The sequence below is a fragment of the Engystomops pustulosus genome, chromosome 3 (genome assembly GCF_040894005.1).
Source record: "Engystomops pustulosus chromosome 3, aEngPut4.maternal, whole genome shotgun sequence".
NCBI classification, from domain to species: Eukaryota; Metazoa; Chordata; class Amphibia; order Anura; family Leptodactylidae; genus Engystomops; species Engystomops pustulosus.
The window spans coordinates 108,585,382-108,873,739 of record NC_092413.1 but is presented as its reverse complement, the minus strand read 5'-3'; the positions used below and the strand labels follow the sequence as shown (position 1 = coordinate 108,873,739).

At 40.7% G+C, this 288,358-nt stretch overlaps 3 protein-coding genes and 1 long non-coding RNA gene across 8 annotated transcripts; 2 read left to right on the top strand and 2 right to left on the bottom strand.

The window, feature by feature from the left end:
- The first annotated feature begins 54,143 nt into the window (after positions 1–54,143).
- Positions 54,144–70,222, top strand: CCN6 (cellular communication network factor 6). The gene is made up of 5 exons (XM_072139545.1): positions 54,144–54,273; positions 55,963–56,251; positions 60,027–60,269; positions 64,559–64,752; positions 67,608–70,222. The coding sequence occupies exons 1-5, from the start codon at positions 54,229–54,231 to the stop codon at positions 67,887–67,889; spliced, it is 1,053 nt and encodes a 350-aa protein (XP_071995646.1). The 5' UTR covers positions 54,144–54,228; the 3' UTR covers positions 67,890–70,222.
- A 3,943-nt stretch (positions 70,223–74,165) lies between these two features.
- TUBE1 (tubulin epsilon 1) lies at positions 74,166–106,383 on the bottom strand. Of its 3 annotated transcripts, XM_072141762.1 has the most exons (13): positions 106,227–106,362; positions 102,507–102,622; positions 101,850–101,923; positions 99,400–99,452; positions 96,796–96,853; positions 90,538–90,653; positions 89,073–89,194; positions 88,433–88,620; positions 80,814–80,983; positions 78,543–78,683; positions 77,889–78,029; positions 77,280–77,454; positions 74,166–75,155 (listed from the first exon to the last, which is right to left on the bottom strand). In XM_072141762.1, the coding sequence occupies exons 1-13, from the start codon at positions 106,256–106,258 to the stop codon at positions 74,997–74,999; spliced, it is 1,545 nt and encodes a 514-aa protein (XP_071997863.1). In that variant the 5' UTR covers positions 106,259–106,362; the 3' UTR covers positions 74,166–74,996. The 3 variants fall into 3 exon arrangements, with proteins under 3 accessions (XP_071997863.1, XP_071997864.1, XP_071997865.1); XM_072141763.1 differs by lacking the exon at positions 102,507–102,622 and having other exon boundaries at positions 106,227–106,383; XM_072141764.1 differs by lacking the exons at positions 102,507–102,622; positions 106,227–106,362 and adding an exon at positions 105,192–105,764.
- LOC140121759 (uncharacterized) lies at positions 106,256–122,552 on the top strand. 3 transcript variants are annotated; one of them, XR_011854180.1, is made up of 4 exons: positions 106,256–106,364; positions 114,937–115,065; positions 118,309–118,431; positions 122,350–122,552. It is a non-coding gene; the product is annotated as an uncharacterized lncRNA (long non-coding RNA). The 3 variants fall into 3 exon arrangements; XR_011854179.1 differs by having other exon boundaries at positions 106,258–106,354; XR_011854181.1 differs by lacking the exon at positions 106,256–106,364 and adding an exon at positions 109,061–109,299.
- A 22,781-nt stretch (positions 122,553–145,333) lies between these two features.
- On the bottom strand, positions 145,334–233,843 carry LAMA4 (laminin subunit alpha 4). The gene is made up of 40 exons (XM_072141761.1): positions 233,156–233,843; positions 224,791–224,892; positions 219,019–219,146; positions 217,791–217,871; positions 203,608–203,822; positions 201,386–201,486; positions 199,200–199,380; positions 199,015–199,107; positions 198,197–198,348; positions 197,950–198,060; positions 195,594–195,705; positions 193,635–193,802; positions 193,246–193,442; positions 191,436–191,552; positions 184,833–184,981; positions 184,604–184,745; positions 184,215–184,311; positions 182,581–182,685; positions 174,763–174,948; positions 173,777–173,916; positions 170,290–170,445; positions 168,879–169,024; positions 166,312–166,474; positions 164,989–165,122; positions 164,200–164,371; positions 163,989–164,120; positions 163,136–163,275; positions 162,444–162,579; positions 160,349–160,486; positions 158,593–158,726; positions 157,976–158,134; positions 152,500–152,653; positions 151,572–151,765; positions 151,188–151,377; positions 150,375–150,530; positions 149,340–149,499; positions 148,875–149,005; positions 147,437–147,530; positions 145,699–145,818; positions 145,334–145,600 (listed from the first exon to the last, which is right to left on the bottom strand). Exons 1-40 carry the CDS (start codon positions 233,357–233,359, stop codon positions 145,455–145,457), a joined length of 5,736 nt encoding a protein of 1,911 aa, XP_071997862.1. The 5' UTR covers positions 233,360–233,843; the 3' UTR covers positions 145,334–145,454.
- Between the last annotated feature and the right edge of the window lie 54,515 nt (positions 233,844–288,358).

Sequence of the window (288,358 nt, the reverse complement as noted above, 5' to 3'; positions counted from 1 at the left end):
GCTGAGAAGTTGCTATTGCTGGAACTGCACTGGGAATTGCAGCTAAATCATAGTTTGTATGCCTGTTTTCAGGTGTGGAAGCATGATAAATGTGGCCCATTGGGTTTGACCAAGGTGTACAATTTGTATCCAAATTCTGGAAAGAATTCTGTGGATGTCTGGGTATCTCTCTTACCTTCTCCTTCACTTTCCATCTGCAGATGAATGTAATGGATTTAACCATAAATACTCATATTGTAGAGTTGGTTAACCTGAAACACCATTCCAAGGCTGAACCCAGTCTGGGCCCAGGCTCTTTCGTCAGACTAATAAGAAACGGCTGACGGGTCCTGAGTATATCTTGGGAGAGCAAGTGTGATTGGCAACCAAAAACCTGTGTCTCTCAATGTTCCATGTGGAAAATCTGCTTCTCACTAAATGGGTCCTTATACTATAATTGAAATTATCAACCCATTGTCATTCAGACTCAAGTAAGCCCATACCCCTCAGGTCAATTGTGTCTTTGACATGTCTCTATTGAAGAAGTACGTTTGTTTTGCCCAGGTCCAAGCCGCCAGCTCCTGTTATTATTAAAGGGGTTATCCGGGTTTAAATTTTTTTTTATGTCTGGGCTGGGGAGGGCTAGTTAAACATAATAAACATGTACTTACCTCCTCCGGTGCTGCCGATGTCCCGCGCCGCGGCCCGTCTTCTCTGTGCGCCGGTTTCATTACACCGGCGCACAGGGAGCTTCCGGCCGGCCGGAAGCTCCCATGCGCACCATCTCTCAGCGCTTACAACGCTGAGAGATAGGGACGCATGGGAGGAGCCGTCCACATCGTGGACCGGAAGCTCCCTGTGCGCGGCTTCCGTGCCCCTGTAAACAAACAGGGGCACGGATCGAAGGGACCGCGGCGCGGGACAACGGCGGCGCCGGAGGGGGTAAGTACATGTTTATTATGTTTAACTAGCCTTCCCCAGCCCGGACATAAAAAAAAATTTAAGCCCGGATAACCCCTTTAAGAGAGAACTGGAATTTGAGGTTGAGAGAATTCCAAATTCAGGACAGTATTTGGTACATTGGAAGTGGTTCAGCTCTGAGAAGTGAACTTGGGTCTCTGGCAGAGATCTTCGCACCTCCTCAGGCTGTATTATCATCAGAACCCCTCCAAACCTGGTGGTCTTAGTGAGGGTATGGTGGCCTTTCAGAAGAGAAGTGGTACTATTACTTGTATGTCCATTTCTGCAAGAGTTTACACCAGGTGACTTTAAGTGACTGCATGAGAGTTCCTGGGCAGCAGAGTTCCTCCTCATTATAAATATCCTGTATGTAACTCATTCCTTGCTGGTCAAATTCTTAATAAGAAAGAATGAATGAACAAAACCTAAATAATAAAAAAATAAAGAAACATTTATTTATTAATATTTATTTATATGCAACTATTGTACTACAATATCAAACATACATGTAATGTGACATTTTTACACTAAATTCTCAATGTATTACTGTGTAAAAGAGTACAAAGGGAGACTTCTTGCCACATAGAGAGAAGATGGTTACAATGTTATTGGGATTACCAGAGATTATATTTGCTCCATATCCCCTTCTCTATATTTACATTTGATGATAAAATGGCCTTTGTATGTTTATACTTATCAGGAACCATTATAAGTTATCTTATTCTGTGATTAATAAAACTTGTAAAGCTAAATTTTGAGTAAGATTTGCTCAATCTGGAAGAGACAATGAAGTCACATGATAAATTTAGACACACGGAAAAGACCTCTGATTTATCTGGAGCATACATAGCGTAGCTATCTGGAGCTTACATGGCTGAAATGGAATTGATTTCAGTGGAGTGGCACTCAATCATGGATGATCTGAGTGAACAGTTTCCCTGTACCACAGTTGGGAGAACAGATGTGTTGTTACGTCAACCTTGGGTCTGCCATCTTCACATCACAATGACATCTTGCCAAATGCTGTTTGCCAGTATTTATAATGAACAAAAGAAAGATGGTAGGCCAATTGTTGGGGCAGGGTTATTTAAATTGTATAAGAATAGATTTTGGGTATTGAATTAGCAGTATTTATAATGTACTCTATCAGGGATCAGAAATCTATAGTCTATTACCCAAATGGGTCTAACAAATAAGTAATAATGCTTGTGAAACAAATATTCATACCCTCCTGTCAGTAGCCCGTGCTTCACCAATTACAACTTTTTACATTCTTTAATAAGTGTTACTTTACTGATTATGAAGTAGATGACATTTTTCTGTAGGCCCTTTAATCACTGAGAAATTACTGTTGGAAGATTCAGGACCCAACATGCTAACTAGACTCTCTGTTGTCTGGTGGGCATTCCTGAGTTGGAATATACAGCCTAAGGCCTCATTCACATGGCGGCTGGGGGCAGCATATACGGCCGACGTATCCATAGGCCGGAAATGTGCGCATGGTGCGGTACGGTGCATCGCACGTGCGGCACTGTTCCGTACCCCGGGAAAAGATAGGACATGTCCTGTTTTTTCCCGGAATACGGCGCAGTGCGCCATGTTCCTCTATGGAGATGGGCAGGGGTTGAGCAGCGCTCATCCCCTCCTCCTCTCCCGGGTGCCGCCATGTGCAGTGAGCACACATTCGTGTGAATTTAGCTTAATAAGCATATTTGCTGCTGAAACTTATAGCAGTGATTCATGTAAATGTAAATGAGAGTTATGGCACTTGCCCACTACACAGAGCCTTTTGCTTCCAGCTACAGTGATTTGCAGTGCTGGAAAAGCTCACCATCATGGTCCCATATGATGACTAGAGTGGCTTGAAAAAGCACTCTGTAGCATGAATGGCCCATTGCCTGGATTGCGGCTGGCATGCTCCTGCACTGCTGTGCTTTGGATAATAAAGTCTACAGGAAGCTATTAGCGGGTGACGCTTCTTTTTACTTTTTATCGTGTTGTGCTGGAAAAGCTGTCTGGCAAAGCATTGCACTTTATCCTGTGCACATTCAGACCTGAACGGGTGCAGGATTTAGCTAGTGTGCAGAATGTCTTGCACTGGCCCACTACACTGCCAAATGCATCTCCCTTCGTGCTCATGCATGCCCCACTTCAGGGGGAAAAATGCTGTGTGCCAGCAACAGCGATTATTTCAGGGCTTGTACGCTAGGAAACTAGCATACAAGCATTTATAAATACCCCCCATTATGTTAAATTACTACTGTCTAACCTATGACAATTTACTGTTATAGCAATGTGAATTACATTTTTACTACTCTCATTCACATGCTGTGGAAAAAAAAAAAATTACGGGTGACTACAGGTCTCGTCTGTAGATTTTACACTTTGCAAAAAAGCCTAAATGGGCTACAGTAAAACCCGAAGGTAAACCACAACAAAACTCACCAAATTGGGGTATTTTTGCCACAGAAGTTTGCAGATAATGCTCAATAATTCACCTGCATAATTTAGTTGTGATTTGTCATTTAGGCCTTTGTGCATCAGACAGCTAGGAGTTCTGTATGTACATTGGTATAATAGTAAAATGCTCATGCGTTTGTGGAACCACTTATCAAAGCCAGATGCTTTCTTTACATGTTTGTCTGTCTGCCAATTTATGTTCAATTTATGTTTTAATGATAATTGGATAGCAAATGAGTGGAACATGTAACTAATAATCTGCTAATAGGAATCTTTTCATTGAATATTGTAAACGGGACATGATTATGCATCAAAATAAAATGAATTATTAATGTCCAGAAATGAATGCGTAATGATTCAATTCAGCTCTGACTGTACAGAGAATGTTTAGTACTTGATAAAGTTTCCTTTGAATGAGTGCATTGACTTCTCTTTATTAATAAGTGGAATTCTTTCATGCCAAACACATAACCCCACATGGTGAAATTGAGCAAAGGAGAACAATTTAGAGTTGCCCCCAATGACATCACTTATCATCTGCTGCACATACTCCTGTCAAACTCTTTATAATAAAGCACATATCGCTCTTTATTTACATTGTATAATTTTCTTGAACCATTGCCCGGCACATAGTGAATTCAGTATTCTCCATGGTTGCACAACTTTACTGACTGAAAAACTGATGTCACTACTAAAACTTGTTTCCTCATCAGTTTCCAGAGCCCACAGAATAAACAGAATTTCTGCAGACTAGAGTCTTTGTCATAGTGTCTTATAAATTCCTCCCACAGGTTATCTTAAATCTTGCAAATAGAACTATGACTATAAAATATGCAGCACACGTAATACATTTATCATCCACTTTTACCCCGAACAGAAAATGTTTACAAAAGATGTCATTGTTCCAGCAGTTTTCATTTATCGAACAAAATCATAAGAAAAATGCACATTGTAAATGTACAATAAGAACTACATAACTAAAGTGGATTGTAGATGTGGATTGAATAAAAACAGAAATCTACTGTTTGCTTTTGCCAGAAACCATCTACCATGTGGTTGAGCCTTATCCTTATGATGAATTTCCCGGTATATTGTAAAAATGCCACCAACGCCCTGGCTGCAGGGCTGCAGGGCTGCCCCAATGCACTGGCTGCATACGTTGTTTCAATGTGCGATGTGGTCTGCTCCCTGGTTTCGTACAGCGTTAAAAAATCCCCCGATCTCCGTGATGTAGTGACACCGTGCCTTGTTGTCTAGGTAACGAGTCACATGATCAGGAAAAAAGGGGATGAAACGAATTGTCCGCTCACGTGACCCACCCCACGTGGGGAATCCTGGAAGGGGCGGGGCCTTGGTACGGTTCCGGACAAATAGGCGCTGCGCCCACCTGGACCCACAATGGAGGACACGTCACTACGTGACAGGTGAAGCGACCTAACACATAAAGGTAAGCCCAGCCATCATTTACCAATATGGGCTAAATGCCTCTCTATTGGTCTAGAGTTTAGGGTGCCATTGGCCTGTTCTGAACTGCATGGTAATGGAATATGCCCCATACAGGTGTGCTCATATTGTCTGCTAGCATTTAAAAACCCTACGGCTTTTGATCACTTCACACTTAGGGCTGGAAGAAGCGCAGTACAGCGCGAAACAGCCGTTGCCCTCCTATGGGCGTTCAGCTCCCACTCCCTCCCTTGCACTTGTTATGTACCTTATTCAATAAAAGAAGAAGATATCTACATCTACAGCTTGGTGAATGCTATCCTTGCTTTCTATACTGCATCCTGTGTGTATTGGACTTTCTGTCTCTGTTCAGAGGATTGGAGAACCACTGAAGATATATGTGTCCACACATATGGAACCCATGCACTCCACAGCTTGACATTATATCCCTCTCTTTGTGAATAGGAGTAGTGCCGTCACCTCTCTTGTACACATCACATATGTCTGATGACAAATGTTTTTAAAGGACATCTACCACCAGATTACTGGTGGTAGACTGCCCTCTTATGCATGCTTGTTACCTCTAGTTGATGATGGCACAGTTTCCAACTAACACCAGGGCTCCCGTATTGCTGAGAAAACGACTTATGGAAATTAGCCTGAGGTGCACCTCATGGTTCCCTTGTTCCATAATTATGCACACCCCCTGGGCTGCTTATTATTTACCCCTTATTTATCCTGTGGGCAAGGTGCAAGTTCTCGCGCATGTGCGAGATTTCCAGCCAGCCGGCCGATGTCACCAGCTGCTTGAGCATAGCGGGCGGGACAAAGGAGTGAATAATAAGCAGCCAGAGAGAGTGCATAATAAAGGAACGGCGGAGCCATGAGGTGCTTAGGTGGCATATTTTTATAAAGTGGCTTTCTCAGCATTACTTGAGTTAGCTGAAAACTGTGCTATCTTCCCCTAGAGCAGTGATGGTGAACCTTTTAGCCCAAACTAAAACCTATAACCACTTATTAATAGCAAAGTGCCAACATGGCAATTTAAGAAATAACATATTTCTCCATGCTCTGTCACTGCTTTGAATCATATTAGAGCCCTGAGGACACTAATACAGTGGAAAGAAGGAGGAGAAATTTGAATATTATTGTAGCTTCTCACCAGGGTCGCCTGAACAACAAGAATCGAACGGTCCAGAGCAGGAGCTCCAACGAATATCCAGCCCTGTCCACACCTTCTCACTTCTCCTTGTCACGGGTGCCCCAACGATCCAAGTTATGAATCACGGGCACACATGTGCCCCTCTCTGTGTGCTGCTCACCTCGCACTTACCTCTCCACGATCCTGCTCCCGTACAGGCTAGGCCACGCACGCGTCCCAGCTCCCTAGGGCGCATGCGTGCCGGCACTCAAAGATTTAAATGGCCAGCGCCAATGGATCTTTGAGCTAATTTGCCTCCCGTGTGCCTTGAATTCCTGTTGTGACCTGGGACCTGAACTCTGACCTCTGCATCTCTGCCGCCTGCCCTGACTATCTGCCTGTACCTGACCCTGAACGCTTATTCTGTACCGCGACCTTGGTTGTCACCGCGGGCTAGTCGCACCTGTAGAATGACCTGGTGGCACCCTGTCGCAGCAAGTTCATCCTGCTTTGCGGCGGGCTCTGGTGAAGACCAGGTGTCTTTAGACTCAGGTCCCAGGTATCGGCTTGTACCATCTCCCGCAAACCCTGACACTCCTGTAGTCCCAGGCAGCCAAGGATGTGTCACTTTAAAACAACACTGACCATGGCACATCCTCGGCCTTGTGTCCTGTCTGATGAACTCTGTGTTGGGTGATGGCCTGGGTGCCAACAGAAAGGGCATTGAGTGCATATGTTTGGCACCACTGTCCTAGAGGTAACGAGTATGCATAAGAGGACAATCTACCACCAGTAATCTGGTGGTAGATGTCCTTAAATACTGTATACAAGGTGGTATACAATATACACAATAATACTCTCGGCTCCACCGTGTAATAACTTAAGGACTCCTCTTACTACCTGGTCACAGCTGATCCAGCCCATTCAGATTGATGAGAGATGACAACGTCATAGGCTCTCTACAATCTGAATGGGCAGAACCAATGGGCGGTTTACAATTTTGGTTGTCCATGAATTCAATCTTAAATCTTCTGACTATGGTCAGCAGATTCCCCCTAACTTATCTTGCATTGCAGCAGAAGGGGGGGGGGGGTAGTAGGCAGACAGTGCACTACAGACACAGGCACTTTCTGGTTCAGCAGCACATGCTTCTACACTGTTCTCAGCAACAACGTGCAGAGAGAGAGACATCAGAAACTCTACAAACAAGATAAGCTCTGTATCCGAGGGGGGTGACAAAGCAGAGCTGACTCTTTCTTATTGATTAGTTGAGACAGCAAAGCTCAGTGTTTTATTGTGTTTTATATCCATCTCATGGATCTCATCATCTCTCATTTCTAATCTGTCTCATCTCTCTTTTACTATGTGTCAGGTACTATTAGACTGATTTGACTGAAGCCAAATGAAAGTGTAGCAAAACCCTGTTAGACTGATCAGAAGCCAAATGAAAGTGGAGAAAAACCCTGTACCCTGTCTTCTTATCTGTTTAGAAAGGTCCTATCCACACTCTGGAATTTTACACTGAATTATAGGAGCTAAAACAGCAATAAAACTGAGTAAAATAGCAAAAATGTTGGGTATCTAAAGGTCTCAAACTGTCCATATAAAAAATGGTTATTCTGGACGGTGAACCCTGTAATGGAAAGTTGATTCCAAATGCCCCAAACTCTACTTTTTCGCCATTTTGTAGCACATAAAAATTGAATTATAAAGTAAATTGTATTAAAAGGTGATCAAAAGGTTGTTCAGTCCCCAAGATGGCAGCAATGTAAACGTCATCTCGTCCCATAAAAAAAATATATCTTATAAATGTCTGTATTTATTTTTATTAGGTTTTATTCTATTAAAACATAATAAAACCTATATAAATTTGGTATCCCCATGATCATATCGACCCAAGGAATGAAGTAGAGCTGTCATTTGGACCCTACAGTGAATGCCTTAAAACTGTGTCCACAAGGAATTGGTGCAAATATATTTTCTTTCTACAATTTCCAATCACATTTGGAATTTTTTTTTCCAGTTTCCCAGTAACCAGCATGAAATATAAAATACTGTCACTAAGATGTACAATTTGTTACACACCGTGAAGTGGTTGGTGGGCTTATACAATTTGATCAAAATATAACTAAGAACCTCGAGTTCATTATATAATGTAGCCTAGCGGCAGTAGATCATTGTGTGATGTGTGGATGTGCGGTCCAGTTCTTTTTCTCTCCCCATGTTGGTTTAGTGCATTCTATCCCTTCATTTATTTTGTTTTTCCTGGTACCAGCACTCAGCCCCATTCGACCCAGGTGTTTTTAAATTAGCAGGAGACTGCATATAGGGGCCGCCTACTTCCTCTCAGCTAGTGTCTGAGACCACAGGGAACATTGAGTATTCAACACCTGTTCACACATGGTGAGCCTTTTTTCCTGTTCACTTGGTGCGGTATTGCATGGTGTCCGCCGCTTCTGTGGTGCGGTGCTGGTGAGAGCCCAGGGCCCGGAGCCATGGGGGCTATGCCTGCCAGTATGGGTCCTGGGGGGCAACCGGGTCTTGGCCCCTGCCGGCGCTGTGCTGCAGCGGTGGTGGATGCCATGTGATGCCGCACATAATAGCGTAGGGACCCACCATAAAGAGGTCACTGTTGGTGGGCTTATACAATGTGATCAAAATGTAACTAAGAACCTCGAGTTCGTTATATAATGTAGCCTAGCGGGAGTAGATCATTGTGTGATGTGTGGATGTGCGGCCCAGTTCTTTTTCTCTCCCCATGTTGATCTACCACTGAAATCCCCGTGTAACAACCGCGATCAGAGTGAGGTATGTTTATGGTGTTAACCCTTTTCTGCGGTCAATGCAACCATGAGATTTAAACGCCTGCAGGGCGATGCACTTTATGACTGGTGCACTACAAAGCATTTTCGGGGGGCTCACATCGGAGCTATCACAACCTTGGGGTCTGAGCTGAGACCCCATGGCTGTCTATAGAAAATGCACAGGTTGCTACATTGGTATTGCAGGGTATTACAATAAACAAGCAATCAAACGATTGCATGTTCATGTCCCATAGTGGGACAAGTAAAAAAGTAAAAAATAAACGAATAAACTAATAAATTAATTTAATAAAAGTCCCCAAAGCCCTGTTACATATAACAATTACATAGTTGAAATCACCATATAAACTCCAAATATAGGGTATATAATGTCTTTACAATAAAACAAAAAATCACTATTAAATCTGCACAATGAACAGTGTAAACATTTAAAAAAAAAATCTTGGCCCAAGATATGCAATAAAAAGTGATCAAAAAGTATCAAGACAAAAATGGCACTGTTGTAAAGTACAACAGTTCTCTATAATCTATATAGACCATTAATAAAAAGAGTTCTACAAAAAGATTTATTCTATGGGTCAGTATGATTAGAGCGATACCAAAGTTCTATATTTTTGCTTATGTTTTACTAATTTTGTAGAATAAAATCTAACATGTTACTTTGGTTATTTGGAGAACAGCAAAAAATGTGTCAAAATTCAATTACAGAGTTGAGTGACAAGTGACCTCTACATACTCGAGAGAAATTGCATCACAAATGTTGAGATGCATTTTCTTTTTATCTTTTGTTAATGTGTAAGTTTTAGAGCTAAATGAACATATTACTGACAAAATTGGACATTTCTAAATTTCACTTCCATTTTGTTTTAATTACTATGAAGATCTCAAAGGGTTAACAATCTTCCTAAAAGCTGTTTCTGACAGTTTAGGGGGGAATTTCTGATATTACATAAAACAAATCTCATTAAAAACAATAATTATCCATAGAAAAGTGAATTCTAAAATGTAGAAAACTGATGTTCTAGTTGTAAGTTGTGTTAAATCAAAATAAAATATCCAGGCATTTTAAAAATAACATAAAGGAGATGTATGGGAAATATTATTATTTATCTGATAATTTGAATTTTGAAAATGGCAAATTTTAAAAAGGTCACCATTTTTACATTTTTTTAGAATAAAAAAAACACAAAATCTGCTAATATTTGCCACTAACATGAAGTACAACATGAGATGAGGTGGAGGCGTGAGCTCACGCTTCAAAGTTGGCCTGGACGCTCATGATACGTGCCCGCTGTTGGAAGTTTGCCCCGTTATAAAGAGTTCAAGGAAGAGGCTTGTTTCTAACCTCCCCTTATGATGTTCTTACACGGATTTCCCTGGTGATCCGTTCCGCCCACTACCATGCATCTCTACCGTGCTGTGGCTACCTATGTACTGGGAGTATGTGCTGTGGCTACCTATATACTGGGGGACATGTGCTATGGCTACCTATCTGGTAGCTGCAGGTCTTTATAGGAACCCAGGAAGTGGGCAGCGCCAATCAGTGGCGCTTTTAATCTGTGAGTGTCGGCTCGTGTGTGCTGGCCACCCGGGGCGGGAGCCGGAAAGTGGTGGGTTGATCCGAGACCTAGATCGCAGGGGCACTTGTGACACTGGGTCTACCTATCTACTGGGAGGCATGTGCATATTGTACGGCTCTTACCGCATAACATTTTTTAAAATATGTGGCGTTTATGTCTCTCTCTCTCCTGACCCCTGCTCTATGGGAAGAGTCCGGTGGACCACTGGACCACCGCGGGGGATGGTATAAGGCCCATGGTGGCAGCCAAGGTACAGGGTATGCAGGAAATTGTCCAAGTCTGGGATAACAGCAGGAACACGGAGGAACACTGGTGACACTGGCACGGACTGGAACCCTGGAAGGCACAGCAGGAAGCGTATGGGAACGCTGGAGACAGGAGACACGGAGGCGTCTGAAAACACTGGAAGACAGGACACACCAGGAGCGTATGGGAACACTGGAGACAGGTGACACGGAGGCATCTGGAAACGCTGAAGGAACACTGAGGCGTCTGGAAACGCTGGAAGACAGGAGCGTCTGGGAACGCTGGTGAGCAATCACTTCAACAGGAACCGCCGTGGGAAGCGAGTTGTGGAAACCTTGGAAGTTCCATAGAATGGTTTAACAATGCTGAAACAAAGCTGCAACAATGCTGAACATCCGACCAAGAAGGAAGAGAGGTGCCGGATTAGCCAGGGCCAATCAGGAGGACGCTGAACCTTTAAATCTTGAGAAGCCCATGCACACTCTGCAGGGAAGGAGGCATGCAGCCTACACGCCGGGACCCAGAGCACAGACAGGAGCCAGGAGAGGTAAGTGCGGCCTGGGGGGCAGGGACTGGCAGACAGCGGAGCACAGGTGTACCCGTGACTCTAATATATATATATATATATGCGCCGACCTGGAGTGTTAGGGATACACGTAGTTACACATCTTAATTTAATCACATGCAGCTGTCCCGGCAGTTACTAACCTTGGATGAAATACTTCTTCCCAGCTTTTACTAAGTACTTAGAAGTACCGGTGTGCGGAGCCTGCAAGCCCCCTGGTCTTTGTCAGAGCAGGATAGGTTTTACTCACAGGAACTTGAAGGACGCTTAGCCAGTAGGGAAGCAGCAGATGGTGCAACTGGTATGAGGTCAGGGCCGAGGCCAGGCAAATAGTGGAGCAGGGTTGGAGTTGGAGGCAGGAACAGGTTGCAGAGTAGTGGCCACAAATACATGGTCTGGGAAAAACAATTTCACGGAGCAGGCAAAGGCCTTCAGCACACGCTAGGGACTGTATACACAAGCACCCCCTGGAGGAAGCGACAGCGAAACGTGCGTCGGGGTGCTGTGGCGGTGGTCATAACTTATTGGCTGGCAATTTTGGTATTATGCAACACCCGGGTGGGTAATATGCTGGATTACAACCAAAATTGAGTATACTGTTATCTTACTGATTGATATGCATTTGATAATGCTTGTTATGTATTTAGAGATTGTTGATCATTGCCACACTCTTGTTCCTATGGATTTTATTCTATGCTTTTAACCCCTTAAGGACGGAGGGTTTTTCGGCTAATTTCTCGCTCTCCAACTTCAAAAATCCATAACTTTTTCATTTTTACGTGTACAGACCTGTGTGAGGGCTTATTTTGTGCGTAACAAATTTTACTTTCCCGTAATGTTATTTATTTTAACATGCCGTGTACTGCGAAGCTGAAAAAAAATTCCAAATGTGGAAAAATTGAAAAAAAACCGCACGTTCTTGTGGGCTCAGTTTTTACGACTTTCACTCTTCGCTCCAAATAACACGCCTACTTTATTCTTTGGTTCGGTGCGATCGCGGTGATACCAAATTTATATAGGTTTTATTGTGTTTTAATACATTTTCAAAAATTAAACGAATGTGTACAAAAAAGAAAAAAAAATTTTTGCCATCTTCTGACGCTAATAACTTTTTCATACTTTGGTGCACGGAAATGTGTGAGGGGTCATTTTTTGAGAAATGAGGCGACGTTTTCATTGCTACCATTTTGAGGTCTGTGCGACATTTTGATCATTTTTTATTTCATTTTTTATGTTATGTAAAAAGGTGTAAAAGTCGCATTTTGGACATTTGGGTGCCATTTCCCGCCTCGGAGGTCACCGCCGGCCGTAACCGTTTTTATATTTTGATAGATCGGGCATTTTGGGACGCGGCGATACCTAATATGTCTGTGATTTTTACTGTTTGTTATGTTTTATATCCGTTCTAGGGAAAGGGGGGTGATTTGAACTTTTAATATTTTATTAATTTTTTTTATTTTTTAAACTTTTTTTTTTCTTTTTTTTTTCACTATTTTTTAGACCATCTAGGGTACATTAACCCTAGATGATCAGATCGCTCCTACCATATACTGCAATACTACAGTATTGCAATATATGGCGTTTTTGCAGGTCTTACATTACAATGAGCCACTGGCTCATTATAACGAACCTGCATAAACCATGTAGCCTCGTGTCAAGAGAAGACCCGAGGCTACCATGGTAACCGATCGCCGCCCCCCGATGAAAAAAAGATCGAAAAAAAGATGGCGGCGCCCGCGCGCCGCCGTCTTTTAAACGCCGCCCGCGACTTTGCGGGCGGCGTTTAGAGGGTTAATAGCCGCGATCGGTGCAAGCACCGACCGCGGTTATTAGCGGTGGGGGTTTTGTGCAAAATGCAAAAACCCCCACCTCTGTATGAAGAGGACTCAGCCCGTGAGCCCTCTTCATACATCCCTTATACCTCTGCGCCGTAGAGCTACGGCGCAGAGCGTTAAGGGGTTAATGTTTTTTGATGGCCGTATTGAACAATAAAGTCTGCTTAATATTTTCTATAATTAAGTGGTTATGAGTATTACTTGATTGAGAACACTTTGATCATATATATCTTTGTTGGTATTGTATGCTTTTATATTGGTAATAGGAGTAGTATACCTAGTATTGGGTTTTCTCTTTTGGTATTCATTATATACACAAGCAAAGACTAATCATTCAGGAAGCTGATTTATAGCTCATTCCACAGAGCAGATCTCGTGACCACAAGAGGAAGTTCCAGGACATGCCACCAGTGGGAGCTAAGTAAGTAGAGGGAGTTAGAATGCAGAATCATGACAGCAAGCAATCTGTGTACTTGTCACTAGAGGGAGGCAGAATGCAGGAAGATTTAGAGCAGAATCGTGTCAACAGCATCCACATCATTCTAATACCTTCACAAAAGTGACTCAGTTCTTGATAGGACTCCCCTATAAATAAAATAGCCCTATCTTAATCATATATTCAAAGGTTATATCCAGTTACTGTGATCAGTGGATTACTGTGTCCAGACCTGGGATAAATGAGACAAACTCTATATATGTGACTACTGTTCGATGGAATGTCTATTTACTATACCGAAATAGCTTACAATTGAGGGGTCTCTGATCTAGACTACACTTTAGTCTTTTTTTATAAAAAGGGAGCATAGTGTAGTAGTTCATTTAAGCCCTTTAGGGATTGTGTTGCCGTGTTAAAAATCCACCTTGCTTCCCGTTGTAATATTGTTTTATCCCTTATTTCCCCTCTTTCTGGGTAGTGGACGCAGAGTCGGATCATAGGGGGGGCTCGCGGGGCGAGTGCCCCGGGGCCCCCACCACTTCACCTTTAAAGGGGCCCCCACCAAATTGGGGCGATTCGGGCGGTCGCATGGCCACCCGAATCGCCAACAGTATATTGTTGCCGGGCTTCCCGGGCTGCGGGCCATATGCCGCTGATATGTCTGTCTTGAATCTATGGCAGAGCGAGGGAACAATAAGTTCCCTGCTCTGCCATAGATGATCGAAGTAAATAAAGATGGCGGCGCCCTGCCGCTCGGTGACGACGCAGAGTGTGACGTCACCGCGTGTGACGTCACCGCGCCGCGACTCATGGCGCACCTGTAACAGGACGGCGCGCATCGTGGGAACTATGGAGGGTGAGTACAATTTTAGTATTTTATGTAGGACTGTATATAGTTGTTATTGGGGGATTGTATATAAATATTATGGGGGGGGTATATAGCAATAATAGGAATGTGTATATAGTTATTATGGGGGGGGGGGTGTATATAGCAATAATAGGAATGTGTATATAGTTAGTATGGGGGGTATATAGCAATAATAGGAATGCGTATATAGTTATTATGAGGGGGTATATAGCAATAATAGGAATGTGTATATAATTAGTATGGGGATATATAGCAATAATAGGAATGTGTATATAGTTAGTATGGGGGTATATAGCAATAATAGGAATGTGTATATAGTTATTATGGGGAGTGTATATAGCAATAATAGGAATGTGTATATAGTTAGTTTGGGGGGGGGGTATATAGCAATAATAGGAATGTGTATTTAGTTAGTATGGGGGGTATATAGCAATAATAGGAATGTGTATATAATTATTATGGGGGGGTATATAGCAATAATAGGAATGTGTATATAGTTAGTATGGGGGTATATAGCAATAATAGGAATGTGTATTTAGTTAGTATGGGGGTATATAGCAATAATAGGAATGTGTATATAGTTATTATGGGGGGTGTATATAGCAATAATAGGAATGTGTATATAGTTAGTATGGGGGGGGGGTATATAGCAATTATAGGAATGTGTATATAGTTAGTATGGGGGGGGGGTATATAGCAATAATAGGAATGTGTATATAGTTATTATGGGGGGGGGTATATAGCAATAATAGTAATGTGCATATAGTTAGTATGGGGGTGTATATAGCAATTATAAGAATGTGTATATAGTTATTATGGGGGGGGGTATATAGGAATTATAGGAATGTGTATATAGTTATTATAGGGGGTGTGTATATAGTTATAGGGGGACTGTATATAGTAATAGGGGGTGTGTATATAGTCATTATAGGGTGTGTATATAGTTATAGGGGAGCTGTATATAGTGATTGCTGGGGGAGCTGTATATAGTGATTACTGGGGGAGCTGTATATAGTGATTGCTGGGGGAGCTGTATATAGTGATTGCTGGGGGAGCTGTATACAGTGATTGCTGGGGGAGCTGTATACAGTGATTGCTGGGGGAGCTGTATATAGTGATTGCTGGGGGGAGCTGTATATAGTGATTGCTGCGGGAGCTGTATATAGTGATTGCTGGGGGAGCTGTATATAGTGTTTGCTGGAGGAGCTGTATACAGTGATTGCTGGGGGAGCTGTATATAGTGATTGCTGGGTTAGCTGTATATAGTGATTGCTGGGGGAGCTGTATATAGTGATTGCTGGGGGAGCTGTATACAGTGATTGCTGGGGGAGCTGTATACAGTGATTGCTGGGGGGCTGTATATAGTGATTGCTGGGGGAGCTGTATATAGTGATTGCTGGGGGAGCTGTATACAGTGATTGCTGGGGGAGCTGTATACAGTGATTGCTGGGGTGTGTATACAGTGGTTGCTGGGGGAGCTGTATATAGTGATTGCTGGGGGGCTGTATATAGTGATTGCTGGGGGAGCTGTATATAGTGATTGCTGGGGGAGCTGTATACAGTGATTGCTGGGGGAGCTGTATATAGTGATTACTGTGGTAGCTGTATATAGCGGTTGCTGGGGGAGCTGTATACAGTGATTGCTGGGGGCTGTATATAGTGATTGCTGGGAGCTGTATACAGTGATTGCTGGGGGAGCTGTATATAGCGATTGCTGGGGGAGCTGTATTTAGTGATTGCTGGGGGAGCTGTATACAGTGATTGCTGGGGAGCTGTATACAGTGATTGCTGGGGGAGCTGTATACAGTGGTTGCTGGGGGAGCTGTATATAGCGATTGCTGGGGGAGCTGTATTTAGTGATTGCTGGGGGAGCTATATATAGTGATTGCTGGGGGAGCTGTATACAGTGATTACTGGGGGAGCTGTTCCCTGTCTGGACTACATTCAATGGGGGCCTCCACCATATTTTGAGCCCAGGGGCCCCCACCAACCTTAATCCGGCCCTGAGTGGACGACCTATTAATCTTATTGCTGACATCCTCCCCATGGTAGCTTTTCACATGTTTGGCCACTGGTTTGTCTTTTTTGTTGGTGAAATCACTTACATGATCCCTATTATTCTCTGCATTTCTCAAGCCATGACCCTGGGGGTTTCGGAGCTACAAAATGCCTTTTCACCAGCCTATCTCGTAGCGAGCGTCCTTTACAAAATGCGATAAGTGGTCTTTCCCCTATCACATCATTTAAATATCATCCATCTGGCCAATATTTCTCAATTACTTGTCTCGCTTTTTCTGCTCTCTTATCAAAAGTCACTATTAGTCTTGGTTTATTATTTTCTTATTATCTTCAAGGAAATCTTCTCTTTTATTTTAGAGGCAGTCTTGAAATGTCCTTCTAAGTACCCCATATGGACATCTCCGTTCCCTGAACCAAGCCCTTAAGCTTCTCCGAGCTGAGTCAGAACGTTGGAACATATGTTGACACAATAATGCGTCCGTTTGTAGAAACTTTACCCTCCTACTTTCGAGATACTACAGATGTCTTGCAACACTAGGAAGGAATTGCTATAGAGGAAGATACCTGGCTTGCGAGCATAGATGTAGATGCCCTATACTCCTCCATCCCCAATGAAAATTGGATTGAGGCAGTAGAATAATATCTGTCGATGAGAGGGGTTCTATGTATGATGCATAATCGATATGTGCTGGATCTATTAGAATTCTCCCTAACCAGGATTTTTTTCCTGTTTGATGGACGCATCTACCCTGTTTCCCCTAAAATAAGACATCCCCTGAAAGTAAGACCTAGTACAATTTTGTCCAGGCTTAGAAATATAAGGCCTCCCCTGAAAATAAGACCTAGCGGCCGCCATAGCAGCAGCTCCCCCCGCGCCATACATTAGTACTAGTAAATCTTTTAGATGCTGCAGAAGGATGTGACATGGAGAAGAATTCATGCAAGTAAATCACTGGTTGTTGTGCTGCAAATGTGATACCAGCAGCTACCAGGATAAGAAGGGTCATTTATGAAAAGTTCTTTTACTAAACATTAGAGTTTGGGGTCAATGATTCTAATAAAAATCGAGTCACAAGACATACAGCATGAAATTCAGAGTTTGGAGAGTCATAAAGAAGTTAGAGAAGTTGATTTTTTGTTCAACGATAAATGTAAATTCTTGTTCATGGTAAAATAAGACCTCCCCTGAAAATAAGACCTAGTGCCTCTTTAGAAGCAAAAATTAATATAAGACACTGTCTTATTTTCAGGGAAACAGGGTACCAGCAGCTCAGGGCTAAAGCAATGGGGAACCCGTGTGCTGCCATATATGCTAACTTGCTGGTGGGAGGCCACTTGCATCTTAGGAGATACTCCCCCCCCCATCCAGGCACCGTACAGATTGATCCATTTTTACGATTTATAAATGATATCTTTGTACTTTGAAATGGTGAGAAGGAGGGATTTGTAGAGAAGCTCAACCTTAATCCAATTGGACAATGGTTCACATATGAGATTCAAAAGGTATTTCTACTGTTCCTGGACATTTGTATTACAAGAGGGTGGTAGGTTAGAAACGTCTATTTACCACAAATCCATGTCCACTAATGTGCTGCTTTGATGGGAGAGTCAACACCTATATCTCCTTTGCTGAGGTATGCCAAAAGGTCAATATCTCTGTATTAGGAGAAATTGCAACTCGGAGAAGGAATTTTTAGCCCAAGCAGATGAATTAAGGTGAACAATATCAGATCTGTGGTGTTCTTACAACTTTTTTAATCCCTTAAGGACTAAAGCATTTTAGGGTTTGAGGACTAAGCCCCATTTTTTAAATCTACCCTGTGCCACTATAACTGACTATAAGTTTGGCCACTTTACCTCATGTTTTGTGTAATGTGTGTGTGTAAGTGTGGGGGGCAGTATATTAGGTAACTTAAGAATACACATATTTTAAAAGTTCTGTTCTGTTTCTTAATATGTGAAGTGAAGCCTCCTGTCTGTTACCTAATCAGTCAGACAATGCATTCATTTTGGCCCAAATATACCTTCCTAGACCTCCAGACTCCTCCTTTAGCCTCGTGTCCTTCAGTCTCCTCCTGTGACCTCGTGTCCTCCAGCCTCCTCCTATGGCCCCCTTTCCTCTATCTTACTCTTCCTGTGGCCCACTGTGGGTATTAAACAAAAAAGACCTCTGTTTCTTACCATCTCTCATTCCCGCGCAGAAGTCACTGAGTGACTCAGAGGAGTGGCGGTGCTACCTCTCTGCATGAGTCATTCACACATCATGAGAGGAGGTAACAGGGGTTGATCCGCCTCCTCCTGGTCCCGATATTTTGGCTGCTCTGCAGCTCTAATGTACGGGACCAGGAGGAGGAGGAGGGACAAAGTGAGAGAGACAGGGGCAGCCCGGGACAATCTCCCAATCACCTGTGACGGCGGGACAGTGTCCAAAAAAAGGCACTATCCCTCCAAATCCTGGACGGTTGGGAGGTATGCTACTCCTATGCTTTATATATGGGCACATAAATGTACTACTACTATCCTTTATACACAGCACTACTGCTCCTATCATGTATATATGGGCACAACACTATTATTCCTATCTTGTATATATGGGTACAGCACAATACTACTACTTCTATCCTTTATGCATGGGCACATGACAGTACTACTGCTCCTATCCTGTATATATGGGCACAGCACAGTGCTACTACTCCTTTCCTGTATATATGGGCATAGCAAAGTACTATTACTCCTATTCTGTATATATGGGCACAGCACAGTGCTACTACTCCTTTTCTGCATATATAGGCACAGCACTACTACTCCTATCCTGTATGTATGGGCACAGCACAGTACTACTAATCATATCCTGTATGTATGGGCATAACACAGTACTACTTTCCTATCCTGTAAATATGGGTGCAGCACAGTACTACTACTCCTATCCTGTATATATATAGGAACAATACTACTACTCCTATGCTGTATATATGGGCACAGTACTACTAATCCTATTCCTATCCTGTAGGTACTTTATGTATCTAGAAATACACCTTGTTTAGTAAAAATTCTCTCTCCTAATCTTTTTATTTCCCAAATGAGTCACAGTACATGGTTTTGGAATACTGGAAGCTGCATATGTGCAGGTCATTGGTGTAATTTATGATCATATTTATGCAAGAATACCATCTTCATGTCAGCAGATAACTCCAAAGTTGACAACATTAAAACACACATGAATTGTCAAAGTGACCATGTTGTTTACATGGCTACATCACTTCAATATAGAAGATATCTGGTTTTCCGAAACACTTTAGAAATTGTCCCTGGATACAACCATACATCTTATGACTATGGTCGGATTCTTATCTTGTCTACACACTGCAGTGCTCTCTGCCTCCTGCCACTCTCCATGCATTACAAGACCAACTCAGACACAGGTACTTCCTGTCGGCAAGCAGCAGTGTGCAGACTTACTCTACTAGCTACAGATAGATAAGGTCTTTATAGCAGAGCTGACTGTATGTTTTATTGATGATTGAGGCAGCAGAGCTCAGTGTGTTATTGTGTTTTATACCCATCTCATGGATCTCATCATCTCACATCTCTTTTCGTTCTCATTTCACTTTTTCTATTTGTCAGATTATAGAAGAAGCTAAATAAATTTGCAGATAAACCCGGAACCATGATAATCTAAGCACATATTTTTATAGCACAGAGTGATCATGAAATGTCTGCTTATAGAGTCCCCTTCCACACTCTGGAATTTTAAAATGACCATCACTGAGTGATAGGAGCTAAAAGAGCAATAAAACTAATTTTGTAAAGTAAGGGATTAAAATGATCTTTATTGTGTAACCATCACTAGGGTAATAACATTTCATGGACTTAGATGGGTTGTGTGTTCAATTTTTGGACACCAACTTATAGAAACAATTCATGGGCTACGACTTAAGAACCTAGTGGGCCAAAACACGACAGAATGATCCTTTAGTAACGTCCCAGTATGTTTTTAACTACCGTATATACTCGAGTATAAGCCGACCCAAGTATAAGCCGAGACCCCTAATTTTACCATCAAAAACTGAGAAAACATATTGACTCGAGTATAAGCCGAGGGTGGGAAATGCATTAGTCACAGACCCCCCCAGTATGTATACAGCCTGCCCCCAGTAGTATACAGCTTGCCCCCAGTAGTATACAGCTTGCCCCCAGTAGTATACAGCCTGCCCCCAGTAGTATACAGCCTGCCCCCAGTAGTATACAGCTTGCCCCCAGTAGTATACAGCACTGCCCCCAGTAGTATACAGCACTGCCCCCAGTAGTATATAGCCTGCCCCCAGTAGTATACAGCCTGCCCAGCATTAAAAGAAAATAATAAACTTATATACTCACCCTCCGGTGGCCCCGACGTGCAGCGCTGCTCCCCCGATGTCTTCGCAGGTCCTCTTCTGGCTTCGGCGCCCGTCTTCTGTCTTCACTAACTTCGTGCCGGGCGTCGCCATTGTTCTCCCCTGGATGGCGCCTAGTATGACGCGCCGCTGCTGACGTCATACTAGGCGCCGCCTGGAGGAAAAACATGGCAGCGCCCGGCACGAAGTTAGTGAAGACAGAAGACGGGCGCCGAAGCCAGAAGAGGACCCGCGCGTATATCGGGGGAGCAGCGTTGCAGGTCGGGGCCACCGGAGGGTGAGTATATAAGTTTATTATTTTTTAAAGATTTTTTATGACTGTATGACTCGTGTATAAGCCAAGGGGACGTTTTTCAGCACATTTTTTGTGCTGAAAAACTCGGCTTATACACGAGTATATACGGTATTTTTTCAATGAAGTCGATTTTATGAATATTTTTTAAGTCTGTATGCTGTATATTTTCTTTTGTCCTTGGGTCATATCTTCAGTAGTGTCCCATGAATAGATTAATAATTAATTTAAAAAAAAAACCAACAATGTGAAGGTTGTAATCACTTCTGTGAGATATATTACTTACATACTTTTAATTACTAATAAGATACAGTACTGAAGTTGTTGAAGAATGCTGATGAATTCAAAGTGTAGATGATGTGACTGTTCCCTCTGGTGGAAAGTGATATATTTGCATAAGAAATGCAATAGAAAAGCTCTTGCCCCATGTCATGGTGTTATTAATTGTGCTTTATTTATTGTGCGTTATTTATTGTGCTTTATTGTGCACACAGTTGCACCTTTTTTTCTTGGTACATTTTTAACCCCTTCCCGTCGCGAGCAGTGATAGGGGTAATCTCCATAGCCGGTAAGCATATTGCTGCAAAGACTTACCGGTAACACCCGCAATTAGTGCTAGCAGCTACAAAGAGATGGCAGCTAATGGGCGCTACATCATCAGGGAGCGGCGATTGGTCGCCATGATAGCCTTGGGTCTTCTGAAGACCCGAGCCTGTCTCTTTTTAACCCATTTATTACAATTTGTGATTTACACATTTTACACATTTTAATGAATGAGGTGGAAAATCCCCACATACTGCCATACTGTAGTATGGCAGTATATGGTAGGATCAATCAGACAACCTAGGGTTAAAATACCTTAGGGGTCTGAAAAATAGTAAAAATAAAAAAAGTTTGAAAAAAATTATAAAAAACCCTAAAAATTCAAATCACCCCCTATCCCTAGAACTGATATAAATATAAATAAACTGTAAAAATCATAAACACATTAGGTATCGCCGCGTCTGAAAATGCCCGATATATCAAAATATAATACTTTTTTTCACTGCGTTCACTGGGAAGATGGTGCCCAAAGTAAAAAATGGCACTTCTTGCCATTTTGAAAAATATAAAAATTCAATAAAAAGTAATCAAAAGTCGTACAGTCGTACAGTCATGGTAGCATTGAAAACGTCATCAAAGGTTTCACAAAATGACACCATCGAAGTATGAAAAAAAAGTTATTAGCACCAGACTGTGCATTTGGAATTTTTTCCTGCTTCCCAGTACATGCTTGGAATATTCAATACCGTCACTATGAAGTGCAATTTGCCATGCAGAAAACAAGCCATCACAGAGCTCTTTACATGTAAAAATAAAAAGGTTATAGATTTTTGAAGGTGGGGAATGAAAAATGGAAATGAAAAAACAAAAAAGGGCCAGGTCGTTAAGGGGTCAATCTACACCATGGAACGCAAGCAGTCACGAGTAATGACTCCCACGCCACTTTAGGTGCACCGTTTACTAAGGTGGCGGACGAAAAGCAACTGTAATAAAGTTTTGGTGCAAACCCATAATACCTCGTAAATACATGTGCAAGCTCCAAAGACACTTTTTTCATGCAAACTTAGAAAAATTGGCGCAGACACAGATTTATCAATAGTGAGGCAAACTGCAGTTTGCCTCAAGAGTGTGCCAGATTATTAAATACGGGTATATAGTCTTCATATGTCTGGTGCACCATGCACTGTTCTGGAAGTGTGCAACATCCTTTTTTGGTGCACATTTAACCCCTTCCTGACATTGGACAAAGTAGAATGTCAGGGGAGGCAGGGACTTGCCGCATCCTGACATACTACTACATCCCACTTCTGGCACCTGCTGCTGAACGGAGCCGGTGCCAAAAGCTGCGGGTGTCAGCTGTATGTTACAGCCGACACCCGCCTCTAACACCCATGATCGGAGAATCCTCCGATCCATTGCAGGTGTTAACCCCTTACATGTCACAATCACACAAGACCGTGGCATGTAAAGGGTCTTCTACACTAGATTGGACCCCTCCTGGCCCCCTTTTGGTGCTTGTTCAAGCCAACCTGTAAAAATATAATAAATAAAACGCTTAATAAAGTCTTTATAATAAAAATAATTAATTAAATAAAGTGAAAGCCCTCCAAACACCAACATTCCCTATGCACAGTCACTAAAGTACAAAAAACACAAAATCTGTAACGCGTCTGTAACATTCGGTACAATAAATCAAAATGGTTATTGGACCGTCTTGGGAAATGCCGTAAAAACAAAACCCGAAAAACTTGGCAAAAATATACATTTTTCATAAAACCCATCCACAAAAATATTCCAAAACGTGATCAAAAAAAGTAATGTGCTCCAAAATGGTACCACTGAAAAGGACATCTTAACACGTAAAAAATAAGCCCTAAACCAGCACTGTCAACAAAAACTATTAAATGGTCATACAAAAATAAATAAGATTTTCTCCATATTAGTTTTTCTTTAGTAAAATTGTAAAAATATATTAAAAAACTATATAAATGAGATATCACTGTAACCATAGTAATCTATAGAATAAAGATAATATAGTATTTTTATGGCATCGTGTACGGCCCAAAAAAATACAAAAAGAAAGGAAACCAAATTAATTTAACAAAATCTAATCAATAAGTATTTGTAAAGTGCATCTAATGTCGCAGAAAATAAGCCCTTATACATCCCAATTGCAAAAAAAATAAAGATAGTATAGCCGTTAAAAAGTGACAATGCAAATCTGCTCTGAATGGCAAACCTTCCCTTTAATGCCATGGCGTGTATCCATACAGCAGGTTACCACCACATATGGGGATTTGGTACACTCAGAGAGAAATTGGGTATCAAACTTTGTGGAGCGTTTTGGTATTTTATCCACAGAGAATGTGTAAATTTTTTGAAAAACACATTCATTTAGCCAAAATAATTAAAATTTCTAAATTAAACACTGTAAAATTAAACTCTGTAAACTTAAAGGGTTAACAAACTTCACGAAGGCTGTTTTACATACGTTGAGAGGTGTAGTTTCTATAATGGGGTAATTTATGGGGTTTTACTATTATTTAGGCCTCTCAAAGTGACTTTTATGAAAATGTGAATAATTGCATCTAAAGTTCAAAGCCCCATAACCTCCTCCAAAAATGAGAGTATGCATAAAAACCATGTCAACATAAAGCAGACATTCGCTGAATTTTAATTATCAAGTTTTTTTTCTGTTATGACTCTGTGTATTGAAAAAGTAGAACACTTTGAATCTCGAAAATCGAGAATATTTCCAAATTTCTGTTTTTTCATAAATAAACACAAAACATACCACCAACATTTTTCAACTAACATGAAGTACAAAGTGTCACGAGAAAACAATTTCAAAATCACTTGGATATGTTAAAGTGTTCTAAAGTTATAACCACTTATAGTAGATTTTAAAAAATGGGCCGTGTCAGGGAGGTGAAAAGTGGGTTTGACGGCTAGGGGTTAACATACAGCATGCAACACAATTCTGTTAAGTCTCTGTAGTAAATGTGGCCCAATCTCCAACTAAGCACTAACTTGCCCCTTTTGGTGCACATGTTTTCTGTCCTGTCGGGCACAGTGCCGCAGCGACAGAAAACTGGTGCAGACACTTGATACATACATGTGCAATTTGTAAAGACGTTCTTTCTAGTGCAAAGTCAGACAAGTGCTTTAAAGGAAACCTACCACTTGTAGTGGCAGGTTTCCGATGGCAATACCGAGCACCAGCTCAGGGTGAGCTGGTGCCGGAGCTTATTTTAGTTAGTGTTTTAAACCGCGGTATCGCGGTTTAAAACACTTTTTAAACTTTATAGCCGGCGCATGGAGGTACGCGCTCGGTGCTTACCATGTGCGCGGCTCTCATTCACTTCCTATGTAGCCGCGCGCACGGTAAGCGCCGAGCGCGTACCTGCCTACGCCGGCTATAAAGTTTAAAAAGTGTTTTAAACCGCGATACCGCGGTTTAAAACACTAACTAAAATAAGCTCCGGCACCAGCTCACCCTGAGCTGGTGCTCGGTATTGCCATTGGAAACCTGCCACTACAAGTGGTAGGTTTCCTTTAATAATGTTAAAAAATTGTGTTTAAAAATTCTTTAGTTCCTCATATTTTTATTCAATCTTTTTGTTCAACACACTGAATTAAAGATGCAAGTCTGAACTTCAACTGCATCTGAATTGCTTGTTCAAAATTCATTGTGCTAATGTACAGAACCTAAATAAAAAAAAGGTTATCTCTGTCCAAATATTTATGGACCTAACTGTATTTGTCAGAGTTCAGACAAATCAGACTGCATTTGCTTGAGAAAGACACTTGTGGGCAAGGGATCTTAGTGTGGACTAGTGGAAGGAGCAATGTGGCTATAGTAATTGAATTGAAAGCATTTGTCTGAATTAAACCATCCTACTGAAAGTATTAAAGGAAACCTACCACTTGTAGTGGCAGGTTTCTGATGGAAATACTGGGCACCAGCTCAGGGTGAGCTGCTGCCGGAGCTTATTTTAGTTTGTGTTTTAAACCGCGGTATCGCGGTTTAAAACACTTTTTAAACTTTATAGCCGGCGCAGGCAGGTACGCGCTCGGCGCTTACCGTGCACGCGGCTACATAGGAAGTGAATGAAAGCCGTGTGCACGGTAAGCGTCGAGCGCGTACCTGCCTGCGCCGGCTATAACGTTTAAAAAGTGTTTTAAACCGCGATACCGCGGTTTAAAACACTAACTAAAATAAGCTCCGGCACCAGCTCACCCTGAGCTGGTGCCCGGTATTTCCATCGGAAACCTGCCACTACAAGTGGTAGGTTTCCTTTAAAAGTGCTATCCAGTGGTTGGAAAAACCAAAACTCAAAAATGTTTATATTTATGAAAGGTACAACTGAATTTTGTTGTAAAAGAAAACAGCCTAGCGACACAGAGGGTGGAAGGCCAATTGTAAAGAAGCAGATTTTTTATTGCTGTACATAATACATAGCAACTCCAAAGGGAATACTAAATGTAAATTCTTCAAAATAGTGGTGGTATGTTTATGAATAAGAGACTTTGGGATCATTCTACTATTCTACAAAAGAAGAAAAAAAGAAGAATTTTTCTGGTACTTTTGTTTCTTTAATATCTACAGCATATAAGAAAGTTTAGAAGAATTTGGTTGTGTTGAATGACACAGGCATAAATAATCCAATTTCTATTTTTCTTGTATGTAAAAATATTCCCAGCAAAAGAAAATGTATTTCTGGATGAGAGAGAGCATTGCTTCATCAGTATATTTACAGAACATTAATAGATATGAATACGACCAGCATCCATCAGTGGAATTAAAGTTTCGTCAAAGGCTGTCGTGAACCAAATCCTTTTGTGATGTCTTAAGTGTCTTCTATTATGGTGTAATTGCTGCTCTAATTATCTTTGCACAGAATTAGATTGTTCTTGGTTTTACTACCTCTACAGTAATAGAGTGAAGGATTTAGCACAGCTTTCGAGGCTTTCTGACTCGTGTTTTTAAGCGAAGGTTTAACTCTTTCGTTTGGAACGTATTAAGGACATTCATGGCTCTCTTGCCTGTGAAAAAAACAGGAATATTTTTGGATCTGCAATAGAGTCTTTGAAAAGGGATTCAATGAGTAACTCCAAAGAGGACAAATGTTTGAGTGATTGTCCATGGTAACTAACCAGGTTGGTGCAGGTTGGAACCAATGAAGGATTTAATTTTATCACTTGGATTCATGCAACATTTTTATTTTATTTAGCTCTACTAAGGTTCCCAGTGGTTTCGCAGCAATTATATTTTCTAAGTTAGCTCACCCATGGTGTGTGATCGTTTGGTGAGTGTAGATGAAAATACCCCGAGGAAGCGGTGACATGCAAAACGAAATGCGAAAATCACCAAACGATCACACACCATGGGTAAGCTAACTTAGAAAATATAATTGCTGGGAAGCCACTGGGAACCTTAGTAACTACCCTGTTGTATTTCTTGTAACTACACTTATGGGCAATCTTTATGAATTGGCACTTTATGAGATTATATGTCAAACTGATATATACTCGCACTGGTACTAGTGAAATTATAATAGTTTGTACATACTAAGATGCCTTGTGAAAATATGTGATTATTAAGTGTTTTGTGATGTGGAGATGAATTAGATGGACCTTCGGGATCCATTTACTTTGTATTGTACTCTAATGTTGTAATGGTTATTTAGATTATATTTTTAATTATGTTGTGATGAATTGTGTATGGACTGGGTTTCACTCATATGTCTTTAGTCTAGTATTGAATTTCTTATGGAGTGGGTTCAAATAATGAGGATTTGTTTAAGACAAATGTTATTTTTTCATTTTGTGCTGACTGTTTGGTTTGGTCCCTGCTGTTATGGCAACTAATCGGTGTACTCTGACAATGTCATGGGTAGTGTTGATCATTGGCCAAGATGGCAGCGCCTTTAAGCATCTTTAGAGGTTCAGTATTATTTTATGACATGCTTGACATTGGCTAGAGTCCCAGTTCTATATTATATTAAACCCTTGCCCTCAGCTCTTGAGCCCTCTACATCAACCTTTCCTGATGTTATGATGCATCTGGAAGTGGTTAAAAAATGTGCAGTCTACTAAAGGGTATATATAGGAACACATATGCATTGCCTTGGTTAGGTGGTGCAATGATGGGTCCCCAGGCATCTTCGAGGTGTCACCTTGTGAAGCTGGTGAAACCTTGATGATGGCGAGGTGTGGTGTACCCCAACAGGAAATAGATCCAGAGAGTCAGGGTTTGCAGTAAACCGTTACCTTCTTTAGTGAAGAAATTCAGGTACAAAGCAATTGAGGTGATTCATAGGGCTGACTTCTCCAATCTTCTCCCTGACAGAAGCAGTGTTCTACGCTGAGGAAAGGGCGGGGCTAGCTGCGCCTCACTTTATCAGAAAGCTGGTACCCTGGCCAGAGGCTAGGAGCCAAAGGTCAATGGCAGAGTATCCATGTCTGAGCTGCTTCTCCTGGTTGTTCAGGTAGACTGGCATTATTCTCCTCCAAGCTTCGTTCCCTAACTGGACGGTTCTCTTTATATACCTTCTATTTGAGCACAAACAACGATAAAAGCATTTCCCCATAGACTTACATTGAGTCCCCATAATATTCTATGGCAGAAAGGTGGTAAACAACTTTCCAGACATCACCTTTTGTCTGCATTTCTGGTAAACAAGTCTGTTTTTCTCCTGCAAACACTTTCTTCTATAGTTGTGAAAAATCACTAGCTTCTCTTTAGTTAGAGAAGCACAGTCAGAAATGTCTCTCACTAGTCTTTCTACCAGTCTATACAGTACTAATAAACAGAATGTATATAACAAAACTCTTTAGATTAATGCAAGTTAACCCTTCACATACAGTAAAGTAAGAAGTGCAGACTTTGTAAAGGGGAAATATTTAAATGTTCAATGTTAAATGCACATCTGATCCAGGGCACTGCACATATTATCATAGTTGATAAATTGAAAAATGACGGATGTCCATCCTATATTCATACAGTTCCATGATTTTGATACTCATAGCTATGCTAAAAATATTTAGACCCATCTGCTCAGATACTATTACAACATTTGAGCAGTAGACTAAAACCACTACAAACTATTTTTTGTTTGTGCCCAACCCAGCATCACTTTAGCTTTTGAAGTCATCTACTGCATAAAACTTTACTTTACAGTGTTAAATTTCTCCAGCACCCAGACAATATATTGTTAAAGGGTTTGTTCCAGGGTTTTACAGAGGATAGAGGGTTACTTGCTGATTTGGGTCTCAATGGTGGGACACCACGGATCACGAGGACGAGGTATGGTGTACTCCAAATGAAAACCACACTTGTGCCCTGCTTCTTTTTTCATCTCTACGGCACTGAAAGAGATAGCCGAGCCCTATGCTCAGTTATATCTGTCAGTTTCATAGACATTGAATGGTGCGGCTGCACATGTCAGGCTTGCCTCTCCATTCTTTTGGGGTACAAAAGGGGTAAAATGGACCCCAGTTCTGGTGAGCCGTGGCAGCCCCATTAATGAGACCCCCACTGATAAGCAAGTTAGTCCCAATCCTGTGGATAGGAACTAACTTATTGTGACAGGACAACCACTTACATTACCTTTTTTTGTTAAAGGGGTATTCCCATGAAGACAAGATTCTTAAATATACTCAGCTTAAGAAAATAGCACATTCTCTAATTTGCTGTTATTAACAAATATACAGCATTTCACAGATATAATTCCAACCTGTCTCTATCAGTCCTGGTGTACAAAAAATTTTATTGCCCCTGGTTCCAACCATGAATCTTTTGACTTAGGTTGGGGAAGCCATATTGTCCTATTTGATGCTGCACTGAGATGAAGTGCTCTCTGCATCACAGCCCCCACCCTTGCATTCCAGGACGAGTTCACACAGGGACTTCCTATAGGTGTCAGGAGAGTAAAGCTACAAGATACAGAAAGATAAGGTATTTATCCAGGGGAGGGGTGGGAGGCACAGCAGATCTAACAGTGTGTGTTTGTAGCTGAGATGTAGTAGTGTTGAGAATGTTATATACATTTCTTGGATCTCATCATCTCTGATCTGTCTCATCTCTCTTTCTATGTGTCATATAGCTAAAGCCAAATGTACCCTCCTTGATAATCTAACCACATTTTCAGCATTTTGTATATCACAGCACTAGAGGGATTATAATGTGTCTGCTTAGAGAGACTCCGCCCACACTCTGGAATATTGCCCTGCTTAGGAAAGTTAAATGAGCTAAAACAGCAATTAAAAAATGATAAAGTAAGGGTTTAAAAAATATCTTTATTGTGTAAACATCACTATAGAGAAGTGAAATTTAAGAATTTTCTTTCATGGATAAACCCTTTTAATGCTCCAGCAAATTTAGGTAGGTAGTTTTTATTTGTATACCCCCCTCCCAACAAAAACAAAAAACATGAGAAGTGTATTTGTCATTCTTTATATCTGGATGTATCTCCTAATATTTGTTTGTGAAATTTAAGAGATTCAATTGTGACTGTTTTTGTCATTGAATTATTTCTGTGTAAAACTGTATGTGCTATAAATTGTCTTGCTGAATAATCCCTGGAGTATGTTTTATGTGCCATATTTCAATGCCTTAGAGGTATGTCAGTCAATGAATTATAACAGGTTGCGACAGATTTGATTATGAATGTGCCATGGAGACTAAAGAGAAAACTACACTTTTCTTTCTCGGGACTCTTGGTTCATGTAGCAAGACTAGACTCAAGGCCTCTAATTCTTTTCATTGTCCTTTCAGACAGAGGTGGCTTTTAGAGGAACATTATACAGATTTTTTATTATGGAAGAGGGCCTTAAGCAAGATGATATACAGAATGAAATGGCTAAAATGAAATGGTTTTCCTGCAGGGAATAAACACTTTAAAATGATCAGTCCACAAATTTTTCCCATAGTTTATTTTTTTCTCTTCTGCACATATTTTTTTTAATTCACTTTACCCTGCAAAACAATGAAGTCATATTGAAGTTTGATCAAGGCAAAGCTAATGGGTAGTGAGTAAAAGTAGGGTATAGTAGGAATGATTCAAATTACTTTATTGTCATAGGAATTATAAATTAAAAATGTTTATAAAAATAATATTTTACTGGCACTTCTGGTGCTGATGGAGGAAGTGTGTTAGGGTGCTCATCCCTGGTGGCTAAAGATCATCGGGAGCCGCAACACCTTGCACCCTCAGATCATGATCCGAATCATAGGTGAGACCTATAGGAGAGGTTGATTACCAGCAGCTGGAGAAATGCCTGGCCCTTGACTTGATCAACAAGCTCACAGCGAAAACACAGACCAACCGCATGAATGGTAAGAAACATGAGAAGCACCTTCTGAAACCCAAGGAGACTTGAACAGCTTTATTCAGTGGTGATTGACCATATAGAAGACCTTGAAAACAAGTGACAGTGCTGCAATCTGTGCCAAGGATTTCCTGCCTAGAAATCTTGGTTTCAGAGCGAGGAGACCAGTAGAAAGAGCCCACCGCATTGGAGCCCCGCTCACACGACCACAGATCCACAGATCCATCAGATGGCCCCCTCCCAACACGACCTCAGGTGATAGCTAAATATTTTTTGGGCGTTTATGGACTTTATGCTGGTTTTTAACGGTTACAAGTTGTTACTTTTCGCAGACTTCTTTGATGCAGTGACTAAAATGTAAATTGTATACATATACATACAATCAAGGTAGAAGTTCTTGTTTTTACCATCCAAGCATAATCTGAAATTCCCCAGTGTCTAAATAAATAACATACATTTTAGCTTTTTGAGAATAAAAAAAAAAAACTATGGCTTTACATTTTGGAATTTTCAATATCCAAAATATTACCACTAAATAGTTTCAATAATCTATTTTGCAATACAAATGACTGTGAATAGTTGTCAGACTAGGTAAGTAGTGGCGAACTAACCCTGCAATGTCCTGCCTGCAGCAAATAAAACCGCCCTCACAATGGAGAACCCGCTACCTAAATAACGGACCCTGAGACAGGGTGACAGGAAAGACTTACTTTGACTGACAGCTGCTAAATGGTGGAGCGGACAAGTAACAGGAATACAAAGATAAACCAGAGTTCACACTAGTCTACAGAAATGTGTCAAGACAGAATCAAACAAACCAGGGAAAGGGAAAGCGGGCTAACACCGGGAGATACACAACACTGATGGACAAACAACAGATATAGACAGACAAGCAGAGTCAGACAGAACAGGGTCAAAACCAAGATGGCGGCAAATACACAGAATAGCAAACGACAAAATAGCAAAAGCACTAAAGGAGAGAAAAGACTGAATAACCAGCACCATCTGAAGGAATTGCGCAGAATATAACAGTGTAACAGTCTGTAAATGCCAGATCACAGTAGCCATTCAGACACATTAGCATAATTATTAATAAGAAAATATTACGGTACTTAATTAGAAAATGCTTAATAGCCAACTCTTGAAATTCCAGGAAAGTTCCCCTCTGGCTTGCACATCGATCTAGCACATAAGAATGATATCATGCTATCTGAGTGATGTTCACGGCCAGTTTCTTGTACCACAACCTTGACTTCCGCATGGCGTTATACGGCTGATGCACCTAGACTGACATGTTAACCCCTCCCATGTAATTGTTATATTCCAGTATGCAGACAGGTTTGGGGGGTTTTGTACTTGTACCTCATACTTGGACAGGGATGATGGTGTGCCCATGTATTGTGGTTAATACAAGGACCTCTCTCTTGTCCTTGTACTTAAAGGGGTGTTCCCATTTTGGCAAATTAATGTTGTTGTTTGTATTATGAAAAATTATACAGTTTTCCAATATACTTTCTGTAACAATTCCTCACAGTTTTCTAGATAGAAAGCTTCTATATTTACTTCTAGTGGACAGAAATCTGACCATGGTCACACAGGTGCGGGGCTCATTAATATCATAGAGAGTAATCAGAGGTGTGGGTAATTATAAGCCGTGCACCTGTGTGACCATGGTCAGAATTCTATCCACTGGAAATAAACAATGAACCTTTCTATATCATGACATCAAGCAGAGATTTAGAAAACCATGAGGAATTGATACATAAAGTACTGTATATACTTGTGTATAAGCCGAGTTTTTCAGCACAAAAAATGTGCTGAAAAACGTCCCCTCGGCTTATACACGAGTCAATACACGATTAAAAAATACTTAAAAAATAATAAACATATACTCACCCTCCGGTGTCCCCGATGTACAGCGCTGCTCCCCGATGTCCGCACGGCTCGTCTTCTGGCTTCCGCGCCCGTCTTCTTTCTTCTGCTGGTAGTATGACGTCAGCAGGGGCGCATCATACTATGCGCCTGGGGGAGAACAATGGTGGAGCCCAGCAGAAGAAAGAAGACGGGCGCGGAAGCCAGAAGACGAGCCACACGGACATGGGGGGAGTAGCACTGCACATCGGGGCCACTGGAGGGTGTGTATATAAGTTTATTTATTTTTTTTAATGCTGGGCAGGCTGTATACTACTAGGGGTTGGCTGTATACTACTGGGGGCAGGCTGTATACTACTGGGGGCAGACTGGGGTGGCTGTATGCTACTGGGGGCAAGCTGTATACTACTGAGGGCAGGCTGGGGTGGCTGTATACTACTGGGGGCAAGCTGTATACTACTGGTACAAGCTGTATACTACTGGAGGCAGGCTGTATACTACTGGTACAAGCTGTATACTACTGGGGGCAGGCTGTATACTACTGAGGGCAAGCTGTATACTACTGGGGACAAGCTGTATACTACTGGGGGTAGGTTGTATACTACTGGGACAAGCTGTATACTACTGGGGGCACGCTGTATACTACTGTGGGCAGGCTGTATACTACTGGGGTCAAGCTGTATACTACTTAGGGCAAGCTGGGCTGGCTGTATACTACTGGGGGCAAGCTGGGCTGGCTGTATACTACTGGGGCAAGCTGGGCAGGCTGTATACTACAGGGGGCAGGCTGTTTAATACAGGGGGCTGGCTATAAACTAGGGGGGGGGTCTGTGACCAATGTATTTCCCACCCTTGGCTTATACTCAAGTCAATAGGTTTTCCCAGTTTTTGGTGGTAAAATTAGGGGTCTCGGCTTATAATCGGGTCGGCTAATACTCGAGTATATATGATATATTGGAAAATTGTATACATTTTCATTATTAAAAGACTAACATTTATTTGCTGAAATGAAAATAACCCTATAACACACAATACAGAGTCGCTGCATAGTGCCCTGCTCTCTTGCTTTCTAATTTTTTGCCCAAGCAGCGACATAGGGAGACCTCTCTGATTTTTGGAAGTGAGGCACTTGAATAGTGTAGTGCTGTTTATAGACAACATGGGGCCCTGGGAAAAACAAAAAGTGGGGCCCCAAAATAAAATTATGTTATGACCAGTCACAGTCAGTAAGAGGCTCCCTTTAGTATGGTAAAACAATCTGTAATATTGGAGAATTTTATAGGAGATAGATAGATTATAGGGAGATTGATAGGAGATAGATGGCAGCATGGTGGTTCAGTGGTTAGCACTATAGCTTTGCAGTGCTGGGGACCTGGGTTCAAGTCTCAGGTCAACATCTGCAAAGAGTTTGTATGTTCTCTCCGTGTTTGCGTGGGTTTCCTCCGGGTCCTCCGGTTTCCTGCCACACTCCAAAACATACTGGTAGGTTGATTAGATTGTGAGTCCCATGGGGGCAGGGGCCAATTTGGCAAATTCTGTACAGCACTGTGTAATCTGTGTCTGCTATATAAATAAAGGAATTATTAATTATTATTATTATAGAAGATAAATATAAAAGATGATAGAGATTTCTAGATGCAAAACTATAAAGTAGATTATATACAGTATATAGAAATGAGAGATAAATACAGTAAAAGATTGATCAGACTTGACTGGCCAATCGCGGTGATCAATGGTCGGGACCGATCCAATTAGCTGGTTGATGTAAGAGGTTCTCCTGCCTCCAGTTAGGGTTGGGTAACACAGAAGACAGGGGATAGTGTGCCCTGAGCTTGTCCCAACCTCTGTCCCTTCCTATAGCCCCCCTACGCTAAACCGTGGGGCGACTACTTGAAGACTCGAAATACACTGGATAAGTGTGGGAAGGGAAACACAAACAGACTGACAGACATAAAACACAAAAGAATGGTAAACTAGCCAGAGTCGCAACGAGAGGGTACGTCAAGAGCAAAATCAGTAAGCAAAGAGTCAATGTCAAAAACTAGCCGAGGTCACAACGATACAGATACAGATACAGAGCAAGTCAACCTAGTGATGAAGGGATTTCAAACACTGGCACAGGTGACTAGTGATGCAGCAATTTATGCAGCCAGAACTCCACCTCCAGAACCTGATAGGAGCTGGACAACTTCTGGGAATTAACCCCTCATGGTGCAGAACAACCAGGCAGCATGCAGAGGTACCACAAGTCCCAGCAGTTCCGAACATATCTTAGCAGCCGTTGTCCGGGACAAGAGGTGGAGTTTGCGCGGATACGCGCCGGGGGTCGGAGAACGCTGCTGGCACCAGCAGAAGAACCAGAAGTCCCAGCATTCTCCCTAGCAAACCTGACACCTCCGTTTCCCGAATCCTGTCACAATATCACCATTTCATGTGACATGGTTACATGCAATGGGTTTGAGTGCGAATTGTGGGAGTCTGCGCCGTAATAGTATGTCGCAGAGTGCCAAGGGGTTGATAAACTTTACAGTAGCTTTGCCTCATTAAATAAAATGTCCAGTAGCATCCCATAACTAATAAAATGTGCAGAAGCCTCCACTTATGAATTAAATGTTCAGTAGTAGACTCCCCTCATCAGGGCCGCATCTGCCATGAGGCGAGATGAAAATCTCGCCTCAGGCGACAGAATGCGGACCCCATTAAAGAGCGGCATTTTGCCGCTCTAATGTGGATGATTCGGGCGCCCGTTGACGCCCCATTCATCCACTTGATAAGACACAGGCGCAATTTATATGCGGAGCGACGCAGCACCTATCCGGCTGCTGGCGTCGCTCCATTCTCCGCAGGGACACAGGCGGTGGATGATTACGCCACACCGCCTGTGTCACTCAGCGGAGCCGCAGGAAGACGATGATGGAAGAGCTGCAGGAAGACTGGAGCCGCGCGCCGTGGGAGCACCTGCCTCGAGGTAAGTATACGTTTTATTATTTTTCATGGACAATTATTATTTAAAATTTGGCTAATAACGCTAATACTTCTATAACGGAGTAGATGTGGGGGCTTCTATATACATGTATATGCGGCCAGAATAGTTCTTTTATACAGGGAGGAGCTGTTTACATTTATATTGGGCAGATTCGTTTTATACTGGGTGGTCTGTATACTTTTATATGGGTGCAGATTGTGATTATATAGGGGGGGCTCTATACTTTTATATGGGGCAGATTGTGATTATATAGGGGGAGCTGTATATATTTATATGGGGCAGATTGTGATTATATAGGGGAGCTGTATATATTTATATGGGGGCAGATTCTGATTATATAGGGGAGAGCTCTATATATTTATATGGAGGTAGATTGTGTTTATAGGGGGGGCTGTATATATTTATATGGGGCACATTGTGATTATACAGGGGGGAGTTGTATACATTTATATGGGGGCAGATTGTGATTATACAGGGGGGAGCTATATATATTTATATGGGGGCAGATTGTGATTATACAGGGGGGATCTGTATATATTCATATGGGAAGTGATTGTGATTATACAGGGGGGAGCTGTATATATTCATATGGAGGCAGATTGTGATTATACAGGGGGGAGTTGTATATATTTATATGGGGGCAGATTCTGACTACACAGGGGGGAGCTTTATATATTTATATGGAGGCAGATTGTGATTATACAGGGGGGATCTGTATATATTCATATGGGAAGAGATTGTGATTATACAGGGGGGAGCTGTATATATTCATATGGAGGCAGATTGTGATTATACAGGGGGGAGTTGTATATATTTATATGGGGGCAGATTCTGACTACACAGGGGGGAGCTGTATATATTTATATGGGGGCAGATTGTGATTATACAGGGGGAAGCTGTATATATTTATATGGGGCAGATTGTGATTATATAGGGGAGCTGTATATATTTATATGGGGGCAGATTCTGATTATATAGGGGAGAGCTCTATATATTTATATGGAGGTAGATTGTGTTTATAGGGGGGGCTGTATATATTTATATGGGGCACATTGTGATTATACAGGGGGGAGTTGTATACATTTATATGGGGGCAGATTGTGATTATACAGGGGGGAGCTATATATATTTATATGGAGGCAGATTGTGATTATACAGGGGGGAGCTGTATATATTCATATGGGAAGAGATTGTGATTATACAGGGGGGAGCTGTATATATTCATATGGAGGCAGATTGTGATTATACAGGGGGGAATTGTATATATTTATATGGGGGCAGATTCTGACTACACAGGGGGGAGCTGTATATATTTATATGGGGGCAGATTCTGATTATACAGGGGAGCTGTATATATTTATATGCGGGCAGATTGTGGTTATACAGGGGGAAGCTGTATATATTTATATATGTGTGGCTGTATAAAACTGGGGGACTTTTAAATATAATAAAACTAGGGTGGGGAAATCTACCGTATATATCGGGCATGTAAATAATTAAACCAGGGGTTGTGCTATATGGGAGGCTGTATATAGTCAAACTGAGGGGGATCTAAATATGGGGGCAAGATATTAATTAAATTGGGAGGAAATATATGGGAACTGTATATTTAATTGGGCGGGGGGGGGGGGGGGGAATAACGAGGCCTTTAAATATATGAGAGCAGGGCTTTATAAAAATAAATTATTATATATACAGTATATATTCATTAATTAGGGGGTGCTATATATTTACATTGGTCAGGGGGCACTGTATATAAAATCATATGTAACATAACAGGGTGGGATATATTAGTTATAGGATACAATAGATTACTTTGCATCATGTAGACCAAATGTTGGGGGGGTCTGTATTAATAAATTGGGGTTGTTGTATATTGATTGTGCTGTACACGCTATAATTCCACTAGAAATATATATATATATATATATATATATATATATATATATATAGGAACGAAAAAAGTTTCACAGCAGCACAATGTAGAAAAAAACCCCTAAAAGGAGGGGGGGTGCAAAGGCTCTATAGTCCTGGTAAAAGACTTACTTATATAGAAATCCAAAAAAGAGGCAGCACTCCAGATATAAAGTGAAAAAATTGGAAGGGTTTATTCCAAAACCGGCTTTTTTTTTTTTTTTTTTTTTTAAAGTGAAAAAATTGGAAGGGTTTATTCCAAAACCGGCGACGTTTCGGTGTTTATCACCTTTTTCAAGCAATGTGCAAATACAAATAGGCAACCTTATATACCCCCTGGTAGGAGGGTTTACAAACGTGACATCATGATCAAATGTGAAAATACAGAATTAATTAGAGTAGCAGCAGTGACGTAACATAAAGTGCTAGTGCATTATAAATAGACATCAAATATACATTAGAATTCCTGTGTATACAGTACTAGCAAGAATTAAGACTGATTACCCGTGTTCGGCGTCTCTCTATCTCTGTAATGGCGATAGTATACCTGTTCGCGTCTATGAAACTCTACTGCGCATGACCGGAAGTCAACTGAGTATGCGCATGCGTAGAGAGTAAAGTGGAGTGAGACGTGGCCATATTGGAAAAGGGAATCGCAACAATCATATATGCATAAACGACTGGCAAAATCGGGTCAATAAATATACAGTACATGTGCTGAAATGTCTTATAGACGACAGTGTGCAGTGGTATGTATAGCTTAAGGGACCTAGTCACTCATTACGGGCCGGACTGGAAAAAGCTTGGCAGAGATGCCTGCTTAATGCCAGAACCCACATATTGGTGTATGGGGTGCATACGAGTCCCCCAAGAAAAGGGGGATCGGGCACCCACACCATGCAGAAACAGGTCCGCAATGTTAGTGGCATTTCAGTCCCAAAATATCGTGAATCCCACCACATACATATGACCCATACGCCAAGTCGACCATACAAAACGCAGAATCCATGAAATGGCCCAGGAGAGACGTCAGTATATGAATCAGTTCTTCAAGTGCAAGTGAAAGTGCATGAAATGTGAACAGTGATCTAAAAGATAAAAGATAATCATGTTAAAATCACATAGAAAATCATACTAATATTGCATATAACAAAGTCAATTCAGAGGAAAAGAATGGGGGCACCACAGAACGGAAGATATGTTCACATAATGGATCCCAGGTTAAAATCAACATTTAAACCAAAGGGTTTAAGAGTATTTAATCTATATATCCATTGTAGCTCTTTTTTGCGTAGAATTTTCTCCCTATTGCCCCCACGTCGTAAGATCGGTACGTGGTCAATGAGTGTAAATTTAAGTTGTGTCTCCGTATGTCCACAATCAAAAAAATGTTTGGAGACAGGAAGATCCTGCCTGGCTTTCCTGATGGTATACCTATGTTGGGTAAAACGGATTTTAAATTCAAGTGTAGTCTCTCCAACATATGCTAGCCCACATGGGCACTTGAGTAAGTTATAACATGATTACTGTTACAATTGAGATAGTGTTTAATTCGGAAGGTATCACCATTATGTTCAAAAGTCTCTCCCTTCTGCATATGTGGACAATTCACACAAGACCGACAGGGGAAACTGCCCTTGCGTGTCACCCCCCATAGGCCAGTTTGAGCCGACTTACCGGAGGGGCCCACATCAGCTCTCACTAATCTGTCCCTTAAGTTCTTTGATCTCCTATAGGAGAAAAGAGGTGGTCTAGAAAATTCAGGAATGTCCACAGAACATTTACCAAGAATTGGCCAGTGTTTCCTGACTATATTCGCCACTTGTGGACTTAGATCATTGTAGGTTTTGGAATAAACCCTTCCAATTTTTTCACTTTATATCTGGAGTGCTGCCTCTTTTTTGGATTTCTATATATATATATATATATATATATATAAAATGAAGGGATGTTTTATATGTGGGGAGAGTGCGGTCAGTTGTGTTGTGAGGGGTATATACTTCATACTGTAAGTGACTGTGGTATTTTTAGGGATGCCGGGAGTAGATGCTGCATGCAGCTGAAGATATCTGGCCGTGAATTCACCTGTGATACGTCATGGATTGGAGATAAAGTCCTCCTGATGGAAGAGATTGTCATCTATAAGGTACTAGATGCCACTAATGACTCCCAGAACTTGTAGCCAGTCACACAGTGTCAGGGAGCTGCCTGTGGGGATGTTAATTGTTAGTAAAGTTTTTAGCATTTACTGAACAGGGAGAGGGGGGGGGGCAGCAATTTAATATTCGCCTCAGGCAGCAAATATGCTAGAATCGGCCTTGCCCTTCATTAATAAAATGTCCATAGCAGATCCCTCATTAATAAAATGTCTAGATATAAAATTGCCACAGGATTTGATTTTCTTTCCAAAATGCACCCTATGTTATGCATCAGTTACTTCAACAGCTTTGATAAAAGAGCCATTGGGGAACATCCTAAAACCTCGGTTTTCTTCATTCCCTGCTTTTAAAATGCTCTACAGCCTTTCTATCCTGGAGTGGTGTATGCAACAGTTCAGTGAAGAGATCTCAAAGTCCAGCCACAATCCTGAAGTATAAATGCATTTTTCAGTATTCATCTAGCCTCATTTCAAGCACTTCATTTGGGTATCATTTGCAAACAACGAATACAAGCACATTGGAATGCTGTAAATTATAAAGATGGACAAAGTTTGCCTTTCTAGCAACTAAGTATTGATTACATCAAACCATGAGACCTCTTTAACCTTTTAGAGATTAGACTTTTTTCAGGAATATTTACATCCTATGGAGAGAGTTACTTGTCCCTTATGTCCAGCAGGTGGCAGACTGTACCTAGTCAAGGGAATATTTATTAAGGTACTTGAAATACTCAAAATAATATTTAAAGGAAACCTACCACTTGTAGTGGCAGGTTTCCGATGGAAATACCGGGCACCAGCTCAGGGTGAGCTGGTGCCGGAGCTTATTTTAATTAGTGTTTTAAACCGCGGTATCGCGGTTTAAAACACTTTTTAAACGTTATAGCCGGCGCAGGCAGGTACGCGCTCGACGCTTACCGTGCACGCGGCTCTCATTCACTTCCTATGTAGCCGCGTGCACGGTAAGCGCCGAGCGCGTACCTGCCTGCGCCGGCTATAAAGTTTAAAAAGTGTTTTAAACCGCGATACCGCGGTTTAAAACACTAACTAAAATAAGCTCCGGCACCAGCTCACCCTGAGCTGGTGCCCGGTATTGCCACCGGAAACCTGCCACTACAAGTGGTAGGTTTCCTTTAAGAACTCAAATAACTTAGATAGTGCTAGACTACATTTTAGACTGCATTTTTGTTTGTGTTTCCAGTTATTGTAAACTAGAAAAAAACCAAGATCCATCACATTATCTACACCAGTGCTGCCTAGTGGACCTAGCTTATTATTGAGTCCATTAGGTTCCAAAATGCTATCCATTGCCTTTTATTAAAAATGGGATGTAGTGAAACATCCTGATACAAACTATTAAACTGTAAATACATGTATAGACATATTTGAACACCCCTTAATATTATATAATACAGGGCTGGGACAAAGGGTAGGCAGAGTAGACAGAGTATGCGATTGCCTAGGTCGGCATCTGCTTCTTACGCTGGGGGGCGCCATCCATACCCTCAATCAGGCTCAGACTGGTGAACAGGTGGATCCACCGGTTGGCGCCTGAGTGGGCCTAGGGGGGTCCCAGGCCCTAAATAAAAATCAGTAGAGCAGCACTCGGCACAATCTCGGAAAGTGGCGACAAACACAGCCGGAACGGGGCAGTGGTGGTATCCGTAGTGGGCTCCACGACACACAATCCTTATGTAATGACACAGATAGTGGTGCTCTGCTGGAGTTGTATAAAGTCCAAACACATTTAAAATGAAGAAAAAAGATGAGCGACACTCACCAACTTCTGTGAAACTTCTTTATTTCAGGTGCATAGTACAGGGAGGTGCGGGGCCTGGTGACGGGCCTTTTCGTGCCTGCTAGCGCATCATCAAGCCAATGACGTCACTCGTCCGCGTCGTGCACAATATATGCGCTGAAGCCGGCGAGTGTCGGCAAGGAGACAGTTCAAACAACACAGTGCATTAAGTAAAGTGCATGGTGAGTATTAAAAAACTACAACAATATAAAAACAATGCAAGACAACATGCCCAAATGTAGACATATGCAGATGGATAATCCAAAATAAACATTAAATTGTTAACAGCAGCATACAAGAAGTCCAACAATCTAGTTATTTGTATTGACATATACTTTTTTATATATAAGTGAGGAGTAAGAGACCAGAATTCAGTTTGCTGTTCTAAGGCAATTACAAGAATACACTACAGTTAATTTCTTATTACCACTGACCTTTCTAATGGTCCCTTTATGGTCTCTCCGTCCCCTGCTCCCCGCCAACCATTCTTCCTGGGATAACGCAATAACCTTTTGGTATGCTTCTTGGAGTATATTTTTGGGGTAACCCCTCGCTAGCAAGCGATTAGTGAGATCCTCAGCCTGACAGATAAATTGAGTGTCTGTACTATTGATTCTTCTAAGATGAAGGAATTGACTGTATGGAAGACTAGTTTTTGTGTTGACAGGATGGAAACTGTCGAAGTGCAGAAAGTAAAATGGCTGTGAACCGCATGTTCATCTGGTTAGTAGTGTTGAGGTATTCAACGAAACTGAAAAATTGGGTGTGAGTCCCTTCCCAGACTATGAAGATATCGTCCACATAGCGGAGGCCCTGCATAAGTAGTGTTGGACAAGTTATCCTCTCTGTAATTTACATATATATAGCATAGAGCATCTTTACTATCCTATGTATTTATATGATTATATTAATATATTATGTAACAAACTTAAAGCTGTGGTGTGCTCCAAGAACAGATTATACTGGTAGGCCCAAGTTATCCCAGTCTGACACAGCCCTCAATAGTAATCAATGGTGTGTACATCTCTAACAACTTGCCGCTCAGTGATGGATATATCCATCTCTGAGCTTGATTGGTAAATGCTCAGTGATGGATACATCCGTTGCTGAGCTGATGCTGGCATCATAAAACATGGGGTGTCAGGTGTAGCTGTACCAGCTGACACTCGAGTGTAACACCCACGGTAGAATTTAAATACCTCCTCGGGATTTTCCTCTCACTATTACTCCCCTGTGCCGCTATAGGGAGCCACGGTCAGCTAATAGTCCGATCACATGATAAATAACTGTTTCAATCGTAAAGACCTTACTAGATACCACGTGACATACTGAGGTAATTTAAGGTGCGTTTCAAAGCCTCCAACTCCGCTCTCCGGCACCCACCTCCACCTAAACAACAGCCTGGAATGATAACATAGATAATGGATAAATAGATGAAATCTGAACGTAAAAGGTAAACAAAAGTGCAATGAATAAAATATAGTGCAACAGTTAAAAACATAGTAGCTAAATGGACTAGGAAAATGGACTAGGAAAAATCTTGTTATATTATATGTAAACATGTTTATCAACTTTGGAAATAGAATATACTTCTATATAATGCCATATAAATATGATAGAGAAAAGTTGGAAGAGAAAGGAATTCACCACAACAATGGATATGGTTCTAATAATGACACATTGGGGCAGATTTATCAAGCTGTCTGAAAGTCAGCATATTTATAGTTGCCCTTGGCAACCAATCACAGCTCAGCTTTCATCTTACCAGTGCTCATGAATATTTTAAAGGGGAGCTGTGATTGGTTGCCATGGGCAACTGGAAATATTCTGACTTTCAGACAGCTTGATAAATCTGCCCCATTATTTCTCGTTTGAGATCCAATCGAAGGGGAGCACTAGTTTTTAGCGTGAAAATCCAGAAAGCTGCTCTTGACTATAAGAAGTTTTCCATACTGCCCCCTCTCACAGGCTTTCTGGCCATTTCAATAGCAAATGCACCAAAAACATCAACATCTCCTCTATGGAAGTGTAAGAAGTGTCTTGAAGCATTTGCAACATCCCCCACCAGGGCCTAGCCTTTTCTTGTGGGCCTGGAGGCAGCCGGAGCCCAGAATACCAGAGTGGCAGGCTATTGCGGCCTAGGGTACGCTGTGGTCACGGTGCTTGGTATGGGGACTGGAGGTCTGACCTACATCCTGGCAGGTCTCCAGCAGGTGGTGTGTGCAAGAAATAAGGAGGGAGAGGCTGATGCAGTGGTTTCTCCCTGGGGCAACTCCTGTGTGTCTGTAGGATGAGTCCCTGGGAAATTGGATAAAGAGCCCGTGGTGGTAAACAGCCATATCCGGGGGTGAGACTGAGGCAACGTTGTGCAAATCAACAGTTCTTCATTGAACAGCAGGCAACAGCCCCAAAAGGGTTAACAGCAGGTTCCGGTTGCTGGGTGGTCATGGAGAGTGGTCTGCAGGAATGGTCCACATAGCCTGATAATAGATACAGGCTGGGATATTTGAAGTGGAGCTGTGTCCAAGTTGTGGAAGCTGCAGCTCTGGGCTACAGTTTCCAGACTCGCCCTAGGTGTCAGGCAGTAGGACTGAGGCACTAGAAGTTCCTGGGATTAGTATCTGTGGCAGCGCTGAAGGTGCGCTGCCCACTCTGTCTCTCTCTTCACTCTGACTCCTGAGATCAACCTGAGACCATGAGGGCTCTGACTCTCTGCTCTGACCCTGTGCTCCCACCCGGCAGGGGTTTCCCTGGTCAGGTGGTAGCATCTCTCCAATCACTCTGTAGCTAACATAGCAGATAGATTATTGGCTAGTTACATAGACCAGTTAACTGTTGCCTTTCCAGGCAGTATCTACAGCTGCAATTACACAATACTCAGATTCTACAGTCATGGCCACAAGTTTAGAGAATGACACAAATATTATATTTTCACATGATCTGTTGCCCTCTGGTGTTTATGTATGTTTGTCAGATGTTTTTATCACATACAGAAATACAAGTGCAATCATATTATGAGTAACAAAAGCTATTATTAACTGTTAGAATGAGTTAATGCAGCAAGTCAATATTTGCAGTGTTGACCGTTCTTCTTCAGGACATCTGCAATTCTCCCTGGCAGCTCTCAATCAACTTCTGGACCAAATCCTGACTGATAGCAGTCCAGTCTTGCACAATCAATGCTTGCATTTTGTCACAATTTGTTGGTTTTTGTTTGTCCACCCGTCTCCTGATGATTGATCACAAGTTCTCAACGGGATTAAGATCTGGGGAGTTTCCAGGCCATGGACCCAAAATCTCTATGTTTTGTTCCCTGATTTGGTCTGATTCTGTCATATTTCGTGACAGAAGTGACAGGATCAGAGCCGTGTACCAAAGCACTGTCCCCTCAGTGTATCCAAAGTGCCCCCTCACATCCAAATACACCCCCAAAACCCACTCCGACCCCTCCACACCCCTGTTCCTTATCTTTATTCAGTTTGATAGCCGGTATTGTCATTTTTTTGTGTGATTTTTTTTTCTTTTTTGTGAGGGCTAGTGGTTAGGGCTACTTAATATAAATGATCAGGGCTAGTAATTAGGGCTGCTGCATATATATAGTAATTAGGGCTAGTGATTAGGGCTGTTGAATATATATATATATATATATATATCACTCACCGGCCACTTTATTAGGTACACCTGTCCAACTGCTCGTTAACACTTAACCATCTCTAGGGTTTACAGAGAATGGTCCGAAAAATAAAAAACATCCAGTGAGCAGCAGTTCTGTGGGTGGAAATGCCTTGTTGATGCCAGAGGTCAGAGGAGAATGGGCAGACTGGTTCGAGCTGATAGAAAGGCAACAGTGACTCAAATCACCACCCGTTACAACCAAGGTAGGCAGAAGAGCATCTCTGAACGCACAGTACTTCGAACTTTGAGGCAGATGGGCTACAGCAGCAGAAGACCACACCGGGTGCCACTCCTTTCAGCTAAGAACAGGAAACTGAGGCTACAATTTGCACAAGCTCATCGAAATTGGACAGTAGAAGATTGGAAAAACGTTGCCTGGTCTGATGAGTCTTGATTTCTGCTGCGACATTCGGATGGTAGGGTCAGAATTTGGCGTCAACAACATGAAAGCATGGATCCATCCTGCCTTGTATCAACGGTTCAGGCTGCTGGTGGTGGTGTCATGGTGTGGGGAATATTTTCTTGGCACTCTTTGGGCCCCTTGGTACCAATCAAGCATCGTTGCAAAGCCACAGCCTACCTGAGTATTGTTGCTCACCATGTCCATCCCTTTATGACCACAATGTACCCAACATCTGATGGCTACTTTCAGCAGGATAATGCGCCATGTCATAAAGCTGGAATCATCTCAGACTGGTTTCTTGAACATGACAATGAGTTCACTGTACTCAAATGGCCTCCACAGTCACCAGATCTCAATCCAATATCCAAGCATCTTTGGGATGTGGTGGAACGGGAGATTCGCATCATGGATGTGCAGCCGACAAATCTGCGGCAACTGTGTGATGCCATCATGTCAATATGGACCAAAATCTCTGAGGAATGCTTCCAGCACCTTGTTGGATCTATGCCACGAAGAATTGAGGCAGTTCTGAAGGCAAAAGGGGGTCCAACCCGTTACTAGCATGGTGTACCTAATAAAGTGGCCGTGAGTGTATAGTAATTAGGGGTAGTGATTAGGGTTAGCGATTAGGGCTAGTGATAAGGGCTAGTAATTAGGCCTGCTTAATATATATAGTAGGGCGGCACGGTGGCTGAGTGGGTAGCACTTCTACCTTGCAGCGATGGGTCCTGTGTTCAAATCCTACCCAGGTCAACATTTGCAAGGAGTTTGTATGTTCTCTTCGTATTTGCGTGAATTTCCTCCGGGTACTCCGGTTTCCTACCACACTCCAAAAGATATACTGTTAGGTTGTTTAGATTCTGAGCCCCATAGGGACAGGGACCAATTTGGCAAGCTCTGTGCAGCGCTGCGTGATCTGTAGGCACTATATAAATAAAGAAGTATTATTATTAGGGATATATATATATATATACTGTGTATACAAAAGCAGATCTTGTACATTATTATATATACTTACACCTACACCTTCAGCGTTTGTATCCCTTTCTGCGCTGCCGTCTCAGTTACTTTTTTTGTTTTGTCATAAAAAAAAACCTATAAAAAATACTAAAAAACTAAAAATATACAAAAAAATATAGTTTCCAGTTGTTTAGTTATAGTATCAGTTTAGTACTGTATGGGTACATTATTACATATACTTACACCTACACAGATCTTCAGCGTTTGTATCTGGTGGACCTTAAATTGAGATGAGGTGAAAGCAAGTCTTTGGGGCAGATTTATCAAGTTGTCTGAAAGTCAGAATATTCCTAGTTGCTCATGGCAACCAATCACAGCTCAGCTTTCATTTTACCAGTGCTCATGAATATTTTAAAGGGGATCTGTGATTGGTTGCCATGAGCAACTAGGAATTTTCTGACTTTCAGACAGCTTGATAAATCTGCCCCTTTGTGTCAGAGTAACATCATGCTGACAAAATATAAGGACAAGAGAGATGTATTTGTCCTCACATCTATCCATGCAGATTACAGCACCCCTGTCTCTATTAGAGGAGCCAATGCCACAGTCCTCAAGCCAGTTTGCATACAGGAGTATAACCAACACATGGGAGGGGTTGATCTAGCTGATCAAATGCTACAGCCATATAATGTGATCCGCAAGTCTCGCACTTAGTACAAAAAGGTTGCAGTGCATTTAGTGAAAACTACATTGTATAATTCTTTTATCATTTACCGCAAGACCCGCCAACAAGTAACCTTGGCATACCAAGAACAAGTAATTAAGCAATTACTGTTCCCAGAGGATGAAGAGGGTGCGAGCACATCCCATACTAGTCACGCCAGCAGAATTGTGCCGGGACAACATTTTCCATCTGAGATCCCCCCCACAGAAAAGAAAAGACGGCCATACAAAAAATGCTGTGTGTGTTACAAGAAGGGAACACGCAAAGATACCGGTTATCAATGCGACACTTGCCCAGATAAGCCAGGGTTGTGCATAAAAGACAGTTTCCGCGCTTACCATACTTCCCTGGAATATTAATTTTATTGTTATTTTGTAATTTCATTGCAATTTTGGCCATTTACAAATTGATATTATACCTAAAAGTTAAAACCACATTTCATTTAATTTCATTATACCCCTAGATGAATACAGAAGGAACAAGTGTTCTTCACAACATGTGCAAATAGATTTTGCCTGGATTTCATTTTATTAGCCCCAAAAACTTTCATTATACCCCTAGATGAATAATTCCTGCTTTCTGGGTGTTGTTTTCAATAAGGTTCACTTATGGTGGGTGTTACATTATTCTTTTGGCTCAAATCAACTATAAGTGTGGAATTGGACCTATAAGTCACTATTGCTTTATCCTGGAAGTCTTGAAGGGTTTAGTTTCAAAAATGGGGTCACTTGTTGGGGTTTTTAACTGTTTCCATTCCCCAGAGTCTTTGTAAATGAAAGTTGGTGGCATAAAACTGTTTCTGGAAAGATTACCCCCTCATAGCCAAATGGTGCTCACTGGTGCTCTGTTCTGTGCCCTGTTATATGCCCTTAAAGCAGTTTACACCCACATGTGGGGCATTTCCGTGCTCAGAAGTAATTTTGCAACAAATTGGGGTGTGTGTTTTTTCCTACAACCCATTGTAAATTTGTACATTTTAGGCCTAAATTAATATATTAGTGAAATTTTGTTTCATAGTTTTATTTCCATATCATCTTAATTTTGGTGAAACAAAGAGGGGGTAGAAAAAGTCATCATACCCCTTAATAAATTCCTTTAGGGGTGTAGTTTCTAAAATGGGGTCACTTGTTGGGGTTTTTAACTGTTCCCATTCCCCAGAGTCTTTGTAAATGAATGATGGTGGCCTAAAACTGTTTCAGGAAAATCTATCCACTCATAACCAAATGGTGCTCGTTCTGTTCTGTGCCCTGCTATATGCCCAAAAAGCAGTTTACACCCACATGTGGGGTATTTCCGTGCCCGGGAGGAAATGTGTAACAAATTGCGATGTGTGTTTTCTCCAACAACCCATTGTAAATTTGTAAATTTTAGGCCTAAATTAATATATTAATGAAAAAAAATATTTTTCTAAATTTACTTCTATTTTGCTTTGATACCTGTGAAACACCAAAAGGGTTAACAAACTTTGTAAAAGTGGTTTTAAAAAGCTGGAGGGGGCATTTCTGAAAATGCCATCAAAATCAAGCATGATAAACTAGGGGCACTTACTCATAGATATTTAAAGTTATGCTAATGAGCCTGTGGGGCTCTGAGGGGGAGACTTGCTCTGCTCATCACTGAGGGTCTCTGGAATCACCCCTCAGAGCCCCTCAGGCTCAGTAGCATAATTGTTGAGCTTAAAAGATGATTTTAGAAGGAAGTAGGCCATGGATAACAAATGTAAAAGATTACCACAGTCACAGTGCCTGGATCTATGTGTAAGTGTCCCTGGCTTATCATGATGGATTTTGATGGTAGATTTCCTTTAAATATTTTCACCAAATTTTTTTCAAATAGATGCAACCAACATTTACCACAGACATAAATTACAATAAAAAATCACAAAAAAAACTCTAAATCACTTTGCTAGCTTAAAGTTTTCAAAAGTGATAACCATATACAGCAACACATGTCAGACTACAAAAAATGTGGCTGAGCTTTCAGCTATAAAATGGCTGCATCCTTAAAGGGGTATTCCAGGAATATGAACGTATGGTACAAAAACCCATAATTCTATAAATAAATGAATGTAACAAAACTTAATGTCATTAGTCACAAAATGGAGCTTAAATAGTTTGATTTTATGAATCACAAAATTTTATGGCCTCTCTAAAGTTATCACCAAGATGGCTGCCACTGGAAACTACAAGTCCCATGATCCTTTAGTTCTCAGTAATTCCTCCTCCCTCTTACTTTCTTGCTTTGTTACCATAGTAATGATGTGTAACTGCACATCAACACTTGCCATACTGGATGCACTGCAACCAACCGACTACAGCCAAACGTAGTGGTGATCACATGACCTGCCCAGGCAGGTGCAGGACATGTGATGTGGACATGTGACCAGCGGCCATCTTCTGTCCTGTGTCTGCTCCGCAACGGACCGCGCGGAGGCCAGTAGCATTTTAATTATCCATTACAGTCTAGGTCATCAACATTTTTCTGCTAACGGGAGCAAAATTTTAAATAATAACTAATTACATATTAGCTTATATTTTAATGACTCATTTGTATATTAATTATGCAGATTCCTGGAATACCCCTTTAAGGGGTTAAGGCACACATACCACTGATAACTGGATGCAGGCAGTGTGACGTTACGGCTGCCTGCTCCCTCTGTGTGGCCTGAGCTTTTTCATAGAGAGTATGTGGGGAAAATATCATCACGCAGAGATCATCCTGAAGGAGAAGAAGCACGGGAGGAGGCTGCAGGTAGGTAGGTATACAGTTTATTTTTTTTTAGTTTTTTTTCTGCAGTGCTAAATATATACGGGAGGCATGTGTTGAACTACATTTATACTGGGGGACAAGTCCTGGCTTACCTATAAACCAGAGGCATTTTGATCATCATGTTAGATGGCGTATTTCACAGTTTAATTGCAGCCAGACTAAGTATAACAAGAAATTGGAAATCAAGAATAATTCCTAATATAACAGAAGTCTGTAATAAAGTTAATGAACAAATGCAGTATCAAATTTCCCTAGCAAAAATATGAAACATTGGAAATATAGAAAGAAAAAAATGGTTGAGGTGGCAATCTGGTCCCTATGCAATACTGATGGTAAAATAATAAGGAAGGTAATTAATTGTTTTCTTAAACTTTAGCCACAAATAAACCAATGAGACACCATAAGTGAAGCTTGTAAAGGTTGAGTTTGTATTGTTAGTATAAATGATTATTTGGTACTAATATAATTATCAAAAATGTATAGATGTTTTGCATGTTTGACCGTATAATTTGAACATATGTTTGTGTGCAAAGATTTTTTGTATTCATGAAAATCTAAAATAATTAAAAAAAACCTACCTATATACTGGGGGTGTTGTGCTGAGCTACATATATATACTGGAGGCATATGCTGGGCTACTTATTTACTGGGGACATGTGCTGGCTTACCTATATACTGGGGGCATGCACTAGTTTACTTTTATACTGGAGGTGCTGTGCTGGGATGCCTATATACTGGGGGCATGTGCTGAGATATATCTATATACATGGATACTGGGGGCATGTGCTGGCTTACCTATATACTCTGGACATGTGCTGGGCTACATATATACTGGTGGCATGTGATTTGCTGGGCTGCATATATACTGGATGCATGTGCTGTGCTATTTATATACTGGGAGTGCTATGCTGGGCTACCTGTATACTGGGGGCATGTGTTGGCATATCTATATACAAAATGCATGTGCTGGGCTACTTATATATTGGTCTACATTTATATTGAGTTCATATGCTAGTTTAACTTCTACTGGAGGTGCTGAGCTGGCTACCTATATACTGGGGGGCACGTGTGTGCTGACTTGCCTATATACTGAAGGCATGTGCTGGCTTACCTATAAGCTGGAGGTGCTGGGCTGGCTTCCTATATACTGAGGGGCACATGCTGGCTTACCTATATAATGGATGCATGTGCTAGGCTTCATATATACTGGTGGTGTGTGCTGTGCTTGCTACATAATGGTGGCACGTGCTATACTACTTATATACAGGGGGTATGTGCTATGCTACATATACACTAGGGGCAAGTGCTGGTATACATATATGCTGTTGGCATGTGGTGAGCTACCTATATACTGGGGGCATGTGCTAGGATATATGTATATATATATATATACATACACAGGGCAGGTGTGCTGGGCTTCATACATACACAGGGGAAGTGTGCTTGGCTACATATATATATACATATATACTATAGACATGTACTGTGCTACATACATACTGAGGGGACTTTGCTATTTAAATTAATGAGGAAGTGCTGGTGTTAAATTGAAATTAAAGAGGAAAAGTACTATACAGTAGCATATATTATAATGGATTGAGAGGTCGCAGTGTATTAACTGCAAGGGGCACAATGTGGTTTGAGCATCACATAGCTGTTATCTAGGGAACATTATATTGACTGTGATTTTTTTAAGGACAGAGTGTGGAAATGTTCTCCAAAAGCCAAAGTCACTAGGGTGGCAAATTGTGCAGTTATAAGTCATGGCCAGGAGAAGTTGCCATGACAATCTCCACCTGATTGAAAAGATACCAACCATGAGGAGTCTGTCATGAAGAAGACTGGGATGGACTAAGCCAACACAGACATAGAAGTAAACAGCTTTAACCTAACATGAACAGTACCGTAAGTGAGGTCTGTGCCTGACTGAAGGCAAAGTTGTACAGTACATGTAATACTAGTATATATGTATGTGTAGTTATTTACTGCTGCTATATATTTATGCATGTAGTATATTCATTTGAGATATCTATACCTATATTTTTTGCAGGTATATATTTATTTTTGAGGTCATACATATCAGGAAAATATTTATATGTGTACTATTTTCGCTGAAGGTATAGTGTGGGTGTATAGAGGGGGCTCACGGGCTGAGCCATCTCTATTCAAGGTGTGTGTTTGCTGCATATTGCAGCAAACACACACTGGTAACACCAGTGGGTGGTGGGTGTTAACCCTATTAATGCCTCTGAGCCGCCAGAGCCAAAAGGTGCCAGAGCCATTAAGATCCCGTCGTCGTGTAGGTGTCACCATCTTGGATTCGATCGCCTCGGGTCATACAAAGATCTAATTTTAGCTCATTCAACAATCAAAGTCTGATTTGCACATTGTAATAGAGGATATGTAAAATCCCCATACACTGCAATACTGGAGTATGGCAGTATACAATAGGATCAATCAGACAACCTAGGATTAAAGTACCCTAGGGGAAAAAAAAAGTTAATAAAATATTAACTTCAAATCATCCCCCTTTCCTTAGAACTGATGTAAATAAACTGTAAAGATCATAAACATTTTAGGTATCGGCACATCCCAAAATCTCTGATCTATTAAAATATAACAATGTTTTTTCCTGGGGTTTAACCATGTATCACAAAATAGCACCCAAAGTTGAAAATACCACTTTTTTGCCATTTTAAAAAGTATAAAAAATTTATTAAAAAGTGATCAAAAGGTTGTACAGTCCTTAAAATGGTAGCATTGAAAACATCATCAAAAGTTGCAAAAATTACACTGCACAGCTCCATACAGTGAAGAATAAAAAAGTTATTGGTGCCAGAAGATGGCAAAATGACAATTTTTTTTGTATAGGTTTTAATTTTTGTAAATGTATGACATCATTATAAAACCTATATAAATTTGGTATCCTGATGATCGTACCAACCCAAAGAATAAAATAGACATGTCATTTGGGGAGCACAGCGAAAGCCGTAAAATCCAAGCCCACAAGAAAAAGGGGCAAATAGATTTTTTTAACCAATTGCACTGCATTTGGAATTTTTTTCCTGCTTCCCAGTATATGGCATGGAATATGAAATACTGTCACTATGAAGTGCAATTTGTTACGCAGAAAACAAGCCCTCACACAGCTCTCTACTTGGAAAAATAAAAAAGTTATGGATTTTTGAAGGTGGGAGTGAAAAATGAAAATGCAAAAACTAAAAAGGGCCAGGTCCTTAAGGGGCTAATGGGGGGAGGGGGCAATTTAAAATCCCCCCTCAGGTCGGCCCTGAGTTTTCTACAATTTTACATAGGTAGGATTGCAATATTGCTTGTCTGTCTAGGGCACCAAAAACTCTGGGCTGTACTAATCTTCTCTTATTCCTCCTTGCAGTTGATGAATATATTGTTAAAGCCAAGTTGGACCAGAGCCTTACAACCACTGACTGATGTATTGATGTATATAATGAGGTAATAAAAATGTAATATCTACATGGTTAAAGCAAAATATTTATAAAGTAACATATTCCAAGTGTCATGATTTTAGTATTGCTCTTATAGCACATTGGATTTTAGCCTTTATATCCCTTTTTCTTACACCAGCAATGTAAATTCTTAAGGCCTTAATCAGTTATCCTGTAAATAGTTCACACTAATAATCTAATTGAATCTAACTATATAAGAGTGCAAACAAATCTGTGATAAAAACAACACAAAACAGGCATCTGAATCCCCTGATCACTGTGGATTGTAGTGCGATGGAATAATTATCGTTCTGCTTTCTTATTTATTGGTTTCATTACAGACATTTATGTAAACACGTTGCGGCAAAATACAAAAATAAAGGATAAGTAAAGAGCTGAGTGTGAAGGCCTCTGAGGCTGTGGGTAGATGACGCAGATGACTGTACTCCTGAATGTATGTGTGTGAGAGTCTATGTATGCTTAGGGAAAGGTAAGGCTAGCAGAGCAGACAGAGGGGAGCTTTGTGTGTTCTCTCATATCCCCTCCTGCACATTTTCTATCTCCCAGTTCTATTTCAAGCTTTGGGAACATGCAGTGGCTTCTCTTTACTCTCCTAACCACATACTATCAGCAGGTAAGTCATCCAACATTCATTATTTTTCTAAATGACAGAAAGTTTAGATTGATCTTTGTTCTTACCAAAATATTATAAAGCTATGAAAAGGCCTGGAGTAATAGCTGATATTTGCCCACAAGTCTCATCCAAGTCTTCTAGATGTAATATATCTCTTAGCTTCTCCTTCTTTTCTGTGTGGTTTGTACCATTCAAGCTGCTTTATATACATTACTTTCATCAATATTTTAACACAGGAGTACTGCTTGTTTCTCAAGTTTTTCTGTCCAGTCACATCAAAACTTGCACACGTTGGTGTTGTTGTGGCATGGAGAGCAGACATTGGGACAGATTTACTTACCAGTCCCTGCGCGATCCCCGAGGTGCGTTACCCGACAAGATCGGGTGCGTTCCCCCGATCAGGTCCGTCGGAGTTCACCTTCTTCTTCCCGGTGTATGTAAGTGCTTGGCTTCCGACACAATTTAAATGTTAAATCCCGTGGTTTGTCCGAATCCGTCGGATCATCCGACGGCCCGTCCCAATCCCCTTTTAAATCCCTGTCCTGGCCGCGATCCCCGTCGGAAAGGTGGCCACGGGACCCTTGGTAAATAAGCCCCACTATTTTACATCAGATCAGATTTGATATTTCACTCAGTCTTGTCTGTGGTGAGGGGCAAAGTCTTTGAAAGCTAAGGAAGTGTAACCACACCCTGATACAGATTATTGTAAATGCATTTTTTGCCCATTTGCTAAATATTGGAAATTGACTTAGGTCAGAGGGAGTGATAAATATCAGTGTTGTGTATAAAATATCATATTAAGCTTTCCCTCTTATTTTATTAAAAATCACCAACAAGTTATATACACATAAGTTGAAAAGAGTCAGATTTTGCCTTAGATGAGTGACACTGAGAGGGGGAGCGTCACAACGCACCACAATAGGACCATTGCAATCTGCTGTGTACTGTACATTACGTGGAAATATTAGCAATGGCTTCTATATCATGAGAACTGCGGCTTTGCTGATTTGCTAAGAAGACTCACACTGGGTAGATAATTTGTAAGGCATTAGATCTAGAGTTAGCATTTTGTAACACTGTGATTTTATTAGGCAGAAACAAATGCAAATTTAACAAAGTTTGTACTGACATACAAGCCTTGATAAAGTCCCAATTCCTGGTGCACAGGCAGGAATTGCAACTATATTCTGTGCCATGCAGGAGTCTAGTGAAGGATTGTGCAGCCAGAGGGTTGTGTGCTGGAAGAAGCCAAAGCTTCATAGTATATCCAGAGGAACCTGTGGGGCAAAGTTAACATCATTTGCTGGTGCACAATGCGCCTGCACTAGATAAATTCCAATTATACTGTATATCAACCCAATATATATAATGGATCCTGTACCAGCGGAGAGTCATCATAAAAAACTGTATTAATATAAAAACATTAAGACATACATAGTGATGTGAGCGCTCATTCTAAATTATAATAATAATAAATAATAATTAATGGGTTATTGGTATTTAAAATATAATAGAACAGTGGTTCCATTCTTGTGAGAATATGTCAATTCCACATGTATAGTTATGTAGAGTCAAAGAGACTAATATGAAATGAAACATGATTAAATTTGGATTTTGAGAAAACAAATGTCTTAGCCAGAAAAATAATGGTGTTTTGTAATATTTTATTCTGTGTCAAATATTCTTTAGCTTGTTTGCAGTGTTGAAGAAACTGCAAACTCAGTCATGACCACGGACAAAGCAGCAGAGTCGGAGGTCTACCTGCGAAGGGAATTTTGTCGCTGGCCATGCAAATGCACCCATAAACGCTCATGCCCATTGGGTGTAAGCCTCGTCAAGGATGGCTGTGGGTGCTGTAAAATTTGTGCTAAGCAACTGGGGGAAAGTTGTAATGAAGCAGAAGTATGTGATCACCACAGAGGTCTGTACTGCGACTTCTCAGCTGATGCGCCAAAATATGAAGTTGGCATTTGTAAATGTAAGTGACTATTTTCTAAAACTTTCAATGACTTATTGCAAAAAATCTGGTGCCAGGTTTTACTACCAGCCTCCACATGTTGTGTATGAAATATGCTTTCAAGTATTCCCTCTTTTATATTAAAGGGGTTGTCTACTTTCAGCAAATATTTGATATTGTTTGTGTAATGAAAAGTTATACAATTTTCCAATATAGTTTCTGTATCAATTCCTCACGGTTTTCTACATGTCTGCTTGCTGTCATTCCATGGCTTACAGCGACAAATCCAGTCTTAGCTACTTTCATCTCTAGCAATTACTTATCTGAGGAAAAAAGGTCATTTACATAAAATGTTAGAGGGATATTCTTATAGGTATATGGGTGAGTTTAAACATAATAGAGGGAATATGAGGGTGCTGTTAGTTTAATTTTGTAAAGGTGTGCTCTTAAAATAGAGGAACCGTCTTTTTGGTACATTTAATACACACTGGGGGACATTTATCAGGGCTTGTATGCTAGTTTTCTGGAGTACAAGCCCCGAAATAATGGCAATTCCTAGTGAACTGCCAGAACTTTTGACTTTTTCCCCCTTTATGCCACCTCCATGCCAAGTGTGTGTGGAGGAGTGTAAAGGGGGCATGCCTCTGCCGAAGCCCCCTTATGTTTCCAATGTTTTGGAGGGGTGGGGCTTACATTACATTGTTCCCATTAATTCCATTCTAAACACTGGGGCACATTTAATTAGAAAGAGGGAAACTTCAGTAAATGTGCTCTGTCCGTGTATAATGCTAAGTGTGAACAATTCATTAAGAACGTTCACCAGAAATCATGAATGTGTCGCTTCCCCGCACTGGCCTGACACCAACTTTTTGTAGTGTACCTTTAACATGGTTGCATGGAACTGCACCACAAAAGGGTTGCGTGCGACACAATAGTAGTGCAGATATTTCTTAAATACCTGTGCAATCAATTTTCCCCAACACGAACGTGCAAAGTCCAACATAAGTGCGGCTCAAAACCCTTAGTAAATGTGCCCCACTGTGTCTGTTATAATGCATTTCTGATCCATCAATAGAACAGGTTTGAAGTAGGGAAACCCATATCAAACCAAATTCACAGCTATTCTTTGCTGCATTATAAGAAGATTATTAATTAAGTGATCCAGGTGTATCATGCTTTTAAGGGAAACTACCACCATAATATAATGTTTCACTATAGAATGCCATAATATCCATCAGATTCTGTTTTCAAAACCTTTTAATGTGTTTTTTTCAGCCCTTGGCACTAAGTCTGAATACACCCCACTAAAGGTTCATTTACAATGACAATTGTCCACATGAATGGCTAGTTTTGGAGTTATCATAACGCATAATGCTTGTGTGGCTGTGGATAAATCTATTCTAAGGGGAAGATAATATTGTAGCTAAATCACAATAAAACACTGTAGGAATTCTGAACTTTCCACCATAGAGATAAGAATATCCCCACAATAGTCTAAGGGTATGACCATCTCCAGTCAGTATAGAAGCAATTATACTGATCTGCAGAATAAAGTTAATTAATCTATGTTATTGCACAGTAAAAAGCTGATCCTAGAACTGTTTCTTAAAAAACAGAGACTGAACATATCCTTAAAGTGAGTGTTCTTCCTTCATCAGTTTTTTTAATAGGTCAAACATGTGAGGAGTTTCATAATATAACTCCATAGGAGTTGAGGCTCCATTTAGAGCTCCTAATCGTCTTCAGTACTATAGAAGATAACGTTCTACCCCCACCACTTGGAGGAGCTCATGAGCTAATTTGATACTTAGAAGTCAGCAGTAAGCTGCTAAGCCCCTATCAGTGATGGTAGAGTTGTATCATTTAACTTTATGTCTATGAGGCTAAATTGAAACTCTGCTTTAGAATTTTTTATTTTTTGAAAACATTAATATGACTATGGTGCTGGACGATTCCATTGAGATCAATGCCTGAGATTGAGTGGCATTTATCCCCAGTGGTTAATAGCAACACGTCACTTACCATTAACCTATAATTTCTTTTGTATAGTAACCCATAGTGGAAAAATACACAAGAAAAAGCGGCCAATTTTTGCAGTTTTAAAGAAGAGCACTGCCAAACAGCTTGCCAAATTTAGCTCATTTCTGAATTCATTTCACAATGACATGTGAATGAAGACTTTGTTATACCAGCAAATTTATAAATAGGATAGTGTCATAGCTGTGGTTTATTCATATAAAGAAGGGGCACATTTAACAGACTCTATTTCATATGAATATTTTTCTGGTTTCTCGAGTGTCACTAGTCAGCACACAATAGTGATGGGTGAAGATTGCACATCACTACTGTATGCAGCACTTCTCCTCTGTCCTCCTCTTCGGGCATAAACATCTGTCAGGGTACACTAGGAGACAGCATTCTTCAGAACAAACTTTATACTTTGTACCTCATCCCTTGTTTCCTTTGGTGCCTGTGGGTTGCAGCAAGTGAAGCTTGACAGCACATGCGCAATGAAGCTGGGGCATTAACCTGGCTTCACTTGCTGGATCCTGAAAGGAGTCTCTGGCGTGGGATCTTGTGATGTAAGTCCTATGTGCCTCATCTGACTCACTTCAAAAGTTTATTTTTTTTATTTTTCATGACGTACAGACTTCAAGAGGGTCATTTGGGGATCCTAAACCACAGTTCCATAAGAACCTGTAGTTAGTTTAGGGTCCAAACTTTAAGAAATATGAGACTTCAGATAGCAAAGTCAATGAAAGAAACAGGAAGGAACACAGAGAATAACAGAATCTTTTCACTATTATTTTACATAAAGTTTGCTGAAAAGCAGGTGACTATCACACCGGTAATGTTGTACCCAATAATGAGAAAGTACACTAAGTTGGGTTAAATAACTGCCCAGCTTTATTTACCACAGTGAAGAAAAACTAAAGTACAAAAAGTTGAAGCTACTATTAAAACATAGCTTTTAATATCTAATATATAAAGCTGAGTGTATATGTGTGTGTGTGTATATATGTATGTATGTCTGCTAAAGGAATCTGCGCCGTCGCAGCTGCTCTCTGTGACTGAGGGAACATATACCAGGTTTTAATGGGATCCCATGTAAGGACCTAGTGATCATATTTTATGCTGTCCTATACCTGAACCTGAGATCCCACACCCAAAGGGGAAAAATAGGGTGTTTTATCCAAGGAGCGGGTTCCTGTCAGGGTAGCAACTGGTTAGGGCTGACTAGGATATAGGGTGACCTAGGATTCATCTACATTTATGGTTTATTAGGGTCCATACATGGGATTGCATTAAAACCAACCTTCACAAAGGGATCCCCTGTCACCTCTTTTTTACTTTTGCTTAGCCTTTCTTTTCCTTAGGTGCTCATTCCTGCTGGATCAAAAATCCATTAGGCTATTATCCATTCTCAAGCATTTTTAAAATTCCTGGTATAGGAAAGGTATGATTTCTGGCCAGTGAAAGTGATGATGGTTATCTACCTTTTTTGTTGACTTATTTTGAGTTGGTTTACAATGAATGGTTTATAATAACATATGATATAATATATATATATATATATAGTTATGTTTTAATAGTAGCATCACCTTTTTGTACTTTAGTGTACCTAATCATGAGTTAATCATTAGGTAATAAAATATTTCATAAAGCTACTGTGTTTATTGTAAGGTGAGATTAAGTTGCCATTTAACAAGCTACATTTGTATTTGTTATTGTATAGGAGTTGCTAATGCTAGCATATAGGCATAGCATTATTTATGACTTTTTATTCAAATTGCAGATATATTTGCTGTTGGATGTGAACTTAATGGGGTACTTTATCAAAATGGACAGTCTTTCCAACCCAGTCCCTTTTACACATGTCTATGTATAAGTGACACCATTGGATGTACCCCTATGCTAAATTCCAAACAATCTGATAGCCGCTGTCCAGATACCACGGGACTCATGAAAAAAAACTCTGATCTAACAAACTGTGCAATGGAAAAGAACCCAACACTGACAGACAACAAATTCATTCCAGGTAGGAGCAGTCTATTTAACTTACCCAAAATCTTTCCATTATGTGTCTGGATTTTTTTTTATTATCAGACATATATTGCGGTTGTACTGTATATGTAATGGACTGTTTAGCAGAGATCAATTGAATCACATTTGTTTTCAACATTAAGCTTAATAGAGATCTGGTCTGCACTTCCACATTTTATATAATGCACTATTGCAGCTAGACTATATTAATAAACACAGAAATAAAAACGCAAGATTCCTTGAGTAACCACTAACATACTGTATGTAAAACAACATGCTTAACATAACAAACTCAGATAGAACAATGGAAAGGTGAAGGATTTTAGAACTATGAACCTCTGTACCTATATGTAATATTTTTATATTATGCGCTTTGGCATGTGTCAGCTCTTGCTTTACATCCCTGTTGGCATGGGCAAATACCCTTCTACATATGCAATAATATAACCTGCCTTTGTGTATTGCAGATATATATGGCTTCTAACCAGCTTCCTGCACTGACAGCTTTACACCCATGTCTACTTTCAGGTACACAATAGATTACCACAAAATACATGAAGTCACTTCTGTGCGGATAGGCCTCAGTTTGAAAATTTTATTTAGCAGCTTCTTTATTGTAATTTTTATATAAAAAGATTTTAACCAGCGCCGTGTTTTTGTGTTACTGCTTATAAAACCTAGTATAAGTAAATTACTTTACTTATTGTTTAAGGGTTTGTTAAAAAATGTAATTTATCCAGAGCAAACCTCTACGTTTAGACAGTGGGGCAGATTTATCAAGTGTCTGAAAGTCAGAATATTTCCAGTTGCCCATGGCAACCAATCACAGCTCCCCTTTAAAATATTCATGAGCACTGGTAAAGTGAAAGCTGAACTGTGATTGGTTGCCATGGGCAACTGGAAATATTCTGACTTTCAGACTCTTGATAAATCTGCCCCAGTGTCTTTTACAACACTGTCTTTGTACACATTTTTTCTGCGAATGATGTTGCCTTAGAATGTTATCATACAAAAGTCTTTGCCTTAGACCTTATTACTCTGCTGATCCTAGGAGGTACAGCCTAGCTCTTTGATACACATTTTTGGAATAAACAGGTTGTAAAGGGTACACAGACAACAGAACTAGAGTCTCTGTGGGAAGAGTCCGGAAGGAGGAGTCTATGGACCCTCTGGACCATCGCGGGAGATGATGATGGTACTAGCCAGCACCTAGGAAAGGAGTCTAAGTGGCTCCTAGTCTTCACCAGAGCCCACTGCAAAGCAGGATGGTCTTGCTGCGGTGGGGTGCCACCAGGTCGTTTCACGGGTGCGACTAGGCCCGCGGTGGGAGCCAGGGAAACAGGGGGTGTAGGACACAATCCGTGCCTGGGATGACAGCTGGAGTACGGGTTGGAAGGATGAGCTGGAACTCACGGCAGGCAAGCAAGCATCTGGCACATGACCCAGGCAGACAGGAATGGAGAGGTCCTTGGAGGACAGCTGGTGGCTTGGAGGCGTCTTGGAACACTGGAGACAGGAAACACGGAGGCATCTGGAAATGCTGGAGGACAGGAGCGTCTGGAAACGCTGGAGAAGAGGAAACACGGAGGCGCCTGGAAACACTGGAAGAACAGGAGCATATGGAAACACTGGGAGGGCTTTCTCTTCAATAGGAACCGCTGTGGAAAGTGAGTTGTGGAAACCTTGGAAGTTCCTTGTAGAATGCTGACGATCCAGCGAGGCAGGAAGGGAGGTGCCGGATTATAACGGCAAGCTGGATAACGAGCTCTAATCAGGAGGATGCTGGCCCTTTAAGTCCAGGAGCTCCTTAGTGAGTGGGAACGCAGCCTAGTCGGGAAGCAGGAACATAGGAGAGGTGAATGGCGTCCACATGGAAGGGCGTGGGTGTACCAGCAATCCATACCGAGGATCGCAGGTGCGGCCGTGACACAAGTAGAAGCCAAAGAACGAGAATAGTCAAAAAGTGGTTACTGGTGGTAATGGGAAAAGCTTTTAGAGGTAGTAGTAATAAAGTTGCTTATATTTCATATTAGTTGGACAGCCAAGCTCAAAACGACATGGACAATTTAGGGCATCAGTTATTATATCATACAGTACTAGAGGGAAAAGCAGTATATTAGAAAAAATTATGGGAAAACTTCACAATGGCACAGAAAAAAATTCAACATAACTATTAAACTGGTGATGACTGAAATCTTTCTCACTTTGTGCCAAAAACATTCATATTACATTCAGCCACATCTGAATTAAGATTATTTAAGAATAAGATTAAGAATATTTAAAATACTTTTATGAAGAATAACATGTGATAAACGGAGCCAACACAATGAAGGCGCATGGCTACTATTCACAGGCTTTAACATAGCCAGATTTATTATCCACAAAGACCCTTTGATAAATATGGTACACCTAAAATCTCTAATTTCAAGACACTTTTAATAAATCTGCCCCACAATTTCTCATGTGAGTCTAAAGATGTTGACAAGCTTCATTGCTTTCCCATCTGGACAGGCATGCACAGATGTCTCCAGATTTGGTTAAGGATTCCAATTTCCCATGAAGCCAATTCAATATAGCAGAAAGTCTTGCTAGCAAAACCCTTGACATTCTGAAATTCACAGGGCAGCCACACATATGCAGCAAATGCGAAAGCCCTAGGGGAGTGCCATATTCCCATGTTAAAATGTGGGTGATTCAGATGCCCACAGCCACCCAAATCACCTAACAAAAAATAAATTGTGCCTGTGCCTTTAAGGTTAAAGATTAATGGACTGAGCAACAGAACTTCTATGTGTTGCTCAGTATATAGTGAAAGACACAGGCGGCGTGTGATGACGTCACACCACCTGCATTCCTGCACAGAAGACCTGGGAGAAGAAGAGGCCGGCTAGTGGCAGGTAAGTATTCCTTCAGTGATAATGGAGTGGCTATATAGAATATACCTAGGAAATGTAAACCATGTTCCAGGTGGGGGGCATCTGTGTGCAGGGGCTGGTTTGTAATATGAGAGAGGACTGTATATAATATACCCAAGGAGGGGGCATCTGTATATGGGGGCTGAATGATAATATGAGTGGGGTCAGTATATAATATACCTAAGTGGGACATCTGTATATGGGGGTGTATTTTTTTGGAGGGGTGTCATTATGTATACTGGGGAGAGGCTGTGTATACAGGGGGGTGAGAGGCTGTGTATACAGTGGGGAGAGGCTGTGTATACATGGGAGTGAGGCTGTGTATATGGGGGGAACAGGGGGAGGTTGTTATACTGGACGGTGGCTGTGTATACAGGGGAGTGAGGCTGTGTACTACTGGGGAGAGGCTAAATTAGGGCACCTAATAAATTGTGGGTGCTGTATATACTATAATTTATTCAGTTGACTATATAAAGGATGTTTTATGTGAGGAATAGTATGTTCAGTAATGTTGTTAGGATAATATATATTAGGAACATGCTCCATTATACTGTAAGTGACTGTGGTATTTTTAGAGGTGTTGTGTGGTGTTGTGCTGCATAGAGCTAAAGACGTTTGATTATGAATTCAGCTGAGAAAACCATAGCCCAGAGAAATCGTAAAGCAGTCCTCTTCCTGATGAAGCAGATAATTACCTGTACGGTACTAGATTCTAGATGTCTCTAATGTCTGTGGTAGCATCATCGAGCGTGGGGGGCAGCATTTTCAAGTTTCGCTTCAGGCAGCAAAAAGGCTAGAATCGGCCCTGCACAAAGGGTATCACCTTGTTACACAATAACCTAGATTATTATAAACTACTCACATCTGAAAAGACACATCTGTATTTCCACCAGATGCGCCACACTTCAAGTATTCCAGCCAGAAGCAATTCTCACCTATTGGCTGTATAGCCAATAACAGATAGATTGGTTGTAGTGCAACTGTGGGAAGGTAACCATTCTTGACAGAACAGGGCGGCAAACTGAATTCTTGACTTGACTCATCAAGCTACTAGTTAAATGAAAAAATATAGGCAAGAAAAAACGGAACAATGTTCCACTCCTTGTCTATATGTCTTCAAAAGCACTCATTTGGGAGCATGCTTTTCTGTGTCCAATAGCTCCTCCAAAAGATTATCACTACCCTGGGGACACTTTCTTTTGAAAAACTGTGGATTTTACCTTTCACAAAAAAGTCAATCTGTTCAATCAGAATACTGTATGATTGCTGGTAATCATATATTGCACATACAATTCTGTACATTCATCATCATCCTTTCATTGCTACCATATAATGAGTTTCCATCTAATCATGTCATCCTCTATTTCAGTGTACAAGATATTACCACTTGTTTGGAAAAGAAAATGTCTAGTGCAGGCAACTGCATGGAGCCCATGTTCTAAAACATGTGGAATGGGCATATCTATACGGATCACCAATGAGAACAGCAAATGTGAAATGAGAAAGGACAGACGACTCTGCTTCCTCAGGCCATGTAATACAACTCTGCTAAGTAATGTAAAGGTAATCCAGCGTGGTGCACACAGCACTCAAGCTCTAGATTGAAACTACAACTGTTAAAGGGGTATTCTAGGAATATGAACATGAGATACAAAACCCCATAATGCTATAATTTAATGAATGTAACAAAACTCATTGTCATTACTCACATAATGGAGCTTAAATAGTTTGATTTTATGATTTACAAAATTTATGGCCTCTCTAAGTAGGTGGAATTATTAATAAGATGGCCCCCACTGGAAGCTACAAGTCCCATGATCCTTTATTTCTCAATAACCCCTTCTCCCTCTTATGCTCTGCTCCCAGTGATGGTGAAACAGACTGTCCTGATCTTTTACCATAGTAATGATGTGTAACTGTCATCACTGCACATTACATCACTGAGATGATGTCTCACCACAACACTGACCATACTGGATGCACTGAAATCAAACGACTACAGCCAAACGTAGTGGTGATCACATAACCTGCCCAGGCAAGTGCAGGACATGTGATGGGGACATGTGGTCAGTGGCCATCTTCTGTCCTGATGGCTCCTCCACAGGGACTAAGTCAAAGGACTGTTTAAAGGGCCAGTAGCATTGTAATTCTTAATTACAGTGTATGACTACAACATTTTTCTGCTAAGGGGAGCAACATTTTAAATAACAACTGATTACATATTAACTTATATTTTAAGGACCCATTTGTATATGAATTATACTTATTCCTGGAATACCCCTTTAAATATCATGCTGTGGATTATAAATCTGCATTTTTTTTTCCTGTGTGGGAATAGAATTCAGATAAATCCCATACATCATATAGCTACTGAGTAAAGCTGCAGATTTTGTGCCCTTAAAATCCACACATATCATCCGTCCCCAGTAACGTAACAGTTATTGTTAGCAAACCAAACTCTACATGTCACACTCTGCTGTCTGCTGTGTTCAAAAGTCCATTAAAACTACAGAAATCTCTGGGTAAAAACGGGAGTGCAAAATGACCAGCTCTTTGGTTTTTTAAACTGCACCATGTGAATTTATGTTTTCATCTATTGCAATGCAATGTATCAGCACATCCAAAGCCATTGCCAGAGGAACTGCTCTCCAGTTTTGTCTATCACAGAATACAGCCAACCTTCATGCTGATCTTCTGAAATAAGATGACCTTTCACCAAACCCATATTTTTGCATCTTTTATTAGGTGACACTGGTGCAGGTATATTTCTCTCTAGAACTCCCCATTCTAGAGTCAGTATCATTATGTTCATCTCTTTACAGGCTGTCTGCTCCTGTCCAGGACAATCCATCTGTTAATAAACTAATTTGCATAATCTCAGTACATAGTATGCTAATAAGAATCCCTACTAGCAGTTCGGTGATCCTGTGATTGACACTGCCCATCTGACAGTAGAGATAAGAAATTACTGTTTGCTCAGGAATGGTGGGGTTTAGAGAAAAGATAAGTACCGTAGGCCAACACCTATTAAGAGAAACATATAAAAACAGGTTATGTACAATTATTTTAACCTTTGGTGGTGCTCTTTAATGTTAAGTTAAATTCTCAAAACTTAAACTCTCGAAACAGTCACAAAGAAGTTTGTTTTGGAGCAAGACACCATATACTTACAGTTGTAGAAACTCTAACTTCCAGTAGAAGAATCAGCTCCGTATTAAAGAAATATGGCAAACCCACTATAATACCCCCAGGTCTTCCCCATGGATGTCTGTAGTGAATCCCCCGTTTTCTTAAGAGTGTATCCTAGCATCCATCTACTTTTAAAGGTCAGTATTGGTTGCCATATGAGTGCTGTCAGTAATATTCTTGGACCTATTGACTTCTATTGTACTCACAGATTAGTAAGAATAATTCAGACTAGGATTGCATATATCTTACTGTAACATATGTGTGGATCAATCCATTAAAAAGTATTGCACTCAGCTGTGAAAAAACATTTTTCACTGTCTTATGCTAATAAGGCCTTAAATTCTGTTCCCTGTCAGGGCAAAACTAACAGTGAACTGGCACCAATGGCATGTGAGCAAACCTAGTGGTTGTGCCACTTTGCACATTTAACTAAATTGCATATAATGGTCCTGTGACACAGCCAAAACCGAAAGCAGCGTATATGATTGAAGGGACATCAAGTGTGTATTGTGCTTTAAATCAGTTTTACACTTTTACGGGAAAGTATTTGTTTGTTAGTCAGACAACCCCTTTAAATTCATTCATTTCATAGTTAAAGGGGTATTCTCGTCTGGGCATTCACATTCAGTTTCATTAATCTGCCATATATAAGCATTTCTTCAATTAGATGTTATTAAAAAAAATGTTCCTGTATGAAGATAATTTCTCATAAATGTAGTCGTGTTGTCGCTTAGAAACGAGATGGCTTCCCCGGATAAGACCACCTCTGCTGGAGTGATTGCACAAAAAAACAAATTGTTTTTGTATATGAAATGTCTGGGAGTTACTGCAGGTCCCACAGCCGTCCTGTAGTAATGATTGCTGAAACCAGGAGGTCATGCAAGGCTCAATAGCGCATGTCTGTCCACTGCTGCCAGAGTGTGAGGTGGTCGTATCCGAGGAAGCTATCTCGTTTCTAAGGGACAACATGACTACATTTATGAGAAATTATCTTCACACAGGAACATTTTTTTTATTAACATCCAATTGAAGAAATGTTTACACGTGGCAAATGAATTTAATTAAATGTAAAAGCCCAGATGGGAATACCCCTTTAATGAAAATTGGGAATTTGACAGCTGTACAGAGAAATAAGTTCTATAGTTGATAAATGACGACTTTCCTGAAACAAATATGTTTGTCATGCTGTCAACAGTAACTAAGTTATACAAACTTTGTTCCTCTCATAGGTTCCTCAAGGAAGAACTTGCAAACCTACATTCCAAGATCCGAAACCTGTTAAACTATCACTATCCGAGTGCTCTACAGTGCGAAGATATCGCCCCATATACTGTGGGGCGTGCACAGATCGGAGATGCTGCATCCCCAACAAGTCTACAATGATAACTGTCCATTTCCAGTGTTCCAATGAGGCTTCTTTCTCTTGGAAAATGATGTGGATCACATCCTGTGTTTGTCAAAAGACTTGTAATGACCCGGGAGATATATTTACTCACCTTAAAATTTTGTGAGTAGCAGTCAGTAAGTTTCAAAACAAAGCTGCAGAGAGACCTCACCCTACTTGTAGGATACAATTAATTAGGGAACAAATGGATTATGAAGTATTAATCTGGTCAGGCTTCCTAATTGTAAAGTATCCGCCTGCCAGTATATCTGAGGAGATAATGGAAAGAGTCACTATACAAAGACAAGTGCCTCGTACCACTAATGCTGAGATTATATATGGAAGTCCATCAATATCAAGAATTGTAAAGTAAGTGCATATAAGTGGTTAAATTAGGGGTGTACAGTTATTTATAGCTTCATGACAGGCATACTGTAATCTTTCCCCATTTCTGTTGAAAATACGCAGATATGCCATAAACATCTGATGGATGTGGGTCCCACCTATGGGCCCTGTAAGTATCTGCGCTAGATCCTAATCCAAGTTTCATCTGATGAAAGAGGTGCAAATACAAATGATTAACAGACAAGAAATTAAGATTGTACAGAAAAATTGTGGGTGCAATGATGATAACCTAAACAAATGTGTATTGGTACATTATACACATAAACAGTGGTGTTGCTATGATTGTAAAAGATCCAGGGAGCCGGGCCCAACCCACATGTTCTGAATTTTTAATAGTGTCCACTCCTGCATATGACCCCCTTTACATGTGCTTGAGCCAAAAACAACTGTACCTATAAAAAAAAAAATACCGGAGAACTTGTTACGTCTAGTGACTGAAGGTGACGTGTCCTCAGATAACAGCTGTTCTCTTTCAGGTCTGGCGCAAGGGGTCCCCTGCATGTGGACTTTTGTGTGCAGAGGAAGTATTGTTCCTTTAATACCCCTTGGGTGAATGACCGAATGAAGATGTCTCTGTATATTTCCTGTCTCTGTATCTATCTGTATAGATGTAATAATGCAATACACACTAAATACCTGCAGCCTCTACTATTAGGTAGAATCAGGGTCAGACTTGGGGGCCTAGGGCCCACCTACTGCTACATGGAAATATTACCTGTATATTCTAAGGCCAAGTTTATAGAATGCGTTTGCATTGCATTTTGCACAGCAGGTCGTATGCCCGCCCAGCAATAGCCAGGGGCTGCTCGCCCCTCCTCTCTTCATAGAAACTAATGCCGCACGGCCATTCTTATGTCCGAAGATAGAGCATGCTCTATCTTTTTTGCACACGGCATGGTTGTGCTCAACCTACCGAGCCCGGGCCACCTATGGGGACTTGTATCCAATCGCAAATTTGTGAATACACCCTTAAAGGAGTATTCCCATTTCAACAAGAATTGGATATTGTTTGAATAATGAAAAGTTATACAAATTTTCAATACACTTTCTGTAACAAACCCTCATAGTTTTTTTTAGATTCTGTCATTCTATGGGAACTAGCTTTATTGTTTATTTTCAGTGGACAGAAATCTGACCATGGTCACACAGGTGCACGGCTCTGATTACTCTAGGATAATATTTAGCCATGTACCTGTGTGACCATGGGTTTTTGTCCACTAGAGATAAACAATGAATATTTCTATAGAAGGACAGCAAGCAGAGAACTAGAAAACTGAGGAATTTGTGCAGAAAGCATATTATTGTGGCCCTTCACCTCCCTCTCATATTGTGACCTCTCACCTCTGCCTTATATTGTGGACCCTCTTCCCCCCCAGATATTATGACCTCTCCCTCCATATTGTGACCTTTCATCTTTCCCTCATATTGAGGCCCCTCATCTTGTGGACTCTCTCATCTCTTTCTTATATTGTAGCCCCCTCTCATTCCTCCCATAATGTGGGCCCCCTCTCATACCCTCCCATATTGTTGTTCCACTGTAATTTTCCACCATCTTGTGTGCCCCCTCTTACACCCCCCATATTGTGGCCCACCCACTTGTCCTCTTTTCCTAATTACAATGAATTTAAAAAAAATAAACACCACATACTAGCATGTCGCCATTCCCTAGCAGCTCTTCTGTTCATATTTTCCTCAGTGCTGTTATGCCGGCAGATGATGACATTATCACTCAATGCCTGCTGGCATCACAGCTAAACGGGAGCAGTGATGATGCAGAGGTAATAGTTCCCTGCACCATCCGGTTATTCAACTTTATCTGTGTTCACTCTGGACACATATAGAGTCCTGAAATGGTCTTTGGGGCAGAGTCAGCTGTGGTGGGGCGGAGTCAGCATATGGCAGACGCCAATGTTATTTTGAGTGCACACCAAATTTACACTATTATACAAGCTGTACACTGACTACTTTCTATCAAAGAGCTTTATTTTCAGCGTTGTCCCATGAAAAGATAGAATAAAATGCTTCAAAAAATATGAGGGTTTTGCTCTCCTTTGTGACATAATGCTGCAAGCAATTGTACTCACATCTGTCCTAATATCCGGTCCATTATGGTTCCTCTTTCCATCACCAGCCCCTATTGGTATACATAATATAGGTGTTTTGGGTGATAAACCGGGGTCCAAGCCTCCTAGGGGGTCTGACTGCTACCCACCAAATGTTATACTGAGAAGCCTCTTCACACATGAGATCCCCATACATTCGTTCCTGCTCTGAATACATAGGTACACAAGAGTGAAGGTCCTCCAAAGGAAAGCAGACAGATGGGACGTGTCCTCCATTCCCTAAGAAGTTTGATTCTAGGGGCTATAATATTAAGGCAGCTCAGGGCCCATGGAAGTTTTAATTTTTAAAGAAGTTTCTACAACTTTTGTATAAAGTTGAAATCTGAATATTTTGGTTTTACTTTAGTAACCACTTTGCAAAACCCATGTTTTTAGGGTATAACTTTTTTGTAACATAAGTGTATAGCTTTTTAAGGTCACAGCCATGCTCCACATCATATGATCAGGATTTTACGATTTGTATCCACTGGACGCTTCCTATTGAATTGCAGCATGCAACGACCTAGAAAACCGTGAGGAACCAATAAGGAAATTGGAATACTGAATATAGGGTATATAGGAAAAAAAAAGTCTAACTTTTCATTATAGAAACAATATACCGTAATTTATTTGCTGAACTGAACAATTCGTTCATAAAGAAGCTGAAGTCATATCCACACATAAGATGCAGTATCAGGTTGGTATACCAGCTACGGTATACAATTGCTGAGGGAGCAGGGTAAGACAGTGTAACAGTCTGTAAAGCCAGATCTCAGAGGGTCTAGGGTAGACCTTCAAGCTCATTAGCATAATTCTAAAAGTTCATTTTAGAAAGAAGGCGGCTATTGACAACAAATATTTGCCTAGTGTAAGCCAAGAGCTGTGCTATGTGCGGTCATGCATCACATGTCCCTCCCCAGCTGCTACAGCTCCCTCTCTTAAAGGAAACCTACCACTTAAAATCGGTAGTCCTTACACACATATACATGGCACCAGCTCAGCGTGAGCTGGTGCCGGAGCATATTTTCATTAGTAGAATAAACCGCTGTATCACCGATTTAGAAGTTATATTAACATTTATCATGGCGCACCGCACTAGGGCACAGCGCACCGTGCGTGCGCCGGATTCTGAATTGCTGGAGAGCTGGTGACGTCACCGAGATCCCCGGCACACGTGCGCCTGCGCAACTTAGCACGGCCTGTTTCCCGGTGTGAAGTTGCACAGGCGCGCGTGTGCCGGAGAGCTCGGTGACGTCACCGGCTCTCCAGCACTTCAGAATCCGGCGCACGCACGGGCGTGTGCCTGGTGCGCCGTGTCCTAGTGGGGTGCGCCGAGATAAATGTTAATATAACTTATAAAATCGGTGATACAACGGTTTATTCTACTAATGAAAATATGCTCAGGCACCAGATCACCCTGAGCTGGTGCCATGTCTATGTGTCTTAGAACTACCACTTTTAAGTATTAGGTTTCCTTTAAAGTGAGATTTTGTGGGTGTCTTGTACATTTCCAATACAGAGGAAGAGAAAGACAATCGGCAGAAAGAATCATCAAAGATTTTTGGGATGTGGGGATCACTCCACCATCCCTAACCAAATATATTCCAAAATTTCATAAATTCTAATACACTAATGATCTATGGAGAAATTATAAAAGAATCTTGTAATTTCTCATAAAGATGAGTGACATCATATTTCAGCTTTCTGGCTAACCTGACTCATTTATTTATCGTTGCCGTTTGATTTTTTTTCTTTGTATTGTGCAATATATTTAAATAAAATGCAGGTTTTTAAAAATGGGTTGTCAGTGTAGGTGCTACATTTCCTTCTCTGCAGTACTACAGCAGAATGAAAGAGACCGCCTAATGGGCTTTGTTTTTTTTCTTAGTGAAGAATCATTTTTCACACATTTGTAATTTGTACATACCATTTTTATATTACGTTATGGGGGAAAAGTCAAGAGGCTCCTCGGAATTGCAAATTCCTGTCTAGCCGGCTGCACATTCTTTCACACCTTGGTGAGACTGGATTCCTAAGGACAGAGACTGTACAGCTTTCTGCTATTAGATGGCGGTGAAGTCTAAAACACCTAGAACTGCACACGATAGGGGGAACAAAACTACCAACACTGAGCTAAATAGACTCAAATGCCCCACAGAACTGATTTTTGCTCAAAGTCATTTTGTAAAATCTACCTTAATAGTTATTGGGTTATATGTGAAATTAAGTGATGAGTGTTCAGAGCTAGTACTTTCTAAACTGGAAAATGTACACATTTCCACGGTAGTTAATAATTCTGCAACATTAACCTTTGCTTATGGATCACACAAGTGGTTTGTTCAATGAAAATAACACTGCAAGTGCCTGTAAATGGTTGTAGTTCCATACAGTAAGGCCTGATGCACACCATTGTTTTGGGGGGCTGTCCGCACCAGCGGTGGCTTATTCATGGTCCCTATTGCCTTCTATTGTGCATGGCCTCAAGGTGGTGAGCAGGGCTGCATCTGTCATGAGGCGAGATGAAAATCTCGCCTCAAGCGGCAGAATGTGGAGCCCTTTGGAAAGTACCAAAACTTGTCTCTCTTATGTGGACTATTCGGGTGCCCGTTGATGCCCAAATCACCCACCAGATAAATAATTTGCACCTGTTGCTTTAAGACACAGATGCGATTTATATGCAGAGCAACACAACGCCTTTCCAGCTGCTGGCGTCACTCCATTCTATGCAGTGACACAGGTGGTGGGTGAGGACGTCATGCCGCCTGTGTCTCTGAGCAGAGCCACGGCTCAGGGAAGAGCAGCAAGAAGAGGGGAACCGGTTGGTGTGGGAGCACCCTGCCTGCAGGTAAGTATTAGGTTTTTAACATTTTTCATGGACAAGGGGCCGAATACTGCTATTAGGGGGGTAAGGGGCTGCTATATTTATCTATAGGGCCTTTTTACACTGTATATACAGTATACAGGCAGTCCCTGGGTTATGTACAAGATTCTGTAGGTTTGTTCTTAAGTTGAATTTGTATGCAAGTTGGAACTGTATATTTTACAATTGTAGTCCCAGGCAAATTTTTTTTCGTCTCTGTGACAATTGGATTTAAAAATGTTGGATTGTCAGAAGAACCAAAATTAACCATAAAGCTTCATTACAGACACATTTGATAACTGTTAAAGCGGTTTATTGTAGCCCAAGGCAAATTGACATTATATTACCAACATCCAGAGGTCTGTTTGTAACTAGGGGTCATATGTAAGTAGGTGACCGCCTCTATATAATGAAGGGATGTTTTATATGTGGGGGAGCGTCTGGTCAGTTGTGTTGTGAGGGGTATATATTATTTAGGAGCACTGTGTTGTTATCCAGGTGACTTTGTACTGTAAGTGACTGTGGTAATTTTAGGGACGCCGGGTGGAGATGTGCTGATTGAGCTGAAGATATCTGGTCACAAATTCAGCATATTGATACGTCATGGATGGAAGGACCCGGAATAAAGTCCTACTGATGGAAGAGATTGTCATCTATAAGGTTCTAGATGCCACTAACAGCATTTACTGGGTGTGGGCACTGTAATAGGATTAGGCTACAGAGGTGGGGGGGGGGGGCAGCATTTTAATATTCGCTTCAGGCAACAAATATGCTAGAATCGGCCCTGGTGGTGAGGCATGGTACACTGCGAATGTGCCGGGTGGACACCACAAGATGTAGAGCAGGCCCTTTTCTTGCCTGGATTTGTGGCGCCACTAGGAATTTGGAACATGGTCCCTCGTTTGCTGCGCACAAACAGTACATGGTCGTGTTCATGAAGCCCAATTACAAGGGCGGTTTGGGATTCAGCTATGATTACATCCATTGCCACAAACAGCTTTAGCCAAGTTCCGGCACCACAAAAGTAAACCAAGAGTTTAACTACCAAAAGATTTATTTTTAAATACAGTACAAAAACAAACTGTTAAATATTCTACATAATAAATAGGATTTAAAAATATTAAATTGGCCATATATAAACCCTGTCAGAGTCATAAATAAAATGCCTGTTCTTTGAATAAAAAATTACCAAAGGAAAAAGAAAAGAACATTATTTATGGTATATTTCCACAAAAATGAAAAACAGCATGAAACCAGAGCTTCCCCCCACCCAAACAAAAAATTGTGAGTTTTATGTTCTGGTTTATACAGACTTGCTAAATATTTCTCTATCTGTAATCCAGGACGGAGATACATGCTGGAAATCTGAAGCACATGGTGGGAAAACTGATCTTTTAAAAGCATAGGTCAATTTTAACAAAGATTACTACAAGTTTTTTTTCTGCAGCCTGTTCTCAAAAACTCTGCTGCTATTCTACAAAGATGCATTCAAGATCTGTAGGAACACACTGATGCATCCGGCTCCCAGCATCTTCACTGATCAACTGCTTGAAGGGGCTGTGGCACGTTGTCAGTGCACAACGTTAATAGAAATGAGCGGCAACGTCATGCCATGCATAACTGAGTTGCATTGTACAACAAAATAAAGAGGGTGCATTTATTGAACAACAGCTGACCACCGGGTGCTGGCATTCAGGATGGAGTAATCTCTACATTAATGATCTATACTAAGGATAGATCATTGCTATTAAAGTCCCAGAAAACCCCTTTAATGCAGAATGTATATTTGTGTCTTAAATCCAATCACCTGCCGTAAGTCGTATTTATATTACAATACTTAGAAAGGAAATGCAGTATATAAATAACTTTAAACAGCTATGTTAATTCTAGGAGGGTCAGGCAGAGCTATCCCTTTAGCTGCATCAAGTTGGTTGTATTCGTCAATTAGTGAAGACAAAGACGAATAGGCATCTGTAAAAGAGCTTTGTTCCATGCCATCCACTTGGAGGTAGTGGTGTAGATGAGCCTGCAATGATAGAAATAAAAATACATGAATCACATGGGTCAAGAAATAGCATTACTATAAAACTGCATATAAAATATACAGCTATACCAAATTATAGAGAAAATACATACGAAAAGGAGGGTGGTGTATACCCCCTCCTAAACCCCACTTGGTAGTTATAACAAAGAGTACAAGTAAAGTGGAGGACCAATATAAAACTTAGCTTTTAATGCAAAATATCCTTAAAAATGTTAAATACAAAAATAGATGTGTCAGTTACCAGTGTTCGTGAGGATGATGCCGTATAATGGGTGTAGGCACCGATGATGCACTCACAATTTTCTGGGTGTATGTGTTTGTGCAGAGGTTATCCCATTGCGGGATGCCGAATGTCATGCAGAAAAGATACCGTCTGTGATAATGTATCGATGCTTAAAGAAGATGTGTGGTGCGGAAACTCCGAGAGAATGAGACAATGGTAAGAAGGGGTGGGGCATATTTATGCCTCATGTGTTCCACTGACATCTTGGGCACCACGCCGGACGCTAAGCGCAGCATCTGGCGTTTCTAAGTCCAGGCACCTATGGTCCTTGCCAACCATTCTTTGGAACGGACCCTCTTGATCCGGCCACTGCCCTAATTTATCTCAAGATTATTTAACACCATTTTGCTGTCTTCAGCCGAGACATCTATATAGGCTTTTGAAGCAGGTTATTCTGGTCTCCTTTTGCCCCTGATGAGCCCAATTGAAGAGGCGAAACATGACATGTAGGGTTCTCAAGACCAGATGTGACCCTGCAGCTACACATTGTTTACCTGCCTATTGCCATTAATACCCACCATTTTCACAATAGAGGACACGTCTATCTTTCCCCTCTAGATAGGTCGGGTACTTGTTGCATCACAAGAGACTCTTATCTGGACACCTCCTTCCCCCCCTCCTCCCCTGTATTAGGGTCAGAGGGCCGTTGGTAGGGATAGGCTCCAGACGGGGCGGCAGCCATCTAGGGCTGCGGCTCCGTGGCGAGGTTCGAAGGGTCGGACAGGGACCACTCATCTTTAATACTAGGGTCTTATAGGGTACCCCGCACTCTACACCCTGGAGTGCCCCACCCCTTCTTACCATTGTCTCATTCTCTCAGAGTTTCCGCACCACACATCTTCTTTAAGCATCGATACATTATCACAGACGGTATCTTTTCTGCATGACATTCGGCATCCCGCAATGGGATAACCTCTGCAGAAACACATACACCCAGAAAATTGTGAGTGCCACTCTGCATCATCGGTGCCTACACCCATTATACGGCATCATCCTCACGAACACTGGTAACTGACACATCTATTTTTGTATTTAACATTTTTAAGGATATTTTGCATTAAAAGCTAAGTTTTATATTGGTCCTCCACTTTCCTTGTACTCTTTGTTATACCAAATTATAAGCTAAAAGTCTCTCGATGCCTAATTTTAGATGCTGGATAATTCATTTTTACAACATAACTTAACATATCATCTATTCTGAAGGCTTAAAGATAACTTTTTTAAATAAATGTACTATTATTGCCACACTATAGTCAAGACTACAGTTTTCTGAAAATATGTAAATTGCCTTCCCTGGTTTTCTTAAAGAGGACCTTTCACCACCCCAAATATTTTAAAGTGAACATACAATCATGTAGGCACTTGCATCCCAATTCAGGGACACTATGAATTTTCCTCCTACCCCCCCCTCCGTTCCTGAGATATGAGCCCCGGCATCTGACCATTTACTCTGCAGCATGGATGTGATTATGCTAATATCTTCTGACACCATGCAATCAACGGCAGAAGGTGTCAGAGAAGAGATTCCTTTCTTGCTGTGTACGAGCATAGCTGCGCCTGCTGCGCACTCCTGGCATCATGTCTCTGCACTGCCGAGATCTTGCGAGATCCTTGTGTTGCACGCACCTGGCAGCATGAAGCGGGCGCAGCTATGCCCGCACACAGCAAGAAAGGAATCTATTCTCTGACACCTTCCGCCACCGATTAGATGGTGTCAGAGGATATTAGCATAATCACCCCCCATCTCCCCGTGCTAAAGACAGCATGTTCCAGAATAGCCCAAAATATGTAACTGGAATGACTGCCTGCATTGATATACATACCTTCTTACGATAAAGTCTTGTAAACCTGTCCCTGAGATCTATGAAAGTGGGCTTTACACACGTGTTGTTTGCTAGTGCCAGGAGGGAGTGGGTATGACCAACAGGTGGAACAGAACACAAACTTGTTTTCCACCCTTCCTGGTTCCAGGAGACAAACTGCAGTGAAGGTTTCAACCTAAAAGAAAAAACATTTACCTTTCATATTTATGGATTTTAAGTTCTGATATACACCTCGAAAATCCGAGTAAAAATTCAAGGTGCAAGATCTCAAAGCAAAAGGAATGGCATTTAATGAGATATTCCCTTTCATGGGTTTAATGTATGCATTAACATGAAACTTGAGAGTTTACATGGAAAAAAAATAGCAAAACATGAAAAATGGTTAGGTTTTCATTTACAACAGTTCTCAGATCAGCTGCAGTCATGTTTGCATCTGGCCTTTTGGTTGCAGATTATGCAGAATCCAAAGCAAGAATCTACAATGTAATGTCCTTCATGGATAGTGAAACTAAATTTTTCTGAAACTGCATAGGAGTGTTGGAAAAAAAGGCAAAAAAAGAATAATGCTTCCAAAATCAAATAAGAGTCAAAAGAAAATTCCATACTGACCGCTCAATGTTTCTTCGGAGGTCTGATATGTGGACGTTTCCTCTCACCATTAAAGCACACGCCAGGTACAGACTGTGCTTAGGGTCAGCACGAATGAGCTGATGGTCTTTGTTAAAAGCATCTGAAAACATCTGATCCAATCTATATATTGGAGATAAAAGTAAAACTGAATTTTAGATTCCCTTGCTACATGGTCGGGATCACTACAACAAGATAGTGACATGATCATGTTGGCAGAAAAAAGCAGTGTGAGGATTTTACAGACCTGTCTCCTAAGGCTTTATTGCTTTGATTTAACAATTACACTGGGACACAAACTTCAATCAGTCTGTGATGGAGGCAATTCTATTGTGCAATGTATATAGCATTTTTATTGGATAGCTCAATATATTGTACTACATCATGTTTACAGGCTAAATGCACATGACAAATGTAATGTGAACATAGCCTAATCCCCTTAATAACATTTGGTGCCCATTTATACAGTACACATGCAGCAAATAAATGCTGTCTTTCTCTCATCTCTATACAGAGAAAGACTCTCTCCAGAGGACCAGGCACTTCCCAAATAGAGAATTCCTAATGCTATGAGAGCAGTCCATTAAGAAAGTACATACAGTATCAAAAGTATCATGAGCTGGCAATAGATCTTACCTCCTTGTTGGTACATTAACATCAGCCAGTGTATAGAGAGGTGTCAAGCTTGACGTTAGGTAATGGAGATGTGGAAATGGGACCAAGTTCATGCTGATTTCATTCAGATCCATATTAAGTGCTCCTTCAAACCTTGCAGAGCTAAGTGACAAAAAAAACAACAAAACCAAACAGTTTGCTTTCATCATGCAGGAATACACAGTATGGTAAAACTACTTGAGAAAGAGTTCCAGCACCAATAAACTTCAATATTTGCATTAATAGTATAATACCTACCCAAAAAAGCTGAGAGATTGTTGCTATAACTCCATGTAACACTATAAATCCGACAGAGCGAGGCAAAACATGTGTCGGGTGGTGTCCACCTATGTTCTGTATATGTATTTTGTATGTATCCCTTTGTCTTTTGTTATTCCTCTGGGTAAACAAATACTGTGACTTGTTCTGAGGACTATACCTTTCATACCTCTATGAGTGATATATTTATCATCTATATTTAGTAATTTGACCACTGGTAGACTTTTTCTGTGTATGTTGTCTTTTTAATGGATTTGTTTAAATTGATGAAATAAAAGTTTTCATTATTGTTGACTTTCAGTCACAGTAGTTTAATGATTTTTCTGAGGAGCATAATACATATAATACAGAACACATATTCCACACTGTAGGAGTATGTAATGGAAGACGCTGCTGCCCTCCATTGTGGAAAAAAAAATATAAATTTGGTATTGCTGTATGGGTGTTGGGGTTTTTTATGTTCTTTAGGGTCCATAATAAACATACCAAACTTTTATTAGAAAAATTACATCAGACTTGTTTTTTTTTTGCAAGTATACTGTACAGAGAAGGTTAATAAAAATTAATCTTTAGGACTTACAAAACCCTAAATTGTGCTGTGGAAAATTACTTTTTGTCCCAAAATAAAAAAAGACCCTACACAACTATAGTGACAGGAAAATAATAAATTATAGCTTGAAGAATGCATTAATGGAAAAAAATGAGTAATAGCCTAGTCCTCAAATGGATATTACCACGAAGACAAGATTCATAAATATATTCAGAATGACAAAACAACACATTCTCTAATTCACAGTTATAAACAAAAATCCATCATTTCACAGATATAACTCCAACCTGTGTCTTACAGTCGTGGTATAAACATTTTTGGTTGTCCCTGGACCTGACCCTTCTGACTTTAGGGTTAGGAGGACATATTGTTCTCCTGTCTGATGTTGCACTGAGCTGCTCTCTGCCTCCACCCTTGCATTCCAGGACGAGCTCACACAGGGACTTCCTGCCGGAAGCGAGGTAAGTAAAGCTACAAGCAGATAAGGTCTTTATCCAGGGGAGAGAGAGGAAGGCATAAAGCAGAGCTATTAGTATGTTATGGTGTTATGGCTGTTATAGCACAGCTGAGAATTTCATGTGTAATATGCATTTCATCATCTCTTTTGTCTGATCTCTCTTTTTATGTGTCAGATACTAGTGAAAACAGAAAACAGTTGTGAAGATAAGGGGTTAACAGAAGGGCTGGAATAAGAAGTCACGTTAAAGGACACCTGTCATCAGGTCTGTGTCACTATTTCTGTCACCACTACCCGTTGGAGCAGCTGACAAGGATCCCATCACAGCCTTAATCTAGTCAATTCATACATTAATCATTATAAAATCATCTTTTCTTTATTATGTAAATGAGGCTGGTCACATGGTCAGAGGCAGTGATGTCACCTCTGTTACCCCTCCCCTCTCCTCCCCCTGCTCATGTTTGTGTGTAATGTATAGTAAAGCATTGCTAGGGTGTGTGCTGCATCTGCTGACATGCTGCATCCTCCTAATACACAGACATCAGCTACACAAGTACCTGACATGTTCTGCTATATCATGGCTGCATCCTGGAGCTATTATATCTCTCCTATACACACAGGCTGCAGGGAGCGTGGCCAGCAGCAAGCACATGGAGCAGCCATCACACCATTATACAGGCTGTCAGTCAAGCACTGGGGTGTGTGGCTGTGCCTCCCACTCATGTATAAGCTGGACAGCTTGAATATGCTAATGAATCATTGGACATTTCACAGGTCATTTGCATACAGCTTTAGGACCTCATTGCTTAGATTTACAGGCATGAAGAGGGACGATGAAGGGGTAGGGGCAATGCTCTCTAATGGCAGTTTATGAAAATATATTTAGTTTAGGGGGTTATTTTGCCTGATGGGTTCTCTTTAAGGATGAAGATGAAAATATAGGGTTTTTCTTGAATTTGTGTGTTACCTGGTAAGATTGAGAAGCAAGTTGGCCACTATGTTGTTCATGGCATCAAACGGCTTTTCACCTTCTTTCATTCCACCTTTATTAGACGTAACAAGACTATTTGGCTTCACTGCTCCAAGCTTACCAGAATTTGCCATATGATGAATTTTATTCACAATGTCGACTAATGACTAAAGAAAAAAAGATTGTTCAACCATTCATTTGAAATTACAAAAAATTGAAAAAAGAACAACCAACATATTACAATAAGTTTTTCAGAATATGTGGTCTCTATTTGCATCTCAATTGAAAAGAAAGCAAAGCTTATATTGTATTCATAGATAAGATTGTTTACTTATTCTGCACATTATTTACAAAGCTCATCTCAGCCCAATCTGTGCTCTGTGATCTTCCAGTGATCAAAGATTATTCTTTTCTTTAAAGAGGACTTTCACCACTTCACACATGTGGAGATGCATACGTCATTCTGTAGGGAGGAGCTGGGGTTGGAGGCGTGTGTTATGCTAATCTTCTCTCACGTTGTCCAATCAGTGGCAGGCAATGTGTTATCTCTCTATGTTCATCTAGATGCTGTGTTTATAATGTACATTGTGTTAACATTGCGTTTACAAAAAAAAATAGTGATGCAACCGGGATGCAAACATGATTGAAACATTAGCACAGTGTAAACACAAACACATTATAAATACACATGCAATGTAAATGCCATGTAAATACAATGCAAATTTGATACAAGTTCAATATAAACAAATGTAAATGCCATGTGAATGTAAATCCAAAAACAGTGTAAACACAATGTAAATGTAAAGACAAACATGTAAATGCAAATGCGATGCAAGTGCTACATGAACGAAAATGCAATGTAAATACCCCGTAAACGCGAATGCAATGTGAACATGAAGCAAACGCCACATAAATGCAAATACAACATAAACGCAACACCAATTGCCATAGAAAAAGCACATGATACAAATGCTACGTAAATTTAACCCCTAGGCGCACCAGGACGTTATAGTACGTCCCCGGGGCTAGATGCTTAGCGCACGGGGACGTTCTATAACATCCTGCTTCTGGCACCGGCTCACGAACGGAGCCGGTACCAGAAGCAGCGGCTGTCAGCTGTCTAGTACAGCTGACAGCCTGCGCTAACACCCGCGATCGGAGCCGGCTCCGATCGCGGGTGTTAACCCCTTACACGCCGCGGTCAAACATGACCGCAGCGTGTAAGGGTGTTTGCGCTGTGGATCGGATCCCCCGTGCCGCTTACCGGGGGATCCGATCCACTTCTGGGCAGCTCCGAGGACTGGCATGTGCCCCGGAGCTGCCCGGTCTCCATGGCAGCCAGACCCCTTCCGGGTCTGGCTGTAAACTGTCTGAGCATGCGCAAGCTTGCTCAGACAGTTTACACTGCTCTACAATAAAATAGTATTGTAGAGCAGTGTATTGAACTTAAACCAGTGATCAGAGCATCACTGGTTTAAGTTCAAGTATGTATAAGTAAAAATATGCAAAAACACTTAACACTACACATTATAATAAATAAAAAATAAATACATAAAATATAAGCCCTTAAAATGTCACTTTCCCATAAAAAAACTTAATAAAGTATAAAAAACATAAAAACACAAAAAAAACCCGCATATTTGGTATTGCCGCGTCCGTAACAATCTGCATAATAAAACAGAATTGTTACTGGACCCGCACGGTAAACGCCGGAGGAAAAAAACGCAAAAAACATTCCGAAAAAAGATAATTTTTAATTAATACCCTATAAAAAATGCTCTAAAAAGTGATTTAAAAAATGTTATGCACTCCAAAATAAGCCCACTAAAAAGAACAACTGTTCTCGCAAAAAATAAGCCCCTAACAAGATTTGTCAGCCAAAAAATAAAAAGTTATGCATATAAAAAGATGGTGATGCTAAAATGAATAAGATTTTCTCCAAATTAGTTTTTATTCAGTACAATTGAATAAAATACACAAAACCCCCACATATTTGGTATCCCTGCGTTCGTAACAATCTGTATAATAAAACAGAATCGTTATTAGATCCGCAAAGTGAACCCCGTAAAAAACAACCTAAAAAAACTCTCTCTGATAAAGATGATTTTTTATTAATGCCCTTTAAAAATGCTCTAAAAAAGTAATTTTAAAAAGTTACGCAATCTAAAATAAGACCACTAAAAAGAGCTATCATTCTTGCAAAAAATAAGCCCTTAAACAGATTTGTGAGGTGAAAAATAAAAAAGTTATGCATATGAAAGACGGTGATGCTAAAATTAACAACAATTTTGCCAAATTACTTTTTATTCAGTAAAAATGGGAAAAAATAAAAAAATATATATAAATGAAGTATTTTCATAAACGTGGCGACCCATAGAATAAAAATAATATACTATTTTCATGGTATGGTTAACGGCCAAAAAAAAAAAAACACATAAAAATTTTCCTAAAAATTGATGATTTTCATTTCCTCCACCAACAAAGAGTTAATTAAATCTCACCAATTAGCTATAGATGCCCCAAAATTATGTATTAGAAAAGTGCATCTCATGTGGCAAAAGAAATAAGCCCCTATAGGTCCTCAATAAAAAAAAGAAAAAAAATATAGCCTGTACAATGTGACATAGCAAATCTGATCTGGATGGCGCCTCCTTCCCTTCTATGCCCGGCCGTGCGCCCATACAGCAGGTTACCACCACATATGGGGTATCGGTGTACTCGGGAGAGATTGCGTATCAAACTTTGTGGAGCCTTTTTTCATTTTATCCATTACAAATGTTTAATTTTCCACCCAAAATGAGTGTATTGTGAAAAAATATTACAATTTGCAGACTGCACCTCCATTTTGTTTTAACCCCTATAAAACACGTAAAGGGTTAACAAACTTCTTAAAAGTGGTTTTTCATACGTTGAGGGGTGTAGTTTCCACAATGGGGTAATTTACGAGTCTCGCTATTATTTAGGCCTCTCAGTGTCAATTAGAAACTGAGCAGGTCCATCTAAATACAGGTTTTGGCGATTTTACAAAAAATGTGAAAAATGGCACCCAAATTCTGAGCCTCATAACATTCTAGTAAAATATGTGGAATCTGAAAAAACCATGCCAACATAAAGCAGACATTTGGGAAATGTAAGTTATGAATTTATTTGGGTGCTATGACTTTCTGAATCAAAAGTAGAGAATTTAGAACGTTGAAAATAAAGAATTTTTCTAAATTTTTGCCAAATTTTGTTTTTTTTCATAACTAAACGCAAAAGATTTCATCCAAATTTTTTAAACTAATTTGAAGTACAATGTGTCACGAGAAAACAATCTCAAAATCCCCTGGATACCTCACAGCGTTCCCACGCTATAACCACTTATAGTGACACAGGCCAGATTTGAAAAACGGGGCCACGTCCTTTAGGCCAAAAGATGCTGTGTCCCGTAGGGGTTAAGTGTTAATATGATGCAAAAGAGCCAAACAAAAATGCAGCATACACGTAAGTGTTAACAAAACATAACCAGCAATGCCATTTAAACTTTACATTAATGAGGCGTAAGGATAAATGCGTCATAAACGCAAACGCTATATAAGTGTAAACAAGCTGCAAATGCTACATAAGCGCAACGTGACAAAAACGCTGCAAAACGCCAAGTAAGCGCCATGTCATTGCAAATATTACATACCCGCAAATGTAAACGTGTTAGTGCAAACACCATGTAAAACATCATGTTTGTGTTAATGTAATATAGATACTTTTACATTAATTTTGATGTTTACATCGCTTTTGTGGCAATATTGCGTTTTAGTTTACATCGCGGTCACAACACTTTTACATCACATTCTCAAATTTTCATTTACATTGTGTTTGTGGTACTATCGCATTTGCTATCACAAATCATTTGCTATGTACACACACAACGTGAACACAATTTGTAACATTGTGAGTATGTAAACGCAATGTCAACAGAATATTAGAGGAATGTGTGTGAACACAACCTCCAGATGAGCATAGGGAAAGCACAGCTCACTACTGTTCATAATAGCTTCTCTGAAATTGCCTGCCACTGACTGGACAGTATGAGAGAAGATTACCATAACACACGCCTCCAGCTCCTCCTCTCTGGCCAAACGTAGATTATAATGGTCAAATACCAGAACTGATTTCTCTGCAACCGTGGGGGGCCAGAAATAAAATACAAAGTGTCCCCGAATCTGTGCAGCAGCCTCTACAGAATTGTATGTGCATCTCCACATGTGTGAGGTGGTGAAAGATCCTCTTTAATTCAAACCTCCCACTGATGGCTGGTTCAAGCTGCAGCATTATGTATTAATTAAATTATTTTATTATGATTGCTCCTAAAGAATGGCCAGACTATTTGAAAAGTCTTATACCTCCTTTGGTACCCCTTCCTCCTCATAGATTGTAAGCTCTCGCGAGCAGAGCCCTCACTCCTAATGTTCCATATGACTCTGTTTTTATTCTTATGTAATGTGTTATTTTGTTAGTATATATACCCCATGTTCTGTAAGGGGCTGTAAAATACAGTATAGTGGTGCTATACGAATAAAGATTTATTATTATTTACCGTATATACTTGAGTATAAGCCGATCCAAGTATAAAGCCAAGACCCTTATTTTACCAACAAAACTAGGAGAACCTTTTGAATTGAGTGTAGGCCAAAAATGGGAAATGCAATGGTCACAGCCTCCCAGTATATAGTCAGACAGCCCCCCTTAGTATATAGCCAGCCAGCCCCCAGTAGTATAATGATAATAATCTTTATTTATAAAGCACCATCAAATTCTGTAGCGCTTTACAAATCATAGGGGACATATACAAATATAATATTACATTACAAAGTACAAACAGTTATATGGGATAATAGGAGTGAGGGCCCTTCTCGCAAGAGCTTATAGTCTATGAGGATGAAGGGGGGGGGGGAGATGGGAGATAGGATGTACTAGTAAAGAGAGAGTTGACATTTCATGCTGTTAGCTAGTGTGATAGGCTAGCCAGCCCCCATTAGTATATAGCCCGCCAGCCCCCAGTAGTATATAGCCAGCCCCCAGTAGTATACAGCAAGCCAGCCCCCAGTAGTATATAGCTAGCCCCATGTAGTATAAAGCCAGCCCGCAGTTTGCCAAGCACATAAGAAAAGCAAACTTACATACTCACCTTCAGCTCTTCGATGCTCCGGTCCACGCGGCTCCTCTTCTTTCTTCTCTTTGCTTTGATCGTCCACGCGACGAGAAGCCGCAGGGGATCGGGAGCCAATCCGAGCATCAGGGCGCAGGAGGGTGAGTATGCACATTTTTTTTTTAAATTGTATTGTATTTTATTGTTTAAGCAAAGGTGAGGTTTTTCAGCAAATTGTTTGTGCTGAAAAACTCAGCTTATACAGGTATATACGGTACCAAATGGCTTTTAGTAAAACTTCTGTACGATTCCTCTTTGCTGAACATTGCCCGAGCAGATATTAACCCCTTAAGGACGTAGCCATTTTGTAGCTTAAGGCTAAACCACATTTTTTGTTTTCTGAATCGCGTCGGTTTATATGTTTATGACTTTTGAACACTGTTAGGCCCCTTCTACACTTTCGTTTTTCACGCGTGTGTTCTGCTCGTGCTTTTGACGCGCAGAACTTGCATTGCACTCTGACCCATTGTAATCAATGGCCTTTTTCAGACTTGCATTTTGTTTCACGTACACACAAAATGCACCATACAAGTCTATGAAGACGCATCAAAAACGCATTGCCAATTGTCCATTTCACGTGCGTTATCTGTCCGTGAAAAACACATTGAAATTGCATTGAAAACGTGCATGAAAAACTGAGACAGAGAACAAATTCTGACTGAAAACGGATTGAACTCTGATGCAAAATGTCAGTTTTTTACTGATCCCACCCTGATCAGACTCTGACGTGATCGGCAAGTGTGGAAGGGGCCTTACTTATCATAATGATTCTGAGATTGTTTTTTCCTCACAACTTTTACTTTACTTTAGTGGTAAAGGTTGGCTGATATTTTTTGTAAATAAACGCATAATTTAAGAAAAAAATTATGAATTTTTTGAAAAATTCACCATTTTCGAGATTCAAAATCATTGCGTTTTCAGGCAGATAGATCTACCACCTAAATAAGTTGTTGAATAACGTTTCCCATATGTCTACTTTACATTTACATAATTTTGGAAATGTCTGGATAATTTATTTTGATGTCATGCGGCTTACAAATCGAATATCGTTTTTCTGGATTTTCAGAATGGACTATTTTGGGGATAAATACAGTTTTGAATGAATCTGCATCCCTCAAACTATCATAAACAGCTTTTAGGAAGATTATCTTCATAGTATTTACATCAAAATAGAGGTGAATTTTAGAATGGTAAAATTTTGTCGGTTATACGTTCATTTAGCCCTAAAATTTACACATTTCCAAAAGATAAAGATAGAAAACTCATCTTACAATTTGTTATGCAATTTCTCCTGAGTACAGAGACCCCCCACATGTTACATGTTTTATGGGAGCTCAGCGAGACGCAGAAGGGAAGGAGCACCCTGCAGCTGCCAGGATTTTAGTTTCCTCATTGGCACCCTTTGTAGGCTATAAAATTTTAGCCGTTTCGTTATTGGGGCAGGAGTAGAAAAGCATCAATTCTGTACTAGATTTTTTAATACAATACAATTACGGGAATACCATACATGATTATTTTTCCTTATGTTTTACTAAATTTGCCAAACAAAACCCTAATGTGAGGAAAAATCTATCATTTGTTCATCCCCCTCTTCCAAGTGGCAGGCATAACATTTTGAATTTTTTGGCTACAGAGCTGGTTGATGATCTGATTGCTTGTTCATGATAATACTTTGCAATACTGATGTAGGTCGCTGCTCACCCCCTCCTCCTCTCCCCGGCACCGATGTGTGCCGCCATGCTACGGTATGGCGGGCACAAGTCAGTGTGAATGTAGCCTTAGTACCATGTAGAGGGACAATGTACATATAGCGACAATGCTTTCTCATGGCAGTTTATGAAAATATATTTAGTTTTGGGCGGTTGATTTTCCTGACAAGTTCTTGTTAAGTCCAGGAGGTGGGGGAGCGGAATCATACAGTCAATCTCCCCCACCTCCTCACTGCCGCAAATCTTCAGATCCCCACCCCTCAGGTTGATATCACTCCCTCCTCAGCACGTCTATGGCCACATAGCTAGTAAGTATGGGGTATGCAGTAGGCGATGCTCCGATGAGCTACTGACGTCAAGCTGAGGGGTGGGGAGGGAATGTAGGATTCAGTTCCCCCACCTCTTTGTCTGCAATGGCAACTTAGGAATAAAAGTAGTTATTTAGTTGTTATAACTCAAACCCATTACTTATGGACAAGTATGAACAAGGTAATGTTTGCTATATATGGGGCCTGTCAATGGAGACAGGTTCCCTTCTAGGAATAAAGTAAAGTCTTTGCACAATTTTCAACCTTTAAATTTGCCAAGGAAAAAAACTGGAACTAACATTTGTTGTTATGGGAAAACCCAACATTCCAAATATTATATTTAATCAAATAAATAATGTTAATACAATCCACAGAACATACCAGACCAGTCTGATAGATCAGAAATCATCTTACTTGATTTTCTATGGGTAACACACAGTCAGCATGTTCTGTAAGTTCCCTCATTGCCAAGACACTGTTGTATGGAGAGGTTATAACGTCGTCCTCGGCAGATGGATAGACCGATGTGACAAATCTATATACCTCAGGAAATTCATCTTCCAGTACATTCAATACAAATGTACCTAGGCCTGAGCCTGTACCTGAGTGAATTTAACAAAAAATGATTTACAATGAAACTTATGATCTATTATTCAAAGAGGGCCTGTCGCCACTCCGGAAATGTCTACTTTAGCAAACACTTGTATTCTCTATGAAAGACAAGATTCTTAAATATACTGAGGATATCATTCTGTGTTAGATACTAGTAGAATGTTCAAAAGCTGAACGGAAATGTAGAGCTATTCAAAAAAGTCCTTTTTTATCCAGCAAGTCTGGCAGATTGTGTTAAAATAATAAAGAGCTTATACTCACCTCCTCCGCCACTCCCTGCAGCCATTGGATTGTAGTGTGCCCAATAAAATAAGTGACAGTTTAATTATAACTTCTAACTAAACAGTGACAAAGACACTCCACTATGATGATGTCTCTACTTTTGCAACAATGGAGATCTATAGCGCAAATGACTATCCAAAATGTGAAACAAAGTCCTTACCTCCTCCCATAGAATGAATCACAAAGAAACACTGCAGACAATCACACTGTTCCGCTGCCCTCCTTAGTTTCTCCACAATTTGCTCTCGATATTGGCAACCATAAAGTTTGTGGCCAACTGCCCTGGAAAATGCACAAACATTTATACACAAAATTAATTTAGTACAATGGAGTAATAGTGAAATAACTGTAATCTTACTGAAATCTGTGTGGTTCATGTGGGAGCAATATCAATACATATGTGATGTGAAAAATATTGTCAAGGTTACCGAAATTGGGACTGTTAACCCATTAACTTCCATGTTAATGCAGGGGAAGTGCTTCTTGCAGATTGTAACAGCCTGTGAATCTGCAGCACAGAGGGGCTCTGGGAACCACCCCAGTAGCCTTTAAGGTTTATTAGCATAATTCATTGTTTGTTTTAGAAGGAAGGAGACCATAGATTACCACAGTAGTGCCTGGATCTATGAGCAAGTGCCCCTGGTTTATCATGGTAGATTTCCTTCAACACATGCAGCACTGTGGTCCTTCAATGGACCCTACACTGCCGTGTTACATCATTGGCTTTACTGATCCCAGGTGCCGGTGCTAGGCTGTAATAACACAGCCCCCAATGTCCTGTAAACATTTTTCTGTCCCGGCGCCATAGAAAAGCAGTGCGTTGGAAGAATTACTCTTAATAACGGTGGTCATTAGAAAGTTCTAAAGAGTGTTCTCTTTAGGTATTTAGAACATATCTACAGGATGCTGGTGCCCAAGGTGAAATTCATTCTTAGGTCATGATGCAAATAAAAAGTTGTTTCTACATTGTTTTTGTACCTATTTATTTTATGTTGTTTTCATATACACATCTTATGCTTTTATAATGCTGCTGGTTTGACATACTCGAGTATAAGCCAAGGTACCTCATTTTACCACAAAAACTGGAAAAACCTATTGACTCAAGTATAAGCTGAGGGTGGGAAATGCATTGGCCATAGCTATCCCAATATATAGCTAGCCAGCCCTTGCTCACCAGTATATAGCTAGCAGCCCTAAAGCTGCACTAAATAGCCATCTGCTTGCCTGCCCCTAGTATATAGTCTGCCAGCTCCCTGCATGCAGATCCTCTTCTTGATTCCTGTGCACCCGGCAGCAATGTTTCCATGCGCGCTGGTGGCCATGTGGGTTTTTTTCAGTAGAAAAATTGTGCTGAAAAACTCGGCTTATACTTGAGAATATATGGTAGTTTACTTCTATTCTGCTGTAAGGCAAAGCGTTAGGCTTTGTTCACATCATGTTTTGTTCTTTTCAGATGGATATATTTTATCAGGTATATATTTAGTGAATGCATCTAATGTGTACACTTGCAGCTTACCTGAAGTTTACAAATCATTTGAGCTCCAACAAAAGCATTAACTTGTAGTAAATCATGTGAATTTGCTCTCTGAAGAGCCATAAAACAGCAATGTATACTCATACAGTACCAGTTATTTCCTGATCCGGATACATCAGTGATGAACTGTGTACTATCAAACAAGTCTCGTAGTGGTCCTTGCAATATTTCATTAACCACACCTTCTTCCATGTCTATTAAAACAGCCTAAAGAAAAACAAAAGTTGGTTTGAAAATTAAAGTAAACGGTCATAAGGATTTAGGACCAGATCCTATCTGTTATGCAGGACAGTGACAGGATCACAATGATGTTCTTTATCATAGTTTATATGGTTTAAAAAAGACACATGTCCATCATGTTCAACCAAGGAAGGGAAGGGATTGGATGAGGAAGGGATTTAGGGGAAACATTTCTATATAACATAACTATCAATGTTATTTAGGTGTAAAAAGGCATCTAGACCCTTCTTGAAGCTCTCTGCTGTCCCTGCTGTGACCAGCGCCTGAGGCAGGCTATTTCACAGATTGACAGTTCTCACAGTAAAAAAGCCCTGTTGCCTCTGGTGATTAAACCAGATGGAGACAATGCCCCTGTTAGGGTTGGGTAACACTGAAGACAGGGGATAGTGTGCCCTGAGCTCATCCCAACCTCTGTCCCTTCTTATAGCCCCCCCCCCCATGTTAAACCGTGGGGTGACTACTTGAAGACTCGGAATACACAAGTTTGGCGCGGGAAGGTAGCAACACGAACAGACTAACAAACATAAAACATAAAAGAGTAGTAAACTAGCCGGAGTCGCAACGAGAGGGTACGTCAAGAGCAAAATCAGTAAGCACAAGGGTCAACGTCAAAAACTAGCCGAGATCACAACAATACAGAACAAGAGCAGGTCAAACCTATAGCAGAGAGCAAGCGATGAAGGGATTTCAAACACTGGCACGGGTTAAGACTAGCGAAGGTGCAATTAGGCAGCCAGAACCCCACCTCCAGAACCTGATTGGAGCTGGACAACTTCTGGGAATTAACCCCTCATGATGCAGAACAACAAAGCACAATCGCAGACACCATGCGGAGGTACAACTCCCAGCAGTCCAGAACACAACCCCTAAACAGCGTGAAGTCTTAGCAGCCGCTGCCCGAAGAGTGCACCAGGGACCACTGGTAGCGGATGAGTGGTGGAGTCTGCGCTGAGACGGGCAGGAGTTTGGAGAACGCTTCTAGCACCAACAGAAGCATCGGAGGAAGGACCAGAAGTCCCAGTGTTTTCACCTGCGAACCTGACAGCCCCCTCGTCTTTTGATTTAATCGGAAACAATTTAACACCATATTTTTTGTATGGACCATTCATATATTTATATAAATTAATCATGTCCCCCGTAGTCGTCTCTTTTCCAGACTAAATAAATCTAGTTGTTTTAATCTTTCCTCATAACTAAGACCCTCCATACCCATTATCATTTTTGTGGCTCTACGTTGAACCCTCTCCAACTCCAGGGCATCTTTTTTATGGACCAGTTCCCACAACTGGACAGCATAATACAGGTGAGGCCAAACCAATGCCTTGTACAGTGGTAATATTACATCCCTACCACGAGAGTCCATACCACTTTTGATACATGACATACTACTGGCTTTAGAGGCAGCTTTAATTTATGATCTACTAGTACAGACAGGTCCCTCTCAACAAGGGACATTCCGATATTTACTCCCCCAAGGACATATTTTGCTTTTGGATCATTAGCCCCCAGGTGCATAACCTTACATTTATCCACATTGAACCTCATTTGCCAAGTGGATGACCAAACACTCAGTTTGTCCAGTCACCCTGCAGCCTATCAACATCCTCAATAGATTGTATTACACTACTAAGCTTAATAGACACAGTGCTATTAATGTATACCTCTATATCATTAATAAAAATATGAAATAGTTGTGGGCCAAATGCAGAACCCTGGGGTACACCACTCATAACTGGTGACCATTCCAAGTAGGAATCATTGACCACAACTCTCTGGATACGATCCTTCAGCCAGTTTTCAATCAAATTGCAAATGATTTCTGCCAAACCACTAGACCTTATTTTACCCATCAGGCGTCTATGAGGGACAGTGTCAAATGCCTTTGCAAAGTCCAAGAACACAATATCCACAGCAGATCCTCCAACCAGGCATCTGCTCACCTCTTCATAGAAGCAGATAAGTTTAGTTTGACAACTTCTATTCTTAGTAAACCCATGCTGGCTATCACCTCTTATACTATTCAATGTCACATACGCCAGTATATAGTCTTTTACTAACCATTCTAGTATTTTCCCCACAATGGAAATTAGCTCTCTTAAAATTCAAAGTTTTCAATTTTCCCACCTGTTTTTGCTTTTTACAGTTAAGAGGAAAATAATTATATTATGATCGCTGTTCCCAAGGGGTTCCCGGATACTGACATTTTGGACAATCTCCGCATTGTTAGAAATCACAAGGTCCAACAGTGCATCACCTCTTGTGGGATCTTCTACAAGATGCCCCAAAAAATTATACTGCAGAAAGTTGATAAAATGTCTCCCCTTCACAGATGAAGAAGAGCCCTGACCCCAATTTATATTTGGAAAGTTAAAGTCTCCTATTATAACTACTGTCCTCTCCTGTGCAGCCCGCTCAATTTGTTTATATTGGTGGCCCTCTATTTCCTCAGACATGTTAGGGGAGGGGGGTCTATAAATTACACCAAAAATAATTTTCTCAAAGGTCTTCTGGCTTTGAATTTCAACCCACAAAGTTTCAGCCTCTCACACCTCTCACATTTTTAGCACTCCCACAGAGCATAGTACATACACTGCCAAAGTGTTTTTGTATTAAAAATATCTTTCTTACTGTAAAACCTATGTTATATTGTACCTTTCATTAGCATCTGCTGTGTGACTAGGCAGTTGCCTTTTGGGAGGGGCTGGAAAGGAGCAGTTTCCCCCCCCACCCTTGGGGGAATTGATTCTCCATGTGACCTTTTCAAATATATGAAAACACCCATCACTTGGCTTAGCGACGCCCCCTGCTCCTCTACAGCCAATCCTGAGTGTGGGGAGTTATTCATATATTTGAAAAGGTCACATGTTTCCCAAGGGTGTGTGTGGGGGGGGGGGACTGCTCCTTTCCAGCTCCTCCCAATTGGCAACTGCCTAGTCACACAGCAGATGCTAATGAAAGGTACAATAGAACATATCTTTTTTCTGTAAAACCTATTTTTTATACAAAAACACTTTGGCAATGTATGTACTATGCTCTGTGGGGACTGGGGGAGTGCTAAAAATGTGTCTCCTGGTGACAGGTTCCCTTTAAGTTTCTTCTGACATACAGACACACACCACCTCGCCTCCTATTATATACAGACACACACCACCTCGCCTCCTATTATATACAGACACACACCACCTCGCCTCCTATTATATACAGACACACACCACCTCGCCTCCTATTATATACAGACACACACCACCTCGCCTCCTATTATATACAGACACACACCACCTCGCCTCCTATTATATACAGACACACACCACCTCGCCTCCTATTATATACAGACACACACCACCTCGCCTCCTATTATATACAGACACACACCACCTCGCCTCCTATTATATACAGACACACACCACCTCGCCTCCTATTATATACAGACACACACCACCTCGCCTCCTATTATATACAGACACACACCACCTCGCCTCCTATTATATACAGACACACACCACCTCGCCTCCTATTATATACAGACACACACCACCTCGCCTCCTATTATATACAGACACACACCACCTCGCCTCCTATTATATACAGACACACACCACCTCGCCTCCTATTATATACAGACATACACCACCTCGCCTCCTATTATATACAGACATACACCACCTAGCCTCCTATTATATACAGACATACACCACCTCGCCTCCCAATATATACAGACATACACCACCTCGCCTTCTATTATATACAGACATACACCACCTCGCCTCCTATTATATACAGACATACACCACCTCGCCTCCTATTATATACAGACATACACCACCTCGCCTCCTATTATATACAGACATACACCACCTCGCCTCCTATTATATACAGACATACACCACCTCGCCTCCTATTATATACAGACATACACCACCTCGCCTTCTATTATATACAGACATACACCACCTCGCCTCCTATTATATACAGACATACACCACCTCGCCTCCTATTATATACAGACATACACCACCTCGCCTCCTATTATATACAGACATACACCACCTCGCCTCCTATTATATACAGACATACACCACCTCGCCTCCTATTATATACAGACATACACCACCTCGCCTCCTATTATATACAGACATACACCACCTCGCCTCCTATTATATACAGACATACACCACCTCGCCTCCCAATATATACAGACATACACCACCTCGCCTCCCAATATATACAGACATACACCACCTCGCCTTCTATTATATACAGACATACACCACCTCGCCTCCTATTATATACAGACATACACCACCTCGCCTCCTATTATATACAGACATACACCACCTCGCCTCCTATTATATACAGACATACACCACCTCGCCTCCTATTATATACAGACATACACCACCTCGCCTCCTATTATATACAGACATACACCACCTCGCCTTCTATTATATACAGACATACACCACCTCGCCTCCTATTATATACAGACATACACCACCTCGCCTCCTATTATATACAGACATACACCACCTCGCCTTCTATTATATACAGACATACACCACCTCGCCTTCTATTATATACAGACATACACCACCTCGTCTCCTATTATATACAGACATACACCACCTCGCCTCCTATTATTTACAGACATACACCACCTCCTCTCCTATTATATACGGTCTTTCCAAAAGAGTGTAAAACCTTGTTGCTACACCAACAACATCTAACTGTTCCTGTAATACCAGAGCCTCAAGCTCACCCGTTTTGCCTGTGATACTTCTGGCATTCGTGAACATACACTTTAATTTTCCACAGTTATTTATTTGATTTATAGTAATTTTACTGGCACATATATCCTCACCATTGTTTTGTAACTTGTGGATCTCCTTATCCACTACCTTAGTACCCCATACACCGCCCACCTCACCACCCACCAACATAACCTGTCCCCTCTCTGTCCTGTCTACCCCTTTAGTGTCTTCCTTTTCCTCCTCCCCCAATCCTAGTTTAACTGGTTAAGGATCAGGCCCTTTCTTGTTTTTTCATTTTAATTTTTTACTCCCCACCTTCAAAAATCAATAATTTTATTTTTACATGTAACGGCTGTGTGGTGGCTTGTTTTCTGCGTAATAAATTGCACTTCATAGTGATGGTATTGAATGCCATGTACTGGGAAGCAGGAAAAAATTCCAAATGCATTGAAAATGGTGAAAAAACGCATTTGCGCCGTGTTCTTGTGGTCTTGGATTTTACGGCTTTCACTGTGCGCCCCAAATGACACGTCTACTTTATTCTTTGGGTCGATATGATTACGGGGATACCAAATCTGTATAGGTTTTATAATGTTTTTATACATTTACAAAAATTAAAACTTCCTGTATAATTTTTTATTTTGCCATCTTCTGCCGGTAATAACTTTTTCATACCTCGGTGTATGGAGTCATGGGTGGTGTAATTTTTTATGACTTTTGATGATGTTTTCAATGATATCTTGTTTAAAACTGTACAACCTTTTGATCACTTTTTATAGATTTAAATGTTTTTTAAAATGGCAAAAAAAAGTACCATTTGGGACTTGGGGTTAAAAGTAGTGAAAAAACGTTATTATATTTTGATAGAACTGGCATTTGTTTATTATTTTTACTGTTTATTTATATTTATATCAGTTCTAGGGAAAGGGAGGTGATTTGAATTTTTATTTTTTTTTATTATAATTTTTTTATTTTATTTTTCTTTTTACTATTTTTCAGAATCCCTAGGGTACTCTAACCCTAGGTTGTCTAATCGATCCTTTCATATACTGCCATACTACATTTACCTCCTCATTCATTACAATGTGCTCATAGCACATTGTAATGAAAGGGTTAAGACTAGACAGCCTCAGGTCTTCGGAAAACCCGAGGCTGTCATGGCCAAGGAATGCCGCTCCCCGTCACAGGGAGCGGCGATCCTCGGCAAGAGTGGCCAACCGCTCTAGCGAAGTAGTCAATTTTGTCATGCCTGAATCTGAATGTATTTAAAGAGCTATAAAGCATCTACATTAATCACATACAGTGCGCTTGCAAAATATGTAGGAATAAGGGACAGGATATAATCAGTAGTATTGTCTTACACGTGCTTTAAGAGAGCAAATCTTTCTTCTCTGAACATCTGTTCCTCCAGTGTCAGCTCTGAAAGACAAAAGCAACTCTTCCACTTCACAAATAATTTTCCATACATAATTTAAGTCTTTGTATTGACATTTATAGTTACGGCATCTTGTAACACATTGCACATTGCCAGGATCTCAATGACACAATTTGAAATGTAAGGAAGATTAAAATGTGTTTATTAGATCAGAGTAGTTTAAAGGAAATCTACCATTTGCTTTTATGCATTGTGAACCAAACATACCTTGAGAATGCTGAAGCTACGTATCTTGTTTAATCCCTGAAATGAGTGGTTTTGCTGAAAAAACAGTTATAAAATTATAACAAAGTGGCTCTTGAGCTCTCCATATCCTAATCATGCACTGCGTCAGCCTTCTCCTGCCCAGGATAAGCATAAGTAGAGAATACTCATCACTGTGTTGTCACTGACAGGGAGAAGTAATCAATCTCTGCACTCCAGCTCCTGTGTATGAGCCATCCAGCTCCTGCCTGGACAGTGCAGTCAGCTCTGTGTATGTGGAAGTATTGAGTTTATGAACAGCATCCAGCTTTCCCAAGTTGATTGACATTGCAGCATAATGATCTGCAAAATATTGGGAAAGCTGGATGATGTACCTACTCTTGGGAAGGCTTATGGGGGGGGCAGCATGAGGCAGCCTTATACATGCTGGAGGAGTGCATAATTAGGGTAAGAGCCTCATTATCATAATTTTATAATCGTTTTTTCAGCAAAACCACTTCAGGGGTTAAACAATATATGTTTCTGCATCAGTGTCGCTACAGCATTCTCAAGGTATGTTAGGTTCACAATGCATAAAACCAAAAGCTATTTCTTTTAAAGAAGACCTGTAACCAGAATTTTACCCCCCAAACCAACAATGCCTGCTGATACAGGGTAACAAGTACTCCACATATCACCTAAAATTAGCTGCCAGTGAGGAACTGTACCTTAATTACAGCTGTTTTACTGATATGCAAATTAGCCACTTGTTTTCTCCCGGGCTGTCAGTGAACCACGCCTCCTTATTTTGACCGACAGCTCTGTGTCTCTAAGTCTCGGGTACTGCCATGCCTCCTTGTTCCTGATTGATAGGTATCACTGATGGGACATGCTGCTGTATGGAACTAGTACTTATTCAACTACAGCCATATAAGGCTCTGTTTCCTTATAAGTTACATAAGAATGCCTTGTGTTACATTCATGTCATGACCAGTGTGATGTCATCTAAGGTCCTTTTCTCCCTAAAATTTGTCATATCTACCCAATGTATATATCTGTTTACATGAAATCCCATGAGTAGAAGTCCATGGAGGCATTCTGTGATTTCATGTGTTACATGTATGGGATATATGGCAAATTTTAAGGGGGAAAGGACCTTAGATGACATAAAGTGCTGAATAATGAGGGGGTATAAGGAAAGGGGAAGAGTAGATAGGAGGGGATGGACGTGCACGACACGCCTCCTCTGATGCCATATAACATAACTACATAAAGTTGATTTTATGGGAATGTGAGGGAAACAAACTTTAGCTAAAAGAAGGGTGCCATTTAGTTAATATGGCTCAATGGGAACCCGCCCCAGCTGTATTTGTGAAAATGTGGTGACAGGTTTCCTTTAACTAGGGTAGGCAATATATTACAATATTAGTTGAAGGTGTATACTACAATACTTTGGTAGCACTCCCTCATTCAGGTCAGAAGTACTCTAGCCCCAGCACACTGTACAGCAAGAAACATGCCTACAAAAATATGTGGAAAATTGGGAGACAGTGACTGCCCACCTCCATGTAACTAATAACGGAGTTATTTCTGTGAATACCTCTTAAAGGAAACCTACCACTTACAAGTGGTAGGTTTAGACACATATACATGGCACCAGCTCAGGGTGAGCTGGTGCCAGAGCATATTTTTGTTAGGGGAACAAAGCCCCTATCGCCGTTTTATAAGTTATATTAACTTATAACTCGGCGCACCGCACTTGGGCACGGCGCACCATGCGCGTGCCCGTGCGTGCGCCGGATTCTAAAGTGCTGGAGAGCCGGTGACGTCACCGAGCTCTCCGGCACATGCGCGCCTGCGCAACTTAGCACGGCGTGTTTCCCCGTGCTAAGTTGTGCAGGCGCGCGTGTGCTGGGGAGATCGGTGACGTCACCGCCTCTCCAGCACGTTAGAATCCGGCGCACGCACGGGCACGCGCATGGTGCGCCGTGCCCAAGTGCAGTGTGCCGAGTTATAAGTTAATATAACTTATAAAACGGCGATAGGGGCTTTGTTCCCCTAACAAAAATAAGCTCAGGGTGAGCTGGTGCCATGTATATGTGTCTAAACCTACCACTTGTAAGTGGTAGGTTTCCTTTAAGGCTGAATTTGAGGCTGAAACTTTTGAGGCTGAATTTGATCGTGCACAATCGTAATTATAGGGTCACAATGGTTCATGTACAGAAACTATAGCTATGTAAGCTATAGTGTGCCATCTAGGATGGGGGAGAGCCCTTTTAAATCCATCCATATAATGGGGTGACAGCTCACACTCAGGACACAATATTTAAATATTCAGTATAAATACCTTGTATCGACATTTCTAAAAAAGCTGCATAGGGCTTCATCATAAATTCCTTTCTAGAAGAAAATAAAAAGTTTTGAGTTTATATGTAAACACATAAAATAACTGTATTTTCCTTACAATTCTATATAAACGGAATTTCTGAAATTATTATGAAAATTAGTCTATAATTCCTGCTCTATGTCTATATCTCGGTGTGCATCCTTATTGACATTTCAACATGACTTATTAACTTCTAACAGTGCAATATTTACCCAATTTTAATACATGTAAAACAGACACCTAAATAAGAAGCCATTTGCCTTCTAGCCATACTTTCTTCCACCACTGGGCTAATATTTGTCTCCACTGTTTGGGATAAATTTCTTGATATTCTGCTATGCGCTTCTTTAAACTCTTAAGGACACAGGGTTTGTTCGCTCATTTCTCGCTCTCCACCTTCAAAAATCCATATTTTTTCAGTTTTCCGTGTACAGAGCTGTGTGAGGGTATATTTTCTGTGTAACCAATTTTATTTCTAAGTGACGCTGTTTATTATTCCATGCCATGTACCGTATTTTCCGGACTATAAGGCGCACTTAAAAGCATTGGATTTCCGTGGAAATCCAAAGTGCGCCTTATAGTCCGGTGCGCCCTATGTATGGCGCTGGGCACAGGGCAGCGGACCATACTTACATAGGTCCCCGCTACCGGAGATCTCCAGCGGGAGATCTGCTGTCTCCGGTAGCGGGGACCTATGTAAGTATGGTCCGCTGCCCTCCTCCACCTCCCCCTCACCTTCTCCGCTCACCTTTCCCGCGTTCCCCGTCGCGTCTCGGCGTCGCGTCTCGTCGCCGCGTCACGTCGGGTCTCCGCCACGCCCCCGGCCGCCGGACCCCGCGCCTTATAGTCCGATGCGCCTTATATATGTAATTATTACATATATAAGGCGCATCGGACTAATGCGCCTTATAGTCCGATGCGCCCTATAGGGCAGAAAATACGGTACTAGTGAAATTGGCAAAAAAATGCACCACCTCTTCTTTATTCTTTGGTTTGGTACAATCATGGTGATACCAAATTTATATAGGTTTAATTGTGTTTCAATAATGAAATGAATATGTACAATACTACACTAATAGCTTTTTCATACTATGTTGTACAGCGCTGTGTGAGGTGTCATTTTTGCTAAATAAGCTGATGTGTTCATTGCTATCATTTTGAGGACTGTGTGGCATTTTTATGTGATGTAAAGTGTTGTAAAAGTAGCGTTTCAGACATTTGAGCGCTATTATCCGTTATGGGGTTCACTATTGTCAATAACCGTTTTAGGGTAAAAACCTTTTAGGTCTTTTACATGTTTTAAACTTTTTTTGTCCTATTTCTTAGGCCCTCTAGGGTACTAGGGTAACCTTAAATGGTCTGAACGTTCTTACAATATACTGCAATACTAATGTATTTCAGTATATGGATTTTTTTCAAAGTATTCATTACAGCGAGTCACTGGCTCATTGTAACGAATCTGCAGAAACCAGACAACCCCTGGTCTGCCAAAGACCCGAGGATGTCATGGCAACCAATCGTCACCGCCCCCCCCCCCCAATAACGTTTTGGGGAGCAACAATCGTGACGATAATTCAAGGTATTAGAAGTTAAAGGGGTTTTCCCACGAAAGAAAATTCTCACATTTCAATCCCCTAGTGATGTCAACACAATAAAGATCATTTTAACCCTTTACAGTAATACTCAGTTGTATTGCTGTTTTAGCTTCTATCATTCCCTCGGCTGCTCAGTGCAAAATCCGAGTGTGTGGGGGCGGGGCCTCTCTGATAAGAAGAAACATTATGATCCATCTAGTTCTGTGGGGTGACAATGAGGTCACATTATTAGGGTACAGGTGTAAATACACTTTCATCTGACTTCTGGCATTTACTAACACATAGAAAGAGAGATGAGACAGATCAGAGATGCATTAGATTACACATAGGCTGACAGAGAAGCTGACAGACCATTACACTGTTACACTGTGAGCTTTGCTACATCTCACAGATATGTGCCCGCCTCCCCCTTCCCCCGGATTACTTATCTCTTAGTAGTTTGCAGCCCCTCTCTCAGTTCACAATCTCCTGGTAGGATGTGATCAGTGAGTGTCTCTGAGCTCCGTGCAGGGGGTGTGGCTACAGCCAAACAGCAGACACTGACAGAAACTAATTCAAGATGGCCTCCGACCCTAAGTGAGAAGTTACTGGGTTGTGTCTAGGGGAAACTGAAATTGTGTACACCAGGACTGATAGAGAAAGGTTGGACTTATATCTGTGAAATGCTGTATTTTTGTTAATAACAGTTAATTAGAGAATCTGTTATTTTGTTTTCCTGAGTACATATAAGAAACTTGTTTTCGTGGGAATACCCCTTTAAAGGAATTAGTCATAGAGAATGATATATCATAATTATAGTACATTATAGATTATTACCTTGTTAACAGAAGCATGTTCTCTCAATGCAAGGTCCCAGAACCTGCAGCCAATTTGGTTTCCACATTGTCCAACTAGAAACATATTGATCACATTAAGTCATGGTAATATTTGAAACAAACTCTGCCTCCTTCTCCCTCCAAAGTTTTTAAGGGTGAATTCAAACGTTCAGGTTTTCAGATGCAGTTTTTGATTGTCAAACCAGAAGTGGAGTGCAAAAGAGGAGGAGCAGCTTCTCTCAATGATATGTAATTACCCATTTGGATCCAAACCTACATTTGGCTTCAAAAACTGCATCTGAAAACCTGAACGTTTGAACACACCCACACCCATAGTGCAAGGCGTGGGGGACTGCTTGTATGGGCGCTTAAACCATAAAATGAGTTATAAAATTGATGATGAGATATAAGGTGACTATGTTAAATGCACCAAACAATGGATTCATGTGGACCCAAAGACATTATATTAACGGCAATTTTTAAATATATTTTATTTCTAAATTTTATTAAATTTTGTGGTTTAAGAATCAAAATTAGAGAACAGTGTATTATCACTTGATTATTTCATAAATAATGTAATAACCATTGATCAATATTTGATGGATATTTTTTAATAAGGGGAACACCATGTTACTAGAACAGTGTTTTACAAAATTACCAAAGTAATGCATGTGTTTTTGCATGTTTTCCATGCGTTTGGCCGGTTTCAATCCATTTTCTTCATTTCTGCAAGTACAAGCTGCTGTGTTAACGTTTTCACTGCTGCTCAAACTTCTAGGAATGAAGAAAAACAGAGGGTGCAGTCACACATTGCATTTAAAAATGCATTGCAATAGCTTAAGGGTGAAGACACACATGGCGTTTTTAGGCCGTTTTTGGGCCGTTTTTAGTTAGTGCGTTTTCAGATCGTTAAAAACGCATGCGTTAAAAAACGCATTCGTTTTTTAAAAACGCATCCATTTTTTGAAAACGCATGCGTTTTTGTCCGTTTTTAATTGCGCAATTTCGGAAAAACCGGACAAAAACGGATGCGTTTTTTAACGCATGCGTTTTTAAAAAACGCATGCGTTTTTAAAAAACGGAGGCGTTTTTTAACGCATGCGTTTTTAACGATCTGAAAACGCACTTAGTAAAAACGGCCCAAAAACGCCATGTGTGTCTTCACCCTTAGAGAGATTTTCCTACTTAAACAAATTTTAACACTTACATTTACAAAACACAAATGTTTACACTTAATTTGTTAACAACGACCTGCAGTCTACTATCGGTCATATATCCCCCCTGATGAAGGTTCCATGACAGTGTGGACTAGGAAACGTGTCGAAATGTTGTTTCTGTGGTAGGGTCTTCTAGGGACCTCAAGTCACCCTGAGGGATTCTCTGGGACCATCCTTGTTAGGAAGGGAGTTTATGGGCTATAGGTCAAGTATAGTGGCAGGGGTTTCTAGGTGCAGTGTGCCCCAGACTCCTTTTATTACCCGCACTGAGGTCTGTATATGCACTTTTCTCATGATTTCTCTACTAGGGCTTATATGTTTTGTTAGACGGATTGGCTTTTTACTAGTTTGGTTCTGCTGTTGGACCTTTTTAATATATGAATAAAAGTTATTTTTTAGAGTGCCTTCACCCCCTTCTTTAACATTGTTTACATGTTATTATGCATTTTGCTGCTTCAAAGCAGTCAAATGCATAGCAACATGAAAACGAATGCATCAGAATGTCATGTGTGAACGCACCCCAGGCCGCAAGTTAAATAGGGTTTGTCAGATAATTAAGGAAACTAGCCCCTGGTGCCAGATTAATGCCAATAACTTGCAGGTATATGAAAGTGTCCTCTAATTTTGATCAGTGATCTTTTTCATGTAACTCATTTACATTTTTATTCTGTTCTTTAGAATATAAACAATTTCTAAAATAAGCTTAACCCCTTAAGGATGCAGCCAATTTATAGCTTAAGGCTCATTTTGTGTCGCTTTATATGGTTATAACTTTTGAACACTGTTACTTATCAAAGCAATTCTGAGACAGTTTTTTCCTCACATGTTGTACTTCATTTTAGTGGCAAATGTTGGATGAAAAATTTTGCGTTTATTTACAAAAAAAAAAAAAAATGAATTTTTGGAAATTTCCCTTTTTCGAAATTTCTAAATCATTGCGTTTTCAGGCAGATAGATTTACCAGCTAAAGTAGCTGAATAACATTTCCCATATGTCTACTTTACATTTTCGGCATTTGTGAAATGTTTGGATAATTTATTTTCATGTCACGCGGCTTACAAATCGAATATCGATTTTTCCGTATTTTCATCTTACAAATTGTTCTGCAATTTCTCCCGAGTACAGAAACCCACCACATGTGGCAGTTACTTTTATGGGCACACAGCGAGGCGCAGGAGGGAAGGAGGGACTTGCAGCTGCCACGATTTTAGTTTCTTCATTGGCCCCTTTTGTAGGCTATAAAATTTTAGTTTTTTTCCTTATTGGGGCCATGTGACGGCATTTATTTTGCAGGATGAGATGCTTTTTCCAGTGTTACCATTTTGGGGTTGGTATCCCTTATTGTTGAAAATTTTGGAACTTTTTTTTTGAGGGCAGGATTGTTCACCATATAGCCTAATAATCATACCATACTTGAATATTTTTTCTTTTCCGTGTTACTAAATTTGTCAAATAAAACCCTAATGTGGGAAAAATCTATCATTTTTGCTTTGTCGTCTTCCAAGTGGCATAACATTTTAAAATTTTTGGCTATGGAGCTGGGTGATGGCTTCTTTTTTGCGGGACATATTGTACTTTGCAACAGTATCATTCTGGAGTACATATGTTTCTTTGATAACTTTTTATTACATTTTTTTGTGGGATTGAATAGGTAAAAATCATAATTTCTGGAGGGTTTTCTAAAAATTCTTTAACAGCATTTATCGTGCGGGTTCAATAATGATTTACTTTTATTTTATGGGTTGTTACGGAAGCGGTGATATTATATATGTGTATTTGTGTTATGATTTAGACTTTTTTTACTTTTTCCACCTTGGGGCATGAACAAGCAATCATCTGATCGCGTTGACCACGGCATTTAAAGGGTTAAATACCCGCGATCGGAGCCCACTCCAATCGCGGGTGTTACACTGGGGTGCTGGCTATTATTCACAGCTGGCACCCCGTGTTTCCCCGATGTCGGTACGGCACCAATCCAGAGCTGAGCCGGCATCACCTCAGAGGCGGATAGAGCGGCCGCTGAGCGGTAAGTCACTGCGTTATATATCCGCCGCGGAGCGCTAAGGGGTTAAAATAGTGCAATTTTACTCATGTTAGGATAAATTCACATAGGACTACACAGTCACCTTGACATTTAGGAAGTTGTGTGTTCTTTAATTATGTTCCTCAGTGTAGATCATAATTTCTTGTAAGCAGGGCCCTCACTCCTATCGTTTCATATGACCATGTTATTACTCTGTAATGTCTTGTTCTGTTTGTATATACACCCCATGATCTGTAAAGTGCTACAGAATATGCTGCTGCTATATAATGATTAATGGATGCCATATGTATGCAGCAGGGCTGAGTACGTACTGTGCATATGGAAGAGATACTGTGTATATGTAATGTGTATGCAGCAGGGCTGAGTAGGTAGTGTGTTTATTGGGGATATACTGTATATGTAATGTGTATGCAGCAGAGCTGAGTAGGTAGTGTGTATATTGGGGATATACTGTATATATGTAATGTGTATGCAACAGAACGTGGAATATATTGTGTATAACAAGGATATACTTTATATAAGTAATGTGTATGCAGTAGAGCTGTATAGGTAGTGTGTATATTGGGGATATACTGTATGTATGTAATGTGGATGAAGCAGAGCTGTGTAGGTAGTGTGTATAACAAGGATATACTGTATATATGTAATGTGTATGCAGCAGAGCTATGCAGGTACAGTGTATAACAAGGATATACTGTATATATGTAATGTGAATGCAGCAGAGCTATGCAGGTACAGTGTATAACAAGGATATACTGTATATATGTAATGTGAATGCAGCAGAGCTGAGTAGGTAGTGTGTATATTGGGGATATACTGTATATATGTAATGTGTATGCAGCAGAGCTGAGTAGGTAGTGTGTATATTGGGGATATACTGTATATACGTACTGTGTATGCAGCAGAGCTGTGTAGGTAGTGTGTATAGTGGGGATATACTGTATATATAGTGTGTATAACAAGGCTATAATGTGGATGCAGCAGGGCTGTGTAGGTAGTGTGTATATACTGTATATATGTTTGTAGTGTGCATAACAAGGCTATACTGTGGATGCATGTAATGTGGACGCAGCAGGGCTACACCTGTGTGATAGGTGGCCGTTATAACCGCACTCACCTTGCACCACTATAGACTGGGTCATGATGCATCCGTTACTACGGCCGTTACTGACAACTTCATACTGCCTGTTGAGCTAGCTCACAGCACGTGACCAGTCATGTGATCAGTTGGGGAGGAGTCGCATGGTATGACTGGGTAATGAACGTCTAGAATGGAGTTGCTCCTGGTAGAAGTGATGTCACTGGAAGGGGCGGGGCCTCCTGGAATGGGATGGGTTGTGACTAAATCCCATGACTCAGAGGTACCCGTCCTCCCCAGTCATGGGATTTAGCTGGCTCTGTATGAGCTGTCTATTTCCCATGACTGGGAAGGACCTATTCGCCCCCTAGTGGTGAGGTGCTGGATAGTTATAGGATTTAGCCTTCTCACATAGAAGAGGCTATTTCCTATAACTCAGAGGGACCTGGTCCTCCCCAGTCATGGGATTTAGTCTGCTCTGTATGAACTGTCTATTTCCCATGACCTGGAGGGACTCTTTATTCTCTTATTGGTTTGGACTTGATCTATGAGAGTTTTTGGCTTCTTCATGCTAAATACACACTTATTTTATATTTTGTATAATTTTTAACATTGACTAAAGTACAAAACTACCATTTCCCCTTGTCCAGAAGGACCTTTTCTATCTACTATATGGGGAGATTGGGTTATGTAGGAGAAGGTCCTTCTGAGTAATGAGGTTTAGCCGCCTCATATAGAAATGACTATTTCCCATGACCCAGAAGGACCTTTTCTATCTACTATATGGGGAGATTGGGTTATGCAGGAGAAGGTCCTTCTGAGTAATGGGGTTTAGCCGCCTCATATAGAAATGACTATTTCCCATGACCCAGAAGGACCTTTTCTATCTACTATATGGGGAGATTGGGTTATGCAGGAGAAGGTCCTTCTGAGTAATGGGATTTAGCCGCCTCATATAGAAATGACTATTTCCCATGACCCAGAAGGACCTTTTCTATCTACTATATGGGAGATTGGGTTATGCAGGAGAAGGTCCTTCTGAGTAATGGGATTTAGCCGCCTCATATAGAAATGACTATTTCCCATGACCCAGAAGGACCTTTTCTATCTACTATATGGGAGATTGGGTTATGCAGGAGAAGGTCCTTCTGAGTAATGGGGTTTAGTCGCCTCATATAGAAATGACTATTTCCCATGACCCAGAAGGACCTTTTCTATCTACTATATGGGAGATTGGGTTATGTAGGAGAAGGTCCTTCTGAGTAATGGGATTTAGCCGCCTCATATAGAAATGACTATTTCCCATGACCCAGAAGGACCTTTTCTATCTACTATATGGGGAGATTGGGTTATGCAGGAGAAGGTCCTTCTGAGTAATGGGATTTAGCCGCCTCATATAGAAATGACTATTTCCCATGACCCAGAAGGACCTTTTCTATCTACTATATGGGAGATTGGGTTATGTAGGAGAAGGTCCTTCTGAGTAATGGGGTTTAGTCGCCTCATATAGAAATGACTATTTCCCATGACCCAGAAGGACCTTTTCTATCTACTATATGGGAGATTGGGTTATGTAGGAGAAGGTCCTTCTGAGTAATGGGGTTTAGTCGCCTCATATAGAAATGACTATTTCCCATGACCCAGAAGGACCTTTTCTATCTACTATATGGGGAGATTGGGTTATGTAGGAGAAGGTCCTTCTGAGTAATGGGATTTAGCCGCCTCATATAGAAATGACTATTTCCCATGACCCAGAAGGACCTTTTCTATCTACTATATGGGGAGATTGGGTTATGTAGGAGAAGGTCCTTCTGAGTAATGAGGTTTAGCCGCCTCATATAGAAATGACTATTTCCCATGACCCAGAAGGACCTTTTCTATCTACTATATGGGAGATTGGGTTATGCAGGAGAAGGTCCTTCTGAGTAATGGGATTTAGCCGCCTCATATAGAAATGACTATTTCCCATGACCCAGAAGGACCTTTTCTATCTACTATAGGGGGAGATTGGGTTATGTAGGAGAAGGTCCTTCTGAGTAATGGGATTTAGCCGCCTCATATAGAAATGACTATTTCCCATGACCCAGAAGGACCTTTTCTATCTACTATATGGGGAGATTGGGTTATGCAGGAGAAGGTCCTTCTGAGTAATGGGGTTTAGTCGCCTCATATAGAAATGACTATTTCCCATGACCCAGAAGGACCTTTTCTATCTACTATATGGGGAGATTGGGTTATGCAGGAGAAGGTCCTTCTGAGTAATGGGATTTAGCCGCCTCATATAGAAATGACTATTTCCCATGACCCAGAAGGACCTTTTCTATCTACTATATGGGAGATTGGGTTATGCAGGAGAAGGTCCTTCTGAGTAATGGGATTTAGCCGCCTCATATAGAAATGACTATTTCCCATGACCCAGAAGGACCTTTTCTATCTACTATATGGGGAGATTGGGTTATGCAGGAGAAGGTCCTTCTGAGTAATGGGATTTAGCCGCCTCATATAGAAATGACTATTTCCCATGACCCAGAAGGACCTTTTCTATCTACTATAGGGGGAGATTGGGTTATGTAGGAGAAGGTCCTTCTGAGTAATGGGATTTAGCCGCCTCATATAGAAATGACTATTTCCCATGACCCAGAAGGACCTTTTCTATCTACTATATGGGAGATTGGGTTATGCAGGAGAAGGTCCTTCTGAGTAATGGGGTTTAGTCGCCTCATATAGAAATGACTATTTCCCATGACCCAGAAGGACCTTTTCTATCTACTATATGGGAGATTGGGTTATGCAGGAGAAGGTCCTTCTGAGTAATGGGATTTAGCCGCCTCATATAGAAATTACTATTTCCCATGACCCAGAAGGACCTTTTCTATCTACTATATGGGAGATTGGGTTATGTAGGAGAAGGTCCTTCTGAGTAATGGGGTTTAAAGAAATAACTATTTTCCATATGTCAGAAGGGCATACTCCATCTATTATATAGTGATTCCTCCTCAGTTTTAGGGTTGAGGTGGCTAATGTAAAACTTACTATTTAACAGACTCCTGAAGGGATTTATGGAAGGGTCATCTCAAATCCAGATTTAACAGTTTTGGAAATCAGTCATAGTGTAAGTCTTAGAACTTCTTGTAATTTATGGCAAAAAAAAAAAATCTGAATTTTCCTCTGCACTGTGCATGTAGACCAAGCAGGTTCATGCAATCAGCCTTATGATGACACAAGGTCAGGTTTAGGGTGATGACACACATGGCGTTTTTGGGCCGTTAGTTAGTGCATTTTCAGATTGTAAAAAACGCATCCGTTTATGTCCGTTTTTAATTGCGCAAATGTTACCTCACAAATTTGACTGACACATAGGGGGCATTTTTTTCTTTATTTTATGTTTTACTTTTTCTGGCACATGTAATGGATTAGCATTTGCATTGTCTGAGATGTGGCTTGTGTGGTGTCTACTGGCATCCAGATGTTGATGTCTTTTTAAAACTTAACTAATTTTGCATCAAAAGGTGACACTTCCCGGCTGGAGTAGGAAAAAATGTTAACGGGTAATTTGAGACCCATAAAGACACAAAAGCCAGATTTAACATTTCAATTGTATACTGTAGATTTTAACATACTATTAGACTAGCAATTATGTCCAACAAAATTTGAAGGCTTTCTGTAAAGCTAGCTTATAGGAGCCTTAGGGTGAAGACACACATGGCGTTTTTGGGCCGTTTTTGGGCCGTTTTTACTAAGTGCGTTTTCAGATTGTAAAAAACGCATGCGCTAAAAAACGTTTTTTGCGCATGCCTTTTTTACGATCTGAAAACGCACTTAGTAAAAACGGCCCAAAAACGCCATGTGTGTCTTCTTAGGCCGGCGGCACACATGGCGTTTTGAACCCGCTTTTGGTCCGTTTTTAAGCAGTCCATTGAAAGCACATCCATTTGTAACTTGTTTTAATAAAGATAATTGGTAAAACCTGTAAAAACACACATGCGTTTTTTAACGGACTGCTTAAAAAGGCCCAAAAACGGGTTCAAAATGCCATGTGTGCCGCCGGACTAACGCGTGCGCTGGCTGAATTCTGCTCTGACCCCCAAACACATTGTACAGGAAAGTAGTCCATACATCATAAAAAAGTATGATGCAAGGACTCCCTGTTTGCTGTCCATACCGTAGCGCCAGCTACTATGGTATTATGGTACCGCGGCTTCACAAATCAGGACAATAAGGTATTGCCTAGTCCGACAGCACAATGTTGCAAGTGCACTATCATAGAGGGTGATGTTTTTGATGTCAACCAAAATAGATTTAAAACAACACATGTGCACCAGAGTATGATGTAGACCTGTGCCTTCCAGCAACCTGATGAATCCCGTAGGCCAGACACTGCCTTTAGGGTGATGGCAGACGTGCCGTCTTGGCTGCGTTTGTAAACCCAGACCATGCTGCACCCACTGGGGCGGTCCGATCACATCTGCGTTTCTATGGAAACGCCTGCGATCGGGAACGAGCCGCCGGTGTTTTGCGTTAATTTAATGCAAAACACTGGCGGCTCGTTCCCAATCCAAGGCGTTTCCATAGAAACGCCGATGCAATCAGGTTGCGGCCCGCCCCGGTGGGTGCGGCTTGGTCTGCGTTTGCAGATGGCAAGTCTGCTATCACCCTTTGGGTGAAGACACACATGGCGTTTTTAGGCCGTTTTTGGGCCGTTTTTACTTAGTGCGTTTTCAGATCGTTAAAAACGCATGCGCTAAAAAACGCATGCGTTTTTGACAGGTTTGACCAATTATCTTGATTCAAACTGGTCAAAAACGCATGCGTTTTTCAAAAACGCATGCGTTTTTTAGCGCATGCGTTTTTAACTATCTGAAAACGCACTAAGTAAAAACGGCCCAAAAACGGCCTAAAAACGCCATGTGTGTCTTCACCCAAAGGTTGTGCCTTCTAAGCCTTGAACGGGCAAAGGTTACAATGAGAGCGCAGGTTCACTTCTCAAAGTGTCTCCCTTCACACCGCTCCATGTGTCGTTGGCTTATAGGTGGTGTGAGGGCGCGTTCACACGTTCCGCTATCGTCGCGTTCATAACGCGACGCTAGCGCACAGTGGGCGGGGCTCGGGCCGATCGCATATGCGTTTCCCGGGAAACACATGCGATTGATAACCCGATCGCATGCGTTTCTCTGGAAACGCATATGCGATCGCCCCAAACTCCGCCCCCTGTGCGCCGCGACGCTAGCGGAACGTGTGAACGCGCCCTAAACGTTAAAATAATTTCCTGCTGTGTGCCAGTAATTGTGGTTATTTCAAGATGCGGTCACACATAGCAAATAAAAATGCATTGCAACAGCTGAAGAGAGATTTGCCAAATTAAACAGCTGTTAACACTTGCATTTACAAAACTCGAATGTTAACAAATGCGTTACCAGCTGTTTAATTTGGCAAATCTCTCTTCAGCTGTTTCAATGAGTGACCACACTCTCAGGGCTTCTACTGCAGAAAACTTGTGTACAAGCCCTGTTAACCCCTTAACATCCAGGCCTTTATTCGTTTTTATTTTTACTCCCCACCTTCAAAAATCCATAAGTTTTTTTAAAATTTTCCATGTAAAGAGCTGTGTGAGGGCTTTTTTTCTGTGTAAGAAATTGCACTTCGTAGTCCAGGTATTTAATATTCCATGCAGTGTCTTGGGAAGCGGGAAAAATATTCCAAATAGGTATTTTCTCGTGTGCTTGGATTTTACGGCTTTGCGCCCCAAATGACATGTCTCCTTCATTATTTGGGTCGGTTCAATATCGGGGAGACTTTATAATGATTTCATACATTTACAAAAAATTAAATCCTCCTGTCCAAAAAAAATTAAATTCTTCATTTCACCATCTTGTGGAGATCAAAACTTTTTCATACTTCGGTGTACATATCTGTTGGTGCTATTTTTTGTTACTTTTGACAATGTTTTCAATGCTCCAATTATAAGGAGTGTATGGCCTTTTGATCATTTTTTATAGAATTTTTTATAGTTTGCTAAATGGCAAGAGTGTAATTTTTCTACTTTTGGTGCTATTTTCCATTAAAGTGGTTGTCCGAGTTCTTGAAAAAAATTAAAAGTGGCCGGGAGAGGGCTGCTTAAAAAAAATAAAGTCCTACTTACCTTCCGGTGCTTCCGGCCAGACCCGACAACCTTCTGGCCCCCATACACAATGCTGTGTATAGGGACGGATAGGCGTGCCCGGCCACGGCCAGCCGGAAACTGAGTCCTGCGCTGCTCTGGCGGCCATGTTTGTTTACATGGCGTCCGGACCGGAGTGACAGCAGCGCTGGATACCGGAGGGCACCGGAAGGTAAGTAGGACTTTATTTTTTTTAAGCAGCCCCCTCCCGGCCACTTTTAGTTTTTTCAAGAACTCGGACAACCCCTTTAAGGGGTTTAAGACCAGGAATAACCGTTATTATATTTTGATTGGAAATTTTTGTTTATGATTTTGACTGTTTATTTAGATTTATATCAGTTCTAGGGAAAGGTGGGTGATATGAACCTTTTTTTTTCCCCGTAGAATTTTTCAACTTTTTAATATTTTTTTTTATTACTATTTTTCAGATGCCCTAGGGTACTTTAACCCTAGGTTATCTGATTGATCCTACCATATACTGGATCCGCCTTTCTTTTAGCTTCTTATGTCCTGGATTCTACAAAAAAGGTTTTTAAATTTATGCAAATGAGCCAGAGGGGCTCCATAGACATTAATGGAGTCTGAAGACCCTGAGGCTTATTTACATAATTATTAAAGCACTTTTTCTTAAAAACAAGGGCGTAGACCACAAAAAAGTTCACAGGGTGAAACTGGTCAGAAAGGGACCATAACCAGTCACCACCAAGGAGACTAAACAACTAATGACTTCATACGCAAAGCCAATAAATCAGAATAAAAATATAAAATAAAACATGGTAAACTTTATTACTGATAATCATTAAGTAATTATATTAATTATCAGTAATAAAGTTTACCATGTTTTATTGTATATTTTTTATTCTGATTTATTGGTTTTGCGTATGAAGTCATTAGGTGTTTAAACAAGGGCATAGGAAGCACACCAGTATGTTAGTGCTTGGTTTACAGTCCTTCATCCTGGTAGTAGATGTCCTTTAAATTTACAAAAATTATTTACGGTATATAAATTTAAACAAAAACAAACATTTATTTTTTAAATAAACATTTAGTGTCAAACATAAACTATATTAAAATAATCAAAGAATACAGCAAATTGTCATAAAACAAAATGGAAGAAGAAATTACAAGGCAGTCAGTACCAACACTCTACCATACATACTTAGTGAGAACTACATTTGTTGCAAATGTATGGTATTTCTTTTGTTGTTACGCAAGGAGACTCTTGGCTTAATCTAACACATTTCAAATGGTACCACATTTTGCATGTAAAACATTCGACCATTTTGATTTTGGGGTGGTAAAGAAGGCATAAGCAAAAAGTGCTTAGTCTAATTTTTTTTGAATAAACTGGGGCACGAGATTTTGACAACATACAATGGGGGAACATAAATATTTCTTCTTCTTGAAGACATTTAACAAGGTGAGCTCTCATTTCAGTTTGTTTCAGAGCGACATCGCTCAAACTTATTCCATATGCTAAGCATACGGCATTTGCAATTGCAAATGGCCCACAATCGTTTGTGCCTTTTTGTTTCTGAAATGTGACACAATGTAGATCAAGAATTGAAAAATCTCCCTTAAAAAACATTGAATACAAATTTGTAATTTGTTTTTTTAACATATCATTAACTGATGTTTTCAATGAATCATATATTATTACATCATCTGCAGATAGATGGGAAACCAGCCAATGGGCACCTACATGGTGTATCTGAATGATACTTTGCTTTTGAGTAATTTGGCTAACTTGATTGTGTGCCAGCAGCAATGTGTCACAAAGCCCAGCCACATGAGGGAACTGCACTGAAATGAGGTATTGGCAAGCATTAATAACATTGTCATCTAGCCACTCATTTCCCTCAATATTTAACTTATCCTTGTAAGTTAACTTAATGCCATTAATGATTTTCCAGGTGGCATTCAATGTGTCCTGTACAATTTCACTGTGCGCAGGGCTGGCCTTATTTATGGGTATTACTTCCTCTACAATTTCCCACACCTCTTCTCTGAGCATATCAGCTTTGATACCTACTCTTTGAGAGGCCGGGTGTTTGGGGCGGCCGTAGGTACGTATTGGAAGAGGTTTAAAATGTTCTGGTGGTGCCTTTTGTCTCTTTGGAGACTCAATTAATGGTAATCCTCCATCTTTAGGTACAAAACCTTTAACATTGGTTACCAATTTTAGCAGTTCATCCTCTACATTATTTAAAACATTCACATCTTTGATTAGATATAATGAGTCCGCTAGTTCTTTGACAAGGCGGTGGCATTTTTTGATTTTTGTGGTTCGATTTGTTCTCCTTCGGGGTGCCAATTCCAATATGTGTTCTCTGGGTGGTATCTTCACATCCTCAAAATGATGTGGTCCCTCAACTGTCTCCTCTTTTACTTCTTGTTTAAAACAATGTACATCGATTGTAAATAGTGGGTTCTCAGTGTAAGACTTTCTCAGTCTATCCCATCCCCAGTCACTGATGTATTGTATAATGCAGCACATATGCTTACATGGAAGTAAAAAATTTCCCCAGTCTACACAAGTGCAGAAGGGAGTTTCTTCTCCTAAATTTACACTATATTTTTTTCCTTTTTCAGTTTCACCGTCGACTGAAAAAATGCCTAAGGCACTATTCACGCACACGACGTTGGTGAGATCCAGCGTGCTACTCATTCGGCGCATGATGTGGTTAATTATCTCTCTTGGCCGATTTTGCAAAAACTTTGGTATGTCCTGTTTGTATTTTCGGTATAATTTAGAACTCTGAACATTTAGCTCCACGTACCTGGGTAATGAACAAACCATCAGAAATGTTAATTATAAATTGCTCTACTTTGAATAACAAAATGTTATATTCTAAAATATATTTTATTATTAAATATCTAAACATATCCCAACAAAAACATATGTGGTGGAATTTATCATGACTGCATGCATACCAGAGTGCCAGAGCACAAAGTCCAATATACTTTTGTATTGGGTGCATCAATTAATGGGTTCTCCATGGATGAAAAAAAAAAATTTCACAGCTAAGGGGGCATAAAAAATAATAAACAGCTTATACTAACTTCCTCCAGTGCTAATGTCCCAAAAGAATACCAACTGTTTGTTAATTTTACTGGCCCCTCAGCTGTGAATTTTTTCATCCATTGACAATACCTTTAATTCAAACCTGTAGCTCAACTCCAAATATTTATGGTTCGAATGCAGGTGTTTTAGGCAGAATGTGCATGATATTTGTTCAATAGATCCACTATACTTGTGGACAGTGTGAACACTAAGGGCTCATTCACACGGCTGTCTGCGGGGACGTACATGCAGCCGCAAATTTGCGGCCACATGTATGTCCCCATAGACGGCAATAGCGGCACGGCGGGGATCCGGTGCCACACGTGTGCCACCGATCCGGGCCGCACACCGCAAAAAGATAGAGCATGCTCTATCTTTCGGCGTGTGTGCGGCCGTGCGCCGCTATTCTCTATGGAGGGAGGAGGGGTCACCTCCTCCTCCTCTCCAGCACACGGCGGTATGTCCGCACGGCGGGCATACCGCTGTGTGAATGTACCCTAAGGTTTAGTCATCAAGTAATGATCTTTGCTTCCTTAATCAACTCCTCACCTAGACAGCAAGTAGAGTACTTAAAGGAATCCTGCTGTAATTAACATTCATACAGAAAACAAAAAAAACTTCTTTGCCTTCCCACTATGTACTCTCATATATGGCAGCAAAGATCACCTGACAAGTCTCTGTAAACGGGTTATAAACTTCGAATATATACGGTCACATTGTATTATGAAATTAACCCCTTATTGGCTGCTATATGGCAATATACATTATATTAGCACATGCCCTGTGCTATAATATCATGTCTTATTAAAAAATATTTAATGGCAACTTTTTTTTTGCTAATTCTAAAAAAATATATAGTTAATAAAATGATTTTATCAATTTCAAGTCCCACATCTGATGTAAAGCGGTTAAAAGATATAGTCATTTAAAGGGAATCTGTCAGTAGAAATTCATCTAATAAGCCACTACCAGTATGTTATCAGGCAGCTGTACGCCTTCCAGATTGTGTTTCTTTCATGGCCTACTGCGGTGGCATCATCCAGAAAATCAACCTTGAAGTGAGATGTAAATTGGTTGTATAAAAGGTGGCAGCGATTTTAACACTGAAGACAAGCTCCTTCTTCTTCAGAAAGTCCCCTTCACTGTAATTCATGGTTCTGCATCCAGAGACACCACTAACCAGACTTCCTTGACTATATACAACTAATTTACATCTCACTTCAAAGTTTGTTTTCTGGATGATGCCACCACCCTGAACCATGAAAGAAACAAAAACTAGAAGGTGTTACGATGTTTGAAAATATACTGGTAGTGGTTTATTAGGTCAATTGCTGATGGCAGGTTCCTTTTAAAGAAGTGCAAAACAGATCTGAAAAAATTAACCTGGACATTCACGCACTAATGACGCTCAGTCATGAAGGTTAAACTACCAAATATCTTACTTTTTGTATGTGTTGGGGAAAAAACTTGAATGAAGTACTGAAATCATTTCACTAAGAGAACAGTTTTTGTAACCCTCTAGGTGAGTATATTTCAGAATTTCGTGCTGTCGCTCAAGACCATTGTTCGTATGTATGCCAACTTGAAACATACCACTTCGGTAAACACGGGCCCATTTCTGTTGTAAAACGAAACAAAACCATAGTGATATTAATTACAATTTTAAACCTCATCATATCATTTGTATTGTATAGTCAATCTAACTCAAACATAATCAAAAGATACAGTAAGAAAAGATCCAAGCAGCACTACGAAAACACACAATGAGTAAACAAAATAAAAAGCGTGTGCACACCTAAGAGGGCCGGACATCAGGTCCTTCAATTATAGAGACAAATGAAAAAAGGGCAGCACACCAGATTGTAGTAAAAAAAATACCTCAAATCTTGAGAAAGGCTCACTGTTTGGAGCCGAAACGTTGCTCTTTCACATGGAATAAATCCACTAAGGTATTTTTCACTACAATCTGATGTGTTGCCTTTTTTAAATTTGTCTGTGAAACATAACCAGTTTTTTTTTTATGCACTTAGTGATGCGGTCTGAGAAAGGCACTAATGACTGGATTATTTTAGCAAATTTTTGCATGCAATGGTTTAAGGGCCATACCTAATTTCTTTTTCCGTGCTACCTTAAAATTGTTTGCAGTGTTTTTTTTGGGGACACATACAGCCAGTTAAAATGTTATACAAATCTTTAAACAGTTTTTTTTTCTTTTACACGTTTTTTCCTGTAACTGGATCATCTATAAGAGCCCCAGTTACAGATGGAAATGACCCCCTGTGACTGGGGAATCTGATCAGAGCTGGACTAGGTCTAATTAGACCCAGCAGCTCTGAATAACCCCTTTAGACCCAGTGGTCACGTGACTGGCGAGTCTATAGCGCCGGAGGCAGCTCCTCCATGCCTGCTCCCGCGCCTAATGCAGGACCAATAGAAAACTGCAGCGACACAGACCTAAACCGCTGACATTAAATGTGTTTGATGTAGAAATGAGAAGACCTGTCGTTCCAGTCCATAGTTGACATTCAGGTTTGGCCGGCTGACCTGGATTTATGGCTGGACTGGTGGTTGAAGAGCCAATCGGGCAAATGGACACCACTGGCAATTAGCCATGGTTATGATTGGTCAGGACACTGAGCGACCATGCTCCAAATCTGACCAAATAAATTTTGTGCATATATTTTGTGGTATGGTTGCTCCTTGGGGTCATAATGAGACATTTTGTGCTCACTGCTTGGGTACCATCAACCTCTTTTGTGGCTGTGATCCGTCCACAATTTGCCAAATGCTAGCTCACTAAACCTCCAGCCACAGACCACTTATGGCAGGAATTGTAGCTATTTCATGGCTTGTACAACAGAAAACTAATATACAAGCTCTAACAAATTCACTTTATTTAGTTTGCTTAGAGCTGGGAGGGTTTCACAATCGTTGTCGGGGAGTTTCCGATTGGTGTGTGATGGGAGAGAAGAGAAGAGACAGCGCTACCTCGTGAAGATGGTTTTTACAAGGGGAAGAAAAGGGTAGGTGGATGGAATACTCACCTATTCACATATGCATATGCGCATGTAAGATGTGTAGCCAGCAGCCAGTGGTCTCCTGTGATACAACAGTACCCGGACCAGATCCCGGGGCTGAAGGAAGTCGATGTGCAGAACCCAAGGGAAGACAGGATAGTCGGCGCTCAGAGAATCCTCAGGGATCCAACGGAAGTTAGCTCGATGAGGGTAATATTTTTATTTTACAAAGATTAAAAAACAATAAAAATGCTACGCGTTTCTGCTCCGTACCGGAGCCTTCGTCAGGCATAACCTGTATTGGTGTAAGACAGCTTTAAATACGGTAACGACTTAACAGATACGCCCGGTATGACCCGGAACGTGAACGGATGTCATTCATTACAAAATAAAACACTTGAGTTAAAAATTAATTATAAAGGAAACATTTCATATTATATATACATAATTACTTATAAAAAAAAGACTGATTAGAAATATATATGAGTAAATGGAGAATGGTATGTAAACTAGACAACGGAGGACCCGGAAGTGTATATGTGTGTCTTGACGGGGAACTTTCTGAATGACTAGCGGTGAACCGGATCACGGTGTGTGGAGTAGCGTGGCTAAGTAAACAAAGTATGGTTGCTAGGGAACAGGTTGACGCTAGTCGCTAAAGGAGGAGGGTTACGGAAGCCTTGGAGGGACAAAGTGAGGATTACTTGCAGAGGCGCTGCGGGATGTTAGCAAAGGGTTGCTAAGAGATGGAAAATGCTGGCTGTTCCGGATATGGGCTGCGGAGGTCTAGATGGAAACGAACTTCTGTGTGGTAGGCGGTTATGTGCTGCATAGCGAAAGATGGAGAATGTCAAAAATGCCACAATAACCATTATGGGTACACACAGTGAGCAGTACATTAGGTGAGTATAAAAATCTACAATTAAATGGATTCTAGAACGGCATTAAGACCGTTTGGGTGTAGTGTTCCCAATTTGAAAATCCAATAGGATTCGCGTCTTTTAAGGGTTTTTACCCTATTGTTGCAATTGTTCTATTGGCGTCAGCGTGAGATTTTCAAAGGTACAATTTTTCTCGATGGTAAGATGTTTTGAAAGGCTTTGCTTCAGAAACCCGGGCTTTGTCTTGTGTCTGTGGCCATTCATTCTTACTCTTAGTGTTTGGATTGTGCGCCCCACGTATTGTAGACCACACGAGCAATTGATTAAATATACCACGAAATCGGAGGCGCATGATAGTTCTTGCTTTATTTGAAATGTCTCTCCTGTATTAGAGGATGTAAAGGATGAGCATCCCGGGTTCAGCATTTTATAGCAGAGGCATTTCTTGTGAGCACATCTCCTGATACCTTTTTTCTGAGTGGTGTTCTTATTAGGAGGGTTAGCAGATTTAAGCTTGCTCGGAGCAAGGATGTTTTTAAGAGTTGTCGCTCTCCGGAAGGTTATTTTCAGTTCGTTTCCATCTAGACCTCCGCAGCCCATATCCGGAACAGCCAGCATTTTCCATCTCATAGCAACCCTTTGCTAACATCCCGCAGCGCCTCTGCAAGTAATCCTCACTTTGTCCCTCCAAGGCTTCCGTAACCCTCCTCCTTTAGCGACTAGCGTCAACCTGTTCCCTAGCAACCATACTTTGTTTACTTAGCCACGCTACTCCACACACCGTGATCCGGTTCACCGCTAGTCATTCAGAAAGTTCCCCGTCAAGACACACATATACACTTCCGGGTCCTCCGTTGTCTAGTTTACATACCATTCTCCATTTACTCATATATATTTCTAATCAGTCTTTTTTTTATAAGTAATTATGTATATATAATATGAAATGTTTCCTTTATAATTAATTTTTAACTCAAGTGTTTTATTTTGTAATGAATGACATCCGTTCACGTTCCGGGTCATACCGGGCGTATCTGTTAAGTCGTTACCGTATTTAAAGCTGTCTTACACCAATACAGGTTATGCCTGACGAAGGCTCCGGTACGGAGCAGAAACGCGTAGCATTTTTATTGTTTTTTAATCTTTGTAAAATAAAAATATTACCCTCATCGAGCTAACTTCCGTTGGATCCCTGAGGATTCTCTGAGCGCCGACTATCCTGTCTTCCCTTGGGTTCTGCACTTTATTTAGTTTAAAAAGGACTATATCCTGCTGCTGTTACTTTGGGCAGTGGCTTTTTGTAAGTCGTATATCTTGTGAGCTTTTCTGGCGAATAAACTCAGCATATACATAAAATGTTATGTTAACCTAGCCTAACCCCTTCAGAATTTTTTTTTTGTTTTTCATTCCCATGTTCCAAAATACAAAACTTTTTATTTCACAAAGATAAATGAAGGCTTGTTATCTGTGAGACAAATTTTAATTTCTACTAGTGGATTTTAATATTCCAAGCAATTTTATTTAGTATCATTTACAGTTTTAAAAAATTCCAACTATTGTCAAACTGTCACAAAAAGTCCTTAATTGTGTTTGCCTCTCCACTGGAATCTGAAATCATTGCACATGTGCCATCGTAGACAAACATCTACTACAAATATAATCATAATAAATCCAATAAAAAAATATATGTAGATTTTTACCGCTATTTCAGGCAGCCATTTATTGGAGAACCACTGCCTCAGTTCTGAAGTTTTCTTCCAAACATCTGAATTGGTCAAAGTTTGCAGAGCAACATTATGTTCTTCCATACTTCTGGAATTTGCTATGTCACGAAGCATTTTCAACACAGCTTTACGAAAATCTCTGACTTTGTGATCTTTTTTGTTCACCCACTCCATCCAAGCTTTTTCCCGATGAAATTCACAAAGTAATATTTTTGAATCTACATAAAAAAATGTTAATTTAACAACTTAGTGTGGGACATATCACCTGAAGAAACTCTTTTCCAGAAAAAGTTATATAAATACTCAGAACACTGCTGACGTGTTCATAAATTCAATAATTGTGTTTCTCACTGCTTGCATATTGTTGAAAAAAAAAATGCTTATGTGAACAGACCCATAGGAATCAATGGGTCAGTATACAATCCCAAAAAAAAGATAGCATATGGACCTCAAAAACACCTGTCTGAATGAGCCCTTCAGTTGGATTTACATGCATGTGAAGGGTAAGAGACCTTAAGCTTGAGTGCATGTTTTGCCAGATTTTCAATTTACTTGTATACATATGATTACATGTTGCAAATATGTTGAGGTTTCATACAACATATTAAATGTTATCTCTGGCTATTAACAGCTCAGTTGTTGGAATTGGTTGCCATGGGCAACTAAAACAGTTCTGCTCTCAAATACTTCTGATAAATCTCCCCCTGTGTGTAGAATCCTGGGTAATGACAATTATTATCAATCAATAATATTGCATATGTGTTTGGTCTGTCGGTGACAAAAAAACATTTTTATTGTATTCTTAGGTATTAACAATGTAAAATGCCATATTTCTATATACTTACCAGGAAATACTTTTGAGACAGCATTTATCTCTTCCAAACAAAAATCAACCAAAAAGCAAGTTGGCTTCCAATTCACGTTCCATGACTTAAACATTGCTAATGCTTCCAGTATGCTTTGCGAATTTTCATACTGGGTGACAAAGGCCCCTACTACAACATAACACACATTTGTCCTAACACAGAGAAAAAACAGTGGCAGAGCATACCGCGTGGTTCGGTATGTAGCATCAAATAGGGTCATATGATTTCCATATAACTGTAGTAACCTTTTTTGCCACTCTGTTTGATAGCAGAACAAAAATGTCTGCTCATTGCACTCTTCCTCAGTGGCTGTGTTTGGTCGATAATAAATGTTAAGAGTAGTATTTTCTTTCTGCCATTCATGCACAAGATGAAGTAGGTTAGATTGATCTACTGAAGAGGTGTGGGTTGATGACTTTGCTTTAGCCATAATATTGCAAATGTCCTTTCTTGTAGGATAGAACCGTCTCCGATATTCTATCGATACATCTGAATCTGGAAACATTTCTGTACTGACGTATGTATTAATGTGACGCCTCATCTCACTAATTTTACGAACACCACCTCTGTGTAAATTGATAATTTTTTCTTTGACTCTAATGTCAACCTTTTCACGCAAGTTGGCTACCTGAAAATAAAAATTTTCATAAAATTGGTAATCTGACATTCTCATACATTTCAACAAATTGCTTCATGGGCGATACCATTCAATTATTGGAAGTACTTTGTGAGCCTTATGGTTTGGCATTAGGAGCCAGGGCAGTACCATGGCCGACTGAGTGTAGACCATAGTGATAAACATGTGAGATGTTCTGTAATCACAGCTTGCATACATTCTCTACGTCTCCATAAGCCAAAATGGCTTCAGTAAAAAATCACTGATGTGAAAAAAAATGCCAATGTGAAACCACCCTTAGGCTGCATTAACACAAACTTAGCCTAATGTATGCCTGACCTGCCATAACCATGGTCTGTAGGTTGTAATTTCTGAGATTGTTTAGAGCATGACCCAAGAGTACTAGAATTTTTCATTATCAGTAATTCAGATAAGTTGGAACTTATAGAAACTTGAACAAAGAAAAATGTCAGCTTGCATAATGCAAAGAATCCATCATGTAACCACCAGTGGCGAAGAGGAGGTAGATGAGACCACTCATCGGTCCTCCAAAGCCACGTCGCTGTCAGTCAGAATCGATATGTAGAAAAACATAGAAAAAGGTTCTACAGCACTCCAATAAAAGTAAAAATCCTCAAGTTTATTGGTTTACATTAAAAGCAGTAAAATGCTAAATTGCACGTGTGGTACACAGACCAACACATTTTGAACGTATAAAAAAATTCTATCTGTTCTTAGTCATGGTCAAGTCATGAGACCATGACTAAGAACAGATAGAAATTTTTTATACGTTCAAAATGTGTTGGTCTGTGTACCACACGTGCAATTTAGCATTTTACTGCTTTTAATGTAAACCAATAAACTTGAGGATTTTTACTTTTATTGGAGTGCTGTAGAACCTTTTTCTGTTTTTCTACAATTCAGATAAGTAGCTCATAAGCCCATATAATATTTATACAGAATATGATACATAAGGCCTTGGGGAGGGAGGCCTTATACTACTCCAATCCTTCACTTCCCCCCAGCCTCAGCATATTTAGCCTAATGGAGATAGCTAGTGTTACCCAAAACGGTCGGTGTCCGGGCTTTAACCCCTTAAGGACCAGGCCCTTTTTCATTTATGCGTCTTTATTTTTCACTCCCCACCTTCAAAAATCTATAACTTTTTTATTTTTCCATGTGAAGAGCTGTGTATGGGCTTATTTTCTGTGTAACAAATTGCACTTCATAGTGATGGTATTTAGTATTCTATGCCATATACTGGGAAGTGGGAAAAAATTCTGAATGCAGAGAAAATTATGAAAAAACACATTTGCGCCATTTCTTATGGGCTTGGATTTTATGGCTTTCATTGAGCGCCCCAAATGACATGTCTACTTCATTCATTAGGTAAATACAATCACGTGGATACTAAATTTGTATAGGTTTTATAATGTTTTCATACACTTACAAAAATTAAAACTTCCTGTAAAAATAAAAAAAAAAATTTTACTTTTGTGCCCTCTTCTTGCACTAATAACTTTTTCATACGTTGGTGTACAGAGCTGTGGGTGGTGTAATATTCTAAAAATTAACGTATATACTCTAGTTTAAGCCGACCAGAGTATAAGACAAGACCCCTAATTTTACCACAAAAAACTTGGAAAAACCTACTGACTTGAGTATAAGCCGAGGGTGGGAAATGCATTGGTCACAGCCACCCCCCAGTATATACCCTGCCCCAGTACATAGCGTGCCAGCTCCTACCCCTAGTATATACCCTGCCAGCCCCTGCCCATAGCCAGCCAGCCCCTGCATATACCCTCCCCCAGTACATAGCCAGCCCCTGCCACCCGGTATACAGCCTGCCAGCCCCTGTGCCCCATTATGGAGCTGGACCCCAGCCCCGTTGATTTAAAAAAAAAAAAAAAAAAATTAAAACTCAACTTTCTGGCGGCCCCCTTGGGTCTTCTTTGTTGTCCGTCCATCACCGATGGATCGCACAGAAGACCTGCGGGGGCCGCTGAAAAGGTGTTTTTTTTTTTTTTTGCCTCGAGTAAAAGCTGCATTTGTATTTTTCAGCACATTTTTTTTGTGCTGGAAAAACTTGGTTTATGCTTGAGTATATACGGTACTTGACAACCCAGCCTAATAGGTTAATAATAAAAAAAAAAGCCACACATACCCTGAAACACATAATTATTCAGTTTACGAAATCCATACATGCAATACATACCTCTCCTGTAGTTGCATGAAATTTATGGTCAGACTGCACTGGAAATCTGGCTACATATCCATGACTAGTTTTTACAGTGTCTACATTCTTTAAAAGCGCTAATTTTAATTTCTTGGAACAAGTTTTTCTTCTTCTTACTGTATCAATTTCAATCTAGTTTAAAACATACAAAAAATATGTGATGCTTTATGAAAAATAGGCAACAATTTTAACACTGGCCCAGATTTACTAAAGCAGATGAACCTCAATTTGTGCCTACTCCGCAGACCATCACAGCCCCCTGTGGTGGGATACAGGGGGGGGGGGGAGGGGTTGTTGCCGTTCCTTGCATTTAGGGATTGCAACTCTTTTCAAAAATTATACAGCAGTACAAGCCTTTTTATATATCCCCTACTGCAGTGATGGCTAACCTATGGCACTGGTGCCAGAGGTGGCACTCGGAGCCCTTTCTGTGGGCACCCAGACCATCACCAGAGATGACTCCAGGTATTTTCCTGCAGTCCCAGACAGCCCAGGACTTGCTGTGCACAGAGCTATATTAAAGTGACAGCTCTACCTGGGACTATTTTCTGCTTTATTGGTGTCCTCAGGTGCTGGTATCAATGAAAACTGTGACAGAGAAGGGAGTATAAATCACAAATTAAATTTCTGTGTTGGCACTTTGCGATAAATAAGTGGGTCTTTGTTGTAGTTTGGGCACTCGGTCTCTAAAAGGTTCGCCATCACTGCCCTACTGTGTAAAAGTACGGGGTACATTTATCATTAGCAATATATATTTTTTTTTTTCAAAAGCTTTTCTGCTCCCAAAAACTGATATTAGCAGGTTTGCCATTTTGGGAGCTTATCTGAAGTCACATTTTTGAGAAACATCTATTTGTCTAAAAGGTTTTTTTTTAGACACAAAACAATAGTTCTAAACTATTAAGATTTGGAAGCAGGCTAAATACAAAGACACAAACCATCTTTATTGATTTGCGTCAAACTCATAAGTACAAAAAAAAAAAGTGCATAAAAAGTTGCCAAAAATTCAATTTATCCAATTGACAGATTTCCTCCCCATTGTCCAAGAAGTAGGCACAATTATTAAATCTGGACCAAAGTGATTAAGATGTAAGAAATCCTTTAGGGTGTGCACAGGAATAGGTTCTGGGCTGAGAAAACAGCCATCCTTGCAGTTAGGATCTTTAACCCCTTAAGGACCAGGCCCTTTTTCGTTTTTGCGTTTTTATTTTTCACTCCCCACCTTCAAAAATCTATAACTTTTTTATTTTTCCATGTACAGAGCTCTGTGATGGCTTATTTTCTGCGTAACAAATTGCACTTCGTAGTGATGGTATTAAATATTCCATGCCGTGTACTGGGAAGCGGGAAAAAAATTCTAAATGCAGTGAAAATGATGAAAAAACACATTTGCTGCATTTCTTGTGGGCTTGGTTTTTACAGCTTTCACTGTGCACCCCAAATGACACGTCTATTTCATTCATTGGGTCAATACGATCACGGGGATACCAAATTTGTATAGGTTTTATAATGTTTTCATACATTTACAAAAATTAAAACCTCCTGTACAGAAAAAATATTCTTAAGTTTGCCGTGTTCTTGCGCTAATAACTTTTTCATACTTTAGTGTATGGAGCTGTGAGTGGTGTCATTTTTTGCGACTTCTGATGACGTTTTCAATGCTTCTATTTTTAGGACTGTTCGACATTTTGATCACTTTTTATAGAATTTTTTCTATTTTTCAAAATGGCAAAAAAATGCCATTTGCGACTTCTGGCGCTATTTTCCGCTACGGGGTTTAACGCAGTGAAAAACGGTTATTATATTTTGATAGATCGGGCATTTTCGGACACGGCGATACCTATTGTGTTTATGATTTTTACTGTTTATTTATATTTATATCAGTTCTAGGGAAAGGGGGGTGATTAGAATTTTTATGTTTTTTTAATATAATTTTTTTTTTTTTTACTTTTTTTTACTTATTTTTTTTACTATTTTACAGACTCCCTAGGGTACTTTAACCCTAGGTTGTCTGATTGATCCTACCATATACTGCCATACTACAGTATGGCAGTATATGGGGATTTTGCATACCATCTATTACAATGTGCAGATCGCACATTGTAATAGATAGCCTCGATCATGACAGCCTGGGATCTTTGTGTGATCCCAGGCTGTCATGGCAACGGATCGCCACTCCCCGGTGACGTCACGGGGAGTGACGATCGGAGCCAAGATGGCGGCGCCCACGCGCCGCCGGCTCTTTAATGCCGCCGGCAGCTTTGCCGGCGGCAATCAAAGGGTTAACACCCGCGATCGGTGCAAGCACCGATCGCGGGTGTTAGCGACGGGCGTTTGCTTCATTATGAAGCAAATGCCCGGTGAGTATGAAGAGGGCTCAGCCTGTGAGCCCTCTTCATACTCCCCCATGCGCAGTAAGACGTAAGGGTACGTCTTATTGCGCTATGGGGTTAAACCCACATGGTCAACAATGTCTGCACTGAAAAAAAAACAGCAAGCCACAATCATTGACATGCCAAGAAATAAAACCAAAATACTGACAATATTGTCAGTACTTTTTATGGAGTATTCTGCCACAATAGATGCTGCAGGGTTGTTACAAAACAAACCAGCAACAGCCTGGCTGTGTGTGCACACCCTAAAGGCTAATTCACACGAATGTGTGCACGCCGTACCGTAGCATGGTGGGCACACGATAGAGGAGGGGTTGAGCGCTGCTCACCCATGCCCCTCTCCATAGAGATATTGCACACGGCGCCGTATTATGGGGAAAGATAGGACATGTCCTATCTTTTCCCTGAGTACGGAACAGTGCAGCTCCATACGGCCTCATGCGCCCATTGGCGTGTGCCGGCCAAGCTAACAAAACACAACCATGATCTTGTCCTGGTGTTGTTAGTTTGGGAAGGGAGGGGGGGGGGGGTGTTTGTAGTAGTTTTATTCCATCAGTTCCTGCACAACAGTTGTATTAGGCAGGGGGAAAAAAAAATAAAATAAAAAAAAGGTCAAGAGGGTAATAAAGTACCAATTAATTTTCTATAAAACATAGTTCACATAATTTTCTTCAATCCTGAGGTCCTGCATATATAGATGAATCTATTTTATTAAACACTTGTAACCACTGGAAGGAATATTCCAAAAAATTGCTTCTTTAACCCCTTAACGCAAAGCCACTTTTCACCTTCCTGACACGGCCCATTTTTTCAAATCTGCCCTGTGTCACTATAAATGGTTATAACTTCGGAAGCTTTAACATATCCAAGTGATTTTAAAATTGTTTTCTCGTGACACTTTGTACTTCATGGTAGTAGAAAAATTTTGGTGGTATGTTTTGCATTTATTTATGAGAAAATCAGATATTTGGTGAAAATTTTGAAAAATTCTTGATTTTCGAAATTCAAAATGTTCTACTTTTTCCATAAATAGTCATAACCGCAAAAATACTTAACTAACATTCACTAAATGTCTTATTTATGTGGACACAGGTTTTTGTTTTTTTTAATGCATCCTCTTATTTTTGTAGGATGTTACGAGGCTTTGAACGTTAGGTGCGATTTTTCACACTTTCATAAAAACCGCAAAATCCTGCTAGAGGGACCTGCTCAGGTTTCAAGTCACTTTGAGAGGCCTAAATAAAATTAAAACCCCATAAAATTACCCCATTATAGAAACTACACCCCTCAACGTACGTAAAACAACTTTTATGAAGTTTGTTAACCCCTGTAAAACAATTAAAGGGTTAACTTTAAATGCCCTTTAACTTTAATTGTTTTACAGGGGTTACACTTTAAATGCCCCTAACACGCCGCGATCGCGGGTGTTAGCCGACACCCGCAGCTTCTGGCCCCGGCTCCGTTCAGGAGCCGGGGCCAGAAGTTTGACATAATAGTACTGCATTTTGCAGGAACGCACCTCCCGCGATGCAGTACTATTACGTCAAATGTCGGGAAGGGGTTAAACTTACCCACAACCTTAAATAGGCAATTTAATATTCAGCAATAATAATCTGTTGTATAACATCTTAAAGGGGTATTCCAGGAATCAGCATAATTCATATAAAAGTGGGCACTCAAAATAGAAGCTAATATGTAATTAGTTGTTATTTAAAATTTTGCTCCCCTTAGCAGAAAATGCTGGTGACATACACAGTGATGAAGAATTAAAATGCTACTGGCCCTTTAATCAGTCCGTTAATTTCCTCCGCGCGGTCCGTCGCAGAAAAGAAGATGGCCGCTGGTCACATGTCCACATCACATGTCCTGTACCTGCCTGGGCAGGGTCATGTGATCACCACTTCGTTTGGCTGTACTCAGTTGGTTGCAGTGCATCCAGTATGGTCAGTGTTGTGGTGATGGCAGTTACACATCATTACTATGGTAACAGAGCAAGAATACCTGTTACATCATCACTGGGAGCAGAGCCTAAAAGGTAGGAGGAGTTACTGAGAACTAAAGGATCATGGAACTTGTAGTTTCCAGTGGCGGCCATCTTAGTGTTGACTCCACCTACTTTAGAGAGGCCATAAATTTTGTAAATCATAAAATCAAACTATTTAAGCTTCGTTTTGTGACTAATGACATTTAGTATTGTTGTATCCATTTATTTATATCATCAAGGGTTTTTGTGTCAGATGTTCATATTCCCGGAATACCCCTTTAACACTGTTTGAGTCAGCATTGTGTGTGGTCTAATATCAATAGTTGGGTGCTAGAAACATTAACCCCTGACAACATGGGTTACATTTTAATACACTTACATAGGATATATATATATATATATATTTTTTTTTTTAAAAAAAACACAACACAATTTATTTTTTATTGCACTTTAACATTTTTTTAATAAAATTTCACTTAAATACTCTAATTTTAAAAAAGTTTTCTGCCCCCATGACTCATTTGCATTGTGCAGAAGAGAGGGCTGTGGAGTCATTAAGCCATGCACTGTTAGTTTTAATGAATAGTTCAACTCTTCTTCTTTCAAAATGCTTGCGATAACAGGATAAAGAACATACTGCATTTTACCAACTCTACAAATGTACAGTAGATTTTAGGAATAATTTATAAAAACTCAAATTCTACCAAAATGGCCACTGACTCCACAGCCCCAATACACACATACATACATATATATATATACATACATACATACATACACACACACACACACACAGATTAACCTTAAAGTCAGGAAATCTGATAAAATGTATGATGTAGATTTCAGCAGAACAACCCATTTTCTTGGTATTTTGGACAATTTGCCTGTGTCTTTTGAAGGAATGGTCTTCATGCTAGAAAAGAAGATGCAGAAAAAAAACAAAAAAAAATTCGAGTAAGATATTGGCACATGATAAATCTTCCGTACAATGGAAGCACAACCTCATACAACAAGAGGCTTAGGCCTCCTAATGTTTACCGTGGGGTGGGTGCCTGCCCCAGGAACACAAACAATGTAAAGTTCAGCATGGTTAAAAAAAAAAAATAGTTTGCCTCACATCCACAATAAACCAAACTTTGTTATCTTACCTGGCATCAAAGGGTATGTATCCTGCTCGACCAGCCCCTCCCAACATTGAAAACTTCATGTTGTATAAGCAAGGTGATGTTGTGTAAGGTCATTTACCCAGTAACATTTGCTTTACTGAGTCACATTAATAAAATATTAATAATTCCTTTGTATAGCGCCAACAGATTCCGCAGCGCTGCACAGAGCTTACCAAATCAGTCCCTGTCCCCATGGCGCTCACAATCTTATCAACCTACCAGTATGTTTTGGAGTGTGTGTGGGTTTCCTCCGGGTCCTCCGGTTTCCTCCCAAACACGGAGAGCATAAAAAATTCTCTGCAAAGGTTGACCTGGATTCAGGGGCGTAACAACAGCCAGGGCCCAGGATGGTTGGTGGAACAAATCATTAGTGCTGTTCTCCTGGGCCCTGGAGTACAGCAGTAACAGGAACCCTAGCCTGATGTGCCTAACATATGTTGTCTACACTGTATGTATATGTACTATATAGTACGTGTTCAAATTTGGTGTATATACACTATATTTGTGCATAAATGTAATACCTAGTAAAAACTAGGTATTAGTGTATAAATGTATGCATATAAGTGTATACAAGTATAAGTGAATGTATGAGTTTATAATATAAAATGTGTCAATATATGAGTGCCTTGATGTATACGATTGTACAAATATGTATATATTTTTTTTAAGGGTATGGGGGGACCCCATGCAGAAATCTGCTATGGGGGCCCAAGCTCTCCTAGTTACGCCACTGCCTGGACTTGAACCTAGGACCCCAGTGCTGAAAGGTTGGAGTGCTAACCACCATGTATCAACATTAAACATCAACCCTATGCTTAAAACAATTATTCTACATATCATACAAATTTAAAATGTTGCACAATGGGATGACTTTCCAGCCTAATGGCCATTGACCATCGTTCGCAAATTAAAAAGGCTAGGGTCAAAGTAGAGACAAATGCTAACAGCCTTTGGCAAAGTTATAGAGCACCTGTAGTGCTCATTCCATACATCCAAAGAACACCGTTATGTATATTTATGTGTGATTATTTATAATGAATTTATTTCCTTTAGGCATTTTGATTGCGTCCGTATATAATATATACACGCACATACATACATATACACAAATAGGTCTCATCATAGACGCCATGTCACCATCATCCAGTCTGTCTGGGATTACATAAATACAGAATCTTTATTCTCAAAGAATTTGTAATAATACTTTTGGTATGTTCTGTATGCAAGTGTACATCTGAACAAAAGACTTATATCTTATGAATGTAGTTGTGATAATAGAATTTACATTTTATACATGGATTACACTAAATGATTTAATGCAAATATTTACATTTATAATTGACATTATGATTTTACATTAATTGATTTTAGATCTACACAGTATAACAATTTTAAAAGAATAATTCTAAAATAGATTGTTTAGGAAAAAGCAGAGCCCTTTATCACCCAGATTAAGGATAAAGTATATTGTACATGATTTTTAAATATACCTGATTTTCATCAACCGTGTTAATGTGACGCTTCAATTCTTTACCCAAATGACACTGAAGAATTTTTCTTCCCACAACAACATAAGGAACACCGGTAAAAGAAATCAATGTCCCCCTCTTCTCATTTTGACTTCTCCACAAGATTCGCTCTTTGCCAGTGGCCTTGAGATCTAAAATTAAAAAAAAAAAAAAAAGTTAGAATAAAAACAAAATTAAAAAAAGATGGGTCACAATTAAATTATATATGCATTCACTAAAGATGTCCACTGTAAAATACTACCTTCATCGCCAAAATATTTGGACTTGTATAGAACTACGAAGTTGGATTTTGTAGTTTCCTCCAAAGTAGAAATGGATGTATTCAATGAAATAACAGAATCAAAAAATTGTGTTTGCAGCTCTTCACAGGATGCACTATGCTAGAATTTAGATAATAAATAAAATGAGAATTCAACAATCCATTTTTGGTATTTTTTTTGATTATACATTGAGAGAAGTGCTTAAAAATAAAATATATCATATAGCCTCTTATACAATAATTACTTTGCCATACATGGCTTTGTTAATAGGAACCAAGAACCAAAAAAAAAAAAAAATGCTTAAAGGGGTGTTCTCATCTGGGCATTCACATTTCATGTAATTCAACTCATGTACAAAATGTCTTAAATTGGATGTTATTACCGCATATATACTCGAGTATAAGCCGAGACCCCCTTTACCATCAAAAACTGGGTAAAGCTATTGATTGGAGTATAAGCCGAGGGTAGGAAATGCATTGGTCACAGACCCCCCCCCCCCCACTCCAGTATGTAGCCAGCCTGCCCCCAGTAGTATACAGCCCAGCATTTAAAAAAAAAAAAATAATAATAAACTTATATACTCGCCCTCCGGTGGCCCCGACGTGCAGCGCTGGTCCTCTTCTGGCTTCCGCGCCAGTCTTCTTTCTTCTCCAACTTCGTGCTGGGCGCCGGCATTGTTCTCCCCCGGGCGGCGCATAGTATGATGCGCCGCTGCTGACGTCATACTAGGCGCCGCCTGGGAGAAAAACATGGAGGCACCCAGCACGAAGTTAGAAAAGAAAAAAGACGGGAGCGGAAGCCAGAAGAGGACCAGCGCGGACATCGGTGGCCCCGACGTGCAGCGATGCTCCCCCGGAGGGGGAGTATATAAGTTTAAATGTTTTTTAAATATTTTTTAAGTATATATAACTGTATATTGACTCGTGTATAAGCAGGCTAAGCAGTATAAGCAGCAAGAATAAAACTCTGCTTATACACAAGTATATACGGTAAACAAGTGTACTTTGATAAAGATAATTTCCCATATAAAAAATATGGATGCTGCAATACCAGGTCACATTCAACAAGGAAGCTGGATTAGACCTGCTGGCCTTAAATGCCACCTGTGCTCCAAATGGAAAGGAAAAAGACAAAACACACCACTAAATACCTCTTGCATTTGCACTTTGTCATCATGAACAGATGAAGTTGCTTCTTCAATATGTGATTCTGTGGCATTCACAGATATTTCAGCTGTGTCTTGGTTCTAAAAATACATTAAATTTCAACTTTAAAATTAAATTACACATCAAGTCTATTATGTACCAAATAATTAAATATATGTTAGCAGCACATTTACCGCTTAAAGGGCACCTACCACCACGAATCTACCTATAAAGGTAGATCGGGTGGTAGGTGGATCAATAGGACGTGAGGATAGCCCTTTTAAGGGCTAATCCTCACATCCACACACGGTATCGATAACTTTTATTATCTTTATATTCAAATTTCCTTATGCGGCTACTGGGGCGTGGAGTAGCCGCTTCTGAGGTTACACGAGGCGGCTACTCCACGCCCCGGTAGCCTCTTTTCTCCTCCTACGAGGAGCTGTGCGCCCTCATCCAACAAATCTGCTGTCTGCGCAGAACAGCAGGCCCGCGCCTGCGCGGTCACTCCTCCGAAGCCGGAGCTGCACAGGTACGGGCCTGCTGTTCTACGCATGCGCAGACAGCAGATTCGTCGGACGAGGGCGTGCAGCTCCTCGTAGCTGCGCGCCGAAGATTTTCGGTAGGAGGAGAAAAGAGGCTACCGGGGCGTGGAGTAGCCGCATAAGGGAATTTGAATATAAAGATAATAAAAGTTATCGTAACCGTGTGTGGACGTGAGGATTAGCCCTTAAAAGGGCTATCCTCACGTCCTATTGATCCACCTACCACCCAATCTACCTTTATAGGTAGATTTGTGGCGGTAGTTGCCCTTTAAGTATGTTTATATCCTACATACAAGCAGCAAAGTGTTCCCACAGCTCATATCATGGCCTTTAACATGAACAGAGGAGGGGAGACACAAAAACCCATGTCACCCACGACACGAACTTTAAAAAAAAAATTTTTAAAAATAAAACAAAATAGAAAGTTCAAACAGTTTTTTAAAAATCTGTATTGGTCTATTACTCATAGACCATTACAGATGCTGCCTAAAGACAGGCCTGGGAGTTTGACATAAATTCCCAGCCATCTCAGCAACCGATCAGTGCGCCCCGATGACTATATAGGGAGGGCCAATCAGAATCAAGAAGGCGGCACCCACAAACAACATATTTAAAAGCCCCTTGGGAACGATCACGGGTATTTGCTGCGATATGCAGCCATTTTCACCTTCCACATTCAGGAAGTCTAAATGTAGGAAGGGGTTAATAGCCTGCCATCAGAATCTGAATTGAGCATCTATGGCAATCCTTCAAGTCTGAGACTGTAGGCTGTCATTGCAACTACTAGCAACGATGTTAGGCGTCGCAATCAGTTGAAACCACAGCACTTAACAGGTTAAGTGCCGCAATTGGTGCCAACACCAACTGATGCAGTTAGAGGCAGCCCAATTACATAATGGGCGAAAGGATTAAAGCTCTGGTAGTGGTTATTGCGGATATACTACCAACATACACCAAAAAAAAATTGAAGATACTAAACCACTAAAATAATATGTATATCTCCAGAACACCCTCACACAACTCCTCTATCCCTTGAGCACCCATGACAAGAACTACAGGCATACCTCCAATGCACAGAGAGGATGTTCAGCTTTCTCATCCGACATGACGAAATCTTCTTTAGAGCACGTCTGTTTAAAAACAAAACAAAAATGATTTAGAGATAGACTTATAAAAAAAAAAACCATCAGTGCATATAGCATGCACCCCCATAGTATATAGCCAGCCTCTGCAAACAAATTAAATAAAATTAGACTCCCATACTTGCACTCCCTGGAACCATATGGTCCGCCCCGCAGTGCCGGCTTTCCCTCTTTATGACGCTGGGTCATAGAGGGCGCCAGCAACCAGCGATATCTTTATCTAAGATACACATATCTCTGATCGCTACTGAGGCATGGGACAGCACCCGAGGATGGGAGGCATCGCCCTATGCGATCACCTACCCTTCGTCCCTGCCCTGGCTCTTTATGTTAAGTGGAAAACATTGTTGTGGATTAGAAAATAAACAAACCCATGCGGCCACCTCTACCCCCCCCTCCCCATGCCCCCCCGCAGCCACCTCTGCCCCCCCTCCCCATGCCCCCCCGCAGCCACCTCTGCCCCCCCTCCCCATGCCCCCCCGCAGCCACCTCTGCCCCCCCTCCCCATGCCCCCCCGCAGCCACCTCTGCCCCCCCTCCCCATGCCCCCGCAGCCACCTCTGCCCGCCTCACCATGCCCCCGCAGCCACCTCTGCCCGCCTCACCATGCCCCCGCAGCCACCTCTGCCCCCCCTCACCATGCCGCCGCAGCCACCTCTGCCCCCCCTCACCATGCCCCCGCAGCCACCTCTGCCCGCCTCACCATGCCCCCGCAGCCACCTCTGCCCGCCTCACCATGCCCCCGCAGCCACCTCTGCCCGCCTCACCATGCCGCCGCAGCCACCTCTGCCCCCCCTCACCATGCCCCCGCAGCCACCTCTGCCCGCCTCACCATGCCCCCGCAGCCACCTCTGCCCGCCTCACCATGCCGCCGCAGCCACCTCTGCCTGCCTCACCATGCCGCCGCAGCCACCTCTGCCCCCCCTCACCATGCCCCCGCAGCCACCTCTGCCCGCCTCACCATGCCCCCGCAGCCACCTCTGCCCGCCTCACCATGCCCCCGCAGCCACCTCTGCCCGCCTCACCATGCCCCCGCAGCCACCTCTGCCCGCCTCACCATGCCGCCGCAGCCACCTCTGCCCCCCCTCACCATGCCGCCGCAGCCACCTCTGCCCCCCCTCACCATGCCCCCGCAGCCACCTCTGCCCGCCTCACCATGCCCCCGCAGCCACCTCTGCCCCCCCTCACCATGCCGCCGCAGCCACCTCTGCCCCCCCTCACCATGCCCCCGCAGCCACCTCTGCCCGCCTCACCATGCCCCCGCAGCCATCTTCACTCATCCAACTGTAACCACGATCCACACGCTGCTATCGTTGTGCCACTACACAATCTGCTTCCAACACAATAACTAACTGAACCGTCCCCAACTTTCTATGTGTATCCAACATCACCCCACCTCAGCAGTCAGACTATACCTGTTGTACAGCACACACTCGCTCAACTACTTCTCAGCAAAAACAGAGGCTGAGAGAGGGAGAGACAGCTCCTCAGATACATTTGGCGCCACCATGTGGTCACGTGGTTGTAGCACGTCACGTGACTCAGTGACGTCACAGGGTACCTCTGAGTTATAGGATTTAGCCGCTACCGAATGGGATGTGGATTTCTACCCAGTCTCTTTCTCAGTGAGTGCACGAAGTAGAGGCGCTGTAATGTCTGGGTACATGTAGAGGAGAGAGAAATCACAGGGGTATGGAGGTTACATGAGACTGCATGTCGGGTGAGGTGGCATAAGGAATTTGTTACATGGGACTGCATGTCTGGTAGGGGTTAAAGTGGCGTGAGGCGTATATTACATGGGACTGCTCATACTGAGCACTGTGCCTGCAGAGGGATCCTGTGATGTCACTAATATGACGTCACTTGGATTCATTAAGACCAGGGGCTTGATGCATGCAGAGAGGAAGCAATGTGCATCTTTTCTGCATGTCTGTATACAGATCAATGATAACAGTGCTCCTATGGGAAGTCACCATAAGATCACCATTATATGTGCTCTGCATGGACAGTATCTACAAATACATAAAAAATTACAAACACATAAATGAAATAAAAAAAAAGTCAAAGAAGGAATGCATTAACACACACACATAAAATTAAATAAAAACATTTTTTAGGAAAACATCTTTAAATGATTATTCCAGGAATCAGTATAATTCATATACAAATGGTTCCTTAAAATATAAGTTAATATGTAATTAGTTGTTTTAAAAAAATCAGTATATTTAATATACAAATGATTCCTTAATATATAAGTTAATATGTAATTAGTTGTTTTTAAAAATTTTGCTCCCTTAGCAGAAAAATGCAGTTGACATACATTATAATGTAGAATTTAACACCTTCCCGCTCTGCACCGGTATATCGGATGCTGAGTGCAGTGACTTCGCGCTCAGCGTCCGATATATTGGACGCAGAGCCGATGCCGGATCAGCTCAAGACTGATAGCCGGCACCCCAGTGTAACACCTGCGGTCGGAGTGGCAGGATCGCAGGTGTTTTACCCACGGCAATTAACTTGGCTTTAGGTGGTCATTTCCCCACGAAATCACCCCCCCCCCCGAGCCGGGGGGGGGGGGGGCAAGCGTGACGTCATCTTACAGGGAGAGTGTCAGCCCTGCGATGCATCAGTATTGCAGAGTATTAACTTGAACAAGCAATCAGATGACTGCTTGTTCATGTCCCACGGTTGAAAAAGTAAGAAAGTGTAAAAAAAAAAAAGGTTATTCAATTAAAAAAAAAGGCTAAATCATAACACAAACCCCACATATATAGTATCACTGCGTCCGTAACAACCCGTAGTATAAAAGTAAATCATTATTGAACCTGTACGATGAACGCCGTTAAAAAAAACTGTTATAAACCCTCCAAAAATTATGATTTATACCTATTCAATCCCACAAAAAATGCAATAAAAAGTGATCAAAAAAACATATGTACTCCAGAATGATACTGGTGCAAAGAACAAGCTATCAACCAGCTCCGTAGCCAAAAAAGTAACAAAGTTATGCCACTTGTAAGACGGCAATGCAAAAATGATAGATGTTCCCCCACATTAGGGTTTTAGTTGGCAAATTAAGTAAAACGTAAGAAAAAATATTCATGTCTGGTATCCCCGTAATCGTATCGACCCATAGAATAAAGATAACATGATTATTAGGCTATACGGTGAACACCAAAAAAAAGGAAAAAAATTCCAGTACAGAATTGATGCTTTTCTACTCCTGACCTCAAAAATATTCCAACAATAGGGGATACTAACCCCAAAATGGTAACACTGGAAAAAGCATCTCATCCCGTACAAAAAAATGCCGTCACATGGCCCCAATAAGGAAAAAGCAAAAATTTTATAGCCGACAAAAGGGGCCAATGAGGAAACTAAAATCCTGGCAGCTGCAGCACGCTCCTTCCCTTCTGCACCTCGCCGTGCGCCCATAAAACGGCCACATGTGGGGGGCCTCGGTACTCGGGAGAAATTGTAGAACATATTGTGTGGTGGGTTTTCTATTTTTATCTTTTGGAAATGTGTAAATTTTAGGGCTAAATGAACGTATAACCGATAAAATTTGACCATTCTAAATTTCACCTCCATTTTGATTCAATTACTATGAAGATCTCAAGGTGTTAAAAATCTTCCTAAAAGCTGTTTCTGATAGTATGAGGGGTGCAGATTTCAATATGGGTTGGTTGTATAGGAGGTTTTGATGCTAAATATGTAAAATTTCATTCAAAACTGTAATTATCCCCAAAATAGTCAATTCTGAAAATCCGGAAAAGCAATAATCTAGTTGTAAGCCGCGTGACAGCAAAATAAATTATCCAGACATTTCAAAAATTATGAAAATGTAAAGTAGACATATGGGAGATGTTATCCAGCAATATTTAGGTGGCAAATCTATCTGCCTGAAAACGCGATGATTTCGAAAATGGCAAATTTTTCAAAAAAACTATCATTTTTTCTTTAAATAAACACAAAAATTATCAGACAAAATTTACCACTAAAATGAAGTACAACGTGGGGAAAAAACAATCTCAGAATCGTTTAGATAAGTAACAATGTTCAAAAGTTATAACCATATAAAGAGACACAGGTCAGAATCCAAAAAATGGGACTGAGCCTTAAGCTACAAAATGGCTGCATCCTTAAGGGGTTAAAATGCTACTGGCCCTTTAATCAGTCCGTTAATTTCCTCTGCTCAGAGAAGATAACTCTGCCTACTTTAGAAAGGCCATAACATTTTTTGAATCATAAAAACAAACTATTTAAGCTAAATTTTTTTAACTAATGACATTGAGTTTTGTTATATTCATTTATTTATAGCATTATGGGTTTTTTTTATCAGATGGGCATATTCCCGGAATAGCCCTTTAACAAAGCATGGAGTTGCAGCAGCAGCCGCAGTCTGGCCATTGGGAGTCGGCAGTATCAGCTGCAGTCTAGTCACGGGGGTTGGTGGTGCCACGTGGAGGACTTGGGTGGTGGGAAATACGATGTTCCCTTTAGCCACAGTCTGGACGTTTGGCGTCATCGGCGTTAGCCCGAGTCTGGTAGTGGGGCGGTTTGCTGCTGAAGCCGCAGTGTGGTCGGAGAGTTGGCAGAATCAGCTACAGTCTTGTCTGTTTAATGCGTGATGTAACTTGCTCCATCTGCTATTTAAACAGATGATACTGACTGAGATACTTTTCTTGTATAAATATCTGTCTATCCACAATATGTGCAGCTAGAAGTTATATATTTGTGCAACACCCGTGCCAATGCATAGGCAGGTGGGTAGTTGCGAATAGTGCCCTCTCCAGGTCAGGAGCTGTGAGGGTGGTGTCACACGTTAGCGTTTTGATTCCATTTCGTAACGGAATCAAAGCACACTGGCATTCAGCGCCCTGTATCTGTGATTGGCCACGGGCCGCCCCAGTGTGCTTTGATTCCGCTACAAAACGGAATCAAAACGCTATTGTGTGGCCTCACCTTCAGGCTGCGGTCACACGTTGTGTTTTGAATGCATTTTTGGCCCGTTTTTAAGCAGTCCATTAAAAAATGCATGCATCCGTTTTTGACAGGTTTTACCAATTATCTTAAATAAAACTGATTAAAAACAGATCCGTTTTCAAAATATGCATGCACTTTTTAAAACGCATGCGTTTTTTTGACAGACTGTTTAAAAACGGGCCAAAAATGCGTTCAAAACGCCACGTGTGACCGCAGCCTTAGGGAGACTGATCATCTGTCTAGGAAGGCTCTAGAACCTGGGCATCGTGTAATTGCAGCTGTAGATGCTGCCTGGCAAGGCAACAGTTAACAATGTGAATGTTGTTAGCCAATTATATGCTTAGTAATTGCTGTAAGGAAGGAGTAAGTTGGTTGGATGATCCACCTGAGCTGGACACACCCCAAGATTATATAAGCCTTGGGTGTGGAAGGTTCTGGTCTCCTTCTCCTAAGGTCTCTCATGGGAGAGGTGACTCCCCAGCACATGGCCTGCAGACCTCCATCACCAGATATCTGCCTCAACCTTACTGCTATAGCAGCCACCATCCTCCAGCCTGAAGCCACCGTGCCAGGCTGTGAGCCCATCATCATGAGCAATCAGATCTGGCCAGCTATCTTCTTCCAGCTGATGTTTGCTGATGTTTGGGCTTTGCCTGCTGTTTAAAGTTCAATAAAGAACTGTAAGTTGATTTGCATCCGTCTGATCCCTGGATACGGCTGTCTACCACCACGGGCTTCCCCATCCATTACCCAGGGACCTATCTTACAGACCATTACATCAGCCTCTCCCTCCTTATTTCTTGCACACACCACCTGCTGGAGACCTTCCAGGCTGTAGGACAGCCCTCTGGTCCCCATACCAAGCACCATGACATCAGTGTGCCCTAGGCTGCTAAAGAGCCACTCTGGTATTCTGGGCCCCGGCTGCCTCAAGGCCCACAAGAAAAGGATAGGCAATATTGCAAGTGGTGTCACAAATAGGACATTAACTTCTGTGCCTTATACTGGCACATTGAACTTTATTTTTACAAAGCCACCCACGAGGTTAACCCCTGCCAAAGAACTCTATCAGCACTGCTACATCTGGCGCTGCAGTGTGGAAAGAGTTAACCTCTGACCCGGATTTAATAAATTCCAGCCTGCCAAAAGTCACTGGCCGGAATCCACAGTCTGCACGGACCAAGCTCCGCCCCCTACACAAATCCTGCCTCAGAGCTCTGTGAGAAAATTCAGCTCCTGGCGGGAAGGACTTGATCTCCGCCATCTGTGGCGAAACTCTCCTGCGCTGCACCGCCTGCTCAGCAGCGCCCCCCAACTGCAGTAGGTCAGTCTGGGAATTACACCCTTCCAACTGTCAGCCATGAGGAGGAATCTAAAGCACCTGCGGTTATCATCATGTGCTCTACAGCGCCCCCCAGCTATTGAAGGTCAGTGAAGTGCCCGCCTCCTTTTTTTGCTGAGATGCCTACTGCTTTCAAGTGACTTTCCTACTGCTGATTTCTCCCAGGCTGATGATCTTCCTGCTCCAGCCCCAGCTGATACAACGGATGCCCCAACTGTGCCTGCAGCCCCTCCTTCTGCCACCGGGTGTCTTTAGCTGGCTACTGCTACCAATGCACCCCTTCTGCTGAATGCAAAACTGCTGCTTCAAAGGACTGTGTCTCTCACATCCAGAGGAGATCCTTTGCTTTATTTTTCTTTTTTCTTCACCAAGAACTGTACCCAGAGGATGGACTCTTTAGCTTAGAGCTATCTGAGAGACTTATAGTCAGATACGCTGAGGAAAAAGTTAATTTTTATGCACAATATGCCTTCGCTTTTAGGAAACAGATATTTTGCTTATGTGCCAATACATTGCCTTCTCTTTCAGTTTAGTTTCAGTATGCGTCCAATAAGACAAGACAGGAACTCCTGACCACGAAAGTAGATGAAAAGGGTGATACGATACTAAGCAACCAATAAGAATGATCGCCACCTTTGACAATGGGGCAGATCGGGCCAAGGAAGTTTTGACAAAACACTGGCCCATCTTATGTATGGACCCGGATTTAAAGAGGACCTGTCACCCCATTTATCGGCACTAGGAGCTGCTTACTAAAGTAAGCAGCTCCTAGTGCTTGAACAAACGCTGCAGTGTTAGAGGTTTCCGGTAACGCTATCTAACAATGCAGCAGGGCATAGTGTAATTGTCGGACAGCTCGCAAAGCTGTCCGACGTATTCATGAGGGGGCGTGGTTGGGGCGTGACTAGGGGCGGTGACTGCCGCCTAGCGCGTGGCAGTCAATGCCGGCCTATGGAGCGAGCGGGGCGGTCCAAGGTAGAGGCAGCGCCTCGGACCGCCCCCTCATGATTACACTATACCCCGCAGTGTTTGATAGCGTTACCGGAGGTTTCCGGTAATGCTATCACTCTAACACTGCGGCGTTTGATCAAGCACTAGTGCCGATAAATGGGGTGACAGGTCCTCTTTAAAAGATGTCATTGGGGACAGACCTGCTATCACTTTTAGAAGGGGCAGATCAATTAGGGACAGAGTGGTGCACAGCCACTACAAGGCCCCCACTCAGAGTGGAACATGGCTTGATCGTAAAACATGTGGATGCTTTAAATGCAGTGGCTGCATAGCATGCCCATATCTGAAGATGGGCAAAACCTTCTTTGGAAATAACAACAATAAGACATACACTATTAGGGACTTTATTAACTGTAGGTCGAAGGGGGTCATCTATAAAGCGACATGTGTATGTGGACTTATACATAGGGAAAACCATCCAAGAGTTCCGAAGGAGGATCGGGGATCACTTGGGCGACATTGAAAATAACCGAGATACCCCAATCGCACGCCATATACACCTGGCACACAACGGACAAGCCTCAGCAATAAAATTTACAGGGATTGAGCTAGTACCCCCCTCCAGAGAGGAGGAGATTGGGATTGGAGGGTCCTACAAAGTGAGGCAAGGTGGATTTACCTGTTAAATACGGTGGCACCTGGTGGTCTTAATATGCAGATGGAATATGCATGCTTTATTTAAATACCTCCTCTAATAATATACAATAATAAAGAATCCGTAGATTTAGGCAGTGGTGCTCTTTACAGTTCATATACCAACCAAGTAAGATGATGGGCCAACTGCTGATGCCTTCTGGCCTCTCACTCTGATGAGATACGTCTCAATGACTGGTGTACTGTTAACCATAGTGTCCCCAATGAGTCACTGATTATTGATTATCAATAATAAATAATTGTAACATGCCCTTGTTATCTCTTCTTGATATATTTTGGATATAATTTTAAATAGCATTTACCTACTTGTCTTAAACATTTCAGACGCATAATCTGCCAACACTCTTATCTAGACAGCTTTATGCCCGCTGCTGTATATGCCCGTATTACATGGTGAGTCCTATCATATACTTTAAGAGTCGCGCAGCGCACCCGCGATGCAGATACGCAGGCGCAGCTTCTGGAGTTGCCAGGCAACCCTGTCAATCTATTCGGCCGCTACCCCGGAAGTGATGTGTGACACTTCCGGTTCGGGAACCAGCGCGTCACGGACGGTAACTTTGAGGAAGCATGTGTTGAAGCTACTGGTGACCTATCGGTAAGTTCACCGGGAGGGAGGGGCCGGTTACTTTTTAAACTTGGCTCACACTCTGGAAAGGCGTCACACGCCAAGCCACCCTGTGTGAACACGAGGCACTGCTGGTGGGAGAGGGCACTCCCTCCCTACCTAATACCTCAATTTCGTTGAACCACGGACCATTGTGGTAAGCATTACGATATCTCTGGGGTAATATTTTGGAGGCATTATATCTGAAGACTAAATTAAGTGTGTCCATTATTTTTAGAGCCATTTTTTTGAATTCTCCCTCTGATGAAACTTGATTGTGGAAACGCGTCAGGGAGGTGTGTTGATCTATTTAGGACAAGGGACAGAGATTTGGGACTGCCCTTGTTAGGGCGGGAGTCTTTTGGGGCATAGGGTGAGTTTAGACAGTGTCTCACACGTCCCAATCGGTCCACAACAAATAAAGAAAGGATGGACCCCCTCCCGTCCTAGGCCCTCTCGGACTGGCTATATGAGGTTTGATAAGTTGGATCCCAGCGGGGTCCCACGTTGAATATGCCTCTTCAGGGTATGTAATTATTCTAACTTACCATATGCCAGTATTCGAGGTATGTTATTTCTTGGTTACTGACACGTCTATATATTTACCCTAACTGTCATTTATGAAAGGGTTTATTTGCACTAGGGTGCTGAGGCTTGGTGCGTTTATGTTTATTATGTGTGAGCTTTTAGTATGCTAGGTACTTTTTAGAGGATTATAATAAAATGTATACCTTTTAATTGTCAAATATTTTGCTGATTTTCATATTTGTACTTGATGACAGAATAACCTATGTAAGAGTTCTATGCTATTTGTGTAGTACTATCACTGGACATTCTCACATTTCAATCCCCTAGTGATGTTTACACAATAATGATCATATTAGCCCCTTACTTAACAATTTTGCTCAGTGTTATTGCTGTTTTAGCTCCTATCACTCCCTAGGCTGCTCAGTGCAAAATCCCAGGGTGTGGACAGGGCCTCTCTAAGCAGACATTGCATGACCCAACTAGTTCTGTGGGGTGACAATGTGGTTACATTATCAGGGTACAAGGTGTATATACACTTTTATCTGGTGCATGACATTGTACTAATATTCTGACACATAGATAGAAATGAGACAGATCAGAGATGAGAGATGCATGATGCCTATTACACAGAGGCTAACAGACTTTTACACAGTTACACTTTTAGCTCTGCTACATCTCACAGATATGTGCCTGCATCCCCCCTTCACTAAACTCCTTGTAGTTTGTAGCTTGGAGCTCCTGTCTGTTCACGATGTCTTGGCAGGAAGTGATCAGTGTGAGCTCCATGCAGAGGGTGTGGCTACAGGGTCAGAGCAGAGAGAGACACAGAAACTCCACAGCATGTCAGTCACACACAAATCCAAGATGGCAGCCACCGACCCTAAATTAGAAGTGACAGGGTCATGTCTACGGGAAACTGAAATTATGTCCCTGTGTTATCAGAGCTGACAAATTTGTTTGCAGGGGGTCAGCTTCTGTCTGCACAAGGGAAGGGGTAAGGGGAGCTAGTAGAGCTTTGATGGCACAGGGACTCGCAGCCTTGCACAGACTTCAGACATGACGTGACATGATCTTCTTTGCTACCAGGTAAACTTTTATATACTTTTAAAATTTATTTAACTAAAAATGTTTATTGTAAAATAGATTGGGAATTAGTATTACACAGTCTGTGGAAACCTGTCATTAAATCAAATTGTGAAATCCTGATGATAAGTTCCCTTTCATAGAATTTGCCCAATCTATGTAGACGAATGCCAGAGAAAGTCAGAGCCCTGTCGCAAAACTGTGTTTGGGCCCCTTTCCACATAATGCAAGTTTTTTCTTTTATTGCTACTACTTGGTATGACATTTTGGTCAAGTCATTGTAGTAAATCAAGTGATGTTAAGCAAACGTACAAAGTTTTATTGTGCATAGTGACTTAGAATAAAGGACAAGTATTGATGCTGACTGCCCCATTGACAAAAGACGCTTTGCTGAAGCTCACTGGACGTTTGTCTATCACAAAGTTGCGAATGCAGCCCATGAAAGAATTCCTTGTGGTCAAACTTGGTGAAAGGAAAGGATCTAAGAATGGGGGAAAAAAAGAAAAATATCATCAAAGGTTCATGGTAAAAATACAGTGAGACATATTTAAGTGAAGTTTACACTTTATTCATGCATACCTGGCACTCCTCCAACAAATATGGGCTCTTTAAGGTGGACCAGCTTTCTATTTAGAGGTCCAACAACATGGTTTATCTCAGAATCAACATCCAGTTGCACCACGTTGGCATCCCTTATAACTAAAAAAATATATACAGAGGTTAGTAACCACTCTAAAGTAGTATAATAGCATTCAATTAATCACTGAGTATCCATAATATATGACACTGAGGTAGAACCACATGAGCCCACACCTACCCTGTTACACCTGTTTCTTCCATTCATGACCCCTATTTAGAATTATCTATTGCCCTCTATCTTCAAGCATCACAGTGTTATCAGACAGAAAGTAGCCTGATCATCCTATTGCTATAGGTTACTGTACAGGGTTGGCAAATACTAGATGAGGCATTATCATTTCCTGATCTTGGAAGACTCATAAAATAAAATTCAGAATAGTTTTTTTTAAATAATATGTATGGGTTATATGTGATCTTTATAAAGCTCAGTTCACACTACAGTTGTGATTTCTGTCTCTAGTATCCATCTAGAAAAGTAAAAAAATGAAATAGAATGGATCAAGTTCTAAAAATCAATGTCAAGTTTTATGTCATCCGTTGTCATCAGTTGTACAGTGATCCGTTATGCTTCAGTTATTTTTTACGGAACAAAAGACGGAGCAAAAACCGATTCAAAACTGTTGGTGCCAAACTGACCACAACAGATGACATTAAATTTTTTTACCTTGAAGTCAATGGGACATGTAATAAGTGTCAGTTTTAAATTTTTTTTAGATGAAGAAATAGACAGAAATAGTTAATATATAGATTTATAAATAGAAAAAGAGATGATGGATAGATTATAGATAAATGTGAGTGATAGAAAGAAAGATAGGTAGGCAAATAGAAATAAGAGATCAATAGGTAGATTAGAAATTATAGATAGAAAAGGGAGATTGATAGGTAGGTAAAAATTAGAAATCTATAGATGGCAACTACAGGTGGTCCCCTACTTAAGAACACCTGACTTACATACGAGCCCTAGTTACAAACGGACCTCTGGATTTTGGTAATTTACTGTACTTTTGTCCTAGGCTACAATAAACAGCTGTAACAGTTATCAATGGTGTCTGTAATTAATCTTTATTGTTACTCCTGGTTCTAATGACAATCCAACATTTTTAAAATCCAATTGTCACAGAGACCAAAAAAAAATTTGCCTGTGGTTACAATGATAAAGTATACAGTTCCGACTTACATACAAATTCAACTTAAGAACAAACCTACAGACCCTATCTTGTATGTAACCCGGAGACTGCCTGTATTATGAGGGATGGATAGATAGATTTGTGGATAAATAGACAGATATAGAAGCTATATAGATTGATGTATTGAAAAGTGTAATTAAAAAAATTGATCCTACAAAAAAACAGATACTAACTGAAAAACAAGGGTCAGATTTTTAACAAGGAAACCTTAGGGTATCAGTTAAATAAACGGACACTATGTCATCAGTTACTGTCAGTTTATCTACCTTTGCTGTTCATCCTTTTTTTTTTTTAAACTGAGATAAAAAAATGGATATGCCAACGGTAGTAAGAAATTAGCCTAACATTGTGAAATTGTAGTGCCATTTAACCCTTCAACTTTTTTTTCTGAAATTCTTTTTTGCCTAGTTTGTTTAATAGAATAACTGCAAACATTAATTATAGGGATTTTGAGAACTTGCTGTAGCGCAAATAACCTATTTTTTACAAACCTGCAATTCTGTGCCATTGTCCATCACAAAGACTCTGTTTTGGGACAACACTTGTAGAGAACTCTTTGTTGCCAAAGTTCACTTTCACTACAACCTAAATTAAAACAAAAAATAACTTTACTGTCAATATTTTTTACTGTAATAAATATCATTGCATGTATGGTAGTTCTTTGATGGTGAAACATGTTAAAATTTTTTTTATAATACTTTGTGTGTCAAATAGCACAGCTAAATACAAATTTCAGTAGCTATGTGGCATTTGCTCAGCCTATAACATACCAGAGAAACCCCTAAAAAGAGAGCTTATTTGAAAACTAAACCCCTCAAGAAGTATAGTAATACAATTTTGGGGTGGCTATACCACATCAATTATATTTTATTAACTTTTTCAGGGGGGAATGCAAAAAAAAGATTTTTTACTTTTATTTTTTCTTATGCACCGTATAGCATAGATATTATTTTATTTATGTTCTTTGGGTCAGTACAATTACAGCACTATCCCTTTTATATATCTCTTTATGTGTGAATAATTTTGCTGAATAAAAACACATTTGAGGGCTTATTTTTTGCAGGACAAGTTGTACTTTTTATTGGAATCATTGTTGTGTAAATGTGACATTTTGATCACTTTTCCTAGCTTTTTTTGTTTGGTGGATGCACAAAAATCCCAATTTTTGTACCAGGAGCTACGCGCTGAAGATCTCAGGGTAGGAGGATTGAACTGAGGCATGGAGGCAACTGAGGCATGGAGTGGCTGCGCCTTGTAGCTTCAGCTCCGACTACTCCATGCCCTAGTAGCCCCTTTCACCTATTTGCATATTAGGGCAATAACAAATTTACAAACTTATCGGGCGCTGAAGGATTAGCCCTAAAAAGGGCTCCAATGGCATTTATTAGAGGAACCTGCCATCGGATCTACCTTAATAGGTAAATTTGAGATGGTAGGTTTCCTTTAATTCTCCTGATCTTTATCGACACAGTCCTACAATCACATTATTTAAAAATGATCAAATTAAAGGGACTCTTTACATTGGTTGTTAAAGGGGTTTCCCAAGCTAAAAAGTCTTCTAGTCATCTAGAATGTATTTTAGTATTCAAGTTAGCACCTCTTTCTTAGCACATGTGAAGTTTCAGCGATACTCTACTCTAAAGCTGCATTTTACAGAATACCCCAAATCCTCTTGCATTCACTTTTAGCCCAGCAGATCCTCGCCTCTCAAACTAACTCTGATCCAAGTAAGGTCCAGTCACTCCTGGCAATTTTCGCAATGTGTAGCACATGATTACATCATACTGTCCATTTTAATGGGTGTCCTTTTAATCAGCAACATCACAAGGCACATGCATGTTCTTTCACAATCACAAAAAAACTTAACATCACAATCATGAGCACAGTAAATGAAAGAATTGTCAACCTTTTTATCAGAAATCTCAATACCTGTCCGTCCTTCATGTGCAGATTTAGATATTCTTCCTGTATATTTTGAATGTGGAATATAATACCAGAGTTGCTTCTTGGACGAACTTCTATTACAAATTCAAATTTTATCCCGGTGTCAAAGGATTCAGCTGCAAAGAAAAAAGAATACATTTTTTTGTAAGCCAATATGTACATTTATAAATCTAGTTGATTGAATCTGAAGAAATTGACTTATTCCTTCCAAATGGGAGATGTAATAACTGCCTATTTTCAATACATAATATCTTACAAGATAATCACCTATTCGTTACTGTTCATTTTATGTAGTTCCTGCTGCACTGGCCTTGATCAGACATCATTACGCTTGGTACATGCTGCACCATATTGATTTACATGTTCATGTTAAATAAAAGCTTTTGTCAAGACTGACCAGACAGTCCTGACTCCTGTAGAACACAGAGATTCAATTCATTAGATCATTACCTAGGATGACATATCCTCCTTCAGAAGAAATATAAGTTCCAGATTCCACTGGGCCTTCAAAACAAGGCGTCACACTGAATGTCTGGGATGGAGTTGTCACAGAGCGTCCATTGAGCTGCAGATCCCCGAGGCAGCCACTGAAACTGTAAACTGAATTGATCTAAAGGAAAACCAGAACTTATGTAATTATATGCAACGTTACATAAGTTTAAATGTATATACGTATATATTGCTTTAACCCCTTATTCCGCACCTGTTTTCCACATTAATGCTTTTGCAATTTTTCTGGGTTTTTTTTCCCGTTGATTCCTTTGTCAAGCCGTAACTTTTATATTTTTTGGTCACTATAGCTGTATGGAGTCTTGTTTTTTTTTTTTTGGGGGGGGGGGGTAAATTTAGTTTTAAAAGCACAGTTTTGTGTTTCATATGCCATATGCTGTGCATATACATAAAATAAATGTGATGTTTTTTTCCAATAAAAGTTTTCTGCCAATATTGTCAAACCTAAATAACAAAATATTTTTTTTCTCTTGATCCATTCGCATACAGCAATACAACATTCATTTGTTTTTTTTTTTAAATGCCTTATCTTTTTAAAATGAAATACTTTCTCTATTCATTCATTCACTGGATAGCACATGGACAAATTCAATTCAAAGGGCTCATGCACACAGTCATGGTTTCTACGGCCCGGTGTTTGAGTCAACAGTCCAAAGCACAGAATTGAGAGCTGGTGTTTGTGGCTCAAGTTGTCTTATTTGCTGTCATTGTCTTCACGAGCAGACTTCAAACACTGATAACACATGGGCTGCAAAGAGTGGACTGTTTTTTTCAGCCAGTACACATTCAACTGAAGAGAGCTTTTACTGTGTACAGTAGATTATTTCTTAGGCTATTTTGGTCCACATTAAGCCAGAATACTGAAAAATGTCCCGATTATGTATAACTTTAACTGGGCAAATAACTAAAGTGGGATTAGCAATCCAGAAGAAGGGACTCCCTGGAAGTTCTATAGAGGTGAATATATATTTTTACCTGTACATTCTTCATAGCTTTCCCAGGAGCTACACCTCCTATGTAAAGTGGTGCAGTTATGTTCCAAGCAGCGTGACCCAGAGGAAGGCTATCTTCAAGCATCCGTAGACCATCAATTATTAGTTTACCCTTATTCATGTCACGGACACATATTATCTAGTTAGGAACATAATACAAGGAATATTATTAGTAAAATGATCATCAGCCATTATTATGGGAATCAGACATTAAAACATTGTTTTTTGGTAGGACTTATACGGTAGTAATTCTAATTCATAGGAGACATGGATTTAGAAAGAAGAGAATGTTTTAAAACTGATGTTCCTCAAAGGTTCCCTTTAGTTTATAATCCAATAATACTATTGTCTAATGTGCATTCTGTGTTGTTTCTTTTTACATTGTGCTAAAATATTTTTAGATTACAGGCGGTCCCCTACTTAAGAACACTCGACTTACATACGACCCCCTAGTTACAAACAGACCTCTGGATATTGGTAATTTATGGTACTTTAGTCCTAGGCTACAATAAACAGCTGTAACAGTTATCAAAGGTGTCTGTAATGAAGCTTTAATGTTAATCTTGATTCTTATGACAACCCAACATTTTTAAAATCCAATTGTCACAGAGACCAAAAAAGTTCTGGCCGGGATTACAATGATAAAATATACAGTTCAGACTTAAATACAAATTCAACTTAAGAACAAACCTACATACCCTATCTTGTATGTAACCCGGGGACTGCCTGTATTCTAACAAAATACAACCAAAGTACTGTCTGAAGGCACATATCTTTTCAGGTGGTTATGACTTACAGTGTGCCACATGCCATCATTGTACTTCTCTTGGCTCTTGATTGTCAGCTTTTGTTTGCCAATATTGAACTTAAAATGTAGTTGACCATCAGCAAGGAAAAGAGTTACAAAGTTGTTTTCATCTTCATCCGACACGTAGAAGATCATTCCATGGGAAGAATGTGTCCGAAAGCGGAAAGATAATTCAGACCTGTGAAGTATAGAAATAACAATACATTGCTCAGCATCTTATCTTATATACCTACATGTGTATAAGCTACTGCTGTATATAACACTAAACAATAAAAATAGTACAAACCTTATTGGCAGGCACTGATAATTTGATGTTATGGATAAGTCAGTCTGATACAATTGCAGTCTACAACACAGTGAAGGTCAACTTACTTTTTATGAAATTGTTTAGGGATGTGTTGGAATTCATGGCGGCTGTTAGCAGTTCCTCCATACAGATAAGAATTCCTGACTGCTTTTGGGCTGCTGTGTGACGCACATTGAGAGATAACATCTGGTTGCTCATCAATTTTTATGTTCTTTGGAGCAATAATACTGTGGTGAGGATCTGCTTTATGCTTTCCAATCTGTGTTTATATAAAGAAAAATGGCAGAAAGTTAATATGATTGCATTGTGATATTCTAATATTACTGGCAAGTCATAAATCATACCAAACTAAACCTACCAACTAGATAGCTTACACAGTTTGATAGAACTGCTGCATTTTAAGAGGTTATGATCTCTCAAACAAAATTTTCTTTTATAAATTTGCCTTAACACTTTATGGGAGTTCTTCATGGCTTGTATTGGCATAAAAGCGCATGGAATTGCATTGTTTTCCCCCCATGTGCCATTTCCGCATAAGTGGAGTGGCATGGTGTGGTCCACTAACCATGGCCTATGCCCATTCCTACACTCAACTGTGCTGGAGCTTCTTAGTATATCCACCGGGACCTGCTGGTAAACATCAACCCCATAACCCCCCCCCTCTATAGCTATTACTGATGATGAATAAATAGAAATTTGACAGTAATTAACTAATAAATCATTTCTTTCAGACATAGGTAAGAATTTTTACTAACTTGGTGAGGAGCCTCACACTGTTGTTTTGCATTGGAATGAATTTATGAAATCTGATTTTTATGGTTATACATCTCAGAGAAAAGCAAATCTTAGTGAAAAATGTGAAGTGTAAATTGACCTTGGCTATATTCAGTATGGGTTAAAATAATAAAGAGTGAATAACTTTCCTATTAGTTCCTTCCTGCACAGCAATAGTTATTTTGCCGCAAATAATATATTTTTTTTTATTTTACTTACTCTATGCTTTTGTTTTCCTTTTGCCTTGGAAGAGTTTTTTCCACGTTTATGGGTAAGAGCAATTGGCGGTGCCTCAACTGGACATCCATACAAAGATACCTGAACCTTTTCTGTATATTTTTGAAAGTCTTCAACTTCTACATCTCTGTCAATTCTGTGCAACAGCAAAGGCAAACATATATGATGACCACAGGACAATACTTAAATTAGATTGTTGTCTTACTTTAAAAGAAGATGGTAGCACCATTACAGATAAAAAAAAAAACTAATATTAACATGCATGTGTATATAGAAAATGCTGCAATATGATGCAGCTATTCATAAACAGGTACTCAAAGCCAAAAGATAGGACAGAGGGGAAGGGGCATGAAGGATGATAAGCTACTTCATACAACATGGTCAGACAGAGTAGCCATCTAGAAGATCTAGTCATACATCAGCTATAGCTGGACAGTCAGACCAAAACATTACTGCTCCTGAGTAGTTAACATGGTGCATCATTTTGATTACTGAGGAGATTCAGCCAGCTAGTGCAAGTTTACAATAACTACAAATGAAATGTCCCGTAAAACGGGTCATTACTAAATTCAGCTCTGATTAATTTCCTGGTTGACTGGAGACCTTTAAACTACTGTCACTTTTAAGGCTGGAGTTCCCTTAGTTTAACAACTTATTCCCGCTATAGCTATCCAATAGTGTTCATTTGCTGTTATCTACACTCCAAAAGGAATGTTTACACCTGTATTACATTATACCTGCCACTGAGGAGTTGATGTGATATTTATATTATTTTGAAATAATTGTATTCTTTATTGCAGAATCCTAGGATTTGATTGGTTAGTTGCTCAGTATTCTTTGGAATGAGCTCTGCATCAATCTTTAAATAGGAGTTCATTTCAAGGTTCTGGGCTTTTTCTCATGGTCTCGGTCATTGTTTTATGAGATATGGAATACAGACATTGCTTTTGCTTTTGTACTGCTGATGTGGCAGAGCCGACTCAGCTTCTCTGGATATGACTGCCAGCCTCCCAAATTCCTGCTATTCCGGGGTATATATATTAATCAATGGAGCCTAGGGGGGTATATATTAATGAATGGAGCCCCGGGGGAGGGGGGTTATATTAATTAATGGAGTCTGGAAGGGTGTATATTAATTAATGGAGCCCGGGGGGGTTTATATTTAAGAATGGAGCATGGGGGGGGGGGGGATTTATTAATTAATGGCGCCTGGGGGTATATATTAATGAATGGAGCCTGGGGGGGGGGGTATATTAATGAATGGAGCCCGGGGGGGTGTATATTAATGAATGGAGCCTAGGGGATGTATGTTAATGAATGGAGCCTAGGGGGTGTATATTAATGAATGGAGCCTAGGGGGTGTATATTAATTAACGGAGCCTGGGGGGGTTTATATTAATTAATGGAGCCTGGGGTGCTGTATACTAATGGACACTTGGGGGCTGTATATACATAATTGAGCCTGGGTGCTGTATATACTTAATTATACTGGAGCTGTGGGGGGGTAGTTGTATATTAATATTTGTATCTTAAGATTCTGCGTTTTTAATGCCACCACATTTCACTGCTAAGGGGCCCACTGAGGCTCTGTCGCCCAGGGGCCCACTGAAACCTGGAGCCGGCCCTGCTGACTAATGTAATATGGTCATACCTGTCACCCACGAACTGACACTAGACAAACTCCACAGACAGCCAGAAGGTGTATGGAAACATTTTTGTTAGTTTAGTTTTCACAATATTTGAATAAAGATAATTATTTTTTCCTGAATAAATTTACTGCAGGGTCCTGGACCTAGTTAATTAATTCTGTTAATTAGTTCTGTTTATAGTTGTGACAGTGCCTTATAAATATCTACCCATATACAATTGTTCCAGTGCAGTGTTTGAAGGCCATGGCTCAACACTTTTTATGTGAGTTAGCGAAACTTGTTAGTACCATCACTTGCGTTGTTCCATTAATGATTCTCTAGAGGAAAAAAGTACCTTGTGACCATAATTAAATAGTCATAAATAGTCAAATAGGAAAGTTACAATTCACATACCTCTAATACAGTAATACAATTCCTCTAGATTTCAAGCCAAAGAAGTGAAATGAAATATACATGGTGACCCTAATGCATGCAGCTTGTAATCAGAAGATCCCTATGTGTTTACTTTCCGTCGATGCCGAAAAGGCATTCGATAGAGTGAGCCGAGACTTCATGGAGATGACCCTGCATCAGCTGGGCTTAGGTCCACACATGCCAGCTCACATTATGGCCCTATATCACGGCCTGACTATAAGTAATAGTACTCGCCAGGGCTGCCCTCTCTATTGCTTCATTGCTCTATATTTTGGTGATGGAATCTCTAGCTGTACTATGGTGGATTCCATCAAAAAAAGGCCATCATCGCAGATGACCTACTATTATACGTTACCCAACCACACATCTCACTCCGGCAATAATGGCTGAGTTCAAAATCTTTTCAGAGCTGTCCAACTTTAAGGTTAATTTTACAAAATACAAATTACTCCACGTCAATCTTCCTGACACCACGGTGGAGGACATCCGTTAATTTCCCCTTTCAGTGGGCTGAGGCCACCATTACCTACCTGGTAGTACAGATTTCAACGGATCTGTCCACTCTTTTCCAAGCTAACTACCAGCCTCTCCTAACCTCAGTAGAGAAGGAGTTCCTTGCCTGGAAGCGCCTCGCTTTCATGGTTTGGAAGAATAAATGTGATCAAAATGGACATATTGCCGAAGATACTTTATTTCTTCCAAACAATCCATCTACGCCTGTTGCCCTCCTTCTATGTTAGGCTTAAGCGTATGACTTTATATGGGCTGAAAGTAGACCCCGCATGTCATAAAATCTTCTTACCAGACCTAAGGAACTAGGAGGGCAGGACTACCTGATATAGGTTTGTATGAGAAAAGCTCATTTTTAGCATGTCTGGTAGATGTGGTTCTGGGCTCGTCCTCTAGACTCTGGGTGGCGCTGGAAGCGTCACTTAACCCTGCACCACTCTTGGCATCCCCATGGCTACCTGCAATTGCTCGTGATGCGACATCCTCTCACTCGCCTTTATATAAAACACTCCTCACTGGATGGGACAGATTAAGGAAAAAACCTAACCTCTATCCCTTGTCACGGTGTCACCATTAATTTCACATCCTAAATGTCCTCTGAGAGACCTGAACCCTGAGCTTTTTGGAATGTCGCATGCCACTGTGATACAGGTCTGAGGGGCACTGGAGGGATGGGATCTATACTCACTAGAAGGTTGGTTTCCCACCGATATGAGAAGTAGCAAATGGTTTATGGCCAACCAATTGAGAAGTTTCATACAATCACTAGGCCCCATCCAGATTCTCACACGTGAACTCACATACACTGAACAGCTATTTATAGGCACTTCTGCTCCTAGGCACATGATTTCTGCTATCTATGGGTGGCTGCTGAGAGAGAGGGCTAAGAAGTCAGTTGGCTCGTACCGACAGGCATGGGCAAATGCATTGAATAAAACATTCTCTGAGGAGGAGTGGGATAAGGCTGCCGTCTTAACTCATAAGCTCTCCGTTTCAACACAAATTCAAGAGACAAATTTCAAAATACTGTCCAGATGATATTGAACCCCCGCAAAGGTAGATAGGATGTTCCCATTGATATTGGATATCTTCTGGAGCTGCAATCAGGATCATGGTTCCATGCTACACATCTAGAGGTCATGCCCTGGAGTTAGAGATCTGTGGGGAGCAGTCTTTATGCATTATAATAGGTTATGGTCAGACAGCATTGCACCAAAACTGGAAATTGGGCTGCTGTCTATGCTCCCTGGCTTGATCTCAGCAATAAAAAGGTTCTTCCTGAGGAGCTGCCTCTCTGTTATATGACAGATCATCCCCAGACTCTGGAAATCAACATTATGTCCTAGTAGAGCTTAGTGGGTAGAAGCACTGAACCCTATAATGAGAATGGAAGAGATGAGAGCTATGGAGGTTTTGGCAGACTTACAGACCTCCAGATTTACCATGATTTGGTCCCCCTGGATAGACTTCCATAGCTCTACGGACTTTACATTGTGGGTGATTGGCTGATGACCTCTCCTTCTACCCTGCCTACCAGAGAAGGAATAATGAAGTGGATATCTCTATCTTTTTCTCCCCCTACAATCTTTATCTTATGTGTCTTAACCCCCCCCCCCATCTCTGACCTCCCTACCTGTATTACCCCTCTATATACTTGTCTATCGTGGTAAATGTGGTTTATTGTATGGCCTCATAGATTTTCTCGACCCTTGGACCCTTGACTTTCACAATGGCTTGACTCGACCCTTGACTTTCACAATGTGGAGGTCCCCCTACACGGCCGGATTTAAGCTATTGATTGCAATATTTTTTTTTTCTGCTATGACCACATGTGCTATGTCTTCACCTGGAGTCACCTTTACACTTGCAAATTGTTGTGATTACTCAATTCTTTGTCATCATCAAATTTCAATAAAGTTTATTGAACAGAAATATACATGGTGGTCAAAAAAATGGTCTATCTCAGTAACATGACAGAATTCACTCTGTTTTATAGCAACCATTAGAAACTATTGTCTAAAGGTATTAAATACTGGCATCAAAGTCAACAGGAGCTTTTTCTTGTGCTATAAGAGCATGCTTTTTTCTCAAGAAGAGGAATATAACAACAAATGAAGGAGAGAAAGGCCTTGGAAGAAAATGGCAATCAAACCTGATAAACTAGGGACACTTACTCATAGATATAGGCACTTTGACGGTGGTAACATTCTTATATTTATTGTTCAAGTCCACTTTCCTTTTAAAACAAACTTTTAAAATTATGTGAAAGAAGCAATGGGCTTTGGGGGTATGTGGCTACACATCTAAAGCTTCACAGGAGGTTACACTGTGCCCTCATTCTTCCCCCTCCAACTGTGTGAGGGAGGTGCTGAGGGAATAGAGAGAGGGGGAAGCTACAGCATGGATGGAGCTCTGGTGACATCCTCCATAGCCCTTCTGGTTTATTAGCATAATTTAAAAGGTTGATTTTAGAAGAGAGGAGGTCATGGATAATTAATATAAACAAATATAAGAAGATTATAACAGTAAATGTGCCTGGATCTATGAGTAAGTGTCCCTGGTGTATCAGGCTTGACTTTGATGGTAGATTTCTTTTAAGCCCTGATAACAATTGAAAGTGTAGACCTGATGAAAATGAAACTAGGTAAGGTAAGATAAACTGTGGTAAGAGTTTGGGAGTGAATGGGAGAATAAGAATGGGAAATAAAGAAAAAGGGAGGAGTACATCTTGCATGGGTGATGTAGCAGTTTCTAGAGGGAGTGGAGGGAGGCTGCATTCTGGGAGGAATGGGCATTGTCCCACCATGGTGACCAAATTGTCTAAAATTCGGCGGTGGCTAAGGTTGTCCATTGTAAAATACATCCATTTTAAGTAAATGACATACCTGGAGAAATACGCATTGCTAATGCAACCTGAAAAATTCGCTTGAGACAAGCCATTTGGAGAGCCACCAAAATAAAATTTTCCTGCAGCTGGAACATTTGTATCTTTTTTATCTCGGTTCTGGAAACTGATGTCTGTCTCATCTACCAGCAGATGAAACCTACGGGAACAAGAACGTGAGAACATTAGCAACATTGAAAATGAAATATAACCCAGTAAGTTGTATGTAATGTACTTTTTTCCACTGTAGTAGCTGCAAAAATAGTGTTCAATTATTTAGTGTTGTAGTGTGGTGTGCATTAAAACAGCAACACTACAAATATTTCTACATTTTTAGAGGGAGTGGAAAACTATACTGGACTAATGACTGTTATTCTAGTAAATGAAAATATTTCCCACCAAACAAGTTAGGGCCTAACTTGCTGATCAGTTGCGGTCTCAGTGATGTCGGACCAACCCTTTCTCATCATCTGTGGGGTCTCATCACAAAGACCCCCAGCGATCAGCAAGATTGGCTGTGAAAGTGCCTAACTTGCTTGGTAGAAAAATCCCTTTAACACATTAATTATTGTATATAAGTAAACAATAAACAAAATCACTGATGAACCTATACTGTACCTTGTTGATGACACTGAAGCAACAATGAAGTGATTGTGTCCATCATTATATAGCTTGTTTTTTGACTGTACCTTTATGTCTTGCACAGTTAACACTACAGCACCTTTATCCATTGAAACCGAAAAAATATCAGCCTTAAAGTAAAAAAAAAAAGATAAAACAGAAATGTTTATGTCAAGGCAGCATATGTCCTACAGTTACATTGTAAATATAAATGGAAGGATGATAAACGGTAACATTCTTTATATGTGCAGTATAGGGATATTATTTATATGTAAAGTACACCAGTAGTATTTGTGCAATATATAGTGCAATTGGTGCAGTTTAGTAATATAATTTATATGTAAAGTACAGCAGTAGTATTTGTGCAGCATACACTTCTATTGGTGCAGTATAGTGATATTATTTATATGTAAAGTACAGCAGTAGTATCTGTGCAGTATATACTTCTATTGGTGCCATATAGTAATATTATTTATATGTAAACTATAGCAGTAGTATTTGTGCAGTATATAGTTCTATTGGTGTAGTATAGTAATATAATTTATATGTAAACTACAGCAGTAGTATTTGTGCAGTATACACTTCTATTGGTGCAGTATAGTGATATTATTTATATGTAAAGTACAGCAGTAGTATCTGTGCAGTATATACTTCTATTGGTGCCATATAGTAATATTATTTATATGTAAACTACAGCAGTAGTATTTGTGCAGTATATAGTTCTATTGGTGTAGTATAGTAATATAATTTATATGTAAAGTACAGCAGTAGTACTTGTGCAGTATATAGTAAAATATACAGTAAAATATGTAGTATTACTATTTATGTGTACAAAATATATTGATATAGTTTATTTGTACCGCATGTATGACAAATGGCAGTGCCAATCCAACACATGTCAGATGAATTTTTTCCCTGACCCCTTCAGTTCAATGTGTAGATTGGATTACTAAAAATGGGCTCCAGTGCTCAGCAATGAAAAAAAGCAGTGTAAGCATCTTTTTGTCACAGATCATAGAGAGCAGATACTGAGTTATATATGTTACATATTATATGAATAATAGGGCACTTTTGTCGGACTGTGCACCTTCTAGGCTAAAGGGGCTTGCACAGGTATTTAAGAAGTGCCTGTGCTGCGATTGTGTGACACAAGTTAGGGATCCGAATGATTCAAATTGAGTGCCGTATTTAACTTTCAAATTGTGTTACACGCCCTATGTTAAAGGTGCACCACAAAAAAGGTGGTGAACTCGGACCAGTGCGGGGAAGCGACACATTTATGATTTCTGGCGCACGATCTTAGTGAATTGCCGCACTCAGTATTATAGAAGGACAATGCACTTTTAGTGAACACTAGTGACTTTGTAAGTAAGTGTGCCCCAATTTGACCAATTTATGGCTGCATTAAATGTGTATGGATGGAATGTTAGCCCTTCTCTAGTGAACAGAACATTTTAATTTCTGAATAGGGAAATCAAAATGAGTATATGGGAGTCATGCACCATTGTCTTCTATATTCTCTGTTTGTGCCATGTATCTTCAGAGGGAATACCCGTGATCAGAACTCCACTGTATAATAACCTATCACCATTGGATATTTAATGCTGTTTACATACAATTAATATTATTTAATACTCAAGTGTTCAACTTCTTTGTTCTGATCTGGTAGATAAATACTTTCCATATTGAAAAACAATGTTACTAAGACATCATTAAATCTCAAAATTCTCATATTCTCACAACTTTTACTCACCCCATCAGAATGATAAAGCAACAGTCCACTTGGTTGTAGTGTTTTAAAGCTAAATCCTCCCTCAAATGCATCAAATGGTGCAAGTTTTTGACTGGATGCAAGAAAACTTTGTCCATTAAAATAAGCACTGCGGGACACCTAGGATTAAACACAGATAACCTCAAATGTATTGCACATTCAGAAATATTGATCTTTAAACATTTATTTAAAAGCATATACCGTATATATACGGCTATAAGCCAACCCGAATATAAGCCAAGGTACTTAATTTTACCACAAAAAAAATGGGTAAAACCTATCGTTTTGAGTATAACCCTAGGGTAGGAAAAGCATTGGTTACAGTCTCCACCCTGGATATTGCTAAACAAGCCGCCCATGCCCCCAGTATATAGCCATCCCCATAGTATATAGCCTGCCAGTCCCCTAGCATATAGCCAGCCAGCCCTATAGAATATAGCCAGGCTGCCCAAAGTACATAGCCAGACAGCCCCAGAGAATATAGCCAACCAGCCCACAGTACATAGCCAACATGTCCAAAGTACATAGCCAGCCCCCTAGTATATAGCCAGCCCTCTAGTATATAGTCAGCCCTCTAGTATATAGCCAGCCAGTCACATAGTAAATAGCCAGCCCTATATTGTATAGCCAGCCCATAATGTATAGCGAACCCGCCCCCACCGCGCCCCCAGGCTCTCATAAAAAATAAACTCACTACTCACCTTTCTGAAGCTCCCCGCAGCTCTTTCTTCTGCTAGCAGCAGGTCCGCACATGCTGGCGATGCACAGACTACGACATCAGCCATCTGCTGATGTTATTGCCTGTGCACTGCCAGCGCAAACTGACCTGGCGCTGGAAGGAAGAAGACCTGCAGGGAGCGTCAGAAAAGTGATTAGTGAGATTGTTTATTTTATAGACTCGAGTATAAGCCGATATACTTATTTTTTTGTGCTGGACAACTCGGCTTATACTTGAGTATTTATGGCAGATCCCCTTTTACCTATCCTGCATGTTTTGTTGTTTTTGTTATCCATTTACAGAGCCATTTAAGCAACACATTGTTCTTCCTAGTGTCAGTTTCCAATATTCCATGCAATACACTTAGAACATGGAAAAATAAGAAACCATTGTGGTAATGGGGGAAGGGGTCATTGGGGGGGGCTTTGCTGATCTGATCCAATATGGACAATATATATACATGTATTATATTTCTGATCCAGATATGTGTATTACAACAGTCACCTGTCTTGCTCAGACAATGGGCCCTCAACTTAATGTTGCTGTTGAGTGCTGTGTGGTGTAAAGGGATTGAACCTCACTAATGTGAGTATAGCAGCAGGTTGAGCTCGAATCCTGCAGCCTCATTCAGTACTAAGACAGCATTAGAAATTCCGGAGCACAGAGCTTGGCTACCTCCGGCACTCTCAGGCACTAAATGAGCTGTACAAAGCTGCAAACTGCAAACAAGCTCTTCAAGATCTCCATGTATAGAGAGGATTCACGTCTTGAGTCCTCTCCATATATATTGGTGATGTACCATAATAGCATGCCTGGCATTTGTAAGGGGTAAATGTGCCCTTAAGGAGGATAAATAAATAAAACCATTTTGTTTTTAAACAATTATAATTATATGACTCTGTTAACATTTGCAATTAGTTGCAAAAAGTGTTGCAAAGAGTTATAGCAGAACTAAGCAGAACTCTTCCAGTGGGAAATGTACTAGAACACCACTGCCTGATATAACCCATTCTTATTCCTCCATTGTCTCTGGTCTGTGTTAAGGATTTTAACATGTTAATCTTTTTATTTTCAAAAAAGAAAACTGCTGCCAAAAGTGTCTAGTAGCGGTTTATGTTTTCCCTATTAATAACTCAGGTGGGCTCAGCTTAGTTGAATGTACATGTGCATTGGGGGTTGTAAGGAACAGCTTGAATGCAGCTATCTAAGGTGAAACTTTTAAGTCCTTTTGCATGTTTCTTTCTGTGTATTGTTCAAGTGGATGAGAACTCATTCATGAATATGTCGTTTAGCTGATGATTTCGCACAGTGATCAACTGTTGCTTGCTTTTGCCTTGTATGTGGGCCAATAAAACTTACAAGTGACTCTTCAGGACATCCATAACTGATACCAATGGTGTCTTGTTCTTCTAACAGATTGAAATCTTTCTTCTGGAACTGGAAACCTTTCATACATCCTCGGAAAGCTAGGTCTGCACCAAGGTGTGTCCGCATGCTGTAGAATATAGAGACATCAATATTAGCTGATACCAACTATGACTTCCTCTAGAATCCAATATGTTAGATGCCATTCATATTTATATGCACATTGGGACAATTGTGTTGTATACTTAGACACCGTGTAGGCGTAAGTATATAAAACAGAAGTAAAAAAAATATTTTATTTAGGGTTTTATGCATCAGTAACTCATTTCTTTAAATCTAACAAAATCAAGCATGGATAAACCAGGAACATTGACTCATAGATTTAGGCACCGTGACTGTGGTAATCAGGAAGTGCTCACTGCACAAGTGCTGAGGGAGGAGGGTGAGACAGTGTAACAGTCTGTAAAGACAGATTACAGGGGGAGGGGGGGCAAAGGTAGGCTCATTAGCATAATTTTTTACGTTGACTTTAGAAGGAAGGAGGCTATGGATAACAAATTTAAGAAGATCACCACAGTCACGATACCTGTATCTATGAGTAAGTATCCATGGCTTATCATGCTTGATTTTGATGGTAGATTTCCTTTAATGATAGTTGTGGTATTCTAACTAAAATTAACCCATACCTCTGAAGAATGTGTGATGGTGCTCCTCCTATAAATATGTCAGTGAATGGAATTGAGGTTTTATCGTTGTCAACGCTCTTTACGTGTTTTCTGTCGACCACCAAGATCATCTTTTTTGAATTGTGATAAATTACAGAGATCTGTAAAATGAAATTTGTAGTATGGATCATGTAAATGACTAAGCTACAATCATCACACTCAAAAATATTTAAATACTATTGCAAAGCCTCCTTAAACAAAAAAAATCTAAGTCACTGTTTATATAGACTTGCTGATTGACTTTCACTTCACCAATTTAATAACTGTAATGTAGCTAAAACATAAAATGATAGAAAGCCAAGAATGGAGCTCATTTCACTGTGAAAACTAGCCTTATTAGATTATTCTACCAGTTGCACACTGACATTATTATGCTTTGGTTCTTAAGCTCTAAGGGCCTTTTTAAATTAGGAACAAATGATCCTATATACACTAAAAAGATGCAAGTTCATTTTATCTATTTTTAACTTTAAGCAACCATACATAATTTCAAAATGCTATAACATATCTTGCAAAAAGCAAACCCTCATACAGTTACAATGACATAGAAATAAACCAGCCAGGGTTTTTGATGTGCAAATATGGAATCAGGGCTGAACCCAATAAAAGAATGTTTATAACTTATGAAAAACACCTTTTATTTTTAATACTGTTGTTGTCACTTTTTTTTAAATTTATAATCATTCTTTGTTACTGTCATACTCTTCAGCCACCAGTAGAATGCTGTGCTTAGGTTCTTCTCCTGGCACCTCCAGCTGATTTTGCCATTAAAAGCTTAGCACTATGAAATATGAAAGTGGTCCTGAAAAAATACCTCATGGTATCTTGCATCATTTATCGGTGCTTTTTTCATTGAGTCATCTAGAAGAACTGGACCTTTACTAAATCCAAAGTCGTACAATAACCTTAGGTAGCCATCTTGAATTTCCAGACTAAAGAACTTAGTCTAAGAGATAGAAAGCAAATATTTAGTGTGCAGATACATTCTCAGATACAGAACTGTAGTGAACAAAAAGTACACTTACTCCATTAACCATTAGGAAAATAAGAGCATTATCGACAGGTGTTCTAACTTCAATATCAAAACGAGTGACTTGGGTGAAACGTCCTCTCTTTTCAATGTTACGTATGACTGCATAACCAGAACCATCAAAGAAGTAACTGGCCGCACGACTTTGGGTGAAAGCCAACCTATTTCTAAGAAAGAGATGACAAGATGGTGGTTATTATAACACAAAGATTTACCTTTCTACTGGACGACTGGACGTGCTGTAACCCTATTAAGTTTACCATATGTGGTTAACTTACCTGGGTCTAAATAAAGGGAGATTGTCTTCACAAATTAACCTAATGATTCAATATAAGAAAATCAACACCATTCAGATTATGGCCCTTTTGTGACCATCCAGAAAATCGACTTTGAAGCAAAATGTAAATCAGTTACAAAAAAATGGAGGCAGAAAGATCTCTCTGACTTTCTGTGAGATACAGCTAGTAACTTCCATGGAAAAGGGAATGTCAATCACAGTGGAAGGGCTGCTGTGAACAGAGAGAGCTTGACTTCAGCACTGAGCTCTTTGTCACTATTACTTTATACAGTTTATTTGACTTTAAAGTTGATTCTCTGGATTATACCGCAACAATTAGCCATTTAATGTTCTGGTTCATTAGGTCACTTTGTGCTGACTGATTCCCTTTGAAACCTTACTATAGGTGAGGCACGTTCATTTTTAGGAATGTGAAGGTCCCAGCAGTTGGTCCAAATTATACAGTGTTGAAATACCTTATATTGAAGTCAGACAGTGCCAACTTACCTTCTACAAGGTGGTGTTGTAATTGTATTAATGTTATACTTGTTGTGGAAATTGTACAAACTGACAACATCATCATTCACAGATGCAAGCTCTAGACAACCAACAAAGCTGGGGAGATTCAAACTGTCTGGGAGCTGAAAAAACAGACAACGACTATGAAACAGATGTAAATTACATGAAAATATGCATCAGTAACTAATAGGCCCGTCATGTAATAGTTAATTGTAGAAGTGAGCATTACTCCATATTAGCCGAAAGCAGATAGATAATAAGTTAGATTTCTTAGCTTCATCCTTGCCCTCCTACAATCTGATTTCCATACCATGCACTCCACTGAAACTGCCATTTCTAAAGTCTCCAACCATCACCTCACTACAAAATCCCAAAAAAGTGACTATTATCCCCTCATTTTTCTGGATCTCTCTGCAGCATTTGATACTGTGGACCACTAGCTCCTCTTCAGCATGCTTCGCTTAATTGGCCCGAAGGACCCACCCTGCACTATCTTGGTTTTCTTCCTATCTTTCTGTTTGCACTTTTAGTATCTCCTTCCCTGGATCTCTCTAGTCTTCTCTTCCTCTTATTGTCCTTCAGTCTTCAGTCCTAGCTCCTCTTCTCTTTTCACTCTATATTGGCCCATTGGACAAACCATTAGCAGATTTGGTTTTCAGTAGCATCTATATGCTGATGATACTCAAATATATAAGTTTACAGGTAACATCACCCCTACTTTACTGCATAACACCATAGATTATCTCTCTGCTGTCTCAAACATCATGTCCTTTCTCTACCTGAAGCTACTAACCAACCTAACCCTGACATCTCAATTTATTTTTTTGGAGTATCACCATAACTCCAAAGCAGGCCTGTTTTCTTGGGGTTATGGTGACCTCCGACCTCTCGTTTGTGCCTTTCATACAATCACTGCCACATTTATAGTTTTTGGGGCAACATATGACAGATTTTTTATGTTCGCTAAATCTGTCACATTGTGTTTTTTGTGCTAGTAATATATGTTTAAGGAAAGCTTTCAAGAATATGACAGGCCACAATATTTCTCTAAAGATACAAAAAGAATATATATCCAATAGCACTACAAAATATGTGTGAAACCATTATATGGATAATAAAATGAAAATGAATCGTTGATGAACTGAAGTACCCAGGGCCTGCCTCTACATAGAGAATGGAGCTATACTTCTGTCCTATGTAGTTTTTGAACAAAAGGATTCAACTGATTGTGCGGTGGACTAAAAAAAACCCTGGTAACGCATGGCATGCTAACATTTGTGGATTTACATAGCTTATATGTACAGTTGATACCTTAAATCCTTCAGGGACTCCCCCAACATAGAAGACTGTGTCCTGAGGTTCAAGATCAAGCAAAGAATCACTTCCAGAAGCCTCGCCCTTCTTTATGAACTTCTCCTCTGCAGTACTGCTCTCACTAGGTATAGTTAAAAGTACTTTGCCATGTCTGCCCAATCTGTGAAAGAGGTATATTATATCAAAAGATAGGTAAGATAGTTATTGTACTGAGTATTACAATAGTTTATTATCCCCTCAGTGTATCATATTAGAAATAAAACCTGTTTAGAATATATATGCCTTAATATTTACCTCTATTTTGAAGGACTATATTACATTTTTATTGCTATTATTGCAAACATTGAATAGAAAGGCATGTTGTCATCACATTTCGAATGAACACAGCATTTTGTGTTCTAAAGACCACATAGGCAGATTGTACCACTCTCAAAGGCCACAAGAAATGTACCATCTATTAACAGGACAGCTCACTAATTTCTGTGGTTTAGAACGTTAAAACTCCTAAGGATCAGAAATATGGGAGATCAGTGCTCCATACACTACCCCATAGCAATAGGTCACTGCCGCACCGTTCTTCCAATAATAGTTCAAGAAACACTATCCACCATTAGTATCTATACAGGCAGTCCCCAGATTACGTACAAGATAGGGTCCGGAGGTTTGTTCTTAAGTTGAATTTGTATGTAAGTCGAAACTGTATATTTTATAATTGTAGATCCAGACCAAAAAAATTTGGGCCCCAGTGACAATTGGAGTTTAAACATTTTTTGCTGTAATGGGACCAAGGATTATCAATAAAGCTTCATTACAGACACTTTACAGCTGATTATTGCAATCTGGGACTATAGTAAAGCATCCAGAGAGCTTCACCAGAGGGGTCTGTCTGTAACTATGGGTTGTCTGTAAGTCGGTTGTCCTTAAGTAGGGGACCGCCTGTATTTTCATGCTTCTTCCTCTTTCCTCTGACACTGAACATAACATGAGAAATCTCGCAACGGCACTTGCATAATTGTTGCACTGTATAAGCAAGAAAATCCTATGTTATGTAATATATGTGTATATCATAAAAGACAAAATTATGATAAGAGTAATACCTAAAGAACTAAACAGAAAATGTACACACAGTGTAGAGGATCCTTTTTAACCTGATGAAGAGACTTCTGCATTCTGTCACATTTTTTCTGGTTACCAAATTAGGATATTACTTCTATAAAATTTTTGTCCTTTTTAACATTTTATTACGTTATAGGAAATGTGCAACAGCAAAATAAAGTGGTGCGTGCAAGGATATAGGGATATTAACAGAATTTGAATGGGCTAAAATGGGTTTACGGATATACAGGCGGTCCCCTACTTAAGAACACCTGACTTACATACGACCCCTAGTTACAAACGGACCTCTGGATTTTGGTAATTTACTGTACTTTAGTCCTAGGCTACAATAATCAGCTGTAACAGTTATCGATGGTGTCTGTAATTAAGATTTATTGTTAATACTGGTTCTTATGACAACCCAACATTTTTAAAATCCAATTGTCACAGAGACCAAAAAATTTTGACTGGGGTTACAATAATAAAGTATACGGTTCCGACTTACATACAAACTCACAGAACCTATCTTGTATGTAACGCGGGGACTGCCTGTATATTGGTTGATGTACAATGTCATCCTATTTAATATTTACAATGTGAAATGTATAAAAAATTAATAAAGAAATTGAAAAAACATTTTATTACATTACACAAAACTTTTAATTGAATAATTACTTTTTTTAATTTGTTTTATATGACAATATTAACATATTTAACAGTGTAACCCCATATGCTAACTAGAAGTTAAATCTGATATGTTTATGAGTAATGATTCTTGTCTCTGTATTGTGATAATTCATTATAGCCACTGTTCATGATACATAAAGGAGTAGTTAGTTATGATATAAATTGTAGTTTATTTTGTGCTATCGGCTTAAGGTTATTTTGCAGTATTAATTCATGAACAGTAGGGGGCAAGCTATGCAGTGATTTGAAAATTCATAGTTTTCTCATGCATTGGTGGATTTGCAGTGGCACTTTTGCCCCCAGAAGGTAGATCATGAATGTTCATTTTATATCCGGCCCTTGGGGATTCTCGCAATTTCCAGTGCATTTGTAGCTTGGGGAATAATGATAATAAGTGAGATCTATACTTTTCCTTTTCAAATTCTGGAATTTGATTAGAATAGAGTGGAGGAATATTAATATGTTTCACTATATAAGATGATATACTATATACATTTATTAATTTGTACAGTCTATTACGTTTGCTTTGTATTGGTACTTCCTGTCTACTTTGCACACTGAATATTTTCACAGCTCTTTTGAAATCAAATGTGCAATGGCCTTATGATTTGTCACATCTTTTTCCTTTGCAGTCATGTAGTTGGATGATTTAAGAGTATGCTGGATACATGTTTGATTAGCTGTTTAACCCACACATTATGTTTGTTTTTTTTTTTCTGGAAGTTCATCTACAATGAAGTTTTAAAGAATTTTCTGACTGATGCTACATAAATGAACTTTACCTTTCTATTTTCACAAGACTAAAGTATGATGGCCATGTACTGACAGGTTTGGAGTCCAATGGAATCTCGACATCTCCTTTTCCCAGGTTGTACACATATACAAGATTATTACGCTTAATTGCGAGACCCATGTAGTCAGACTTGCCCTGGAAATATGCAAATAGATAAATAAAAGTATTATTAAAGCAACAACAAACAGATCATCAGCAAAATGATTTGGTTTCATTTTGAAAAAACTGGATTAAATACTGCCATACTGACATACTGTCATTTGCCAGTGAGTTATGATACACATTCCAATGTTTATTAAGGGGCTTTTTCTAGTGCCATATGTTCCAGCTGATCCCTCATAAGACCGAGTTGCTGTCCTGTAAAAACTGCACTAAAAATTGACAGCCTATACATTTTATAGCCAGTATCCATGGGGAAGAATTCATTGTTATAGTCTTAACATTTTTAATACATGTCCGCGTATATTTTGAAATACTTTCAATCCATCATCATAATCATCTTTATTATCATCCTCTGCCAGTACTTTCACCTGATCTCACCATCACTCATTTCCTCATCCTCAGGTATAGGTGCTTAACTCAGTATCAGAATGATAGTATCAGAAGTTCCAGTCATCTCTAGCAATAGTATCTGTATCTTTCTTATGTACTGGTATGTGTGAATGTATAACTCATTCCCTGCTGTTTTTTGGAGACTTCCTCACTTGTAAACACCTGCTAGTTATAAATAATTTGTCCGGGGTGTATAAATTGCAGATCTAAGGTCTCTCATACCTTGGTTGACAGTGCATTCTTTTAAGTGCATTTATAAGTGCAAAAAGAATTAGACCAGAATAGAACCGGAAGTGAACAAAAAGATTCTTTCTTGTAAATACTTGTCAAACTCAAATTACTTTATCACTCATCTTATATTTGCAAGTCACACCATTCAACTCTGACTAACCTAATCTAAATCTGGTGGACTTGCAGATGCACTTAATAAAATGTATTGTCAATAATGGCGCTGCTGTAGGTGACTACCTGTACATCTGCTCCTGCTTAAGCCTGTCTCTGTGTGTAACAACTTCCAGAACACAATGTACAATACAATTTTCCCCCAGGGGATCAATAAAGTACTATCGTATGGTATTTTTAGACTCTAACATACATATAATCCCTCAAAATTAGATTGTAAAACAGTCTTATAGAGCATTGATCCTTTCACAGAGGATATATGATAAAAACGGGAAATCAGAGAGTTAAAATCCAGCACAAATGAATTTGGCCATTTCACTCATCTCGCTGTATACAAATATCAGTTCTCATTTGTTTTTTCAGACATATAGACACTGCACTTGCATCTATTTTTCCTAAACTTAATGCAGTCAAATTAAAAATAAGTTTTTACAATGATGACTTACATTTTTGTGCCCCAGGTACATAATAAATCTGTCTTGTTGCTGAGTTTCTGGATTGATGTACATACTGATAGCAGAATAAGCCTTTAGGTCAGCTACATTTGTTTTCATGTTCACATTAACTGCTGATTTGCCTTCAAACTTCATTGATACTTGAACCTTGAAGGAGAAGGAAAGAACAAACAGGGAAATAAGTGGGTCTAACTAGAACATATAAGCAAACATTTTGCTTCCCTGCAAATATAACAAAGTGGTTTCCTGCAGGATTGGTGATGAAAGTATTCATTATTGGAAATGCTGGAATCCCCACTGATCATGAGAACAGAGGACCCCTATTGCAATGGTGCTATAATTGTACATGGAATAAGCTGCTGTAATCATTCTCTATGGGAATTTAATTATATCATAAACATATAAATGATGTTAACTTCCAATCAAATCTCACATTCTCAAAAATCAGGCTAAAGATACTGTCCTAGTCACTCCAAAGTCATTATTTCCATATAAGTGTTCACGCTATGTGGGCATTTATCAAGAAAGTACACCAGCTCTTGATGTTCACTCCACCCTGCAGGTTGGGCTAGAGGCTCTGGCCTCTTTGTATATTCATCTTAATTGTACGCCAGACATTGTGCGTCCCTGTCAATGCCCAATCCACTGTGCAGGCCTGCATGCAGGGCCGGCGCTATGGGTAGGCAAAGGTGGCAATTGCCCAGGGCCCCCAGAGAAAGGGGAGAATCTCTTCTTTCAAATGAATCTTGAATTTTGTTTCTAGGTGCTATGGATCCAGAGATATTCAGGTTTAAAGTGAGAATATCAGGTGCCATTTTTATATATAAATATCACTTCCGACGGCAGTTTAACAGTTAATATCTCCGTTTTTCTGCATTTTAGAAACACAAATTTAGATTCATATAAAAGAGGAGACTCTCTTCTTTCATAGGAAAAAGGAAGTGAGGTTCTATGAGTCACAGAACCAGAGATACAGCCCCCTGAAGTGTCTCCCCCATCTCCAGATTCTTAGCCATCAGGCTGCAGGAAGTATTAGCTGCACACAGGAGCTGCTGCACCTCACAGATACTGGAAATATTCACTTTATATGTTACTAGTACTACATTTTGAGAAGGGATAATATCAACTAATACTCATGTTTTTAACCCTTCTCTATGCAAATCTAAGAACACACTTTGGGCCACATGTATCAATCGTTTTTTTCTGTTGTTTTTGCGCCTTTTCATTCAGGCGCACCATTTTTTGTGCCATTTTTGCGACTAAATGTGACTAAATGCTAGCTGTGCAGCAAAAAATAACCAGCTTTCCCTCATTTATCCTAGCAATCCAGATGTTTTGATGCGCCTAATGATATTCATCACTTGCGACCTTTCATTTAGGCGCAAAAACGGGCGCAAAAACACTCCAGCCCGGAGCTGGTGTTAACTGAGAAGAAAGCACTGAGCCCCTTTGCAGAACAGCTCATTTCTAGCAGAAAAGCTCATCCAGACACTGCAGACACTAGAACAGATCATACAGACATGAGATACTCTGCAGACACTAGTACAGATAATACAGTCATTAGATACTCTGCAGACAGGAGCTGCAGACTCTATTTACAGTTCATCACCTTCTATTTACAAAACATTCTGCAGGATCCTGAGCTCAAAGCAAGAGAGAAGAGAACGTTACAGAATGTTGCACATAGTACTGACAGGTGTCCCCCATGTCATTCTGCACAGTATCACCAGTGTTTCTGAGGGGGATACTGTGCAGAATTACAGGGGTGCAGCAGGAGATCAGCACTGGGGGATCCCCTCCAGGTCACTGGGTGCAGGGTGTCACACACCTGGGTGCTGCTGTGAGTGTTATCTTCATTCTGGGCTGTGGGAGAAGCAGAGAGGAGCTTGTAGCAGGATCACATGTAACTGCCTGAATCTAACATTACGCCGAAACTGCGCCAAAATTGCGCCTAAACTGTGTTAAAGTGATTAATAAGAGGCAGGAAATTAACTTATCACAGATGGTTGTGCTAATTCTGTAAAAGCTTGTGATAATTCTAAAAAACAGTGCACCAGAATTTAGGCCCAACTACTACACCTATGCGCACAAAAGTGATAAATGTGGCCCATTCTCTCTTATTCCCTTTTATTTTGTGATAGTTATTTTTTGTTGGGAAAATTGACTGATACGATGAACATTCAATCCTCTTCGCCTAATGTGACTACACCGCGACCGGAACATGTCCATAAAGTTATATGTAACACCAAAAACACACACATGTCCTGGTATAAAGTTTTTATTTCCCATCATCCTCCATTATTTACACCTATGTTATGACATTCTCACTTTCATTCTTATGAAGCGGGGAGGGTTCTGTTATTGTGATAATACAATGGCGCACATCTAAACGTGACTTTTATCTCATTAGAGAGGTTTATGGATATATAGTTATTTATTTGGGTTACCATTGTCTAAGGAACAGACAATGATACATCTGTGTGAATTTTCTGCAGTTCCCTTTGCTGCATGTTTTGGTGAATATACACATGTGGGGTCTGTATGATCTCCTCACATCTTACTTTTTTAGGAAAGTAGATTTTCTTTATATAAGTATTCTGGATTTGTACATATTTTAGAGGAAATTTTGAATGTTAATTGCCAAATGCATCGCCTAGTTGTCTGCTTTCAAAATTCTATAGGTTTTATGGCGCCTTTACTTTTTATTCTGTTTTATTGATATATTTTGCAGGTTGTGACTGTCTAAAAATGTCTAGCTGAAAAGCAGATATCTAGTTATTACAGTTTTAGTGATATTATGTGGATCTATTCATGTGAACATCAATAGGGCACATTTGTGAACTCTACAAATGTCCATGTATTACATTTAGGAGATGTGAAGGTAAATATTTTCTGTTTGGATCAAATTTTTTGCCATCAAAGTCAAATTTTAAGTATTTTTAATAAAATGTTTCAATTTGAATCAAAATTGCATGAAGGCGCCTATGTCTATAAAATCTTTGATGCAATTTTGAAAATGGGGCAAGTGTCTGCTTTCAGAAAATATCGGTCCCCCTCCCCAAATTTTTTGGAGTGTGGGAGGAAACCGGAGGACCCGGAGGAAACCCACGCAGACACAGAGAGAACATACAAAATCTTTGCAGATGTTGACCAGCGCTGCAAGGCTGTAGTGCTAATCACGGAGCCACCATGCTGCCCATAAATCTCCCTATCATCTATCTATCTCCTATAAAATTCTCCCATATTACAGTTTGTTTTACCATACTAAAGGAGCCTCTTGCTGACTGTGACTGGTCATAAAATAGTTTTATTTTGGGGCCCCACTTTTAGTTTTGCCCAGGGCCCCACTTTGTCTAGAACCGGCCCTGCCTGCATGGCCCCCTTGGAAAGGAGGAGAAGGGAAGGGAAGCAAGTTCAAAGCAAGACAAATCTCTCCATATGTGTCACATGAGCAATAAGCACAAAGATGACTTCCTACCTTACTGGCTATGCTTCTTGTCTGTGCGATCAGCTCACGTATACGGTTAATACTAGATGAGATGTTGTTTGAAGGGAATTTATGTTCTACAGTACGTAGCTTGTTCAAGAGTAGAGGCATTACTTCTGTCAAATTCTTAACTGGAATGAAATACAAGGTTGTTTACAAATTCGGTCTGTAACAATGTGCCATGTGTATCAATTAGTTCCCACAATAATCTGTCAGAATTTATCCCAAAAAATACCTAAATAATCTTGCATTACATATATGTGTTTTAGACAGAGGACAACTTGGACAACAAAAGGGGAAATAACTACATATGTTGTGTTAAGCTGATTAATAAATATGTCCCACTACTACATCTTGTAGTATTGAAAATAGCATAGAAATTACACAAAGGACAAACAAAGAGTTATAAACATGATGTTTCAAAGATATCTAAGGCTATGTCATAGTTGTACTAGGCTTTGAGTGCTAGTAAATTATGTAACATAGGTAAACACATAATTTAAAATGCCGTTTCTCCCTTGCTGCTGCAGTACTATAGCTCTACTTATTCTAGTTTGTGTTTGCCGAGGTATTGTCATTGCCTCAACCTTGTCTCCACAGATATCACTGGAAGCCAATGATTGACTGCAGTGGTCATGTATTGTTTATATAATGTCACCAATGCAGTAATACATGTGGGTACTTTCCAGGAGATCCAAAACCAGGGTAGTAAACAGATATTTTATTTTTCACTATTTGTTTGACATGAGACAACTTCTCAAAAAGGGTGGGAGTGTCTTATTTTCAGGGAAACAGGGTACATTATAGAAAACCATCTGAAAGTTTTCCATAGCTTCCATTGAAGAACGTGCACCACAATCCATGAATCAGATGTACCCTGCACTCACTGTTTTTGATAAATGTGGGTCATTGCCCCTATTTATTAGAAGGGCCATATAGTAAATGTACAGAATAGAGAAAATTGTCTAGTTTCTTACCTGTTTCTCCCGCTGAATGTACAACAGAATTGTAATCAGAAGCATCAAAATTAGAATGACTTAGATTTTCTGCCCACATGGTTGCATTTTTTTCCATTGGTTCAGTCACTTCAGATACTTCAGCAGTGACATTTAGAGCTTTGTGTACTGATAGTTTTGACTTTTCTAGTCGCCTTCTAGTCTCATCTATAAGAAGTTAAATGAAAATTTTTTACTAATTTGCTAATGTCTATAATAATAATCTCAATAATAATAATCTAAATAATCTCAATAATAATAAAAATCTCAATAATAATAATCATTGGGACAACCCCAGGACAATCTCCCTGCTGCCCGTGACAGAGGGGCAGAGGTGAAAAAAACGGGACTGTCTCGACAAATCCAGGACGACCATGTCGTATATTTGCTACAGTGTCCTTGCAACCTTTGGTATTTAGGTGAAACGACATTGGATTTCAAGACCCGTCTAAACCAACACCACTATACGATCAGAGCTGGTAGAAAGGACCTCCCTGTGCCCAAACATTTTAATGAATGTGGACACAGGGAAAACCAACTACGATTCCGACTGATAGACAGGATCCCACCACTTAGGAGAGGTGGTGACCGTATGAGGTTACTCAAAAGGAGAGAATTGGAGTGGATCCATAGACTCAATACCTTGAAACCCAATGGCCTCAATGTGGATTTCAAAACTAGTGGTTTGTTCTAGGGATCCTTGCTTGCCTTCATATTCTGACCCACTACCTGTGACTTCCCTCTTCTGTTTAGGTTTTGGTGTTATGACAATACCATAAGATTTTAATACCTTGTCTCTTTTTTTTTCAGATTATACATCACTTTGAAACTTCTGCACCTATCTGCACTATGAACCACTTGCACTTGAATTTACTTGTCTACAACACATGGACCCCTCCTGACAAAAGTCCTTTCCGTATTAACGATATTTCTTTTGTTATCGTTTGAGCATACTAGACTTTTTCCTCTGAGTTCTCTTAGGCGCAGTGTCACTGGTTGGCAATTTACATTTAGATTCTAGGTAGCCACTAGGGCTTTTTAGATAGGCTAATCGCTCTTGCGACTCTTGGTTGGTCAGGAGGGTATCCTACATCCCTCATCACACAGGTGATGGCATACATTAATTAATATCTAGACAAGTCTTTGCAGTCTTTGCACTTTTTCACTATTTATGCCTTTTCATGTATATACAACTGTTATTATGTAACTTTGATGTACTTTGATATCTGTATGTATATATTTTTCTAAGTGATTCTTGATATCTTTGCACAAATATGTTAATGACTCACTGATGATGTCACTGGCCTGTGCCTTTATATGCTTGTTTGTAACACCTCACATGATGCTTGACAAAGGCTGGGATACAGCTGAAACGTTGCATAGGATGGAATAAACACCCTTTTTTTCACACAATTGGAGTGCTGCCATTTTCTGTTGTCTACTCAGGACGGTTGGGAGCTATGTTTTCAGTGCAAAGTCAGACAGATAATAAATGTGGGCCATAGTTCTTTATTCAATCCATTAAAACAATGCACAACAATTCTTGACGGAATACAAGCAGTAATTGACACGTGTTGATATTAATCTAAGCCCTGGTCCAAAATGAATGTTAAAAAGCATTAGTACTTTGGCTGTATTCCTCCAAGACACATTCTGTAGAGTTTTAATGGATTGAATAATGGAATGTATGCTTTATTACTGTATCAAGTGAGACCCAGGAATGTTTTTCCTTTGAATTGGGTGAGCCAAGGCTTATCTGTGCAACCTTTGGAGGTGGAGAATGGTTGGTTGTCTTAAGGTGAGCAGCTGGAATCTTGTCATTTATAAGCTGCAGTCGGCAACTATATAAAAATGTCTGGGGTAATTAACACACCTCTGTATAACTCATAATTCATATGTAAGTTTATAGAAGATTTATTGATGCCAGCATAGTATGTGGTCTACTTAAGTATTTATACTCAAGAATTGAGTCAACCCAGACATAACAACTACCATAATGGTTTCCATCCAGTTTTTAAAAGTTATATGCTACAGATGTTAAAGATCTGTAAAGATGTTACAGATGTTAAATTTACCATAATCCCCACATTTTCCCTTCCTGTTTGAGACTCATAGGGTCGTGTGAACACGTGGAATCAATACTATGGTATCATCACTGGAGTGCCCAGGATGTAACAAGGCACTGTCCACCATTTATTAGTGGTTAGACTGGAAAGAAATGCTTTACCTGCATTTTGGAGTTCTCATTAACCGAAAGACAGATTTTTTTTTTTCAGCACAGAAAATGCTTTATAATGTTGTACGTTTGTAGACTATGCATATGATGAAGTAAAGATAAGACTGTCCTGGAGCCAGGGCTGCCAGGGAGAATAGTGGGACATCATTAGGCCCCCAGAGTAACTGTTTCATTACTACCCGCTCCCCAATCACTTCTATAGAAGTCGGATCCAACCTGGAAGAACTTGTATCCCGGACTGGATCCCAGCTTTCCATTTAGGAGTGGAGGATGGGAGATTTCTATTGTTCTACATGCATTTCGCAGACAGTCAGCATGTGGCCTGTGAGATGAAGAAGCTGCAGCGAATGACTGTCACAGTTGCAGCTGGCTACTATGGTGAGGGGTTTGGGGCTGTCATTTGGCTACTCTGGGAGGTGGGGGCTGTGACTTTGCTACTATGGTGGTTGTGCCTTGGCTGCTTAGTGGGACACTGTGACTCGACTATTATGGGGGTGGGGGGGCTTGTGCCTTGGCTACTATATGGGGAGCACAGTGACTTGACTATGTGGAATAGAACTGTGATTTAGCTACTATGGGGGGTGGTCCTGTGACTTGGCTACTATTAGATTAGATTAACTTTATGCATCCCAAAAGGAGAGAACAATGTAGTTTGATGGCTGTGGGGGCAACTGACTATTGACTACTGTCGGGGGCACTGTCACTATTGACTGCTGTGCAGGGCGCTATAACTATATTAGCTGCTATATGATCTGTGTGGTGAATGTAACTATATTGGCTACTTTTGGGGCACTGTGACTATATTGGGGGCACTGTTATTATATCCACTACTATGTAGCCAGTGATTATGACTGTATTTGCTATTTTGGAGGCACTGTTGATCTAGTGCAGTGGTGGCGAACCTATGGCACGGGTGCCAGAGGTGGCACTCAGGGCCATTTCTGTGGGCACTCCGGTTGTTCCCCTTCCCGAACAGAGCTCACCAGACAGGAGCAAATCCAAATCTCAGGCAGCTTAAGAGATGCTGCTCTTAGCTCTTTAAAGCCACCCTTCATTGGCTCTTTGCAGGAGAAGTGAGAAGGTGCTGACAGAACTGCATTATTTTTGGAGGTCCTTCTACTGCACCCAACATTTTTCCTCTTCAGAGAGACCCTGGAGAGAAGCTACAATGATGTCTGAATTTGCCCTCCTTATTTCAACTGTAATGGTGGCCTCAGGGGGCCGATACGATTGAAAGATGTGGAACAACAGGTAGCAATAAGTTGCTGCTTGAAATGCCATGTTGGCACTTCCCAGTAAATAAGTGGGTTTTGGTTGTCGCTTTGGCACTTGGTCTCTAAAAGGTTCGCCATCACTGATCTAGTGTCTACAATGGGGATTCCTTTACTACTATATGATCTATGGAGGCACTTTTACTATGTTGTATACAATGGGGGCCATTTCACTACATTGCTTACTGTGGTGGCACTGTTACTACATTGAATAGGTTGGTGGCACCATTACTAGATTGGATACAGTATTGGCATCAATTAATTTTTGCATACTGTGTGGGAATTGTGGGGGCAAGTTACTATATTTGCTACTGTGAGGGCAATGGCACACTCTGGTGATATTGTCTACAGTGTGGATATTATTATTACATTGGTTATTGTGGGGGCTCTGTTACTATATTGGATATAGGGACAGTAGTATTACTATATTGGCTTTTGTGGGTGTATTATATTCCGTATTTTGGGGGCATAATAATAATCTCTATGGGAGCAGCAGAACAATTTTAAGCTTCTGTAAGGAAGGTGCTAAAAGTTTTGTGTTGCTAAATCTTCAGAGATGAATCATAGCTGGGAGAAGATGAAAATGTTGGCCAGATAGAAGAAAAAAAAAAGTCCTCTAATCAAAGACATCATCTGTCACCAGATTTACAATAATTTACAATTTCCTCTTTTCTGTGACTCTCTGTTATCTTCTACTATGAGGGGGTACAACATGTTTATCAAACAGCATCAGAAACTGTGATAAATCTTCCGCAATATAAGACTGTATGTCTTGCTCTGCTTGGTACTAGTGCTGTATTTATGTGGTATATTTGGTTCTAATAATGTATGTTTTAGCAATATTGGTTCTATGAACATATCTATGTAGTGATATTTGTTTTGGTACCATTTTATGTAGTAAGCTGAAAGTTTTGTTTAGTGCTTTTTCTGTGCAGTTATGCACTAGACATAATCTAAACAGTCTGGGCAAAATTTTGGGAAGGCCTAAATCTCTTTACACCGAAACTACTACTATACCACATCACAAACATAAGATGTAAGTCTGCTGTTAATGTATCATGTAAGATGTACTTGTAGCAGACCACACACTATAGTAACAATTAATTATCTTTGGTATCTGATCTCATACTAATAAGAGCTTCCCAAGGTTTTCTACCCTTTTTATGACAAAGCAAAATTTAACTCATGGCCGGGACAAGGGGTAGGCAGAAGTAGGCAATGGCCTAGGGCAGTGGTGGCGAACCTATGGCACTGGTGCCAGAGGTGGCACTCAGAGCCCTTTCTGTGGGCACTCAAGCCAATCGCTCCAATTTCACCAAACAGGACCAAATCCACCAAATCTTCATGCAGTCCCAAACAACTTGGATGCTGCTGTCAGCGTTATTTTAAAGCTACAATTCATTGGCTGTTTTAAACAGTGGGAAAAGTGAGAAGCTACGATGATCGTCTGATTTTATTTGCCCACCCTTTTTCAACTGTATTAGTGGCCTTAGGAGAGCCATTGCAATTGAATGATGTAGAAGAACTGGTAGCAATGTTACTGGTTAGCAGTTACTGCTTGATATGCCATGTTGGCACTTCCTGGTAAATAAGTGGATTTTGGTTGTAGTTTGGGCACTCGGTCTCTAAAAGGTTCGCCATCACTGGCCTAGGGTGTGACCTCCACTCTGGCTGGAGGAGTGGGGGGGTACAGATTTGAAGTGTCTGGCCTATAGCCAGGCTAACGCTTCTCTTCTGCTGGGTCCTATGAAGCTAGTCCCTTCCCTATTATCATTCTACAGTATTATGCTGTAGAGCTGGAGAGGTAGCTACAATCCCTACATGAGAACCGCCACCAGAGTGTGGCTTGCTTGCCGGGAGAGACAGCGTGGAGGGGGAGGGAAAGTGTGTGTTTTGTCAGTGGAGTATAATGAGCTTAGGTGTTGTCAGTGGGGTCAGGGGCAGATTAAAACTGCCATGAGACCTGGGCTGTATGAATATTATAGCTTCTACATGTCTTAATATGGACTAGAATCAAGCTTCTTGGAGAATGGAGGATGTGTCCCTTCTGCCTGCTTTCAATCTGTGGTTTAAGGAACTTTAGAGGACCTTCAGGTCCTGAGATGGCTCTTGTGCACATGTATATTTAGAGCAGGAGCAGATGGATGAGGATTTCATGGGCAAAGGTCATAAAATTTTGTGGTTGGTTTGGGTAGCCATGGTCCCCGTAGGAGGATTAGCCCCTAGGCTGCCGACCAAACCGTCTTTATTATAGTCCACTACTGAATGGGGGGAGGGGGAAGGGTGTGTTGTCTGTGAGTGCAGGTTTGTGTGTCAGTTGGATTTTGAGTGGGGGAGGGGAGAGCTGGCATGTTGTCAATGTAGGAGGGTGGGGTGTGTTTTCAGTGTGTGTTACTGGGGGAGGAGCCTTGGATGTTGTCAGTGGAGGGAATGTGTTTCGTCACTGGGGGAGAAGGTAGAGTGTGCTGTTAATGGGGAAAGTGATGTGGTCAGAGGAGAAGGGAGAGTTTGTGTGCAGTCAATGGTGGAACTGATGTGGTAAGAGGAGAAGGGGGAGTTTATGCGTTATCATTGGGGGAGGGGAGGTGTGTGAGGAATAAAGGGAGCTAGTGGGTTGTCAGTGGGGAGCACCCTGGGGTGTTTTCTTGTATTTTCTACAGATATACATCCTCTATAGCTATTAAATAGGTCTAGTGATATACACTCACCGGCCACTTTATTAGGTACACCATGCTAGTAACGGGTTGGACCCCCTTTTGCCTTCAGAACTGCCTCAATTCTTCGTGGCATAGATTCAACAAGGTGCTGGAAGCATTCCTCAGAGATTTTGGTCCATATTGACATGATGGTATCACACAGTTGCCGCAGATTTGTCGGCTGCACATCCATGATGCGAATCTCCCGTTCCACCACATCCCAAAGATGCTCTATTGGATTGAGATATGGTGACTGTGGAGGCCATTTGAGTACAGTGAACTCATTGTCATGTTCAAGAAACCAGTCTGAGATGATTCCAGCTTTATGACATGGCGCATTATCCTGCTGAAAGTAGCCATCAGATGTTGGGTACATTGTGGTCATAAAGGGATGGACATGGTCAGCAACAATACTCAGGTAGGCTGTGGCGTTGCAACGATGCTCAATTGGTACCAAGGGGCCCAAAGAGTGCCAAGAAAATATTCCCCACACCATGACACCACCACCAGCCTGAACCGTTGATACAAGGCAGGATGGATCCATGCTTTCATGTTGTTGACGCCAAATTCTGACCCTACCATCCGAATGTTGCAGCAGAAATCAAGACTCATCAGACCAGGCAACGTTTTTCCAATCTTCTACTGTCCAATTTCGATGAGCTTGTGCAAATTGTAGCCTCAGTTTCCTGTTTTTAGCTGAAAGGAGTGGCACCCGGTGTGGTCTTCTGCTGCTGTAGCCCATCTGCCTCAAAGTTCGAAGTACTGTGTACTTCAGAGATGCTCTTCTGCCTACCTTGGTTGTAACGGATGGCGATTTGAGTCACTGTTGCCTTTCTATCAGCTCGAACCAATCTGCCCATTCTCCTCTGACCTCTGGCATCAACAAGGCATTTCCGCCCACAGAACTGCCGCTCACTGGATGTTTTTTCTTTTTCGGACCATTCTCTTTAAACCCTAGAGATGGTTGTGCATGAAAATCCCAGGAGATCAGCAGTTTCTAAAATACTCAGACCAGCACCAACAACCATGCCACGTTCAAAGGCACTAAAATCACCTTTCGTCCTCTTACTGATGCTCGGTTTGAACTGCAGGAGATTGTCTTGACCATGTCTACATGCCTAAATGCACTGAGTTGCCGCCATGTGATTGGCTGATTAGAAATTAAGTGTTAACGAGCAGTTGGACAGGTGTACCTATTAAAGTGGCCGGTGAGTGTATGTATTGTATAATACTAGACATTTTATATATTTAATATCTATTTAGGATGTATTTTTTTTTGGCTAAACTTTTAGAAATAAGCACACGTTTTAACCAACAACATTTGGCACTACAAAATGCATCTTTTCCAAAGTTCATACCACATTTGATTGTTTTTTGTTTTTGCACTTGGTTTTCCCTTAAAGGCTCCTGCACATAGATGTTTGCAGATCACAGATCACAAACAACAGCTGTAGTCTGTTGTTCTCAGCTCTAATGTCATCTGCTTGTGAGGTCTCCTTGCATAGAGAAGAGACTGCTCATATTGGTTTTATATTACTTTCCCAGTTTTTTAATGGAATGTTTCATTATTTCCTAGAAGAGAAGACCGCCTGCATACCATCTTTATGGGCTTCAAGTTGAGCAATCACATTTGCCAATCTATTACTCAAGGTGGCCTTTCTTGATGCGGCAGCACTGACACGTTGTTGAGTCTCCATCAAACCTAAAACATTAGGAAAATATAAAATAATAGATAGTTAATAACTATAGAAAACAACAGTGTACAAAGTTTAGCCTGCTATCTTTAACCCCTTAACAACCAGGCCCTTTTTTGTTTTTGCATTTCCATTTTTCACTCTCCACATTCAAAAATCTATGACTTTTTTATTTTTCTATGCAAAGAGCTGTGTGAGGGCTTGTTTTCTGTGTAGCACATGGCACTTCATAGCTACGGTTTTTAATATTCCATGCCATGTACTGTAAAGTGGGAAAATTATTCCAAATGTAGTGAAATTGGTGGAAAAACTCACTTGTGCCATTTACTTGTGAGCTTGGTTTTTACATTTTTCACTCTGCAACCCAAATGACATGTCTCTGATTTGGCAATAATAACTTTTTCATAACGTACAGAGCTGTGTCTGGTATCATTTTTGGCGAGATGAGATGACATTTTCAATGCTACCATTTTGAGGACTGTAAGGTATTTTGATCAGGTTTTCTTAAATGTTTTCATATGTTGCAAAATGGCGAAAAAATGGCATTTTTGACTTTGGGGTCAATTATTATGGGGTTAAACACCTGGAATAACCATTATTATATTTTGGTATATCGGACATTGTGGGACACAGTGATACCTAACATGTTTATGATTTATTTTTATATGATTTGAATTTTTATTTGAGTTTTTATTATTCTATTTATTTTTTGATTTATTTTTATTTTTTGATTTATTTTTATTTTTTGATTTATTTTTATTTTTTGATTTATTTTTATTATTCACTATTTTTCAGACTCCCTAGGGTATCTAAACCCTAGGTTGTCTGATTGATCCTTCCATATAATGCCATACTACAGTATGGAAGTATATGGGAATTTTTCAAATCATCTATTACAATGTGCAAATCGCACGTTGTAATAGAACGTTTAAAACAAGACAGCCTCAGGTCTTTGTATGACCCGAGGCTGTCATGGTAAGAGATTGCGATCCCTGATGATGTGACAATATAAGCCAACATGGCCGCGCCCGTGCAATCCTGCTTTTTATCGCTGCCGGCAAAGCTCCTTCTGCTCATAATGATTGCAGGTGTTGCTGGTGGGTGTTTTCTGCAATATCCAGCAAACACCCACCATACAGTGGTAGCCGACGTGTGACTCACCAATACGTCACACCTCAGTAAGGGGTTAATAAATGGTTAAATATAGTATGAAGCAACTTTCAGTAATACTTTACTGAAGGAACTTGTCAGGTTGATTTGGGACACACAGGTCCTTATGGTTGACTGGTTTCTGCTTTCCTCTGTGTGGAGCTCTTGGCTCTTGTGCATGTCCGCATGTGAAGCTGATGTAGTACACCCTGGCTTCACTGCACAAGCACTGTAGGTATGACACATGCACAATAGAGTCAGGGAGCTTCAGATGTGATTCCGATGTGCCTTATCAGACATACATCTAGTTATGCATAAGCATTTGTTTTGTGACAGATACAGTTTATTATGAACATGATGACCACTGATAATAGTTATCCACATGTACCTAAATTTGAGGGGTCCCGCAAGTCTTTAGCGTCAATCAAGAGTTCATCGCTTTCCTCTTTTTGGTAATCAATTTGGTTGTTAATAACATCTACAGCCTGGAAAATATAAAGCCCATTTATAATGCATGAAATGTATTCCAGAGAAGAAGACTATTCTTTTGCTATAATCACATACAGCATTATTACTGTGTTTTTACTATGATGTTTTTTAACCACAGGAAATCTAAGCAAAAACAGTGATAATAATTGCAAATATTACCTTTTAGATAAAGTAAAGGTAGGTAACAAATTAATTAAAGTATGACAGGATCCACACTCTCACAGTCAATTAATGTTTGTGAACAGTTGTTCATAGCTACAGGGAATAGGTAATACTACTGCTACTCACATCAATAACTCTTTCAGCAGTGCTCAGTGCCAAAACAGATGTCTCGTTGGCATCCTCAACCAAAGTTAAAATTTTCTCGTAGACATTAGAGGCATCAATTGCTTTCTGCACCAGTCCATTTGTATCAACGCTTTTTAAATCACTGCGGTTGTAGACATAAAATACACGTAATACACATAATGTATATTTTATGCACATTTTATCTATTATTTTGCAGATATTTACTTACACTGCCAGGTCATCTGCCTGCTTTTGAAGTTGTAAGGTATGGTTTACAGTTTTCTGTACTAGATCTTCAGCATTTCCAGTTAAGTTTTCAATTCGTTCTTGAAGGCCATTCTGAGCTCCATCTATTTCAGCATGATGACCAGACATATTCTATGTAAAAATAAAATGAGGTGAGAACAAACATGCAAAAATAAAAACAATTATACAAACTAACCAGGTCATGAAAAGTAAATATCAATTCCCGGAAAAGAATGGTAAGGTCTATCGCTAGTCCTACTCTTCCTCTAACTTGCTAATCGGTGGGTGTCTCAGTGATAATAATAATAATAATAATCTTTATTTATATAGCGCCATCATATTACGTAGCGCTTTACAAATCATAGGAAACAAATACAAATATAATATAACATGACAGAGCACAACATTTGTATGGAACAACAGGAGTGAGGTCCCTGCTCGCCAGAGCTTACGGTTTATGAAGATGATGGGGTAACACGAGGTAAAAGAATATTTAATGGTCAAGCCATTCTTCTTAGGGAATAGAGCAAAATATAATAAATGGAATTGCTGTCGCTTGAACCACTCAGCCGTCATCTTATATACCAGGTCCAGGGTGAATGGGACTGCAGAGAAGTCTGGTGCCTGTTGGTTGCTGGATAACAGATGGGAGGACGACACAGGACGGGTTAGTAGAAGAGTTAAAACTTCATGCAGTTAATGAGTGTTATAGGCTTGCCTAAAGAAATGGGTTTTAAGAGCATGTTTGAAACTTTGGAGGTTAGGTATTAGTCTGATAGTCCGGGGCAGAGCATTCCATAGAATTGGTGCAGCTCTAGAGAAGTCTTGGAGATGCGAGTGGGAGGTCCGCACTAGGGTAGAGGTTACTCTAAGATCACTGGCAGATCTAAGAGCACGAGTTGGGCGATAGACTGAGATAAGAGAGGAGAGGTAGGGGGGTGCAGCATTATACAGAGCTTTGTGGATGAGGGTTATTATTTTAAACTGTATTCAAAAGGAGACTGGCAGCCAGTGCAGTGACTGGCATGAACTGTAGGCATCCGTGTAGCGTTTAGTCTGAAAGACTGAAAGTGATGGTCCGTTGTACCCCCTTTGTAGCTCGAGATGAAGAGAGCACTGGTTGCACATGCGCACTGACTGAGATTGCCGAGTATGGTGCAAGGCTATCTCTTTCATCACCATAGAGATGAATTGTGCATGTGCGACTGGCTGCTCCAGTCACCGCGGGCGCAACAGGGTTACAAGGGACCCCCGTTGTCGTGATCTGGGTAGGGCCTAACTTGCTATGAATGAAGAGTTTTACACATTGGGGAAACTGCCTCATTCCTTGTCCAGCAGTTTTTTGGCATTTAAGGCATGAAATATCACAATTTCTGTTACATGCTCTTTGGCTCTTTTGTGCACCACATGCACCACTTTTAAAAAAAAAAATTGGCCAGCCAAATTTACTATAATCTGTGCGGGTAAACTGAAGATTTAAATTCCAATCAATCATTGAGACTGATGCACAAAATATTATTCTTAAAAAAACACTGGCCATATTACATTTTTTACATCTGTACTTTTGCATATGGTTGCACAAGATGTGCTTAGCACTTAGATGTGCTATTTTTATGGTCTTGTTTATTTGATATGAATTTTATGATGTATTTTTAGAATTAATTAATAAAGGTATATCTCTGATTGCTGAATCATTTTTCACCCATCTACTGTGTCTTTAAATCCAGTCTCACTCTCTGCAATGGTATATATCTCTGATTGCTGAATCATTTTTCACCCATCTACTGTGTCTTTAAATCCAGTCTCACTCTCTGCAATGGTATATATCTCTGATTGCCCTAGTATTGCATGTGTCTGTTTCTTTCTGTAACATTTGACCCTTTTCTGTCCTACCTGATTTAATGTTCATCTATGCCCCTCAATGAGTTTGTTTTTCTCTGTTCAGAACTTGATCCACATGTGTTAAGTGTCCTAGATTAATTGTTTTACGAGCTAAATGAGGGCCTGGTCTCTTGTCTTCTCTGGGTATAAATTTAGTGATAGTATAGGATGCTTGCATTCCAGGTTGCTTGCATTCTTTGTTTGCTTAGCATAATATTCTGCTAAGTATAATAATATTCTGAGAAGTATGAAACTGCAGTTTGACATTGCAGTTAGACAGGGCAGGAGACAGGTAAGATGGCAGAGAAAAATGAACAATTATGTTTGTCTCAAAATGTTTTCCATTTTCTCCCTGTTTGCCATGGTTGGTTTACTTGCCTTCCGTCCATCTATTCCACCAGTACCAACTATCCATATCAATGCCTCCCTTCTTCACTCACCTTTCTTTTCCACTCACACACTCTATACGTTATGTAACCAGACTAACTTATCACAGTCTTCTGCTGTGAAGCAAGAAATAACTTCTTATAAATCTCTGCAGCATCTTTTGTCTCTTTTCTTTCTCCTTCTGCTTGCTGCAGGGGACATCTCTCCTAACCCAGGTCCACCTTCTGCTTATTTTAACCCTTCACACAGAAACCCTGCTAACCTTATAAAGATTCAGTGTATCCCCTCTTCTCCTCCTCCACCCGTAACCCCTTTTAAATGTGCCCTATGGAACGCCCGCTCTGTGTGTAATAAACTAGAATCAGTTCATGACCTCTTTCTTTCTAAGTCTTTTGACATGCTTGCCATTACGGAAACATGGATCCAGCAGGATGACTCCGCCTCCGTTGCAGCATTGTCTTATGGCGGTTTACACTTTTCGCACTGTTCCAGACCAGAGAATAGGCAGGGAGGTGGGGTAGGCATACTCCTCTCTCCACAATGCACTTTCCAGGTCATTCCTCCTGTACCTTCCCTTACTTTCCCATCTTTTGAGGTCCACACCCTCAGACTTTTCCGCCCATTCTCTCTTCGTGTGGCTGTAGTATACCGTCCTCCTGGCTCACCCTATCAGTTTCTTGACCACTTTGCCTCTTGGCTCTCTCACTTTTTATCCTGTGACATTCCAACCATCATCATGGGAGACTTCAACATCCCTGTTAACACTCCCATTTCCCCTCCTGCCTCTCAGCTCTTAGCACTAACTACTTCTCTAGGTCTTTCACAACTCTGCGATTCCCCCACTCATAGTGAGGGAAACATCCTCGATTTGGTCTTCTCTCGACCATCTTCAATATCTGATTTTACCAATTCCTCCTTTCCACTTTCAGACCATAATCTCCTTTCTTTTACTCTCAATAATCCTTCTCATTCTCAGAATCCTTCCACCCATCACTCATACCGGAACCCACGTGCAATAGATACTCATAAACTCACAGAAAACTTACAGTCTGCACTGTCCCCCATCTCCTCTTTCACCTGTCCAAACCTGGCTACTAACCACTATAATCACACTGTCAGAAGCGCCCTAGATGAGATGGCACCACTCACTATCCGAAATTTTCAACACGCACGCAGGCAACCTTGGCACACTGAACAAACTCGTTTCCTTCGGCAGTGCTCCAGGATTGCTGAACGTCTGTGGAGAAAATCGCGCACATCTGCAGACTTTCTACACTTCAAATTTATGCTAAAAACTTATAACTCTGCCCTTCACCTCGCTAAACAGGTCTATTTTACTAATCTCATATCCTCTCTCTCTAACAACCCCAAAAGGCTCTTTGATACCCTTCACTCCTTACTAACACCAAAGGTGCAGCCACCTGTCACAGACCTTGGGGCTGAAGATCTGGCCGCCTATTTTAAGGATAAAATTGATTGTATCCGCCAGGAAATAATTGCTCAATCCACTCACCCCTCCAATCCCCTTCCCTCCCATACCTTATCTTGTTCACTCTCTTCCTTTGAGCCAGTCACAGAGGAAGAAGTGTCCCGGCTCCTTTCCTCTGCTCACCCTACTACCTGCATCAGTGACCCCATCCCCTCACATCTGGTACAGTCTCTCTCCCCAGCAGTCACTTCTCACCTAACTAAAATTTTCAATCTCTCTCTCTCTTCTGGTGTCGTCCCCTCTTCTTTCAAGCATGCTATTGTTACCCCTTTACTAAAGAAACCTTCACTGGACCCATCCAATGCTACTAACTACCGACCAGTTTCTAACCTCCCTTTCATCTCCAAACTCCTGGAACGCTTGGTCTATTCTCGACTAACCCGCTATCTCTCAGCTAACTCCCTCCTTGACCCCCTACAATCTGGTTTCCGCTCTATGTATTCCACTGAAACTGCTCTTTCTAAAGTCTCCAATGATCTCCTCACTGCAAAATCCAAAGATGACTATTCTCTCCTCATTCTCCTGGATCTATCGGCAGCGTTCGATACTGTGGACCACCAGCTCCTCCTTAGGATGCTTCACTCTATTGGCCTAAAGGACACTGCACTCTCTTGGTTTTCTTCCTATCTCTCTGACCGCACTTTCAGTGTCTCCTTTTCTGGATCTTTCTCTTCTCATCTTCCTCTCAGTGTCGGGGTTCCTCAGGGATCAGTCCTAGGTCCTCTTCTCTTCTCCCTCTATACAGCCCCCATTGGACAAACCATCAGCAGATTTGGTTTCCAGTATCATCTTTATGCTGATGACACCCAGCTGTATACTTCTGCACGTAACATCACCCCTGCCTTAATCCAGAACACTAGTGACTGTCTCTCTGCTGTCTCTAACATCATGTCCTCTCTCTTCTTGAAACTTAATCTTTCTAAGACTGAACTTCTTGTCTTTCCACCATCTACTAACCAAACCACCCCTGATCTCTCCATCTCAGTCTGTGGGATCACTATAGCACCGAGGCAGCAGGCCCGCTGTCTTGGGGTTGTGCTGGACTCTGACCTCTCTTTTTCACCATATATTCAATCTATTGCTCGCTCTTGCCGGATGCATCTCAGAAACATCTCCAGAATCCGTCCGTTTCTGACATTTGAAACTTCTAAAATGCTGATTGTTGCACTTATTCACTCTCGACTAGACTACTGTAACTCCCTACTAATTGGTCTTCCACTCTCTAAACTCTCTCCTCTTCAATCTATTCTTAATGCAGCAGCCAGGCTCGTCTTTCAGGCCAAACGCTACACAGATGCCTCCAGTTTGTGCCAATCACTGCACTGGCTACCTGTCTCCTTCCGTATTCACTTTAAAATAATAACCCTCATCCACAAATCTCTGAATAATGCTGCACCTCCCTATCTCTCTTCTCTCATCTCAGTCTATCGCCCTTCCCGTGCTCTTCGATCTGCCAGTGACATTAGATTAATCTCTACCTTAATTCGAACCTCCCATGCACGTCTCCAGGACTTCTCCCGAGTTGCACCAATTCTCTGGAATGCCCTTCCCCAGACTCTGAGACTAATACCCACCCTCCAAAGCTTCAAACGTGCTCTTAAAACCCATCTCTTTAGGCAAGCCTATCACACTCGCTAACTGCATGAAATGTCAACTCTCCCTTTACTAATCCATCCTATGTACTATCCTATCTGTTATCGGGCAAACAGCAGATATATACCAAGCTCCAGGCTTCTCTGCAGTCTTTTTCACCTAGGACCCTGTAAATAAGATGGCGGCTGATGGCTGGTTCAAGCAGCAACATCGTTGTTTAGTAAATTATTTATTAAATTATTTTATATTGTTCCCTTATAAAGAATGGCTGGACCATTATACAACCTCTTGTGTCACCCCCTCATCCTCATAGTCTGTAAGCTCTTGTGAGCAGGGCCCTCACTCCTATTGTTCCATATGACTGTTTGTTCTTTGTAGTGTAATATAGTTGTATATGTCCCCTATGATTTGTAAAGCGCTACGTAATTTGATGGCGCTATATAAATAAAGATTATTATTATTATTATTATTATTATTATTTTCATCCATCTATTTTCCTCTATATTAGTGCAATCCCCTATCTTCTTCTTTTTTGGCTTATAGTTTAGTTGGGAGTACTTGATTCTTCCATTCATGTTTGTTTAGATTGTGAGCCCCATGGGGACAGGGACCTCATGCTTGGTGCAGCGCTGCGTAATCTGTGTGCGCTATATAAATAAAGAATTATTAGTATATTATTATTATTACTTGATGTATTTATGCATGTTGATGTTTTTGCTTTTTTGTTCCATTGACTACGAGGGGGTCTAACATCCTGATCTACACACTCATGCTTTAAAATGCTACTCAGTCTATTCAGATTGTGAATGCTTACCATACTTTTAAGGCATAGAGAGATGATTTCCATTATAGCATGGATAGAATGAATATATAATAATGCTAACCCTTCATTTGGAACAGGGAGGTTAGAAAACATATATGAACCCCAGTAAAGCCACACATTTAGGATTTGTATAATATATATTTTAACCATAAGATGAGATCATAAAATGGTCTTGCCTCCTATAAAAAAAAAGAACAAAAATAGAGACCCTCATGGGGAAAATATTATATGAAAAGTAAAATGTGGAACTCATTATAGACCTGCCTTTCCACATGACATTAAATAACATTATCTTAATTTGCATTACTCATGTTAAGCACTCCACTCTTAGTATAATTGCTGACATTAGCAAAGGAAAGAATTCTTCCTGCCTAAATATAGCATTTTCATTTTAGGTTGTGAAATTACTATACCGTGAGCAAATCGGTTATATCTGCAACGATCTCACGAGTGTCATTCAATGTCTTCTTGGCCTCAGTTATTGTGTTACCAGCAGCTGTTGCAACTTCATTCACATAAGCTATCTGGGTCTAATAAAATGCAATATTTCAGTAAAAGTATGAAACATATTATAAAATACTCTGCTGATGACAATTTCATTTTAATACAAGTCAAAATTGCAAGGTTGTAAAATAAGTAACTTCCAGCGACCAGGTAATGAATGGAATGAGGCTGTTATAATCATGTAAATGTGGATATTGAAATATTGCCTTCTGTTTTAGTCAAGTTACTCTATTATGAATGTGTTATTCTCTTGCATTCTCTTTTAGGCAAGATTCTCTAATCCATTATTTGAAATCCATATGTATTTTGTTGCCATATACACTACAAAAAGCCTTTAAAGGGGTATTCCCATCTGGGCATCCACATTTAATTTAATTAATTTTCCATATGTAATCATTTCTTCAATTGGATGTTATTAAAAAAAATGTTCCTGTGTGAAGATAATTTCTCTTAAATGTAGCCATGTTGTCCCTTAGAAACGAGATAGCTTCCTCGGATACGACCACTCAGCACACTTGGATTCAGCAATCATTACCACAGGGCAGCTGTAGTATATACTCCAGGACATTTTATATACAAACACCTTTTGTTTCTTTGTGCAATCACTCCAGCAGAGGGGGTCGTATCCAGGGACACAGTCTTGTTTCTAAGGGACCATATGACTGCATTTATGAGAAATTATCTTCACCTAGGTAAAATTTAAATTTAAGTTTTTAATAACATCTAATTGAAGAAATGTTTATGTATGGCAGATTAATGACATTGAGTATGAATGCCCAGACGTGAATACCCCTTTAAGGTTTTATTTACATTTTGTTACCTTAAGGCCTTGAGCTAAACTCATAAAACATAACATTTTTCCTCATCACTCTGCTCTCAATACCCCATAATAAGAATACCAAAACAGAATTTTAAACATTTTTATCACCTTTTTGTAAAAAGGGTATAACATTTTGCATGGGCATACTGTCATGGATGTTACACCTTCATATTCAGACTGTTTGCTATGTCACTTTAATTTAGCTCTGTTGGCCTCTGATTTCTCTTGAATTTCATCTTTGATAATCATATTTCTACCCCTTGGTCTACTTGAGCCAGAATTCAATAAATTTGACATGATTTGGAAAGACACAGCCTTGTATAAATAAGCTTTCACAGCTAGCGTATCTGGATGTATCACCCAGAGACAGTATTGTGTAGACAAACAGATGTTGAGAAAGCTTCGAAAAAATATTCTGTTGCACTGAAAGTTCCCAAGAGCACAGTAGTCTCCATAGTTCCTAAAGGGAAGAGGCTTGGAACAACCAGATTCTTCCTTGAGCTGGTCACCACTTCAAAACTAAGTATTTGAAGGAGAAGTGCATTGATAGGAAAGGTAACTAAGAAACTATTATTCTACAGCACTTTGCTCTTTTACCCTTTTTGATGGCTCTTTATGAGCAGTCTTAAAACTCTCTAGTTTGTCTAACACTAAAGGTTTCAGAATGTCAGACAGTTTTAGTCTGTCATAGTATCCTAGGAGTTGTAGTTTCAGCAAAGCTGGATAGAAATAAACTAGGCACCACTGCAGTTAACAATGGATAGGTTTCCTAACATTCTCCCTTGAACTCAATATAGTTCATACGATTTCATTGACTATACTTTTTATATTGTTTTTTTACCATATTTTCCACATGGTAATCAGTTCATATTCTCTAAAGGAAATGGAAGAGTTCTTACATTATGTGTATGCAGCTTTCCTCCATTTTCCTCATTTTTATCTGTTGTGTTCCTTATTTGCTTGTGAGCTTCCTTTAAGGCATCTTGAAGGTCACTGAGCATTTTATTGTGTTCAGCAATAGGCTCCAGCACAATAGGAAACAGAGATAGAGTATTGTTTTGTGTCTGCAGCCAGTCCTCTTGGACCTCAGTTAACACTGTAATAGCAAGAATATGTCATTCAATCTATGAAATACACACATTAGTGCATACAATAAGAATTGTGCTAACATGTCATAAAATGACATTTGAACAAATAATTGGCATAAAGAGAAATAACAAAATGGCTGTTTAAATATATTGCTTTATATGTGCTTAGAGTTGAATCTACTACACATGAAATAACTTACAGTAATAGGCATTTTGTGTCTCGTCTAAAGCTTGCTTCCTTTGCAAATCAAAATTTAGTAGCGCAAGGTCCTTAAGCATTTGTTCTGCTTCCTTCGTGGTCTTAACACGATCAGATGGGCTGACCTCTCCTTGTAAGGTTTCATAATGCTGTAGTTTTACAAGTGTTTCTGCAAAAATAACATATTAAATACCAATATTTTAAGACAGCTGACTCTTCTGGCCATACCTTCATTGTTTTGGCCTTAGCTTTATGGTTTAAGGTTTTGAGCTTTTGGGCCCCAATGCAAAATTTATAACAGGGACCTTGCCCACAATTTGCCACTTACAATACTGATCTTTATATTGGACACTCTCAGACCCCAGACTCTGGGTACGGGTGCACCCTTTAACTATGATATTGTAAGGACTGGAGCATAATGCGAAGAATGGGGTCAGTCATATACAAAGATACTGGAATATTACGTCTATATAGCCATTTAAGAGTAATTCACAGTTTTAAAGTTGTATCTGCAGTATGAGCATAGAGATTTGCATCATTTAGATTAGTATGCAAGACATAAATTAAGTTCCTCAGGCGGCAGGCTGAAGCACTTCTGACAGCAGTCAGGATATAGAAGGAGCTTTCAGACTTAATCACCAAATCAACAGCTGCTCTCTGTAAATCTGCAGCTCTGAATAATAATAACGGAGCAGAAAGTGTCACCTATTGTGCTGTTAGCTGAATCATTTCTCAACTAAATGGGAAAAATGCATGTCTGTTATCATGGCAAGGCACCATACTATTTCTTTTTTACTAGAGAATTAGCTTATCACATTGATCACATTCAGTATAACACATTTATTTCAGTAGATATAACTGAGATGGTCACTTATGGGACATACTGTATTATGACTGGGAATAAACCTGGATGGACAGGAGCTGAATAAAGATTTTTGATTAATGCCCTTTCATGTTAATGGTTCTGGGGAGTGTTTTTTGTTTTTTAATTGTTCAAACCTTCAAAGATGCAAAGCCAGAATCACAGTGTTAACCAGTGGCATGGGACAATTAAGATGTACAAACCTTCAAACCAAGCATATTCTTTATCAAAATCATAAAGACAATGATTATAACATAACAAATAAATATATTTTCTTAGCTCATCCATCAGGGCAATACACAACTATAGACCTACAATCAGGGGTGTAACTACAGTGGTAGCAGCCATAGCAGCCACTATGGGGCCTGCAGTGTTAGAGGGCCCTATCATCAGTAAAAAAGAAAGGAAGAAAAACATTGCCCTCATTTACTATGCGTTAAATAGTATAACATTGCTTAGGGTGGATCAGAAAGCTAAACAAAATTTTCGTGCAATTTGCTGTGTTTTAGCCACACCTTTTCCTTCTAAAACCACTATCTGAAAATCACACCCCTTTACAACAGAAAGAAGAGAAAAAGGACAGCAATCCTGGATATTCCTAGAGGGTTTGGTTGGTGCTCGCAGCTGGGGATCCGGTGCTCAGAGTCCCATAAACAGCATAAGAGTGGAGAGAGCCACAGCACTCGGTATGGTTCAATTCCAAGTCATCTTTATTATAACATCATCAGGCATAAAATAGCAACGTTTCGATTCCAAATGAATCTTTCTCAAGCTTGAGAAAGATTCATTTGGAATCGAAATGTTGCTATTTTATGCCTGATGATGTTATAATAAAGACGACTTGGAATTGAACCGTACCGAGTGCTGTGGCTCTCTCCACTCTTACCCCTTTACAACAGTCACACCCCTTTATTAATGCTTTGGTCTAAAGTATTTTTTTTTTAAACTTGAAGTGTGTGAGATCTTCAAAATCTTCCATATTATCCAAGAGTTCTCTAAAGTTCTCCAAGTAACATTTTCAAAAAACCAACATCTCTCCCATTGGAGATGTAATAAAATATATATAAATTAAATCTATAACTGAACATTGCTGCTTACCTTGGATGCCATCTTCTACATCACTAATCAGTTCTGCAGTCATCTTGGCACGAGACAACGTTTCCATAGTTTCCTTGTGTATCCGTTGGCCTTTTATCTCTACTAGATTTCCCTACAAATAGCCAATGTCAATATGAGTTCACAGTGTTAAACTCTGGATGTACACTGCAACACGTTCTGGTTCTGTGCAGAACATTCCATGCACAGCTGGGTGCATACTGCACATACATGAAACCACGTAAAGCATTTTCAGTATGTTTACGTGGATTCCATCCAAAAACAACAGAGATATATCAGTTAGCAAATTCATTGCACAAATAATAATGATTGTAGGATAACTATACACATGTGGTAAGATGTGTGCGAACAACCAGTAAAGTAAATCCTTTCCATCATCAGTGTTCAGAAAGCTGTAACTTCAGTTTGGATTTGTTATGGATTGGTGCAATGCTTCCAATGCTGGAATCTGTTGCTATACAGAGACTATGATGTTGCTTTGAAATTGTGGCCAGCCGAAGCCTTATGTTGGTCTAAGCTGATGGCCTGCAACGGCCTTTTGACATAAGAATTACAGAATGCATGTTGTTGATGTGTTATCTCAGTCTCAGTATACCATCATAGACTGTAGTTGACAGGAGCTTTTGCACTGGAGAGGAGGTGAAAACTTTTTTTGGAGCAAATTTTTGCTGCTGATTGAAAGTAAATGATTCCAAATGATCACTTTAAGGCTACATTCAGACGAACGTATGGGGGACGTACATACGGCCGACGTATATGTGACCGATATACGTCCCCCATAGACGGCAATGAGTGCACGGTGCCCATCGGGAGCGGCACCATACCGCTTCGTACCAGGGAAAAAGATAGGACATGTCCTATCTTTTGACGGAGTATGGTGCCGTGCGCCATTTATTCCTATGTAGAGGGCGGGGGTGAGGGGTGCTCTCCCCTTTCTCCTCTCCACAGCACTGCAGTGTGCGGCGGGCAACTGCAGTGTGAATGTAGCCTGACAGTAGGTTTTATGTGCTAATGTATTAACTCCACGTTTAATGTACTTAAAGGGGTATTCCAGAAATATGAATGTCTGATAAAAAAACCCATAAAGCTTTCTAAAGTAGGTGGAGTTATATCCACGATGGCCACCACCTACAACTACAAGTCCCATGATCCTTCAGTTCTCAGTAACAGTTCTTCCCTTATATGCTCTGCTCCCAGTGATGTTGCAGCAGACTGTCCCGCTCAGTTATCATAGTAATGATATGTGTGTAAACCACCACTGCACATTATATCACCAAGATGACTTCTCACACAACACTGGCCATACTGGGTGCAATGCATGCAACTGAATAATACCAAACATAGTGATGATCACATGCATGGGCGCCATCATGGGGGTTGCAGTGTGAATGTGTTCTCGGGGCCCCCCAGTTTTGCAATAAAAGAAGGGGCGGCAGCAGGAGCACAGAGCCTACAACCCCCTCCTATGCCGTCCCCACCCTCCATAGAGATCAGTGCTGTGTATGTCTATCCAGGGGGCATGTGCTAAGGCTATGTACATACAGAGGGGGCATGCTGGGGGATATGTATATACTAAAGGCGCATGTGGTGGGACTATGTATATACTGAAGGGGCATATGTATATACAGGGTACAGGAACGTTGCGTCTGCTCATCACTATATATAATGGGAAATGGTTAGGGGCCTCAAAATTCCTAGTTGCGGTCCTGATCTCACGACCTGCTCAGGCAAGTGCAGGACATGTGATGTGGACATGTGACCATTGGCCATCTTCTGTCCTCTGTCTCCTACACAGGGACATAGGACTGATTAAAGGGCCAGTAGCATTTTAAATCTTTATTATAGTGTATTACCACAACATTTTTTGTGCTAAGGAGCAAGGGCGTAACTTAAATGGGGTTGCAGAGGGTGCGATCGCAACCGGGCCCAGGAGGCTCAGGGGCCCATAAGGTGTCACTTTCCCATATGAGAAGACTAGTACTATATACCATACATTATAGTCAGAGAGCCTGGCACAGACTTTGCACTGGGGCCCTGCAGATTCAAGTTACGCCACTACTAAGGAGAGCAAACTATTTACATATTACCTTATATTTTACTGACCCATTTGAATATGAATTATTCTTATTCCTTGAATAAGCCTTTAATTCATATTATATGTAAATAGTATAATGACCCCTGCTTTATGCTGAGGTGAAAGAAACAGATAAAGAAAGGACATAAAATGGACCATCTGAATCTGTTGTGCCAGCATGAAATTCTAAGAAAAGTTCTTATAATACTAATGTTTATGTACAACCTACAAAGAGAAGACATCGTTCCACTGATTAATACTAACCTTCTCTGCAAGCTTATTGACCTCTCCCTGAAGAATACCTCCTTCCATTTCAATATGACCAATCTTAAGATCTTCATACAATGATTGATTTTTCTTCTCTACTAGTTTCCCCTTCAAATAATAAAAAATAAGAATAGCTGTGAATAATAATGGTATACGAACACATTGTATTTGAAGTTGCAAGGACATTTTATTATAACACTTTCATTTGTTATATTACTTTGATTCTGTAAAAAAAAATCTATACCTTGAGAAGAATGACAGAGGAATTAATGTTTCCAAGGAGTCTATTAACTGCAGCTCCAGTGGATATGCTCGATATTGTTGACCTAGTTTCATTAATAAGTAAAGCTCCAAGTCGGAGATCATCAATCAGGTCCCAGATACATTTATCACAACCTAAAAAAACAGAACAGTTTACACTGCAGACAACATTTCTGTAGTACTGTTTCATTGTTTCTACCTTCAAATCAGGTTAATTTTGTCTACAATGGCTGAACAAATGGAGATAAGATAATGCTTATGCTTTAGACTGTATCTAATTGATACTTATGTATATTTATGTTAGGGTATTTGGATTATACTGCCTTTATATTGTGCATTATCCTACATTAAACTAAATATAGGTCAAACTTCAACTATCTTTTATTCCATATTTTAAATGTTAATAATAGATGAAAGTTCTCTGTTACAATTTCCATTGGAAGGTGTACAGCGGCATAATGAAATCTAAGGAACAACACCTATGAGTTTAGAAAGTTCTTCAGTTTTCTAATAGTCATAATGAACATTTTGCAGAGATTTATTATGCCTTCTCCACCTTTTACAGCAGTTTGGCTAGAATTGTGCCCCACATACTGAGACGAATAACCAGGGGAATAACCAGCTGAGATGATTGCTGAAATCCCTGCCAGATCAGACCTGGTCTGATCTGTCGGTGATCACTTCCAGCCGGACACAGTGGTCTCTTAGCAGATCGGGGCTGCAGTGCGCCGGTGTGGGGGAGGGGGGGGCAGTGTTAGGACTTAGAGGGGTGAATTAGGATTGGTATTTAGTTCAACTTACTGAATGAACAATCAGATCCACTTGGGGACTCAGGGTCTTCTAACAGACACTCTCCGGTTTTGTTGTTACATGGGCCATTGGCACAGTTGCACTCTATGACAAGGAAAGAGTTTTAGTTGTACGGACAATAAGCAAGTGATTGCATGTCTGGAGCTTTATTCACACATTTCCTTGAAAACACTCACTCTGACAACCAAACGGTCCATAATTCCAATATCCAGACTTGCATCTATCACATTTCAGACCCCCTGTGCCGGGTCTGCATCTACATTGTTGAGTTACGGGGTCACAGTTGTTATCCAACGAGGCAGCACTACATTGACACTTCTGACAGCCCAAACAACTGTCATAACCATAGTACCCAATCTAAGGAATAACAGAACAGAGACACATGAGTAGACATTACACGGTTTCAAAAGGTGGAAAGTTAAGAGATTTTTTAAGAAGAATCTTAAGAAGAATCTTTGAGAATAAATATCAGGTTGTGGTAATCAATATTTGGTTGCAATCATATACTCCTGGAAATCAGCTGATTGAAAGGCCTGCAATTCTATGCTGTGGCTTTTTCACTATATACAAGGCACAGAGGGTGCCTAGTGTTGATGCTTATTCCCAATTGGTTAAAGGGGTCTGTACTACAGAAGAACCACATGATTATGATCTGACAACACCGTCACTTCATTCAGGAAAGGGAGTAGTGGGATTCAAACACCATTGATCTCATATAAATATTAAGAGAATCTCAGAACACCCCTAATAATATGCAAATCACAAATATACTGCTGCTGATGTTTATGATATTAGTTATTTTTGAGTCATGTAATGATCATTAGTTAAGCAAGTACAAAATAAAAAATCTACCTAGAAAAAGTGTAACTTTATGTTAAAGGTGAACTATAGATATTATACTTTGTATTAAAAAATGTGTACAATCACTATGAAAATGCATATAGGTGACATGTACTATAGAGCAGCAAAAGCTGAGCAGATTAATATTAAGGATGGTGGGAAAAGATTTCACATAACTTATTATTTATTTATACCTCTGCTATTTTAGGAGTTATATCATAAGTAAATGATAGCTCTTTATTTATGTGTGTAGACTTATCTGCATATGAAAACAGAGATATAAATGGATAAATGACAAGTTCTACTGCATAAACCTATATATCAATATTCAGCTCGATCTGCTGTACAACACGCTACCTGCAGATTACACTGTATTCATGTTCTCTTTAACCCCTTAAAGAGCTGTGTGAGGACTTGTTTTCTGCATAACCAAATTGCGATTCATAGTAACGGTATTTAATATACCATGCTGTGTACTGGGAAGTGGGAAAGGATTTCAAATGCTGTGAAATTGGTGCAAAAATGCATTTGCACCATATTCTTGGGGGCTTGGTTTTTACAGCTTTAACTGTGCACCCCAAATGACGTGTCTCTTTGGGTTTGTACGATCATGAGGATACCAAATTTGTATAGGTTTTATAATGTTTTCAAACATTTATGAAAATTAAAACCTTCTGTACAATTAAATTTCTGTCATCTTCTGGCGGTAATAACTTTTTCATACTTCGGTGTACGTTGTGGGTGGTCTAATTTTTTGCCACTTTTGATGATGTTCTAAATGCTACCATTTTGAGGACTGAACAGCTTTTTGATCACTTTTTGATCAAAATTGTTTTTTTTTTATTTTGCAAAAAAGTGGCATATTTGACTTTGGGCACTATTCCATTGCGGGGCTAAACGCTGGCAATAACCGTTATTATAGTTTGATAGATTAGACATTTTGGGATACCTAACATGTTTATGATCGTTACTGTTTATCTATATCAGTTCTAAGGAAAGGGGGGTGATTTGAATTTTTAGGTCTTTTTATTTCCGTTTTTTTACTTTTAAAAAACATTTTTTTCACTATTTTTCAGACCCCCTAGGGTACTTTAATCCTAGGTTGTCTGATTGATCCTACCATATACTGTCATACTGTCCACATCATCTATTACAAAGTGTAAATCACACATTGAAATAAATGAGAGACACAGGACTTTCATAGTAACAGATCGCCGCTCCCCAATGACGTCACGGGGAGCGATTATCTAAGCCAACATGACAACAAGCCAACGTGCCGGCTTTTAAATGCCACCGGCAGCTTTGCCAGCAGCATACTAGCACAGATCGTGGGTGTTACCGGTGGGTGTTTGCTGCAATATGCAGCGAATGCTTACTGACTATAAACAGGGCTGAAGTTTCAATCTTTGTAAAATGAAAGCTTGTCTTGCAAAATGCTTCGAGACCAAGTTCCTTGTAATCCAAGGTTCTACTGAATATTTAATACTTGTTTTTAACTGGAAAAATGTATCTCAGTACTCACTTGACAATGATCACAGGCAACTCCAGTGACCCCTGGTTTGCAGTGACATTTCCCTGTTATGTCACTGCAGGATTCTGAACCACACTTGGAACACTTGCATTCTGAAATGGGAACATGGTATTATGAATATAACATTAGTCAAAGCAGACACTCCACTACATAATTATGTTATAACCTTAATATTATTATGATTACTATTACTGTCATTGAGACATGGTCCCTTCATTCATGTACAGAGTTTGCTTAAAGGGGCGGTCCAAGTGTTTAAAAAATATATTTGGCAAACTCTGTGCAGGGCTGCGTAATCTGTGTACACTATATAAATAAAGAATTATTATTATTAAAGAGTTATTATACATATGTGGTCTGGGGGCTGTAAAAAAATAAACCTATACTTAACTTTTCTAGCGCTCCCTGTGTCCTACTCAGCCTCCCATTGGTGCCCCTTTTTGTCTACAAAAGGCAGATATGCTTGGCTCAGCCCGCCTGGCACGTTCCCACAAGTCCCTGTTCCTGATACAGCACAAGTTTCAATTTGTATCAGGCATGGAGGTAAGGGACGGGTGGGGGGCATGCCAGGCAGTCAGAAGTTGTTGTCCTATGTAATCAAAAAGGGGCATGACAACAATGGGCGGTGGTGCGGGACAACCGAAGCGCCAGAGGAGGTAATTTTTTTTCACAGCCCCCCAGGCCATCTATAATTTTTTTTTTAACTCTTAGACAACCCCTTTAACCACAACTACTTTGTCTTATTTAATCTTTTTAATCTTTTACTGCAAGCTGAAAAAACTATTAGTTTCCTAGGTAAACGCAGTATGCAGTATTGTCAAATGTATGCGTAGGATCACTAAAAAGGGCAATGGTATCTGGTATTTCTCAAACGACTAACCATATGATTATTGAACATGTATTGGCAACTGCAGGTAGCATGTTATAGAGCAGAAGGATCTGTAGAAGATGGATATATAGATGAGTGGGAAAATATTCACCATTAGTTGACATTCAATCATTTGCATCTTATTTAGGAGTCCAGGGGTGCGGTCCTAATCTTTGATTGACCTTCTACAAGTGTGTAGTAACTATACAAATGACAGCTCTGTTCCTTCTGTTCATCTCCTCATGCTCTATAACATACTGTGTGCCAATATCTTGTTTAGGCTAACAGTTTACATTTAAACTGCATGTTCTTGCACTATGGCCCACATTTACTAAGAACAGTGCAAACTGCAATATGTGTAGATTGAAGAGGGCGCCAGATTCCTGATTTGTGGTGCCCGTTCTTCTTGAATCTGACGCTCTCTGCAGTACCCCGACATAGCACACCACTTTTCATTTTTTTCTAGAGCACCTTTAACATATGGCTTGCAACACATTTCTGTTGCACTTTCCATGATAAATCTGGTGCACAGTCTGACTGAGCACCGGAGTGCACATTTCAGTTCATTAATATAGGTTGGATGAAGAATAGTGCACTGCAACACAAAAGGGTCATATGTGACACAAATGTGGTCTAGGCACTTTTTAAATACCTTTGCAAGCATAACAAGCATATTTGTTATCCATTGTCTCCTTCTTTCTAAAATCAACTTTTAAAATTATTCTAATGAGACTGAATGTAGCTTCACAGGCTGTTACACTGTCTCTCCCTCCTGTCTAATTCCTCAGCAATTCACCCCTCACTACAGCAGAGGAGGTTTTAGCACACAGTGTGTGGGGGGGGGGGGAGGGGGGCGGTGGTGCTAAACTACAGCACATAGTGGTTCTAATAACACCCCCAGTGCCCTTTTGGTTCATTAGCATACTTTTAGAAGGAACAAGGCATGTATACGAAATATAGGAAGATTAGCACAATCATGCTACCTAGATCTATGAGTAAGTGTCCCTGGTTTATCATGATAGATTTTGTTGGTAGATTTCCTTAAAGGGGTTATTTGTTAAGGTGTATAGACAGGGAACAGCATTGCTGTTAGTTTGCATAATAGTTTTCATCTTTACAAGAGCAAAAAACAGACTTTCTAATTTTGGAGGATTAATTTCTATGAAGCTACATAATCTTATGAGAAGCTGGAGTTCCTTTATATGTGGCCTTCCTTTATATGTCTTTTCATATCGTCTTAGTCAATTTTATACTTAGCTTTATTTTTTTTTTTTTTGTGGAAATGTTTCCCCAGAACTGTAAAAGTTCTAAACAACAAATGTTACCAAGTTCCTTTATGTAATACCTGCACAGTTCTTGGCTACTTTGGCATCTCCAAAGTAACCTGGTGCACAGCGCTCACAGTGAGGTCCGGTAGTGTTGTGCAAGCAACTGTTACATTCTCCTGTTACTTCATTGCAGTCTTCAAAAATCAAGTTAGGATCCGAGTTTCCACTGCAGTCACATTTTCTACATGTGCTGCCTCTCAGTAGAGGGTTGCCATAATAGCCTGGGGCACACCTTAAATAAAAATCAGTAACTATAACAAACTGTACTCTTCACATACAGCCACCTTGTAAATCACATTGTAAAATGTAACACAAAGATTGATTTAACATTTCAGTGAGGCATTTGAAAAGGAATTGTTTACAGTGTTTATATAATATGCTCAGTTACTTGCTATTTTCAGCTCCACTGAAAAAAAAAAATCTTAGACATTGTAGCCATTGAAAATCACGTTAAAGAGTTATTCCCATCTGGGCAATCACATTTTATTCAATCATTTCTTCATGTTATTAAAAATAACTTACTTGTGTGAAGATTATTCCCCATAAATGTAGCCATTTAGAAGCAAGATAGGTGTCTTTGGATGCAACCACCTTTGCATTCCGTCAGTGGTGGCCACACATGTGCTATTGTGGTGCGCAACCACCTGGATTCCGCGGTCATTACAAAAGGACGGCTGTAGGCAGGCATGTAACTACAGGACATTTCATATGTAAAAGCTATTTGTTTCTTCGGACAGCAGTGGTCCTATCTAAGGGCAACAATCTGATTTCTAAGGAGTAATATGGCTACATTTATGGGAAATTATTACCCCTTGCTTGAACCCCTTAAAGACCAAATTTTTTCACATTTCCATTTTTCAATGTGCAGTCGAGATAACACCTCTCCGTTATTCTTTGGATCAGTACAATAACAAATTTATATAGTTTAGTTAAAGTATATCTCAATACCTTGCATTAATAAAAATGGTTTTCATTGCGATTTACAGTAACTTTTTCATACTTCAGTGTATGAAGTTGTGTACGGTGTCATAGCCAATGTATAGCCAGGCAGACCCCTGGCCCCCGATATATAGCCAGCCAGCCCATGCCCCCTAGTATATAGCCATGGCATGCCCCCTAGTATATAGCCATGGCATGCCCCCCTGTATAGAGCTAACCTGCCCATATATAGCCAGCTTGCCCATGCCTACCAATATATAGCCATCCCATGCCCCCTAGTATATAGCCAGGAGCCCATGCCCCCTAGTATTTAGCCAGCAGCCCCCAGTATATAGCCAGCCCCCTGCCCGAGGTATGCCCAGCCAATAAAAAAACTATGAACTCACCTTTCCGAAGCATCAAAAGAAAGAAGAGGAACTGCAGTGGGTGGCGGAAAGGCAAGTACGTTTTTTTTTAATAGACTCGAGAATAAGCTGAGTTAGTTGAGTATATACTTTTCTTTGATTAAATGAATACCAACAATTTTGTCCATGTGTGTATAAGGGGTTTCAGTAGGTGTTTTTGGTGAACCAAAGTAAATGTTACAAAGATCTTTACACTTCTTGCTAAATGTAGCGTATGACTGTGAGAATGTATGCAGAGCTGTGGCCAACAAAATACACTAGCATTTCTGTTCTCAAATAAGAATGAGCTCTACAAAGGCTGCTACTAAAAACTATATGTACTACAATTTCAGAACCGCAAATCTTAGATAAACTTTTACTATCAGTCATCAGTAGCCATATATACTATAGTCAACACTGCTGAAGTGACCACCTTCTCGAAATAACAATCTTTCATCTGTGATGATTTATATGCCTAGCAATAATTGTATTTTGCCTTATTGGTCTTAAAATGAATGGGTTACTTTAACAATTAGTTTTGGTCACTAGTCATTATTGTTAAAAGTATTGTTTAACTAATTAATTCACTTTTACATGCACAGTTGATCTTTTTTCAGAGTGAGTTTTTTTTTAAACAAAAGTAATATCTAGTAGTCAAAGGGAAATCTGATACACAACATCTAACAAACTAACTAACAAACAGTTTACCAACTTTTCCCATGAACAAAATGACTTCTATAAAAATAAACCCCTTCTGCCTGTAAATTAAATAGAATTAGTTTTATTGCAATCCATCCACTTTTTTTTTTTTTTTTTTTGTAACATGCTCTGGACATGTCACTGTTAGCGATCACAGTTGTCAACTGCGACACTTAAATAATGTTGGCACATGGGTGCATTCTAGAGATGAGTGTAGGTTCGGATTTAGTGTTCAGGCACGTTACCTCCAATTTGGACAGATTGTCAATCTAGCAATATGTCAGGAGGAAAACCGAACCTACACTTTGGGTCTGCTTATCTCTAGTGCCTACATTTTGCTTCCTTTTACTTAGTAAAAACTCTAGGAAAATGGTGAAATTCCATTTTCTTCCAGCTTCTCAGTACATTGCACTCCATATTAAATGGTGCTTTCACAAAGAAGGAAACAGGCCTGGTCCTAAAATGGTTAAAGGACATCTACCATCAGTTATACTTATGGTAGACATGTTCTACTAAGAAGTTCCTGAAGACAATGTACCCCAGGACTAATTTTATTATAACTCTATACACCGCTATTGCAGCAATATAGAGTTGTAACAATTATGTTAATTAGGTCCAAGGTGCTCCCGTGACGTATCGGTCCCTTGTATTCAAATTGAGGGAGTGAATAAATGAAAAGACAAGACACTGTGAGGCACTCGGGTGACATAGCCAGAGCTGCCTAGACCAATAAGCCTGATTTTATTACTCCATATTGCTGCAATCTCCAAGAACTTCTTCTACATGTTTACCATTAGTAAAACTTATAAACTTAATAATGGGAAGTATATAGGTTTTCTGGCAGTTGCTTTCATTTTTATTCTGAACAGTGGGATATATTACAAATGATGACAAGTAATGATCTCTATTCGGACAAGTGATGTCAATGTGATGTGGCTTGTATTAATTTATAGTGTTCATGTACATGACCTATCAGCAATGCAGGGAATATTCAATGAAATACCAGTTGGCTGAGGGAAATGAAATATTTAAGTATTTCCTTACACTGCCCATCACATCAGCCAGCCGAGCAATTCAGTCTGTACTGCATTATAATTTAACCCTTAATCTACATTTTATAGTACTTGTGTGTGAAAAGTACCATGTAAACTGAATGTTATTTAACAAAGTTGTTTGTTCTTTTCTAAACAGTTATTAAACCTCTAAACTTCATATCTAAAATGAAGTTACATGAAGTGATATACACAGCTATTTTTAGCCTTCTTGACTATGAAGTCAGTCATGGAAAGTACTAGCTTCTAAAGATCATGCCAATGTTTGAGATACTATATAAATATTTCTACGCTAGCTTTAGAGAAGTGGCAAGGACCATTTGCTGGGTCCCGATAAAGTTGGATCAGTGTATAAATGAGTAGATCAAGGCCTTGGATTCACATGACACCATACAGCTGTCCGTCCTACAGACAGAAATACCAATGCACTTGTGATACATCTATCTAGTGCAGCATTCTCCTAATAGAAGGTGCTTGGTCCTTGTCATCACTTTCGGCACAAATCCCCACCATGTATGATAGTAGGCATATATGCATTTTCCATTTGTTTTATCAGTAAAAGTTAATGTCAAAAACTCAAAAATCAGCAGCCACATTATATGGTCACCTGTCAGCCCTATAGCTAGGACTAAATATTAAAGGGAGTCTACCGCCTACCAAATCACATGTTAAACAAGCCTTGTGTAAGGCACTTTATAAACTTCACAATTATACCTTCTATGTCTTTTAATAGGAAGTGTAGGCAAATGTTTCGGCCCATGCATTCCCACAGAAGTCTATAGGGGACGTGAAAAATACTGCTGCCATATGGATGACACATATTTACAGGTCAGTTGCTGTTTAACACAATCATGTGACACTTAAAGGGTTGGGGCAACCTATTGACATCATTTGCAAGCTTTCTGTTTTTTAATGGATCCACAAATTGGATGACACATGGACCATGTTTGCAGACACAGGGCTCAGAAACTGTGCACATTGATGATACATGGACTGCAAAATTGGACCATGGATCCGTTGTTTGCAGCCAAAGAAACAGCACATGTACGTGTACAGGTAAGGGAAGGGAAGTCCACTGTGGATCTACAGCAGAAAATTGATATGCTGTGACTTTATAATCCAGAGATCATATTAAATTTCATCTGTATCTTTGTAACCTCATTGATGGACTGAGAAATCTTCTTCTGTTCATGTTACAAAGTTTAACTAAAAGAAATCGTAAGTCTATGGCTGTGCTGACTATTTAAATTGTAAAGGCATCTAACCATCTACTACTTGTCTTTACTAAGTCCACCACCTCCAAATTCAGCTCACACGAATCCAGAATCATCCAGAATCACCAAATACCAATAGTTTCTATGGAGGTAAAATTGTCAGGCACTGCTGAGGTCAGTCAATGACCTGTCATTCATGTGGTGGTCTTGTCACTGCTGGGGGCAGTGATTGGTCCAACAATGACCTGCATGCAGTTAGTGAAATAGAACTGTGAAAACTCCTGCAGACATTATGGACAGACCTGTGGGGAAATGATTAGGTAAGTAAAGTTATTTTCTATCTTTTGTTAAAAAGGTTGGCTATTAATTCAAAAATTTACCTGGGAAATTATAAGACCTAAAGGGTCCACCATATCTTACCTGGTAAAGGGTAGCCTGTAGTTTCAGGAGCCATGGGTCACATGATCGGCAGTGGGACTCTGGACTGCCTGTGATGTCCTGTGTCCTGCATGCTGACAGCGGATCAAAGGGTTGTAAACCTATAACTGTATGCATTACTCCTCCATGATACCCACTCTCACATCAGTGGTTGGAGGGTAGCTCCCGGTGACTACATAGAAATTTAGATTACATAAGATATGGGTGATTCCATTAGGGTCTTATACTTACCCTGGTAAACTTTTGTATTAGTGGCTAACCCCTTTAAATGCATTACTGCTTTTTAGCAATAATATAGTTGAGTCAGAGAACTATACAGTTATTTCCACTCAAAAAGATAGTTTTGCAATACAATTATTTGAACTACTCCTAACATGAAATTTTAAACAGCTTGAAAATGGTCTCTAAGGAATTTCCGCTGACCCTTTATTTATGTGATCACAGACATCTGGATTCTACTATATTCATTGAATTACAAAAAGTAAAGAACTTTCCATTAATTTGATCCAAGTCAAACAGAAGATTCTTGTTCAGTAGATTTAATTGTTCAGTATGATGAACATATTTTCATTAACACATTTTCTGAATACAGCTGGTGTACAATTTTCGGTGGCATATAGCTCACTTAACTCACACATGGAAATAAGTTGAACTCAAGTTGTTTGCAATAGAAATATGGAAAAATATGTAAATCATCTTTATTCATTTAGTAAAGGTATGTTGCAATTCATTACAATGTTTTCTCATTACAAACTTTTAAATTTTTTTTTATTGATTTCTCAGTATAACATATGAATGGTTGGAGTGTTGTTTTACACGTCACCAGGTCCCCCACTTAGAAACTCCCCATGCACATTACTGTAGTTTCCCCATCATATTTTACTACACTAATCACTAACATATGTTTATGACTATTGCGGGAATTAGGCTTTAACCCCTTGAACGCCGAAGCTTCTTTTCACCTTCCTGACAGGGCCCATTTTTACAAATCTGCCCTGTGTCACTATAAATGGTTATAACTTCGGAACGCTTTAACATATCCAAGCAATTTTGAAATTGTTTTCTCGTGACACTTTTTACTTCATGTTAGTTTAAAAATTTTGGTGGTATGTTTTACATTTATTTATGAGAAAATTAGATATTTGTTGAAAATTTTGAAAAATTCTCAATTTTCAAAATTCTAAATATTCTGCTTTTTCCATACATAGTCATAACAGCAAAAAAACGTAATAACTAACATTTACTGAATGTCTACTTTATGTGGACATGGTTTTTTATGCATACTCTTATTTTTGTAGGATGTTGTGGGGCTTTGAATGTTAGGTGCAATTTTTCCCATTTTTATAAAAAAACGCAAAATCCTGCTATTGAGGGACCTGCTCAGGTTTCAAATCACTTTGAGAGGCCTAAATCCCATTATAGAAACTACACCCCACAACTTTTAGGAAGTTTGTTAACCCTTAATTGTTTTACAGGGGTTAAAACAAAATAAAATGCAATTTTGAAATTAACATTTTTTGACTAAATAAATGTGTGCCAGCGCATCGAAGGGAAGCTGCGCCATTCAGAGCAGATTATGCATTGTCCCTTTATAATGGCTATACAATCTTTATTTTTTTGGCAATTTGGACATATAAGGGCTTATTTTTTGCGACATGAGATGCATTTTACAAATACTTCACTTTAGTGGTTCATTAGCTTTTTGATGAGATTTTATTAATTTGAATGTATGGAGGAAAGTAAATTCTCAATTTTTTGGGGGGTCGTACACCATACACTAAAAATACTATATTATCTTTATTCTATAGATCACTATGATTACAGTGATACCTCATTTATATAGTTTTTTTCTATATTTTTACAATTTTAACGGAAAAAACTAACATAAAGAAAATCTCATTTGTTTTTGTATCGCCATCTTATCGGAGATATAACTTTAATATTTTTTGGTTGACAAAGCTGGTTTAGGGCTTATTTTTTACGTGTTCAGTTGTCCTTTTCAGTGGCACGATTTTGGCGCACATAACTTTTTTGATCACTTTTTGAAACATTTTTGTAAAGGGATTTTATGAAAAATGTACATTTTTGGCAAGTTTTTCAGGTTTTGTTTTACAGCGTTCACCGAGCAAGTCCAAAAATGTTTCTAAATTACTGTACAGATTTTTACGGATGCGGCAATACCAAATATGTGGATTTTTTTTTGCTTTATTACATGTGTATAGGGAATGTTTGTTTAGGGCACTTTAACTTTATTAAATTAATTCTTTTCATTAAAAAAAGTGTTTATTTTAAGTGGTTTTAACATTTTTTTCTTTATGTCACTTGTTCAAGCTCTTCTTCACCTAACACAGTGTAATACAGATTTATTACACTGTGTTATGTAAAACACTGAGCTGCAGCGCAGGATTGCACAGGGTTGCGATTGGAGCGATCGGAGCAGCGGACACCCACGGTAAGCGCCACGTGTGGGGGCCAATTAATGTGAAATGCCCCTTACACGCGCGGTCCAGCGTTACTGCGGCTATAAAATATAAATCCGTTAAGGAGCCATCACCAGAAGCATCACGTAATAGTACTGCAAAATGCGGAAACGCACCGCCCGCCATGCAGTTCTATTACGTCAAATGCCAGGAAGGGGTTAAAGAGATGTGATGTTTTGTGCATAAAAACAGTGCCTGTTCCACAGAAACTATAAGAACACAAAATTCTGCACATAAAGGGGTGCTGTTTCAGACTGTGCGCCACATTTATAATAGCGACTCAAAAGAATTGTGGCACATACTCTATGCTAAAGGTGCACCAAAAAATAAGTTGGTGAACACTACCCGAGCAGTGCAGAGTGCATGAGACTCATGACGAGAGTACGCCAGTATTCAATAATCTGGTGCACCCTTGTGAATGCAAATAAAATAATAATGTAATAAGTTTATGTGAACACAATTATTGCCTTGTGCTGGCTGTCTTAGGTCGTTGACCTCTGACAAGAATAGACATTGTACAAGTTTGTGAATGACAGCTGTAGCTGGACTCTGCAAGACTTCCCCCATCACTAAAGACTATTTTTATATTTAGTTGCACATTCTAGCTTTATCATCAGCTTTATGTAAAGGACATATATGGAATCATGGGTTCTTTTATGTCATAAGTCACATATTTATGTAGATTGTGAGGGGCAGTCCCAGGATTTCACTATATATAATAAAGTTTATTTGAATGCTCTGGGGGGGGAAGGTGGATGGAGCACTAAGCAACAACGTGTCACCTGTGTCTCTGTCCCTACTCCCTACCCCCACCATCTCCCATGGGGGGGATGACTATGTTCTCTCTGTATGTCTGTCAGTCTGTCTGTCTCACTCTCACACCCATAGATAACTTGCTGTTAGCCGCTGCAGCGACATTACTTGGGGGCTATCGTCCGCGATTATGGAAGGAACCAAAAGAAATAATTCATGGAGGGCAGTGGCTAACAGGACAACAGGGAATCACACTATTGGACTGGTGAGTAAGACAATTAACACAATTGTATTGGCTGCTGTCCAGGTATTGTTTTCTTGATATTTAGTAGGTAATATAGTTTTCTATGGGTTGTGCATATGTATAGTTGTGTATGTTTAATTGTTGTTAGAATAAGAAATCTGACTACATGAGTGAGTGAGTGACGTGTGATTGAGATAAGGGAGCGCTTGAATTGTGATCTCAAGAAACACACCCCTGAAAAGATTCTTTACTCACTTCCATGCAGTACGTTCGGGCGCAGTGAGTCTAGTGCCTTTTCATGTGTGTTGAGATCAGAAGGCAAGTTGATCCTTGTAGAAGTGACAGAAACCTGTTGATAGTCTCTCTTCCCCTGTGTTGAGAGTAAAGGGAAAAGACACAGGTTTTCTGCCCCATGAGTCGGGTTAGTTCCCTCGCGGTATCTGGACCGAGACCCATGTGAGGCTCGCCCAGCCGGGGGAAAGATAGACTTTGTGTGAAATTGTGAAAGTGATGCAGGTTGTTAAGAAGTACTGGAGTACGAGCTAGGCAATGCTCCAAGGGCCAGTGTAACATAGGATAGATTGTTTTGAGTGCTCCTGCATATGATAAGTAACTCATTGATGTTGTTTAAGGCCTTCTGCATGGAGCCTAGCAGATTCTGGTGGTAGTTTAACCAGCTGCGGTATACAAGTTGATGCTAGACACTTGATCCAGTGGAAATTAGGATTACTGATTTCTAGGTGTCGGATAGTGGGAAGATTGCCGATATGGGGGGTTTGATCAGCCTCTTGTTTAATTAGTTGCGCCTGTATTAAGGTAAGGTGCGGACTGGTAGTATGGGAATATCGGGGTCTAGAGCTAATGCAGAGATGACCACAGAGGGTGGGGAGCTACGGCAGCAGAAATAGTTACTGAACAATGGGGAGAAGGGAGTTAGAGAATGGGTTCAGATACCATGGGCTGAGTCCATTTAGAATTATGGAGTTTAAAAGAGGCGGCCTTTGGGAGCTAGAGATTTAAGTGATGTGATTTGGAGAGCTAGACATAATGAACTAACAGTAACTTTTAACAACTTTAAGAATTGTGCCTTATCTGGAAATAGTATGAGTGAATTAACGTGTTTATGTTTTTTTTCCAGGTAATGTGAGTTAAAAGAGAGAACTGTCTATTTGTAATTTCAATATGTTGAAAATGTTTGATGTAAAATGTAATGGATATCCTTCAAATTGGTTAACTGGTACAAGGTCACGTGACAACAAATGAGCTCAATTTTGCATTCTGTGTGCATTTCGTCTGTTTTTGTGTAATTGTGCATGTGCATTCTTGTGGATGTAAAAATTTGACGTTCCAATTTTAAGTGCATGCCTTTGCTCTTTGGTGTTATGTGCTGTGGAATGTTGGGAAAAAACCATGCCAATTGATTGACAGGAGCAAAGTGACATCTGTGACCATTTGGGGCTAAGAATAGGTTATGTCACATTTTTGGTGTCTGTTTAAATGTCACTTCAGTGTAAAGTTAATGTATTATTGCACATGTTAGGTATTGTATTACTTATGGTTTTGGGGTAAAGGCCTTCCCAGTCATCCAATGTATAAAGTAAATTATAAGAATACATTTGCAATTAAGATCTTGGCAATGTCTTTATTTGTTTTATTTGTTTATATGTGATCAACAACTAACTGTTCTCTGTGTTAATTCTGTGTAGTTGTTGTTGGAGCTCCAGTGAAAAATTTGTCATAAGTGTTATGTGGGCCCATTGTCTATTTATGTGAAATGTATTTTGTACTACCCTTTTTGGTGTCATTTGTTTCACTTGTGATGTCAGAAAGCTGTCACATACAGTGATTTGTATTTCTTATTTGTTGTCTACAACAGGTGAAGTTTCCTTGTGTGTGGATCATAAAGAAAAAGGCACCATAGAGTCTGTCTGAGACTATTGTGGGAGAATGGTTTCTCTATGCATCTTTACTAAATGTTTACTTTGTATTTGTTAATATACCATTATTTTGCTTATTTATTTATTTCTTTTCCTGAGCTATTCAAATAGCTTCTTATATTGATTTACAAGGCCACAAACAAATATTATCATCAATTATGTTTTAGTCTGGTTGTTTAAGTTAGTAGGATACGCAGTCTCCTATTGAACATTTGTCTGTGTCAGTGGGAATGAAACCCTTCCTTTATTTAATTATGTTTTTGTATCATTAGTGGTGTATTTTGTACCCTGCTATATTACATATTCAGGGTCCAAAAAGACGGGAGATATGATATGGTTAGATAAGGAATGACAGACATATGGGACTGTGGGATAGAATACAGACTGGTCACAGGGAATTCTCATAGTACACAGGTTGACTACATTGCTCATTGTCTAACTGATAATTTAAGTTGTCTTGTAGTTTTCATCCTGAATGATCTACTAGATCAGAGATCTTCTTACCACCCTGACAGCTGGGATAGAGAACCACTCCTGCCCTGTCATCACAGGAGGAGCTGAGGGCATTCGCTGATACATGTAAGCTGGTAAGAGGTGTCTTTGGTATTGTGGTTATGGCCAAGTCTGAGATGTTAAGACCTTGCTGGGTCCTCAGGAAATCTCATGATGAATGTTGATGAGTGGTTGTGATCCTGACACTGCCTCTGTATTATGTAATATCAAGGTGTGGACACACATATGTTATCTGATGAGGCAGCTGAGGCTGCTGCCCTGCTCTATCTTTCCCATAGGATATGGTCTCTTCATGACTGTGGAGGATAAAGGTCCTGTAGTCGTGTTAGATGAGCTGCAAGGATAGATCCCAATGGCTGAGAGGAAGCACTGGGAAGCCTTCAGTGTATCTTGGAGTGATGGGAGCAGGAATAAAATAGTGTCTGCCTAGAACTATGTTTCCATAATGGTTTAGTTTGAGGATGGAGGGACAAGTGTCAGGACAAGGACTATGTTTGCATGATGATGGGTCACCCTGGGATCTAGCAATGCTGCCAGATTTGTGCAATGATATATGTGTCTGCCATAACCTGACAACACTGTGTGAGTTACAGAAAGACACATGGAGCAGCTTACACATCTCAGCGACTGCAAAGGGTAACTTGAGACTGTCAAGGGTTGGTAAGTATAAGGATGTTCTGGTCTGTGCAGATCTCTTCTCAGGTGGACAGAAGGTAGATGTACCAGTAAGAGTGGTAAAGGTATTGCCTTTGCTCAAAACGTAATAACTGAATGTTTTAAAGAATCTGGATAGAGGTCATGCTTTCCACACTCCTTAGCCTGGAAGCAGTGGGAAGGGAAGGTGGAAAGACTGAATTAGACCGTCCAGCTTGGAGTTCAGGAGGCAATGACAAATGTGTGTTATCTAATGACAAATGTGTGTTAACGAACTGGAAATGTTTGTCAACTGATAAGAAATCAGGAAAACCAGTTAGATGTATCCTGGTATGATGTATAGTGTTTATATGTCAGCCTTTTTCATTTTCATATAGGAGTATTATGGCTATAAGCTTGTTAAACATCATGTGACCATAGTAAAATATAATTTTTATTATAAGTGTTTCCTATTTATGGAAGTAGTTTTTTTGTTAAATTATTGGGACCTGGCATAGAATTGTTAAAAGTAGTGTCTTTTCTAGTAGTATGACATGTGCCAGGTGGTGGGTTCTATCTGTTATATATAGATCCTATTGGTCTTTGTGGGTCTAACATGATGTTGAGCAAGTTTAAAGGTCAAGGGAAAAAATATCAACCATCTAACTTAGTAGAGGATGAGAATTTCTGGTGACCGTCCTGTCTCAGTTTGTTTACTCAACTGGTGGTGGCCTTGAGGGATTAATCAATTTTTGGGATTTTAAATGTATTGTTAGTAGAGGTGTGTATTTTTGCTGTTTTTGCTGTCTTTTAAGCTTGTGTTTTGCTTTTGTGTAAGGTAAATTTAAAGCAACAGCTGAAGATGCTGAAACAGTACAAGTCCATTGTGGTCCAAGCTCAGCAGAGTCCAAGGGGAGATGATTAAAGCTTTCTGAAGTCAGATGATGTGACCCTTGAACTTATGGAGTTTGGCGCCGCATAAGAAGATCACCCTACTTCAATACTATACATTTGATACAATCCCTTAGATATAGTGAAATGACTGGTCTGCAAGAGTTCCAGAGTTTTAGTATTTCCTTATGAGGTTGTGGCCCAACTGGTGAATGACGTTCGAGTGTCCTGGTCCGGGGGATCCGGCCAGAAGTAGCTGTTTGGGTGCAACAACATAAGGAGGCAATAAATGTGTTCAAAAGGAGGAAATGTGAATGCAAATAAAATAATAATGTAATAAGTTTATGTGAACACAATTATTGCCTTGTGCTGGCTGTCTTAGGTCGTTGACCTCTGACAAGAATAGACATTGTACAAGTTTGTGAATGACAGCTGTAGCTGGACTCTGCAAGACTTCCCCCATCACTAAAGACTATTTTTATATTTAGTTGCACATTCTAGCTTTATCATCAGCTTTATGTAAAGGACATATATGGAATCATGGGTTCTTTTATGTCATAAGTCACATATTTATGTAGATTGTGAGGGGCAGTCCCAGGATTTCACTATATATAATAAAGTTTATTTGAATGCTCTGGGGGGGGAAGGTGGATGGAGCACTAAGCAACAACGTGTCACCTGTGTCTCTGTCCCTACTCCCTACCCCCACCATCTCCCATGGGGGGGATGACTATGTTCTCTCTGTATGTCTGTCAGTCTGTCTGTCTCACTCTCACACCCATAGATAACTTGCTGTTAGCCGCTGCAGCGACACCCTGCACATTAGTGATAATTGTGGGCCAACGTGCATAGATTCCCTTCAGTGACTTTGACTTTTTTGTGAGGTAAGCTTTACAGTATAGACTTTCATTTATTACAGTTTATTATATGTTTTATAAAGGTTGTCTTGTTTATGTTAGTGTAAAATGTATAATTCAGTTGTATCTTAAACATTTGTATTACTTAAATTAATTGCTTTAATTATATTATTTAATAATCCATTCATCTCTAAATACCAGTGCATTTAGCCTGTATAACAGTGTAACTCTATGGAAACTGTATTGAAGCTCTTAGTTACATAAAATCCTTCCATTGGTGTATAGTGTATTGGTTAAGATCATTATTGCCTGCAAAACAGTTATAGCTTCAAATCCCGTTTCAATAAAAGCTAATTAATTGGATAACATTAAATAACATAGAGAAGCCCTCATAAATACCATATATGGACAGGTGGTGGGATTTCCCCAGTGATGTTTATTCCTGCTTTGTGGACACCAGACACATCTACTCAAAGGATTCCCCTCACTCTCCTCTGCCAAACATCTCCTCATAGAGAGGAAACACTTCCCTTGCAGGAGCCAACCTAGTGTCTGAACTTATTCAACCCTGCAGTGTATAGAGCCAACTCCATTCGGAAAGGGGGCACGTCACTGCACACAGTAAAATAACCCTGATGGGAGTCCTGCATGTCACTGCTGAGCTGGTCAGGTCAGATAGTCTGAGACACACAATGTAATAGTCTCTGAATGTTCACTTGGTCATTGGGGTAAGCAAATAGCATATATTTCAATTGTTAAATAGTTTTTGGCCAAGTAAAAACAATTATGTTAAATGATGTTAAATAGGACAATAATGGAAATAGGACAACATATTCATGTAATGACATTCAATCCAAAAAGAATCCCATTTAAATTTGGCATAAAATCATCTATATGTAATGATACTCCATGTGAGGATACTCCACAGATTTTGTATTAGATTAAGCAGCAAATTACCTGAGTGGAAGAAATGAACTCAATAGAGAAATGAACAAGGTCCTTTGTTGTAACCATTTGTGATTTGTGTAAGTTTTTTTAACCTGGCAAACTACTTTTCTATTGTATTGGTACTACTGGTGTATAACATCGGCATCTCATTTATTTCCATGTCTTTATAAATTTAGCCTACAGACCAACATAGGTGTTGAATATAAGGTTAGTACTTACCTTTCACATTTGGGTCCAGCAAATCCTTCCTTACAAATGCAGCGCACTGAACCTCTCTTCCATGAGCAAGTAAGAGCAAAGCTATATAATGACAGGGAGAAATACACAAGAACAGTTAGATGCATCTAGATACATAGATATTTGTAAATAATTATATTAATTATAAATAAATATATTAATTAATTATAAAAACTGAACAATGGCGACCATTACATGATGTCACATAGTAACAATGTACAACTAGGAAGGATCCCACACTATTTAATAACCTGGATATCCTCCTTTTTCCCCCATTGTTATTATGTTTGTATTTCCTGCCATTTTAATATCTGCACCCCTACTGCATTGTATGCTGACACAGGGGAATTATCCTCATAATAATAGGAATGAGGGCTGGAGCTACTAGAAATGTCCACTGTTTTACTATACCCATCCAAATCGGCTCTGAGAACTTTTTTTCCAAACTGAACTTGTGCAGAGATAAGACATCTGGTGCAATGAATAGAGATTGTTACATCTGTCTCATCCTAGTTAAAGCTTAAAGGATTCCATGGGAACCATACAGGAAAGTAACTGTTCCCATCAGAGCTGTTATGAGATCATGTGTTTTGTCATTCTACTCCTGCCCCTAGAGGGAAAATAAACTCAGAAGCTTCTGACAGGGGAAACATCTGAACATTTTCTGAGCATGCTCAATAACTATAAAATGTTGAAGACTAACAAAGATTTTATTTAGCATGTTTACATTGTTTTCACAACACAACAGGACATTTCTTTTGAATGTTTTTTTTTAGTAAATTCAACTTGGGCACAGTAAAGAGAATGTTGAACTGTACAGAAATGTGCCAGGATCTTAAGAATGTAAAAAAGAGACACAACACATTGCATTATTTTCCTAATATACCAGTAACACAGGAAAGACAACTATTTAGATGATACAACTTAAATATCCAACCTACAGGGTTCACTGATGTCCTTTTCTAAAAATAGAAATAATAGATTTCTGAGACCAATAGAAGAACATAGCCTGTTAAACGTTACTGTATGATGGCCATATGTTTTTAGTAATTTCAGTCTTTTTTCCCTCAACATTTCGAAACTTGTTCAAGTATAAAGAAAAGTACAATATGACTAACAACAAGGGCTACGAGGGGGTTAATGCCGCTACATTTTTGCAACATTTGTTGGCTTGTATTAAATTGTATTGTGTACCAGGAACATAGCTTACTTGTTAGAGCTAAAGTGTAGTGGGCATGGACACTGAAGACAAGACCTTAAAACGCCATCAACCACATCAGCCATGTATCCCATTGGACATCTTTCACAATTTTTCCCAGTTGTATTTCTTTGGCAATCCTATATAAAAAATATAAAGTAACAACATATGAAAAAACAATATGAGCTGCTCTATATTTTACAGGAATTTGTTATTACAAAATGTGTCAGGTGTCACAACAACCACTATAATTTGCCATTAAATGCTACATTTTTTTACAGTTAGTAGTTTGTTCTGAACGGTGGGCAATTATATAGGATATATCCATTCTTTGTTGGTTTCTTGCCTCACCAAACCATGAATGAGACGAGCAGACAGTGAGCGTGGGGTGAGCGGTGCACACAGCCCATTGGTGGTGGCCTGCATGCACATACAGTGGTGTGCATTAAGCCTAAGGCCAATGGTTGGCTGTAGCAGTGACCGAATTATCTGACAGCTAAATGGAAGATGCAGCATTTGCATCTATGCCGAACATTAGGGGAGCACATAAACTTATTTAACCCCTTACCAACATGTGACATAGTATTACGTCACAAGCCCTGTGTGGGTGCATGAAGAGGGCTCACGAGCTGATCCCTCTCCATAGTTGGTAAGTCTTTGCTGCATATTACACCGAATGCGGGTGTTTCCCCACCGATTGCCGTCGGCGGCTTAAAAAGGATGGGCGGGACGTTATCGAGGAATGGTGATCTGTCGCAATGACAGCACATTGTAATGAATGAGGAGGAAAATCCCCATATACTGCCATACTGCAGGTTTTAAATTTTGTAAATGTATGAAAACATTATAAAACCTATACAAATTTGGTATGCTCATGATCGTACCGACCCAAAGAATGAAGAACACATGTCATTTAGGGTGTATAGTGAAATCCGTAAAATCCAATCACACACGAATATGGCGCAAATGCGTTTTTTCACCAATTTCACTACATAGGGAATTTTTTTTCCCGCTTCCGAGTACACAGCATGGATTATTAAATACCACAATTTTGAAGTGTAATTTGTTACGCAGAAAATAAGCCATAACACAGCTCTGTACATGGAAAAATTGTTGGGAAAGTTATTGAGGGGAGTGAAAAATGAAAACTCAAAAATAAAAAAGGGCATCGGTGGGAAGGGGTTAAATCCTTTAACACAAATATGCATTAAAATAACTTTGTTTTTAAATTACACCGCTCCTTTAATAAAGAATTGAAAATCAGTTTTTCAGTTGGGACCTTACATCTAAATTTTCATGCTGTTATCCATTACTAGCTACTTAACTTCATGGTCCTTTGATCGCCATTTACCAGTGTGGGCTACGAAACTGTGTACATAACCACAAAAATTCAACAACGCTGTACACGGCTAGCCCATTGTGTTTAAGGTTATTTTTCTTGGTCAGGAAAACTGACATAGGGGTCTGAAATTCACAGCAGTAACTGCATGTATATAATATATAGAAAAACAAAGACCATCTGCAATTTACAAACCATAACAAGATTTGCTTTGGCTTTAGGCCAACAACCATTACAGTCAAAGGATGGAGACTACTAAGTACTTAATTCTATTGATGATAGAAATAACTACATTTGTCTTACTTAATTATTACTTTTTGAGTGAAAGTAATAATTGGACCAGAGAGTCAACACAAATATGGCAAGTTTAATTTATTTGGATCTGATGGGACAGATTTATAAAAAGTGCCCTAAGGTAAATAAGTGCAGAGTTAGACTAGACAGTCTTAGTCTGCACTAGATTCAAATAGGTGTCTGGTGCTGGATGATAAATCTGGTGCAGTATAAAACTGTCTAGCCGTATTCTGTACCTCCTCTTAGTTGGCTTACTTTATGCCGGAAAATTAGGACAAAATTGTGTTGGGTTTTGTATTTTTGGCGTGAGGCCATCGCCTCTTTTCAAGGCCACAACCGTTTTGTCGAGCTAGTTGTAGATGAGCCAGATAACTGTCTAAAACCCTTTGTAAATGGGATTTAGAAAGTTTTTTAGTGCAACCTATGACAGAACTATGTCATAGACAGATAAAGAAATCTCCCCTATTATGTTTGTGGAAAAACGGGCGAAAGACTGAACCCAGTTGCCAGTGAAAGGTTGTGGAAGAAGTGTAATGGTTTGGAAAATGTTTTCTGTAGCAGGAGTTGGACCTCTCATATAATGATGACCTAGAAACCCACAACAGTCACAGAACTATGGAAAACACAGAAAAGTTGACCAAAATCACACCAGATGAGATATGATGAGACAAGTGATGTTCTGTGGCTGCAGATGTGCTGAAGTCATTCAATCAACTACCTGTACACTTCCTACAGAATGTAGTTATAATATTTCTCTGTACTACAATCATTGTTGTTCTTTAATTATAAATATCATGTTTGTTTTTTTTTTACAAAATATAGGTTTTATGTTGACATAGTTTGGTAATTTGGTAAAACACTGTTTTACAATCAATGAAATATTGATCAATGGAGACTGAAAAAAATCAAGTGAGGATAGATTGATCTCTAATTTTTATCTCCAGTGTTCTACACCCGAGTGATCAATAGAACAAAATTGCATTGCAGTGTAACATTTATCGAAGTATAAAACGACAACTGGATGTTACAAACTAGTGTTGTGTCTCTACAGAGTCTAGTGTTGTGTCCCTACATATGCTCCATTGTTGTTATTTTCTGTAGAATCTAAGCATTTACTAAAATAAGGTCCTCTTTAAAAAATAAAATAAAATTTTCCAACCTTTGGGTTGGTGTATCAAAGATAAACTTGAACATCTTCCTCTACCCAGCACAAAACAATGATTTAATTAAATTCTTGTTTTCCGTGTTCTTGCCAGAAGTGATTTAATAGAGACTCTAAGTTAAGTCTGAGAGGAAGTACAGTCATGGTAAACACTTGCCTTAACTATTCCACATGTGATAATGATCCTGAGTCGCTCTGAGAGCGGAAACCCCAGACAAGAAAGACTTTTTTCATCCACAGTGACAAAACAGTCTCATTTCTGTAGCAACAATACAGATTAGAAAACTGAGGTACTAAAGAAAACCAGTTATCTGGACAAGAATGTGTACTTTATTAACTGTACTGCACTGAATTCTGTATTAACTGATGATTTCCATGTGGTCTATGAACATTACTTAACATGTCCACATGTGTAACATACCAAGATCCATGGGAAAATATTTTCAAGGGCAGGGTTACCAAGTATAATCCATTAAAGCAACTATGTTTCTGAATGATACCTATAATGTTTAATGTTTATACAAGGTGTAGACCTTAACATTTTTTGTAATGAACAACATGCAGCCAGATCAAGGTAATTCACATACCAATTTCATAGTTGAACAACTGTAGTGTAGTGACCAAGGGTGGGGTCCCTACTAATTTAATTCTCTGTCATTATCTTTAAGAATACAGTTTGTTTGTATTAAGCTCTTAAAAGAGTAAGCAAGACGAAGGATCTCTGCCACCAACTATTTACACTGTGTCTAATATATGTACATGTTTATTCCTGTTTTTGTGTGCAGATGTTATACTGTCACCTGGCAGCAGGCGGACATCCTAATTGGCTGGCAATCCAGCCAATTAGGAGGGAGAGCTCAGAGTTAATAAAAGGGTTCCTCCATGTTCTGGTGTAGAGATATATATAATGCAGTTTCACTGTTGGTGTGTGTAGAGAGTGCCGTAGATGAGTGGATGTTGTTCTGTAATGGAGACAGAGACAGAGCCAGTATTCAGAAATTCACTAGAGAGATGCAGAAGCCTAATCCATCTGGTGAGTTACAGCTCCAAGCCAGATGGATTAAAAGGCCTGAGACACACCCTGTAAGCAGCCAGTTTTACCTCAGCCATCCTGCTACCAGACAGGTTCAGTATTTTTGTTCCTGCTGCTGTTGGATTCAACTGTCTCAACATGTGTCCCTAGGATAGCCACATTGCTTTCACATGCCTTCCTTATCAGCCACAGTGGACCATGCAGTTCCTCTTCTTACAGCCCATTTCAGCCCCACTGGTTGTGTGAGGATTTTCGTCCTTCAGGTGAGGGTGATTGTGACCACCTAGCTAGGCCTCATCATCCAGATCACTCCCCTCCTGGGCTGTAAGTGCCCATTCCCCGTTATGCCCTGGTGGGCACATTCCAGCACATACTGGGTTACAAGTGCCTAGGACATGAATTCATTTGGCATGTTGAAGGAGGAAATCCCTGACAGTTCATAACTGTTTGTATAAATCTTAATTATTGATTATAAGGCTCAATATGATCCATTGTAGTTTAGCTAAGTGCAACACCCCTGCCAATGCATAGGCAAGGTGGTTGTTGCGAATAGTGGCCTCTCCCTGTCAGGATTTACCTGGTGAGCCTGCACAACTCATCCAGAAGGTACTGCTAGGCAAACTTAGAAATTGCAGCTGTAGCCACTGCCTGGTGAGGCAAGAGTTAACACTGTGAAATGTTCTGGTCCAATAAGGTGGATACTGTAAAGCAAGTCTTGTGATACTGTAATGCAAGCTGGAAGCTGATTGGAGAGGCTACCACCTGACCAAGGGAGTATAAAATCCCCTGCTGGGCGGGAGCACATGGTCTTAGTCTGCAGTTTCAGTAAGAGACTCCATCTTGGAGCCCTTGCCAGCAAAGCAACCAGAGGAGGGTGCAGCTCCTGCAGAGCCACACCAGCCAGTCTCTTAACACCAGGAAGCAGAAGTGTTCAGGCAAGCTGCCTGATACTTTAGGACAAGACAGGAGACTTAAGCCCCAGAGCAGAGATCCACCATCTGGACTCAGCTCCATCTCCAGCCTGAAGCTACTACCAGACTGTGTACAACCTTCCTGCGGACCAGCTATCTCCCACCAGCTCACTGGCTTGCTGAATCTACTGCTACCATTTGGCCATTGCCTGCTGTTTTAAAGTTGAATACAGAACTGTACGTTGAATTGCACAATGTTACCTCCGTCTGATCCCTGGATATGGCTGCTTACCATCACGGGCTCCCCATCCATTACCCAGGCATTCAACGTCAGAGGTTGACCGAGGGAGAAACCATTGCCTCAGCCTTTCCCTTCATATTTATAGCACACACCACCCACTGGAGACCTGTCAGGATGTAGGTCATCCCTCCAGTCCCCATACCAAGCACCATGACCACAGTATACCCTAGGCCGCAACAGCCAGCCACTCCGGTATTCTGGGCCCCAGCTGTCTACAATCACCAAAGAAAGGCTAGGCCCCGGTGGGGGGTGTTGCATAAGATATTATATTTGAGAAATTGCAGTTATAAGTTTCTCACCACCTGAGAAACCAGGCAAGCAGCTGATATTGCTGGAGGAAGATTGTATTACATTTAAATGAATGGGTATCCATTTAAAATATTTTCTTGTCAACAATTCTCCATTTTGGTTCATAAATGAATCACAGAGAGGTGTACCAGATGGGGAATCCCCTCTCTCTCATACTCTTGATGTAACAACCTCTTTAACATATTTGACAAAAAAATATGGAGTGGGTTCAAAATAAAGAGTGTAGAAAAACATGCATATAATTATTCAGAGATGATGCAGAGATTGTCATGCTAAAATCCCAACAAGACAGAGAAACATGAAGGAATGTAAAATAATGGAAAGTCTGGTCACCATATGTATAGACATCTGATGCTTAGTGGATAGCATTCTCTATGAATTACATGCTTTATATTCATAAACACAGATGTCAAATCCCACTGAAAATTATCTTACCAAGCAAGACCCCGAACCATCCATGCATTTGTCTGAGTTTCCATTGCATGTACAAGGCAAACATTCTCCAGAAACTGAGTAGTAGAATCCTGGTTCACATCTCTATGAAAAGATAAAAGGATGCCTGTGTTATTATATGTCTTTATTACAGTATACAACAAGATTGTAATGTCACAATGTAACATATTCATTTTGTAAAATGTTTACCACTTTGAGACATATATGTCACCATTACCATTCTAAATAAGTCAAGTAGAGGGTAGATTGGGTAGGTAATTGGATGGGTGTGGGGGATGGGTTTAGAAGAGGTGTGGCAGGATCCATTGGGTCCTATATTACTACATAAAGTGGCTAGCCAACCCTGCATTAATAAAGTATTCCCATCTTTAATGTTTTTTTTGGCAAAACTGACACAATAAATAGTTGATAGATGTTTAATCTGTTTAGCTGAAACACCCACAGAAATAAGCATAATTGTAGGGCCTCCATTCACAGCAACAGAGGCCCCGGTCAGGCATCAAATGAAAGTAGGTGCCATAAATATCTAATAAGATAATGCCCATTTAAGAAATACACTTGTGTACCAATGATTGTGAAAGTGCATAATATGTATATTAAATCAGAAGATTATGAATGGTGGAGAAAGGGTGGAGCACAGGTAAATAATTAATTGTCCAAACAACCGATAGAGGTGTAGAATTATAGGGACACAATGAAGCCATTGGGGAGGGACTTTTTATCTCATAAATAAGACTTAACGGAAATACACTACAGTCATGTTAGGCCAAATAAAAAATGAATGTACATTGATTGGTATTGACCTTGGATAATGGCCCAGGTATATGAAAACTGGTGCAATCTGCCTTAGTGCAGTTTGCCTCACCAATGTACCACATTATTTAAAAGTGCCGTACGCTCTTAATTTATCTGGTCTGTTTTCAGGACGTGCACACAGTTGCACCTTTTTTTCTTGGTGCACTTTCAATCTACACCACGCAACACAATTGTGTTGAATTCTAGACATAAATGTGTTTCAAACTATGAATAAGCATTACCATGCCCCTTTAGGCCTTTTTCTAAAGTGTTGGACACCATACAACTGCAACACATTTGTGGCGCAAAGACATAATAAATACACGTGCAAGCCCCAAAGACACTTTTTTCATGAAAACTTTCACGAAAAATTGGCGCAGACCCAATAATAAATCTCGGCCAATACATGTGTGGCTCAGTTTATTACCCAAGTTTGTTGATGGAAGAAGAACTGGATCCTAGCCCCACTCGATGTGACCATGGACATTTGATGCTGTAGAATGTCCTTATTTGTACGCTGTGCTAGAAAGATTTGGTTCTTGTTTTATTTGTTGGGTATCCCTTTTGTATCGCTCTCTGAGAGCCTGGGTGCTGGTAAGTGGGCTGTTTTTACTTTCCTTTTGCCTCCATAGATGCATTAGGCATGGGATTCATCATCACTCCTTTTCATAATTGCTATTGAGCCCTTAGATATATGGGAGTCTGGTTGTGGTGGCCTCCTCCTCCTTTCCACTCATTGGGGATTTGCTAGCACTAGGGGCTTGGTTTCTATTTTTTATATTCATATACTTTCAGAACTTCTGGGTAGTTTCCACTCCCCATCAGAGCTCATTGGAAAACATTGCTATCCTGGTGCTCTTCTCTTGGGCGAATTTGCTTTTAGTTAATAATGTGAACTTTCTGTTAAGGCCTGTGCCTATATATTTTACATATTATGTTCCTAGGATCTAAGGACTACCTCTGTCATACCATCACTTGACTGTTTTTTTGGGTTGGGGAGGGTTTTGCGGGGATGTTCATTATTTGCGGCTGCCAATTTACATTGTATATAGTAATCTATTACTATCTAAGAGCACTCTTTATGTGTATATATTATCCTTCATTTTATCAATAAAGTGAATATATATAATAGTTAATTTAGCTGTACATTTTTGCAGTTTAGTGTGTCCCTTATAGCTGTTTTAGATCTTGCCACAGGTGGCTACCTGTAAGTAATATTGTAATGAAACTCAATATACACTGTAGATTGTCTCCAATCATCTTAGGCAATATAACAAAACATGGGGAAATATAATAAAATACAATAGGATATAATAAAAAGTTAAGCTCAGTCAAAATAAAGCTCTAATCTTTGTTACCCATTGTTTCTGTTGATAAGTATTCAGTACTGGCTTGGAAGGAGAATATCTTCTATCCAAAAATGTTATTTTAAGAGATCATGTGGGTAAGTTCAAAGACAGTTACAAAAAAATTCTGGAATCAGACACTAAAAGAATTTTAAGAGGGTGTTGGTATTTCTTGCTATTCAAGCAAGATGGAAAATATAGTGACTCACGCTAGGTTATAGAGAACAGTGCTTAAAGGACACCTGTCACCGGGTCTCTATAACTAATTCTGTCACCACTAGGTGTTGGAGCAGCTCACAAGGATTCCATCCCACCCTTTATCTAGTCAGTTCATATATTAATCATTGTAAAATCATATTTTCTTTATTATGTAAATGAGGCTGGTCACATGGTCAGAGGCAGTGACGTACCCCCTGTAACCCCTCCCTTCTCCTCCCCATGTTCATGTCTGTGTATAATGCATAGTAAAGCATTGCTAGTGTCTGTGATTTATCTGCCGCCTTGGAGAGACACAGTATTTATGTACTTTTTTAAAGAGAGGTTTGAATGGTAATGTGAACTTAGACTTGTCTGCTTTTCACTCTAAAATATCAGTAAAAATTGAAGTGTCACGTTAACGTGGAGCTAAATGGGAAAATAGAAGGAGCAGAGAGTCACATTAGTTGAATCCCCACCGCACAGAGAGAACAGCACATTCACAAAGACTGCAGAGGGGAGAGCTGTTAGAAAATAAAACATACAAGTCGCATAATGTGCAGAATCATTGTTATCTCTTGTGAGAACAAACTAGTTTAATGAATTCTGCAACGTTTTTTGAAAGGTTAGGTAAGCTTTAAATATGCTAGTTTTTCCAATGTCAGTATTGGTAACTGCTCATGTGAGAGTTTCCCTGACTTCTAGAGAAATATAAAATCAGCTTTCATCTGCAGAAAGAAGAAATAGACCCACCATAAATGGTTGCTATATCTAATATACATGTCACCTATTTAAGGATAATATGCTTTAGCTACTTCTTGGAAGTAGTTACAAGACAAAGATGAGGCCTATCATAAGAACATTTGAGCCATGTTAGACATCGAGTACAATTTTGACAATTATTTCTACGGTATGATGTCATCATGAACAGGATACTCCTGTTAGTAAATGTTATTGTAAATTAGAAACAAATGTAATGAGGCCCCTTTTTATGGAAGCCAGTTATGTGGGGATGTAAAATCTATGCTGGCTGACTTTCCTTTAATTGGGTGCATGGTGATTACTTGTGCTCTGACTGCTGATTTTCATTAATATCTCCGTGAGAAACTGATACACTCAAATGAGAAACATATGTGGTTTGCATCTCTCCCTAAGTTTGATGGTGTCATTTCCACCAAAGAAAATAGCATGACTAATCTGAAGGACTCACTTACTCAGCATAGGAAATAAAACATGCTTGGCCTTGTGACCCTGGTATTATGCTGGGCAGCATATGGTATACGAGATAATTCTGACTGGGAAAATGAACTGTGTAATGAAAACAAACTTAGCAACACCCTCAAATCTAAATTGTTTATACAAATCAAATAAACAATTAAAAATATTTGACAAATCTTAATTTGTCCAAACTTGGAAATTCTGTTTTATGGGTAAACTGGGGGGTACTATGGGGGGTACTCTTAAGGAATATTGAACGTTTGAGGCCCCTGACTGGCAAATGTTGTGGGCCCCCACAGAATGATAATCCAGTTCTGTGTGCACAGTGAGTTCTCTTCACCTGGAAAGAAAGAAGGGTTTCCTGTGACTTGGGGTCCCTTCTCCTCCTCGGGGCCCCTGAACTCAGTTACACTAAAACCCCCTGATGGTGGCCCTGCTGACAGGCAGAGGCAGAGGAAATTGTATTCATTAGCTAATGTGGTCACACACCTTAAGAAGCTTATTTACAAAGACTTAATTTACTCAGATCACTGGGAAACAGGCAACACAAGGATGTTTTTATTATTTGTGGGGTGACTTTTGAGCTTATAGACACCCATGAGGATCTGGACTGTTTCTAATATACCTGATAATGCTTAAAAGGGGATTTCCAACAAACTAAAGTTATTCCCTATCCACAGGATAGGGCCTAACTTTCTGATCAGTGGGGGTCTCAGTGCTGAGACCCCCACAGATTGCGAAAACGAGGGGTTCGTCGGACCCCTCACCGTTCCGTCAGACTACTGGTGCTCTTGACAATTTCCGTCAGCTCCATAGAGATTTATGGAGCAGAACAGTCATAGGATAGAGCCTAACTTTACTTTGTGGGAAAACCCCTTTAATGTTACATTTTTTAAGTACCTGGCAGCTTAACCCCTACTGAATTCTATTTGGACACTTCCTTGGTAAACGTGTTTCTTGAAAACATGTGTTTCAGCAATGTTGACTACTTTTAAAGTACCTATAGCAGATAGTCTTTTTGAATAACAACTCTACATAGTTATGCCATAATATGGAAACTTGTACTATTATTTTTCATTTTATTGGGTTGCAGTCTTATTTCATAATGATAACGTTATGCAACTTTCTAAGCTTGTATAGTATAAACGTTATCTAGCTTTCCGCTCTATTTATAAGGTCACTGTCAGTAGCATGAATATAAAATAGTAGAGAAGAATTATAGAGCAATTTGTAGCACAAGCTGAACAGGTAATAGGAGCAGCTCCATCTCATGGTGGTAAGAGACGTTCCTATCATCCCTGTAGTAATCAGTGGGAAATAATCTAGTGTGTGTTGATGATTGAAACCATGAGCCACGTCACAGATCTGGTTTTCACACTGCTGCATCACCTTTCTAAATGGTGCATTGACAGTATGTGTATCTAGATAAATTCACTGCTATTTCACACTCTCCAAACCAGACATGGATAGCATTTAACTTCAGCTTAGCTTTGGTATGTGTTACAAAACGTGAAGTGGCTGCATCTATTTTAGTGTTTGGAAATATCTCAATCCTATGATATCCTTTTATAACATTGCATTTAATCTTATTTATATATGATTTGTGTTATCTTTATAGAGCTGTAGTGACATCTAGACAAAGCAGGATAATAGGAATTATTTATTTTGCTTTATATGTAGTGCATGACTGTAAATCTTCAGCATTATACAGGGGTGGATTATAGAGTGGGCTACCGGAGCAGATGCCCCCCCCCCCACCACCACTTGGCCCAGGAAGGGGTCCCCACAAAATGTGGGTAATTCAGGCGGTCGCATGGCTGCATGAATCAGCTCACATAATGTGCAGGTCCGGCTTCCTGGCTTTTCTCTGAGCTGGCTGGTGCTTTAACAGCTGAGTGTGGTATCCAATAGACTTTAGTCTATAGCAGAGCAAGAGAACAATAAGTTCCCTGCTCTGCCATAGACCATCAGTGCTCACAAAGTTAATGGCGTTCTACCTCTGATGGCTCAGTGACATTAATTTTAAAGGGGTATTCCCATGAAGACAAGTTTCTTATATGTACACAGCATAACAAAATTACACATTCTCTAATTTACTCTTATTAACAAAAATGCAGCACTTCACAGATATAAGTCCAACCTGTCTCCATCAGTCCTGCTGTACACAATTTCAGTTTACCCTAGAAACAACCCAGTAACTTCTCACTTAAGGTCAGGCGCCATCTTGGGTTTTTGTATGAGATTGTGGAGCTGAGTCTGGACTGTGTGCCTGTAGCCACGCCCCTTGCCCGGAGCTCAGAGACTCTCACTGATTCACATCCTGTCAGCACATGGTGAGCGGAGAGAGATGCTGCAAAGCACAAGCTACAAGGAGATAAGTGATCTGGAGGAAGGGAAAGACAGGAACATATCTGTGAGATGTAGCAGACTTGTGTGTGTAATAGGCATCTAATGGATCTTATGATCTGTGAGATGAAGTAGAGCTGTGTGTGCAATAGGCATCTCATCATCTCTGATCTGTCTCATCTCTATGTGTCAGTGTGTTAGTACAGAAGCCAGAGGATAGTGCGTATAAACCCTGTACCCTGATAATGTAACCGCATTGTTACCCCACAAAACTAGATGGATAATACAGTAATGTGTCTGCTTAGTGAGGCCCCACCCACACCCTGGGAGCCATTCCCAGAGCCTCTCCATGCTTCCCACTGTGTACCGACACTTCCTCTACTGCAGTGAGATTACAGCAGGCAGAAGGAGGAGTGAAGTGTTGAGAGAGTGCAGGGAGGGGTGTAAAAGCCTGTGATACTAAAGCAAGGAGGGGCTCTAGAAATGCAGCAAGAGCCTTTCAGGCTCATTGCCATGATTTTAAAGTTGATTTTTGAAGGAAGGAGGTCATAGATAACTAATATAATAGGATTACCAAAGTCATGGTGCCTTGATCTATGAGTAAGTGCCCTTGGTTTTTCATTCTTGATTTCGATGGTAGGATTTCCTACTTTCATTTCAATCTATTTTTTTTACCTGCTTCATACTGAAATGGCCTAGCTAATATTTAAATTTGTCTCCATTATAATGATATTGGTGAGCTATCAATATAAGATCTATGGGTTAGGACACATCATGCACCCATTAGCCAGCTGTTTCTGGCATCCCCATTCTTTTATGGGCAAATCCATTAAAGTGTATTAGTTGCTGTAGCTCAAGATTGCAGATTTTACATTAACCTATAAACTAGTTATTTTGGGAAACATATTATGGTGCATACATGTATTATTTAAAGTCTTTGGTGTGTTTTATAATCCTTAACTTTCCTGGTGACCTGTACCACATACATTACACTCTGAAGCTATGCACAATTGGCTTAAAGCAAAATGAACTCTTTACAGCTGCTTCACAGTTAAGGAAAGAAGACACCCTGGAATTCCTGCTAGATTATCCCTTGGCCAGTAGAGTTAGGATCCATGCACACAAACTATGGAGGGCATTTATCTGTTGTTGACATAGAAGGATGTGTAGTGGGTGCGGCAGGCGGGTGTGAAAGGGGCTAGAGTGGGGCATTTCTACCCTTCACCTGCTCATTTGCTATAGCCTGTGACTATTCAACCTAAACAGTTGCTGTCTTATATGGAAAAATCTCCGGAAGGCAGGGCCTGATATAGATTTGTATATCTGTCAGATACACCAGGAGTCTCCTGATGCTGCTGAAGGGGTGGGGTTTCATCCTATTCTGGAGAACCAGGTAGCGGCTTATGCTAAATGTACCACCCAAAATTAAATGAATAGCATGAGGACATTCATTACTATGGGCTCATACACTCTGCCATGGTTTCCAGGGACATATGTATGCTGACTGCCTAAGCTATAAAACTATAGAATCTATTCCCATCTGTGTTTGCAGCTCGGACAGTCTTTTCAGTGGACATTGACATGTGAGTGGACTTACCACATCAATGACACACAGGCCACAAACAATGGACAACGGCCTGAGAAGGGCACATGTTCATGTGCTGGTATATTTTATTTAACTATGAATACCTGGAGTCCAAGTTGTTTAGATCACAGAACATTGCCAAGATTGGATTCAACGTACTGTGTGTGCAGGACTATGCATTGAATAGATGTGCTGGTGCCCCAATAAGAATTCCAATATGCATATAGGTTCAAAGCCAAATATAGTTCAATTCCTTTGTGCTCCACAATTAAGCATTGGAAGATATGTCATAGTACCTAGGATATTTATGTTACCTCGTACTTCGCTGGTGGATACAAATGGTACCTTCCCACATTTATCATTCCTTTACCTAACCCGGAGCTCGATATTTGGTGACATCCATAAGTACGTACTATAAGATTAACTAAGCTGCATTTCTATAGTAGTTTTAGACAAGAATTTTTTTGAAATACCATGATGCCCTCAGCACCAGGGCATCAAGATGAATAAAAATCTCTTGTGACTAACATTTCAAGTCACACCTGGGTATAATAAATTGTAGTTTGTATTTTACTGATCTCTTGAAATATTCTCAAGTCAATGAAAAAAATAAAAATACAAAAAAAAAATACAATACAAAAAATACTTTATGTCAGGGTAGTGATATTTAAGCAATTCCCATATTCTCATGTATTCACCAAAGAGAATTATCTCCAATTTGTTAGTTATTCTGTTACAATGAAAAAAGAAGATACATTTTTGGTACATTCTGAATGTCATGATTTGCAGAATTACATTTCTTGAACCTTAATATGAGAAGAACACTTGACACTGTTGTATTTATAATATGAAGGATTGTTACCTGTGATAATGGGATCAGCCTGGCAGGAATGTAGGATTGTTGGATGTCTATGATATTGAAGTCTTGCTTGCTGTTGGTGGTAGATGTACTACCTTCAGCCTCCAAGTGAAAAGCACTGCCTTCAAATGATCCCTTGCAAGGGCACAGGTATCCCAAGAAAGTAAGTAGCACACAGGCATGCCACATAAGGAAGGCACACGCCATTCTTTTCTTGAATTATGAAATATTTCTCTTTCTACAGCATCCAAGTCCTGTTCAGATACACACCCTCTTCACTTCTGCACTGCTTCCAACATTTAGACTTGTGCTGTGACTTTCCTTTCCAGATGTGCAGCATAGAAGGATTCCCACTGGCTGTTCTCACTCACATACAAGGAAACATGCTCCTTCTGTGCTTCACTATCCCCGGAGACTAGACTGGAATAATCTATAGGGGTCGGTTAATGAGTTTTCTTCCAGCAGGGCGTAGTGCTCCACAGGCTCCTAAGGCACCTTATCTTCTTTGTGTTGGGATACAGGATACACACTGTACAGTTGTGTTGCACTCTCTGGCTTCCCTTACTGCAATGAAGTTCACCTCCAATTGTAAGACCCTCCCTCTGGAAGCTCTGCCTGACTGCCCACAACTAGCCTTTGCTAGGAATGATTAGACTGCAACAGACATATAGTCTTGTTTAGCCATATCCCTAACTGCAGCGCTGTCTTATCAGCGATAACAAAGTGTAAGATTTTGTAGCCTGTCAAACTGTCATTTACACTATGCGAGGCAGATTACAGCTATGTAAGGCTGGGCAGACATGGTGAGATTTCCTATTCTATCAGGCTGACAAGCAGATAATGAAAAAGTGGGACGCCGTGCTGAGCACTGTTATTTGCTAGCACAGGAGCAGGGACATTTAGTCATTTTTATTGGGCAATGAGATAACACCACTGAAATCAATTGTTGGCCATGAAAATGTAATTGGAGGTCGTGTTGAGCAATCCACATGCTAAATCACATACAGGCCGTCCCTTGGTTACATACAAGAGGGTCTGTAGGTTTGTTCTTAAGTTGAATTTGTATGTAAGTCGGAACTGAATATTTTATCATTGTAATCCCAGACAGAACTTTTTTAGCCTCTGTGACAATTGGATTTTAAAAATGTTGGGTTGTCATAAGAATCAATATTAACACTAAAGCTTTCATTACAGACACCTTTTGATAACTGTTACAGCTGTTTATTGTAGCCTAGGACTAAAGTACAATAAATTACCAATATCCAGAGGTCCGTTTGTAACTAAGGGTCGTATGTAAGTCGAGTGTTCTTAAGTAGGGGACCGCCTGTGCTATTAATGAAAAGGTCCCCATGTATAAGATAGGCACACGTTTAACATTTACACCAGCACACCAGTAACTGTGCTTTCCTCACTACAGGCATTCACAGTGTTGAAGAAAACATGTCATCAGATTTTGGGCCATAAAACTGTGGCCATGTTGTTGCAGGACTCTCCCAAATATGATCCTGTTTCTATTCCCTGATTTTTCATTTACACAAACAGTACATGATCTAAAAATAATACCGTGAGAAAGGAGGGGTGAATAAGGGGTGTTTGATGATCCAGTTATTAATAATAATTCTTTATTTATATAGTGCACACAGTTTATGCAGTGCTGCACAAAGCATGTCAAATTGGTCCCTGTCCCCATGGGGCTCACAATCTAATCAACCTAACAGTAAGTTTTGGAGGAAACTGGAGTACCCGGAGGAAACCCACGCAAACACGGAGAGAACATACAAACTCTTTACAGGTATTGACCTTGGTGGGTTTTGAACCCAAGACCCCAGCACTGCAAGGCAGAAGTGCTACTCAGCCACCGTGCTGCCCTATTCTTTATAAGGTATCACAATAAATAATGCTACTTGTGCCAATCACAGTGCAACTGATCCTATGATTGGTTATTATTGGTACCAATGCAGATTTCCTTTTAGAAAGCTTCATAAATTGGCCTGAAAGAGTATAAAAAACTGATGTCCAGTGTGAAAGTCACCTTGACTATGTACAACGCCATCAGAAATGCACCAATAGTTGATCATCCTTCTTGCTTTTAATTTCCGTGCTTTGGGTTTCAAAATGTTGCTTGAGGGATGTCAGTTAACCAGGAGGTAAAAACATTTAAGAGTTCCCGCCCCTTCACACATACTTTCAAATCTCTTAAAACATTGAATAAATGGGAGACCTTCCAGAATTACGTACTAATGGGCAATTCTCCGGAATGAGCTAGAACATGCTCTTAGTCATTTTAAGTGTGATGTGTCCACTTTATTTGCGGAGCATGTACATAAAAATGAAGTTACCAATGGTATAGCACCTGTGCTATGAAATGGGTTGTAATGGTCTGGTAAAAAGGGTGCAAAAATCTGAAAAAGTGGATCTTCATGACAAAGTAAAAATGTTGAAGTAAAAAAAACTACTGTTTATTAAAGCCATTCAAAATAGTCATCATTTTCCATAATGACAAAGTACATTTAATTGTCTGAAATGCATCAATGCGTTCTTTTGCTTTCATGTGAATTAGTTTCTAATGACTAAAATAAACAGTAGTTTTTATCTTTACCATTTTTTCCTTTTTTTCATGCTGGACATACATTTTTTTCATTTTTTCCCACTTGAGTTTATATTCCTAGGGAGGCCCAGAGTTTTTTCTCTCCATGCTGTGACTCTTTCATGTATCTGCTGACTTCTCAAGTTTTCTTCCTTCAATGGTTTATGGTGAGCCGCTACTTTTTTCTATATGTATAGTTTTGATGTCCTAAAACCTGTTCCTAAATATTGATAAGTATGCCTTCATCTGTATATCACCATGTACAAAAATGGGAAAGTCAAGCTAGGAGCACCACTAGAAACATTTATCCTTTCCATTTTGACCTATCCACAGGTGATACATTTAGCTTCTGATCACTGACTGATGCCAAGCAGGGACTAGATTGCGGACACCCTTATTCCTAATCATTGCACTACTCCAGGAAGGAGGATTACAGTATAATGGAGCAGTCAAATATATGCATTGTCAATGTATTCATAGTCTATAATTATTAAAATGAAAAAAAATTGTGAAGTTAAGACGCAACAGAGGTTTCCCTTGAATCCCTATTTTAGTTATTGGTGGGGTTTCAACAGTGAAAGGGCTTCTGTGACCACTTATTTATAACACATCCTTTAGATAAGTATTGAATGTTGATTGCAGTAATATTCCTTTAACACACAGTGGTAGAAACAGTAATAGATATACTTAGATATATAATGCTTAGGTCTGGGTTATATTATGAATTTTAACGCTGCATGTTGTATTATTACTAGTTATTTTACAGTGTATAATGATATACTAGCCTTGCCAAGCCTGTGCATTTTGGCATATATTATTCTGTAAGCTAGCCAGTGCCTAAATGTTACTTCATCATTTCAGAAATGTGAACCGCTATTTACAAAGACTGTTCTGTTTTCTCCTTAAAGAAATGCTTTGTGAGATGTCAGGAACAAGGCTGGTAGTGTATGAATCCAGACTACATTGCCCAAGGCTGACCACTGCATCTAACTGTAGGCTCATACAAGTACACGGAATGTAACCTTTATATCATCTTTTTCCAAATGACTTATATGGAAAAGTATACTACCATGTCTTAAGGAAGGAGAATGTTAAGTAACAAAGTGGAGGAAGCCAGTATTACTCTACATGAGCTATTCTCTCTGTAATAATATTATAATACAAATATATTTACAAATATTATAATAAGTATCCTGTAAAAAGGCAATAGATTTTAGTGATTTCCACAAAATGTACATATTTGTGCTCTCTATAAAGTTAGAATTATGGATTTGTTCCTGTGTTATCCCCCTAATAGTTTATGAATAAATAGACAAGTGCATATAACTATTTTTCCTGTGCGTGTGTGTTTTGCATTTATTTACAAAAAAAGGAAATTTGGCAAAAATTTGGAAAAATTCTCAATAATGGAAATCAAAATTTTCTACTTTTTGGAAACGTAGTCATAAAAGCAAAATAACTTGATAACTAACATTTCCGGTGTCTGCTTTATGAATTTTTTATGCATTCTCTCATTTTTGTAAAATGTTATGAGGCTTTGAACTTTAGGTGCGACTTTTCACATTTTCATAAAAACGCTAAATCATACTTTTGAGGGACCTGCTCATATTTCAAGTCACTTTGAGAGGCCTAAGTTATAGTAAAACTTTGTAAATTACAACGTTTTAGAAAATTACAACCCTCAACATATGTAAGACAACTTTTACGAAGTTTGTTAACCCTTTAAATGTTTTACTGTTATTAAATTGAATGTAGTTTTCAAAAAATGTACACATTGTCAGTGTATAAAATACCGAAATGCTCCACCAATTTGGACCTATATGGCTTATTTTCTGTGAGATTAGATGCACTTTGCAGATACCCAGAATACCGGAGGAGCTAGCTTATGCCGCCTTGGGTACGCTATGGTCACAGTGCTTGGTATTGGGACCAGAGGACAGGCCTACAGCCTGGCAGGTCTCCAGGTCTTCGGCGGACCTGAGGCTGTCTAGTTTCTGCAGCTTTGTTACAATGAGCCAGTGGCTTATTTTAATGAATACTGTGTAAAAGTGCCATATACTGTACTACAATACAGTAGTATACAGTATATACATCATATATTAAAAAAAGTTTAAAAATTGTTTAAAAAATGATATAAAAAGGAAAAAAACCTAAACAACTTTCCTGGTAACTAACTTATGTCTTTACAAGAGATGTCACTTATAACTATGACCATCCACAACTCGACAGCAGATGCTGTACTAGTGTAACATAGTTCAATTCCAATGAAATACCAGGCAGCACATCCTGGTGTGAAGCAGCTGAATGTCCCTCTGATGCTGTCCCCCCTTCATCACTGAGGAGAGAGGTCCAACTTGCCTCATGACATGTGCCTCTTTTCTTCATATATCGGCACTGTGCAACATCCCCCACCGGGGCCTAGCCATTTTTGTGGGATAATAACACCACTGCTTTTGTGATTGTGGAAGTCTCAGCGGTATGATAAGTTTGAGCTTCTGAAGACATATTTGACCTTGACACCATACTGTGCATGCCCCCTCTTGCTCTCATAATGATGTTATAATTAATCTGGGGGTTACATTTCACTTTGTGGCTTTCTCATTCCAAAGTGGAATTTTCAGATTCATCATATCTGCAGGGTAGTTCACAAACACTCATTTTAATTTACAATTTTTATACACCAGTCCCTGTTTCTGGTTTGTTCCAGTGTTTTTCATTTAACTTTCTTACCACTAATAACAAATGGAAAAAAGAAGACATATTCTTGGCAGATGTAGGTATACACACATTGTTATTGCAGAGATTACAACCGTAAATGGCTCTGGGTGCACCAAGTGCTCCTCTATTAAATATATTATTTAGTTTCTTAACATGTCATAATTGGGTGGAGATTTATTAAAATGTTTCAATTCTTTCAATATCTATGTTGTTGCATTTAAGGGGAAAATTACAATTTTGCTATATTTACATCTCATTTTTCCCATATGTTGTACTTACAATTCCAACACCCCTGCCTGCGCAGTGCCAATGCAGGGTGGCAAAATCAAATCCACTCTCCAGTCAATAAGGTTTTCTAAGGCCTGATCAACCAATGGAGACTTCCAGTGTCTGAAAATGGTGATGCAGCTGTTAAATATCTACCTGAGAAGTAAGCTGTCATTGTGTAACCAATAAGATTGTTGTTATGATACTCTAAAGACAATGCAGGCTGGATAATATTCTTGCTATCTCACAAGGGGAGTTTATAAAACCACAAATGCATGGAAAGTTCCAGAGTTCTACCTAAGCCTACTGGGAAGCTTCATAGAAGCACGTGTGTCTGTGGCACGCTGCCCTGACACAACAAGCCTGTGTGGAGACCAGGCCCAAGCAAACATCCACCTTCAGAAGTCTTCATCATCCTGCTGCTGAAGCAGCTATCTATACATCTCCAACCTGAAGCTACCTATACCAGGGTATGAGCATGTCCTGTGGAACACTATCCAACCAACCATCTTGACCCAGTTGATGTTACTGCTGTTTTGGCTTTTGTAAGGTTGTTACTACCAAAGGCACCCCATTCACCACCACCAGGGATCCCTACCTCTACATCAGGGTTTCCCCAGGGAGAAACATCCGATTCCTTCTTTCACGTGCTTCCACCTGCCAGAGACCTCCCAGGTTATGGATGAGGCCTTTGTCCCCTGCTACCCAGCACCATGATCGCAGACTCTATATTGTGATTATAGTGTGATATGTCACCTGCTGTCTCCTTTGACACCCTGAATGTGGGGGGAGGAGTGAACATTAGCAGAGGCCAGTGATTGGCTGTTGCCAATCTTTAGGATAGTTTCATAGTTTATACGGTTGAAAAAAGACACTTGTCCATCAAGTTCAACCAAGGAAGGGAAGGGATTGGATGAGGAAGGGATTGAGGGGAAACAATTCTATATAGCATAACAATCAATGTTATTTAGCTGTAAAAAGGCATCTAGACCCTTCTTGAAGCTATCCGCTGTCCCTGCTGTGACCAGCGCCTGAGGCAGGCTATTCCACAGATTGACCGTTCTCATAGTAAAAAAGCCCTGTCGCCTCCGGTGATTAAACCTTGGTTTCTCCAAACGGAGGCAGTGCCCCCTCGTCTTTTGATTTGATTTAATCTGGAACAACTTACCACCATATTTTTTGTATGGACCATTCATATATTTCTATAAATTAATCATGTCCCCTCGTAGTCGTCTCTTTTCCAGACTAAATAAATTTAGTTGTTTTAATCTTTCCTCATAACTAAGACCCTCCATACCCCTTATCAGTTTTGTGGCTCTACATTGAACCCTCTCCAGGATGTTTCTCCAGTGATGTCATTGGACAATTAAATCACTGGGGTCCTATACTAAGTTGAATTTTCCTTTTAATAACCAGCAAAAGTCAATATTCATCGTACTTTAACATCTTTTCATGACAAGTGGACCATTACCATACTTGTAAAAGCAGATTTTATAAGGAAGGAGACCATGGATAACAAATATAAGAAGATTGTCACAGTCACTTTGCCTGAATCTATGAATAAGTGTTCCTGGTTCATCAAGTTGTTTCTTTGTAGATTCCTAGCTTGTCTTGTCTGTGGGTTGTTGGTTTCCTGTTAAAAAATTGCAAACTTTTATTTTGGTTAATAAAACAACACATACACTCACCGGCCACTTTATTAGGCACACCATGCTAGTAAAGGGTTGGACCCCCTTTTGCCTTCAGAACTGCCTCAATTATTCATGGCATAGATTCAACAAGGTGCTGGAAGCATTCCTCAGAGATTTTGGTCCATATTGACATGATGGCATCACACAGTTGCCGCAGATTTGTCGGCTGCACATCCATGATGCGAATCTCCTGTTCCACCACATCCCAAAGATGCTCTATTGGATTGAGATCTGGTGACTGCGGAGGCCATTTGAGTACAGTGAACTCATTGTCATGTTCAAGAAACCAGTCTGAGATAATTCCAGCTTTATGACATGGCGCATTATCCTGCTGAAAGTAGCCATCAGATGTTGGGTACATTGTGGTCATAAACGGATGGACATGGTCAGCAACAATACTCAGGTAGGCTGTGGCGTTGCAACGATGCTCAATTGGTACCAAGGGGCCCAAAGAGTGCCAAGAAAATATTCCCCACACCATGACACCACCACCACCAGCCTGAACCGTTGATACAAGGCAGGATGGATCCATGCTTTCATGTTGTTGACACCAAATTCTGACCCTACCATCCGAATGTCGCAGCAGAAATCGAGACTCATCAGACCAGGCAACGTTTTTCCAATCTTCTACTGTCCAATTTCGATGAGCTTGTGCAAATTGTAGCCTCAGTTTCCTGTTCTTAGCTGAAAGGAGTGGCACCCGGTGTGGTCTTCTGCTGCTGTAGCCCATCTGCCTCAAAGTTCGACGTACTGTGCGTTCAGAGATGCTCTTCTGCCTACCTTGGTTGTAACGGGTGGCAATTTGAGTCACTGTTGCCTTTCTATCAGCTTGAACCAGTCTGCCCATTCTCCTCTGACCTCTGGCATCAACAAGGCATTTCCGCCCACAGAACTGCCGCTCACTGGATGTTTTTTCTTTTTCGGACCATTCTCTGTAAACCCTAGAGATGGTTGTGCGTGAAAATCCCAGTAGATCTGAAATACTCAGACCAGCCCTTCTGGCACCAACAACCATGCCACGTTCAAAGGCACTCAAATCACCTTTCTTCCCCATACTGATGCTCGGTTTGAACTGCAGGAGATTGTCTTGACCATGTCTACATGCCTAAATGCACTGAGTTGCCGCCATGTGATTGGCTGATTAGAAATTAAGTGTTAACGAGCACTTGGACAGGTGTACCTAATAAAGTGGCCAGTGAGTGTATAATGCAGAAGATAGGTTTTATCGAAATTAGTAAGAGAAAACTCAGGAAGCCTTATGAGGAGTAAAATGCACATCAGATGCCCTCACTGCATGCTATTCGTGGGTAGGTAATCTATATAAGATAGACTATAAATGCTGAAGGTTTGGTTCAAGGTGTTGTACTATTTATATATATAAGTCACATAACTTTCATTGGTGTATTTTGTTCCATTGACAGCCTCTAGAACCATAGGTACTGTATCTTCATATTAATCAAGATACAACAGGAATAATCTCCTGTGATATGTGGTGTTACCTACATATACTTTACATAAAAATCATGATGTAGAGTAGAGTGTGGACCTAGTTTTCTCTTACTATTTTTGATAAAACCAATTTTCTGCTTTATATGTGTTATTATTATGTGGTATTTATATATAGAGCATCAGTAACACCATGGTGCTGAACAATCAATAAGGGGTTCACATACAAGTACAAAAACTACAGAGATGTGGAACAAAGGGAAGGAGGACCCTGGACATAAGGGCTATACGGGAGGTTAGATAGAGACATAATGGGGCAGGTTTACTTACCCGGGCCATTCGCGATCCAGCTGCGCGTTCTCTGCGCTGGATTCGGGTCCGGCGGGATTTATTAAGGCAGTTCCTCCGCCGTCCACCAGTTGGCGCTGCTGCGCTGAAGAGCATCGGAACACACTAGAAGACACCGAGCCGGGCTGAGTGAAGGTAAGTGCAATTTTCGCAACACATTTTTTTTTAAATGCTGCGTTTTTTCAGAATCCGTCGGGTTTTTCGTACCGTGCATGCTGGAGACGATGCGGCACAATCCGATTGCGTGCGCCAAAATCCCGAGGCAATTCAGGGGAAATCGGCGCAAATCGGAAATATTCGGGTAACACGTCAGGAAAATTAACCTCCAATGTGAGAGAGCAGAGCAGAGCAACACAGTTTTTAAATAACCCATAATAACATTTTAGAGTTTTAGAGTTTTTTATCTAATCCTCTATGGTTGGTATTTACCAATGTTGCAATGTAGCTATTAAAGTGCCCAAAACAATTCCAACATACATTGCAAAATGCAACCTAAATCTTTTAAAACTTAACTGTGTATACATTTCAATGGAAGATACTGGCATCTCCTGGAAAATATTGGGCATTTGTACACTGCTGTTTCCATCATGCAAATTCCTGTGCTTATGTCCAGCCTGGCAAGGCTTCCATGTTGAAGATTCTTGCCACTGTCCTCCCTGCCATGTGACAGATCTGGTTATGATCTATTTATCTTCTGAATGCTAATTATTTTTATTTCTGAGGTTTTTATTATTTCATTGCAAAGAAACCCTTATTATTTTATATTAGTTCATAGTTGTATTGTTTTTTTTTCTAATAGATGAATGCTGAATTTTTTATTTGCCACCCTCAATGCTATACCGGAAGATATTATACATATTTGAATACAAACAGTTCTTGATAAATACCCTCTTAATCTACCATATCCTCTTTTCCTGAGACAAATACTTCTGCAGTTAAGTATTGCAGTTGCACTTACCATAACTTTGACCTTATTTTTATTTTGTAGACCACTTTATCAGACCATAGATGATCAGTTCCAGTTAATTTGGCTTCTTGGTGATTTGCTGTAAGTGACACGAATATGAACCTATAATTATCTATCATTACAGTAAATTTAATTAAATTTAATTCCATTTAGTAAATGAGATCATAATATGTTAGGTCAGGGTCATAACTACAGCGGTAGCAGTCACAGCAGCTGCTATGGGGCCCACAGTATCAGGGGCCCAGCATTCGACCTGACACACTAAAGAATGGAGGATGATCACCACTACATACATATTATGCTGAACATTTTACATGGTAATATGTAAGTAACAGTGCACATCTTCCACAGTACACAGCATGAATCGGCAGCTCAGATAAAAATTGTTGGGGAAGAGGAATGGGACAGCAAAAAACAGAACTAGGGATCTCTCATCTATATTTCCTGACTCATACTTCCTCCATGTGGTCAGCAGGCTACTGGGGCTGTATGACTTGTGTATAAATGTATATATCACTGCTTTAATGTGTGTGCATGAGTGTATACTTGTGTGTAAGGGTACATTCACACTGACGTGTACCACAGGCCAGGCTGGCACACGTCCGTGTGCTGGAGAGGAGGAGGGATGAGCGCCACTCACCCTTCTCCTCTCCATAGAACAGCACAAGGCCATCGCCCTAACGTGGCAAGATATAGGACATGTCCTATATTTTGCCGTGCACGGTCACAGTGTGGTCAGACAAAATGTGCTCACCGCAAAGAAGTCAATGAGGACCGATAACTGGCTCCAAATTGTGTGGCCAGATATCGGTCTCCATTACGTTCGTGTGAATGCACCCTTATGGTGTATAAATAAATGTGTCATTATATAAATATCATAGCTCCCAACCGTCCCGATTTTGACAGGACTTTCCCGTTTTTCGTACCTCTGCCCCGCGTCACGGGCAGATATGAGATTGTCACGGATTCTCCCCCCAGGTCCCGCTGTGTCCCGGCGCTGTGTCCGCATAGTAAATACTTTGAAAGTCTTAACTCACAGTACAGAATGGCTTCTACAGACATCGGGCAGGGAATCCTTTTCAGAGAAGTGTCGGCTTAGCTGAGAGAGCAGGGACCACGTCATCAGCTTCAGATCACCATCTGTCCATATATGGTCTCCAGGGCTTCCCCAGACACAAGCTCTTTATATAATTAAATTAAATAAAGTTTTGACCAGGCTGAGATTCGAACCTGGGACCCTGTGCACCATAGACAGGAGCTTAAAGGAAACCTACCATTTCAAATGGTAGGTTTAAGCTGTAAACACCGAGCACCAGCTCAGGGTGAGCTGGTGCCGGTGCTTAGTTTCGTTAGTGTTAAAACCGCGGTATCGCGGTTTTAACACTTTTTAAACTTTATAGCATAAACTGCTTCGGCGCATAAACTGCTTCCCTTTCACAAATGTTGGGAGGTATGCAAATATGTATATTTTCTGAGGGGTTAAGGGGCTACCATACAAAATGCTGCTGTGGGGCCCTGCATCTCCTAGTTACGCCACTGTGTGAGGTGTCATTAAAATACCTCTAAATATCACAATAAGGGAGATTTCCAATTCAGATTCTAAGGATCCCAGAAAGAATCAGTTCCTATCATTGTTTAATGCTCAATTTAATCCAAGAAAACTGGTAGGTGGGGGAATTTCTCTCAATTACAAACATATGGGATATTTTATACTGTAGAAATGCTGCAACTGTGGGTGCAGAGACATCATTTAAAATAGGAAACTATTCATGAAAGGTCAAGGTCATAGTTGCATCTGAGAACAATCTTGTGCAGAGTAAGACAAGCCAGAGCTTGTTTGATAAAACTTTGGACACATTCCAGTTAAATATAAAAAACTGTAAAGTTTGTCAGTAATAATTCTTGCAAACCTGAACATTTCTGCATGTAGTTAAAAAAACTATTCTCACTGCCTGGATAGTGAATACATTGTAGATTATGTCTAGGCTAGAATGCTGGAGTAAAAAACTTTCTCAAAATGCCTTCTTACACATATAGTAAAGGTTTTACACCATTTTTAGACAGTGTGTTGTCTCACGGCGAAAGTTCCATGCCCAAAAAAGTTAGGTTGAAGTGGAAAAAAAATAATTATTCTGGTGCAGCACAATCCAAATTATAGGAGGTACAAAGTACGACTTGCCAGTATTAGACTACGTGCACACTGCTGTTGCCTGGCGGGTACGGTGGGCACAAGGCAGCGCGCGGGGAGAGGAGGAGGAGGTGAGCACTGCTCACCCCCGCCCCTCTCTATAGGAACATATGGCGCATGGCAGCGCACGTGTGCTGCGCCGTACCGCTTGCCATCTATGGATGACGTATATACTGTATCAGATTAATCATTCAGCATCAGACACAGGGATGCATCAGCAGAGAACTGTCTTGTCCTACTCTGCACTGATCTAAGGACTGACACATTAATACATCTCCCCATTATGTACTAATATAAAACAGGTGAACTGTGACAGTTAGATACTGGACTTATAATAAAATGGTGTTCCCCTATATACTGCAGTACAGTATATGATAGAGATAGAAGTGAACTTAGTATTTGACAATTTACTTTATGATACTGTTAACGTAATGCAGGTAATTCAGTAATCCAAACATGTCAAGGCAGCCTCAGAGCTAAAGTGGTGCATGTATACAGTGTAAAAAGCTATATCAGTTAAAAGCTTCCTCAGCAATATATCTAATATATAAAGCTGAGTGTATGTGTGTGTCTATATGAATGTCCGCTAAAGGAAGCTGTACTGTCAAGTCTACAATAACCAAATTTTGCATTGTTGCTCTTTGTCACCCAGGGAATGTCATAGATTAGATTTTGTGTAAAAATTTTGGTATTGGTGGTTGGAAGATGAGCTGTGATTGGTTGCTATTTTGCCACAGGTCATTAATATGAGCTTTGATTGGTTTATATAGGCAAAGAATACAAGATAGTTTATGTGTGAGATAATATGGATATGGATACAGAGATAGGGGAAGATTTATTAGAAATGTCTGAGGAAAAATTGTTCCAGTTGCCCATGGAAACCAATCAGTGATAAGCTAATTTTATAAACAGCTGTGGGAAAATGAAAGTTGAGCTCTGATTAATTACCATAGGCAACTTAAAAAGTTCCGCTCTCAGACACTTCTAAAAAATCTCCCAATAGACATAGTGAGAGTCTGGGATAAAGACAGAGACAGTAGGAGACATAGTCAAATACTGATACAATCATAGTCAGAGACTGACAGACGGACAGTTGGAGACAGAAACAGACAGAGATAGAGATAGTCAGAGACAGACAGAGACAGTCAGAGACAAAGACAGTCAGAGACCGAGAGACACAGACAGAGACTGTTAGAGACATTCAGAGACAGAGACAGGCAGAGATAGAGAAAGTTAGTGAAAACCAGAGTGAGAGACATACAGAAATAGTCAGAGATAGTTGGGTTTGGCAACAGAGACAGTCGGAGTCAGAAAGATAAACACAGACAAAGACAGAGAGCGAGAGAGAGAGAGTCAGAGACAGTCAGACAGAGAGACACAGAGACAGTCAGAGAGAGAGACCATTTGAGAGAGACATAGATACATATAAAATATCTTTTTTGTTAACTCATTCTATTTTGTCATAGCTAAGAACAGTTATTTACTATCCTGGGTAATGCCAGGAGCTACAGCTAGTGTATATATATATACATACATACATATATCACGATAAGGTTGGGATATTTGGCTTTCAGGTTAAGCATGTGGAGAACATAAAAAGTTCATGGGGTATGAAAGTAAGGTATTTCAGTAAAAGTAGGAAATGGGGATTTCCTCATCTCAAACAAATTATTGAGACAGTAGCCAACAACATAGTGGATGTACCCCAACAAAAACATAAATGTCTCAATAAGTTGTCAATTGTCCCTGAGCATCAATTTCAGCTTGACAATGATGTCTAATGCTGTTCACAAATCAACTTATTGGGGGTCATTTACTAAGGGCCCGATTCGCGTTTTCCCGATGTGTTACCCGAATTGTACCTGAATTGTCCCGGGATTTTGGCGCACGCGATCGGATTGTGGTGCATCGGCGCTGGCATGCACGCGACAGAAATCTGGGGGCGTGGCCGAACGAAAACACGACGTATTCGGAAAAACCGCCGCATTTAAAAACCGAAAATGTGTCGCTTGGGAAGTGCTTACCTTCACCTGGTCCAGCTCAGTGTATTCCGGCGCGTTCAGATGATTTTCAGCGCAGCAGCGCCACCTGGTGGACGGCGGAGGAACTACCTTCATAAATCCTATCCGGACCCGAATCCTGTTCAGAGAACGCGCCGCTGGATTGCGAATGGGCCGGGTAAGTAAATCTGCCCCATTGTCTGCTGAGGTTGTCTCCCACTCTTTTGCAAGTCAATGAGGTTCTGGGGTCCGAGCCTCTAATCAGCTAATCCCATAGAAAGTACAGGCCACTGTTTTTGAGGTTTCCAGCAGCCATCCCTTTATGATGCGATTTCCATGAGCTAGCGCATTGTCATCCCTGAAGATGAAATTAGACCTCTTTTGTTGAGGCAGAGGAATAATGCCTGGATTACTGTTGTAATTCAAGTAATATGGGCCTGTCACTGTATTATGTACAAAGTGTAATACAGTTCTCTATTCACTAGACGCATCCGCCCACACTGTTGAGGCTGGGTTCAAACATGTTTTTTTTTTTGCAATATTTTGTAAGGACACATCAGGAGGATTCCATTGCCTGGGGACCCCCTGTTTGCGGGGGGAGGAGTGTACATCAACAGCAGCGGGGTGTTTCCCAGTGATGGCAATGTCTTAATGTGTGACACCGTGTCCAACCTCCCACCAAGCGCATCATGTGCTGCATCCGCTCCTTAAAGCCGCCCATTGCCTCTGCTATGAGCATACGACTGCAGGATGTAAAGATGTAGCTTGTTTCATCCTGCATTTTTAGATGTACAGGGCGTTTAGAGTCCAGGCGGATTAGATAACAGCAAGTTGTGCAAATAATAAAAAAAATATTGAAAAATGAAACAACATTGAAGAGCTTGATATTTGCATTCAAAAGTTTATATTAAGTTCACCTGTAAAGATTAAAATGCTGGTGTCTTCTGGGAGATTGTCTTTATAATACTGGACCAAAATCATGTTGCCTTACAGTGCAATAATACTTAGGCACCTAGTTATTGCACCGTATGATGCAGCGCCATCCCATACGACGAAATCCTACCGTGTCCCACCATAACTCACAAGTCCGCCACTCTGGGTGAGCGGATTGATGTCTCGTGGAAAGCAGCATCCTCAACCGCTATCCGTCAAAGGACCTTAAACAGGACCTCTACGCGACTTGATACACTCAAAACATTTTTTGACCAGGTGAGAGTTGAATCTTCTACCTTCACACTAGCTATTGAAAGAATACACTTGAGTCTCTAAGCACTTCTTTTTTATTTCGTCCTGGATTTTCCTGCCTTGTATGAGTGTGGAGTTTTCAAAAAAACGCAATCCATTCCAGTTTTTATAGTTACCCTGCAATAAGTTATCCATGATTCTCCATAAAATTGGTTACCTATAAAAATGTAAATGTAAAGACTTTTAAGAAACCTTCTAATACCGTAAATATTAATATACAATCCAAAATACTTACTCCAACAAACAAATCCTCCACAGTGCTACGCTTCCCTACATGCCAACCTACCACCGTACTTGGGGGAGATTTATCAGAAGTGTCTCAGAGCAAAGCTGTCATTTCCCCATATCAGTTTAAAAAATGAAAGCTGGGATGAAAATAGATTGGGCTAAGGTAAATTCAACACTAGCCAAAAGTTGTGGAATCCTTTCAATCGATGAGTAAAAGGCATTCAATAACCTTAAATGGGAATGCCTAATTATGGTCCTAACCAAAATGGGCTTCGGAGGAGCTTTTATTAAATTCCTAAAAGCTTTATACCACAATGCCGAAACCCAAGTAATAATATCGGGAGATAAATCAACTCCATTTAAAATAGAGAAAGGCATAAGGCAGGGATGCCCCCTATCCCCAATCTTATTCAATCTGGCATTAGAGCCACTGTCGCTCTACATACAAAAGACAAATTAAATCAAGGCAATACAAATTGGAGGAATAGAACACTGTATTAACCTTTTCGCAGACAATATCTTGATATTCCTAAACTCAACACACAAGAACATTGCAAAACTATTTACTATTTCGGCTCTGTATATGGCTACAAAATAAACAAAGTGAAGAGTATTCTCTTTATGTTGAATGAGAACAACATAATAGGCGAAAATACCGATATTAGAATTCAAATAGCTGGCCCCTCCATTAAATATATAGGTATACATATAGCCCACACAAAACAGGAAATTTATAAGTTAAACTTCACCTCAGTGCCTAAATCAAAACATAACCCGATTCCTATGGAGAGGTAAAACCCCTAGGATCTCTTTAACGAAACTGCAGAGACTGCAGAGACCAAGAACAGAAGGAGGTCTAGATGTCCCAGATCTCCAAAGATACAACTTAGCGTGCACTTTTAGATATTTAAAAGAATGGCTAGTAGGGAAAGACAGAATATACACCATAGTAGGTGAGAAAAATACCTACAAAATACCCAATATCAGGAGTTTACTACACAAAACCAATCCTGTAAGAAAAGGCAACACTTATGTTCACATATTTTTAAATGACAGTATAACATCATGGCAAACCATACAGAATGTATTAAAAATAGATGGTGTGCTAACCAAACAACTAAAAATCAGCAATTTAGAAGATATCCATAAAATTATACCTAAAAAGAAACTAACTTTATGGAAGCAAAAAATTGAGGCTAAAGAAAATCTTAAACCAGAAAAACTTCTAGACACACCGAAACAAAAAGAGGAAATTTTTGATAATATGAATGGTAAAGAAATATGGCAAATAATGATCAGGGGCATGAATATGTTTAGGGAAGCAATCAACTCTGAGATACGGAGGAAAATCCAATTAAAAATAGTGCACAAAAATCTGAAATCTTGCCCGAAATGTAATATAATATAATGTAATATAATGTAAATAAGTGCAAACATTACCCATTGCCTCTGGAAATTGCCTATTGTCTCAAAATACTGGACTAAAATTATAGATAATATAAACATGCAAGACACAACCAAAACTTTAACATTTAATCCTGGCTCTGTTTATTTCACCAAGTCCAAGGAACCCACATTTCCGCGAAGACACACAGAAAGCTATTAGCCACCAAAAAAGCTATCCTTTTGCAATGGTTAGAAAGGGAAGCTCGCAGTCTGGACCAGGTTATTAAACTATATAGGGGGAGGGGAGGGTGAAAGTAAATCTATCAGCTACTACCCTATGTTAGATCCTCTGTTATCAACCTGCTAGATGCATAATAATACATACTCATGTATGTATTATTATTTTCTTTTGTAAAAATAAAAAAAATATCACCATACTCAGTGTTGTGTATATGTCTGTCATTGACTCCTGTAACAAAAATCATTTGTATACGATTAATCAGTGAATAGAATAGTGAATGCAGTGTTTTAGCAGTCAATCCAATTCCTGTAAAGACATCTATTTTGTGTCATCTTCACCACAGCATGGTTTTTTCTCACCATGAGACTTGGCTGTAAGGTATCTAACTCTGCCAGAAGAAAGAGAAGGCAACTTCTATTCTTAATGACAAGGCGGTTTTATTTTAGTAAATGCATAATGATGATCTGGGTCACATCCAAATCAATCAGATACAAGTAAATCTTATTTCTGTTTATGTTAATAAACAGCAAGATAGAACAGAGTGAACCATTAGAAATGAATCTTCCTATGCGTGGAGAAATGGTGTTATTTCAAGAAACCTTCTATCTTCAAAGGGGTATTCCCATGAAGACAAGATTCTTAATTATACTAAGGAAAACAAAATAGCACATTCTCTAATTCACTGTTATTAACAAAAATACAGCGTTTCACAGATATAATTCCGACCTGTCTCTGTCAGTCCTGGTGTTTACAATTTTGGTTGCCCCTGGATCTGACCGTAAATCTTCTGACTATGGTCGGGTAGGACAGATTGTTCTCATGAATAGATCCTCCTGTCTCCATGATACAGTGCTCTCTACCTCCTGTCCCTCCCTCCTGCATTACAAGACCAGCTCAGACACAGGTACTTCCTGCGGGCAAGCAGCAGTGTGTAGCAACTTACTCAACAACTACAGATAAGATAATATCTTTAAAGCAGTGGAAGGAGGTATAGCGGAGCTGACTGTGTGTATTATAACTGAGATATAGCAGGGCTGACTCTCTGTGTGTTATAGCTCAGATATCTCAGTGCTAACTGTGTGTGTGTTATAGCTGTGAGTGTCATTGCGTTCTATATCCATCTTATGGATCTCATCATCTCTCATCTTTGATCTGTTTCATCTCTCTTTTTCTCTGTTTCAGATACTAGTGAATGTTCAGAAGTTAAATTAAAATAATGATAAACCTGTGCCCTGATGATCTGGGCACATTGTAAACATGCAGCATCTCACAGCATTAGAGGAATCATGATGTTTTTTCTTAGAGAGTCCCCGCCCACACTCTGAAATTTTATAATGACGATCACTGAGTTGTAGGAGCAACATCAATAAAACTGAGTAAAATTGAAATGTAAGGGGGTTAAATATGATCTGTAATGTGTAAACATCACTAGGGGATTCAAATTTGAGAACGTTCTTTCACGGGAAAACCCAGTTTAATAGTAATGGCACTTAAAGTGATAAAGGCATCATATTGCAGTACATCTTAGAAATGTTGATCTACTACATTATGTGAGGACTGCATGGCTGAGGATATGTTGCTTACTTACATAATCAAATTCGTGCAAGCAGCCCTCAGATGGAGTTACATACACTGGACTAGGTGGATGCAGCTACGCAAACACAACATGATGTCCTCAGCTGGTCTCCTGGTGGTCTGCTCTTGGCAGTATAAAACACTGAACATACTTTAAAGACGTTTTCCCACAGTAAACATTTTTTTTTTTTTTACTTTCTAGTATACTCTGTATTGTGTTATTTTGGTTCTTCTGTTCTCCACTTACCTTTCATTGGTCTCTCTTTCTGCTATCCGTAGACCCCCTTTTTTACCCATATATACAGGCGGTCCCCTACTTAAGAACACTCGACTTACATACGACCCATAGTTACAAACGGACATCAGGATGTTGGTAATTACTGTACTTTAGTCAGCTATAACAGTTATCAAATGTGTCTGCAATGAAGCTTTAGTGTTAATATTGATTCTCATGACAACCCAACATTTTTAAAATCCAATTGTCGCAGAGACCAAAAAAGTTCTGGCTGGGATTACAATGATAAAATATACAGTTCCGACTAACATACAAATTCAACTTAACAACAAACCTTCAGACCGTATCTTGTATGTAACCCGGGGACTGCCTGTATATACTACCTCACTCATTTGTTTTGTTTTGTCCCATTTTTACTCTGTGTTTTCCTTTTTGCACAAGAAAGGAACATCACTCAGATGTTGCCTACCATGAAGGGTAGGGTCAGCAAGTAGGTGTGACAACTTGGTGGGTTTAATGTTAGGACTCACTATTTATGTCTTCTCCTTACTTTTTACGTTGGTTGTAAATCCCTTGTCAGAATCATTGCATTACCCATGCCACAGATGTATCTATGAAGGAAAGTCCAAAAGGTGAGGATGCCTCCATGTCTTCCTTATTCAACAGTAACAGTATAATGTAAATAACAATAGTTTAATGTATTATAGGGAACACTGTAAATATAACAATTAATTTTATACATATTATTATTATTATCATTATTACAGGCAGTTCCCAACGGGCCTCTCTGCCCATTGTGACCTCTGGTGAAGCTCTCTGAATGCTTTACTTTACTCAGGCTGCACCAATCAGCTGTAAGGTGTCTGTAATTAAGTTTTATTGATAATGCTTGTTCCTATGACAGCAAAATTCTTGTCACTTCGAACACAAACATTTTTTGTCTGGAGCTACAATTATAAAATGTACCTGTTATGACTTACATACAAATTCAACTTAAGAACAAACCTAAAGACGTAACCCAGGGACTGCCTGTATAAGAGAGTAAGTTTAAAGTGCATATAAATGTTAAGGGGAAATGTGAAGGTGGATACACAAAATGTTACATTATTAAAGGGGTATTCCCAAGATGACAAGTTTCTTGTATGCACCCAGGATAACAAAATAACACATATTCTAATTCACTGTTATTAACAAAAATACAGCATTTCACAGATAAGTCCAACCTGTCTCTATCAGTCCTGGTGTACACAATTTCCGTTTCCCCTAGACACAACCTTGTAACTTCTGACTTAGGGTCGGCAAAGCCATCTTGGATTTCTGTGTGATGGCCATACTTCTGAGATTTATGTCTGTCTCTGCTCACTTTACTGGAGCCCTGCCCCCTGCAGTCCAGGACAGAGCACACAGACACTCATCACTTCCTGCTAGCAAACACACCATGAGGAGAGAGAAGCTCCAAGCTACAAGCTCCAGGCAGATAAGTTATCTGGGGAAAGGGGGAGGCAGGCACATATCTGTGAGAACAGAAATGTAGCAGAGATGACAGTGTAAAAGTCTGTCAGCCTCTGTCTATCATGCCTCTGTGTAATAGGCATCCCATGCATCTCATCATCTCTGATCTGTCTCATCTCTTTCCATGTGTCAGTGTGTTAGTACAATGTCAGAAGCTAAATGAAAGTGTATATACACTTTTACCCTGATAATCAAACCACATTGGCACAGATCTAAAGGGATCATGAAGTGTTTGCTTAGAGAGTTCCCGCCCACACCCTGAAATTTTGACTGAGTGATAGGAGCTAAAACGCAATAAAACTGAGTAAAATTGTAAAGTAAGGGGTTAAATAGATTTGTATTGTGCAAACAGCATAAGGGTATTGAAATTTGACAATTGTCTTTCGTGGAAAAACCTCTTTAAAGCATTGTGGGTTCAAATAATATTGAAGTGCTAGAGCAGCAGAAATAAATTGATTAAATTGATAGAAGAACCTATGTGCTTTTTCTAAACTCTGTCATTTACAACTTGTATAGGCAGTATATAAAGGGTCTGTCTTTGAAAATTTTCCATGTGGAAAAAATTGTTTTGAACATTCCTTTACTTCCTAGGAAAATCTTCCCATGTCATTCACAGTTAGGCCACTTTTCACAGCTGGAACATGTCCACTATGAAATATAGTACTTATGGGTAATTGTGTATATGCTGGCCCCTGCTGTAGTAGTGTAGCTATGTGTAGCGTAGTGTTGCTTTCGGAGACTAACGCTGTCTGGAATGTACTGTGAAGAAAAGCTTTAAGGATATTTAGTAATGCCTCAACTACATCTGCTCTTTTAATTGAACTGTGAATACTTTTCTACTGACATAATCCTAGGGACTGCAAGGACAATGTGCCCTCTATTCTCAATTAGGATGAGAAGCACCCCTAGCTACATTTTCTAGATTAGTTAGACATATCCAAGAAAGAAACATCTAACATACTAGGATGTTACTAAATAAGTTCTACAGTCAGATACATTTTCTTTACTTACCTATTTTTATCACACCAGAATGGATATACATCTATATGCTGAAAAACAGTAAATTGATAATTTAGTCCACTAAATTTACCATTGAGGTGCCACAGGTGTGAGTTTACGATGTTCCACTTTATTATATACTATATACTATATTTACATTAATTATATCAATAAAATTACACAAACAACAGGTGGTGTAACACAGAGAAGAAGTTATCTCCCATGGCACTTGGAAAAAGTGCAATCACTGTGTATCTCCGTACCATAACAGTACACAAACTGAATAAGCAGTAAACAAAAATTTGCTACATCAAAATACAGTAACACACGGTAGCCTATTTCTAGACAAAAGTATTTGAGTAAAGAGAGAAGTCCCAATGCTCACCATGATACTACAGAAAGGTATTATTGCTTATGCATATTATTACTAACCATTGAAATTTAGTACAGGGGCAACGCTGTCCCGATGTGGGTTTACAGAGTAGAATTTCCATTTTTCAGATGATACTAAGCAAGTAATCAACACAGCATTTCTCTGCTTGGGCAGAGAAATAACATAAAAGATAAAACATAAATAAAAACTTTTTTGTGGTGCCAGCAGTTTTTCACCTGATTCTTCTATATTCCTCCATAATATATGGGGGTTCCAGGATTTGATATGACAATAGCATATTTTTCAAGTTCCATGCACGTGCGGTAGGCATAACATCTTGTCTACTACATTAAGGAAGCATTATACAAGATTTTTTTAATTAGTTGTATGATGAGAAACCATTTACTTTGACAGTATGAAATACATGGGACATCTGTGCTAGCGTCTTTTCATTAGAAAAAGGGATGTTAAACTTCTGAGCTATGTCATCACTTCCTGACTGGCTTTTATGGCCAAAACAGGATAACAACACAAGAACTCTTCATATAAAGACTCGTATGTCCGCTACTAAAAGATAGCAACCAGTTAAGTCTCTGCTTTTCATTATACAGTGAGGAAACACTTTAAAATCAGAGTCTTCTGCACTGACTGAAGAAGGTGAATTAATTGTACAGTATTTCATAGTCTCACAGACTTGGGCTCCAACACACACACAATCATAACTCAACCTATAGGCTAAATGAGGAACCGTATTCTACATTTCACTTTATGCTCATTGTAGACATATATAGAAATGCAGTGCACCCTAGTGGTTCATTTCCTTTAGGCAACTTACTTTCATTAGGTATCTTTAGACTCTGAACCCATCTGTGTTGTAATTTCTAATATAGAAAAATATTATTTGATTTTTACTTACCCCATACCTCCCAACTTTTGTGGAGGAGAAAGAGGGACAAAATGGCGGCGCGCGAAGCGCGCCGCGGCGATTTTTTTACCCACAGAAGCCACACCCTAGCCACGCCCCCTAACCACACCCCCTGGCCACGCCACTGCTCATACCTTCAACGCATCCACTGGCACCAATGTATATTTATGTATATAATTGGGGGGCATATTCCACTCCCCCTAGACAACGAGCATGCCCTCCTAGACAACGAGCATGTCCTCCCCTAGACAACGAGCATGCCCCCCCCAGACAACGAGCATGTCCTCCCCTAGACAACGAGCATGTCCCCCCCTAGACAACGAGCATGTCCCCCCCAGACAACGGGCATGTCCGCCCCCAGACAACGAGCATGCCCCCCCCTAGACAACGAGCATGTCCCCCCCAGACAACGAGCATGTCCCCCCCAGACAACGGGCATGTCCGCCCCCAGACAACGAGCATGCCCCCCCCTAGACAACGAGCATGTCCCCCCCAGACAACGAGCATGCCCCCCCTAGACAACAAGCATGCCCCCCCTAGACAACGAGCATGTCCCCTAGACAACGAGCATGCCCCCCCCTAGACAACGAGCATGTACCCCCCCCTAGACAACGAGCATGTACCCCCACCTAGACAACGAGAATGTACCCCCACCTAGACAACGACCATGTCCCCCCCTAGACAACGACCATGTCCCCCCCTAGACAACGAGCATGTCCCCCACCTAGACAACGAGCCTGTCCCCCCCTGTGGCTGCGTGCCCTTTTTTGTGTGTTTGTGTTATTTTTGTCTTCCAGGACCGTGCCTGCTGTGGACTGCTTCGGATTCGAAGGATTACGTCGATGACCGACATTTCTAACAAATAAAATGGTCAACGAGGGTGTGTCTGCGTTTTTTGTTCAATAAAATTTTCTGAAAACAGTGTGATTATTTATTTTTTTGCGACACTCTTCATAGTTTGCCGTAGTAGTGGTGCCGGCTAGGTGACGGTGCTCATTACTAAGGGCTGGCCTTAGTGTTTGCCTTAATTTTTTTGGCAAATTCACACTAACGCCCATACCATTACCCCGGTACCCACCGCCACCAGGGGTGCCGGGAAGAGCCGGGTACAAACCAGTACCTGACCGTCTATAGATGGTCAGGTGTTGGGGCGGCTGCAGGCTGTTATTGTTGCGCTGGAATAGCCCCCTAACAGTGACCTATCCCAGCTCAGTAATGGCAGGCTGCTGCTGCTTTTTTGTATCAGGCTGATTTGAAAAATAGGGGCACCCCATGCCGTTTTTTCTTCAAATTTTTGACAAAAATATGCGTGGGGTCCCCCCTTTAAAGGGGGCTCCCAGGCTGTTTCCCCCATTTTTACAAAAAAATGGGGGGGAAAAACGGCATGGGGTGCCCCCTATTGTTCAAATCAGCCAGATACAAAAAAGCAGCAGCAGCCTGCCATTACTGAGCTGGGATAGGCCACTGTTAGGGGGCTATCCCAGCGCAACAATAACAGCCTGCAGCCGCCCCAACACCTGACCATCTATAGACGGTCAGGTACTGGTTTGTACCCAGCTCTTCCCGGCACCCCTGGTGGCGGTGGGTACCGGGGTAATGGTATGGGCGTTAGTGTAAATTTGCCAAAAAAATTAAGGCAAACACTAAGGCCAGCCCTTAGTAATGAGCACCGTCACCTAGCCGGCACCACTACTACGGCAAACTATGAAGAGTGTCGCAAAAAAATAAATAATCACACCGTTTTCAGAAAATTTTATTGAACAAAAGACGCAGACACACCCTCGTTGACCATTTTATTTGTTAGAAATGTCGGTCATAGACGTAATCCTTCGAATCCGAAGCAGTCCACAGCAGGCACGGTCCTGGAAGACAAAAATAACACAAACACACAAAAAAGGGCACGCAGCCACAGGGGAGGACATGCTCGTTGTCTAGGGGTCAGGGGTAGACATGCTCGTTGTCTAGGGGGGGGGGAAATGCTAGTTGTCTAGGGGGGGGACATGCTCGTTGTCTAGGAGTCGGGGGGAGACATGCTCGTTGTCTAGGGGGGGGAATGCTCGTTGTCTGGGGGGGGGGACATGCTCGTTGTCTAGGGGGGGGGCATGCTCGTTGTCTTGGGGGGGGACATGCTCGTTGTCTAGGGGTCAGGGGGAGACATGCTCGTTGTCTAGCAGGGGGAAATGCTCGTTGTCTAGGGGGGGAAATCCTCGTTGTCTAGGGGGGGGACATGCTCGTTGTCGCAGTAAAGGGGAGGGGTCCTATGGAGCGCAGTAAAGGGGAGGGGTCCTATGGAGCGCAGTAAAGGGGAGGGGTCCTATGGAGCGCAGTAAAGGGGAGGGGTCCTATGGAGCGCAGTAAAGGGGAGGGGTCCTATGGAGCGCAGTAAAGGGGAGGGGTCCTATGGAGCGCAGTAAAGGGGAGGAGTCCTATTGAGCGCGCAGTGAAAGCCATAAAAAACACATTTGATATTTTCCTTCCCGCTTCCCAGTACAGGGCCTGGAATATTTAATACTGTCACTAGGAAGTATAATTTGTTACGCAGAAACAGGCCGCACACAGCTCTGTACGTGGAAAAATAAAAAAGTTATTGATTTTTGAAAGTGGGGAGTGAAATATGGAAACGCAAAAATTGTTCCGTCAGAGTAATGGAGCAGGCGGCCGTGTATGACCATTCTGCTCCATTACCGTCATAGAGCGATGACATGGACCTTATGTGGACCCCAACAGACCCCTTGTTTTCATGATCTATGGGGGTCACATCACTGAAACCCCCACACATCAGCAGGTTAAGCCCTGTCCTATGGATAGGGCCTAACTTGTATTTGTGGGAAAACCCCTTTAACCCCTTAACGCTCTGCGCCGTAGCTCTACGACGCAGAGAGTATAAGGAAGAGGGCTCACGGGCTGAGTCTTCTTCATACAAGGTGGGGGGTTTTGCATGTTGCAGAAAACCCCCACCGCTAATAACCGCAGTCGGTCATTGTCGCCGGCAAAGTCTTTTTTACGATCGCTGTGCCCCCGGGGGCCCCGGTGCCCATCGGGGGCGGCGATCGTTTGCCGTGGTAGCCTCGGGTCTTCTTTTGACACGAGGCTACATGGCTTCTGCAGGTTCGTTACAATGAGCCAGAAGTATTGCAGTATATGGTAGGAGCGATCTGACCATCTAGGGTTAATGTACCGTAGATGGTCTAAGAAATAGTGGAAAAAAAAGAAAAAACAGGTTTTAAAAATAAAAAAAATTTATAAAATATTAAAAATTCTAATCACCTCCCTTTCCCTAGAACGGATATAAAACATAATAAACAGTAAAGATCACAGACATATTAGGTATCGCCGCGTCCCAAAATGCCCGATCTATCAAAATATAAAAACGGTTACGGGCGGCGGTGACCTCCGAGGCGGGAAATGGCGCCCAAATGTCCGAAATGCGACTTTTACACCTTTTTACATCACATAAAAAATGAAATTAAAAATGATCAAAATGTCGCACAGACCTCAAAATGGTAGCAATGAAAACGTCGGCTCATTTCGCCAAAAATGACCCCACCCCCAGCTCCGTGCACCGAAATATGAAAAAGTTATTAGCGTCAGAAGATGGCAAAAATTTTTTTTTTTTTTTTTTTGCACACATGCGTTTAATTTTTGAAAATGTATTAAAACACAATAAAACCTATAAATCCGGTATCACCGCGATCGCACCAAACCAAAGAATAAAGCTGAGGTGTTATTTTGAGTGCACAGTCAAAGTCGAAAAAACTGAGCCCACAAGAACGTGACATGTGCGGTTTTTTAAAATTTTTTTTCCACATTTGGAATTTTTTGCAGCTTCGCAGTACACGGCATGTTAAAATAAATAACATTACGGGAAAGTAAAATTTGTTACGCACAAAATAAGCCCTCACACAGCTCTGTACACGGAAAAATGAAAAAGTTATGGATTTTTGAAGTTGGAGAGCGAGAAATGAGAGAAAAACCCTGCGTCCTTAAGGGGTTAAGGGATTAAGTATATGGTACAATAAAAGCAGAATAGAAGGGCACTGGGGGGGTTAGGGATGGGGGCAGGGGGTCTATGGAGGAAAGTGTTTAACCCTTTAGCTGCTGCCTGCAGTCACTGTAGAGTACCTGTTATCACACTGCAGCAGCTGCACACACTCGGCTCTGCTTCATCAGACGAACTTCAGTGAGGAGCAGGAGGAGGTGGGGGCAGGGAGCCATTGATGTAGCAGTGCTGGAGAGTTCCTGCCTGCACGGAGGATGATCCCCTGGGGCTGCTGTGCAGGGGCAGTGCAGAGAACATGACACTCTGCACTGCTCCATCCATCCATCCATCCATGTGCCTGCAAGTGGCAGCCTGAGGACAGGGAGGGCTCTGCCTCCCAGGGGAGGGGATGGGGGAGGTGCCGGCTCTGCAGCAGACAGCCCGGGAGCTGGAGAGGAGGAGGACGCTGTACCCCGCCCCCTGGCTTCTCTGTATCCTGAGCAGGACGGGGGCGGGACTCGGGGGCGGGACTCGGGGGGGGGCGGGACTCGGGGGCGGGACAAAACGGAAAAATCCGTGAAACCGCAAAAAAACCGGGACTTTCACTTAACGGTCCGTGCAGGCGGGACAAGGGTTAAAAAACGGGACTGTCCCGCCCAAAACGGGACGGTTGGGAGGTATGCTTACCCTATATACAGAATGTATATACACATTGTAAGGTTTGTTACTATACTTTTCTTTGGTCTGCATAGTTAATATAATATAGATTTCATGTAGATGAAATGTTTAAATATTGAACATTTTGGTCTGCTGCCCATCTTCCTGCTTCATGGCCGAATGGAAATGTTACCACACCTGCAAAGCCAATCACCATTTTTCGGAAGCATCGAAAACAGCAACTGCATAGAGTCAACTATACCCTGTGCTTCCACAGATCTGACTGGAAATGTGTGGTCACTCTCCAAGTCTATGGTAGTAATGTAAATAACTTTGGGTATATTTGATGCTCCCATAGACCTTAATGGAGAATAGCAATGCATGTGCCACAAATTAAATTGGCCGGCAGGAGGTTAGGTCAGGGGAAATTTCCCCTCTGAATATTTCATAAATACTTGACTTTAGAATACTCCTTTAAGGTTGGTGCTTACAGTGCCACTCTTAAAAAATAGCCCCATAATATTTATGTTTTGGTATTATGCTTAGAGTTGGTGGTACGTTGACATATTTGCATATTTTCTACCTGTTATATTAAACAATTCAAAAAATATATGCATGGTTTGTATTTATTGTATGGCAAAAGGCAACACAACCAACATATAATAATAAAAACAATAATAATTTTTATATCGCTTTACAGGTTATGGTGGACATGTATAAATAAAATAAGACATTACAGAGTAAACCTGGTGCTGGTTGGATGATAAGCTTGCTTATTCACCCGTTAATGACCTGGCCCTTTTTTGTTTTTTTCAATTTCATTTTTCACTCCCCACCATCCAAAATCTATAACTTTTTTGTTTTACCATGTACAGAGCTGTGTGATGGATTATTTTCTGGGTAACAACTTCATAGTGACAGTATTTAATATTCCATGTCGTGTACTGGGAAGCAGGAAAAAAAATTCCAAATGCAATGAAAACGGTGGAAAATGGCTATTTCTCATTACGGGGCTAAACACAGTAAAAAACTGTTATCATATATTGATAGATCGGCATTTTCAGATGCAGTGATACTTAATTCTAGGGAAAGGAGGGAGATTTCAATATTTAGGTTTTTTTAATATAATTTTTTTTTTTTAATTTATTTTTATTCTTACTGGTTTTCAGACCCCGTAAGGAAATTTAACTCTAGGTTGTTTGATCGATCCTACCATATACTGCCATACTACAGTATGGAAGTATATGGGGACTTTCCTCCTCATTCATTACAATGTGCAAATCTCACATTGCAATGAATGGGTTAAAACGAGACACCCTCGCATCTGATGACGTCACAGGAACGACAATCTTTTTTAAGTCGCCAGCAGCTTTGCTAGCACTGATCGTGGGTGTTACCGGTAAGAGTTTGCTGCAATATATGCAAAGACTTGCCGGCTATGGAGAGGGCTCAGCCTCGGAAAGGGGTTAAACCCCTTGTGGCTGAAAAGCCCAGGATGGAATAAGAAGCCCATGTGTCTGCTACCCAGACACACAGCTCACAACTAAGCTCTGCAGATCTCTAAATCAAACCAGAGCCTGCTTTTGAGTATTGCATAGCAGATTCTCATCTCCACCCTGAAGCTACCTATACCAGGCTGTGAGCAACCTCTGCCAAACACCATCCAACCAGCAACATTGCACCATTTGAATTGTTCCTGCTGTTGTGGCCGTTGCTGTGTTCCAGAATAAACGAACAAGTTTTATGGTTAAAATCCCTTGTCTCCGACTGGTCCCTGCATAAAACTGTATGACCTCAATGGTCCCCATTAACCATCACCCAGGGATACCAACATTGGGGTTGCCACCTGTTGGAGACCTGCCAGGTGCGGTCGAGGCCTGTTCCTCCAGTATCCAGCCAAACAGTCAGGTAGCAAAGGGAATCCAGCTGCCCCCAAACCCAAAAAGGCTAGGCCTGGTGGGGAATGTTGCAGTTATTTTTCTCTCTACTTTGTGTAAAGCACTGAGATATGAGTTAAAGGGATATAATGAGTTGCAGGGTGCTTAGATCCATGGTGGCAGGTTTCCTTTGAGTTTCTATGCTGAGCCAAATGCTACTACTTATGGTTCCTCGAATAATCCAAAGGTTCTTGTACAACTTCCCCTTTGAGTCCCAGAAAGATAAGGTACAGAGGACTAAGTTTACTCTGCCACCCAATATACTCAAGTCCTCTTGAGATGAAGATCTCCAACTAACAGTAGAGGTACCTTTCATATCTGTGGAAAGCACCAGGTGTATTTTCGCTCACACTCTCAGCTCTCTTCCTTGATCTCCTTTTCCCCATTGTCAGCAGCAGACAGACATGTCTGCCACAAACCTGGTCTCAACTGACCTATCTGCTGAACAACCACTTCTCCTCCTCCTGTGACAAGTAGGGTTTGTAGGTGTGACCCACATTAGCATGCCCAGCCTACCTTCTAGGAAAAACTGGAAAGTACTAACACTACTTTAAACATAGCTTGTGTATTCCCTGAACTGGTGGTTTCACTCAAAAAATAATTATAAAAACAATTATAAAATTTAGGACCTTGGGAAAGCTGGGTGCCCTACATAAACATATTACTTTCACATACACAGGAGCTGCCTGAACTGTCCAGACAGGACTAATCAACCTGAGCTGAATGACTCATACACAGCAGCTGGGGGTGGTGCAGCGATTGATAACTTCTGCCTGTCAGGGACAACACAGTTGCAACACCCTCGCCGATGCAAGGCAGAGCTGTGTTTGCGAATACGTCCCATCATGTAGCTTTCAGCCTGTGTAGGGTCTGACTAGCCCCACAGCATGTCACTACATAGTCCCTAGATAACACAGGGGAACACTGCAGTGGTAGAACCTGCCTGGTAAGGCAGGAGTTAAGTGTTTTGTGTGATGTCATATGTGTCAGCCAATCACACTTGTTACACTCTGTTTCTGTGAGCTGAGATGTAATTGGAGGAGCAGCCACCACCTGACCAGTGGGAGTAACAAAACCCCTGGTCAGGAAAGTTCTAGAGAGCAGTTAGCTGAGCAGTAGCTCAGAAGCAGACTGGAGTTAATCCAGTACAGACTCTGAGGAGTCTGTGCAGCTAGCACACCAGACCAAGAGCAGGTGAGCCAGCTCCCTACCTGAAGAGTGGAGCTAATAGCTAGTTAGTGAGGAAAGGGGTATCATCCTACCTTTCCACCATCCTGTTAAGGCACGTTGCTACGGTTCCTGTCGGTTCCAATAAAGAACTGTAAGTTGTTTTTGTTCAACGTCTGCCTCCGTCTGGTCCCTGCTACTACGGCTGCCACCATCACAGGCACCCTGTCCACCACACAGAGACTCATACTCTAGACACCAAAGGGTTGCCCCATGGAGAACCGCTATAGCAGCCTCTCCCTCATCATTTCTTGCCAACACCACCCTGCTGGAGACCTGCCAGGCTGTAGGACAGCCCTCTGGTTCCCCATACCAAGCACCGTGACACTAGCGTGCCTAGGTCGCAACCGCCAGCCACTCAGGTACTGCGGGCCCCGGCTGACTCCAGGTCCCAAGAAAAGGCTAGGCCCCGGTGAGGGATGTTGCACAGTGAGACCAGTGCAGTGTATAATTAGGGCAAGGAGAGCGCCCGGAAGCCAAACAAGTGACAGAGCCTCATTATCATTATTAACTGTTTTTTCGGCAAAACCACTTGGATTACGGATTAAACAAGATATGCTTCTGCATCAGTGTAGCTACAGAATTCTCAAGGTATGTTTGGTTTATAATGCATAAAAGCAGATGGTAGATTTCCTTTAAGCCAGTAGTTTCAATGTTACTCATTCTCTGTCCACAGCCAGGTACACTACAGATGTACATGTTATGTATGTACATACTCCCATAATAGATACATTACTCACCCAGGCATTCAAACTATGCCAAACTTACCTCTCCTGCTGATATCTGAACATAGTGATGCAGACAGTAGGTGATATCTCTCCCATCCCAGGTTAAAAGTGGAGCAGCTCCACTATTATCGCCATACAGGGCACTCTATGCCTTCTGCAGTCCTCTCACGACCCTCCTCTCTTCACCTGAGTTGTGACTGCAGCTGGTGTCATACATAGGTAAGAGGCCCATATAAAAACAGTTACATCACTTGAGAGACACTCTGAACATCGGCAGCAGCCAATGCTTTTAGGGGAAAGGAGCCGAGGATGTATCCCACTGTAAGAACATACGGATACGTTGCTGCCCTTAGCTGATGTGAACCTAGTCTATAACTAGTGCAAGCCCTGGGGGGCCAAAGTATGACACAGTGATAAAAAAATCACACACTACCATCTGGTCCTGCATTTAGCGGTTTTGAGTCTATTTGTAATTTACTAATTCAATTGATTCATCAAGTTATAATTATTGACATAATATAAATGGCTAAATAGTTTTTCCTAGAAAAGCAAAGGACCAAGCTTTAAGTGTTAAATTTCACTTGTAGCTGATTCTGCCAGCTCTCCACTAAGAAGTGGAGCCAGGAGTCTTGGGCCCAGCAGCTTATTTTGTTTGCTCAGCAAGTGGTGGAATCATGACAGCAGATTTCCAAATCTAACAAATATAATCTATAGCAGCTGGGAGAAGACATTTTAGTGTTCTCTAAAACCCACATCAAAGAAATAGATATAAACTGTGTAAGGCACGAGGACAACTCATAAGATAACCCAGTAAAGTGTGTCTGGATAGTTACCTTTTATAGCTTTTACAATTCACTGGCCGGTATGTTCTTCATTGTTTGCGAAATGTCTAATAATCTTGCTCCTAACGAACCAGGTGGGTACCAGATTACAGATTGTGATATAGATAACAAGCAAACACAGTCAGGCTGGACCGATGTACAGGTATACATCAATCGTAAAACTTTATGTGTAAAAGATTTTATATAGCAAGGGCTGTCAATCACTAAGAGTGGGCCCAGATCACCTATTTACTTAAAAGGTCTCACTTACATTTTTCCAGTAGCGTAAAAATACTTTTTAGGAGTATGACATTTTCAGTAACACAAATAACTAATTGGCATATACAGGCGGTCCCCTACTTAAAGATACCCGATTTACAGATGACCCCTAGTTAAAGATGGACCTCGCCGCCCACTGATGAAGGTCTCAGGAAGCTTTACTATAGTCCCAGACTGCAATGATCAGCTGTAAAGTGTCTGTAATGAAGCTTTATTGATAATCCTGCATCCAATTACAGCAAAAAATTTTGAAACTCCAATTGTCACCGGAGCAAAAACATTTTTGGTCTGGATCGATAATTATAAAATATACAGTTTCGACTTACATACAAATTCAACTTAAGGAGAACCTATGGAACCTATCCTATATGTAACCTGGGGACTGCCTGTGTATTTTTTTTTTAAAAATGGCTATTTATACAAAGAAATTATTGCTGACCATATTTTATGTGCTTAAATAGCCAATTGAAGCAATTATAGTAATCAGCATGATGCTGCAAACTCCCCAGACTAGACTGACTCCACTGATCCCCCACCACCCGGATCAGACTATGTCTGATGCAGACCCACAGACACGGCAACTATGCCTCTGTTGGATAATCTTGGAGTTTATTTATTTAGTGGGGGAGGAATAACACTTTTTTTTTATCAATTCTGTTTTTATTAAAATTTTAACACAGTTTGACATAACAAAGCATCCATTTTAGATGTACAATACAAAATTCGCGGCAGTATTTGCTCTATTTATACAATTCAATAAAATGAATAAATACTATTTGGACCAACAGAGTTTAGTTTTTAACTCGATAAGAAGGCATTGTTGGCTTACTCTATCCAGTCTCCCCTCAGAGGCTTCTTCCGCCAACCCATAGGCTGGGGCTCTCCTAAATTGTGTCGCTTTAGTAGATATAATTATAGTAGAGTGTGTGCAATGGATACTTGTAGAGGTCTAAACAATTACCACAATGCATGACTTCGCCCCTGGTGAGAGGCTTAGGAGTTGCACAGTTTACGAGTAACAAAACAAATAATAACAGAAACAACATAATACAACAAAATGCCAATGTACGCTTGGAAGAGGCAATGGTGTTTTGTTGGGGAGGGAGGGAGAGAGGGGGGGGGGGTAGGAAAAGCAAGGATAAACAGGGGTGCTACAGGTTTCTGGATCTAGCTAGAGATGATATTTTGAGTTGTATCAAATCGCGGCTAGGTGTATTTAGAATTCACTTAGATAAAAGTCCCTACCTTAGACTGTTCAGATCTTAATATACCAGTTTACTTTCTGTAATCGAGCCATGGGCGCCAGGTTTTTACAAATGATTCGTGTGTGTGGGAGGCCCAACTTGAGAGTTCTTCCATGCGGCATATCTGTGTTACCTTTTCCTCCCACATGGCAACGGAAGGTGCACTTGTTTGCTGCCAGTGGAGCGGTATTAGGGCCTTTGCTGCTGCTATAAGATGTGTGCTAAGGGAACTCCCAGACAACCTATCCCCATCCGGCGCCAGCCCCAGACAAATCAGAGGTAGAGACAATTTTACGTCTGTCATACCTAAAGAGTGAATTTTACTCTGAACTTCTAGGTCTTGATCAGAGAGCACGTCCACCAAACATGCGTATAAGAACCCAGCTCACTCCCACACCTCCAGCACTTGCCATTCGGGTGAAGCCCCCAGTTGTATAGTGCTTCTGGGGTTTTATACCAACGTGCTAGTAGCTTGTAGTGGTTCTCTTGTAATCTAACACACCTAGAGAATCCGTAAGAGTGTTTGAGTACCCAAGTCTTTTGTTTGTCTGAGAGGGTGAGATCCAGCTCTTTCTCCCATGCTGAGATATACAAAGGATAATTCGGTGCTTTTTTCTTTAAGAGGAGGTCGTGTAAAAACGAGACCTTAGTAACTTTTGGTGTATCTAAAGTTAGGGCCACTTCTACCGGGGTTGGTTCTCTAATACTCCCATATTTTTTCCTGAAAACTTTACATGCTGATCTTAGTTGTAGTTTCGCCAACGCTAAGCTTCCCCTCCCCTGTAGTCTATTCATCAGATCCTCATCTGTTATTGAGTCAGCAGAGTCTAAGAGTTCTTTTAATGTGAGGTCCCCGAATCCCGTCCACCATGATGGAACGTCCGCCCAGTTCTTGGAGACTATCAGTGGAAGAAGATTAGCTGGCATCAAGGGTGAGGGGAAGGGTGAAATATCAAACTTTTTATTTACAGTGTGCCACATCTGGAGAATGTGTCTCGTCGACTTATCTAAACTGTCTAGATTTTGACCCCACGGTGGAGGTATCCAGGCCCCCCCTAGTATCAAGGCCTTCTCCTTGTATCCCAGTGCCGGGTGGAAAGTGTCTTGCTGGATCGAGGATCGCAGAGCTATGCCTCTTGACGCCTGAGCTGCCCAATAGTAGTGTCTCACGTCCGGCAAGCCTAACCCCCCATTCCATTTTTTCCTCATTAACAGTGTATGAGCCAGTCTGGGACGTTTGCCACGCCATAAAAAGGTTGAGAATAATTTCCTAACTTCTTCGAAGAATTTACCAGGCACAGTAATAGGAAGCATCAGTAGAGGGTATAAGATTTTAGGCAGTATGTATGCTTTCAATACATTCTTCCTACCCATCCAGGAAATGTTTGGGAGGTTATAATCTGTCAGTAGTTGTTTTATCTTAGATATCAATGGTTGGAAATTTAATTTATACAGGGCGCCCATGTCACTGGAAAGTTTCACCCGTAAATAGGTAACGGCACTTTTCTGCCACGTAAAGGGTGTAGTTGGTTTGATTTTTTGAGCCTGCGACTCAGGAACAGAGATGTTCAATATTTCCGATTTCCCCATATTAACTTTAAAATTCGCTAGATGGTTAAAGTAGTCAAAGTGGCTACATAATATCGGTAATGCCTCTGCCGGATTCGTGACTAAAAATATTAGATCGTCCGCGAAGGCCGCTAGCTGACAAGAGGTGGGCCCCCACTTAATCCCTTGAATGCACTGGTCTTGTCTCACAAATTGGATAAGAGCCTCTAGGCACAGAATGAACAAGGAAGGGGACAGGGGACAACCTTGCCTTGTTCCATTCTTAATAGAGAAAGGTGACGAAAGCACCCCGTTTACCCTTATTCGCGCAGATGGTTCGCTATATAGTGAAAAAATTGCCTCTACGAAACTGGGGGGGAAGCTATACTTCAGAAGTGTTTCTCTCATAAACACCCAGTCGACTCTGTCGAAAGCCTTCTCGGCATCGGTGCCGAGAAGGATGAGGGGTGATTTGCGAGCTTTAGCAAGATGTATTGCTTTTAATAATCTTGCCACATTGTCCTTTCCCTCTCTCCCTTTAACGAACCCTGCTTGATCCGCCAAGATGAGTCGGGGTAACAACGGCATCAATCTGTGTGCTAATTTTTAAGTCAATGTGAAGCAGCGAAATGGGTTGATAACTCCCTGGCTGCTCCGGGTCTTTGCCTGCTTTATGCAAAATGGTGATGTGAGCTGCTAGCATTGAGGGGGGTGCTTTATGACCCTGGAGGAGGGCATTACATACATTGGCTAGATGCGGTAATAATAGTGTTTTTAGCTTTTTGTAATAAAGAATAGTGAATCCATCTGGGCCAGGACTTTTCCCACTGGGGACTGTGTTTATAATTTTTTCCAGTTCCTCCTCTGTGACCGGTCTTGTTAAGGAGTCCCAGTCTGGCTCAGAGAGCTGTGGTAATTGAACTTTACTTAAGAACCCCTGAATGTCCGCTAACCTATCTTTTTTGGCTTGGTCAGTCTCCTGCTTCCTCAGGTCGTAAAGGTCTGCGTAAAAGCTGTGAAAAACGTCGGCAATATCTTCTGTTTTTTGCACTTTAGCCCCCAGTGGTGTCTGAATAGTGGATATATAGGTACGTGCTTGAGCTTTTTTCAGTAGGGAAGACATGGTTCTACTACACTTGTCACCATGAGCGTAAAATCTATGTTTTGCCTTAAGGTATATTTTAGCAACTTTGATATTAAGTGCATCCTTCAGTTGGTCCCTTGCTTTGCGAAGGTCTTCTTCCACTTGCAAGGCCCTAGAGCGTTTTTGTAAGCGCTCCAGCTCCGATATTTTTTTGAGCAGACCCTCAGTCAATGCATTCCTCTTTTTCTTCACTCTAGCACCCATTTCCATAAGGTAACCTCTGGTTAATACTTTCTGTCCTTCCCACAAAGCTATCGGATCTAATCCTGAGTTGGTGTTGTCGGCAAAAGAGTCAGCCATCTTATTTTGGAGCTCACGCACTAGAGCTTCATCACCCAGTAAGGTTTCATTCAAGCGCCACGTCCACTCTTTTACCGGTAAGTGCGGCATCAAAAGAGTCATTGAGAGAGGTGCGTGATCCGAAATAGTGCTAGGACCTATCTCCGCCGACAAAATTTGCCTTATTTGGTCTGATTGTACAAAAAAATAGTCCAGTCTCTGCCATGTTTTGTGTGGAATGGAATGAAAAGTATATGCTCTATCCCCCGGGTGTAAGACCCTCCATGCGTCTATTAGTGATAGATCCCCCAGTGCGTTCTTCAAGCTCCTTAGCGCTCTAAAGGAGCACGGGGAGTGTCCAGTGGATGAATCCTCTAATGGGTTCACTGCCACGTTCAAGTCACCTCCTAGCACCAATACGCCCTCTGTGAACATTTTTATCTTTTCTAAGGTGTTACAAATCCAAGAGCATTGACCTTTGTTAGGGGCATATGCTGATACTAGCGTGTATATAACACCCCCTATGACTCCCTTCACTAAGATTAACCTTCCTTCTGCATCTCTATACACATCTTTTAATACAAATGGAATATCTTTGTGTAGTCCAATTGAGACCCCTCTGGAAGCTGCGGAGGGAGAACTACTATGAAACCATTGGTTATACTGTGAGAGTGGTAACTTAGGTATCTTATTTTCCTTAAAGTGGGTCTCTTGAAGAAAGACCACTTCAGTTTTTAGGCTTCGCAACAGGAGAAAGAGCTGGGATCTCTTACCAGGAGAGTTCAACCCCTTTAGGTTCCAAGATGTAATGGTTATAGTTGCCATCTTTTTCTAAACTCACGGTTAGGGAGTGCTTCTTTGGAGGGCTCGATCCGGGACTCCATACTAAAGCTAGCCACCTGGGGTAAGGAAAGAGCTAGGAAAGTGGGGGATGGGAGAGGAGGGAGAGGAAAGGTAACAATAGGAACATATGAATAAACATAGGTGATAAAGTACACGACATTGATAACATAAGTAGAAACAATAAACAGAGAAACCAGCGTGGTGTGGTTCATAGTGCTAACGCGCCGTGACCCCCACTTTTGGAGGGTGCACAGCGTAGTCAGCGCCAGTGCGCCTGTGTGCGCTGGGGGTACTACTTCTAAGAAAGTAGGTGCGCCGAATTTGTTCGGGCGGAGACTCTATATGAAGTAGCTTCTTAAGTGCTAAGATCTGGGTTTATTATTATTATTTTTTTCCTTTTAGCAGGTATGTAACTATAGATAAGAAGTGATCTAATTAATGTGGGCTATGCAAGCAGAACTTGCTGAAGCCGCCAATGCGACCTCATGCAGAATTGCCAACTGCGGGCCCATGTTCGAACTTCTAAACAGTAAACCAAAGATAAAAACTATTGTGGTCCATCAGCCACTTTAACACTCGAATACACTATCAAATATGATTTATCAAGGATACACCGTGATAGAACACAATATAAGCAGAGGGAAAGTCCCTTATTCTTTATGGGATCAGGTGTTCTCCCTCCTGGCCCCCCTCTTCTTCTCTCTGGCCGGTTTCGGTGGTGCCACCACTTGCCATGGCGTGCACGATGTTAGAGATGGGAGGTCAATTTCATCTGCTGCTGGGAGCCACGAGGGGATAACGATGGGATCTATATCCAAGACCTTCCAAGCCATCTCTAAGTCTCTTGGGTGTCTGATCACAATGTGCCTGCTTCCTTTGGTAAATTGAAGACCAAAAGGGAAAAGCCATTTGTATTGCATATTCAGCTCCCTGAGCTTAGTGAGTAGCGGCCTGAGTAGACGGCGTTTTGCCAAAGTGGAAGAAGCTAAGTCCTGGTACAAGGCGATCTTGGCCCCTTCATATTGTAGGTCGCCATTTTCTCTAGCTTTACTTAGGATTGCCACTGTATCCACATAGCTTAATAGCCCACACACTATGGGGCACATTTACTTACCCGGTCCAGTCGCGATCCAGCGGCGCGTTCTCTGCACTGGATTCGGGTCCGGCCGGGATTTAATAAGGTAGTTCCTCCGCCGTCCACCAGGTGGCGCTGCTGCGCTGAAAAGCATTTTAACGCGCCGGAATTCACCGAGGCCGTCTGAGTGAAGGTAAGCGGGTCCCGAGCGACACATTTTCGGTTCTTAAATGCGGCGGTTTTTCCGAATACGTCGGGTTTTCGTTCGGCCACGCCCCCCGATTTCCGTCGCGCGCATGCCGGCGCCGATGCGCCACAATCCGATCGCGTGCGCCAAAATCCCGGGGCAATTCAGGTACAATCGGCGCAAATCGGAAATATTCGGGTAACACGTCGGGAAAACGCGAATCGGGCCCTTAGTAAATGACCCCCTATGTCTCTAGGTGGGTCTGATGGCGCTGGCTTAGGCCTGAGAGCCCTATGGACTCTCTCTATTGTTACCTTCTCGGCGCGATCTGCGCCCAGTAGAGTGGAGAAGATCTGCTTCATGATGCGCGGCAGCGCGTCCGAGGCCCAGCTTTCAGGTAGGCCTTTCAACCGAAAAATTTTTTCGCCGGCTCCGATTCTCTTGATCTTCCAGCAATAGAAGGGTATGGTTCAGTTGGTTATCTTTGGCATGCATTTTTGCTCTCACCGCTTCTGCAAAGTTTACCAGCTCTTCCTGACCGGACTCGAGTGCCTCCACTCTGTGCCCCACATGGCGTACTTCTGTTTTAATCTCCGTAAGTTCTTTCATCACCGGAACTAGTGCTGCTGTGATGGTTTTGTGCAGAACCTCTTTTGAGAATTCTAGCAAGGACGGCCCGGCAGTTTCAGGTTCTGATGTTGCATCAGAGTGTTCCGATGCTTCTGACGCTGGTGAGTGATTCGGCGCCATCTTGGGCCTCGTGGCGGCGGGGGACTCCGGACCACTTTTTTCCTTTCCTGCTTTATGCCCACTTGATATCGGCAAACCGGACTGTCCTCGGTTGTTTCCTGGACAGCTTCCTCCGTATTTCACCATCATCCAGCCGTTATTACCCAGATAGCTGAGAGTCTCCTTTGTTAGGCGCACGGAGCTCCTGATCTAAGCTGCCATCTTGTGCAGCGGTCAGCTCCGCCCCCCGGGAGGAATAACACTTTAATACACTTTGCTATTCTGTTATACAGATCACATATAACAGTGACCTTATGGTAACATCCTATCCAATACTGGACTAGGAGGCCACCAGTAAAATTTATTTTAGGGGCCAAATGATACATGGAAATATTACCTGTACATTCTCAGGCTGCATTTACATGATGCTTTTTCATAAAATTTTGAAAAGCATCACAAATCCATCAGATAAAACGCATCCCAAAATACATTACTATAAAAATCGTAATATTTTACAACTGAGCCCCCTCTTCTCTCCATCATATTGTGGCCCATTCATATCACCCTAAAATTGTGGCCCCTCATCTCTGCCTCATATTATGGCCCCTCTTGTGTCCCCTACATATTATAGCCTTTCATCTCCTCCTCATATTCTGGCCTTGCTCATCTCTCATTGTGTATTTCCTCACCTCTCCATTGTGCCCTCTCACCCCCTCCTGCATATTGTGACCCCCATTATCGTACCTACATTTTCTCATTTTCCAATCATTTTTCCCTAATATTATGCCCTCACACCCCCTACATTTGTAGCCCCTTTCACTTTATGGCCCCTCATCTTCGCTTCATTTTATGGACCCATCAACCCCCCTCATATTGTGGCCTCTCAACCCCTACCTATATTGTGATCCCAGTCATCTCCCTTTGATATTGTGACTCCCTCTTTTTCTCAGATTTTTCTACCCTCATGCCCCTTGCCATATAGTGGCCTCCTTATCTCGCCATCATATTGTATCCTCTCATCTCCCCCTCATCCTTTAGGCTTCTATCATCTCTACTTTAAATCGTGGACCATCCTCATCTTGTGAGTCCCCTTTCCTCCTCCTTTCAACTTCATTAAAAACAATAAATGCCAGATGCTCACCTCTCCCTGTTCCCTAGCATCTCTTACCTTTGCATCTTCCTCTGCTGCTTTGTACTATGATGCTGGTAGACATGATAACATTACCACATTGTGCCAAACACCACAGAGGCACAGAGGTGATGCAGAGAGCTGATGTCTTTCTGTTCCATCATCTTATTCAATTCTATGTCCAGAGGACACAGATTGAGTTGATATCCTGGCACAGGGAAGGGGGGCGAGATAGTAAGCATCAGGGGGCAGAGCCAAAATGTGTTGATGCCTACAATGGTTTTATAGGTACACTAATGGGCTACTTATAATTACGTTATTTTAAAACTGGAAGACAACGGGAGGGGATGTAGTTAAACTGAACTGGACTGACTATGATATTAAACTATAGTGGCTCCTTAGTGACTTTACAACATATCAGAAATTGAAACAAATTCCAAAAGATGTATATAAAAAAAAACTGCAATTGATATCGTATAAACTCGGGCCTTAGATTTAATTGATAAAAAAGAATATAATTATTTAAACATTAGGACTCCACATATACTAGTAATATATTATTTGCCAAAAGTCCACAAGAACATAACCAATCAGCCGGGACCTATTGGCTTGGGTATAGGCTCACTTATTAGCCTATTATCTGAGAATATTGACTTCTTTTTGCAGAGGCATATAGTGAAGATGAAATCCTATTTAAAATACTCCCATAAGTAATACATATATTGCAGAATGTACAATTAGGAGAGGGATCTATACTTCTCTGTAGTTGTGATGTATCATCACTTTATATGTGTATTCCCCAGATCAAAGGAGTAGAAATAATCAAGAATGTCTTATTGGGTGACTACAAATTATCGTTGGAACAAAGGGATTTTGTCAGGCTCCAGGGGTAGTAAGCCAACACCTGGGACCGGAATCTAAGTGGTACCCTGTTTTCGCCAGAGCCCGCCATAAAGCGGGTTGGACTTGCTGCAACGTGGTACCACCAGGTGGTTCCACAGGTTTGACTTATTCCATGGTGACAGCCAAGACACGGAACAGAGACGTTGAGCAGAATTGTAGTCGGGGACAGGAAGGAGGTCAGGACGGGCAGCACAGGATCATATGTCAATAGCAATAGGTCAAGGCAGGCAGCAGAGGAGCATAGTCAGGAACAAAAATGGGGTCATAACGGGAATTCAAAACACGAGAACAGGGCTTCAGGTGGTTTGCAGCCAGATCTTGTGCAGTGAGCTATGCAGATTTTTGTGGCAGATAACTTTAAAAAAAGCATTAGCAAAGCGAGTGTGTGAGCTTGGCGGTAAGTGTGCATTGATCCTCAGTGTGTGCAGTGTCTTAAGTGTGACTTAGGTTTAAGGGACTTAAGTTTGAGGGGCTTTAGCAGGTAACTGCTGTGTTTTGTGTTACTTTGACTGTAAATTCTTCTTTCTGTGCATATTTCTATTGTAATCCCCATTAGAATAATGGACTCCATAAGTGGCATTGCTACACGGTGTACATCCTGTGCCATATATGCTTTCCTTGAACAGCCGTTCGAGGGGGGAATACTGCTGTGTGGGGTGTGTGAAAATTGCTCATCTGGAAGCCCAGATTCTGGATCTAAATGAGCAAGTTTCAAGGCTGCGGGCAATTGATAATATGGAACGAAGTTTGCTGCTCCTGGAGCACAAACTCTCTGGGGAAGATGGTTGTGGGGAGGGAAGTATGGAGGTGCAGAATGAGGGGGCAGCAAGTTGGGTAACATGTAGAAGGCGGGGTAGAGGGAAGAGTTGTAGAGAGTCTAGTCCTGATCTGGTGCACCCCTATAAGTTTGCCAGGCTGGCGGATGAGGGGGATATCAGCTCTGGGGTAGCAATGCTGCAGAAAGACGTGGCCGCTAGCAACCAGGGGAATGTCTGCTCCAGTAAGAAGGGTAATGGGAGCACAGGCAAGGTCACACAGGTGCTGGTAGTGGGAGATTCCATTATTAGGGGAACACACAGGGCAATCTGTCACAAAGACCGTGCATACCGAACAGTGTGTTGTTTGCCGGGTGCTCGGGTTCGGCATGTTGCGCATCGGGTTGACGGATTACTGGGAGGGGCTGGTGAGGAACCAGCGGTCATGGTCCACATTGGCACTAATGACAAAGTAACAGGTAGGTGGAAGGTCCTTAAAAATGATTTCAGAGATTTAGGCCATAAGCTCAGGGCAAGGACCTCAAAGGTAATTTTCTCCAAAGTACTGCCTGTACCACGTGCCACACCAGAAAGGCAGCGGGAGATCAAGGAGGTAAATAAGTGGCTCAAAAGTTGGTGTAGGAAGGAGGGTTTTGGGTTCATGGAGAACTGGGCTGACTTTTCTGTCGGCTACAGGCTCTACAGTAGGGATGGGCTGCACCTCAATGGGGAGGGTGGCGCTGTTTTAGGGGAAAAAATGGCTAGAAGGTTGGAGGAGTGTTTAAACTAGAGACCTGGGGGGAGGGCAACTACACTTGTGCAGGGCAAATAGACTGTGTACATAGAGAGCTGGGAAGAGTCATAGTCCATGGGGGAGGAAGGGGGGCTGGAATGAGATTGGGGAATAAGGACAAAAGGAATACGGACAGGAAAAACCATATAAAGTGTATGTACACAAATGCCAGAAGCCTCACAAACAAAATGGAGGAACTGGAACTCTTGATGTTGGAACGGAAATATGATATAGTGGGTATCAGCGAGACATGGCTGGACAGTAGCTATGACTGGGCTGTTACTATAGATGGTTATAGTCTTTTTAGAAAGGATCGTATAAATAAAAAAGGGGGAGAGGTTTGTTTATATATGAATTCTTGCCTCAAGCCCGTCTTGCGAGATGACATCAGTAACGCAAATGTGGAGTCCCTATGGGTGGAGATAAGAGGAGGGAAAAAGAATAATAAAATATTACTAGGGGTTTGTTATAAGGCTCCAAATATAATGAAGGGAGCAGAGGAAATGCTGATAAGTGAAATGGATGCGGCTTCAAAGCATGGTGAAGTACTTATCATGGGGGACTTCAATTACCCAGATATTGACTGGGGGGCAGAAACCTGCAGGTCCTTCAAAGGTAGCAGGTTATTGTCAACAACAAAAGACAATTACCTGTCGCAACTAGTCCTGGAGCCAACAAGAGGGGGGGGGGCACTGCTGGACCTTATCCTTACCAACAGACCTGATAGGGTATCAAAACTACAGGTTGGGGGGAACCTGGGGAATAGTGATCATAATATCATTGATTTTGTATTACGCTTTACTAAGCACGTTAGTGAAGGGGCAACCAACACTCTAAACTTCAGGAGGGCAAATTTTCATCAACTAAGGGAAGACCTTAAAGGCATAGACTGGGATAATGCTCTCAAAGACAAAAGCCCCCCCCAAAAATGGGACTTTTTCTCATATATTCTGAAAAAGTCCTGTGAGAAACACATACCTTATGGGAAAAAGCATAAAAGGAACAAGAAAAAGCCTATGTGGCTAACTAGTCTTGTAAGGAAAGCAATAAGCGAGAAAGATAAAGCGTTTAAGGTGCTAAAACGTGAAGGTAGCGATGAGGCATTACAGGATTATAGAGAGAAAAATAAATCCTGTAAAAAGCAGATAAAGGCCGCAAAAATAGAGACTGAGAGAAATATTGCCAGGGAGAGCAAAAATAATCCCAAATTATTTTTCAAGTATATAAATGATAAGAAATTAAAAACAGAGTGTGTGGGTCCCCTTAGAAATAACATGGGGGTCATGGTGGAAGGAGATGAGGAAAGGGCCAATCTACTGAATATCGCCTTCTCAACTGTCTTTACCCAGGAAAATCCCCTGGTGGAAGACACAATGAGGAATAATGTAATTCTTTTTATAATGTCAACAGTTTAACCCAGGAAGAGGTACGGCGCCGCCTCGCAACCACTAAGATAGATAAATCACCTGGGCCAGATGGCATACACCCCCGGGTTCTGCATGAATTATGTACGGTGATAGACAGACCGTTATTTTTAATATTTGAAGATTCACTGAGGACTGGTTATGTTCCACAGGAATGGCGCATAGCAAATGTGGTACCAATATACAAAAAAGGATCAAATAGCGATCCTGGAAACTACAGACCCGTAAGTCTAACTGCTGTGGTGGGGAAAATATTTGAGGGGTTTATTAGAGATGCTATCCTGGAGTATCTCACTGTGCACAACCTTATAACCCAGCATCAGCATGGGTTTATGAGAGATCGGTCCTGTCAGACTAATCTGATTGGTTTCTACGAGGAGGTAAGTTCAAGACTGGATCTGGGGGATGCTGTGGATGTTGTATATCTGGACTTTTCAAAGGCATTTGACACCGTGCCACATAAAAGGTTGGTATATAAAATGAGACTGCTGGGAATAGGAGAAAATCTGTGTATCTGGGTAAGTAATTGGCTTAGTGATAGAAAACAGAGGGTAGTCATTAATGGCACATTCTCAGATTGGGTTGATGTTACCAGTGGAGTGCCACAGGGGTCAGTATTGGGGCCACTTCTTTTTAATATTTTTATTAATGACCTTGTAGTGGGTTTACACAGTCAAGTTTCAATATTTTCAGATGATACTAAGCTGTGTAAAGTAATAAATACTGAGGTCGATAGTTTAGCATTACAGAGGGATTTGTGGAAGCTTGAGGGATGGGCAGAGAAATGGTTGATGAGGTTTAATGTAGATAAATGTAAAGTTATGCACTTGGGCCATGGAAACAAAAAGTATAATTATGTTCTAAACGGTCAATTACTTAGTAAAACTGAAGCTGAAAAGGACTTGGGCGTATTGGTGGATGGTAAACTTAATTTTAGTGACCAGAGCCAGGCGGCTGCTGCTAAAGCAAATAAAATAATGGGATGTATCAAGAGAGGAATAGATTCTCATGATAAAGACATAGTTCTGCCCTTATACAAATCCCTAGTCAGACCACACATGGAATATTGTGTACAGTTTTGGGCACCAGTGTATAAAAAGGATATAGTAGAGCTGGAACGGGTGCAGAGGAGAGCAACCAGGATTATTAGGGGAATGGGGGGACTAGAATACAATGACAGATTACAAAATTTGGGATTATTCAGTTTAGAAAAAAGACGACTGAGGGGAGACCTCATTACAATGTACAAATACCTGAACGGACAGTACAAGGATCTCTCCAAAGATCTTTTTATACCTAGGCCTGTGACCAGGACAAGGGGGCATCCTCTACGCCTAGAGGAGAGGCGATTCTACCATCACCATAGACAAAGGTTCTTTACTGTAAGAGCAGTGAGACTATGGAACTCTCTGCCGCAGGAGGTTGTTATGGCCGACTCTATGTACATGTTCAAGAGAGGCCTGGATGACTTTCTGGAGAGAAAAAATATCACGGGTTATGGAGATAAAACATTTATTTAATTCTTGAAGGTTGGACTTGATGGACTTGAGTCTCCTTCCAGCCTTATATACTATGATACTATATACTATGATACTAAAGGCAGGCAGCAGAGGAGCATAGTCAGGAACAAAAATGGGGTCATAACGGGAATTCAAAACACGAGAACAGGGCTTCAGGAACATAGATTTCACAAAGGCACAAAGATCCAGCAGGGTGTGCAGGGAGAGGTTGGATTATAAAGGATTCAGGGTATGGTCAGTGCCAATTAACAATGCGCTGACCTTTTAAATATTATAATATCTCGTTACATAAAAGAAAAAAATGGGAATAAGAAATGAATTAAAGGTTTTTATGCTTGTTAAAAATGTGGGTGTTGTAAAATGAGAACTTGGGAGGATAAGAGAGTAGTAAACAAATATATGCGTAATAGGAAAAATAAAACCTATTGGATTAGGGAATACACACATTGTAACACATATTTTGTCATTTATATTATTATTTGTCCATGTGGTTTAAGAGATATGTGGGTATAACATGGAGAAAATTAACGGTTCATATAGGGAAACACCTTAGAAATATTAGGAATGGGGTGGTTACTCATAGTTTATTTTCACATTTCTAAACAAAGAACAAACAGGATCCTAGAGCAGTGGTGGCGAACACAGGTGCCAGAGGCGGTACTCAGAGCCCTTTCTGGGGGCACCCGGGCCATCACCCAAGCACACTAGACAGGACTCAAAGAATCTTCCTGCAGTTCCAAGCAACTTAAAAGATGCTGCTTTAAGTCATATATTTAAGTGATACTTACTTCGATACCTGGGTATGTAGGAAGAGGGAGAATGAGTATACAGGGCCAAATTATCTTTGGAAGACCTTCTGCTCGCCCCACAATTCTCTGTGTACAGAGGGACATTGGAAAGAAGCTAAAATGATGTAAATATAACTGAACGTTGTTGAAGAACAGGAAGCAATAAGTTACTACTTTAATTTTTGGTTGGAACCTCACAATAAATATGGGGGGGTTTTGGGTTGCAGTATGGGCACTCGGCCGCTAAAAGGTTCGCCATCACTGTCCTAGAGGGTTCATTTTCTTTGGTTATGGAGTAGTGAGAACAAACTGGAGGGGTGAAGATCTGAGAAAGAAATTGAACAATAGGGAGGTTTTTTGGATAAATCACTTGCAAACGTTACAACCACATGGTTTAAACATAGATTTTGAAATAAAAAGCTTTTCGTCATAGGAGAATTTCTCTAGGTTTAGATGTTTTTATGTTTTGGGCAGTGATGCCATTAAAAATTGGTGTAAAGGTAAAAATAAAAATTTATTATATAATGTTTATGGTATTTAGACAGAACATATTAGGTGGTTAAGTATCATTAAGTCAAATGTACCGTATATACTCGTGTATAATCAAAAAACAAAAAATTTGCTGAAAAAATGTCCTCTCGGCTTATACACGAGTCAATACACAAATTGCACTTAAAAATGCACTTAAAAAATTATAAACTTATATACTCACCCTCTGGGAGCCCTGATGCGCAGCGCTGCTCCCCCGATGTCCGCGCGCGTGCTCTTCTGGCTTCCGCGCCTATCTTCTTTCTTCTGTAACATCATGCAGGGCACTGCCATGTCTTTCTCTGGGAGAGAGCAATGGCGGCACCCAGCACGATGTTACAGAAGAAAGAAGATAGGCGTGGAAGCCAGAACAGGACCCGCGCGGACATCGGGGGAGCAGCACTGCGCATCGGGGCCCCCAGAGGGTGAGTAGATAATTTTTTTTTTTTTTATAATGCTGGGCTGGCTGTATACTACTGGGGGCAGGCTGAGGTGGCTGTATACTACTGGGGGCAGGCTGAGGTGGCTGTATAATACTGGGGACAGGCTGGGGTGGCTCTATACTACTGGGGGCGGGCTGGGGTGGCTGTATACTACTGGGGGCAGGCTGGGGTGCCTGTATACTACTGGGGGCAGGCTGTATACTACTGGGGGCAGGCTGGGCTGGCTGTATACTACGGGGGGCAAGCTGGGCTGGCTGTATACTACTGGGGGTAGTCTGGGCAGGCTGTATACTACTGGGGGCAGGCTGTATACTACTGGGGGCAGGCTTGACTGGCTGTATACTACTGGGGGCAAGCTGGGCTGGCTGTATACTACTGGGGGCAGGCTGTATAGTATGGGGGGCTGGCTTGCTATATACTGGGGGAGTCTGTGACCAATGCATTTCCCATCCTCGGCTTATACTCGAGTCAATAGGTTTTTCCAGTTTTTGGTGGTAAAATTAGGGGTCTCAGCTTATACTCGGGTCGGCTTATACTCGAGTATATATACGGTAAATTTTGCCTTTCAAATCTATGAGAAGGATTTTGAAAAGCAGATTAAGAAGGAGGACCTGAAAGAAAACTGTATTCAACAAAGTGTAAACTGTGCCTCTGATTGGATCATAAAAAATAGAGGGGACCAGAAAGGGAACTATATAGAAAGTAACCAAGTTTTGGGCGGTGCTAAAACCTAGAAGTTTACTGATTGAAATGTAGGTGTGTTCTACAATTGGTTCATAAGCTCTAGCTGCTTTTTAAACGCAAACGGACCTGAAAGGGAACTGGTAAGAAAACCTATTGCAATTTGGGGCATTCTTTATTCTTAAAGCTGTTTGGCCAAAATGTGGGTGTGTTTTCTCTATGACTATGATTGGTCTGTACTAGAGATGAGCGAGCACTAAAATGCTCGGGTACTCGTTATTCGAGACAAACTTTTCCCGATGCTCGAGTGCTCGTCTCGAATAACGAGCCCCATTGAAGTCAATGGGAGACTCGAGCATTTTTCAAGGGGACCAAGGCTCTGCACAGGGAAGCTTGGCCAAACACCTGGGAACCTCTGAAAAGGATGGAAACACCACGGAAATGGACAGGAAACAGCAGGGGCAGCATGCATGGATGCCTCTGAGGCTGCTTAATCGCACCATTATGCCAAAACTATGGGCAACAGCATGGCCATGACAGAGTGACAGAATGAAGCTAGATAGCATCTAAAACATCCAATAATTGACCCTGACACTATAGGGGACGGCATGCAGAGGCAGCGGCAGCAGCGGCAGGCTAGAGAGTGGCATGGCGACATACCCTAAATGGACTCAGGCTTCAAACCAATGGGTGGCAGAGAGGAACCAAAGGAGGTGAGCAAGAAGCGCTCAAATAATATCGGTACATGATAAAAGTTTGCCAGTATATTTTGTGGATTACACAGCAGGGTGGCGACAAAGTTAACATGGAAGCCATGAAAACAACCCAAAATTCTGCCTGACACAGCTCGTTTGATAAGGGGACCATGTATGGAAGCAGTGAACTAGTAGTAGATTAAAGGTGCTGCAGTTAAAACTATGTTAGTTGGATCTTGGCATGGAGCTGGCGCTCCGCTGCCAGGCGAGCTTTCGCCAATCCAAGCCCGTGTCTCTAGGCTACTCCCCAAACAGCACTTCCAAGAACCTTTTGTATAAGATCAAGTGTAGTAGCGTTCTTATAAGTTTAGGATATGGCGGGTGAGGGGAATGTAAACAGATGCGCAAGTAGCGCTGAAATAATATCGGTAAATGATAAAAGTTTGCCAGTATATTTTGTGGATAACACAGCTGGGTGGCGACAAAGTTAACAACTTTGATGTGGAATCCATGAAAACAACCCAAATTTCTGCCTGACACACCTCGTTTGATAAAGGGACGATGTATGGAGGCAGCTATATGGACGACTTTTGGAGGTAGCAATGGAGACAACGTGTGGAGGCTGCTATGGAGACAATTTAATTTGGATAGTGCCTGTATGTGGCAGTCCAAAAAAGTTTTCAAACCAGAGGAGCAGGTAGGTGGCCCTCCAGAAAAATGAAATAGATTGAGTGCCTGTATGTGGCAGTCCAAAAAAGTTTTCAAACCAGAGGAGCAGGTAGGTGGCCCTCCAGAAAAATGGAATAGATTGAGTGCCTGTATGTGGCAGTCCAAAAAAGTTTTCAAACCAGAGGAGCAGGTAGGTGGCCCTCCAGAAAAATGGAATAGATTGAGTGCCTGTATGTGGCAGTCCAAAAAAGTTTTCAAACCAGAGGAGCAGGTAGGTGGCCCTCCAGAAAAATGGAATAGATTGAGTGCCTGTATGTGGCAGTCCAAAAAAGTTTTCAAACCAGAGGAGCAGGTAGGTGGCCCTCCAGAAAAATGAAATAGATTGAGTGCCTGTATGTGGCAGTCCAAAAAAGTTTTCAAACCAGAGGAGCAGGTAGGTGGCCCTCCAGAAAAATTGAATAGATTGAGTGCCTGTATGTGGCAGTCCAAAAAAGTTTTCAAACCAGAGGAGCAGGTAGGTGGCCCTCCAGAAAAATGAAATAGATTGAGTGCCTGTATGTGGCAGTCCAAAAAAGTTTTCAAACCAGAGGAGCAGGTAGGTGGCCCTCCAGAAAAATGGAATAGATTGAGTGCCTGTATGTGGCAGTCCAAAAAAGTTTTCAAACCAGAGGAGCAGGTAGGTGGCCCTCCAGAAAAATGGAATAGATTGAGTGCCTGTATGTGGCAGTCCAAAAAAGTTTTCAAACCAGAGGAGCAGGTAGGTGGCCCTCCAGAAAAATGGAATAGATTGAGTGCCTGTATGTGGCAGTCCAAAAAAGTTTTCAAACCAGAGGAGCAGGTAGGTGGCCCTCCAGAAAAATGGAATAGATTGAGTGCCTGTATGTGGCAGTCCAAAAAAGTTTTCAAACCAGAGGAGCAGGTAGGTGGCCCTCCAGAAAAATGAAATAGATTGAGTGCCTGTATGTGGCAGTCCAAAAAAGTTTTCAAACCAGAGGAGCAGGTAGGTGGCCCTCCAGAAAAATTGAATAGATTGAGTGCCTGTATGTGGCACTCCCAAAAATTGTTTAAAACAGAGGACCGGGTCGGTGGCCCTCCAGAAAAATTAAATGCATAAAGTACTATAGCTAGAGCCAGTGGGCCCTGTCAAAAAATAGCCAGTTTCCTCTGCTTCACTGTACAAAGAGGAGGAGAAGGAGGAAAATGAGGAGGAGGAGGAGTGGATAAATTATTCAGGTTGAGCTTCCTTCACCTGGTGGAGATTGGAAATTATGAGAAATCCAGGCTTTATTCATCTTAATAAGCGTCAGCCTGTCAGCGCTGTCAGTCGACAGGCGTGTACGCTTATCGGTGATGATGCCACCAGCTGCACTGAAAAGCCGCTCGGACAAGACGCTAGCGGCAGGGCAGGCAAGAACCTCCAAGGCGTACAGCGCCAGTTCGTGCCACATGTCCAGCTTTGAAACCCAGTAGTTGTAGGGAGCTGTGTGATCATTTAGGACGATGGTATGGTCAGCTACGTACTCCCTCACCATCTTTCTGTAAAGATCAGCCCTACTCTGCCGAGACTGGGGACAGGTGACAGTGTCTTGCTGGGGTGACATAAAGCTGGCAAAAGCCTTGTAAAGCATACCCTTGCCAGTGCTGGACAAGCTGCCTGCTCGCCTACTCTCCCTCGCTACTTGTCCCGCAGAACTACGCACTCTGCCGCTAGCGCTGTCAGAAGGGAAATACTGTTTCAGCTTGTGCACCAGTGCCTGCTGGTAATCATGCATTCTCACACTCCTTTCCTCTCCAGGGATGAGAGTGGAAAGATTTTGCTTGTACCGTGGGTCCAGGAGAGTGAACACCCAGTAATCGGTGCTGGAATAAATTCTTTGAACGCGAGGGTCACGGGATAGGCAGCCTAGCATGAAATCTGCCATATGCGCCAGAGTACCAACGCGTAAGAATTCACTCCCCTCACTGGCCTGACTGTCCATTTCCTCCTCCTCCAACTCCTCCAACTCCTCTTCTTCTGCCCATACACGCTGAACAGTGAAGGACTCAACAATGGTCCCCTCTTGTGTCTCGCCAACATTCTCCTCCTCTTCCTCCTCATCCTCCTCCACCTCCTCCGATATGCGCTGAGAAACAGACCTAAGGGTGCTTTGGCTATCAACAAGGGAATCTTCTTCCCCCGTCTCTTGTGACGAGCGCAAAGCTTCCGACTTCATGCTGATCAGAGAGTTTTTCAACAGGCCAAGCAGCGGGATGGTGAGGCTGATGATGGCGGCATCGCCACTGACCATCTGTGTTGACTCCTCAAAGTTACTCAGCACCTGACAGATATCAGACATCCACGTCCACTCCTCATTGTAGACTTGAGGAAGCTGACTGACCTGACTACCAGTTCTGGTGGAAGTTGACATCTGGCAGTCTACAATCGCACGGCGCTGCTGGTAAACTCTGGATAACATGGTCAGTGTTGAATTCCACCTCGTGGGCACGTCGCACAACAGTCGGTGAGCGGGTAGTTGGAGGCGGCGCTGCGCTGCCCTGAGAGTGGCAGCATCTGTGCTGGACTTCCTGAAATGCGCACAGATGCGGCGCACCTTCGTGAGCAAATCAGACAGATTGGGGTATGTCTTGAGGAAACGCTGAACTATCAGATTTAACACATGGGCCAGGCATGGCACATGTGTCAGTCTGCCGAGTTGCAGAGCCGCCACCAGGTTACGGCCGTTGTCACACACAACCATGCCTGGCTTCAGGTTCAGCGGTGCCAGCCACAGATCAGTCTGCGCCGTGATGCCCTGTAATAGTTCTTGGGCGGTGTGCCTTTTATCGCCTAGGCTCAGCAGTTTGAGCACCGCCTGCTGTCGCTTAGCGACGGCACTGCTGCTGTGCCTAGAGCTACCGACTGATGGCGCCATGCCCACAAATGGTAGTTCGGAGGAGGAGGTGGAGGTGGGGTGGGAGGAGGAGGAGGCATAGTAGGCCTTAAACACCTGGACCGAGGTAGGCCCCGCAATCTTCGGCGTCGGCAGTATATGACCAGCCGCAGGGTCAGACTCGGTCCCAGCCTCCACCAAGTTAACCCAATGTGCCGTCAGCGATATATAGTGGCCCTGCCCGGCAGCACTCGTCCACGTGTCCGTGGTCAGGTGGACCTTGTCAGAAACGGCGTTGGTCAGGACACGGATGATGTTGTCTGACACGTGCTGGTGCAGGGCTGGGACGGCACATCGGGAAAAGTAGTGGCGGCTTGGGACCGAATACCGAGGGGCGGCCGCCGCCATGAGGTTGCGAAAGGCCTCGGTCTCTACTAGCCTATAGGGCAGCATCTCCAGGCTAAGCAATCTGGAGATGTGGACATTAAGGGCTTGGGCGTGCGGGTGGGTTGCACTATATTTGCGTTTCCGCTCCAGCGTCTGGGGTATGGAGAGCTGAACGCTGGTGGATGCTGTGGAGGATCGTGGAGGCGACGATGGGGTTTTTGTGGCAGGGTCCTGGGCAGGGGGCTGACTATCAGCTGACACAGGGGAAGGAGCAGTGGTGTGCACGGCCGGAGGTGAACGGGCTTGTTGCCACTGAGTGGGGTGTTTAGCATTCATATGCCTGCGCATACTGGTGGTAGTTAAGCTATTAGTGGTGGAACCCCTGCTGATCCTGGTTTGGCAAATGTTGCACACCACAGTCCGTCGGTCATCCGGTGTTTCCTTAAAGAACCTCCAGACTTCTGAAAATCTAGCCCTCACCGCAGGAGCCCTTGCCACGGGAGCTTCACTAGTTGACACATTTGGCGCTGATGCACCAGCTCTGGCCCTGCCTCTCCGTCTGGCCCCACCACTGCCTCTTCCAACCTGTTCTGGTCGAGGACTCTCCTCCGTCTCAGAAGCACTGTGTTCACCCGGCCTATCAACCCAGCTTGGGTCTGTCACCTCATCATCCTCCGATCCCTCAGTCTGCTCCCCCCTCGGACTTCCTGCCTTGACAACAACTTCCCCACTGTCTGACAACCTTGTCTCCTCATAGACGGACACCTCTTTACACATTTCTTCCACTACGTCAAGAAGGTCATCATCACCCACAGACTGCGACTGGTGGAAAACCTGGGCATCGGAAAATTGCTCAGCAGCAACCGGACAAGTGGTTTGTGACTGTGGGAAGGGTCCAGAAAACAGTTCCTCAGAGTATGCCGGTTCAAATGCCAAATTTTCCTGGGAGGGGGCAGACTGGGGGGGAGGAGGCTGAGGTGCAGGAGCTGGAGGAGTGCCGATTTCGGTGACATGGGTGGACTGCGTGGAAGACTGACTGGTGGACAAATTGCTCGAAGCATTGTCGGCAATCCACGACATCACCTGTTCGCACTGTTCTGGCCTCAACAGTGCTCTACCACGAGTCCCAGTAACTTCAGACATGAACCTAGGGAGTGTAGCTCTGCGGCGTTCCCCTGCTCCCTCATAAGCAGGTGGTGTCTCACCCCGCCCAGGACCACGGCCTCTGACCCCTGCAGTAGTTGGACGCCCACGTCCCCGCCCTCGTCCTCTACCCCTAGCCCTCGGGTTAAACATTTTGAAAATGAGAGTTATAACTTTAATTTTTTTTTAACTTTTTTTTGTGTTTTTTTTTTTTTTGTGTTTTTTAGTTTTTAAAACCAAACGATGCTATCCTATTGCTATGGCTATTTTCTAGCCAAGTATGAAAGCACACTGCTATGCCAGATGAGATGACGCTGAGTTATTAAAAAAATAAACGTAAAATAAAAAAGGAAATGGCAGACTGTGCCTAATTGAAATCCAACCCCTAATAAATTTTCCAACTTCGGTCTTTGCGATGGATATGTGCGTCACTAAGCGCAAAACACAGTGGTCGCAAGTCTCACTACAAATTGCTCACAATTTGCTAGTAGATGCACTGCAGCAAGGACAGCCACCAGCAGATCAACCAGAAATCAAATATATATAACGCTACTGTAGGCGTAAGTAAGCCGTTTGGATTCTCCGATGGCTATTTTCTAGCCAAGTATGAAAGCACACTGCTATGCCAGATGAGATGACGCTGAGTTATTAAAAAAATAAACGTAAAATAAAAAAGGAAATGGCAGACTGTGCCTAATTGAAATCCAACCCCTAATAAATTTTCCCACTTCGGTCTTTGCGATGGATATGTGCGTCACTAAGCGCAAAACACAGTGGTCGCAAGTCTCACTACAAATTGCTCACAATTTGCTAGTAGATGCACTGCAGCAAGGACAGCCACCAGCAGATCAACCAGAAATCAAATATATA

Coding starts and splice junctions, on each gene's coding strand:
- CCN6 (XM_072139545.1), top strand. CDS start 54,229: ATGCAGTGGCTTCTCTTTACTCTCCTAACCACATACTATCAGCAG. Junction 56,252..60,026: donor TGAAGTTGGCATTTGTAAAT/GTAAGTGACTAT, acceptor TTCAAATTGCAG/ATATATTTGCTGTTGGATGT. Junction 60,270..64,558: donor AGACAACAAATTCATTCCAG/GTAGGAGCAGTC, acceptor CCTCTATTTCAG/TGTACAAGATATTACCACTT.
- TUBE1 (XM_072141762.1), bottom strand. CDS start 106,258: ATGCATCATGACCCAGTCTATAGTGGTGCAAG. Junction 99,453..101,849: donor AACATGCTTCTGTTAACAAG/GTAATAATCTAT, acceptor ATTTTCTTCTAG/AAAGGAATTTATGATGAAGC. Junction 96,854..99,399: donor TTTAGAAATGTCGATACAAG/GTATTTATACTG, acceptor TTTGTCTTTCAG/AGCTGACACTGGAGGAACAG.
- LAMA4 (XM_072141761.1), bottom strand. CDS start 233,359: ATGGCGTGTGCCTTCCTTATGTGGCATGCCTGTGTGCTACTTACTTTC. Junction 224,893..233,155: donor GGCTGATCCCATTATCACAG/GTAACAATCCTT, acceptor ATCTTTTCATAG/AGATGTGAACCAGGATTCTA. Junction 199,381..201,385: donor TTGCCTGTGATCATTGTCAA/GTGAGTACTGAG, acceptor GTTATTCCTTAG/ATTGGGTACTATGGTTATGA.